Source organism: Puntigrus tetrazona, chromosome 14 (assembly GCF_018831695.1).
Source record: "Puntigrus tetrazona isolate hp1 chromosome 14, ASM1883169v1, whole genome shotgun sequence".
Classification (NCBI taxonomy): domain Eukaryota; kingdom Metazoa; phylum Chordata; class Actinopteri; order Cypriniformes; family Cyprinidae; genus Puntigrus; species Puntigrus tetrazona.
In genome coordinates this window covers 25,371,342-25,659,699 of record NC_056712.1, presented here as the reverse complement: position 1 = coordinate 25,659,699, position 288,358 = coordinate 25,371,342, and the positions used below count along the sequence as shown (strand labels likewise).

At 38.2% G+C, this 288,358-nt stretch overlaps 1 protein-coding gene and 1 long non-coding RNA gene across 5 annotated transcripts; one reads left to right on the top strand and one right to left on the bottom strand.

Moving 5' to 3' along the window:
- The first annotated feature begins 72,152 nt into the window (after positions 1-72,152).
- pcdh1b (protocadherin 1b) lies at positions 72,153-216,795 on the top strand. 4 transcript variants are annotated; one of them, XM_043257409.1, is made up of 5 exons: positions 72,153-72,320; positions 81,250-82,084; positions 83,822-86,005; positions 163,288-163,507; positions 211,862-216,795. In XM_043257409.1, the coding sequence occupies exons 2-5, from the start codon at positions 81,260-81,262 to the stop codon at positions 212,269-212,271; spliced, it is 3,639 nt and encodes a 1,212-aa protein (XP_043113344.1). In that variant the 5' UTR covers positions 72,153-72,320; positions 81,250-81,259; the 3' UTR covers positions 212,272-216,795. The 4 variants fall into 4 exon arrangements, with proteins under 4 accessions (XP_043113344.1, XP_043113342.1, XP_043113345.1 ...); XM_043257407.1 differs by lacking the exon at positions 72,153-72,320 and adding an exon at positions 72,937-73,704; XM_043257410.1 differs by lacking the exons at positions 72,153-72,320; positions 211,862-216,795 and adding exons at positions 72,955-73,704; positions 191,769-193,380.
- LOC122357820 lies at positions 129,329-143,358 on the bottom strand. Its single transcript, XR_006252536.1, has 3 exons — positions 143,026-143,358; positions 129,858-129,910; positions 129,329-129,728 (listed from the first exon to the last, which is right to left on the bottom strand). It is a non-coding gene; the product is annotated as an uncharacterized LOC122357820 (long non-coding RNA).
- Positions 216,796-288,358: the final 71,563 nt, after the last annotated feature.

Here is a 288,358-nt window from a genome sequence, read left to right as displayed (position 1 = left end):
TGGTGTAGGATTTTACTTTCCCCCAATACATTTTCCAAGTTTACAACTTTTTTGAGTCATTTTAATTAATTCATTTATTTATTCATCTATAGTGTTGAGTGCTAATTAAAAATATGTTTTCCTAAGAATCATTTGCACTATATATATACATTTATTTATTTATTTTTTTTTTTCTTTCGTAATAACATTTCACAGAATTGCTATTTTACTGTATGCCTGACCAAATAAATCTGGCCTTTGTAAGCGTAAGGGACTTGCTACTTTTCCTTTTTCCCTTCGCCTTTTGGTACAGTGTTTTGACTGAGAAGTGACTGAAAACAAGTACATTTTATTTAGCATGTTCTTTGTATTCTAAAGTAGAACAGATGAACTGTCCAAATTACAAGCGCGATTTACAAAGTGTCATCCCCACGGACCGATTCATTGGTTTGTTTACATTGGCGAACTAGCTACTTGGAATGTGACATTGATCAGATTGTTAACAGTTCTTGATTACCAGTTCAGTGAAATATTAACAATTAATAACTTTGGCTGTTATTTATAAACAAGCAACTCTCTTTATTACTAACAGCTTAAGTGCACGGAACCATAGTTTAATATAAAAGTGAGGTGAAACTGGAATAAAACAAAACCAAACAAATAGTGACTATAATTATACATACCCTATAGCACTGAAAAACAGCCGTGGCTAAAGTTTGCATCCAACCTCTGACTCTTTAACCGTGACTAGTTCACATCCTCTGTGAGGTCAGAAGGTTCAGAGTCGGACTCAAACTCACCCACCGTTCAGTGCTCTGCGTGAGAGGGCAACCCCTGGGCTAGAGCTCCAATGTTGTAATTGCTGTATTTACATTTTGCCAGCCTGTGGGCCTCATTATGTGAAAGGATAGAGTGTGTGGGCTAAAGGATGGCGCTGTACAGTACATAAAGCCCCGCCCTGCTTCTATGACCCAGCATTCATCAGTCCTAACCTCCTGCCATGGATGCATTTACTGGAACAAAAGAAGAACAAACTGAATAGGAATATTTGTTTATCTGTTGAAGCTGTGTAGCTCATTATGATCTAAGAAAACATGTCAACTGTCCGCATATTTATTTCAGGACCGCATTTTGAGGTCTTATTTATTGTGATAAAACAGTTTACTTTTGCATTCAACCACCTGTTCAATTTCCATTTATCCAAGTTTGTTAGGATAAGTTATGTTCTATTAGCTAGTTTGTTCTAGACGCTCGGGTTTGTTGATCTGCACAAATAACATCTGCAGGAAGGGTACAGAAGGCCAACAGGTTTTTATGACCTGCAAGAAAGAAAACTTTAACTTATGCAAGTTGTCTTGTTTGCCAAGAGAAGGTTTCTGTTTAGTCTCCATGGTTATTTAAGTCTCAAGACAATATGTAGCCCTTTGTGACCTCCTGTCTTCACATAATATATTTACTTTCTTTGGTTTTTAAAACGCCTAAAACCAAATAAGGCAGGTCTAAACTGTTATTCGTACACACTTAAGCATCGAGTGCTTTATACATATTAATGTTGTAAAAAATTAGGGATTTTGTGACAATTGTTGTAATACATTTTTAAAAAGTAATTGTTTAAAATCTTAAAATTTATTCAGGTTTTACTAATTGTGCAATATTCTGTTTATATTACTGTTTATTATTCATTTTAGTTTCACACGTGTTACAGTACATGACATATTTTTTTTTTTGGAATTATGCGTTTGGTCGATTTTTGGTCTTCATGTGACCTTTTCTTTTACCAATTAGATAATAATAATAAGAAGAAGACTGTACGACTGTAATTGGAATATCACCGTAAGATATATATCAGCATATCAAAATAAACACATAACATGCCATCTATAGTAATGCTCTAAATAAAGCAATTGTATTTGCCACTGTTTCTCCAATGAATTTCTGGCTGCCAGTGCTCCCAATATGTTCTAGCACATCAAAAAAAAATTCACCACTGTCATTAATGTATTAGAGAGTGCAGAAATATACCCAAGAGTGTACTTGGATGCTTCAAGGACTAGCAAGAAGTTCATCTGAACGTCTATAATAGAAACGAACAAGAAAAAACAAAGCAAATATCAATGCACTTACAATGTCAATAGGTTTACAAAATGAAATGCATACTGGAAGCATTTAAAGGCCTATATTTAATATAAAACACAGTTTTACCCCAAAATAACATGTAAATACACAACCACAAAAGCCTATGAACTTTTTACTAGCATTCTGAGATGAAACACGAACCAAGCAAAATCAAACACCTTTAAATATTTCAAGACTCACTGCAATAACCGAGGTAATCAGTGTCAGGCGACGTGAGAGGGAACAACTTCACGTTATCTTATTTGACATTTTTCCATTCTTTCCTCTTCTGTTAATCGCTGTCACTGATAATGAGGTGAGATTGCTGTAGCTGTGAAAGAGGTGACTCTCCAGATGTGAAGTCTACAGGTTTGTCTTATCCCATTCAGTGTAACACGGCAATAAAACCTGGCCTCATCATAACAATACACACAAAAAATAAGGCCTTTACTGAACACACCTTGTAAACATTTTAAATCTAGGTTGGAAAAAAATTGTGAATCTCTAAGCCAGTGACCTCTCCAGAAGCTAATTGGAGTCAGGAGTCAGCTAACCTGAAGTCAGATCAATAAGACAACAGACAGAGGTGCTGGTCAGAGTTGCCCTGCCTTATAAAAACACCCACTTATTTCATCACTGTTCAAAAGAAACCAAGCATCAGGTTTATCAGAGATTTTTGCAGGAGAACATAAGAACATCTGTCCACCAACTGAAGCTCAGAATAAAAAAAAATGCCTTGAGACTCAGGAGGGAATCAACAACAGAATGACTTCAGCAGAAGAAAATACATCTTCCCAGCAAGAGTCTAGACCTTAACCTGATTGAGATTCTTTGTCATGACCTCACGACAGTGATTCACCCCACATGTCCCAACAATATTGCTGTTCTGTAAGAGTAACCGTGCTTTCTTCCTGACTATTGTGTGGGTCTGATCTGCAATTACAGTAAACGTTTGCTGAAGGTTATTTCGGTGAAGGATATAAAAGGTCAACCAGTTATCAAACCACAAGTGTGCAAACTTTGAACTGTCAATGTTTATACTGTGTGGTCAGTACAGACATGAAAGCGTAGTTTTGTGTGTGTGTGTGTCTTTTCTTGTGACAAATATTATGGCAGGAATCTATAGTAAAGTTCGAGCATAATTTGCCTGTAAAGGGAGAAAGAGGTTATCTGGAGAAATGTGGTTACCTGGACTGTACCTCTCACTATTTTAAATCTTCATTAATGTTAAAGATAAAGCATAAATAGAAAGAAAATAGGATTTGTTCCTGAAGGCTGAACTTGTAATTGGCCAGTATAAAAGATATGCAAATGAGGTACAGTATCAGCTCAGTGCTTTGATATTTGTGTATATCAGGGTCTGCAACCTCATTGTGAGTGAGAGCTACCCGAAGGATAACCTAATCCATCAAGTTCTTGTTTGATACACCTGAAGAATATCCAATTACTGGTGCTTTACTTTTTTTTAAGCAAGCACTTCCATTATTTTCACTTTTGAATCAGTTTTAAATTATATTTCCAAAGAATAATAATGAAATCTCCTGATATCCTGGCTCAATGAATGTCGTTATAATTTCTAACCAGCTTTATTAATTATTTGTTGAAACCTTTGCATTTGTGAAGTCTTGAAATGTACCGTAGAAATGCGGAAAAAGTGGTAATGCCACTCTGAAAAAAGGCAAATACAATGTTTCTTTAAAAAAAAAAAAAAATGTTGAACTGAGCCGTCAAATGTCCCCAGTAAGATATCTGCATGTCTATATCTGTACAGTTCCACAGTGCTATATCTAGAGATGTACAGACATTTCCAGGCAGGTAATGACACAAAGTGAAAGGAAAAGGAAATAGAAAGGAAATCATTGCAATGGAACTGAGGCCCTTTGGGCAGGCCGGTATAAATATGGATAGTCGGCCAGCTGCTTTGTGGCCTACTCTCTCTTTGTGTATGGGCCAGAGCTGTGTGTTCAAGTGTTGCATAACATTAACGGATTCCAGACATTCTTTCACATGCCAGCATCATTAATAAACATCATCAGATGTTGCTAAATTTCCTCTACATAGGAAAGTCTAAATGAGAGTGTCTGGGAAGAATGATGTCCATTGTAATATGGGCATACAGTAAGTGTGGCTATGTAACTTGAATGAAAACCGTTTTAAAGAAGCATCTTAATAAGCGTTGGATTAGCATCAGAAGATATGCACTGAAACTTAGCTTTTGCAGCCAAGGATGTATAACAATGTTTTTTTTTAAAAAATATACATATACTCTATTATTTGGGAAGCGATATTCTTTTTAATGTTTTTAAAAGCTTTATATGCTCATCAAGGTTGAATATTTGATCAAACTACAGTTGTTATATATTGTTGAAGTTCTGAAATAATTTCCTATTTTAACTTTTATGTATAATTATTATTATTATTTATCTCTTTGATTATAAAGTAGTCATTAAAGAAGTTCCAGCTGTCAATTTCCTTACTGACCCTGAACTTTTGAATGGTATATCCAGACACTACACCAGTTTAATTTTAAAGTCGATGGTTGTTCATCAAACATTTAGTTTCTTAGCATTAAGCATTAAAAGAAAACAACATTTATTATTAACTGCTAGCAAGCTAGACATAACTGCAGAAGGGGAACTTTTTAATGTTGCTTGGCAAATTCTTAATCTATCTTATTAATTATAATCTGGCTATACATAAGCTAAACAGAAAAGTGCAGACTTAAAATAGAATAGAAAAAGGAAAGACAAGAAATAGATGGATAATTGATTTCTTGCATCATTCCAACAAGGGAGAGGTGCTCTAACCAATGAACATCCAACATCTTACTGGAAAATGTCATATCCACTAAAGAAATGTTAAAATCAATCGCATTGATCTGGAGATGACTGGTTTATTCGGCTGTCCATCAAAGTGATTGATGCACTTGTCTAGCCAGTAAGAGCTGTAGTTAAAAAAAGAGAAAGGTCTAAAAATACTGAAGCTGAAAGGTGCATTATCTGTTACATAATTGTTGTGAATTGTATTTATTTGTGAATTTTTTGGCTGTCACTGAAAAAGCTCCAAAGGCGTGGGCGTCTGAGGAGTTCTGAAGCCACAGTAAGCGCTAATAGGTTTTTTAAGTGGAATAGTGCAAAGTAATAGGCCTTGGAGAGCCTAACTTTACCCACCCACGCACACAATCAATGAGCCTGGCTCAAAATCAATAACTGTTCAGTTTCATGACATGACCCAGTCATATGTTTCACAAGCATTTATGGTAAATGCCACTGGAGGAAAATCGTATGTATACAGTATCTTATGGGTGAACAGGAGAACAGGCAGCGTGTCCACATGTTCATAAGAGCTTTGTTCTGTTCAATTTAAATGTATTACCCATTAGGTTATAGATTAATGAATAAGAGATTGGCAACCCCCTGGGAAGCTTTGTGATCACTGTCTATGACATTCTGAGCCAAAAGGTTAAAACCATGGAAATCCTAGCTTTCATGCCTGACATTCGCTCTATCGATTGAGTAGGCCCCTGTTAAAGATACCATCTGGTATTTAAGCCCACTGAAATGAATACAAAGCCAACTCTTTCTTTATGAGAGAAAGCGCACAGATAGTCAACATGTTGACAAAATCAAAATACTAAAATAACACACAGTGAATGAAACAGACCAATGTAAGAAAACAAGGGGGAAAAACTTGTATATTACATTTTTATCAATTAAAAGTAAACGATAAAGATAGATGTCCAACTAATTGGACTGGTTTTAGCTCACCTGATTTTAATATACGGCATATCAGAGAATTCAGCAAAATGCAAACGTTTATTACTTCTACTTCTACAGTGTGCAAAGGTCAGCACGATAACCAAATCACTACCACTAAACGCATACTTTTTTTGAACGGTTAGTTCTGCCATCATTTGCTCACCCTCAAGTTGATTCAAATCTGAGTTTCTTTTATCTACCGAACAAAAAAAGATTTTTTAGAAAATTAGTCAAGGGCTATTTAAGAGCGTGCTATTTAAGTATTGTGACCCTCATTACATAGTGGACAGTAAGCTTTTTCAGAAAGGACTTTAGTGACATGGAAAGGTGAGAATGAAAAGACGAAAGCAGTTTTCCGAGAAAAGACATGGTAATGCATATGGAGTGGGAGGTCTTTTGTTGTGAAATGAAAGGTCCATATAGAGATATAATATGCTTTTAAAGCAGAAGTAGTTTGAGGTCACATAAGGCAAATACTAGTTATATTTATGATGCTCTTTTCTCCATTAAAATGGAACACTACTTTTTTAAAGCATGACAGAAACAAAATGGATTTAATATGTTTCTACTCTGACTATATTAAAATAAACTCAAATTGCTGTGTCATCATCACAGGTCTGTCGCTGTGTCACAATCACGGATATGCTTATAAACCTTATCAGAAGCCTTCGGATGATATCAAAACAGACTGTATGCTATCTCATAACAAGATGTGTCATCTACTTTTATTTTAGTTAGATATAAAAAACCCCCAGAAAAAAACACGGAATATCAGCCCAACTAAGAATTAGTAATCTAAATTTGCATGCAGTGGGAAATCTTTCTTTTTAATTAAGCATATAATGTGGCTAATTGCTAGGGCTGGATTTCTGTGACGAGGAATGACTGGAGTGGCCAAATGAACTTTATTCTTAAATAACAGTCTGTGGGTGGAAGCCCAGCCCACTTCTTATTATGTGATAATTAACCAACTCTTGGAAGACTTTAGCTAACAAGCTCTGGATAATTTTAACCCTCCACATGGTGGGAGATGAACTCACCAGACTGTGCCCATGCTCAGTCGCATACATATTCCACATGCTTCTCAGGAGCCACGCTAATTGGAATTGCGGCTGTCTGTAAGTCGAGTAAAGCCATTCTGCTGTCTTTAAGGAACCTGGGGTTCAATAAAAAAAAATGTACATTTGGTTTCAACAGCTTTGTTAACGTAAAGGGCTTTTGCAAAACCTTCATTTCTGGAATTTATGACTTGCGCCGATTACCAATAATTAGTTACAGTAATATAAATGACTAGATTCACCCAAGAGACCATCTGTTCACCTCGGCATAATGAGACATATGAAACAAGTTATAAAATAGTCAAATAATAATTGAAGGGATGCTGCTGTGAAGGAACACGTTCTGATTCTTTTTTTCTATCCAGAGGAAAGGGTTGTGAGAGTCAGACGGAGAAAGAGAATCTGAGTGGATTGAGGACTCTCGGCACTGTCAGTCTCCGTTAAGTTAGCTGTCCATTGACTCTCATAGGCTGCTGTACTGTGAATACTGTGACAACTCTTGCTCATCCGTGGAAAATTCCATTACCTCGCTGTTACAGAATGACTAATCATAGTGCCCTGTCTTCAATTGCTGCGAAACAGACACAGACAAGCGCTTTTTGTGGACGTCTGTGTGGGTGTGTGTTTTCTGTCTGCCGTCTATGCAATTTCAAGAACAGCAAGGCAACAAAATGGTGCAATTCTGCACAATGTGGTTCAACAGAAAAAGTTTTGTCATTAGTGCTTGTTAGGATTTAGATAATTTTCTCTGCAGGTGACAGTTACTATTGTGTGTTGCCTGCTGGTGTATTGGGAGAAAGAAAGAAAGAAAAAAATACCTCAGAGAATAGATAGGGTTGAGCGAATTGGATATTTGGGTTCTTGTCCGGTGCCATCATGGCAGAAAGTGTATGTTGTTCAGAATTACAGGAATCTGGCATTTTCATGGGGACCCTGCTTATTGATTTATGACTCATGTAGTTGTCTATGCACACAAATGGAAAGGGTATAAAGTGTATTTTAACACTGAAAACTTTCTAGACTTTTAAACACAAACTAGCTTTTGTGTTTCACTGCATTGCTATTCAGCTAAATTCTTTCTTAGTTATATCTGCATATCATCTGGAAAGCATACGTAGGTTTTTCAGGACTTTTATTGTGTAGCTATAACGTAACATAATAATAATAATAATAATACAATATAATATAATATTATACAATATATTTATGCTCACGTTTACATTATTTATATTCTATCCATTTACTGTCCAGTGTGCTCATTGGAGGGCATGTAAATCTTGTTTGAAAAAGCGTTCGTTTTGTAAACGCATCCTTAAATGATTACAAATTACAAGTCTTCTCTTTAGCCATATATGTTCTGGTACGTTGGCCACAGTGTAAGGGACATTGATTTAATGCATAGGGATGCTCACATTTGGTTGAAATTCGCCCAATGTTTGCGTTTAAATATTTTTTTCCGTCGTCGTTAGACGCGTTGATCACCTGACACGCCGACGCAGCGTTTGCCGTCAAACACACAGCGGCGCGACCAAAAGGCGCCATTTTTGAGTGAAATCTTTTAAGAAACAACAGATATTATGTATCACCGCTGAGTTGATTTTCATTTTATTATGTATATATGCATCCACTTCCATAATATGAACAAGGACAATTTTAAAGGACGTTCTGTCTCCTAGTGTTGTCTGGAGCAGCATTGCATTAAGGTAAGTAAATAACGACAGTTTTTAGCTTTTGCTGAGGTAGTCCCGTAGTAGTGGTTTATATTCTGTTTGCAAAGGTAAATGGTTATATGCACAGTCCAATGTGTGCACCTGCTGGTTTTCAACAAAGACTAAAACAAACCAAAAAAGAGATGGATTAGATGTTTACCTTCATTTGATAAGTTCCTGTGGGAGGTAGTTAAGAGAGCGTAATCCATACCATACATATTTTAAGATTTGTGTAAGCCAGTGAAAACTATTATATTATGCATTTTTTTTTTCTCCTTCTTGTTTTTTTTTTCTCAGCCTGACATTGTGTCACAAGGGCATTCCCCCTTTTTTATTGTTTGATTCTTCTGAAACAATTGACTTAAAGCAATGGGGTGCTTAATTTAAAACGAAAGCTCTACTCCATTTACTCACCACTGCCTTTGAAGTGCATTTTTTCCCCCTACCCGTTTACTTTCTGCAGTCGTGTATATATTTTCATTGCTGTCGTTGTCCAACCTCCCTTTCTTTTCTTTCTCATAGCGAAATTAACTCTGTGTTCATTATTCTAACAATTTATTTTAGCTAGTGTCTTGGAAATAAGAATAATCATAATCAAAAGAGAGGAAATGTTATTGTTTGATTCAATTATTTATTCATATTTTTTAAGCCTCCATGCTATGTTGTCATATCTAGGCAAGTAGTTCATCTACCTTCAAAAGAGAAAAGGAAAGCGACTTCCCCCCTTGCTTTTCAAATAGTTCTTTCATGTGGAATCTGACATAATGTGGTACAGAGTATGGCAGCCTGTGTGATGTGTTGTATTGAGAGTTTATACTCCCAGCCCTGTATTATTTTACGTATTTTTACATTTGTCTCAGGTGAACGATTACGAGCGGTCAGCCGAGATACATTGCTGTTCGCACTTGATAGCTGCGTCTCTGGATTGGATGGATGCAGTTTAAACTACAAATGCAATGCGATCACACTGAATGCGATTCGAGAGAATGTTCTGGACCGTGTTCTTATTTTACGCTTGTTTTCAAATCACCCCACGCAAATCTTAATATCAGGTGTAAACAAAGGGAATTGTAGGAATCTGGCAGAAATACAGAAGCGAAGACAGATGGGCAGAGAGGCGCATGGGATGGAAATGTGACGAAGAATAAAGCTTGAGCACCAGGTTTGCACTTGCAATCCGCGCGCGTTCTACAAACCTCTTGAGAACCACCGAACAGCTTGACATGTTTCCGTGGCAACAGCAAGCAGGCATCAAAGCAGCGGATACTATTTATGTCAATCACAGAGGTGTGACAGGCAGATGCTAAGCATGACAGATATCAGACAGAGCATGGGCTTTCTGTCTGTGCCCATACAGTAATCAGGCATTAATATTCTCCGCTCTAACACAACCAGCTGAATGCTGTCAGCACATGCTGTGGTACCCTGGTTCAGTCCACTGCATTTTCTGCTGCTATAGCACATTACAGTACCACTCGTACTATTTTAGAAATATTATACCGTGCCGTATGCAAATGTTCTGTATACCTGGAGGACATTTTCCAAAAATTACAATTAGACTCAAGAGAACACTGGCGTGGAAAACCGTATCCCACAATGCACTTCTATTTTAAAAATGACAAATAGTGAGTTATTTTTAAAGACTGGAATAAGTTATTTTAGCCTTATATATAAAAAAGGTATATTTCACTCAAAAACACACATTTGAACAAACTTTACGTTTGCTCACCCTCAGGCCATATGAGTTTGTTTTTATTTATATTAACATATTTAGAGAAATTTTGTATGATATCACTTGCTTGCCGATGGATCCTCTGCAGTTAATAGGCGTCCATACATCATCATAATCCATATGACTGCAATCCATCAATTCATTTGTGAATTAAAAGGAACAAATTCATTATTAAGGCATTTTAACTTTTAAATAGCTCTTCCCATTTGGACTTTTCCTTGTAAACTTTGATTTATGCTTATTTCTTTCCTGATTATTTATTTATTTTATAATGGACAAAGCAGTTTATTTAGATAACAGTTTATTAACAGTTTTTATATAATATTTTATTTTTATATTACATTTTATTATAAATGCACAGCTTTGCCATTAATAATAGACTGTAATCATATGAATTATTGTGATGATTTCATCAGCTGTTTCTGATAGCATTTTTTTCACTGCAGAGCACTATGGGCAAGTGATATAATGCAAAAAAAAATTGGGCGAGGGGGTTATAGAGTATGCCAAAAGCCTGTATTCAACGCTGTACTGAACACAGGCCTTTGGCATACTGAGATTGAGTCAAACACAACCCCAGTTAACCCTGGTTACAGCTTGAAAGAAATGACTTGCAACCATGTGTAAGTTAATCTGTCTTGTTGGTTGATGTAGCCAAACCATCCATGTAGTAGTAACAGATTGCTGGCCTTAACAGATGCAGAGCGTTTTGGATGAGAAGAACACAGCTGATTTGCTTTAGAGCACGTATGCAAAAGTGACGAGGCGGCCATGGCAAGTGCAATGTATAAGATTGCGTAAGACATGCAAAAAAAAAAAAAATGTAATACTGTAGTCTTTAAATGTGATTGTTTGAATAGTGTTCCAATAGTTCCGATGTATCACCTCACTTTTTTTTCCATTTAGATTATATTTTTTATCTTACTCTTTATAAGATAAAAGATACTCTCTTTTATCTTTTTATCTGATAATCTTACTCTTTAAAATTCTGTTACGTTAATAATACTGTTAAATGTTATAGGTTATGTGCTCTTGTTTTGCAGGTCATATCTTACACAAAAAAAATTAAATAGATATTTATAAGCAACATAACTGACAGGCTGCCTCTAGTTGTGTTTTTATGAAGAGCATTTTTCTAACATAGGAAGTTTTCCAAACTTTATTTACACTTTTCTTGAGGCTAAAGACTTATGACTTTGGCCTGCAATGTATGATGAACAGAGTCCACGTCGTTAACTCAACACAACACATTCTTTTAATTAGGATTCTTGCTGCCCGTCATCCTCCACAATGAAGCTGGAGTCTGGCAGCCTGCTAATGAAATTATGATTTATCCGCACTTTGATTTGTGTCACATTTGCACTTGTTTTGTAGCCGGGATTACTATCATTAGAGCATTGGCGAAAAAGAATATGGCGCATTCTGCCATGTTTATTATTTACATGCCATGCTAATGGTATGCTAATTATTGTCACGGATCAAAGATCAATGACTTCAGTCATTTTGCTTCCTCCCCTTTTCCCTTTTTCACTGACCCCCTCCCCAAACGCCCTTACCGTACACCCGCTAGCCGCTCTTGTGATGAGGAAGCCTTTTGATAATGAACACATCGTCTGCATTTCGTTTTTCCCAGGCCCCAGATGATCAATGAAATGCTGGATAGGCCTTAATGATGTTCCAGCTGCAGCAATCTTCCCATTTGATCAACAGTCTTCTTTGCCTTTTGTATAGATGGAAAATCTACAAATGAAGACAAAAGATTTTCTTTTAATCTATCTCTCACTATGTCAGCTTTAGTTTTTTGTCTTTTTTATTTTCAAAAAGCAGAGGAGCAGAAGACGAACATTGGTTCGGTTCTCCTCCCCATTCAGACTGTTTGACACCAAGTGAAGCCAGTTTAAATGGCAACCATGCATTTCTGTTTATTTATTTGTCTCTCTCCTGCTCTCTAACGTTTCCCCATCTCCACAGGCCGAGCAGAGGTCTTGCTTAACCGCATGGGGATTCTTCTTAAACAATTCTGCTTGAGATCTCTGTGTCCAGGTTCTTAGATAAAAGTTGTGCTGCGATAAACAGAAAACAGCCTTTTTATAGAGCCATTTATTTTGAATTCAAATATCCTTGCTTGGGAATGTTGAAGATCAGTGGGGAGTTTTGTCCAGGTAGGGGATTGAAGGGTTGGGGCGATGCTGGTGTGAGGAGCTTGTTCTGTCATAACATAATCCTATTTCTTCCCAGATTTTGGCATGAACTGAGAAGACTTGCCAGTTTGAGTTCATCACTAGTAAAAAAGAAAACATCTAGATGTGAAAGCAGTGCTTTGTTCACCTAAATGTGACCTGCGTTGTGCTGGAAACCAGATGTTCGTCTTATGAGCTCCAGAGATCTTTGAACCTCACCAGACATTTCCAGTGCCGCAGATGCCACAATGCCTATCTTTGGCCGAGAGGCCCTACTAGACACACCACAAAACCACATCAGCATGAAGATTAAAACCAGCTTTTCCTCTCCGTCTCACTCTCCTCAGTACCTTGTTACTGCTATTAAAGCCTCAAGCCCACCCACCAGAACCATAATATCCTGTTAACCGGCTGTATTGTATTACCACTACTGGCACTGAAATGAGGTTTTCCTTTCACTGTGATCCATTTATTTGTTTATGTGTGTGTCGTTTGCATTGAGTGGCATTTCTCATAACTTGCGCTGCTTTTTGTTGAATTGTCAATCCAACAGCTACAGAGGAGGGAGGGGAAGGGGGCTGCAGTCATTTAGAGAATAATCATGTAAAGATCATATTCAAAATGATAATGGTTATTTGGAATTGTTATGACTGCGGATAGCATGCAAGACTGATGGACTGCTAATGACTCCCACGTAACTAATGGAATATAGCTAGATGATACACATGCATCGGTCTGCGCAAAAAGAAAACGTGTTCTTGCCAATTTGGTAGCAGACTGGGGCTTTTTGGCACAGGGATAAATACTGTAGAATGTAGACTATTTGTGTATGCGCGTCTACACACGAACTTTTAATGGTTGCACATGCAATACGCATGTACCCCAGCATCGTGTTTTATAGTTGCTTCAATGTTTACGCTGAAAAAATGTCAAAATAATCATATGAATTTCCAAAACCATATCTGGCGGAAGTGGAGCCAACAGCGCACAGGCATGATCGGTTGGATTGATTTCATGTGTCAGGTGGAGCTTGTTCTGATGAGTGGTTGTGACACTTGGGCAGCATTTTAGGGGGAAGGAGACCCTCCAAAGACCCTCTGGTCTCACTGGGAGAAGTGGAAGTAGACACAACTGCTCTAAAGCTCGGGAAGAACTTATTAAACCCTGCCACACGCACACACTCACTCAGAGAAACAGACAGGAGCTTGAAGCGCTTGAAGTGTCAGGGTTGGCTGGCAAACACTAAGATATGCAAAGTGAATGTTAATTATGGAGCGCCATAGGGGCCAAACGTTCATTATTTCAAAACTAATTACAGCTGTTTTTTTGATATTTGTGACCCAAATGGACACCTTACTTGAGGTTATAGACTGTCTTTAATATAATTGCTTTGGAGTGTTGGGGAATGTGTGAAGGGGCAACATTGTAAAAACGAAATAAATGGAAGTGACCCATCCCTCATTTCAGAGAGCAAGTGGCGAGAAAGAAAGGAGGAGCAAGACTGAAAGAGACGGAAGCAATCTAGTAAGATACATTTAATATGGAATAAAAGACACTGAAGGCCTTCCACACAAAGTGGTACCCCACTATCATCCACTGCTAGTTAAAAATGGTCATTTAAAAATCCTCATGTTATACTAAAACGTTTTGATTAGACTAGATGCTTTATGAAACTGTATTGTATGTTATTGGTATATTCTAACAAAATATAAACACTGTAAATAGGGGATAAGTTGTGCACATTACTTCTATGTGTGACATCTTCATTTTATTTATCTCTTTAGCTTTAAAAGTTTTTATTATTTTTATTAAGGCATATTCAAGGGCAACATGCTACTGTTTGTATTTTGGAACTTAGATTTTTAGATTATTTTTTAAATAAATTAATAGTTCCAGTAGACCTTAGTATTTCCATATTTAAAAGGATAGTCCAATGTCTTTTTTTAATGTTCTACAGAAGATAGTCATAAATGTTTGGAATGGCATAAGAGCATTTCTTTGAGTGGTTTGGTTCATTAATTCTTCTAGTATGGTTTCCGAACTCATTGTTTTCATTCATAAAGGATTTACCCTAATTTGGAAGCACATGGGGATATTTTGACTAGGAGTTTGTGCCTTCTTGGCAAGACAACTGCCCCCCTCACACCCCCACCCCATCACAGAGCTCCCATGAATCATCAGCTGACCTTTATATGGAGATGTACAAATGTGGGTTGCTGGTTTTGATCTCAGACACTGACTGATCACTGTGCTGCTTGTGTATAATGCTGTGGCCTTTTAGCAACTGTGATTTTTGGGAAATGAGATGGAGGACAGGATGCCCGTTTTCTGATTTATTTATTTCATTGTTTTTAAAAAGTAATTAGCAGGCAACTGGATGCCAAAGCAGGTGTCTCTCCCAAGCAGTCTCTTTCCAGCATTTATCGTTTTAGTATTGGTCACACCTGTACAAATAATAAATAAATACATACATAAATATCAGATGTATGTTTTAATGACTATTTACTACAGGCTCTCCTTGTTGACAGAGTACCAGAGATGCTGCTCTGTCTTTGCAATGGGCCAAGGAGCCAGATGTCGATGAGAAAGAGCGTTTGGAGTGTTATTTTTTTATTTTTTTCCCTGTCACTTGGCTGACAGAGGAGTCTCTGGATCTGCCAAATGAACAGACTGAGACTGGCCACGCTGACGACAGGTAGCCTGATTAGTTTGGACACAACGGTCAGTGCAGGGAGAGAGGAAAAGGCTTTGGGGAGACATAAAGAGAGCCTTTAGCAGATGGAGGTAATACTTTTGAACAGACTATTCTCAAACGATAGCTTTCCTCTCTAAGTCAGTCCCTTTTGAGCCAGGGCTTTGAAGGCTGAGGAGTGGATATATTGCTTCTAGGAAAGAATCCCCAACAACTTTTTTTTTTTTTTTTTTTTTTCGCTGCAAAAATCCCTTTTCCTTAACAGAATTTTCTTCTTGTAATAATGTCTAATCGTTCTCAAAGTAAAATTGACAAATGCAAGAATTTTATTCTTACTGGAATGGAAAATATTTATTTAGTGAGTGTTTAGGATTATGTGCAAATGCTTATACTTTTTACCAAAAATTAAAAAAAAAAAAAAAAAAACCCAATACACTACAGATTTTGTGGACTTTAATTTATTTATTAGTATTCATTTTCACATGATGCCTTTTCCCCAGGGAACCATGATTTGTAATTCTTTACTGTCACTTTTGATTGTTTTAACACAATTAAGTCTTAATTTTTGTCTAAAAAATAATAAAAATATAGAAATCACTGAGCCCAGCTGATTGTGTTAACCGTCATAGTTATTGTTTAATATAGATAGTTTTTTTTTCTTCTTCTTCTGTAGCTTACTTAGTTGATATTTAAAAAAATAATTTAACAAGATCTTTAGAAAGTCTCAAAATGAATTTTTTTTTTTTTTTCAGCACTGATGAAAATGTACAAATTAATTTGTAGCATTTAAACTGATTTTGAAGTGGCAGTTAAAATTGTACACAATTATTTATACAACATGGTTTTCAAGTGTAATTCAAGTGTCATTTAAAAGCTAATTGCCCGTTACAGGAATATAACTATTGCTTGAAAACAAATTACTAAAAACTGTATATCTTCTATATGTTTGTAAACTTACTAACAAAAGTGCAGTTTTCAAATAAAAATAATTGTTTTAAGCAGGGGGCCCGAGTTTGGAGAACCTGCAGAGTTGAGCTCCAATTCTAATCAAACACACCTGAGGCAGATAATCAAGGTCTCACTAGGTATACTTGAAACTTCCAGCCAGGTGTGTAAAGGCAAGTTGGAGCTAAATTCTGCAGGACACTGGCCCTCCAGTATCAGGTCTGACCCCTTGTTTTAAGCATTATTAGATGTTTTACTGGAAAACTAGATAAAACAAAAGATTTATATTTGCAGTACTGAAACTCAATCATATAGGGTTACAGTGAGAACATGGGCTTGCTCAGGAATACAGCTGTGTGGTCCACACCTTATGATGTTCGTCGCACAATGACTCAAAAGCAGGTCGTGTGAATTTGGAATGAAGTCTTCTATGCTCAACAGTCTTTAAGGACCAAGCTCTTCGACGGTGCTGGAGAACACATCCAGCAGAGACAGCTGTGATCAGGCAACGGGAGAAAGACACACACTGTGCACGCCAGTGATCAAAGTAGTGCAGGACAGGCAGCTGCTGCAGGAGATTCACTACTGGAAAAGATTAAACAGCTCTGGATGGATGAAGGTTTGCCAAAGTAAGTGTAATCTGAGTGGAGCCTTCTATGTCCATGAGCGGAGATCGGGAGAGAGAGAGGAAAAGATGACACACAGCAGCTGGTTGGTGTCAAACTGCTCTGGCCACGCTAAGCGTTTGATGAAGAGCCAGGACTGGACATCAGACTGCTCTTTGACCCCCTCCAATCTACCTCCGTCTGACTGACCGCGGGTGTGAGACTAATGACTAATTGACTGTTAGCAGCATGCTAATTTTAGTGCGAAACGTAAAAATGGACCACAGGAAACGTTTTAATGACCTTGTAATTTCAGTTTGTTTGTTTGTTTTTTTCCCTCATGATTTATATTATTGTTTTCCTATTTGTGGCCAAAGGCAAAGGAGACTTTGTTTCATCTTCTCCCCAAAACGATATATCTTTTGCAGAAGTAATGCACATTATTTCAATATCGTATTTAATGCATGTGGTAGGGATTTATCTTTAGGCCAATGCTTGCGTACAGTTCCCAATTTAAGCCATTCAGCCTTGGCTGCACTGTTATATGATAACAGTTATGGTGCAGAACAGATAGGAAGGTGGTCTGTTTAGCTCTCTAGATGGTTTTAGAGATGACATCTATGCCCAGAAAGGATAATCAGCAATAATGGATGGAGGAAATACGGTCCTCTATATGAATGTTTTTTTTTTTTTTTTTTTTTTTTTTTTTTTTTTTTTTTTTTTTTTTTTAAAGAGAGAGAGAAAGTTGTGATGCACTATGCTCACTAAATGTTTTAAAAAAATGAACTTACAAGAGAAAGGGCAAGACCAGGTTTTCAGGGCCCTATGGGAGCCGCCCTCAGGCAGATATGAATATGCAGGGATTATAATATTAGGGCTTTGATCTGTTCTTGTGGTCTGGTGTCTCTTAAAAGCAAATCAGGGGCAAAGGGCTTGGATAGGATGAAGGCAGATAATGATGGTTGATGGCTCTTAAGGACACAGCTGAAATGTTTTCTCAAAGAGGACTACGGAAGTGAACATAAGAGGGAATTTTTTTTTTTTGATTAGATTTGGGGTCAGATTTCAAGTTTACATGAAAGAAATGTTGTGTTGAAATGTTTCACGGCAAACATTCTTTCTAGGGTTGAGCCAGTAACACGTGAAAAAAAAAAAAAAATTACTCTTATAAAATAGATAATTTAATATAACAAGAAAAAAAATATTTATAATAATAAATACTAGAATTACTAAAATAGCACTTACATGGGATGTCTACTATTGCTGTGAGACTCTGAGTCTAGATGCCAAGAGGTGGATATTTATTCCATGGCAAAGGCCACATGCTAAACTAACATGCTAATTGTAAGTGGCAGTTGCTCACACAGTGGGAAGGATTAGCTGTAAGAGCTAGTTATGACTGATTATTCCGTGATATCAGGCTCTGGAGACTTTGAAGAGGATGGTAGGAATTTGCATAATGCCAAAAAAAAAAAAAAACATTTCAGAAATGATAAAGAGCAGTTTACAGCTTATAGTTACAGTTGATGCATCCGTTAACAGTCCACAGCAGAGTCAAGGTTGCAGGATGATTGATAAGAAAACGTGTATATATATTTGAGCAAATGATGACACTATTGATGTGATATGCATTCTTCTGGTTATTGAAAGACATGTTTGATTATTCTTTTAGGGGTCAAAGCTTTAATTAAAAATCGGAGTCTCTTCACCACTACCTAGCTGCACTGCAGCACGGCAATTCAATAACAAATAAGAAGGCTGTTTTGTGGATTTCTAAGTCCCATAAGTGTTTTCATCCCGTACACAAAAATAAACCCAGTAGAGGGCCCTGAGGTAAACTAGAATGACCCCCATTGTGTTCGTCAATAAAAAGAAAGAGTTTATGTTTTCATCTTTGTGCCGCCCCACCTCAAGAACTAGCTTTTTCAGCCTCAAGGGATATTAACTTGTATGTTCGGCTGTTGAGAGACTCCTTGTTTCCACTCACCAGACAAGAGAAGTGAAAAAAAAAACAAAACAAAAAAAAAAATGTCATTAGGAATACAGTGAGACGTCAGAGTTTAATATGTCCTGAAGTCATGTCAAGGTTGTCAGGGGTAATGAGTGTAAACTGTGAACTGAGACAGACTTCTGAGTCAGTGGGGAAGGGGAATACTGTGCCTCTCCATTCACTTTTTATAAGACGTGCATGCTGTTTTTAGATTTTTTTATTTATTTTTTATTTTTGGGGTCATGAAGAGAACCAGAAGGAAAATGGAGGATAAGGTAGACAAGGCTAGAAAATCCGGTTTCAAAAAAAGATGCTTGCTAGGATCAGTACATTTTGCTATTTTGCGTTGGCTAAAACGCTGTCAAGAATGAAAAGTACTTTAAAGTTACAGTAAGCTCTGTAAACAGTAGTGCGGCAAAAATGAATCACAATTAACTAATTAATTACACACCAAGATAACGTCGTTTCTGCAGCCTTATCAAAAGATGTGTTTGTCTAATAATTGCCAAGAGTAAGCCAACTTTGTGAAACACGAAACATAAAGAGGTGGTCTGGCAATGTGTGCACCTCGGGCACACTAATTCAATTTAACACAGGAAATGAGATATTCCCTTTTTATTGTAATTTGGGCATTCTGCCCATCCATCCCACCCCTTATCTCCCCACCTCTTCGCTTTTCACATTATTCTGTCCATTCAGTCCGGGGCTTGTGTGATATCAGATGGAGTAACTCTGTTGGTGTCTGTGTCCATTTTCCTATAAATGGCTCATGGTCGTGCGCAATGTCATGAGAGAGAGAGAGGAAAAAACACTTCATTGTTTTCCTTTAATCTCCTCATATTTGATAGAGCTACTTCAAAAGGATTTTCAGTGGCTAATTTGATCCTCCCCTCAGTTCCAGTAACTGCCATGTTGTAAAGATGAAAGACAAAAGAGAGCGAGGCAGTGCCAGTGACATATCAGCTTTACACTACTGAGGACACAGATTAAGCATATTCTGAACTTATGTATATGATTAGTACACATTCTCAGATAAAAGCTTATATATTGTAAACCTAGTTTTTTAAAAGTAGTACTAAGAGCACAGTGGTTCTTAACAGACTGAAAACTTGAAGCTACACCTGTGTGAAGATATGTTTTACCTATATATTTTCTGTTACTGTATATGTTTCAATATTTTCTTCTTATAAGGTTTCTTATAATCTTTCTAGGTTCTTTAAAAGTTAAGATAAATCATGAATGTAATTTTGATCAATCAATTATTTATTTTTTTATTATTTTTATAATCATAGAAAGTTGCTTGGAAAGGAGATAAACAGTGGCTGTGAGACGTGAAGACTTTTTTAAAATGTATTTTTAAGTACTTAGCTTGGTTAGTAATTCTATCACATTATATTCACTAGTCACATGTCAGCCAGTATGAATCTGGCTACCACAGTTATTTATAATAATAATAATAATAATAATAATAATAATAAATTATTATTATTATTACTGTTGTAATTAATTATTTTTATTATTGTTATAATTATTTTATATAATTTATATTTTATATAATATAATTTATTATTATTATTTATTTAATTATGCTACAAACACAGTCATTTAAGTTGATCAATAGAACAATCCTCAGCAGCAGCTCACATCGCCCACATTTTCGCGAAATAAAGGTTTGTTCACACACATTGTCTGAATTTTCAGCAGAAAATCATGCATGACAGGCTATTAAAATGAAACAATGCATCTCTGCAATATTGCAACATTGTATTGTGATGATTGGTTCGTTATTTTGTATTCAGAGGTTAGGTTAATGTTTTAATTGTTTGAATACTCCGGGGATGCTTTTGTATAGGTATCTAATTTTTTCTTCAGAGAATGATGAAAATTGCTGGTCTAACTATGCCACGTTGTCATAAATGAGCAGCAGATGCATCTGTGATTTCAATAAAATCAAATCAGTAGTGCCTATTGAACTGTAGCCTTGAGTAAGCTGTAATTTTAAACTCCCAAATGTTGAATTCCAAATAAAGCTGGTGAAATCCAAGGGTATAGAATGTGTTTCCCACCAACCTATTCAAGTAATAAAACAGCAAATTGCATGGAAATAAGCCAATTATGACAATAAGACCCCCCTCACACACACTTAATCCTGCTTGTCTTGGGGATAACGTGTTTAGCATTTATTTTATTTTTTTTTTTCTGAAAGTCTTAATACGGTCTAAACCAGTCATCTGCACACAGCAGTAATTTCAGTGGTTCTTTATAAAAGGACTTTCTCTTAAAACACCTCACTGCCTAGTCCTGAAGCAATTTGTAGGCTGTCAATATATATTTGGTTCCGAGACATACAAAGACAGAGAGGGAGAAAGACCAAGCCCGAGTGAGCTGGAGAGACAGATGGATTGAAAGAAAGAGAAAGAGAGGAAATGGAGATGTCCTTAAAGCGTCACTGTCTGACCTCAACTCTCTACTTTCAGCACGTTACATTCTAGACAAGTCGAGCGCGAGGCATGATATAAACAAACTTCTCAGAGATTTAAAGGAGTTGCCGAAAGTGTTTACCGTGTCAGAGATTTGCACCGTGGGCTGCAAACTCATGTTCTGAAAGCAGACAAAGCTTTTGCACTATATATATATATATGCATAGTCACATTTACAATCAAGGGCATCACAAAGGAACTTCCATTTTAAAGTCAATGTGTAAAGCTATACGCATTCTATCTTATGTATGTAATTTCCCAGTGAAACAGGATAAAATATAGAGCAGAAATTGATTTAGTGCTGTGTGATATAGCAGTTATGCAACTGATATGATTTAAAAAAAAAACTAAACAAAAAAAACAGCAATATCACAGTTCTCGATGTGAAATATTGGATGAAAATTCTAAATATTTAATTGTGGGGGATCAGGGATTATAGGAACGTTTCTCTGAGGGGAACTGACTTCGATGGTATTTTCTTTTCATCTTAGCTTTGCTTTGTTTACAGTAGAAACCAAAGGAATGCTCTATCGCTGTTGTTCTATAAGTGCCACCTGCTGTCAGAGATTGAATCTGAACTTTCACCTAACCCTTCGGCTATTTTCGTTTTTTTTTTTTTTTTTTTGTGCAAATGTTTTATATAGCATTATTTCACAAAGCTAAAGTCAGACCATTCTGTTTTTGCTTATAAATGTGAAATTATATAGTCTAATTTAAATAATCTGCTTATGCTACATGCGACATCTTTGTTTGGTGATTAAAATGCAGAGGTTCTTCAACTGTTTCATGCATTCTGATTCATATAAAGGCAGCGAAACTACCAAAAAAACAAAAAAACGAGTGATATAGATTTTTGGCCAAACTTCCCAGCACTAGGTATCCATCTGCAATTGAGTGGATTGTGCATGTAACGATAACGATGTAACAATATCAATACTGTGATATTGTGATAGCAAAACTGTCTCAATATTATCTTGGTTGCACAACGTTTTGAAATGATAGGTCTTCCGGGTTAAAAAGTGTAGTTAAAAAAAAAAATTCTAAACCTATTATTCTAAAATAATGTTGTTGTTTTTTGGCCCATTATGCTTTGGCACAATATCTGTCAAACAAGCTAAAACCAAAAGCACAGTACGCTTAAATCCCTTTATCAAGTCTGTTTTTTTTTGCTGTGTTTCAAAGCGCACTGCACACTTTGTTCAGACGATCAGCTCGTGAGTGAGTGTTTTCCGTGCCTCAGAACGGCTGTGTTCACCGTGAATGAAATGCAGTGAACGCGTTTATGACACACGCTGTGAGTTTAGAGCGTGTTTGGGAATGCAACAGCCACCAGTTATGCATTATTTTTCACAGCAGATGATTAAAGCATTTCACTAGATTTGTAGTGAGACCCGTTTTGTAAGCATTCTTTCACTGAAGCTTAAGTTTTCCCTTCAAAATATAATTTTTCATGTCCGTGCCAGTCAAAATAAAAGCTTCAAATTGCAGTATGTGAATTCCGGACAGTTGGCGGTTTAAATGCAGTCCAAATAAAAAACATTTGCGCATAAATTCTAAAAGAAGAATTATAAATTGCCGACTGTGGTGTAGTGTAAAGCAAATATAATATATCTATGAAATATATATAATCAGTTGTTTTACAACTTAAACACATTGGTTAGAGCTTTTAATTTTGAATTGTCAAAGTGCATTAGAATAATGTAACTTAAAAATGTTCAAAATATTTTCATTTGTCTTTTTGTTTTTTAATTATTATTATCGGAATATATGTCACATTATGGATATTACGATATTATCGTATTGTGAGATTTTGATATTGTTTTATGCTGACCTCCAACCGTTTGAATAGCGGTGTATTATTGTATGGCATGGAAGACTGGAGTAATGGCTCCTGATAATTCAGCTGTGACATAACCGGAATAAACTTTTCTCTTTTTTTTTAATAGAACTTTTAAACGGGAGAATCCTTCAGGAAATCTAATTGTGGCAAAATGATAATTTTGCTGTTGGTTAACATAAAATGATGTCTGGGGACCCCTATTGGAGGCTGTAAAGGGATGTTTGGGTGTACAAAGAAAATTAAAAAAAATGTGATTTAAGCTATAGCTTTTGTGCATTTATGCTAAATGTATTTAGACTACTGTTTTATCATACAAATACCTAGAAACCTTAAAGTTACATTATACCATGCTATTTTCTATTAGTTTTAGCATTATTATTACCTTCACTGCTTAATAATGTGCTGTTACTGTTTTTGATAATGAACATAAATTTACAGTATCCTATGTCAAGCTACTACTGTCAGCTCAAGCTTTTCTAAGAGACAAAATAGGAAAAAAATATTAATATTATTAATATTGCAGTCTGCATTCAATGTTTCTGAAGAAATGTGTCATCAAAGTCATCCGTTTCATGATTTGAATCAATATCACTCATTAGCACTGGTTTATAAAGTGTCAGAAAACCAGACTTAAGTACGACTTAACAGAAAGTGGCGTAGAGTCCCCGTCACTAACACAGTCCAAACTACCCAAAAGCAACATTTTCAAATGAGCATACATACAGTTTGAGTAGCATGAAGTGTTTGTCATGTTTAAAGGGTTTCAAATTATCAGTATTGATTAATGTGAAAATCGTCCAGCCCTTTTTCATGGTTGTCGAAGTCTTTACCTTCAGATATTACATATATAATTAAAAAAATTGTATTCACCTAATTGTATTGCAATATATTAATTAATATAAACGCGATCATACATTTTACTGCTGTACATTAATTTAAAACTCATAACAGATGTTTCATTAGAAATGTTTTTTGTTTATGCATTCACCAGGTTTTATCTAAAGAACCCATGACCTTGGCTTTGCTAGTTCCGTTCTGTACTGCCTGAGCTACAGGAACTCGCATTAAGCAAGTAAATTGGATCAATTTTGATTTCACGTCGACCTAAGAATACTCTTACATATCCACTTGTACGCGTTTGAAGGAAGTGCTTTTTGTGGTTTTTAAATTGAAAGCCCACCCTGACAGATCGCTTTCAGCTCCGATGTTAAACTAACAGAGCTAAATCAATTGGTTCAATCTGTAGTCTTCAGTCAGCACTTGATTAATTGAGTGAGGCATGGAAGGCCAGGGTAGGAACAAAAACATTCTGTTAAGGGTGCCCTGAGAAACAGGATTGAAAACCAGCGATCCAGATCCACTAATGAGATGCATTTACTTCTCTTCCTATCCGAGGACTAGAGAGGTCAAGTTGTTAAGACTACAATACCCAGATGGAAATTGCCTGGAGTGGACTCAAGGCAGCTGCTGATTGTTTGCTGTTGGCCTTGACCCCGACTCCAGTGCCAGCAGCCTCAGGTGTGTTTGTGTCATAAGTCACACACGGGGCAACAGCAAGATACCGAGGTGCCTGTCTTCATGGCCTCTGTGATTGCGATGATTTTAGAAGTTGTCAGGGTCGCAGGCGTTACTCAGAGGTCTTTTAGATGTTCGAACAGTTGCCTTGATATTGTAGTAGCCCATATGCGCTTTGATAAAAGTTGCTTTGTATAGCTCAGACACTTTCTTCTTGCTCGCGTTCTGCTTTTAACAGATAATGCCAACAACATCAGAGTGCTCCATTTGCTTGTTTATTAGCTGTTTATGTCTATATTTTTGTCATGTTGGATTAAACTTGCATATGTGTTTTCGTAGGTCTTTACTTGCTGTTTTTCAGTCACGTGGTCTTGGAGAAAGAAATGGCTTAATGCTAGCCTACTTAATCCACAGGATGCCATTATGTACAGTGGCTGAATGCCAGCTGAAGGGAAAGGGCTGGTGAATGCTATCTAATGTGCGGGATTTTCTTTAGATTAACTGTTTGTACATAGGAGTTTAATCCCGCTTTTGATGGGGCAACAGGCGTGCAGGCCAGTGATATAACACTGTATGTGTATTTATCACAACCGCTTACAGACCTTCTGCTTTGGTTTTTATTTTAAAAACAGGGATTTTTCAAAACAAGCAGTTGATAATGGTGGTAAATTGTATTCGATGACTTAACTGGGTTAAATGACTAAACAGAAATGCATAGCACCTTTCAGAGTTTTTCACTTTTTTTTTTACAGAAATTGCTAATGTTGCTCATGATATAACTCTGGAAATTTGTATTAAATTTTTTTTTTTGTCGGGGGGGTTATGTTTTATTTCTAATCTTTGTTCACAATACAGCTTTGAGCGTCTAAGACTTCAATGCAAAGCCTACATTTTTCTCCTCTGCTGTGGGATTCAAAGCTGCATGGTGGCAGAGCCATGCTGATCAGAATCCAAATACCACATTTACATTGCAAGTGTTGTAAAGAGTGAGTCAAACTCAAAGTTGATGTGATGTGAAAGGTGAAAAATTATAATTTTTCCCTCAAAAAAAAAAAAAAAAAAATATCTACATGCTCATTTCAGTGAAGGCGTGATGTTTCATTCAACACTGCATTCAGCACTGAGTATTGATTGTGAAACCAGGCTTCCCATATATATATATATATATATATATATATATATATATATATATATCGTGTGTGTGTGTGTGTGTGTACACACACACACACACATTTATATAAGATACAGTTTTATGCTTTGTGTAGCTATTGTTTGCAGGCTGTGACATTAATATAAATAAAACCGGAACAAAACCTTGCCTTAAATTAACAATCAATGCTGCTTACAGCTCCTGTAACCGATGGGCGTTCTCTTGCACCCGCTCTGGTTGATGTGTGAGCATGCTTTTTTTTTTTTTTTTTTTGAAGAAGAACCCATAAAGGAATCCCATCCTTTATGATGTCATACAGGGCCATACTCAGGAAATAAAAGATAACAAACCCTAACGGAGTGTATTTGGCACAGAAAATACTCCTTTATACGTTTTTTTAGCGCTTTAGCATTGGATAGCATTAGACCTTCTCTTTTACTGATATTGTTGATATAAGAAAATAACCCTTCTGTATACCCTCATCACGATTACTTCATGTTATGTACAAACTTTATGCTTCAGCATGACCTAGATTTCAATATTACATGTGGAAGTCCCTTGAGAAGGATTCAGAGTAATAGCTCTCATTCTATCCCTTCCTCTCTCTTTCTGCTTTTCCTTCCATTTCTTCTTTCACAATCTCCAAATCAGATTACTGATGACATATGCTGCAGCCATTAAGGTCACACACATGGCCTGAGGGCCCGTATGCCACCAGAACAGCCGTCTGGAGAACAAGTGCGCACACACACACACACACACACACACACACACACACACAAGAGAGCACACATCCTTCCATCTGCTTGAGCGTGTTCAGTCAATCAGAAAAGCATTACACTCCTTGATTTACATCATACTGCTGAGAGAAAGTATTATGAAGGAAGAAAAGATCAAAAAGAATTATATTTTGCGGTCGTAAGTCCTTGTTTTGACTAACAGGACTAGGTTTACTCATAATGCCGGTGGATAAGAGTTTTGAGATTAAGATTTGTGTGGTCTGGCAATTGAATAAGAAGCTTTGTGGCATGACTAGGAAGCTGCCTGGAAGTTTTTTTTTTTTTTTGTTTGTTTATAATGTGCACAATCTCAGTACGAGTAGTACATTATCAAAACATTACTTAATTACTTCAAGTAAAAATGTAGAAAAGCAGTGTCTTGAACAAACTACAACAGGTGAAGCTGTCAGCTGTGTGGATCGTTAGCAATTCTCTTGTGTAAGTCATTACTAATATGTCTTTTTCTTATTCAAACAATAAATACGATTTTGGCGCTCTTTAATGCAGCGATCGCTTTAGTGCCTCAGTTCAAGCAGCAGGTCAACCCATTATATCTTTCTCTTTAATACTATAGTACATAATGGACATGAATTAACTTCAAAAGAGCCTACAGTACAACTTACTCAAATGTCTCATGCAAAAGCTCATTCATTGTTTCAAACTGGAAAACAATGAAGCAAACTTTAAAACAGATGTTTTTTTTTTTTTTTTTTTATTAAACATTTGCATATTTGAACTATAAACTGGAAACCTCTGCATTCTATGACACAGCATCCGCCATAAGACTATTCTAATATAGCACTCATATCAGGCAAATTCAAGGACCAAAAAGAACCATCGTATATATGTGTATGATGCCAAAAAAAGATACCAAGTCCGACCCTAAAGTTTTAAACTGTAGTATACAGTGGCTTAAGAGTGTAAATACATTGACGTTTTAGCAGGCAATGTTAAAAAAAGCCTTTAGTACCTGTAAATAACACATCCACTGAGTTAATTTGTAAAGGAAAACTAACGTCAGACTCAAAAGACCAACCTGATGTAACAACCTTCAAGGACAGGTTTTTTTTTTTCCCCAGTCTAAGCCTATAAGGCTCAACAATCAGCCCTCAACAAAGCATGCTGTCAGTGGAGCAAACCGCCCCTGAACCCAATTCATAATAGAACTATTTTAGCAGGTGATGTTGTGATTTTGGAGCCTTTCTTTCTTCCCGTCTAACCTTTTCTGCAACTTTTCTTTCATGGCCAAAATAAAGGAATTCAAAAGAGCAAGGACGAGCATCGCAGCATTAAACCGAGGTGCGCTTCCTATTCTTTCCTCAGACGTTAAGTTTCACTAGGAAAAAAAGGTGAAGTGTTCTTTTATTCGATTACGGTGTTTCATCGCTCTGACTTTCCAGAATTCCAGCCAGCTAGTCTGCCTATTAAAGTGGCACGACATGCATGTCTCACCTCCTGTAACGCGGTTGTCTGTGAGACTTCTGATCAATGAATTGATGTGATAATGTGAAAAGGGTGATGGGGAAATGCTGCGCTCACAATCTTCTAACACAGCTTATTGCGGCTAAATGAAATGATTGGTGTGTATTGGCAATCAACTTGAAACAAAAATCATATCCCCTAAAGTTTATGGTCTGAAATGCAAGATTTTTTTTTTCTCTTCTGAGGCTTTTGTGAATGCTTTTTCCTAAATCTGCCGTGGACTTTGGAAACCCAGGTGTTATGAAGCAATTGCCAATTTCCTTTCATAAACTGAAAAATTAAAAATGTATGTTGCATGTAAAACAGCAAAACAAATGGCCGTGACTTTATGCAATCTGTTACGGAACAAAAATGAGATGCATCAAAATGACTAAATGACCATTGATGCCGTTAGGGATGTCGGGGAGTCCTGGAAGGTCTGACAGTTTTAGCAGCAACAATCGGAAAGGATTGTTTGCATAGGTTATAATTATGCCACATTTCTTAAACGGACACTTCTCTGTCGCAAGGTTAATAGTTGCAAATTGGATGGAAGCAGAGAATGGTGATCATTGTCATGTGATGTGTGTGTGTGTGTGTGTGTGTGTGTGTGTGTGAGCGTATTCCAGACAGACTGACTGGAAAAGCATCGCCTGTCAGAGCACATTATACCTCAATACACGAGCGTGACGGACAAATGAAGAAAAAATGACTGCATGACACTGTAATAACAAACAAACAAACAAAATTATTGATGTTACAGTGTTAATAATAACCGATTATTTACAATTTAATAATTTTGACATAATTGATTATTTGACAGGTCGAGGCTAATACTGTTTCAGTTTAGTTTAGGTAGTTTACTTTATATCACCTATTTGCTGTATACACACCCCAAAATAGCTATTTGATTCACACTTGTGCTGTCTCATGCTTAACACTCAGCATCATTTTGACGCATATCTTGTGACATGACGTGACGTGGGACTCTTGAATGTATTTAATTAAATGCAAGTGCAAATAAGATAGGAGAGCTGTAGCGGAGGGTGAGATTTTCTTTTCCTCACACAAAGTTATTTTGTCTCTTGAAAAGACTTAAAGGATTAGTTCCCTTCCAGGATAAAAAAAAATCTAATAATTTACTCACACTCGTGTCTTTCTTCCTTCAAAAAGAAATTAAGGTTTTTGACGAAAATATTTTTCTCAGTTTAGTGGACTTTAATAGGGACCAATGGGTTCAAGGTCTGAATTGCAGTTTCCATGAAATCTACACATGAGCCCACGACTTCATGCATTACCTAGCCCTTTACCAAAAAAGTAAAACATCAATTTCAAAAGATTTAAAAGTTGGAAGAAAACAAATCCGATGGAGTTTAATACTGCTTCTGCCTACATCCTGCAAGTTGATGAGCATTGTCGGTTCATTTCTTTATTTATTTCTTTTTTGTAGAAAATGACAGATTGTTTTGCTAGATAAGACGCTCATTCCTCGGCTGGGATCGTGTAGAGCCCTTTAAATTGACTGCCTCCCATTAAAGTCTACTCTATGGAGAAAAATCCTGGAATGTTCTCCTCAAAAACCTATTTATTTTAGAGAAGAAATTGAGATTTTGTATGACATGGAGGTAAGTAAATTATCAAGAAATGTTTTATTCTGGAAGTTAATTAATACTCTAAAATTGCTCAAATTTGTCTGCATGTTATATGCTTTTCTTTACTTTTTTGGGTTTGACTTATCGCTTAAATTCAGTAAGTAATCACTCTGTTTCATTGCATGTAAAAGACCATTGATTTAAAAAAAAAAACAAAAAAAAAAAACATCCTTACAGGTTTGGAAGTACATGATGATAAATGAATGTTGAATTTTTTGTTTTTACTTTTGGTTGACCTATTCCTTTTAATGCGTGTGACGCAAAAAACTAGGGTTCTGAAATACCACAGACACTACCACGATACTGCCAATCACCATAGTGACGGGAGAACAACCAGCATTACGCTCACATTTATTTTGAGGTGCGCACCAAAATAATAGGCAGCTTTTCCAACATCTGCTTAACCCTGGCTAAGGACAGGGCTCAGCTTCTGGAGCAATTGTTTGAGGATGAGAACGAGAGAGACATTACGCAAGATTGATGCTTGTCACTGTGCATATCTTTGTTTTAGCCTCTTCCGTATATGTGTATGCGTTTCTGTGTTTGTGTATATAAGAAGGAAAAAACAATTGTGTGTGACTATGTGCGTCGCCCATGTCAGCAGTAATGAGGGATATTGTTTGCTGCCGTCTGTCACCTAATTAGAGTGACAAGGCCACCAGGGAGAGCCTTACAGAGAGGCAATGAGGAGGAACAGCGTGGGAACACGATAAACATAGACAAAATGCCAAAACCGCAGGGCCACATCTCACCTGCTATACCCAGCTCATTCCTCCCAATTCCCCACTCTAAGCAGACGGAAACGGCCTAGAGACGACAGCCAGTGACAGAACTGCAGCCATCAGCATCCATCTGACCACCACGACCGCTGCTAATGAATCAACAACCAGAAAGGCAGCTGCAAACACTTGTTAGATGTGGCCACAAGATATCATAACCTTCAGACTTAGTAATGGTATGCCAGTAATGGGTTTTGGATATATCAGCAATCGTCACCATTTCTGCGGCATTTCATTTGGGTAAAGCCGCACGCAACATATCTCCTCAACAAAAGTACATGTCGTCCTTATGCAAACCATACAGTCTCCAAAATGTGCCGTTCCCCAAGTGTAGCCCAAGTCCATGAAAAATTTTCGGGCTATTAAACGCAAATCCATACTTATTACCTATAAACCCTGGTGACAAAGAGACCATCCGATCTTAGCTGAAGGAAAAGGAGAGTGTCATCTAACATCATAACACTGCATTATGTTCAGCTGGGTTTTATTGATTCTCATCATAGGTGCTTTTCTTCATTCATTTAATGGCTCTCTGTGGGAGGGCTTCATCATAATCAGCTTCTGATTAGAGAATCAATCACACAATGGCACTGACTACGGCGTTCTGGAGGTACTTTGTATAATAGGTTCGGAGGAGCCACCCTGGGCCGCACGGCGGAGATTTATTCGGCTGTAAAGCGTGAGTGACGGCGTCGCCGTGACTGAGCGATGCTCTTGTCCCTGTATTGTAAACACAGACATCTCAAACGGCTCCGAATGACAGAGTCGGCCCCCGGGGAGAGGGAGGAATACGACGCGTGCCTTTAATCTCTAGTGGTGTCAAACTGCCTGCCTCTTCAAGAAACCATAATCCCATGCTTAGCGGGAGCCCTAAACGCACATTTCAAACACCTGTGTTCAGACAATAAACCAAAAGGTGTAGAGAAATGTGAATTTATGCAGAGGAGATAAACATCACACTTTCATGATGTGTCAAGATGAAGTCTGGGGGAATGAAGTGAAGTGTAATATCGGCTCCTTTACCTTTTATTCTCTCTGCGCCGCCTACAATACCTCCAACCTCTTTCAAGTACCAATCAGGGAGTTGCTCAGCAATATCGCTCAATGGCCCCACTTCATCCTGTTTGCTTTTTTCTCCTCCTTTTTGTCGTTCTCTCTACCACTTAGTCGCAAACTAAGGGAATGCCCCTTCTCGGCAGCCCCGGCTACTCTCGGTAAACCAAAGCAGTCTAAATCCTAAATAATAATAATAAAATACGTTATGACGGGATGTCATAACACAAGCGTGTCTGAAAGGGAAGGGAACTGACATTCATTTCCAATTCCTTTTGGCTGCCCTGACAGAGCATTTCTCAGGAAGACAAATGAAGAATGGCCTCCGCCTGCCACTTTAAAGATATTACATGGGCCCACTCACATCAATCTCTCTCTCATACATCTGAAGCCTCCCTTCTGAGCCCCTCCTCCCTACTTTAGTCAGAGTTTCTCATTTCTCATGCCTGGCTTCTGTTCGGTGCACTCCCCTGTGTTTCCTGCTGTCTCGCTTTACTTCTCTCATGAGGCATGGGAGTAGATGCTTTTTCATACATTCAGGGCTAATATATGAAAATGCAGGACAGGTGCTGTAGGCTTGTGTGTGCGCATGAGTGTTCCTCCAGGACCTTCTTCTAAAGAAGCTGTGCTTTTGTACTTTTCTCTGTGTACTTTTGGACTTATGCACATTTGGTTTATGGAAGTCTGGCTTGGAAATGTAAACACTCTTGGTGCAAATCCAGGGGTTGGGGTGACCTGTGATCTTAAATGCATCTACTGCCCTTTTAGCAGTGTGCCCTCATCCAAGGTACTTTGCCCCAGGCGGCTCCCTATGCTAACTGGCCAAATCTGGCCCATCGGTCATTTTTATATGGCTCTCCTATGATACTCCGGTTACAACACTGAATTTTTGGATTGGAGTGAGCAGGGTGGTCATTCTAAACCTGCAGTGACTTTGTACTGCCAAAAAAAAAAAAAAAAAAAAGAGAAACTTTTTAAAATACATATTTTATGTTGTACAGAAGAAAGAAAGGCATACAGGTTCAACATTACATTGAGCTGTATAAATAATGACAGAATTGTAATTTTTGGGTGAATTTTCTGGTACAACTGAAACTGACTACTTTCGTGAACGTGAAGATCTGGTCCATCTGCTCATATAGTTATGAGCCAACATGTTACTAGCAATGAAATGCTAAGATCTGATAATTACACACACACACACACACACACATACACATACATACATACATACATATATATATATATATATATATATATATATATATATATATATTGTGTGTGTGTGTGTGAATGGAACAAGATGTAAAAAGAAAAGAAGAAATGGGAATGTAAGCAAAATAAAGAGATACAAAAAGACAAAGAAAAGGAAACCAGCAAAATGACATATGGCCATTTTGAGGCCTATTAAAATAAATACTGTCCAAAGTGATGCTTCAAACAAAACCACTTCACCACATCAAGGAGCAATTTGATATGCTCGTTTTTTTTTGTTTTTTGTTTTTTTTGATGGCTGCTTTTCACAGCTATACTTCACGTGAGCTTTTCCTAATGATGTTTTTGCTTGCTATACTGTGAATTCATGTTTGGCATTCACAGGTGTGTTCATGTAATCTTAAAATCTGTGCTAGCATAGCCACGCTTCTGGGTGCAGTGCTACTCCTATGTGAGGGGCTCAGACGGAGTGTAAATTGGATCCAGAACCCTTAATAGAAGCCATCACGGAGCTCGGCTCCACGAGCGACATGATCAGTAGAATATCAAACAGAATATGGCGGGCGCGATATTGAGGTGGCCATGTGTGAACAATGACACATGATTTCCTTTGGCATGACTCCCGCTATTTCCCGCGTAGTGCTGAGTCGCTGCAAGTCCACTGTGCTTTGATTGACTTGGATGGAAGAGGAAGCTATCAATAATTAAGTGTAGCTGAGGGTGAGTGAGATATGACACATCACGGCTTATTCTGCTCAGGCACGAAATGCTCAGGACTGCAATATTGATCTGACTAGCCAATAATCCAACATGCATATGTGAAAAGTTTGAGGCCTACATCTGTTGCATCTGCAAGAGCTCTTTAGGTTCCAGCTATAGGCTGCAGACGGTCTTGCTTCGCTTTCATTCCTTTGCAAAGTAGATGCTGTGAAATCCTCCATGCAACCAATTACATGAATCTGACCTTGAGTTAAGATTGCAACTAATGGCTAAATACCAGACCTCAGCTCTTATTCAAATGCAATACGCTTTTCTCTCGCCCTCTCTTTCTTTCCAGCATTCTTTCTCCATCAACTACCCGCAGAGGACGGCCCTTAACATTTTGTAGCTGAATTAAAGTTTAAAGTCAGCATCATGCAAATAAATGGGCCTTTGTTGACCTTGGTCATGAAGGTCTTTCTTAAATAAGCATGCGCACCTTGCTTTAGCTATGCCTGTCTTTTCATATTAGTCAAATGACCTGGTAAATGAAAATCCTTGATGGCCATTGTGTGTGTGTGTGTGTGTGTGTGTGTGTGTGTGTGTAGTGAGTCACCGCTTGCCAATGATTAAAGATAACTTGGCTGACAGATGTAGCTCTCTTAACCTGTTCTTTTCTGGTTTCTTTTGAAGGGCTGGAAGCATACTGAGGAGCATGGAAATTGAAAAAGACTGCCTATGTTTGTGTCGGTTTATGACTGAAAGATGGAATGTTTATGAGAAAGTTGTGTCTTTTTTTTTTTTCCTCTTGGAGACCCGGTGTGACAGAATTAGGTTTGCTCGAAGCAATTAATTAAACTAATTTAATTTACAGGTAAACAGTATATAAAAGCTTACACTCTGAAATTCATTCTTAATAAAAATATAGCTAATCAGGTGACTTTGAAATATTTATTATTATTATTATTATTATTATTATTATTATTATTATTATTATTATTATTATTATATTATATGCATTTGAGTGTACATAAATTTCATAATTAGATTTTTTTTCTTCTTTTTTTTTTAACATTAAGGCTCAAATTTATTTCTGTTTTCATACAAAGTCTTTTTAAGGGCATCTAAGTGCAGCTGATATCTTTAAAATTTAGTGTTTTTTAATACAAATTGTTCCCTAAGCTTACGGTTACATTTCGTATTCGAAATCACCAATGAAATCTGCTAACCGTGTAATAAATGTTGTTTATTTTGCTCATATAGCATTATAAGCATTAATTGCCTCCAAAAATTGCTGCCTAATTGCCAGCATTAATTGCCTGTTTTTTTCTCACACAAGAAAAGCCAGTGCACATGTACAGTCCTAGGTGTACATCTCGGAATGTCTTTTATAGCAACAGCGATTGGCTATTTTATTCAGAAAGTGATTGATTAAGTGTTGCATTTTCAAATAACATTATTACCTCATTTAAAGTGTAACACAGTATTATGACTTCTGACTGACTAAAATTCTTAAGCGATCATTGTTTTGTTTTCACAAATGAAACCTTTTAAATTGCAATATTATGTTTTTTCTGACAGTACTCCCGTTATTCACAAATGCATACAACTCTACGCTTGTTCCATTAAAACGTCAACTAGTTTCTTGACACAGAGAGAACCTTTTTCATTTTGACATCTCATTGTTTTAGCATTGAGGGGACATACGTTAACCTCTTCCAAGCTAATTTATGGTAACTTGTTTGAGATCCAGTTTTATAGCCCATTTGTTAATTTATCGTTATCATAGAGCAGTCTAACGGGCCAAATTAGATTTTAGCCTATTAGTGTTTTAAACCAGTGTGTATTTTTGAAAAACGTGACAGCCTCCAATTAAAGGCCTTATTGTCAATAGGGACATCTCTATCTACTGAAACTCTCTCCAGGTTTTAATAACACAATCTGGTCTGTGAGTCCTCTGTTCCGTCATATTAATGTGTATCATTTGTCACCATGGCATGAGCAGACGGCAGTTTGTCTCTTGAACACATGTGAGTATTATAAAAGGGCACCGTACAACTGTTATTAGGATATGAGAGAGATGAAAAGTGCCATATATACTATTGGACAATTTTATTTTTTTCCTGTGAAGCAAGTCACTGAGAACCATTTGCATGCATGACATGAAGAAAGAAATGTTGTCTTTAGTCATGATTCGATTTCTACAAACCTTTAGTTTCATTCAGGTTATTTCTATTTTCTTTTAGAGCAAAATGAATATAACCAATGCAGTTTTAGGAATTCTTCTGTCAGTAACCTTTTTATTATTATTAATTATATTTTATGATTTTACAATTATTTTTTTCCCCACCAAACCTTGTGCAGCAGATACTACCATCCCCTCACCCCATCCCCTTTGGATAATTGATTGTTTATTACAAAAAAAACATATCATGCACGTTAAGTGTTAAAATTGAAGTTTATTTAGTTCACAAATTAATAACGGCGACTGTGGGTAGGATTGAGAACAAATCTTCATCACATTTTGCAGAAAATGGTTATGAAGTTCTTAAAAAAGACAGAAGGTATGATTTCATCTTGATTTAGAATTGAACTGCCTTCTCTTGACACATTGTGCTGTGTGACTGTGAGGTGCTGGGAGATGATAGGACAGCTGAAATTATCTAACGTTGCAAAAAAAAGTAAATTAAAATTAAATAGCCTATATCATTTAAACACATCCCGTGGCATGAACATTTCACTTAAAACGTTTTTTTTTTTAACATTTAATATGAGTTTCCGTAACCTGACTACGGTCCCCCAGTGAAAATGGCGATAGCTCCTTATACTGCTTCGCCATTGAGAAAATGAAAGCTTAGATGGACCAATCTGGAATCTTCTCTTGATGTCGTCATACGGGGAAAGGAGTCTTTTCTGATAAGAAATGTTTAAAGCAAGCATTTTTGTCAGACAGTAACATCAGGTATAAGATCATATTTGAGGCTGTATTACGTCGATTCTGACACCCGTCGTAACAAGATGATGATATTTTAAGCTCCTTATGTTGCCAAATCTGAGCTGTTTTGATAAATGCGGCCTCAGTCTTCCCTTTGTTTTGCATTCAGCTAGCGCTGTGATGTAATTGTGACATAGTTACATTTGATTGGCCTAGTCATGTGTCACTCAGGAAAAAAAGGCCAATCAGAAGAGATGCTCATGAATAGTAAGTATTTTACAGCTCCTAAAAAAGGAGCTGTAAAAACATATTGAGATGGTTTTTGTTACTTATACCACAAATATATATTATTAAGGACATCAACACCTAAAATACAACTCCAAAAAGGTCTACTCCACGAGACCTTTAAGAGCCCAAAAACATGCAATAAGAATGCCCATATAATTCCAGCAATGAAATAAAAAATATCCATATCTGGGTTTTTGTTTTATAAACTATTAATTGCACAAGCGATGTACTTTTCTGAATATCGATCCACTAGCACTAATGTGCTATTCATTTTATACAATAGCGCAGAGCAACATGATGTTCTGTTCCATGATATAATTCCAGTGATTTTGAACAAATCGTTAGATTTGAATGATTCAATTGATCGGTTATTACAACTGGCTGCCATCTAAAGGCAGTTTTGTTTGTATTTATTTATCAATGACGAACCTAAACCAGCCAAAAATACATTCAGCTAAATATTTTTTTAGAATTCCATAATTCCTTAATTTCAGGCAAAAATCTTTACAGATAATAGTTATTTTAATACGGCATTTTTATATGAAATAAAAATGACCTCTGGTTGTTAAATATTGTCATTTTGTGATCAAAGTGCGAAGGAATTGAGCACAACTGCTTTAGCCAGCTCTCAGCATCCTGCTAAGTAAAGAAGCGAACACTGAGTTGAGTGAGCCAGAAACTAGACGGTGGGTAAAGCAAGTCCAAGTGGGAAGCTGTGTGATTTTAGCTGTGCATTCTAAAGCCACCGATGAGGCTAATGCCATTTTGTGCCCTTTATGTACAAAAGCGATGCTTGATGCTAAAACTGTGTTTTTAAACGCTTCATGCCTTACGAAGCAGAAACACCATTTCGCCAAAATGATGGAAGAGAGTAGTGCTGGTGCAAACATGCACACACACAAACTGCAAGCCGACTTCAGAAAAAGCAGCAGAAGAAAGCATCTTGAGCGGAAGTACGGTGAGAAGCGCAGATGCACGTTCTCTGACTGCAGCATAATGAGGTACTGCGGGGCGTCGATTTCACTTACAGCACTCGAGATGTCAGGAATTAAAAATGCATGTCCTCTTAACGAGGAAACAGTTCTAATTAAGTGAGAGTAATTCTGCGTTATTTCTCTGAAATAGAGACATGAATACTTAATGATTGGCGTAGTAGTGTTTAATACCTCATGTTAGCTGCCATATGTCTTACAGGTGCTTTCTAATGTTTTTTTTTTTTTTTTTTCTTGTGTGCTAAAAGTAAAACAAAAATACATTTATAAATAATATAGCGTGAAGTATGGGAAATTTCCCATAGTGTTTGTGCAGAAACAGGATGTTATTGCTGACGTATAGTCTTTTAAAAACAGAATTGGGAAAAAAAAAAAAATCTTATTGGCGTACATGTAAACATAGTCATTAACGTGCCTGTAAACATGTCTCTTTTCTATTTAAATGAGACTCATTATGGAATGCACCAGATTTACAGTAATTGTGGTGGTATTACTGAGCTCAGAAGGCAGGAGGTAAATGAAAGTTTGTTTTAAAGGAGATGTTTTGATCATTGAAGCAGAATTCGTGGCCCGATTGAGTATGTAGTGTGGGCCATGTGCAAAACTGTTAGGTGCTTGACAGAGATTCAGATATACAATAATTAACCATAAGATTAACCATTTATTACATGATTACCTTGATTTTCTTTACTAACGAGAAAACGTTTTTGTAAACATTTAATCTTTTCTTTCTCAGATTTGCATGTTAATGTGACCTTGCATCCATTTATACCATCGTCTTGCAAATGCAAGATGCATTCAGATTGAGATTTGCCAGCGTGTTGCGCCATTACCGCATTTGCATAATTCCTTTAGTAAATTATTGGTTGCTAAACCAATGCAGACATCTGGAAAAATCTCCCGCTACCTTCAGCGCTGTCATTGTGACATCTGAACGCTGTCAGGTTTGTGACTCTCATAACACTCACTCCATGTATGAACAGGTTTAAATGTCAGGGACTTCTCATCGTCAGATAGCTATGTGTCTGAGATAAGTGGAGAATTGTCGTCAGATTTAAATCCAAGTCCAGGTGCTTGCGCATGAATTTTGGCAGATCTTTAGATAGACTTGTCTAGACGACCACGTCCCAAAGGAGTTTTACATGCAATCACAGAAGGGTGTTCGTTTAATTGCATCAGTCTCACCATCTAGGTCCTACCGTTTGTTTGTTTTTATGATTTATTAATGACATGGTGTTGGTTCATTAATTCGGTTTAAGAAACTTCGCTTTTTACATTGTCCAAACTGGAATTTTATTCCTCCGTAACTATAGTAGCTGAAGAAGGGGTGACTGTATAAGTTATGTTTTGTAATGTTGGATTAATTACCGAAACATTTACGTGAAACAAACAAACTGAACTTTGGAAATGCACTTGTAATTTTGTGTGAAAGCACCCTGAAGCTTGAGCCCTCGTTTACCTTCAGAATGACTTACGACGATAACGTGAAAGTCGTTGTGTAAATCGTTTACGCAAGTCCCTGAAATACGACCCATCAAAACGTATACTACAATTGTGCCGCCCCTACGCTGTTTTGTACTGTTTTATCTGCATTGTTTTTTTGGTCTCATGTAGCTAAGTCTGTAGCACTTTGCGTTGTAGGATTAGACCTGATCATGAGCCTATGGGATCGAGACACGAAAAATGCACATTTTCATAATACATAAATACGGTACCCAACACGACACACTCATTATTTTTACGCCTGCTAGAGGGCGTTTAACTTAATTTAGGTTGTTTAAGGCACTTAGGGTCATTTTTTTGTTGTTGGAGGACAGGCTAGAACATGATCCTACATGATGCTAGATGAAGAAAAGGCTATATCTCGAGTTGGATGTCTGTTGTGGGAGTTAATGTCATATAGATAACAAAGTGCAAACTCCGAGAGAATGTTATAAAAATAGAGTGATGTATACTGCCAGCATTCAGTTCTTCAAAAACAAACTGACAAATTGAAGATTAGATTAGAAGCACTCATCTAGTGAATCTCATTACCATTAACTGCCAATTAGCGTTAGCAGCAAAAGGGTGAAAAGCTGAACTCTCTGACATCTTTTTTTACTTATTTAATTTCACTTATTCTTTGTATATTTTTTTTTTTTTCTTTGACATATTAATCTGTTCGTATTTATTATTTTTGGCACACCAATCACCGTGGAGGTGATGCAGTTTCTTTCCTTTTCTTTTTAAAGCAATATCACTGTTTTTGAGTGAATTTAGATCATGAATTTTAATGATGTTCTTTTTTCTTTCGTAGTCTTTAGAGGCGCTTGCTTTGATGTACGCGTGAGCTTCATTGAACATATCATTTCAGTTGAGCTAAAACATTAACTTTAATTATTAAAGTAAATGTGTGTATGAATTTTGATAAATTATTTGCATCCTTTGATTCTGCGCGAACTGTGGTGTACTTGATGCAGCGATGGTTGCTTTAGCTAGATATAGCTTCGAGGAAATTGTCGCAAAGCATCTGTTACGAGATGAAGAAAATGACTGGTTGGGGATCACAAGCAAAACACAAGAGACTAAATTTTGGACCAGGATCGCTTAGCCCAGTTATTTTTCCAAAAGAAGTATTGATGGATTCCGCATCTATAGAAGCGAGAGATTTTTGGTTTTAAACTGAATGAACTCAAAGTTGTTTTCTGTTCTTTTTGCTTTTTGGACAATCTGGTTTAAAAGAAAAAAAGGTTCAGTATATTTTTATTACATCGATATAGGTACGTATTGCTGTTTTTACTGTCACTAGAAGTCAATGCTCTATCATGTTAGAAATATGCCCTGCACCGAATCCAACTCTTAACCTACCGGATAGTGTTAACAAATGAAAAACTGATATAAAAAGACATTAGTTGATTCAACCGTGTCAGGATTCAAACCGGAGCTCCTCAACCCCCAAAAGTACACCTTTGTACTCCGTGAGCTACTGAAAAAACTTACCATCTATGAAAACCAATAGATATGAAACTGGATGTCTGATTCTAAAATTTAAAAGCATCAGTTTTCAAATCCCAGCATATTAAATAAATATTCTTCGAGTAACTGTGCAAAAATAAAAATTTGTGTAAAAAGGTATAAAAGGTGTCAGAGTTTCACTGCCTCTAGTGTTTATTTCTTTTGGAAATTGCAGTGATATGTACTTATACTTGTTGATACACATTTTGTATCTCACTTAGAAGTGCACCAAGGTACGTTTGAAAGTATAGCTCCCAGGTACATGGTTCTGAAAGGTGGTTTTCACAATGATGCCATAGTGGTACGACCTAAATCACCATAACACTTTTTATGAAAGCGCTTCATGAAACCACTCATCAATAAAGCATCTTTATTTTTAGAGCGTACAATAGCAATACTTGACACATTATTATGGGCCTAATGAATTTAATCACAAAAAATAACTTGCACACTTTGCTTGATGGGTTCGTACTGAAAAGAAAATGACAGTGTAAATATACATGTAAATCAGACCAAAATCTGCTCACAAAGCATACAGTTCAAAACAAGCAAGAGAGAGGGGTTGTGTAGGCCTGGCAGCAGAAGCAGGGTTCTGAAAACATCTGTTTAGTCTCTCTGGCTGTGTAAGTCTGGCACTAACCCATCTCAGTGTGATTCATTTAAATGTAGCAGAGGGCTTCAGAATGGGTCATCTCTGTACTCAGTGTGTGTGTGTGTGTGTGAGTGGGATGCCTTACATTCTCCATCATAATGTGGCATTCACATGGGCATACTGCACAGAGAGGGTGAAAGAGCGTATATATATATATATATATATATATATATATATATATATATATATATATATATATATATATATATATATATATACACACACATTACATTACATTACATTACATCACATGGTGTGAATTGTGATGTTTTTCATAGATATGGTATTGAATCTTTAATATCACCGTATATGCCTTCACCACTCCAGACATGGTTAATTTCCAGATGCACTCATCAGTTTGAGTTGAGTTATTGATTTGCACACTTTTAGATAAGCTAATGGCTGCTCTTTAAACTCATGCCATGATCGCAGGACTCGTGAGAGCTCATAAATTCATTTGGTGTGCTTCACTAAATCTAGCCATCTATTTATCTATCCGTCTATCATCTATTTGCATCTATCTGCCTGTCTCTCTGTGGTCTTTTTTAATCTTTCTGTCAGTTGTCTAGCTAATCAGATTTTATACAGGAAAAAAGTGCACTGGGTTTAAAACAAAACAAGGGCATTATTATACAGTTGATGTAATCTAGATCATTTTTTTTCCATTATCACTGAAAGCAAAAGTTGAACTCAACATATGAATAATTGCCCACTATTTATTTGCCATTTTTGAGGCATGTCTAAAAAAAGAGCTGTTTTGGTATCACTTCAAATGCAAATGAGCTGCATGTTCCCGCCCCATCTTCAGAAGAGTGTGTAGCATATACGTCTCTCTGCTTTGGATACCTACAGCAGTAAACATCCAGTAGAAGCAACATAACTGAGAGCAAATGATCTAGTGTTCAGCTGTACATATAGGAAGCCAAATGCACAAAGCATTATTTAGAGTAAAAGTTTTTTCCAAAAACATTAAAAAAGCTATTAAAGCTATTAAGTGAAATAAAATTTATTTTAAATATTTATTTACAGCAGCTGGCAGTGCGCTGCTTTGTGTAGAGCTGTAACCTGGAAAACCATTATTAATTTGTCACCTAGTGACAAAAAATTTATGTAGACCAACATGAAAAGCGCTCAGACATTCGTTACACATAAACATTACTTCTCATTATTGTTATGTTATTTAGATATAGTTTCACTGTCTTATTTTTTAAACTAAACATGCATAAACTTGCTTACACTACTATCTTAAATCATATTTCTATCACTTACATAAAAATATTTTGTATCACATTAAAATAAAAACCTATTTAATCAGCCTATTCTACTCACTTTTGTATGTGAAGTTTGCATGTGATCACAAATGGAAATCATTTCCGTGCGACTATCGCATGTTCTCTTTGCTAGCAGACTTTGTAAAAGGATTCAGTTGCACACTTTCTTTTAGAACGTCTCTACTAATGGGGTTCCCTTCCTGAAGTGCCCTTGATGGGAGTGAAAAAAACTTTTGGAATGTATAAAATAACTCTATACACAATGCACTTTCACATTTAAAACTTTGCAGGATGTTTTCATTCATTTAGATCTGCACTACACGCTGAATGAAAGGTAATTTTCAAAAATCCATAATAGGGGCACTTGAAACCTTGTAAAGAGATACTATCTTTGTATCCTGTGTAGATGAAAACCGCTGACATAAAGGAATGAAATAATTATATAGATTACGGATTTATTTATAAATACGACGTCTAAAATACATTTATTGTGAGATTAGAAGAACATTTTCTTCTACAGTTCTACAATATTTATGAGTTCTTCTATAAATGTCAGTATTTTGCTACTATGTATTCAGCACATTTAGTAAAACAGATGGAAATGATGTGAGAAAACCACAGTTTGGATAAAACGATGAGAGTGCATTGGCCTGCCCTCTCTCAGATGAGCATGCTGGGCTTGTTGCTCCTCTCTGAAGGTCAAAAGTCAATTGCAGTAATGTGCTAGCAGCAGCCCACAAGCCTCCATTATCAGGACTAATGTGTGGCTGCATTATTCGCCCACACCCTGTGTGGCTTGGGCTGTGCTCCCTTCCCATCAACCTCAGTGTACAGGACCCTACAGTCTCATTAGAGACAGCTACAGCCGTCAACAAAAGTGCCCATCTAAAAATACATAACAGCATTTATGTTCTATTTCTCAACAGCTTCAATACAAGCAGTACATGCATTATGGATTTGGAGTGTTGTATGTCAGATTAGTCCACTGTGGCATGTGTTCACCGCTGTAAAGGCTAGAGACCATATGCTGCGTGTACAGAACAATTTCACATCATTTGCCACAACAAAGTGTTGCTTCACTCATTCACTAATGAAGCCAGCAATGTGCTTGTCCAAATCAAATTCTCATTCTGTCATCATGGAATCAAAACGAATCCCAATTAAGTGAAGATATCAGTCTTATTAACAGTATTTTTGCATGTGATTCCAAAGAGCATATATATTTCTGACTCGCACTGTAATTTAATTCTACTTATTTGTGTTTCACTTGTTCGCTGAGACATAGGAATGATTTTGGAAATAAAATGTTGATTTGATGTTTGACTCTGACCTCAGTGAGCATGTTTCGTCTTGACGACTGGAAGGATTCCAGCTCTAAACATGCCACTTTAGCAGATATATTCACCCGTATAGTTTACAATACAATAGTATGCACGTTTGCTTCTGTTTGCATGGCTACACTAAATTACTGTATTTCAGCTGTGTTGTTATATTTTGAAGCCTAACCATTCCAAAGCTTGCTAACCTGAGGAAAGTATTTGCAGAGGAAAGTATTTGCTTTTATTTTAATGCTTCCGTGATGATAAAGATTTTTTTTTTTTTAATGCATAAACAGGAAGAATCTTGCAGTCAGTGGAATGGCCTACTGTTCAAGCTTCACTAGACAAACGTCTATATGATTGATTTTGACAAGGCCTTGTGTTTCCAGTGGGTGCTTTATACTGTTAAGCTATGATTGTTGTTGAAAATCTGCTGTCTTCACTCATAACAACAAATCAATTTTTTGTGTTCAGATAAGAAAATGACTTAGGCAGGTAATTCATTCATTTCTGGTAGGAGGTCAGCATGAATTTTCCCCACCCATTGTTTCAATTCACAGCATCATTAGTCACACTGTTATGATTGGCACATCTGAGCAGTAAGAAGAGCCTTGTGGTTCCTCTGAAACTGTTTATCAACACCTATAGTTTTCAATTATGCTAAAGAGATCCCCACTTTCCTGAGCTGTAATTGAAACACATTTGGGATTGCTTGTTGGAACATAGCTCCGCCACCAGCGGAGTTCACAATTGAAGCCAAGAGAGGAGTTAACAAGCAATCTGGACTGTTTTTTTTTTTTTCTTGGTATTATCAAGCTCTTTGGACAAAAAAGAAAAGGTTCTTGCTGTGAGAGGATGTGTTATGAATTTAGAACAATTAAAATAAATGACTAAAATGTGCTCACTAAAGATTTTAAAAGTTTTCTATAGTGTATATAGAGCATTTATGAAAAGAATAAAAACATAGAGACAGTGATAATGAATACCCAGGCTAGTTTTCACACTCTCTTTACTCCAGTGATTATTTGTCAAAGTAAATTTGTGTCTGAAAATCTATTTCTGTATAGGTACATAATGTAACCATACGTCTTGGCCTCTAAAAAAGCAATTTTACATTTCCACTGTTTTGCTCTAGAAAAAATGTGGAGTGTGTGGCATAGGTTACTACATTAAATTGTTCAAAGGTTTATACAGGATTCATTATAGAGTTGAGCCTTGTACAAGTGTGGTTGTATACATACACACAAATTTTGTCAGATAACATTTTAAGATGGTCATGTTACAACATGCCCTTCAGACAATACAATGTACCCCACCTATAGGTTTTGATGTCGTATTCCACTTAAATAAATAAAGAAAAAAATATACACAGTAATTTCAAAACAGAAAAGTGTGAAAATAATGTGGAAAAATATATTGTCACAGATCACACCTCTGTGGCTCTCTCCAAGGACCATCGGAGGGCACTAATTCACGGACTCCATTTCCCATATGCCCTATACCTAGGACTAATCACTGGCCCAGGTGTTCCCCATTCACGCTGCTATAAAATCAGCGTTCCTCCATCCAGTAGTTGTGAAGTCTTGGTTTGCTGTGGCTAATATATTTCTTTCCTACTGCTGATACCCTTTTACTCTGGACTGATTACTGATTACTGATCGTTTTCTGCCTGCCTCCTTGACCTTGTCTGCCTGATTTACCCACTGTGTTTCTGTCTGCAACTTCCACAACCCTAGCCTTGTAACTATTTATGATTTGGATATTTTGTGATGTACCTGACACTGTTGATCAATCTCTGTCTGCCTGTTTACCCAATCCCAATAAAAGCTGCAAATGGACCTGAAAGTCTCTCACTTATCACAGAAGACTTCGCCAACACCAAATCCAGCAGCTCTGTATAATCTGGCCACCAAGGTGTTGTAGTAATGCATAAACAGCTGCTGGAGAAGCTAACCATGCTAACGGAGGAGCTGGTGAGAACTATGCAGGTCTTAGCTCCTCCCTCAACTGCCACACTGCCACTGACAGCGCCTCCCAGTCAACCAAACATTAGCCTGAGTCAGGCCAACCATAGCTCCAGCCCCCGCTTGTCTCTCCTGGAGAAATTCAATGTATCCTCTGCAAAACTAAGGGGCTTTTGCTGCGGTGTGCACTGTTTATTAATCAACAACCCCATTTCTACCCCACAGATGACTGACACATTTCCTTCATCTGCGCATTACTGACGGGAAAAGCTCTGGACTGGGCAGCCGCACAGTAGGAGGGTGGCAGCCTAACATTTCCCTCCTACGCTGACTTCCTTCGTCAGTTCAGAGAGGTCTTCGAGCACCCCGCTGGAGAGAGAGAACCTGGCAAGCTCCTTCTTGCTCTCCACCAAGGTAAAGATACTGTAGCCGTTTATACCCTTTCATTTTGAACTCTTGCTGCTCAAACAGTCTGGGATCAAGACCTGATCAAGCTGTTGTACTGCAAGTGGCTCAATGCGGCGCTGCAGTCAGAATTAGCCTGCCGAGATGAGAAAAATTGCTGGAGCAATTCATGGACCTCGTTATTCACCATGTGAATCCTGGAGGGCAGTGATGGACAACCACTGGGCTCAGGACACTTGAAGTACGTAACTTGAAAAATAACTGTCAAACCCGGCACCCTTCACAGTGAAATCATGCAACTTTTCTTCATCCACTCTCCCAAAAACCCCATCAGTCTCGGCTTCCCCTGGCTAAAAGTTCATAATCCTACCATGGCATGGTCTTAAAGACAAATTGTAAAGTGGACTGAAGCCTGCTGCCAAATGTGCCTGAACCCCATAACCCTCACCTCCGATCACGATCTAACCTCTAAAAGCATGAATCTTTTTGATCTACCAGGCTTCAGTGAACAGAAAGCTACCTGATTACCTCTGCACCGACCCAGTGACTGCGTGATTGACCTCATCCCTAGTGCTCCACCCTCCGAGGGGAGAAACTTTCCCCTATATCAACCCAAATCTAAAGCCATTAAGCAATACATTGACTATGAGCTGTCAATGGGGTTCATCCAGCTGCACACATCCCCCGCTTCAGCAACATCATGGTGAAATTTCTGCCCTGGAACAGCTCAGTGCCTCTATATACTTCATCAAGTTGGACCTCCTTAACACATATAATATAATTAGAATTTGAGAGGGGGGTGAATAGAAAACAGCCTTCTCTACCATCACTTGGCATTATGAATATATGGTTTTGCCATTCTGGCTAGCTAACCGTCCTTCAGTCTTCCAGGCTATCATCAATGATATATTCAGAGACATGCTTAATCAGTGCCTTATCATCTATATCGATGACATCTTGATTTATTCAGATAGCCTCAAAGCCCATGTACAGCATGTAAAAGCAGTGTTACTATACCTCATCGACAATCAACTTTATGCCAAGATCCAGAAATGTGAATTTCACCAGACCCAAGTTAGTTTCCTCAGTTATGTGATCAAAACTGGCAAGGTGACAATGGACAACAGTAAGGTCCAGGCTGTAGTCAACTGCCCTCAAACGTCAAGGAGCTACAGCAATTTTGAGTTTTGCCAATTTCTGGAGATGTTAGAGATGTTCTTGTTGAAACAAAAACTTAATTGTCATAACCGCTTCTCTTACCTAAATGATCAAACAGGGCAGAACTCATCTGAACTGCAACCCCATCTGTATTTCTGCTTTCAAGAGAAAATGTTTTTCACTTGTGGCTTCTATTCTTGTAAACTGAACTCAGCTGAAAGAAACTATGATGTGGGCAACAGAGAACTATTAGCAATGAAGGCAGTCTTTGATGAAAGGTGACATTGGTTGGAGGGAGCGAAATTGCCCTTCGTAGTCCTCACTGATCATTGCAACCTCAAATATATCAGACCTGCCAATCGAACCTCAGACAAGCCAGATAATCCCTGTTTTTCATGATCACCTATCGACCAGGCTTCCAGAATGTCAAGGCAGACACGCCAGTATGAGCAAATCCTCAATGTCCTCTCTAAGGCCCCAGTAACAATTGCCCCAGTACAATGGGACATTATGACAGAGATCGCTGAGGCTCAGGGAGTGGACTCACTACCAGCCAACTGACCTCCTTTGAACCTTCATGCCTCAACCCCTCCGCATCTGAGTACTCCAGTGGTTACATAACCCTCCAAGTGCTGTCACTCTGGGATCACAGCAACCACCAAGCTCATGTCTAATCGCTTCTGGTGGCCTACCCTACAGGCCACATACGACATAATCACCTTTGTGTGCCAATGTCCCCTCTGCGACATAAGCATCACATCAGAAACCAGCAAACCTGTTCAGCCATTATCCATTCCTCAACACCCCAGTCACATATCACCATTAATTTCATCACTGACTTGCCACCTTCACAAAATTACACCACCATTCTAACAGTCATTGATCACTTTTCCAAGGCCTGCCACTTCATCCCCCTTGCTAAACTGCCCACAGCCTTTGAAAAGTGTGGTTTGTTTGAATTTGTTTCAATTCTATGGTCTACTCAAAGACATTGTCTCGAATCAGGGACCTCAGTTCACGTCCAGAGTTTGGCAGGCCTTCAACACGCAACTTAACGTAGACGTCAGCCTCACAGCAGGTTACCACCCTTAGGCAAATGGGCAAGCCAAAAGACTGAACCAGGAGCTCACCCGCTTTCCATTCACTTACTGCCACAACAACCAACAGGACTAGAGCCGCTTCTTTCAGGCCTCCATTGCAACATAGTATATCAACCTCCCTTATTCCCATGGTCCAAGGAACCCACAGATCTGCCGGCCGTGAACTCCTGGCTTTAGAGAAGTGAGGATACTTTGAACACTGCACACGTTTATTTGCAACGAGCTGTTCAATGGGTTCGAGACCAGGCAGACTGCTGCCAGAGGAAGGGTCTGGAGTATGCACCAGGTCAATGGATTTGGCTCTTTTCCAGAGATCTATGTCTTTGGCTCCCTTGCAAAAAAAATCAGTTCCTCAGAAAAATTACCCCTGTGTCTTACCCTTTAGCATTGCCTTCTACTTACTGTGTTTCTATAACATTTTATGTCTCCCTGCTCAAACCAGTCGGTGGTCCTACAGGAGAGAGGGATCAGGATGAGGTTGCAGTGGAGAGCACCCCTCCCATCATCTTTGACAGAGAGGAGGCTTGCAGAGTATGGGCTATTCTGAGGCCGTGATCTATAGTATCTTATCGAATGGGAGTGGTACGGTCCAGAAGAAAGATCGTGGGTAAGCTCACAGGACATTCTAGACCCCACACTAACAATTTACTAATTCATGGTGTCCATTTCCCATATACCCCATACCTAGGACTAATCACGGGTCCAGGTATTCCCAACTTTTATAGCAGCGTTCCCTTGTGTAGTAGTTGTGAAGTCTTGATTTGCAGTGGCTATCATTCTGAGTGTTTCTTTCCTACTGCTGATTCCCATTGTATTAGTCTGGACTGATTACCGATTACTGATAGATTGCTGTCTGCCTCCTTGACCTTGCCTGCCTGATTTACCCACTGTGTCTCTGTCTGTCGCCTGCCCCGACCCTAGCCTGGTAACTGTTTATGATTTGGATATTCTGTGACACACCTGAGGCCGAAGATTGATCTCTGTGTGCCTGTTTACCCATGTTAATAAAAGCTGCAAATGGACCTGAAAGTCTCTAAATCATCATTACATATATACTCTAAATCCCATATGGATTTACACAAACTAAGTGAAATGTGAAGATTAGGATTTAGATTAGAAAAAGTCATCTTATTTAACAATTAAGAACACTTGTACTAGGCTTTTGAAACAAACACACAAAACCACTGCTATATAGAAAATACACATTTGTGTAATTGGACTTTTGATTCAAAACTTTATAGTTGCTGAGATGATGACAACCAGCCAGGTTTGTTCTTTCACTTAATAGTCAGAGAATAGTCAAAGAATGCACATTATCTGCTTTAGGTCATCTGATGGTCTGCTTTGGCAGTGACAAAGCTGACTTTTACCCTCAATGTCAAAATACTGACATGATTCAGTATTTGCGGTTTTTCTAAAAGGCAGCAGTGAGAAGTCAGTTTTAAAGGTCAGTTAATGAGCTTTTTCAGTCAGGTGCTCTGCACTCATTTCACAAAGCAGATTTCAATGAGATGGGAAGCTCCCTTGAGAATGATGATAAGAGTGACTTGAAATAGGCAGCACCGTGATTGCATCAAGGTCCACATAAAGTTAGTGAAGCATGAGCCCATTCACAGTAAAACTTGGTCGGTCTATATTTCATGCTGTCTCATGCTGTTACAAGCAGGTCCGACCACTCCTAAGCGGTCATTTGAAAAATGTCAGCCTTTCATTGAACATTACACTAAATATCATCTCGTACTACAACAGAATGACTCTTAAAAATGAATTCTATAAGTGGAGCTTAATGAAGAATTATTGATTTCCCCCATATGTGAGGTTCAATTCCTTGTTGTGACATGAAGAGGTCTAACTTTCTCTCTGAGCGTTTTATTCCCCGTGAGGAGCACATGAGGGTTCACCTTACAGCACAGCCATTTAAAGAGGAAATTGGGTGTTGTAGTTTAAAGCAGAAAAAATCTCTTCTGCTATCTGTAGACATAGACAATCCTGATGATATATTACCTCTAGTGCAGCAGAGGACAAGTCACATTAAGAAGTGTCAGTGATGAGATCCAGTATCACAGCTGGCTCTGAAATTTGGTTAGGTTGCAGTAAACCAAAGCCTGAAGCGCTCTACAGTTACAGTGATCTTGGGGATTGTATTTCTTTTGTTCTGGTACTTTGCTGCAATGGGCAGTTTTCTGATTTGGTCTGTGCCTTTACGTCCGCTGCTGAGAGTTGTTTGGTCTTTTGTCCTCTCGCTCTTTTAGAGATGCACAGTTTCCTACTAATACCAACAAGTGCATAGTTATTTTAGTTATAATAACTTATAGGCAACAAGCACATGGAAAATGAGGCACAAAAACCTAGAAAAGTCTGTGAAGATATATGCTGTATATTTGTCTAATCATATATGCACTAAGGGTATTTATTTACGGTTATTTATTCATGGATTTCAGTAGGCAGACATCAGGAGCATCATGAAATTTGTCACTGTCCCTCAGTAATTAGCAGAGATTTTTATTTTATTTACTTTTTTCCACATATAGAACAGAAGCTCTTTCTCCTGTAAATGCATCAGGGTGGAAAAAAGAAACCACATTCAATGCATTGAAAAGTAAGCGTCGCTTGAAGGTGGGTGGAATATTCATTGTTAATTAGTTTACTACACAAATCTTCTTTTCAGTCACCGTCTTGGCCTTGAGAAAAAGCAGACGCACCTGTTCCAATTTGTTTTGTTTTTCCAAGCCAGATCCAATAATTGCCTCCCTGATTATTGCAATGCTCTGGCGCAGGATGAAGTTTCAAAACTTTGTTATTGTGCTTCATAGATCTCTTCATTATTACATTGTTTGGAATCCACAACTACAGTCCTATAACCTGACTACAAGACACATCCTCTTGTTGAAAGGCGTTAGAGATTTTTCAATAGTTTCTGAGCACTTTGCTGCGGTTTTCAAGTGATTCTGTTTCATTGATCCTTCCGAAGTAACTGCACTTGTGGGGAGATCGCCTACTGTTAGGTTCCTCTGGGCATTTGTTGAGTTTCTCAGGTTTGTTCTAACCGTTTCCAACTGTCTTCTTTGACCAATAGTGGTCATTAATGTTTATCGACTCTGGTTTAAGAGCAAAATGTAGGTAAGAGACTGAATGGCATATGACTACACTAGCTTCCTGCTCTATTCGAATGTTTAGACTTTAAAAGCAGCATGCATTTATGTAACCTTTCTAAAGGCTAAGGATATAACTGGAAATATTTGACTTTAAGAGTTGGAGAAATATTGCTGACCTTCAGAAAAGCCAGAACGGAGTCTAAGGTCACTGTAAAATGACGCTTTCATTTATAGACATTTCAGAGTGTAGAGGGGGTATGATTAAGCAGTTGAAGACAGATGGGATCTATCTTTTGCCAATAAAACCTTCATCTCTTATCAGATGGGGAGAGAGGCATGTTATAAAGAGCTTCTAAAATCAATCTATTTTTATAGTGACAGAGGGTCGCGTGAGAATAAGAGGGAGAAAAGCAGGCTGAAACTAAACAAAAAGCAAAAATAATGCTGATTGATAATGTTAATTAAAATATGGAGATAGTCAAAGCAGTTTAAGCGGCATTCATATGTCAAACTGTGGTTTGTAAAATAAAAGCGGATCAAAAAACTTAGCCTCGAGGAATGCCTGTAACCATAGTGATAATGATAGTAAATATTAAGACATTTTTTTAAGGATTTATTTTTTAATCTTAACTAATGAGGGTCGCTCCTGCTGTTTACATCTACTCAGATATTTGGCCAAAATCTCTAGCTTGCTGAATTTTTTTCCTTCTCTGGCCATACACTTTCTCACTCTTCAACCATGCAGTAGTAATTCGCTACCATTTTTCATAACCTAAAAGTTAAAAATCTTATTATAAGTGACTAATGCTGATTTACATTTATGCATTTGGCAGACATCTTTCAATATACATCTGCTTTCAATATATTTGTTTTATCAGTTCATACATTTGTATGACTTTGCTAATAATATAATATAGATGTTACTAAGTCACGCTCAAATGTTCATAATTTTCTAGAAGTTGTAAATAAAGATTATAGATTTTTTTTATTATTATTTTATTAATTGTTTGTCCAGCTCAGCTGAATCCTTAGCCATCTTTAAGAAATGGCTAAAAAAACATCTCTTCCGTCTTTATTTGACTCTCTAACTCTCTACCTATTCTAATTCTATTTTATATATCTGTCTTATGTTTATAAATAGAAGTATATAAGAATATAACAAGTAGATAGAATATAAGTAACGCTAGTGTTAAAGAATAAATATGTAAATTAAAAAATATATTTTGTCTAACACTAGCTTTATTAATTTACCTTCTATCTACTTGTTTCTTAAAGAGAGTTTATTTTTCTATATTATATCTATTTTTTTTTAATGCTGTGTGCATTGCAGACTTGTCATAGCGTTTACATGTTCTTTCACTTTTGTTGGTTTTGATTTGCTTCTGTTGTCTGTAAGTCACTTGGCATAAAAGTGTCTGCTAAACTATTTTTAGCCTTTATACCTCAGAATTCTAATACATTGTGTTACTTTCAGTAAGTTAATTTAGGGGGGGTCATTTTGGCTATAGATTCAGTTGTCATTCTCTTCTACAGCTGAACTGTTGTTTAATGAATGTTTATTGCGTTATTTAAGTGTCGTTTGCATGAATGACTCTGTGCTCCTTCTATATATTAGTATTTACTTCTGAGCTACTTGCGATGAGCTTTGATTCTTCATGTGGCGTTCTCTTTTATCACCTGCACTATTATGGTGGATGTCAGTATGTTAAAGGTACAAAACGAATTTGAATAGCAGTGTGCGTTGTTAAATTTACTGGTTAACATTCAGTTTTTCTTGTTTGTAAATTACAGTTTTATACCGTAATGTGTTTACAGTTTATCTGTAGTTTTTTACGAAGTTATGCTGGGAACCACAGCTACCAATAGTTTTTCCTTTACAGTGTATACATCACAAACAGGACTGAGAAACCGTTTAGTAATGCTGTGTGAATGTATACGGTAACCGGCTTTGCCACAGTAGTGATACATATTCAGCATTTGACGACGTATCATTTATAGATTGTTCCTCTGGCTCTTTTTTTTTGTCCCCCACCTTCCTCCTTTCTGTGCCGTGTCATTAGCACCAGCTCTGGGGCGGCGAAGAGCACATTTATTTCTTCATATGGTGTAATGTGTCACCCCCTTTTCCCCCTCCTTTTTCAATTCAGTGAAATTTAGATTTCCACATCAAGGGAGCTGTGGCAGTGATGGAATCAAAGGCTCGCCTGTGGCTTTGAACCCTCCTGATGAAGAGATGAAAAGGGCCAGGTTGCTGGAGCTCCTAGTGCTCACCACTCCAGTTCCTGTCTGGCCAGGTTTGCCTGGATGAAAGCCACCTCTCTCCCCATCACTTTCTCTATCTCCCTTTCTTTTTCTATGTCTGTTAGTCGCTATCTTGGTGTCTTTCAAATAGAGTCTTACTCTCAATTGCTACATTTCATCTCTCTTGGCGTCCCTTTTGTCCTCTTGGGCTCATGTCTTCTCTGTTTGTTTTTTGCTTTATTTTTCCTAGATATATCACTCTGCTTTTCACCCTCGTTCACTGGATAGTTTATACTACACCCATGTTGAAGATGGGTAGACAGGTAGATAGGTAGACAAACGGAATCAATGTATTGTAAGAATATTTTAATTTTCATTAAAATATAGTATATTTACTATAATTTTTATTTGCTTGCAACATTAAATAGCATTACATCAAACTGTAATGGTTATCGGATGATTTACTTTATATAGTTGTGTAATATAACATATAATTTAGAATATTTAACTATGTAGGCTCTTACATCTCTTATTGTACTTTGTTGAATTTCACCTGTGGCATTTTAAAAAAATGTACTTAAATTTTTAGTGCTTTATTTTCTGTAACATTTTAGGGAACACTTACTCACTATTAATTACGACTTTCCCCTCAATAACTTCCTAATTTGCTGCTTATTAATAGGTAGTAAGGTAGTTGGTAAATTTAGGTATTGATAGGACTAGAAATGTAAAATGAGGCATTAATATGCACTTAATCCCTACTAATAAATGGCAAAGATTCTTGCAATATGCATGCTAATCAGCAGCAATTTATGAGACCCTGAAATAAAGCATTAATTTATTTTGCATTAGATGAAATGGTATATTTTTTATATCTGTCATTAATTGGTTATTGATATAAACTTTAGTTTTAGCACCGGTGCATCTCTAAATTTAAGCATGGAAATTATCATAATATCAAATATTGGTAATTTGTAGACCAGATCTCTTGATACTGGCATTGGTTTTAATGGTTATTGAAAAATGCAGTTGATTCTATATTATATAAAAAATAAAGGATGTTGTCTTATATTTGTATTTTTGTTCGCTTTATTGTCAAGCTGTACTAAAGAATATGCACTAAAATATTGATCATTTATCTTAATCTCTATTATTTTGTACATTTGTATTTTTTAATGTTTCAAATTACTTTTAGTTGCTTATTTAAAGTCAAAATTATTTAGTTGCATTATTTTAATAACTTTTGACAAGGTGAACCTGGATGGAGAAGACGGTGCTCTTGACAGTCCATCTATACTGAAAATTTCTGAATGGCTGAATGGCAACTTTTTTTTTTTTTTTTTTTTTTTTTTTTTTTTTTTTTTTTTTTTTTTTTGTGAGCATAGCTCTTTTATTTAGGTAATATATCCTTACAGATGGTCTGCCTCCTGTGTGCTCAAAGCATCTTTCAGAATTGAGATCAGATTACCTCCTGTTCCATATTAGCTTCAATAATAACAAAAAAATATCCTCAGTCAGTACTGTTACTGTGCTAGTTCTTACAAAATTTGCCCCTGGCTTCAATCAGTGCCAAGTTAACTAGCACTTTTATCAGAGTGAAAAGCAGCTTTCGGATCATATGCTCGAGTATTGATTTTCCCCACAAAGCTTTAATTTGCAATAGATTTCTGTAACACAATCGCAGGAAGAAGCTATTACAGTTATTGTACATACAAGCATAATAGCCGCCGATCGATACAAGAAGAAAACATCTAATTAATGTAACATAATTGATGTTAAGGGCATTACTAAATGTCTATTTAAGAACCGTTCACTAGATCTCCTCCTTATAATTGCACTTTCAAACTGTACTTTTTTTTTTTTTTTTTGCTATCACACTATTAGCTCGGCAGCCTTTATTCCTCCTTCTCCTTCGCTCTTTCTCCACGACATCCCTTAGAAGCTTTTGTAGTTCTCTGATGGACAGTGGGAAAGAACAGAAGTGAGGGCCAGGCTGACCCGCAGCCGATGCCTGGCAGGAAAGAGCATTGGAAGGAATATCAAGATACTAATCCTCCACTGCTTCAGGAGGTCAGGTCTCGCTCGGCAGTGGGCAGAGCTCAAACGCAAACCCAGGAGCGTTTCCCAGCCTGCCATTCGAAGGTTCACGAGGTTTGTGAATGTTTGCATGCGTGTGTGGGCAGGCTCTGTAATGGGTGAACGAGGTGGCACGCTATCTGCTTAAATAGTGTGCGGCGGATCCATAACGAGAGCCAAGGAGACAATCGGCGCTCGGTTACAGCATTACGGGTCACTGCGAAAATCTCCAGAGAAAATATTAATTCAATCGTGCACACAAAACAAGCAAGCGAGGAACACATCAGGTCTCCAGTAGGTTAGGCAAGACCCGAATCAAACGCGAGAGAGAGCTAAAAGCGAAGCAGGCAAGCTAACAATCTTCACGCTGTGAGTTGCACTTATTGTTACGATCGGTTTCAATTTCCCAGCTCAGTACCTGCAAGCACACGCGAGACTGATACGTGTTGGTTTGTAGTCATTATTTCTGGCCAAGGTCAGTGTTCTTGCCGGTGCGCTTGGCAAGAGGATAAACAAATACATGGTGTTTCAATGACCCCTTTAACACGTCTCCAAAGCCTCGTGTGGCTCTGAAAAGTCGAAATCGGTTTAGGTGCGTAAAGTGATGGAATGGGTTCAGGTCCGATGTAGTTGTTTGTAAAAGAAAGGCCACGGATAGCTTAGGAAACGGCGTGCTTTTCATCTTTCGGGCACAGCGGAACACATGGCAGCGCTGTCTGAAAAGCGTCCCGGCCCTCGGTGAAGAATGCAGATCAGTGCCACTGGAAGTAAATAAATAAATAAATAATTCAAGAGAAGCACTGAGCCAATCTTAAATCAAGCCCACATCGCTCACGTTTTATTTCTGTATCGTTGCTTCTGCTCTGCTCCGTGGTCTTCACTCACACCTGAGTATATAAAAAAAAAAAAAAAACCTGTTGTTTGTCATTCTGACAGATTCCTCTTATGCGGCACGGGATGCACCAGACAAAGAGAGATTGGGTGTTGGAGGACACTGAAGAATGGAAGGCAAGGGAGTGCCCGAGCACCCAGGAGGGATCACTCACAGTGGGATTAGACATTCAGACACAGCTGGGTATCGCTGTCTGGATGGGTCTCTTTCATCAAATAGATGGCTCTCTATTGTGAGTGTTGCACTAGTGGGAATTTGCTCTTAAGTATGGAGTGAGAAAGGTCCAAGGGACTGGGAGGACACATGCGTTGAATGGCAAAGAGCCAAGAGAAGTGAAAAAAGAGATAGTGGAGGACATTGCTTTAAAAATACATAAGCTGGGAATAGGGAAGCTCCTTAAACCTTTACAATTGATTATTGGTGCCTGGGGCAGCTCAGACTAAATTTGTAAGAAAATGGGAGGGAATTAATCTTTTAATTTTCAGGTTTTTACATTTATATATAATTTATTAAAAGCTGTCAAATTCTTTAAAAAAAAAAAAAAAAAAACAAAAAACAAAACATGCAGGTTTCTGTAATTTTAGTGATTGACCGCATAATATATTTCACATCGAATCTACAAATTATGGAGGATGTGGGAATATTATTTAAAAGAGACAGCATCACCGATGCTGAAACGGATGCCTTGATTAAATGGATTTCCCCTGTAAATAAATGATTAATTAGGCTATAGTCATTTACCTTTACGTTAAATAACTTTTAATTGAAGTGAACTTATTGCTATAGGTTTAATCAGTTGTTTAATTAAAACTAATCGGTGTTATTACGTTTTCAAAGTTATTATAAGTTATAATCTTGTATAATTTACAATATTGTTATACTTATGATATTTACATAAATGTCACATCCGGTGACATTGCCTTGCCTCTATCAGCTCTCTCTGTTTAAATGAGTTTCCCCCCACTGTAAATATATTTTGTGCAATTATTTTCAAAATAAGTACTAATTACAAAAAAAAAAAAACTAAACATAATTGGTGTCAGTATTTTCAGTCATCTCAACAGATCGTCAGTATCACAAGAATTGCATCAGAAGAGCATCAGAATTGCTAGCATTATTTTTAATTTATAAAACCCAAATGTATGTCACATTTTTCACAGCACTAAATATATTTTGTAAGTAAATTAAATGTATTTAAATTAATAATTTAAATGTAAAAATAGACGTTTTATATTGCTTTGTATGCTTTGAGTTGAATTGTTGATGGCAAATAAGACTCTTTGGAAAGACTTCTTTTATAAAGTTATTACATTTGGTTATTGGCTGCACATTGAGACACAATTTAGATTTCATTGTTTTTCACTTCACTTGTGTAGGAGAAATAGAGAGAAAACAGATCCAGCAAAAAGAAGATTGGCATCAGTTATTATGTTCCTTGTGGCCTCCAATCAAAACATTCAGTGTCCATTCAAATCCTTTTTGTAAATAACTATAACTCCTATTCATCCGTGCATCCATCCATATAGCCAGTCATTTTTCTCAACAGAAGACTTTCTAAAGATATTTTCAACAAGCCACCTCACATATGAAAGGGAAAACAGGGAAACAAAATTACAGGTTCCTTAGGTTCTTTATCTCAAGGCTGCAGGAGAGCATTTTAAAAGTGTGGTATATTATTTGAGAGTTTACTGTCACTAGATTGTGTGATTTCTCACTGGTTTTGCAAGCTGTCTCCTCTGATGAAGAATAGGTTGAGAAATGGAAGTGGTACTGCTTGTTTTTCTGAGAGTGAAGCCGACAGGATGTAGTTAATTGCATTTGATGATCTTTTGCTCCGAGGAACGTCATCCAATGGTTTGCTACCTCAAATGCCCAGCAAAAAAAAACTGATTTATGAGAACAGAAAGGGACAACATATTGCTTGCTATGATTTTAGGAAACAACAGTATTATTTCAGCAGAGAGAATAGGGATTTTCATCTTTATAGGAGTCACACTTGTCACACCAAAGCAAAAAGTAATCTCTGTGAGCCTATTACTGTATATTGACAACACCGGAAAAGCGTATAAGCTCAGTCAGACATCACATATGTATCTATGAATGTTGATATGGAGTGATTTTTTTTTTTTGCTGTAGGATCATATCTTCAGAGTTAAGCCTTCTTGCGTTTGACCTCCTCCAGTCCTTTGACTGTTCGTGGATTTGGTTTATTTGCTTTCTTTATTTCCTTTTCAGAGGATGCACGGCGCATTGTGACCATATTGGTTATTTTGTTGTATCGTTCGATATTCGATATTTAATTGTTCATCCTAATTTCATGTCACCTTTGCCCTCATATATTGCTGTCTTTAAAATGTCTTTAAAAACATGAAAAATGCAATAACACCATTAAATTTAATCTTTAGGAGATCTCAAAATAAATACCTATTCTTAAAGCAACATTTATTTAAAGAAGCATCTTATTTTAATATTTTTATTTAGACAAAATAATACAGAATATTCAATAGAATATTCATTAATCGTTGTATGTTTCAGTGAGAGTTATGATATATAATATAATACAATGTTTTTGGTTTTTTTTATGTGTCAGAATCCACCTAAAATCACAGAAGAAACATCAAGTCTTCATAAATAAACATGTTTAGGGGAAACTACCAAATGTTAACAATTTATGACTGCTGCATTTATATAAGGAATAAAAAAAATGTTACAAATGGCCGATAAATCTCTATAATCTGGTCTCCCAACCGGCGCTCGTCTGGGGGTGCGTGTGTGGATAAGGGTGAGGCCAGCCAGCACGCATGGGATTTACAGGCTGAGAGATCAGCCAAAGGAGAATTTGAGAGGCAGAGAGCAGTGAGCCATCGATTTCTCACATACACACACACACACCATCACCAACAACCAGCACCACTGTGTTTCACCTTTGCTGCCATAGCAACAGCTCTGTTGACTCGTGTTGCTCATGGGAGAGAACTGGCCAGAGGAGAGAGGAAAGCTTCTCACTCACACTGACTTGAACACACACTCAATCACTTACAGTATTGCTCTCCGGGTGCACGGATGTGGTCTCCATTCAAACGCTAACGTATGAAGCCTGCTAACTTGAAGCTGTTCATATTAAATAAATATCACTCTACAGAGTTCACTAAGCGCCATTCCTATAAAGAAAGCCTTTAAGGAGATCATGGTCAATACTGATAAATTTTAGTGTGGAATTTTAAGTATAAATAAACTATTCAGAAATTAACAGTTTTACGTGCAACAAGTGAATGTAGGGATCTGAGATATTATAGCGATATATCTGTTGAACTGAAAAAAAAAAAATGATAAAGGATAATAAAATTGTTACTGGAAATAAAAGCTAACAATTTAACAAAATAATAATAATAATAATAATAAAGGTTTCAAATTAAAATACAAGACAAAATACAAAACTAATTATACATGAATAGAATTATAATATCTCAATGACACTAAAGGAACCCTGGTAGGATTCACAACATTAAAACACACAGTATCAAAAATGGTTATTTGGAGATTTGAAAAACCAACATTTAACAGCATTATTAAATCTTTTTATTTTTTAAATTAAAACATTAGTTTTGGCAGATACCAGTGTCCCAATTATTAACTGATAATCAATACTCTATAATACTTACATAAACTAAAAACACAATTTTATATGGGAAAGAAAGAAAGAGAAATAAAGAAAAAAAATCTATTTAAAATAAAATTTAGGCAACACAACATTGTGAATTTAAAATAAAAGTATATTTAATTTTTGGACTAAATAAAATGTTTTTGTTTTGCCGTTTCTTTTCTCTTTTTTACGTGGAATTGAAATCAGCATTAGACGTAAAGTTTGGGGAAATTAGCATGTGCTATAAAAAAAAAAAAAAATCTAGTATCTGCCAAGACTTAAAAATATAAAACGTTGTCTGATAGCTGATGGTACTGATCCTCTATATTGTGCATCTCGACAATAAAGATGGCTATTTGCATAAAAAGCATCAATACATCAACCCACACATTTCATACATCCCTCTATAGCTTGGTCACACATTGAGTCGAGATACAGCTACTGTATTTACAGCAGAGCAGATGTATTGCTTCCTGCACCGCATGCTGACCGGCATTAGAGTTTACTGTGCGCAGCGTGGTTTTGGTTTTATGCTGGAAGATGAAGTGCTTGTTTGGTTTTTATTTCAGACGAGATAAGTCGGTGTGATCCATCTTTGCTGGAGGTTGGACTCCGAGTGTGTTTGGTCCCTACAGTGGGAAAGAGCGTGTGTAATAACCTCTTAAAGCCCCTTACACTCCCCCACATACTTTGTGTAGAGGGTGATGGATACTAGCATTAAATCCATGCAGCGACTCCATGCCGTTCTCTCTTTCTCCCTCTCTCTCTCCCACACACATGCACTGCACACATTTCCCGTTCGCATTCATCTACATTCTGTGCACACTCTATCTCGAGCTTGCTGCTTTTGCCAATGTCATCAGTCACATTACAGTGGAACAGAATGCTGAGGGAAAAAAAGATATATCAAATATTTTTACTGTAACTACCACTAAGGCACCGGAACAAGCTTTTTGCCTAATCTAATGCGGCCATGCAGGGAGTAAGCAAATGAGCCATGCTTCATTACGCAACATTTATCTACCCACAAAGTGTGAATGTGAATGCTTTTGCTATTATTTAATCACACTCTCACCTTTAAAGGGATAGTGTATTATATACACACCTTCCCGTCAGTGTACATTTTATGACTTAATTCCAGTGGAAAAGAAGATATTTTTTTTGTCCATACAATGAAAGTCAGTGGGGTCCAGTCTTTTATTGGAACCAGTGTTCTTTCATTTCGTTCTTTTTTCCCCTGAGTTTGATTGGTTTTGGGTAAAGAAGGTGAACACCTGAGTCTGATGAAAAAGTGTGGGGTGCAGTTCAAGCAAACTAAATCCCAAAACACACTATGATTTTCAGTCGTTCCAGATGAAAGATTGGCATCGTGAAACAATCGCGTTAATCCTTTGGCTTCTGGTGGTCCTGTTTCATACAGTGAGAGGTTCAAAGATGGTCGTTGTCACGGTCTTGCAACCGAAAAGATAGCCGGTATATCGCACAGTGAGTTTGTTGGTATGGTCCTCGTTTACTGACCAACCAATGAAAACGACACACAAAATCAATGCGACGTGGTGCTAAAACCTGCTTACCTCAAGCTCTCCTCTTTCAAATGCCTCAACCTTTTCCGTGCTCTTTGTTTGCCGCTACCGCGTGCTGATGATGTTTTATTCTTCTATAGAAACATGCATGATTTCGTATCTAGTGGATAGGTGTCATCATTGTACAGTCTAAACACATCGTAGCCAAGTTTACTAGATCCATGCTCCACGAAGATCTCATTGGATTGTTAAAATGATGCTAAAATCGTCTCAAGCTCAAAGGGTTAGTTCATCCCCTCCCAAAAAATAGGTTGTTTTATTCACCCTTGAAGCATCCTAGGTGTATGTGACTTTCTTCTTTCAGATAAATCCAATTGGAGTTATGTAAAATATTGTCCCTGCCCCTCCAAGCCTTTTCATGGGAGTTAACTGGTGTTGGTTGTCAACAGTTCAGAAGATGTTAAATAAAGTGTGCGCATCTATAATAAAATATCCCCTACATGGCTCCGGGGGGTGAATAAAGGCCCCCTGTAATGAATCCATGCAGCTTTGCAAGGTAAATATCTATGTTTTGTAATAAACACTAACGTAATACACTCTTTTCTTTCACTTCTGGTATCTTCATATGTCGAAGGCGTCCCGGCAGATGACACAAGACGTATATGTTGCGCGATTAGTGACGAACGTGACCGAGAACAAAACAAAACGCTGTTCACTAACTTTGTTTCCTTTGCTCCTACATTTCCCAGATGCCTAAGTCCTATATCATCTGTCTGCACGCTTCTGCTACAAAAAAGCATAGATTGGCTAAAGAACTCCTTTTATTCACCTCCGGAACCATGTGAGAGACATTTTATTACATTTGTGTGCACTTTATTTAATGCGTTCTGAACTGTTGACAGCAAACAGGACAATTTTTAATACTCTGATCGCATTTGTCTAAAAGACGAAGGTCACATACACCTAGCCTAATCTTCATTTTTGGGTGAACTAACCCTTTAAAGGCACGGTTCGCTTCTAATGAAAACACAACCACGCTAAGTGACATATCAATTGATCAGAAGTATTTGTTTTCTCACTCTCTGTCCTGACAAGCGTGACTGATGCACTGCAAGCAAGAGAGAGTGTGTATCTCATTTTCACGTGCCTTCAGCAGAAATTGAATCCCACGTTCTTTTGAACCTTTGCATTACATTGGTGACAAATAGACTCATGTGCCATGCTGTGGTGGTCAAAATCCAAAGTACAAATGTAAGGCGAGCTGAGCAAGCAAAGTTATCCATCCATTTTGCCGTTGCTCGTTGCAGGGATAAACATCTGCAACCGTAATGACGCAAGCGTACCAAAAAAAAAGTACCATTTCGATCTACATTAGACAGAAAATCAGACTAGAAAAAAGTCATTTGAGCAGATTTATTACAACACGTATGTTCAATTTATCATCTCAAACCACAGTAGCTGGACGCCACGTGGAGTAAGTGTAGTTTTCAGAGATGTTTTTTTTTGCAACGTTTGCTTAGGTATGATGAATGGTGGAAATACATGGTGCTGTGAGTATTTTCAGGGTGGTGTTTGGTGTGAAGAGTTACCTTTTTATCCTGTTCTCTCATTCCTCTCGAGTTCTGCAACACTTGCAGCCACTGGTGTGTGTCTATCACTTCTCTGCACACCCTCAAAGCATCTATGCTAGCCCAGCTGGGCCACTGGCCATTTCTAACAAGGGGAGGGGGCCATCTGGGAACTCACACAAACATGCTAAAGTAAACTCACACAAACATGCCTGAAGACAGAGAAATATACTGGCCGGTATAAATTAGGATTAATTATTTTTTGCATTATATATTATGAAATACATATTGTTAAAAAAGAAGCTTCGTTTGAAATCTTACATGTTTTACATTAGTAAGGGGCTAAAAAGGTCTTTTTGTAAGAAAATAAAAGTAAATTATAAGGGAGGAATAATTTGCATCATTAGTTTGCAAATGTGTTATTTTATTTTAAGATTATGTTGTCCAGTGCTACAAAATAAATTTTATTGTTTTGCATATTTTAAGTGTTTAGATATACTTTTTACCATTTAAAATGGTGGTGTTTATTATTATTAATATTATTATAATTATTTCAAAACAACTCGCTTCTGCTCACTAGTGCTGCCTTTATTTGATTAAAAATGTTAATAATGTAAAATATTGCCTAGTAAAATGCACCTTGTTGTGTTAATTTCTTTTTTAGGAAAAAATATATATTTTATATATACACCTTGTTTATCGCTACCATTTTGATCTTCACAAATGCAAAGTGTGTCATTAGCCAGTGCATAAACATTCCAACCACTGGAAATGAAGTACCTACAAGCCACTTATATGCAAATGAGACACATGGAAACATCAATGGTATATCTCTACGACAGTTGCGCCATGTTTACTGCTGATCAGGAATGAGATCATGCCGTTAGGATTGCACAGACGCGCTTGTGCGACGCTCTTAGGCGGCAACATCAGGGGAGGAATTACTGTCTACATGAACGGATGAAAGATGTTTTACACACGCCGTATGGAGAGCGATTTCACTACGGGCCTCAATCTGGATGGATCACAACAGAAATGCATTTTCAGTATGCTTGCGTGTGTTCTAGCTATGAATGAATGTTATCAGAGAGCAGGAGTGAAAGTCAGAGAGAGCGTGAAAATTAGACTGGCACATATGAACGGAATCAATCATAGATAAAAGGCGTTTGTTTGTCGTAGTTTACAAGGATAATGGGCTGACAGGCAGCACTTATAAATCAAACGAATAAGGGCACGCGTCAAACAAACAGAGTGAGAAGCGACGGTCACCGATCCACGACTCACCCGCTCGCTACTGTTTGCCCACCGCTCCGTCTACCTCCCTGGCCAGGCTCAACACAATTAAAGCACTTTTCGCATGACAATTAATGCTAATTTACATACTCAATTGCACCGTTTTTGTATCCGGTCCTTTCAACGTCGTGTGAAAGTCAGCGGTTGCCATGGAGACTAACCTGATGCAAGGTACAGATCATGTGTTAATGTTTGTTTTGCTTGTGTAAATGAGATTATTTTTTGGGGGGAAGGCCGTTTGAGGAGCTACTTTCAAAATGAAGCGCAGATTGCGTTTTAAACGCATCGCGAATTGGTAAAAACGTAATATAAAATTCACCTCCGCTTCACTTAAATGTAAAATGGGGATGATGTCTTGAACGTTCGCTAATTAAATATGTATCTTGTCTTCCCACCTTACCTGCCAACATCACACTTTCATCAGCGTATTACCAGGTACAAGAGAAAATTAATGTCATATTTAACCCCGCAGTTATGATTTACAGACTGTCTGCAGAAAGGTCAAGGCCTTTCAAACACTTCTTAATTAGACGTTGCCTTTTCCCATTAATAATGCTTACATGGGCAAACTTCTAATGACTTGGTTAGATGAGAAAAGCCATATTTAAATCATTATTTAAGTCGTTAAACACACCCCCTGACATAACAAAAACTCTACCATAGCAGAGAATGATCATAGCGTTTCATAAATCAATTATGCTGTCATACACTGTTTTCTTATAATATAAAACTTACACTGCAAGCTTTGAACTTTGTAGTTAGAAACTTACAAAACTAATAATCTAGAAGTCCCTGCATGCAGTTTATTTTTTACTTTGGAGTCACGGGAATTCATTACGTTTTAAAATGTTTTGATCAAATGAATGCATCATTGGCGAACATAAGACAATTTCAACAAAATGCTATAAAAAAATGTTCTTAAACATTTTAAAATATACGTGCATTTCATTGGAGTGGACAACAAAATCTCAACCCGTGTGGTTTCTGCAAACTTATGATTTTACCCCTCATAACTATCTTCACTTTTCTGAGCCATTTTTGCAATTTTGCTAAACAAAAAGATGACTTTTAGTGGATGACACAGTTTCCCTCAACATCTAACAAGCAGCAAGTGTCCAAAAATACTTATTTTTGAACAATATATCAATTTACACAATTTCCCAGTTTTTATATTCCAGAAAGGCTGCCTGTCACATTCCTTCTTATGAGGTTCTAAAGTTTGAAAACCTCTGATGTAGATAATGATCTTCCTATATCCTACACCCATCCATGGCAACGGCTTTGTTCCTCTCAGCATTTTTTTTCCCACCTCAGTCCATAACTGAGTTTTACCACAGCTAATCGTATGTAGCAAGTTTCCATATGCTTGAGTCTGATTTGGGGGCGAATAAGTTTATAGGGGCAAATAGTCAACTTGATTTCCAACTGTTTACGGGACCTTGTCATATTCAGGAAGGCCTAAAAAGTCCAACCTCAGGAGCTGGTTTGATATTTCATCACAAGCTGTGTCCAATTATCCAGAGGGAGTGATATTTGAGTGAGCATGTATAAATATCCCATTGTGGATATACAGTAGAGCACAGCACACTCTGTACTGTCACCTGTACCACTGTGAACTCTTAACTGGATCTCTCTCTCTCTCTCTCTCTCTCTCTCTCTGATTCAATCTCTAAAACCGTTGAGCAAAGGTCCACCGTATTCATCTTTAAATCCTTCCACCTCCACGATTTCCCCTCATATCTCTGTTCCTCTATTTCTCTCTCTGTATATGTCTTTTATCTATTCATCTCTTTCAGTTCACAGCTCTGTCTCTACTTTGGTTTGCCAGGGCCACTGTCACAAGGGCTTCCTCCCTCTTCCTTTCCTGGTTTCCCTTTACACATCTATCTGGCTTTCTTCCTTCATCTCTCCCCTCGGTTTCTCTCCGTCGCTTCTCTTTTATCCCAGGGTTTCTCTGTTCTTTATTAGTGCTGGCCATCTCTAGGCGCAAGATCAGTGATGTACCTAATGGCCTAATTAGGAGAATAAAACAGCACTCTACCAATACAATGGAAATGTCAGACCGCAAGCTATAATTTGACTTCCGAGTCGCTGAAAGGGCGCAGTGAATTTACCCTGGCGACGGGCATCGGCTCAGCTGGGCCTTTCTCTCTCACCTTTATCTAAATGTCAGTCAGGAATCAGCGGAGAGGAGGGCGGCCATGACGAGATGAAGGATACGGGTGGTTGGTTCCCACATTCGCCGACTAAAGGGGTTTTGTTGATGAGCGAGAGGGGTTTCGTGCGAAAAAAATGAACCAAATTACACCCGTAAAGCGTCCTCTGAGATGAACTGTCTCGCTGATTAAACACAGGTCACCATTCTCTTGAAAACTTTCTGGAGGATCGCTCAAGTGAGCCCGAGGTGCTTTTTGATCGTTTGAGTGCTTTGTAACTTTGACCGCTCCGAGTCTCATGGGCTTGTGAATAACTGAATTAATAGAAGTGTTCACGATAGACGTGTCGTGGTCTGACCTGCTCGGTGCCTGTGAAAATAAGTGCTCACCTGCATTACCCGTGGCCTTTGACTAACTAAATGTCCAGGTCGGTTTTTGGCATCAGGGATGAATACATGTTGGCAAATGGCCAACAAAAATTACCTCTGCAAAAACCGAGTGACTGAAGCTCTGGGGGAAAAAGCAACTTGATGAAAGACAAGAGGATATGTAAAAATAGTATCCCCTAGGAGTCAACGGGCTTTGACTGTAGAGAGCCATTCGCTAAGCTCCACCCTTCTTGGTTACTGTTGCTAACTCAGACAAGCTCAGAACATTTTGTTGAGGGAATTACCTTTTTTAGTTAATATAAAAAAAAGGGAAATATCGAATTGATGTTGCTCTAATGTGAGTTAGATTGAATTGTAACATTGCAAAGCATTGTTATGTTCAATTATGCAGTAGCGTGATTAAAATCTTTGGAGACTGTAAATCAGAGTTTATGCAAACGCATTCCACGGTGTCTGAAGAGAAAAAGCCTCATTTGAATGCGATTATTGATAACACTAGTGTAGATGAACACAACTCTTGATATAGTTTCTGTAGCGTAATCTGAAATGAATGCAAGAATTATGCGGCAAATTAATCAAATGTTAAAGAGAATGTAGATTGTTACGTAAGACAGTTGTTACAACATAACATTGTTACAACCGATTTTAACTTCAAATAACTTTTTTTCTTTTAACCAGAAATAATTTACTTTTTACACTAAATTATTATTAATAATTCATCTTTCCCCAAATAGTACTATTTTTGATCAAGTAAATGCAGTCTTGCTGGACATAAAATGCTTCTTTCAAAAACATTTTAAAATACGTACTAAACCCAAACATTTGAATGATAATGTTTTTAATAATTAGCATACTGTTCAGGTAACATATCATGTTACCTGACATGTGTGTGTGTGCGTGTGTGTGTGTTGTGGTAATGTGATAACACATGTATATGTAAATTCACAATATATATAATATATATATATATATATATATATATATATATATATATATATATCTGTCTGAAAGATTATCAATACCCTATGTCATAACAAGAATGAAATTACTTACTGCAAGTTACAATAACAGAAAAAAAAAAATGTGTATAATGAGCTGTTGATGAACAAATGCAATCACCATGTTCAGAAACAGATATTAATATGTCTTTGTCAGCTCAGACTTGAAATGGCAAACCGCTAACTTTAATTCAGCAGACTTAAATATTCCTTACGCTAAATAGACTGAACGTACCTCATTGCAATTTCAGGGTTTGAGTGACCCAACCGGGTGTGGACATTTGCACTGTCCGAACAACAAAAGACGGGCGGGAGTGTTTAAAGTGTTAGGAAAGAGCCATTTGCATGTCGTGTTTGCTCAAAAGAAGGCGAAGCACGTAATTCCAGCGCCATTACCAGCACCAGACACACTTCACCTTCAGTAAGATCTTTCCAGCACGCATAATTACAGCTGTGACATACGGCCATCCCTCTCTGGCTCACGACGGTACGCCCCGAAGTGAAGTGTCCACTTCTTCAAAACCGCATCAACACATATGTACATAAACACTTGTGAGACAGCTCAGGAGTACACGGAGATATACATTATCATCAGACGAGCCTGGCTGTGTCCATGCATTCACGTGTGTTTGCAAATGAAATGTTAATGTGTGTGGGAGCGCGCGTGTGTGTTGAGAGAGATTAACATGTTGAATTATTCATCCTCTTGTTGGAGTTAATAACAGTGGCGTATCAGGGGGATCGGGTCTGATGGTTGTTTGTTCTATGATAAGCTGACGGAGCTCTTATCTCATGGGCCAGCGCTAAATTAGGCAGTTTTTTTTTTTCCCTGATTCAAATCTCTAATGCCTGTTTTGCCTTCTCCCCCATACCAAAGAGTCAAAGCTCACCATGGATTGGAATCGAAATTAGGCTGAAATTGAAGTCAAAGGGCAAAAATGCATGTGCGCGGCTGTGCGGTACGTCAAAATGAGTCAGCAAGGTGTGTAGCTGAAAACTTGAGCAGTGTGTGTGTGTGTGTGTGTGCGTGTGCATTTGTGTGCGCCCGTCTCGATTTTTCTGACAGTAAGCAGGTACACCGTCTCATTAGTACGGATTACTCAAAGCACTTCCTGCTGCCTGTGGCTTCATCCACAAGTGTGACTCCTGTGCGTCTGCGTTTTACCTCCTTCCATTTTTCTCTGTCAGTGCATGTGCGTTTGTTTGTCCAGTCGCTGTCAGACCGCATACGTCTCTGACCACAAGGCAAAACCCCTAATTTCCGAGGTCTGTCACGCTTCAAAGTGACATGCGTTAATTACAGACTTATAAACACCCGAAAGGCAAAAAGGAAGGTAGGCCTCGTTCCTTTAAAATTACTGTCCGGACAAGGAAATGTCCGACTTTATCTCCCTGAATGACAAAGTGCTCATTTTCAGGCTATTAATGGTGGCAAATAATCCTCTCGTTCCTGGTTATATGGAGAAGAAACAATCCCTTTTTTAATGGAAAAGCGTGAGGCTTCCATTCTCTGAGCTCAGCTGTGCAGGTGAACTAATTTCAGAGCGCTGTACCTGTAATTCGTCTGAGGAAATGAGGAAAGTCTAGTCTCTGAATTTAAATAATCTACATCTTGAGACAAAAGGACCAATCCGCGCTTCGCAAATGAACAGTACATCAGCCGGTTTAACACACTCAGTCGAGTCGCATTGAAGGGGGACTGAATCATTTAGCTTTGAAGAGGGACTGAATCATATCATGAGTCAAACCCCCTTCAATACAGCTGCTGGTTAAAAGAGTAATTCACCCTTGGCAGAAAGGTCTAGAGAAGACTATGGAAGTCAGTTTCCAAAGAATAATCATTTTTTAAAAAATGTTATTGTGACTTTTTTTGTTTTACTTGACTTTACTTTTTTTGCAATTTGAAACTTTTCAATGTTTTTCTGAAATAAGAATCAATTTTTTGTTACAGAATTCTGTATCCAATTTTATCTTTTATCAATTCAGCAAGATACTTTTCTTTTGAGAATGGTAATGGTAATTTTTCTTAAATTATATAATCTTGTGATCTTTTGGTAACAAATGAACAAGAACATCCTGATGCGAGTATCACGGCGAAATAATACCCTTTTTTAATTCACATATGCTAACATCCAGTAATGCAATTAGTTATAATAATACAAACTGGTCAGCAAACTCACCATTACCCTGTAGCTGATGGATTGTTTCCAAATAGCCGATTGGTCCTTTTGTCTGAAGATGTATTTATTCATTTAATATTTGATTGTATTTATTTTTATATTCAAAACCATTACGTTCAGAGACTAGACTTTGCTGATGTCCTCAGACAAATGAACAAAGTATTCAAACACTAAAACAATATAAAAAATAAAAGTAAATATAAATAGTAACTGACGGCATTCATAGTTTACAATGCATTTCTTAAATAAACTTCAAACAGAGTTCTTTTCAATCCAAGGCTACAAACAACTGCAGATCAAGGCTGGCATAAACTTGTTCAACTCATCTCTATTCGAACTACTGTTAAATACTGAATAGACCCACCGTTCCATACATAAAGCAACTCCGCTACTCTTTAAAGATTATTGAGTTTTTACAGCCTTTAGTTTAAGATGAAGTGACCAAGGTTTCAAAGCCTGACTCGCTAATTGCTAACCTCTGACTGTGGGTTAGCAGAAAGTCTTGTACTGAATAAACTGAACAAAATGTCAAATGTCTCTATACCGCTTTGAGTCATTATTAGCTATACTGCAAATATTGTGTACTAGGGCACAGGTCTGACGGCGTATGCCTTTGATACACTTTTTAAGAATATTAATTTTACTTTACATAAGACAAGACTGTGTTGCAACACTTGCAACATTTTTTGCAACACCAAGACTTATGTGGCCACCATTTTTGTCTTTGTATTTTACAGGACAAAAAGCAATATACCTTTATGGTTAATATTTTCAACAAGTAAACTGCTAGCAAAATACCTTCGTGCGCTGAATTGAAACGCACATGTTTTCTAGCGTTAAAGCTAGGTTACTTGGATTTCAAAATCTGAACTTTGCATGTTTTTAACAATTGAAGTTTATTATTGGCACTATCAAAAAAATGAATGTGATTGTTTTGTCGCCTTTGAATTGCATTGACAAGTAAACAATTCTAAACCGTCTACTTCAGGTTTCTGCATTTCAGCGTCTGTGTAACTAGAAACCTGCATCGATGATGTAACCAGATGGTGAAGTTGCTTAGCTGTCTGCGAAAGAATGAAAAAGTACAATGGTAAGCACACTTAGTTCAATTTATCTCCTGTCCGCCGTGTGTATACGGTTACGTGTATTAGTTTGGCTCACGGTGGGTGTAATAATTATTCCTCCCGTGACCTCTAGATGCCGCTAAGAGCACAACGAACATTTCCTGCTGCGCTCTGCTACGCCGGCGTTTATGGATGTGGGAATTTTTCCCCCCTCTCCCTACTACTTAGTGCCCTCATGACAGCGTGATAAACTACATAATATCATTTCACGTGGCGTGTTGATGCAGATGATCCTTTTTAAATAAAGTAGAGAATGATTGAAAAACGCGCTGAGTCGAGGCATTTCGCCGTAAATGACTCGGTCGCGCATGCTATCGGAACTCTCGAGCGTGACGATCGTGTTTGAGTTTCGGGCGTCGTTTAACGGTACATCGACGGCGGTAACGTCCGCGTGTTTCTTAATGGGAAGCATATTTTAAAGGTAGACGTCGCGTTAATGGCATTTTGTTTCATCGTGAGAACGTCTCTCAGATGAGGGGCGCGCGCGAGGAAGCGAGCACCTGCGCGAGGGATGCGCGCGCAGCGTGACACGGGTTGAAAAGGGGACGGAAATGATCGTTTATTCCGAGTGGTCGTGAGAGGCATCCCGAAGTTAGTTTTTTTTTTTTCCTTCTTCTGCGTGCGAAGTTAAGGAGGTGCCCCTCTTGGCAGTGTTGTCAAATCACAGGAGAGAAACAGGCAAGTGCGTGTGACTTCCCTGACCGAAATGATTGAGTCGAATTAAATCAATTTGCAAAAATAAATAAATAAATAAAATAGGCTATCTTACGTATGCAAATGCTAACATCCCAGTGGTTCTTTAGCGGTCTACGACTGGTTTAATGTTGATGAAGCACACGTTTTGTTTATAGTATAAATAGCCCAGATTGCCATGCTACATTCATATTGCCGTTGTCCTTTGACCCTTGTGTTTTTTGACCTAGAATGTTCTAACAGCTGCAAACGCAATTTACTTTTGGTAGGCAGCCTCAAATTTAATCTCGTGTAACAACTTTCCTGATAGGACAGCTGTCGTTTATTGTTCACCATATCGATTATTGTACTGCTGTTTTGGACATCATGCTCATTTGCGTACTAAAGTTGGAAAGTGTCTGTATTTGGATACGGGGACTATATAGAGCACGCCTCAAATTATATACTTGACAGCAGCAATTAGTATTGGGTCTAGCCAAACCGCAACTGTGTCCTGAAGCTCCAACTTGCGATTGTTCGTGTTTTAAAAGCCTTTCTATGACGAAACGAGCACAGTCGCTCATAATAAGTGGACATGGCCAACACTGGCACTTGATATGTTTTGTAAATACGAACGGGGTTTTGTTGTGGAGTCCACAGAAGCACGTCTCACAAAGCTCCGCCCTCGACGATTCAAAACGATGTTCTTGTGCGAGGGACTGAGCGAGCGAGCGAGAGAGGGGGAGAGCGAGAGCGCAATCGGTCGGAAATCACTTCACTCTCACACAGGCTATCCACGGCACACACACGCGCGCGGCGAGCTGCGGCAAGAGCGCGAGCCCCGGCGTACTCGGTAACACTGAACGGTGAACTGATGATGAGAGCACGCGCATTGGACACTACCGGACATAGCCTTGGAAGATTTTTCCTGTTTCCACTTTTACGCACAGACTGCTGTTGAAGGTCTAAGTTGTTTTTTTTTTTTTTTTGGAGGATGTTGTCGCGTGGAATTGGAGGTTTCGGGATGCTGTGAGCCCGGTCCGGAGTAGCGCTGGTTCGGGGTTTCCTTTCGTGCGCAAGGAGAGGACACTTCTCTCTGATGTGCGTAACCACCATCGGCCAAGTTGCGCGCTCTTGTTTTCTGACGTGACACTTTTCGCTAGTTTTAGTGGACCCTTCGTGTTAAAAAAAAGAGGAATTTTAAGGAAAGCCGAGAGAGAGCTGACAGCGGAAAAGGGTGCTGTTTTGTATCGACAGGATTGCGGTGGTGCTGAATTTTGGATATCCGAAGCGCTTGATTTGTGGCGTGCACACTGAACGCGGCTTGCGGTCCGGCTCCATCGGTCAAGACAAGTCTGCAACTAAGAGGAGTTACTAACTATCCCTTAAGGTACATGAGATTTTATTTTTTTTTTTTGCTATCGACATTTGCACATTTGTTCGTGTTACCGGCATATGCGCGCTTACGATGTTTGTAAACGAGGCTCTGTGAAGATACTTTTCTTTATTTCCAGTGCATGTGTTTAAATCGTAATTGCGACAGAAGTCTAATATGTATAATTCTGTCAGGTTGCGTGACTATTTGATTCTTCATTAAAATAAACGCTGAGCAAATAGCCGCGAAGTGCCGCACGCCTCGGTTGAAATATCCCGAATTTATCGATACCTCAAGTTAACATCGCCCTCGATTGTCCTCAGAGCTGATTAGCTCGCATGTGACATGTTTTCCCTACACTACTGCTATTGATTTTTCTACAAGAAACCGAGCGCTGAAGTGGATCGCCAATCTACGCTTGCTATAGCATTTCCACGTATAGAAAATAAGCCCTTGACCCCCCCACGGATCCACAGAGATAGAACATCTTCATCTAGCTCAAGTGCCGGTCAGTGTATCTTCGCCCGGATTTCAATCGATTCCTCGCTCTAAAACGTAACATTCAACTCTTTCCAGTGCGCTCGAGAACGAGCTCATTACAGATAAAGAAACCTCAGACGGGAAACCCTCGCAGGAACTGCGCTTATTGCGTGCAAACTTGTTCTGAGCTCGTAAGCGACGTTCGTAGTCTGCAGAATAGTAGATGCGTATAGATTCTGTGAGCTTTTATAGGTAAACCCCTAAGTTTGATATCTTATTTGGTTATTGCTCGCTCCCGCATCACCTGTTGATCTCGTTTTTGCGCATTTCTCACATAGCCCTACTTTTCCCATCCCAGCGCGTTTAAAACGAATTGCTCGGTTCGTTTTACCCGCAGAATGTTGACTAGTCAACATTTCAGGCATTCGCGCTGACATCTTTCCTTGTTCTCAGCCACCCTAATCGTTACCGAAAAGCGTCGCCTGTCATGACAGCGGAATCCGGTCTTTCCGGGCGCTCCCGTCGTCGGGTTGCTTTTAAACCTGTTCGTCTGGTCTGGCCGAGAGAAACAGGTGTGAAAACACGGCAAGACTTGAGCGTTCTTTCGCTCAGCTGTGATCGGACATCTCGATTCTCCCTTTGGTTCATTTGTAGGCGAAGCGTCCAGCCTTTTTGTCATGTTGCACAGAAGCCCGCGAAGGCTTGCAAATGACCTGGTCTAACTCGGAGCGCATTCATCCTCAGGTAAAAGTCATTTCCCTTCCTCTCTCGTCGAGATCGTGTTCTGTAGGCATCAGCACAACACAGCCGGCGCTCGAGTGAGATCCTCGTGCTGTTCCAGTAGATTATCGATCCGTGGATCTTATAAACACCTTCTCCTGTTTTCCCCCTCCATTTCTTTAATGTACCGAAACTATTTTAGTCGCGCAGTCATATGTGAATGCGATTTTGAGTTCGTGGAATGGGGGATGGGGCGGCTGGCCGTCTATGCGGACCTGTACTTCTCAGGGAAGTCAAAACCAAAGTTTCGTGGTCCTCGTGCATGTTTCAACGTTTCTGTGAGGTTTTAAGTAAGCGCAGAAGTTAGAAGTTAGCCAGGGCGGCTCGTGTTTTTGGAAATCGCGTTGTCTGAGGAGGAAACCATAGCAACAGCCTTTCGGACGGTAACTTACGTTAACAAAACATAAACGCTATCATGTTTCGTCAATCATATATATATATATATATATATATATATATATATATATATATATATATATATATATATATATATATATATATATACTTTAATGTTTTGATTAGGACCCCTTCAGGTTTGTTATAGCTGGGCACATCTATTTTCGCCGTGTTAGTCTTATATAGAAATGTTGACATAGAATAATTAGCACATATCGTGCATTTAATCGCGAGACAACGTGTCTCCTCAGTATAACCAGCCCTTAGTAAACTTGATGGGCGTAAACGCTCCACACTGAGTACGGGAGTCCAGCGAAACAGGAGGAAACGAGATTCCTCACGCGCACTCCGAGACGAATTTAAAGTGATCGCTTGAATGAACCGCAACTTCAGACTTGTAGAAAGCAAAGATTGCTTTTCCACGTTTAAGCTATATTGTCTTTGAGACTAAAACGCACCTCACTTATTCCAATTAACCTCCTGTAAATGCGTTTGATTTGGCACTTCACTAATTACATGTAGATTTGACTGTAAATGAAGGGAAGCTAGACAGGGTGACAGGGAAGTAGTCAACAATACACACAGCACAGTGCCCAGTTGCACCGCGAGACTCAAAGGTTACAAGTTGCACGCTTGGGCTTTCTAGTCTTTACTGTATTATGAATACTTGTATAAAATGAGATTAGTTCAGTTAGCATTTTATCTAATGATATGATATTTTGATCATTTCCAGCTAAAATAATACATGTATTGTGCTTTAATGTTACATTTCAGAGTCTCTATGCTTGTGGGTCAGTTTCTCTGTATGAAATAATATGAATTTCTTTCAGTATAATCACTTGAAAGGGAACATCTACAATCCTTCAACAATGCATATAAGCAATTACTATAGTGTACATTTATATTGTTCACGGAGAATAATTGTCTGTTGGTCAAACGGACTGAATAGCGAGCTTTCACCCAGTGTTGAGCTTTACCGTCTTTCATGAATTTACAATTTTGACATAGTTTCAAAACAAATATGTATACATTAAATAAAAATATTTAGCTAATTTTATTACAACCTGGTCTGTTTAACACAACGTTAGCGGCAGTCCTCCCGTCTTTGTCTATCGGTGTGTGTGTGTGTCTGTTTAGCCGTGTGTAATGGCGTGTGAGAGTTTGTGTGCCAGCCTTGTGACTGGCCAGCTCTCTCAGTGTAACAGCCTGGTAGACAGCAGCGGGGCAGCAGTTCATCTCGTCTGAAAGCGGGCGCAGACTAATCTGGCCCCACAATGGCTGAATGAAATAATTAAAGTAATCCTCTGTGCCTCGCACTTGGCTAGGGAGCGGGGGCCTCGGACCACCCATCCTGAACGGGTCACTGAACGCCGTGGAGCTGGTGGCCCTCAGAGCCTAGATGGCTGCAGTCGAGGACAAAAAGCTACATCAAAGTCTCGACGCACTCACTGTTTAGATTGCGGTTGGCCTGCTAAACTACTTCATTTTAGCTCATTTGCGTAGTTTCAGAAGGATGCGTTTGCGTTCACACACTTTTTCCATCTTGCTGATTAATCTGCAACATTATTCAATTGGCGAGTCTATCGGCTTACCTTGCGTAACAGCAAGCAAATAAATCTTCTGCTTTTATGCTATATTTTTTGAAGACGCACTTCAGGTGCGCACTAAAATGTCAGTTGAGCCGGATGAGTTAACCATTAACCTAGGACAGATGCTGCACTCACACTTCCTTCTGAGTCAATCATTCTCCTGGCTTCAGACAAGAGCTGACTCCTGAACCCTCATAAATGTCACCGCTTTAATTTAATTCTTTAATTATCGTGTTGAAACCGGGATGGGGAGGGGTTAGAATAATCATTGACTGAGTGCGTTACCATGACGCAGTGCCACTGCTGTGCCTCGTCCAGGAATCCAACTCCTGCCACGGCGGTTACGTAAATGCTTTTATTGCATTATTTTCCCTAGAATCACCTTGCTGTTTCATGCTGAGCTGGATGCCACCTGGGGGGGGGTGTCTTGGCAGAGGTATGCCATCCTCATATTCCCATGGGGTTTTTTTGCTGGCAGAGGAAGGGTGAGCGCTGGTACAATGATGAATTCCTCGTTACAAGTCTCTAAAGAGGAAAGAAGGAGAGCGAGACGGTGAGAGTGAGGGAGAGAGAAAATCATACAGCAATTTTAAAGCATGTCAGCGGGGGAGGCTTTAGAATAGTAATTAGCCCGTTAAATCTGTTAACCTCCCCCTGCGCAACAACACAATGGCTTTCTTGACAGTATATATATGAGTGCATCTCTGAGAGGGCACGGTAGGGCATACAAGTACGGTGTGCATATGAAAGAGAAAGACAGAGAGATGTAGGAGGTGTTGTTACAAGAGACCAGGTGTGAAATGAACATAATGTGGTTTTTGCGGACAGGAAATGAGAGGGGAACCGCGTTCCCCCGAAGGCTGATGCGAAAATTCTGGCCAAATGCACTGTGAATAATCTGTAAAGAGCTGACGGTTAGTCTCCATAGGGGGAACGCCGATTCACGCCTTCCTTTGCGCTTACAGCTATTGATTATATTAATGACATCCAGCTTATACACAGCAGTACAAGATGAATTAGGCTACACAGCCTGAGAGCCGAGCATAAATTCTCACAGGATTATGACAGTAGTCATAAATACCGCACTGTGGCGACGCCTGTCTCCCTGTGAGGAGATCTTAGCTGTGGCTCGACGATGGCACATTTGAAGACGTTATTAGAGAGGTGGATGGTGCGTGTTGATTTAAGGTCTGGCATAAATCGCCTCTCTGACCATGTAATGATGACGATCAAAGCTCGGAGGTGAAGAAAAGTCCCACAGACGGCCTATTGTCATTGTAATGGCTAGGCTTTTTGTGTACCTGTGTGAAGGCAAAGTGCTAACTCTCTGCAACTGAAAGGAAAGCCGTCTGCTAGGTAGCGGGGCTTGATTCGACTCCGTTAGGGCCTCCTGTGTCTTGTAAATGTTGCTGTCGTTAAGACACGCCACTCATATGCACTTACGCATTTCCATTACAAAGGAGAGTTCTTAGCCAAAAGCCTGTGCCGTTGCCATCCTTAAATTTCATATACTCAAACACGTTCAGGTGTTTTGCTTTTTTTCATGACCTTCATGTTTTTCTCTAAGATTTTCCATTTGCCCGAGACTGTGCTCGCAAACACTCGCTGACATTCCTTTGCTGTGGTTGTTTTTAGATCTTGTGTGTAACTTTTACACACCCACAGATGCGCGGCGCATACATATGTGCGCACACGCGGGCTCACATTCAGAGAAGAGTGTGGGAAAGGATGTCTACGGCCCACATTGGGTTTCCCAGCGTACAGTGACCCTTAACACGGACTCTTTACGTCGGGCCCTGGAGAGCGAATGTCGTGAGAGCTTCTTAAACCCTTCCCCGCAAAAAAACAGATTCACACGCTTTTCATGTTGCGAGAATGTTTTTGAGCTTTGACTTTTCCAGCGCAGGATGAAAATGAGATGTTTTGGTTTAGTTTATATATAGTTCTTGTCCTTTTGTTTAAACAAATAGCATTTTAGTGCCATTTTTTCCGCCAGGTTAATCCTTGACCCAGTGCTTTTGAAGTCCCTGCCCTGCTTTTTCACGTTGACCTTTTTTTCATCAACGCACCGTACAAAATTCCACACGCACCTTCAGCTGAGACTCTGACGCATCACTGTGAAATGCCAACTCCATAAGATGGTCGTTCGGAACCACAATGAGAGATAGGCTTGTTTTAAAGGTGAGGTATTTTTCACCTCTCCAGCCTTCATTGCAGTCTGCGCTGTTTAATTAGCCGCATGAAAGTGTGTCAGAATTAGACTGTGAAATTAGTAAGAAACGAGTCAAGCTCTCATCATATGTGTGATCAGGGTCACACATCCCACCCTTCATTTCAGCCTCATTAGTGCATTGTTCTCCCTACAGTGTCGTTGCCTTGTGGCTGCAGTTGTGCGAGTGTGTTTGTAGTTACTGGTGTCTAATTTGTGTGTATTAAAACTGCCTTTAGGGGAGCGAGTGCTTGCTGCAGTTACCTTAGCCATTTTTGTTGCTCTAACCACACATTCTTTGTAATGTGTTTGTGAAAGGCTCGCTATGTCATGTGTCTGCTAATGGAAAAATATTGAATGGTACATGCACTAAACTACTACAACCGATCAATACTGATGAGTGTATGGAAGAAGCCACTTCCTATTAGTCACCAAATGGCTGCACCAATATGTTGGCAGTAATTTTTCTTTGTACGTTTGTGGTTTATAATAAAGTTATACAATGCCATATTTTTTCAACTACTTGAAAGGTGACATTTAAAGACTGATTTTGCTTCTTTAGGTTTGGTATTCACAGGCAGATTGTAACTGGTGGCAGCTCTCTCACATCCCCCATTGGTTCACCGCTGGGTCGAGCTGAGGTGTCTGTCTCCTCTGGACAGTAATCTAGCAGCCCTGCCTCATTAGCCATGGGGAGCGTGGTGGGATAACATTCCACATATGTTACAGGGGTCTGCAATTACACACGGTGGGAAACATCAAAGTAACATGACCTTAAACGTGATGGATTAAACTGAATCTGGTTTATTTATTTGATTGTTCTTTTACGTGTTCTTTTGCTGTACCTCATGCTGAGGTTGTTAATGCTTGGTGAAGTGGCGGGAGGGGGCTGTTGTCAAGACGCCCTCTATAGCCTGTCTCACACCTCTCTGAGGTTGTGTAATGTTGCAACAAATTGGGTGCCATTTGCTGTGAATGGGTGCAACTTTGGGTGAAGTGGCCATTGGAAAATTAGAAAACCACACTTGTCTACCATGTGTTCAAAAACTTAAAATCTCGGACAATGAAAGTGAAGATTCACATGTGAAACTGTCTTCACAAAACCATTATTTTTTTTTTTAATACAGTCTCTTTTTAAATTATTTTGTAGCATTATTTTTCCCCCTATGGTCCTAACATAATGGTGATCTTTCTTTGTTGGCTACTATTCTGCCTCTTTGCACACCTCTGCAGAGTAAAACATTTGTGAAAAATAAGAGTTAGAAGAACAGCACACTGAGAAGGCGAGACATTTGCTAAGGAAGTGGGCAAGAAACACTTCAAGAAACAGTGAGATGTGTGTGAAGGAAGAGGGCTAGAAACTTTCTGAAATAATAAAATAATTGTTTAATAAGAAAATTAATATACAACCAGAGATTTACCATCAGTTATTTGGTTTTATACGACAATTTATTTTTATTACTTATTTTTAAGTTTTGGGGTTTTTTATTCAGGTTTTGCATTTAATTTTATTACAGTGTAAGTTACAGATTTTCTAAAAAGAATTGACCTGAGGTAATTGAAATAACTAAGAATTAATAAAATGAAGAACAGATTTAATATAATGCATACCGCTCAAGGAAAAAATATATTGTTGGTTGATGTTGATGGATTTCACATTTTCGTTGACTCCAGGCATGACTGTGGAAATGAGAGCTGAGACAGTTTATCAATAGCTTGGAAAAGGTAGATGAAGCAGAGTAACAGCATTATTTGAATGGACTTCACTTGTCTGCTAGCTTCCTTCTCTCGTAGGGTCAGTCAGCCAATGCATCTCTCAGGAATACGGGCATATGTTGTCTTTATGAATTAGACATGACATGAAGTTTGCAGAATGAAGGTCAAACACAAGTAACTGTTTGTGACACATTTACTGCCTCTAAAAAGGAGAGGTTTACAACACATGAAGGGGCGATCAATCATAAATCCCAGGGAATCAGTACCATAAAACTCTGTGGCTGCCATCGCTTTACAGGCTTCTTGGCACTGTCAGAGACTTTAAAGGATTATGTCTGAAGAATAAATGTTTCTCTAATCTTATTTGTTTGTTTGCTTGATCTTTTGCAGCAACAGACTGATGATGTGCCAGAGTGCCAATGCGATGTGGTCACGGTGGAGTGCCATGCTAGTGTGGATTTTCCTTCTCCTCTGTTGCTCTGCAAATGTAGTCAGCACCATCATCTACCAGGTGACCGAGGAGCAGCCACCTAACACACTGATTGGCAGCTTGGCATCTGACCAGGGCCTGCCAGACACCGGTCATCTTTACAAGCTCGAGGTGGGTGCACCTTACCTCCGTGTCGATGGCAAAACCGGGGATATCTACACCACTGAGACCCCAATCGATCGTGAGACTCTCAAGGACTGCCGCAACCTTTTCGAGGGTGATCCTTGTTTCCTAGAATTCGAGGTATCTATTACAGACCTGATGAAAGGCACTGGACCTCGGCTCATCGAAGGCCGCATCGAGATCTTGGATGAGAACGACAACACTCCACAGTTCTCTTCACCCGTCTTAACATTGTCGATCCCTGAGAACACGCACGTGGGTGCGCTTTTCGCAATACCTGTGGCCACCGACAAGGATTCGGGAAGCAATGGCATCGCCGATTACGCGCTATCGACCGGCCCAGAAGCTGCCAACCTTTTCAGCCTGCAGGTGGCGCAAGACTCAGATGAGAAACTGCCACAACTCATTGTATTGGGAAACCTGGATAGAGAGCAGCGAGATTCATATGACCTCAATATAAAAGTGGTTGATGGTGGCTCTCCTCCCCGCCAGAGTAGCGCCCTGCTCAGGATCACCATTACAGATGCCAATGACAATGTGCCCAAATTTGAGAAATTACACTATGAGGGTGAGCTCCCAGAAAACAGCCCAGTGGGTCATTCTGTTCTACAAGTAAGTAATCTATTATTTAAGTCTTACTTTCTAAAGAAATGCAATTTAAAGTTAAAGTTATGTAATATGCTGTAAAATTATATATACTTTGAATGCATTGCATTTCACATTGCTTTAAAGTGTCTGCTGAATTCATAAAAAAAGCTTTTATGTGAAAAAAAACCTTAAATTTTGTAATTTTTATTTTTTTTATTTAATATTTTTATAAAGTGACTATTTATAAATATTTAATGTTTATGATATAAAATATGAATTAAGTAAAAATGGCATGACAGAAGTGTCTTAAACAACTCACCTGTAAGCAAGTATAATCTATGCTAAACCTTTAGATTGGGCAATAAGTAATAGAGGAGCTGATTTGACAGCTTGGCAATAGAAGTGCACTCAAGCACCACATACGGAGTCTGACAAGCTCTTGTAAATGGAAGTCTCAGTTATCCCGATGGGCTTTAGCCTCGGTTCCCACACAACAGGGTTAAAGCGGAAGAAATGGGAAAGCCAAATCATATTTTCACAGGCAATCGATTGATCCCTCATGGTCCCTTTAAACACAAGCTTTACAAAACAGGAGAGAGGTATTGACTGGCGGTGAGAATTACATGTTGAATTGTGGAAATGAAAGCACTGCTAAGATTGGGATAGCCGTGAAGGCTGGAAGCTTTCCAAGATCAATCTGAGGCAAGTGTCCAGGCAAAAAAAAAATTGTATTAATGACTGTTAATCTTTCAGTCAACAATTAATCCTTGCAACCAAGTTGTATTCAAAGAGCATGTCAGAAGACTTCATTTCCACTCAGTCCTCATAAGCATCCTTTGAAGCCAAAGTAAATAAGCAGTAGTGGTATTAAAACAGCTTACTTTTGTGATTTCAGAGGGTTGTAAATGTTGATGGAGTGTTTCAGCTTGTTCAGAGAAATGCTCTTCAAATACATTAAATGAAATGAATTCCCAGTTTGCATGGAGGATGAAATGGAGTGACTCATATAGAGCAATAATAACTTAAGAACCATGAATAATCTTATGACTGCTTCAGATTAAGGCTGTTCGCTGTAATACATGGACTGAAACACCATACACATGTTTCATACACAGCCAAGGACGGAAAGAGGAGAGGATGTAGCAGGGACAAGGGAATCTTGATTGTTTGAAAGCTTTAATCAAGCTACACTTCAATTTAGGGCTGTTTAAAATTATTCCCAGGTTCATGATAGACCAGAAAAATCTGTGCCAAGACTAAGTAAGTTAAGTGATGTCTCAAATTAACTCTATCTAGCAAACTACAGCTAATTTTGGAGAATTTAAATTGACACAAAAACACAACCCAATCATATTTAGCCCTTCTGAGAAAGTGCATTTCTCATTTCTCTCCTTATATATTCACAATTGAATAATAAATGCATGGTATTAGTAATTACTGACAACACAGACCATTTTCTGGAATGAAACTAGGTGTGTTTTATTTTAAATTCCAGGAAAATTCTGTTAATTTATTAATTAGTCTGATGTAGTTCTTGGATGAGCTTATGGTATTTTTTAAGTGTGTTAAGCATATTTTTGGCATGCAAATTCATTGCTATTCCCAAAGATCTTTTCCCAACAATCCCTTTGCAATGGTCCTGACCAAGCATTTTAATCCCTGTATTGACATCAATATACAATCTTGTGATTACATAAACTGTCTTGTAAATTGAGTGTTTCAGTGCTTTGCTTAGATTTATTTTGTGTTGTGTTGATTTAGGTAAAGGCTAATGACTCTGACATGGGACCCAATGGAGAGGTCACCTACAGCCTCCACCAGGCATCACCAATTGTCCAGAGGCTCCTTACCATTGATCGCAACACAGGTATCATTTTCGTCAAAGGCTCAGTGGATCGTGAAGATATCAGCATGCTCAAGTTCTACGTCCAAGCTAAAGACAATGGTCCACAATCAAAAAGCTCCAAAGCCCTTGTGACTATTACAGTGAAGGACCAGAATGACAATGCACCCTTAATCAGAATCCGGGGCATTGGCCTTGTGACGCATGAAGATGGTGTCGCTAACATATCGGAGGACATGCCTGTAGGCACAGCTGTGGCTCTGGTGGAGGTATCAGATCACGATGAAGGTGAAAATGCAGTTGTGACCTGCGTGGTCGCAGGGGATGTCCCATTCCAGCTGCGTTCAGCTAGTGAAACAGGCAATGACCGCAAGAGGAAATACTTCCTCCAGACAACCATGTTGCTGGACTACGAGAGGATCAAAGACTACAGGATTGAAATTGTGGCAGTGGACTCTGGCAACCCTGCACTGTCCAGCACAAATTCCCTGAAGGTGCAAGTGACAGACATGAATGACAACTCCCCAGTCTTCTCGCCCACTTTGTACGAGGTAGAATTTGCTGAGGAGAACCAGCCAGGTGACAAGGTTTTGGATGTGGTAGCCACGGATGCCGACAGCGGGACTAATGCAGAGCTGACGTACAGTATCACTGGTGGATCAGTCCCTGATGGGCTCTTTGAAATTAACCCTAACACAGGAGAAGTGCGTGTCATGAGCCAGTTGGACCGTGAACAATTAGATCACTATCAGTTTCTAGTCGCAGCAGCTGATAAAGGTGTACCAAGCCTGAGAGGAACTGCCACTGTTGTTGTTAAGGTGCTCGACAGGAATGATAATGACCCTAAATTTATGCTTAATGGTTACAGCTTTTCAGTCCAAGAAAACATGCCGCCCCTTAGTCCTGTAGGAATGGTAACAGTTAACGATCATGATGAGGGCGACAATGCTCGTGTTCAACTCTCTGTAGAACCAGACAATGGCAAGTTTATGATTCAAAACGGAACATACACCATACTTTCGACTATTTCCTTCGACAGAGAAAAGGAGAGCACCTACAGTTTCCGACTTAAAGCTGTTGACGGAGGTGATCCACCACGTTCCTCCTATGTTGGCATTACCATTAATGTTCTTGACGAAAACGACAATGCTCCATACGTCACCAAGCCCTCAAACTCTTCATACAAGTTCTTGGATCCTCGTACCAGTCCAGAAACCCATGTAGAACGGGTTGAGGCAGAGGACATGGACATCGGTTTAAATTCAGAACTGGAGTTCAGTATTGTAGGAGGCAACCCACATGGCTTGTTCCGCATCTCTTCAGAAGGTGAGGTAACGTTGGCTAAAGAGTTCACATCCAAACACATTGGTCTCCATCGACTGGTAGTAAAAGTTAAAGATAAAGGCACACCGCCACGCCATACAACCGCACTGGTTCACATTTATGTCAATGAGACCATCGGCAATGTCTCTCACGTCGAAGGACTTGTTGGACACAGTCTTTACACACCACTTGAAATGGACATTGCGGGAGATCCCGATTATTCTCGAGACCAGCAAAGTAACATTATTTTTGCGGTCTTGGGTGGCTTTTGTGTGGTCGTTCTAATCATTGCAGTGGCAATGATCATCAGGCATGTTGTGCTGAAGGAGAATAAAAGTGGCTACCAGGCAGGCAAGAAGGAGACCAAAGATCTCTATGCCCCCAAACCAGGACCTAAGAGCAACAAGAACAAGAAGGCAAAGAAAAGCAAAGCTCCAAAGCCTGCCAACCCATCTGAGGAGGATGAGGGGGGGAGTCTCCAGAAAGGCCTAAAGTTCAACCTCATGAATGATAGCGTCAATGATAGCCCTAGGATTCACCTGCCGCTGAACTACCCCCCTGGGAGCCCAGACCTGGGGCGACACTATCGGTCTAATTCTCCTCTGCCGTCCATTCAGCTCCAACCTCAGTCACCTTCTGCCTCAAAGAAACACCAGGCAGTGCAGGACCTGCCGGCCACCAATACCTTTGTAGGAACCGGGGACAACAACTCAACAGGCTCAGACCAGTATTCGGATTACAGCTACAAGGCCAACTCTTCAAAATATAGCACCAAACAGGTAGGAGACGACTTCGAAAGCATGGCAGGGTACCACAGCACAGGGTACCACAGCACAGGGTACCAAAGCCCAGGGTACCCCAGCCCAGGGTACCCCAGCCCAGGGTATCCCAGCCCAGGGTATCCCAGCCCAGGGTACCACAGCACAGGGTATCACAGCAACGGGTATCACAGCAACATGGTGTGGACTAAGGGCATGTATTAGGGGCTGGAACTGAATGAATGTCAAACCAAAGCTGCACTGATTACAAATGCCATGCACATCAGTTGGTTGAAAGAAGTTTGTTTTATTTGTCAAACTTTTTTTTTCTTTTTAATTCTGTAGTATCATTTATGCTCTGAAGGAAAAAAAAAAACTACTTAATTTAATTACTACTTATTCACATGAAGGAGACAATCCTACTCAGTCTTATTTCCCTTTTGATTGTCTTTGAGAGGGTCATTTTCTGTTGGACAGTGTTTATTGCTGCCCCTCAAAAGATGAACAGAACTTTTCTTTAAAAACCTTTGAAAAACACATTTTTGATACAATAACCTTTAGACCAGAGAGATGTGCCTTATTTTTTGCTCTGAAAAATAACAAATAAAAGCAGTTATTGTTTTGATATCTTTTGTTAGGCAAGCTTTAGGTAATTGCACAATTGTCAAAATGATTCTAAAAAGCATTTTTATTTTCTTCTACATAAAGAAAACTTTGCGCTGAGTTAGATAAAATACACAAGAAGGTCAGACAAGTAAGTTCAACATATTTGAATGTTTCCATGGCACATTTTGGCGTGCATTAAAATTTCTTTATTTGTACACTGTTTAGTTCTTTTTTACAGATTAATGGCGGGCAATTTCCCTGTTCTTTCTCTTCATTGATTGCGCTATGCAAAGAGTGCCTTCTTTTTGTTATGTACACAACTAAGTGGATTGGCTTAATGTAGATTAATAATCAGCTACAGACGTCAGAGTGTGCCATCGAACATTGTTGAATTATTAACTACGGGATTTTCTACCAGGCTGTGAAGAATTTTATGTTCGCTGTAAATAGAAAGCTACTTGACATTAAACTCACTTTTATCCAGTACTTTTCTCTAGTACTAAACTAGAAAACCAAAAATGAATACCATTTTTCTTGGACTGTGTTTGCAAACCTTTGGAGACAATCATTGAAAAAGGTTTTTTGTTATGCAAGTTGTATATTGTGAATGTTAATAACCATGCGTGTGTGTGTTCATCCCTTATGATGTTTGTTTTGTTCTGTTTCGGAATAGCGATGAACAACCTAAATAGCTTTATATAGAAGAATTTGCTTAATTCATTCTTTACACCTTTCTTAATACCAGATAGATCTTGAGATCTCAGCTGCTTTGATAGTGGCTCCATCCTCCATTTTGTACATTTGAAGTCTGGTTGTATGTGTTCATATTTAAAGCAATAATGACGTGTGTTGTTATGCTGGAAAGATGCAATGTTTAAAGGATGTCCTGCAGGAGCAGCTAGTTTACACACAACCCTTTGCGTTCTGTGTGGAGTGTGTATCATCTGCGGAACTGTATTTAAAGCTGCAGACATCCCCATTTCTGTTCGATTTACGTTATGTGTTATTTTGTTTCTGTTGATTTGCAGTTTGTATTTTGTATTTTTTACAAGTAAAGCAATTTGGCTTTCAATAAAACATTTGTGAAGGTGTTACATTGTGCATTTAATGTTAAGAAATGGTGCATTGAAATTACACACCAGGAGACATGAATTCTTAAGGTACAGTATTTCATTTCCATATTCCCATATTTATTTATGACATTGCCCTTTCTATTTATCACATTTTACCAGTAAACATTCACTTTTTATTTACTAACCGACACCATAAATATGTCTACTTCAAAAACTATTTGAAATTCTCTCTGTACCAGTGAGCACAGGTCGATGAGCTTTGCATTACCACAGCTATTATTTCAAACTCCCTAAGTTGATAGATAGGCAATTGGATTGATTTGTCTTTACTATTCAGCAAGTTTAGTGATATAGTATTCATGCAATAATGTCTTATGTGATCCATGTCTTAACACAATTAATATGACACATTTACAGTATTGCTCCTCTGGGATCGAGCCAAACACTGAGTCACTGAGCTTTACAAATGCATTGTTTTTTTTTGGTTTTGTTTCATTTTTTTTTGTATTTCATGTGTGTTTTTGTTTTTCTCATTCATGATGCACCTCACAGGGACAAAATCATGTTCTAGGAGGATTTGAGCAGTGCAGACTTGGCGGATACGAATGACCCTAGAGGAAAGTGAGCTGTTTTGTACAGGTCCTGTCAATCAAAGCCCTTTTTTTGGGTCCCATCCTTAGATTCGAGGAATGGGATCAAGGGATGGTTGTCAGAGGTCTTGTTAGGTTTTTGTACTATTCGATTGGCTTCTTGTATGCCGGCAGCTAATCTGGGCCCCAAAAAAGACACACGCACACACACACGCACACACACGCAGCCTTTCCTGCCACTGCCGGCCATTTAAATTCTAGCAGCGTCTGTGCTTCTTAAAAGCTGTCGATTTTGCCCTCAGCTTGCACCATCACCATGGCAACGGACTGACCAGTGTGTGTTGTATGCTGACTCACAGACTGTTCTGAGTGCAGGTGGGGGGAGACAGAGAAAGAGAGACTGGGAGGGATCAGAGAGGCATGAATAGAAAGAGGGCACGAGAAAGAGAGAGAAAAAAGATAAAGGTGTTTATAAAAGCAAATCTGTCACTTCACACCATTCTTCCATATACTCAGTTCATGATGCTTCATGCTAATGGAAGAAACAGGCCATTTATTCATTCATTTGGTCACACTCCCTCCTGTCATTTGTTAGTGCTGTCCACTTATTATTACTTTTTTTTTCTTTTTTTTTCATGAAAATCCACTTGTATTGAATATTAGATTGTACTGTACCTTAAGTTTGTCATTGTTCCTGTGTTTTCCTCTCAACAGAAATCCAAAGAAGGGGATAATGCAGCCTTAAAACAATTCCTATATATGCATAGCATTTCATTTCTACATGTTCTTCGGTTTGGAATACCATGCGAAACGCAGCATCACAGTATTGACAAGGCAGCAAAGTTATCGTGCATATTTTTAAATTTTAGTCTACCCTTAAAAGAGTTTTAGCTTTGCATGCTTGTCTTGTCTCCAATCGTTTCTCCCAGTTGTAGAAACTTCAGTTGGAGCGTGATTGCGAATTAGTGAATGCCATTTTGAGTTGGATGTCGGTTTGATGTCAGTCCTTTTATGTTTCCATGGTTTAGGAAAACAGGAGTTGGAAGATGAAACAAGAAGCTGTCCGTTTCTTCTAAGTTGTCTCGTGTGGTGTGGTCTTCTGACTGTAACCGTTAGAGAGCGAGAATCTATTTTGTGAAGTGTGAAGTCAATTATGCAAAACAGTTCTGTGGTCCAGGCTGCGGTACATCAGCAGCAAGTCACCCTTTAGCAGTCCGCGGCTTCAGTAGTATCTTTATCTCAGCAGTCTGTCCACCTTTCTCTCCTTTAAATAAGCAAATAAGTGCCTACCATTGCTTAGCGGTTAATCAGGCGGAACAAACTCGCCAGTAATAATCGTGACTCATCAGGAGAGAATACAGCTGAAGGGAGAAAGAGGAAAACAAAATTGTTTCAAATGTACTCTGAAGGAATATTAAACGACCAGCTTCATTTGCATTATTCAGGTGTTGTCGTTGACAATGCAAGGCTAATTAAAATAAAGAGCTGTTAATTGTGATGATGGCCCTTTTTCCTTCCTTCTCCCACCTTGACTTGACTTTTTTTGACACATAGATAAGATGCAGAATCATTAGCTTTGCTGCGTCTAACACCTGCAAGAAGCCCATAACTGATAGTATCTTTTGTGTGCTTTTCACAGGGGAAATTGCACCGTTTGGAGTGATGCCATTAAATTGCACATGCTCTTTACACGCTGACTGCTTTACATGCTTTGTTATGCTTGTGCATATTTCTGCTACGTAAGATAAAGCCATGATTTGGTAATCATGACGTACAAAGTTGAAACTGAGAAACAAAGTTGTAATTATGAGATGACAAATTCAAACTGACTTAAATTGAGATTTATGGATGAATGTCAAAACTGAAATAAACGGTATGATGAATGATATAAATTGAAATTATGAAATACTATAATGAGTAAATGACATTATGTAAGTCAATTATGAGATAAAAGTCATAATTATGACAAAATATTGATTTTATGTCATAATTATGATTAATTACCTCAATTTTGATCTTTTAGCTTATGATGTTTTTTTTGTTTTTTTTCTATTCTTATGTGGCAGAAATGGGCTTTCACAGCCACAGGAACTGGTCATTTCTGTCACTGCACCCATTCTTTTGAGTTTTGTTGTAGGAAGGGAAGAAGGAAGGATAGATGGAGAAAAGGAAGGAAGTGACAGTGACATTTCTTGTGTTTTGAGCTTTCCTTCAGGTTTTGTCGAGGGTAGGAAGAAAGGAAAGAAGTGGAAGGAAGTGACACTGGCATCTGTGTCAGTGCATTGCCATTCCCTGAGTTTTACCGAGAGGAAAAGATTGAAATGGAAGGAAGGAAAAAACAAAGGGACACAGACATTTCTGCCTTTTGAGGTTCGCGAGTTTTGTTGAGGAAAGAAAGAGCAAGTTGTGGATAGCTCTGTTACTTCACTTCTCAATAGTGTTTGAGGTGTGAACCTAATGAGACGCATAACTAAGCTTGTCTTTTTGTTTGTGTTGGCCCATGACACCCTGTTGTAATATTCTAATTAGCTGCCAGGGCTTTTCATAACACTTTTTTTGTGGGCTTGTTGTGCCATACTCCTAAATTTTACATGGTGTAATAACATGAAGATGTCACTTATTACATCGCTTAAAGTTTGGCCCCTTAGCGCCTCCATGTTACTGCTGTGCTTGTTTCACAGGAGCGCCGCTCGTCCTGTGGGCTTATATCTGGGACAACAGTGGCAGACAGGTAGATGGCCATTTTGACGCACGCACAAAGGAGTGTTTTACCTCTCTGTAATCAGTGAATTCCTGAGAGTACAAATCACTCAGCGAAGGAAAATTACTCTAGCCTTTCCAGTGTGTTTGTGAGTCATGGCTTAGGCACGTGTGCAAGCCCTTCTAGGTCTCGGGGGGGGGGTGGTGGAGATAAGGGGACGCGCATGCACAAAGGTGAGCGGGAACACAAAGGTTCCTCTATGTGGAACTCTGACGTTCCCTGTCAGAGCCTCTCTCATTAAGGAGACTGTCTCTGGGCTCTCACTACAACCCGACATCAAGGTCGAACACATTAGCTCTCATTTAGCTCCATTATCTAGATTATCTGAGCTGATCTAATGATAAGTATTAGCAAAGTTCAGCTCTGTGGTCAATGTTAAAGAACTAGCCGACTGTCAATTGTCGCTCTGTTGGGGTGGAGGCCTCAAATGCAGCCATATGGCTCTCTCGGGGCATATGTGTACAATTATTTTAATGGTCTCTGATTAGTGATTAGTGTGTTAGGACATGCTAATTGGGAAATGTTTCCGGTTAGCCTTCAGGGCAGCTTGGATGGAGATCAATGGAGTTGCCAGATTTCGAACCAAAAGTTAAAAAATAATCTTTTTTGCAATCTCAATGGACAGAAAACCTGGTAATCACACAGATGCTTTCAGTAGAGGCCTTAGAAATGTTTCAAACTTCAAAATTGTCATATACTTGGAAATCAACATTCGCAGAGCTATTCTGTAGCTAGTTTGTGAATACAGCTTTAGATAGTTTTTTTTTTTTTTTACCTGTTCTAACAGGACTTTTAACACTTTTTTTTAGCAGGTCTTGCCTGCAAAAAACAGTAACACAAGCTTGGTTTAGACTGAGAGATCATTATTTAACCAGACCACTAAAACAGTTCAAGCTGTAGATATCAAAGGATCTAAATAATTGAGATCTTTAAATGTTCGACAATGCTACATTTATTTGATCAAAAACAGTAATACTGTGAAATAAACTTTAGAAGTTCTCTATTTTAATATATCTAGAAATTCCATGTGTTCCTGGTGGTAGTGCTGAATTTTTTGTCCAGTCTTTAGTGTCACATGGTCCTTTAGAAATCAAGCTGATTTGGTTCTCAATTATTACTGACAGTTAGTTGTAATGGTTTATATTTGTATTACTGGATCTTTGGATTAAGTATCATGTGACACTGAAGCCTGTTGTAATGATTGTAAATGTAATTTTTTTTGTAAATACATATTTATTGATTTCTTACTTTCACGGCGTGAAAGTATCGTTTATTTGTTTTATGGTTTTGTTCTCACTAAGTGTTTATGTACAGGGATTAGCCTGTGTTACATTAAAGACAAAGCTAACCTCCTTGGTCTTCTAAGCTATGAACTTGGCATATAAAGTTGTCCTCTGGGGTCTTCCTCAGGTTGATAAAGGCCCAAGCGGTGCATAAAACGTTTCTCTTTATCTCCCTCTCTCTTGTTCTCTCCCCTGTCACTTTACTCTTGTGGGCTGTCATTGTTTCTGGGCGAGGTGTCGTGTGCCGTGTGGTGACTGCACTCTTTGCCTGTGCAACTGCGGAATCCGACTGCTACTCCACTTCTCTCCTCCCCGGAGGCCCATCCACACACCCTGGCATTGTCAGGCAACATCTGCTGAAATTACGCCTGGCTGTCCCCCTCCTGCGCACACACATATACTCGCTCTCCGCACAGATGCTGACAGCGTCCATCTTTATAGGTCCTGACAGCAGATGAATAAACTCGCTCGCGCACGCTCAACTACTCGCCCAGACAAATACACACACACAGATGCGCTCGGCTGCGTGGACAGAAATTAGCCTCATAATCGTAAAAACGAACATGAAATCCAATCAAACCTTTCATGTGCACAGTCAACAGAGTTTAATCCCTTTATTTATGCATTTGCTAACTCTAAATTTAAAAAAAAAAACAGTCTTCACTTTGCATAGCCATTAAAAGAATTTTAGTCCAATGATGTTACAGAGATTTGCATGGCGCGTGTTTATGGCACATTTAGCGCTCCGCCTCACTGCTCCTCTCTTCTGCCTCATAAGGCACTTGCTGTTCGCTGTGTCTACAGATCTGTTTTTAATTCCACAGTGAGGATACAGAGAGAAAGAGGCAGCAGTGCTGTGTGCACGTCTTTACCTTTGTCTTTACCTTGCTAGGCTGTTGCTTGGTCACCTGCTGAGAAAGGCCAGTCCGTGCTGTCATGTTCCATAATTAGTTAGTTCTTCCTGAGCAAACATGAAGTCAACAGCAAACACACTAATGCCAATATGACATGCACGCACATCCGCTAGTAATGATCTACCCACATACATATAAATATGTGTAAGTGCAAACAACCCTAAATGAGTTTAAGTAGCCATTATTTCTAGTTAAGGTTGTGCATTTGTGGTGTAGTTTGCTAGTGGGAAAGATTTAAGATCACTTTTATTCATTTATTTACTTTTTCTGAATGATTTTTTTTCTTATAAATAAATCTTTTATGCTGGCCAAGGCTGCATTGATTTGATTAAATGCAGTAACATTGTGTAATATTATTAAATTGAATTTTTTTCTCGATGAATAGTCTTTCATGTCACTTTTTATCAGTTGAATTAATCTTTGCCGAATAAAAGTATTCATTTCTTTTTACTGACCCCAAACTTAAAAGGTCGTGTGTGATTGTCACCTTTTAGGTATACGATTATCGTCAGATTAATGCAATCGTACAATAAAGCCTCCCATTTAGATCTCATAAAGACCGCAAACTCAGTGTTTAGAGCAAACCAAGAAGCCATACGGACAGAGCTAAAATGGCCGTAGGTGATTTGGCTTGTATCGCTAGTAAATGGCAGTGACAGAACAGATGTTTTTTTAGCATAAGAGCACACACACTTACATACCTACACTCTCACAATCTGGACCCGCGTAGTAAGGCGTAAACATGTTGCAGACAGGTTAATGGATTTCGCTGCGGTGAATGTAAATGTGTGTAAAGTGAATAGCTTTGTTCCTTGGTCCTCTGAGCACAGGGTGGGGCCTTGACGGCCTTTGACCCGTGCAGTGGTCTCCGGTACATGTTGCAGACGTCTCTCGTGCCAGTGCCAGGCTGTTAGCAGGTGGCACGGATCTGCCAAGCCGTGCGCTCACTGACCTGTGCTACAACCCCCAACATTCGCCGTCTGTGTGTGGGTGTTTATGCGAGACTGATACACGAGGAATCCGCTGCCCTTTTGCGCTCCTCATAATGATTTTTTTCAGGTCTTTATCACAGGAAGCTGTGTGATTGATGTCAGGGAGAGATTCTACTAGTGTCTCGAGCATGTGGTTGAAATAAGGCAAAATGTACAGCAGGAAGCATCGTAATGCTTACAGGATATGGCTACTTAGACACATGATACTTGTGGGCTCCATGCATTTTCCATTAGGTATTATATCCTTTCTGTCCTCCTGCCTTTGTTTGCGTTCCGATAAGGCAGCAAGCACTTTGTTCTTTCTATATTATTTCGTTAAAGAAATTATTAGATTCAAAATTCAATTAAAAACCAAAACTAGACCAATACTTTTTTTTTTTTTTTTTTTTTAAATCAAGCAAATATTTTCTGAATTGTCATTTTGTTACTCAAGTGAATTTATTTGATTTGGAAAAGCATACAACATTCTTGACAAATATTTTGGGGGGTAATTTAACCCCACCCACATTCAATACTTTAATTTAATTATATTTTTTTCACATCATATATGTCAAAATATTGCCCTTTATTTTGTTTTCACTTTTCTTTTTTTTCTTTCTTTCTTTTTTTTTTTGGATTCTGGACAGATCTATTACTTGGAAACGTGTCACATTTCGCCTAGTCAGGATGTGGTTTAAAGGATATAGTAAACCAGATGTAAACACTTCCTTTTCCCATCCCGTATTTTTACCTCGAGATGAAATTGTACAGCTCATCTCTGATTTAATTTCTCCCTCTGTCTGTTGCGCACTCAGTAGACACTCACTTCAACTCCCTTCATCTCAAATCAACTTTTGAGTGACAAACGGCTGGGCTGGGGCATCAGGGCATGTGATTTCTTTGGCGTACCTTAGAGAAGCCATTAGTCATGTCTATATTTAACCTAGCTCCGCACTGGTGCCCACCTCTCATGTGCCAACTTGGCAGAGAAATAGAAGAGATTGAAGAAAGAGAGATTGGAGATAGAAAGTCTCATGGATAGGATGTAGAGTATTCAACAGCCATCAGCGCCGCTGGCTTCATTGGCGGAGTGAGAATTGGTCTTGCGGTTGGCTGCCGTGAGATGCAGGCTACGCTGCATACTGGTGTGTGATTGCAGTCAACGGGGGGTTTGTTAGAGGAATGAGGCAACGGGAAGGGAATCAGAGAGAGGTGGGACCCTGATGGGAGATAGGTTGATTTTTTTCTCTCGGGAAAATGCATTTGGTGAGTGAGTGAATGAAAGAAGCAGGTGAGAGAAATGAGAAGAAAATGATAAAGGAAGAATGATTTATAAAGCTGTAAGTGTTCAGTGAGAATATTCATCTCAGTAAGCCATCTCCATATATATATATATATATATATATATATATATATATATATATATATATATATATATATATGGGTTTTTTTGAGCTTGACAGACAGCCATCACTGTATTGTATTATCATAATAACTATCATTATAATCACCTTTTGTGTCCCATATAACGAGGTCATACAGATTTAGAACAATATTAGATGATGATGATGATGACAATTTCAAATATGGTGAACTGTTCCCATAAGGTGTAAGAGAGACGGTGAGATGAGTAAAGGAACGGAAAATTAAGTTGGGGTTTCAATGAACACAAGAGGAAGTATCTCTCACTCATCTATCGATCTCTCAATCTATCGGTCAATCTTTACCAGTCCCTGTGGGGGTCTTTTTCAGCCTCATGGCAGCGCGGATCGACAGTGAGAAAGCGAACCCTCAATCTATACTTGCCATGCATGCAGACTTTTTTTAGTTTTTGCTAGAGCCAAAAATATTATTGAGCTTAGAATTATATACATTACAGTTTAAATGTTTTTGAAAGAACCAGGGCAGCATTTATTTGATCAAACGCACACTTTTTCTATTTTAGTATATTTTAATTTGAATTTATTCCTGCAATGTTAAAGCTGAATTTCCATCAGCGATTACTCCAGACTTCAGGGTCACATGATTCGAGAAGCAGTTAAAATGATTAATGCTGTTATCACAGTTCTAAACATTTATGCTGCTTAATATTTTTTGGGAATTTTAAAATTGTTTTGGGAACGTTTTTCCCCCACCATTCTTTGATATATAGGAAGTTCAAAAGGAAAGAATTTATTTAAAATAGAGGTTTGTGTCTTTACTGTCACTTTTGATCAATGTCATACAGCCTTGGTGAATAAAAATATAAAATTTCATAGCCAAAAAACTGCAATTTGATTGAACTAATATAATGTCTGATAACGTTTACGTATGCACTGGCATTTACATAGTGCATCACCAGAGTCTACCAGAATACTTGCTCTACATTCTGTCCTCATCTTGACAGTTATTCTGTGTCTTGTTTTCAGTCAGCTGTGCAAAGGCAACAATCAACTTATGACTTGTGAGTTTTTGTCACACTATCGAAAATCCTATGTCAATACATTTATGCCACCTTGGTGCATAAAAAATCAGTGTTGATAGCACCTTTTAGTGGTACACACGCCTCTTTAGATGCGACTTGTGACCACAGCAGTTTGAGTGAGTGACTGAATACCCCAGAGTGAGATAAACACCGAGGTCATACCCTCTTATCCCGGCCGTGAATCGCTGTGCATGTGCATGGAGCGAGGGACAGAGGGACAGCAGCAGTGCAGGTCCGTGCAGGTCATGGTCAATCCGCTCCTCCTTCTGCTTGACCGGACGCCACACTAAGAGAGGTCACGCGCTGTCTCACCGCTTGCTCCGTCTCTCAGTCTCTTCTCAAGTACTCAGAACTGGCATACTGCTAAAAGTCACTTTCGCAGCATACCTTCTCAATTTGCACTGTTTGGGCTCCATTTTATCCCTCTTTCCCGCCATTTCACCATCCCTGGCTGTTGGCCAGCTCTGTTAGTCTCCCCCAACCCCCCCACAACACCAAAACTGTTGACTCTCCAAAACAGACCACTTTTCACCAGATGCGGCCAGCCACCGGAGAGGATAAGAGACAGGACAGAAGAGCGGGGATAGCCTTGGGTCGTTCTGAGTAAGACTACAGTGGTTATGAATCACTCGGCGCTGACAGGTTAGCTTGAGGTTTTAGGCTGACGAGAAGGAGGTAATAGGTTGTGAGTGTGTAAATAAGGCTCAAGATGAATGTAGATGTTTTACCATTATAAACACTCTGCTACCCTTCATTAATATTCCCCTTTTTCGGTTTCACGTCTTGTATAATGAATAGCCAAGTGTATTTAAATTTGTATTTGAGCATGTGTGCGCGCGCGCAGCTACACTTGTGTATGTGTGTCTCGTGTCTACCCCGGGCCTCTGCAGATCACTTGAGCGTACACCTCCCCACCATAACAGCAAGAGGAAGAAGACACTGTCCATCTGTTTATCCACAACAGATCTTCTCAGCTCCTGCTGCTACAAGCCCTGTGTGTGTGAGGGTATGCGTGCTTCAGATTTACTATAATTCACTTTTGATTAAATCAAACAAAATGTTATCGTTTCAAAGACAAATATGTGTATTAATATCTGTTAATTTTTCTATTGTTAATTACTGCTTTTGAATAGTACTTATATTCAGCAAATGTTACATTGATCGAATGACAACAAAACATTTACAATTGTACAAAAATATTTAAAACCTCTTGCTGTTCAAGAAAAAATGAGCATATTAGAATGATTTGTAACGGGTCATGTGATGCTCAAGACTGCAATAATGATGCTGAAATTTCGGCTTTGCATTGCAGCAATAAATTACATTTTCAATTAAAGCTGCAAGCAGCCTTGAAAGGGTCTTCAAACCCGGACGGACTGCCACCCGGTGACTTTAAGTTAGCTAAAACAAGTCATTTCCTGTTGTTCCAGTTATAATGGAATATTGGCATTTAGATGTGTTCAGGACAGGACTCTTGACGTGAATTAATTTAGGTTATAACAACTTATTTATCAAACAATATCTTCACAATTTAATGTCAAAAAGGGCTTTTGATTAAACTACCTCAATTTGGTGTTGATCTGAAAATGGCAAAAAGAGACCTGTGGGATTTGGATTTCATACCAGGAGACTTTTTCATAGATATTGGTGATTTACATTTGTCTACCAGTTTCCACACATGTACGTGAAATGCAGCCCGAGGGGAACGGGTATAGTGTATAGGTGACGCTATCAAGCCATTTTTTCACACCCACTTCTAAAACCCTCAGATTTAAATATTAAAAGCAAACGTATATTTTATAACTGTAATAATTTTTCACCGTATTATATTTTTATTGTATTTTTGATCAGATAAAAACAACCTTAAAGCTCAATTAAGCGCTACGCCAACTGCTTATTTATTTATTTAATGCACGTGTACAGCTCAAACTGTTAGAAAACTTACCTCTGCCATGACATCAGTTACAGTTGGGTAGTGGTAGTAATGGTCATTTATGGTTTAATTTTATGTTCGGTTCGGTCTTCAGGGATACACATTGTTTTGTGCTGGCCCAGAGCTGTGGTCAGTTCTCACCCCAAACACACACATCCCATCTATCTCTGCACTCCTCACTTTATTTAATATTGCCACCGCTAGTCTCACCTTGAGCTTTCTCCCCCTCAGCTGCAAACTGTTTGCCTGAGATAACACAATCTTACAGGAGAGAAAAATAAATAAAGAAAGAGAAGGAGAGAGAGGGAGAGAAGGAGAGAGAGAACATGAGACATTATTTAGTGAGGTTTCTTCACAGCGTCTCCCCTCACGTAATCAAAAATCATTAGGCACATTAGTCTTTTTTTCAGCAGGGCACGATGTGTCTTCCTGTAAAGCTGAATCATTTTGACACTTCTGTTCTAGCATTCTTTTTACTCTCTCTCGCTTTCTTTTTCTTCTCTCCCTCAGTTTTCTTCTTCTTTCCTCTGTCTTGAGGGCAGCAGACTGCTTGCATATGCGTGGTGATATGTCAGTCAGCCGTTAGTAGGGAGGTGTAATCTATTCTGTGGATAAAGAAAGAGCGATAGTGAGAGCAGTAGTGAAGAACGCAGGGTGTCTCAGGCTGTCTTACGCTTGTGTTTCTCCCATCCTGACTTTGACTAATCTACACTCTTTGTCTCAAGGTCAGTGTGCTCTTCAATGAGACTTTAGCATGGGATGTCCACTTTCTGCCTGACCCAAGTATAAACCACCCATATGTGGCTTTGTGAGAGAAAATATCCATTATCAGTTTCGTTAATAAAAAGCCACTTTAATGTGGAACGTAGTAACTGCGTGATACTACTCTTAAAAGTAAAGGTTATAAAAGGGGTCTCACAGCAAAGACTGTGGAAAATGTGTCACTCATAGTTTTGAATGGAGAAGAATCCAACACTCAGTATGGCTAAACGAAGCCCCGCCATATGAGCAAAAGAGCCAATCGCTAATCGTTAATGTCAGCGCATCACTGCAGCTGCTCTTAGAAGTCCCAGGTTGCTATAGAAACAGTCAACGCTATAGAGATGTGCACTTACTGTAGGACTGTGCATGCAATGGCTGGTCTAGCCTGAAGGTTTTTTATGCTATTTGATCAAAAAAAAAATAATTATACTGTTCTTGTCAGAATTCGTTAGTAATTTCAAATATCAAATTTAATTGTAAGCTTTGTGAACAGTTTTAGAGAATTTGATGTTTCCCCATTCAAAAAGAGGAGCTGCATTAGGATGTCGTTTCAAAGATGGCCGAGTTACAGCGATGCCATAGAAGTTGTTTTGGTTCCTATCTGTGTTTCACTTACTTTAATAGTTTGTATTACTTTTATGTGGTTAAAAAGTACACATGCTTTAAACTGAAAACATGAGTTTCATCTATAGCATAAATATATAATGTGATGTATAGCATACCCTTAATTTACAGCTGCCCCCTGGCTCCATTGGTTCACCTATCCTGTTTGTGAACTCTGCAATGTAAAACTGTGACAAGGGCATCTTTTTCACCCTGAGAGAAGACCTATTGGTGACAACAGCCTGTTTGTACTGACCCTTGCCTCCTTTGTGGACGATTCGCAGCCTCACTGACCTGGCCATCCTTTAATCAGAGCCATGCAGAAAGCAGGGCACAGAGGCATATCTCTCTCTCCCTCTCTTCTCGATCCCTTGGCTTTAATCTCTCAGCATTAGGCAGGGTTGAAGGCTAAATGTGTGCCTTGGTCTTAATCACTGGTCTGTCTATTCCTTTCTGCCAGATATCTGCCAAAGGGTCTGAGCACGACAGAGAGAAACAGAAGAAAGGGAGTTAAAAGACGGCTGAAGCCTTAGCTTAGCTGTCAACAGGGCATACAAATTGCACCCTAGTCAATATAATGCACAAAACTTTCCTGAAATCAGTTCAGGAATGAAAAATACCCCAAACTGAGTGCGTATGTAAAACAAGCATGGAGTGTAGTATCTGTTATGCTGAAACCGAGCAGTGTCGAGTCACATTTAGGTCTGAAGTCAAGCTAGTTGTGCAGGAATGGGTGGCAGCTGCTGTTTACCGGCTTACAATCGGATATCAGGCCAAACCAGGTACTAAAGCCCTTATTTACTGCCTGATCGTCTTAGCCACCGGTACACACCCATCTCACAAATGGAGCTTAGCAGGAGATTAAGGCATACAAGATCCTCTTTTCGATATTTAGCCAGTCTAATCGTTGCATTAAAACAGAGGGAGGGAGATGCATCCTAGTGTAGCTTCCACCCTTGTTAGGTTTGATCACTCTGGACGGGAGTTCTAGGGGATGTTGTGCGGTTGGGGAGATACGGATATACAATAACATGGTTTGTAATGTGGAGGCTGCATGCTAGGCCTCGTTGTGTGTTTTTTGGGAGGAGAACGGACAGCGGCTGTTTCCTATAAGCTCTACGACGGGGGTCCTAAGGGGCTTAATTAAGGCTGTCTTTAATGTAGTAACTCAGGAGATTAGACAGGACAGAGAGCTTATGGCTATTATCCCTGCTTCAGAAGACACTTCGGCAGCATCCTTTAATTAAGAGAGCGCCGCATTCCTCTCCTCGTCCATCTTTCTCCCCCGTCCCTCGCTCTTTCCATCCGCGTTTCATAAAGGAGTGTGTCCACACAGCCGTGGGATTGGTGTGACAGATGAATGCGTCGCAGCTAAGCTTGCCGTTCTTTCCATCTTCGTCCTCGCTCCCCAGCAGGCAGCCTCTGTTTCCCCTGAGATACTCGTAAACACTCATCAAAAACGAGAAGGCAGAAAAAAGGACAAGAACAGAAGAGAGAGAGATGAGGGGGAAAAAACACCAAAGCACTAAAGGAAATAATCATAGCCCAAAGAAAATTGAACCAACAGACAATTTAAATACCCCAACAACTTCAAAGAGTGAGTCATGCAGACTTCAAAACAGGAAATCTAATTTCCACAAAAAAATCGGGAGTTTTTACTTGTAAGCATTGTTTTTTGCTCTTTCGCTTTCTCTCTCTCTCTCTTTGGAGGGCAAGGGCAAAGGTCTGGGAACAAGAAGTGTGCCAGTCTGATTGCCTGACCTAGGAAATAAATGAAGAAATGAGTTCTGGCCTGGTTGCAATGTGGTTTATGCCCCTTTCACACATGCACTGATTTTATAGCTGCAGGTCACTGAGTTGCTGTATTGGTGGTCGATGGTAGGCATTTCATAAAGTTATTGGTTGCCAGTCAAAACTTTTTAAACTAAATTCAGATTCTGATTATTATAATTTAAAATGTAATTTTAAAAGGAAAAATTGGCAAAGCTGATTTTCAGCAGCCATTACTCCAGCCTTGTAAATGGTAGTGTGTGTGTCGGTGTTGCCAAGTCTGTGGTTTTCCCACGAAATTGGCCTACTTTTACACTCTTGCTGCGGGTTGTTTTTCATGTCCGTGGGTTGAAGCGATCCCAATAACATGATATTTAGCCCCTAGAATGTGAATTTTACCAGGGGAACCCTGCTAAAAATGTGTGTTTTATTCCACTGGAATGAAATTGTTCAATTGTTTGGGATAATTTGAGTAGCAATTGGGTGAGTTTTCATGTGAAAACCTTGCAACCCTGGTATGTATGCGTTAACAGACAAATCACACAAAAGAGTAAAATCACTCACAATAACGTTAACATCCTATCTACACTCCACAGTATCTGACAGGAGATTGATCATGTGTACATCAATGTCTTCTCTCCCACTGTCAGTCGTTAAACTTGACTTCTGGATTGATGCCTGTGCAAATGCCCCTTTAGACATTAAGGAGAGGGAAAGATCCACTGCACTGCACTGTGCGAGGTCAGAATAAACGTAAGGATTTCTGACCATTTGCATTTCTCTATCTCCCTTTATCACCCTTGATCACCATGTCTTCAATAACTAAAGGCTAATTAAATGTAGCCCCTGTTTGTCACACTCCAGAAGTCAATATGTGAAATAACCAGCATGCCTTTATCAGCTGCATATAAATGAGCGAACAAGCAGGCAAAGAAGGATGACAGGGTGAAAGAACGAGAACATCTTTCCTTGAAAGAGGGTCGGCCTATTTGTATGAGTGACAGATCGACCTATTCCGCCTTTCAGGAGCTAATGCTGGAGTGTAAGGGGCATAAGTTTGATGTATCGAGCAGGGAAGGGAATTTTTTGAAGACTTCCACACTTCCTAAGAGGTTGTCATACCATAATGAACGAGGCGAATTTCAAATTCAGTCCTCTAGCCATAAATATAGGTTTCGCTTTTTTTTTTCTTCTTCTTTTTGTGTCGTATTCATATTTACCCCCCAAGCAAACAGCCACATCACTGTGACAGGTAGTGTCCTTGTGTTTATTATTTGTCTCATCGTCGCTGCGAAATAAGCCTGGGATGTCAATACCCACATCTGTCTGTACGACGTCGCCCCGTGAATATTTCCTCTGCTAGAAGTGTGTTTCTTTTCTTTGCCCGTCCATTGTTCTTGTGTTTATAAATAAGTTTGTCTGAGGCTTGTCGCCTCTGTTGGGGAAAGGCGGTCCATTATTCAAGCGTCTCTTTCAAACCCCACAAAACTGCTGGAGTCAGAGTTATTCATGGCCAGCTTTTGTTTTCCTTCCTTCTTTCTCTCTCTTTTTCTCACAAACAGCCATTGACTTCCACCAAAGTCTCGTGCTGTGGGGAAAAAGCACAGGGTCTCGGGGAGAAAGAGATGTAGATTTTGAAGTAGATAAGATGTGCGTTAGGGAAAGAGCGCACACGTACACGCGCACGGCAAGGTCTCTTTTGGTTTATCTAGTGAGAGGCACCTTTAGAGCGCTCCGAAGGCTCAATGAAATGCCGCTGTGTGTGACATTTATCCGCACTCTCGGTGAAGCACACTGCTTTTTATGCCTGTTAACTCTGGGCCCTCTGTTCTTCACTCTGTCTCAGTATGTGTGTGCGTGAGAGAGAGCGAGAAGGAGAGAGACTGTATGTAAATGTGCTGGATATTCTCTGTTGGCCTGTGCGGGAGAGTCTCTGTTTCGCCCCTAAATGATGATTTCCATGTCATTGGGCAAATTCCATTTCACAGTGATAAGGGGATAAGAGCGGACATTACACACATGATAAGATAAAACGGGTGGGTCACTTCTGTTTTCTCTTCTCTTTTCGTCACGTCTCATTTCTTTTCTGCTGCTCTAGTCTCATTTCCACTCGTTTGTCTTTTCTTCTCTACCAGTCTTGTCTCATTTCTTGTCAGCCTTCTCTTCTCTTCTCTTCTCTTCTCTTCTCTTCTCTTCTCTTCTCTTCTCTTCTCTTCTCTTCTCTTCTCTTCTCTTCTCTTCTCTTCTTCTTACCTACCTGTCACTCGACTTCTTTTCTTTTCTTTTCTTTTCTTTTCTTTTCTTTTCTTTTCTTTTCTTTTCTTTTCTTTTCTTTTCTACTCATCTCAACTCATCAAATTCTCCCCCTGCCATATTCATCTCAATATTTGTATTATCTACTCTTTCATTTTTTATTTCTCATTCATGTCATTTTTAGTTTTTTTCTCATCTCTTCATTTGTTCTATTTTCATTATGATTGGTCTAAATAATAAATTTTAACATATTGTCTACTGTCTTCTTGTTTCTTTTCTTCTGGTCTTTCTTCTCATCTTGTGTTTTTTTCTCTCTCTTCTGTGTTCATATTAGGCATTAAAGGGTTGCTTTACCCCCAAATTATAATTTTGTCATTAATCACTTACCCTCATGCATGATGGATGAAAACCGAATGCTTGTGACTGTTCCAGTGACTACTAAAGGTCAAAGTCCAGAAAAATATGAAAGACATCATCAAAATAGTCCACCTGCCATCAGTGGTTCAACCGTAACATTATGAAGCGGCGATTATGACTTTTGTATGGAAAGAAGACAAAAATAATGAGTTTATGACAAGTGATTAATAACAAAATTTTTATTTTGGGGTGGAGTAACCCTTTAATTTCTTCTCTGCTTCCCGTCTTTTCTCACTTTTTTCTCTGGTTTCTCTACGTTTTTAATCTCCTCTCTTTATTTTGTCTCTTCACTGTCATTCTCACTCTTCTCTGTCTCCTTTTCTCCTCCATTTCCAATCCTCTGCTTGACCTCCTCTGATCCTCATTTCTCGCTGCCCTCCTCCTCTCCTCCCCTCCTGCTCTGTCATTCCATCTCACTCTTCTCCGCCTCTCGCTGCCCTCCTCTCCGCTACGTTTGTAAATCCCATAAATTTGCCGTGGCCTATGAACGGGAAAAAGACTTTGGGAAGTCATGCGTTGGTCTCCATGGGGCTGGTGGCTGGGCTGGGTTTCCCATGATGCTTGTTTCTTACAGCACATGTTTGTCAGCTACAAGACAACACACATCTCCACAGTGTTTTAGCATTTCAGCTAGAAAAAAAAAAATATATTGATGTCTTTTGCGTTATAGTCTGACACTACATGAAAGCTATTACATAGTATATGTCAAGAATAAAGAAATGAGACTGGGAAACAGAACAGTGTACTTAATAGTTAGCATTAGTTAACAATGTGTATTTGAAGACTGGCATGTTGCAGGGTTCCCATGGACATAGAAAAAACTGGAAAATAAATACATAAATAAATAGTGGTTCATGTTGAAACTGCAGGTTAATGATGTATTTTTTTATTATATTACATTATTTAGCAATAATGGCAACTTGACTGTGTTACTCTGCGTATACTAAATATGTGTACTTCTAATAATAATAATAATAATTTAAGGTGGAAAAAACAGACATGAAACAGCAAAGACAACAAAATAGCAGTCATTATGTAAAACGATTTGACCACCGAATGCCATGATTGACTAGTCAAGAGTCAAATATTCCAGAGAGTCGTGTTACAAATTGATTGAATGTCCAGAACATTATTTAAAATCTCATTGGGAGCTTCAGTAAATAATTTAGGTCATAGAGGTTCAGCAGACCAAAAAGGGTTGCTAATCCCTGCCGTATACGTCATGATGGTAAAATGAAAGATTTGCTGAGATATTCTTATACTGTGATGCGGTCTGGAAGCTGTAAAAGGATTCAGGAAAAGCTGTAGAACTGTGTGTGCTTCCCTGAGCGGCATCTTTTTCGTCTCAAATGACGACAGAGGAGCGGTGAGCATCCTGGTCCTGACTCCACTAAATGCAAAGCAGGCTAAATCGGAGACACGATTACGACTCTCTCTTCCTCTCGCGGCCTACATCCCCTCCTCGCTCTCTTAAGGGAAGGAACAGCAGCATATGCACTCTCCCAGCTGAAAGTGATTTTTTTTTTTTTAAACTTCTCATCAGATTTCCAATTTAGAGAGATTACTGGGTGAGGCCATCATTAATGGAACCCAAATAAGCCTTTGAGAGCAGATTCAGAACAGGCCTATCTCAGCACAAATGTAGCATTAGCAGTGCCAGGGATGCACTCTCTCTCACACACATGCACAGACACACACTCGTGCTCCCAAAACACATCAACAGACTCTAATCCAGGATCGTCAGAGAGCATGGATGTGTGTCAGTCCCAGCTTTGACTGTGACACACACACACACACACACACACACGCTCTATCTCTCTCTCTCTCTCTCTCTCTCTCTCTCTCTCTCTCTCTCTCTCTCTCTCTGGATCCAGAATGCCATGCAATTTGTGACGTATTTATGTAGGAGTGTGTTCCTAATCCCTCCATTCCCCAGCTGCATCTTCAGCCTCATATAACCCAAGGGAGACACGGACAGAGTAGAGGTGATTTGTGCAGAGAAACAGGGAAAGAAAGCTAAAAAGAGAGCAGGGGGGAGGAGAGAGGTTGAGGTTTTGATTTTCTTTCTCCTTAAAGTGCCAAATCGAACCTTGAGGTGATTTATACCAACATCCACCCCAGCACCACTCCCATACCGGTGCCTAATTCACTTCTCAGAGCTGAAGATAAGCCCAGAGGGGAAATGTTTCTTTCGTACATGTGTAAAAGTGATAACGGCAGCGTTTGCTCTTTGACCGTCCTACTTGGTTTTAAGGGAAGAGGACTGTGCTGAAGTTCTCCTTAGAGGCACATGATCCCACAGTTTCCTCCTGAAAGCGCTGAACTTTTAAGTTAACATTGTCACACGCCAAATGCAGCCTTGTATCGATGTTCCTTTGCTTTCTATTCTCGCTCTCGTTCTTTTTTGCAGTTGATTCCATTTGAGCCACTTAATGTAATTAAACAATCAGTCACAGTTGGTTTTGTAGATAATTCAGTGTATTTTTAATCAGTTTTAAAGCATTTAAGATTGAATTTTAAGAAAAAAAAATCATAAAGAATTGCAGACGATTTTCTGCTTTAAAGATATTGCTCACCCCCAAAAAATGTGTTTTTGTTTTTGTTTACCCTCTATTTTAAAACTGTATGGCTTTATTTCTTCTTCGGGACACAAAAAGATATCCAAGAAGAAAATAACCAAGTAAAAAAAACAAAAAACATTAATTCTACTGCAGAAACATTAATTCTACTCCTTTGCTGACTTTCAAGCACTGGTGTTTTGGAAATGGAAATTAGATATTTTCCCTAATGCAAATTTTAGCTCTAAACTCTCAGTTCTGCTGTTATGCTCTATGCCAAACTTTGCCTTCTAAATAATACCAGGTGGCACAATCCAGCTATATATATATATATATATATATATATATATATATATATATATATATATATTTGATAAATATAAAGTTCAAATAAACAGCTTTTACATATACAAATGATTTATTAGAAGCAATAAATCACTTGTGTAATAATATATATATATATATATATATATATATATATATATATATATATATATATATATATATATATATATATATATATATATTTGATAAATATAAAGTTCAAATAAACAGCTTTTACATATACAAATGATTTATTAGAAGCAATAAATCACTTGTGTAATATGTAAAACCTGTTTATATAAACTTTTTTAAAAAAAGGTTTTCAACACAAAAATATACTTAATCCACCATAATGGAATGATTTCTAAAGAATTGTAACGAATAAGTGTTAAATATATATTAAATTAAGCTTTAGTAATTTATCAGAATACTATTTTTTTTTTTTTTTTTTTACGCTGTATTTTTGGATTAAATAAATGCAACCTTGGTGAGAATAAGCAACCTCTTTCAAAAATAAAAATCTTACTGATCTCAAATGTTTTGAACAGTAGCTTAATGATGTTTGCGCACAGCATGAAGAAACAATGATAGAAAAAAAGATGAAAGTATAGAGTTTGGTAAATAGTAGCGACTGTCGTCCACTTACATCAATTGTTGTGCTATTGCTAGCTCTGTCTTTGAGTTTCTTCTCAGCAGTGGAGACCTGTCAGCCTCTGTCAGTGGAGTTTAGTATTCTTAACAATATGATTCTCACTTTCTCCCTTCATGAGAAGGATGACTCACTTTATTCTTCTAGCTTTCTTATGCTCGCACGTCAAGATGGACGTTTCGTTTCCTTCTTAATACAGGGTAGGCTTGTTTAATGTCGACGTGCATCACATGAAATGGAAGTTATTTTTTATTCAATCTTCTGTTTTTCATTTGCAGTATATAACAGTGATGTCTTGCTGAGGGTAATTCATAGTTATATGTAAACTGTGGGCATAAGGAAATGCGTGATGGCAAACGTGTCCTAGTACAAAAACAATCAAAAAAAAAAAAAGAAAAGAAAAGGATTCCGATGCAGATGACGGTGTGAAGTTTTGCAAGGTGTGCATTTGGAACTAAAGCGAAATTCATAATCAACTTTTTATGGATTGTTGACTTGTGATACGCTTTCTCCAAACTCTCGAGGAACATTATTAAACATTTCTTTAACTGATCTTGCTGAAGTGTGGTTATAGTGTGTGCTGGATATCTGCTGTGTCAGGAAGTTTAAAACTTAGGAACAATTGTGTGATTGCCCTGCAGGCCTGACAAAAAAGTGCTTAAACCAGAAATATCCTACACAAGGAGGAAAAATCCAGTGAGTGAAACTAGGATAGAGCAAATGATGCGATGAAGTGAAGACGGAGTGGACAGAGGTCAGAAAGGAAGCTGTAAGTGAGTCGGCGAGCGGCTGAGTTTGGGCTCATTTTTTGCGCAACATAAAAACGCGGCAGTGGCACCTGTCAAGGCATAGTGAAAAGAGAGGAGTGAAGACACAGGGAGAAGCCGAGTACTGCATCTGACATTTAACTTCACGGAGAGGAGCTGCCAGTCTGTCACCACTTAAAGAGAGGGAGAGAGAGAGAAAGAGAGAGGGAGAGAGAGGGTGTGTGTGAAGTTGTTAAGTGCTTTTGTGGTGCTGCTCTGTCAGCCTCCCACTCTCCTCTCCGTCTTTGTCTTTTTCACACCCCTCATTTAGCCGTAAACCTCTGTCGATCACACTAACGCACACACACACACACACACACACACACACTCTACAGCAGCAGGATGCATGGTGACAATGGCAGCGTACTGGAGAGATGCTGGGAGGGAACTCCTCAACGACTGCTTTGCTTTGTGTGTGAGAGGTAAATAAAAGGAAACACGAGCTGAAAAGAAGGATGGACGTTAGGACAAAGGCAGAGGCAGTTTCACACGAAACTAATCTGCAGAAGGCAGGGGTATTTGTTTGTGTGCTGTGCATGTGTGTGTTTGGATGAGCTACTGTTAGCAGAACTGATATTGTCTGGTAAGTGTTTGCCTACTTAGGGAAAGAAGTCATCGACTTGTGTAAAGATGTGCGTCTGTGCTTGTTCTCTTTAGAAACGCAATTAGTACTCTATCTTCCTGTCTATTATAGATGATATAGTCTACATCCGATTTCACATACTGTCCCACTGTGCCATTTTTTTTTTTATGTATTCGTAAGTAGAGTTCGCTTTGAAATATGCAGCGAGAGAGAATGCTGAACACTTAACGGTCACAGCTTGCACGATGTGGCAAAAAACAACAGGATAAACATTTTAAAGTGCTGTTGATGTTATGTATATATGTATATAAGGTTCAAATTTTTATATTGAGATCTGTAAGCTGAGTACTGCATAATACTGACTACTGGCTTTCCATTTATGTATGGTTTGTTAGGATAGAATCCTATTTGGCGAGAGTTCTTGCATGCATTTGACTAAATCAAATGTTTTGATATACTTACAGCAAGAAAATATCTTCATGGAACATGATCTTTACATAATATCTGATTGTATCCAGTATACCCATGATACTTATGATTGGTTTTGTGGACCAGGGTCACATATGCAGTATACACACACACACACACACACACACACACACACACACACACAGTTTTCTGTGTTTTATTAGCATCTGGCTTGTTTTTACTGTGTAGTCTTTGTTGCTCTGACAGTGGAAACGCATTACGACCCCTTTGATCACCATCCTGTTGATTTGTGTATCATTACTGTTGTGTGTGTGTATGTTTGTGTGTGTGTGTGTGCTGTGCACATTGTCCTTAGTTAGATTGGTGGGAGGTCCAAATTAATGTCTTAATGGCACTTGTACGTATTTGCAGAGCTGATGAGTAAAAGCACTTGTCTGGTCAGGTCAGGCCCAGGTCAGTGTTTACTGTGCAACAGCCCATCAAGAGAATGGATCCTTCCCCCCAGCCCCGTTCATTTAGACCTGGTTAACGGCTTCAGTGAACACCTGCTGACTTGTGTCCGCAGATAACAGTCATTTAGCATGAGGCAGTGATCGTGCATTAAATGCACCAAAAGGCGAGAAATTTACATCTCGCCAATTTGCCGGCAAAAATAAATGCACAAAACCTATTACTGTTCAGTTCGGTTTGTTTGTGCGCCTGACAAGGGGGAAAATAACTGTTATATTGTATAAAATCATTTTCGAATGGGAGATTTAATTAAGCAAAAACCCTTTGTTGGCGATGTGTGCACCCTTAACCCACGTACACACACTCTCACAGATACACATGCATCCACAGCGTAATCTTTGTCATCCTTGATTGCGTGTAGAAACAACATCCTGTTTCCATCACTTTGACAGACTGTGAATCAAGCATCAGCAAACAGACCCCCCTCCCCTCCTCCCTCCCTCAATTAGACTAACACACATCGATATAGAGGTCTTCATATGACGCCCATAGATCAGGCATCATGTTGCACTGAGGTGGAATCAGCCATCACATTTTCATCACTGTAGGGGGAGTTAACTAAGCATGCTGCTATAAACTATATATATATATATATATATATATATATATATATATATATATATATATATATATATATATGAACCACAACATGATGTAAAGTTGCAGCCACAGTTATTTTATTACACTTAGACACTGTTATAGTTTTATTAATAGTTTAAATTATAAAAAAAAATTTTGTTCATGATTTTTTAAATTATTTTAGTTTTTTTAATTAGTTGGTTAGTTCATTCATTCATTCATTCATTCATTCATTCATTCATTTATTCATTCGCTCATTTCAATACAGCAATACAGCTCAGTGAATTTGCCCTGAGTGTCCTTTCATTAAATGCCACAAACTAAAACCGCCCCAGGAACAGGTCCCAAAACACAAATCCTCCTCAAATACAGCTTGAGCCAGATCTGTCAAGCTCCGTGTCCCCTGCCGTCCACCTGCCATTTAAATATTCTGAGTGTTTTAGATCAAAAACGCAACATAGTCCCTCATACATGTGAAAAAAAGCAGAACTAGGCTTTATTCACACCAGAGTCATGGCGTCAGGGACACACCGCGTTCCAGTGCAAAGCTGCACAATACCGGCTCTCTTCTGAGTTATAACCATGAAATTCATTCCTGTCCACGCTCTTTCCTTTCACTCAGCCTTCTTTCACACTTTTATGTCACGTCTGGAGAGAGAACGAGAGGGAGCGGGGTGTGAAAGACCCCAGTGTGTGGCTAACTGTGCTCTTACATTCACATTTGATGATAATGCATCTTAATAAGGAAAATACACAACTTGTTGTACTTCGCTAACAGAGCGTTAATGGCCATGTGAGATGCATGAGTGACTTGAACGGAACTTTTTCAAAATTATTTCCTTGTTTTTAATGAGATTCTATTTGCGTGTGCGTCCGTGTTGTGTGTAGTTGAATCCTAATGAGTTTGCATTTGCTGCGGTGTACGAGGTGCCACTGTAAATTGGTTGGTTAACGTGTGATCGCCCTGAGGCAGATTGGCTGTCTGTTTTTGGAAGTGTGGCATGGAATACATCAACGGTAGCTTCAGGAAATGCGTGTGTGTTTGTGTGTGTGTGTGAGGGTGTGACAGTTTATGTGTGTTGGTTAAAGTCAGCCACATCCAATCACATTCAATCACTCCAGATTACAGTCTGACAGCCCATGAGTGGCTATGGGGACATGGCAAACACTTCTGAACGCTGACACGCTGCACACTGGACACACTGCAGAAGAGAGCCGGAAAACATGAGTAATACAAATTAGCAATACAATTCTATTTATATAATATATTGTTTTTGTTATTGCTATTATTAGGCATTGTATAAATAATAATAATAATAATGCATTTTATTTATTATGCCCTTACCCATTGACAAAACAGAAGCAAAATAATTAATCATGGAAAGTAACAGTAATAGGAACAAATTATTTTAATATAATATTACTTTGAGCAGTTTCTTAAATATTTTTGTACTGTATGTGTGTGATTTTATATACATGAAAAATATACACAGAACATATATTAATCAAGATTAATAAGTATATAAGTATACTGTAAACAAAATTTAATCTGTTTGTTGTTTGACAGCACTAAGATATTTCACATTATTACTGTATTTTTGTATTGTATTACTGTATATTTATCACCTGGTAAATGCCATAACTGCACAATTCTTCGTGTAGAGCGGAGCAGACTTTTATTTTTGGCATAACATTTTGGAAGCGTTTCTTTTACAGTTATTTGACTACCCTAGTCACTGTTTACTTTTGGCTTCTTGAATTCATTAAATGGAACTATTGTTTTCCCTCTGCTTTTCACACCACTGCTGTTACCACATCATCATACATTTACATTTCCCTGAACACAAACACCCATCAACACACACACACTGAGTGAAAGATGCCCTTGCCAGGAAATTTTCTTTCGAGCCCCGCACACCGCAACTCCACTTAACACACATCCTCACACCCTCCCATTAACACCTCCGTAGATCAGCTGACCCTAATGTTATGCTTTCCAATGAAGTTCCCTTGAGTCACATACTGGTTTCACCTGCTCGTTGTCACCGGTAACACAATACGTGTGGCCTGACTCACCTGAGTCAACTAGTAACTTCACTCCCTTGCCAAACAAATGGTCTCGCTGCTATTTACCTCGAAGCCTTGGGCAATATCCTCTGCCTACTGTCTTTTAAAACACATTACTCATTTGTCTCTGTCACACAGACAGCGTTAGCACTCAACACAGTCCTGAGGGAAGCATGGGAGAGCTAATGAGAAAGAATTCACATTTAGCTATTGTGCGACACGAATGCAATGACTTTAAAACGGTTATACTTTTTACGGATGCTGTATAGCTTCCCTCATCCCGACTCTTAATTTGGTTTCTTTCCTGTAAGAATTCCAGTTTCTCTCCGTTTATGGGGCTTGAGGCGTTTATTGACCGTGGTTGTTGTGTAAGTGGGAAAGAGCCAATTGCGTAACCCTCCTCTCTAAGTGGCTGTGCGGCCTCGGTTGACATCTTAAGTAATTATGCTCTTTGCTCTTTTTTTTATTGAACCACTGCAAGTCGTACACGCACATGCACTCAGATCCGGAGTAGTATAGTGAATATCGAATAGTGCAGCAGTCAGCTGCTTGTCTTGTGTAAACTCGGTCGCCCTCATGGCTCATTACGCTCAATAACTCGAACAAACTCCCTGTCTCCAGATGAATATGAAATATGAGAATAAACCATGGTAGTATTGCAAATAGCCACACTCTGTGATCAGCAGTTTAATGTGCGTCTCTGTTAAGCGTGGCCACGATCAATCACTCCGTGTCGCCGGATTCACATCCTGACAAAGGGAAGGGGTGCGTGTCTAGCAAATGAGCGTAAGTAGTAACCATGTTTTAAATTGATTCCACCTTCCCTTTTGGATCCCATCACGCACATTTATTAAAGATGTCAACTTTAAACACTGATAAAATGAACGGTTAGATCGGATGACTCTTCTTCTTATTAAAAAAGCAGCTCCTTTAGAGAGCGATAGAAAGAGACAGGGATACAGAGACAGAAAGATAGAGGTGAGTCATAAGCCATTTTCATTTACCCAGAGGTCTCCTCTCCTTCTACCCTCCGTCTCTTTATTTGATCGACACGGTTGTCTGAGGCATAATTTGACTGCTAGGCAACTGGTGAGGACTTTGAAACCCAGATCCCAGTGTAATTGCATGGTGTAATGAGAAGGGTGATATTTAATGATATTTAATTCTCCCGTCCCTCCATTTATGACAGTAAGAGGGGATGGTGCTCTATGAAAATATAACTCTTGACATCAGTAAGTAATTTTATTCTGAGGGCCGATCTATTTCAGGGAAAACTCTTTACCCACCGGTGACATTTAATGACATCACAGTGGCTTTGTGCACGGATACAAAAATGTATTAGAGACGGAGATAATTTTAATCGGCAGTGAATATGGTAATGCTAGCTTTGAACCCGGTCTTTTGCAGTTTAATGCCGTATGTATTTCAAAAGATATCTGACAAATATCCCCTATCATCCATGCGCATAGCAGTTCTCTTGTCCTGTGCAAACCCTACGCCAAACTAATTTCACTGCCTTGGCCGTGCAAACCTCATTGTTATGCTAACTGCTTGGCCGGTTTAATTTCTAGCTAACTATTTGCCAAATTTATCACATCCAGACTAACCTGTAACCCACAAAAACAATATCAAAGATGCTGTGAAAAAAGGACTTAGCTTACATTGTTGCATTAATGTCTTTTTAAAGTTGTTTATATAAGCATATGTTAGAGTTAACTTTATTTATTTTGTATATATACAGTAGTCAATATTTGAAGTGGATCAAAAAAGTTCATTAAAGTTGTCACACACACACACACACATATATATATATATATATATATATATATATATATATATATATATATATATATATATATATATATATATATATATATATACATACACTCTTTTATACTTCTTTTTGAGCATTCCCATTAATCTAACTCAAACTGGGTTAAAAATGAACTATTATAGCATAAAAAAAACACCAAAATAGAGTTATCTGTTATTGCAAATAAACAGAAATTAAAAATATTGAACAAAAATTACATACTGCAAATACATTTACATGTTTGCTTAATAAAAGTGTCCTGCAGCTGTACTTGGTAAACAAATATTGCAAAATATTTATAATATATGTTATATAATAGTTATTTATAACTGTTTAGCAATATAATACTTAATAATATTTTACTTTTTTTTACATTAATAATATTTATATATATATATATATATATATATATATATATATATATATATATATATATATATATATGTACATGTATTTTGGCAGGTCAAAATCAAGCAACTATTTAGCATAATCCAGTTAGTCCCTGTTGGTAGATGCCATAAGTACATCTTTCTGATGCAACAAGCATCTTTCAAAAGTCAAAGTGTGCATTGGTGGATGACATCTGCCTCTGGTGTGGTGTGGCCATCTCTGTGGCTTGTGGTTTTGAGAGCCCAGCAGGTGCAGTAATTGAGTCCTGATAGAGTCTGGAGGGGTTTTGAGAAACCTGCTTTACCGCCCAGCTCTCTCTCTATCTCTCTCTCGTTCTTGCTCTCTCTCAATGTTGTCTTCGTCCTCTGTGGTCACACTCCATTTGCTGTCATACATCACTCTCGCTCTCTCTCTCTGCTTCCTCTCAAACACAATCCTAGTCCACTGGAAGCACAGGTGTCACCGCTGCTTCAGTAAGAAACGCTCTCGCTATTAAACCCGGGCCGTTCGACCACACTCAATCTCCCTGCTGACCCGGAGAACATCTTTCTTCATTCTGTATTTTCAAACACCCTGGCTTTCGTTCTCTCCATCTGTTAGGGCTTAGGTGTGTCCTTCCAGGCAATCAGGGTACAAAATGTTGATAGTGTTGTATCCTGACTCACTGTGCTCAGGTCTCCTAGTGTAATAGTTTCCCTGGCTCTCCTACTTTCTTGCTGTTGGTGGTCACAGTAGGGTTTCTGCGCACTGGTCTGTTCCCCAGGGCCTCCCCAGAGTCTCTGCCCAGGGCTGGGACCCAAGGCCCCTTCAGGCTCTCCGATGACTGACAGACAAGTCCCCAATTCAGATTTGCCCTAGTCCGAGTCCCTGCTTGACGTACAGGCCCCAAAGCTGATCATTTCCTCAGATTAAGAAATGAATCATTCACAGTGGTTAAAGAGTCATGTGATGCCCCTCAAGACTGTCGGTGAAGTTTGAACAAGAAGTTATGGTGCTTACACAATGGAATGTAGAAATAATACAATAAAATAATACAAAATGCATTTTTTAATTGCAATCTCATCTAAACTTCAAGGAAGACACTTCCTGAAAGCCACAGCTGGAATAGGAATTAGGTCACCCCCTCAGGCCGTCATGTTATGGTCATTTGGAGAGCTGTCAGAAGGTCATGAAATCAATGATTCTCTGTTTCCACTCTTAAGTGAAGTCGTATGTCAAAAAGGTATTGTCTGTCATCTCCTTTTCCCTTCCAACTAGGATTAATGTAACATGAATTAATAATTTATGAGCCTATTCGGTTTTGACTATTGCCGATGTTTTGTTTTCCGGAAGGCTTGTGATCATTATAATTAGATTTCACAGTAAAGAATTTTCTAACAGACAGACAGACAGAAGCACGTTTAATATAGGTATTAAGCACAAGCTCTGAATTATCGGTAAACAAGAGTAAGAACGAGACAGACAGACAAAGAGAATAGAAAAACACAGGGAAACAACAATGGCAAGACACTTGTCTTCTAAACCCTCCTCTTTTTGTACTTCCTCTAGCATCTTCCTGGATAAAAACAATGGATAATGCGGACGCTCAGCTGTTTTAATGTATGATTGCTCTTCATTAAGTTTCCTTTAGCTAAGATCTGAGCCAATCCATTTCCCAATAATCTCCTGCGTCTGTGCTTGTATTCCTCATCGATCCCTTTGTTCTTGGGCTGTAATTACTTTCTTTTGGCCGTAGCCGCGCATGATTAGACGATGTTTATGGAGGAGAACACTTCGGGTAACACGCCAGCCGTCTCCGCAGACGATCAATGGCAGCGCATGCAAAAATTATCAATCAGTGCCTACTTGGGTTAGAGGAACGAGTGTGTCTGTAATTGGACAGACCTGAGAGCAGGCTAGAGGGGTTCAGGAGACAACACACTTTGTTGAAAAGAACAATAGGATGCTTTACTAACACAACCCCAAAATGGTTGACCACAGTGTTTTGCTTGATAGCAGATCAGCATCAAATCGGTACCAACCAGGCTTTGTCACAAACATGGAAAGAAATGGAACAGGAACATTTAAAAAGTAATAGTGTTTTTGTAGGTGTAAGTGATAGATTACTTCCAAAACTTAGTTAGCAGCCTTGTAATGTGAGCTGCCGGGGTCAATTACTTAGGTTTTTTCCTTATAGGATAGTAAAATAATTCACATTTTGGAGTAATAGGTCACCAAGATACTTTACCCTGCTATTTTATGAATACTGTTTGCACATACTTTTTTTCATCTAGTATAATATAACAGAGAAGTATGTAGTATCTTGAGTCAGTTCTCTCGGCGGCCATCTTTTTAATGTTACCAGCAGCTATTTACCAAAATCTCCAAAACTGTTTGCCCTGATTACATTTAAATATCATCAGCAATTCAAATTACACTAAACAACTGTAATCTCAGGCAGAGAACTGGAGTAAACAAACTACAGTGATCTTGTTTTAACTGAATAATGGGTCTACCATTCCTACGGCTGCCATAGATGTATATGTACATAGATTCCTCAAGCGACTGTTTCTATGTCTACCACATTGTGACGGTCAACTTGACATCATTTACCATAGTAATCACTGAATATTCTAAAGATGCCACAAACCTCAACAGCTCTGTTTGGGTGCCTATACATGTCTGTGATGGCTACCATACTGATCATTATTGTCTCTCTCATACATTTACATACCCATTTACACCTCCTTATATTGTCTCTGACTCGAGCATCAAATCCATTTCTTGCAAAGTTCTACTTTAGTTATGGTTCATTTAATCTCACACGCCGTCTCCCCATGTAGACATAAGCCAGAAAAACAGTTCACTAGATTTCAGAGCAGAGCTGTTATGACTGGGCTTTGTGGGTGCAGTTACTTATGACCTTTTTTGTGCTGGGAAGCAAGCGTGTTTACACTGTTGGGTTGTTGGCGTGTGTGTGTTTGTGTGCTCTTTGTGAGCAGTGTTATTGGTATGCATGCTCACATGCCTCAGGCACACACACATATGCTTCCACCCGAATGGCTATGTGTACAGAGCCGAGCATTGATCCTTCTGTGTGATAACCTGTTCTATTCTCTTACAGCCATGCCATGTCTGCGAATACGGAGGAAAGTGAATCTTTATCCAAACATTCCTCTTGTCATCTCCCCCGTCAGTTCCCCATCTTTCGCGCTTTCTTTCTCCCTCCTCACCATCTCTCGTCCCCTCAGCCCTCCGCCGCTCTTCTTATCAGATGTGTGCACGCGAAAGAAAACAAAGAGTGTGGCGCTTTCATTTTTGCCTCATTATTTTGTAATTTCACAATCCAATAACTTTGCCTTTCCCCAAAGAGAGATACACGGCGCCGCGCTTCATATGCTGGGCCACGCAGAACAGAAAGAAAAAGAAAGAGAATAACTGGAGGAAAGAGGGAAGACTGTATCGTGGCTGCAGGTCGAAGCGTTCAGGGAGGAAGAGAGCTTTTCGTGACGGCAGGGGAGGGAGTCAAATCATAACCGTTACGAAGGAAATGAGTGCTGCTGAAAGGAGGCAGAACGAAAGCTGCGTTTGTGTCACACTGTGATGTACATACGCATTTTTTTATTTGTGTCCTGTGCACGTTAGTGGTTTGGAGTTGTTTCGTACACGTTTAGGTACGAAAGGCACTGTCTGTGTACGCATCAGTAAACCCATTCCTTCCATTTGTGCATGCAAACTAGTATTTTTCAAGTGGCCAGCCTTGAAAAATGACGTACCGTGTGTTTTTTGGCCCTTTCTTGCACTTTGAGTTGTTTTGATTTTGTTTATTTATTTATTTACTTATTTATTTGTGTCTCTGTGTGTGTCGATTCATGTCTTCAGTTCCTGAGGGTAACCCGCAGGCTACCTCAACCCTTCACAAACTACCTGTTGGTGTCCCCTGCATATTCCACCTGTATGACTTCTGCCCTCCCAATATGGTGTCTGCCAGTAAATCTGCTACACATATCAACATGAACTGAAAACAAATCAGACTCGCAGTTTGTCATGTACATTTCATATATGAAAACTATTAGCTATCAGCTAACGCAAATCACTTCTGTAATATGCATCGAGTCGAGCTGTGCTATCGGTTTCACACTTTGTATATGTTTTCTGTGCTCTTTTGATGGTGAAATTGATTTTGTTTGGTGCCCTGAGGCAGATATCGCGCTGTGTGAATCTGTCTGGATTCGTGAGTCTGGGGTGTAAGAAATGAAAATGTAAATAGGCTCATTGGAGTGCTTGTGTAAACACTGTGAGGCCTATATAGCACTGGTTTTGAGGCAGAGGAGACCGTTATTCTGTGTGTGTGTGTGGATTGAGAAGGATGGAAGTGTTCATATGCACGTGTGTCTAAGCACCTGTCCCATTAGTGTATATGTTTAGGACAGTCGTATTTAATTTGAATAGCATAGCGCACTTTCCTAAGCCAAACGGAACAGACTGCCGCACGGCTGTGCTACCAAGTGGAGTTTATTGAACCATGGCTGCCTGCCAAATCTCTGTCTTTCTCTTCATCTTTAACGAGCAAAGAAAAAAAAATGGAGGGTAGTGAGATACAGAGAGAGAGAGAGAAAGAGAGAGAGCATAGCTTCTTCATTATCCCCTGTGTTTGAATTAATATTATGATGATAATAATAGAATAACAGTAATAAAGATTACAGCATCCGTTTTGTATACACAGAGCGTTGCTTTGTGTTGTCATTTGTATTATTTAATGATGGGCTTTATCGCACATGCTAACTGCTGTGACGAACCTCACTATCATCTAGTCTAAGGAGAAGAGATCTACGAACGCCCACGTTCAATTTCCCATTTTATTTCTCTTAAACACAGGATCTCAAAATCTAATTTCGTTTGTGCGCTCTGTAAATATAACAGATAATTTGTTCGAAATTAACTATGTCACAGAGCATTTGGAGTAATTATATCGCTTGTTATTGTATCAGAAGTGCTTAAAGCTCTTTTGATGGAAAGATGTTGCAAGAAATGAGACGGCGAAACTGCACACAGAGGTTGCGTCACTTTAGCACAGCGCAAAATCCTGCGTGATCAGACACTAAATGTGCTGAAATAGCACTGCAGCATGCTTGAATTAAGTCGATGTCAATTTTTTAAATGCAAACACATCCGTTTTGTTTGCAAATTTGGCTTTTCATAGAATGTACTTTATTTACAAAACTTAACATTAAGCAATTAGCATTTTCTTAGCAGTACCTGCATGAAATCAGGGAGTAAACAGACCTTTCTTAAAAAAAAAATTAAGATAGCACTCACACTGCAACAGGAATGTCTCTAAATATACAACATTGAGGATGCTTTCTGTAGTTTTAATAGTGATTTAGATGCTTTGGGGTGGAAAAATGTTTTACAGTCCTAGTAAATTATGGAAAATTGCATTTAAAGCAAACCTACAAGATGGAAAATTGTTGTGAGGGGTGCGTTCAGCACAAATGTTGTGGCCATATTTGGGCATTACATGATTTGCATAACTTATTTAATGTATTTGTTAGTAAAACACGAAGATAGCATGTGCACATTAAAATGGGTGCAATTGCTTCTTTGTGCCACCAAAGGTCTGTACATATAGCTTGTCTCTTTTTCTGTTTTCACTACCAAAGGAAGGAGAGATAAAGAGAACGAAGTGGTTTGTGTTGAAAAGATTCACGGTGGGATGGATAAAGAGACAATCTCACCTAGACCAAAAGAAAAGCATGATGCCGTTGGCAAAGACATTCACAGGCAGATGGGTTTATGCATATGCGTTTCTTTTTTTGCATATAGGAATGAGTGTATTTTGGGTCAGTATAAATGACCTACGAAGGTTGTTGTGTATAATTCTGTATTTTTTTCCCCCTCCACTGGGCAAATTGAGGGGCATCCATTATTTTTAATGGATACACCCACACACAAACATTTTATCATTGTAGAATCACAGATCCAGGTTAACAGGTATTTTTTGTTCTTTAGAAAGAAGCTTGTGTGTGTGTTGACTATTGAAGCTATTGCCACCCACAAACTGTGTATTGCATATGAGTGCATGCCTTTGAGACTTGACAGGCAAGTCTCAGATATTTCTGCTGAAGGTATAGGTGATATTTTTTTTTCCATAAACAGACAAGAGGAAGGACTGTAAAGGAGACAGAGGAGAAAGAAGCACTGTACTTACGTGCAAGAGGCAAGCACAGCTGACAGTGACAAATTCGTAATCCTTCGTTTTTCCCCAGCCATGACCAGCTCTCTTTCTCACACACACACACACACACACACTGCAGTGATAACCTTATTCTGTGTGGAGGTCTTTAGGGTAATATCTGAGCTCAACCTGTCCACATATCTAGGTTGCAGTCACTGCCCTAGAGATAACGAGGGTACCTCTAAGGTTCTTCAAGAGCAACCTCTGCACCATCAGCCTCATGATATACACTACAACAAATCAAGCTCTTAGTCAATAGTTTTCATTAATGAAATGCAATGCTGTTTAAGAATTGGTTATATATATAATAAGGATATAGGATAAATCCATTAAAATGTTTTAAAAAATACCTATGTTTTAATATTTGCATATCAAGTAAATGGATCACATTTTATATCCATGTATTGTCTATAAATACTCTGCATAATACATATATTCTTTTAATTATTGTTATGTTTTGTGAAGTTACTCATTTTTTGTGTTAGTATTTTATGGACATTGATCAAAGAACATATGGGTCAAAGGTCAACATATAATGTCAGCAGCACATCTAGTACATTGAATGTCTCCAAAATGTATAGCACGTTTATATGGTAGTGCAGTTCTTGGTATTTAGTCTACCAGATTGACAAATTGTCAAAGTCTCAACCACTCCTCCATCCTTCCATGCTCTCCCCCCTATTCACCCCTCCATCTGGACTCTCTCTTTCGCAAGCTAGTATGTGTCCCTATGACATCGGCGTGTGTATCACCAGACACTGTGAATCTGCTCCCACACCGGCGCTTTGAAGAGAATGGTGATTTATTGCCCGCTCAGTGATTGATTGATTAGGACTGACAGAGCCTTAGAGCGAACGTAAACAGCTTCTTTTCCCCCTCCCATGTGCATCCCTTGGATATTGACAACTCTGGGTGGCCATCCATCCGACTATCCATCTCTTCATCCGTCCATCCGTCCATCTCCCCATCCATCCATCAGTCTACAGAAGTCTCCTTTTTTTGGCTCTAGTGTCTGTTTAGCGAATGCTAGTTGGTGAAAGATAGACAGGGCCTTTGTTTGAAGGTCTCGCCGATGTTGTCTGGAAGTTGCGCTACTGAATGTGTTGATTGTGGTGGAGGTGTAAGGTATCAAGCCTGACCCTAAGGACACGCTGAAGTGGAAACGCTAACACGGTGAGCAGTATAACTTGATCTGTGACACGACTCCATTTTCCCACTGGGAACTGTGAGAATGCTGAAGACGCTGAATGTCAACATGGCTTTGCTCATGCGAATTTCAGTTCAAGTATTTAGATACTTGAACTTTAAAATGTGAGTGTATACTGTTAGCCTCCATGCCTGATTGTAATAATAGCTTGTTATGGTCTTGTGAATAAAAAAAATCAACAAAATATTTCCACATAAAAAAAAACCCTTAGTGGGGAAACACACACATATGTGTGTTTTTCATAGAGAAAGCTTTGATTGATGACTGGCTCTCAGCTCTTAATTGACAGGAAATGGCCATAGGTGGCTTTTGACCTCATCAGGCTGTAAAACCCCCTGCTTTTAATATTGCTAATACTGCTTTGTCCATACACTAGCTTATTCTTAGTTATAAAGTCTCATCGGTCACTTTTGCAGATGGAAATTAATAAATGAATGTTTGTGTAGGGAATCTTCAGACAAGAAATAGCTTTTTTTAAACTATATATGTATCTAGATTCAAAATAAAATAAAATGAAAATATATAATTTTGGAAAGATTACGTTTTTTTAAATGGCTCCAAAGTTTAAAGTATTTAATTTTCTGTGTTAATTGTTAGCAATTTGGGAGTGAATAGTTTGTGTCCGTGCAGTAGGGAAAGATCTGGACTTTGTTCAGCAGCACATTTCCCACAGCTAACTCTTTGTTATAAAGACCCACCATTCACCATTGCAGATATAAATAGGCTTCATTGTGTCTCCATCTCAGCAGGTGGTTTAAGCTCAACAAGTCTCTCGATGTTACAGTATTCAGAAAGTGTGTTGGATACAATAATTTCTGTTGGAACAGAATTCGTTCACTGCTATCAGTTAGGTTGAGCACACAACATATGCTTGGCTGAATGAGCTGTCACTCATACTGTAGCCAATCACTTGAGACTGATTACACTAATGCTGTGGGCGGGCCCTGGACTCAATTGCCTTTAATTCCCACTTGTGTGATATTAATTACCTCAAGTCAAGTAAACAAGTTAGGGGGTTGTTCCAGGGTTCCCCCACAATGCTTTGTCTTAATTATCCCATTTCTCTTGATTAGATTGAAACTTGAACCCCACAAATGAATTCATTAGTAGGTGGAGTCCCCAGAAAGCGAGCAAGAAGTGCAAGAGCGAGGCGGCCATTTGTTTCTCATCAAATGTTTTCCTTGTTAAAAGGCCTAGAATCAGATCTCATCGATTAATATTTCATGTTCCAGTTCATTCATTTTTCACAAAGTGCATAATCTCGACGTCAATCAAAGGACGTCCGTAACAACCGACATGCTCGGTTGTCAAGAACGTCCTTTGATTGTCCCCCACAGATTGATCTATTGATTCAAAAGTGTAGTCATCAGCCATAGAAGCACATATGAAAGCTTAATGGTGCCATAATATTTCTGCAATATACCACTGTGTTCAATGACGTGGGTTGAGAGAACGCAGTGAGAGGTCAGAGGTCAAATTGAGGTTATAATGTCAGCACAGTGCTTCAGCTAAAGCCTTGTGATTGGCTCAGCCCCGCTTACTTATATGAGGTGAGAGCGCGGCGAGCTGACATTCCTACCGCCGGAGAGAAAAATATCACTCCATAAATCTGCATTCCCTCCATTTTTCACTCCTCTCCTCTATTCTCCTCTACCTCTCCTCTCCCCCTCTAACCGCTTGTTCTCTCCTTGTTCCTTTAGCCATTGCTTTGCCGTTCTACCTCCCAACCCCTCCCAGCTATTCCTAATCAATCTGGCCTGTACTTTTTTTCTTTTCTTTCTTTTTCTTTTTTTTTCCCTCACTTCCTCATTTATAGAGCATGTAAGACTGTGTTTTTCTTAATTAAATGCTGAGCTTGCGTTTCCACGCTCATGAGAGTCAATTCTACAACACGGGCCGTTGTTGAAGTTGGTCCCCTGCGGGGGAACCGAGCTGGGAACGGATGACAGAATGGATCTGTTGCTTTATTGGGCGAGCGTATGACAGGACGGATCTGTTCTTATCAGTGCGACTTGTGCTTCGGTTTAATTATTCTCTTGTTTCGGTAATGGACTTTTGGAGCGTCAGAGCCCAAATGAGATGTGAGAGGCAGGAGACAACTGATTGCGTTTTCTCCTCCCCCACCGCACACAGAGACACGAAACACTTGAGGATCCACCGAGAAATAAGGGGTTTCTCATCTTTATGCAACCCTTAAAGGGCAGATAAAGGACTGCTGAGAGAAAGAGAGAGCGAGAGAGTGCTCTGGTATTCAGTGTAGTTAGGGCTGCACATGCATCTATCCTCTCATCCATACTAATGTCTCACTGCAGTGTGGAACGGGGCTAGTTTGTGTGCGCACTTAGTATTTTTTGCATACAGATGACGACGGGAAGAAAAATTGCACACATACACCTGCACCCAATCATTCAGAAACAAGTTTACACACAACCTAATGACAAGCCATGGGTATGGGACATATGTAATTCTCGCTGAAGGGGACTTAAATAGGTTTTTCCCAGTTAAGTCGGTGGGCTTTCGCTGTGGATATTTGTTCAGAGGGCTTGGCGGCGCTTTGACTGAAGAGTCCCTCCACGCACAAACACACACACACACACACACACATGGCCCTCTTCAAAAGGTCGGACAATTGTAGATGGCTTGATTTGCTTGTGAAAAGGCCTCTGAAATCGAGATCAGGGGCCAGGTAAACATACCCTCCCCCCGTTCCCTCTTTTCCAAACCTTCCCGCTTCAGTCCGTCCTCTCTCCCGTCCTCATGCCCTCTCTTTCCAGCCTGCTCCTGAAGTGCCCGTCATCTGCATCTCATTAGCCATTATGCTGGGAGATAAAAGAAGCAGAGCAACAACAGACGAAAGGAAGCCATGGCGATCTGTTTCCCCATCTTTATTTATTCTTATTTGATTCATCAAAGCCAATAAATGGACATTTGGATGAGTAAACTCATGTATAATGCCTTTACCAGTCTGTGTCTGTCTGTGTGTGTGTGTGCAGTTTTCTGGATTCAGCACTAATGAGGCATTTATCTGACGGGACTGAACTGTGCATTTAGAGGGTGATGGATGATGTTCTTGCTGTTTTCTATAAGTGTGTGTGGGTCCATGCAAATGTGTATATCCGTATGAGCATGTGTGCACATAGATGTTTTTATGCACTTTAACGGCACACTCTGTAATTTTTATTTTCATTAAAAAGTTCCGCTCATAAAGTGCTGTGCAAAGTACTTTAAGCAAATCTGTTCAAAGTGATGCACACTCACATGAGATAATGACTCTAGTCATGTAAGTGTCTTAATAAAAGCTGAATGATTTTACATAAAGTGGGTTAGAACACATAACCAGCCCAATACTACTCATTTTTTCATTGGCATTGGCTACCAGTTACCAGAAATGTACCAACACACTTTACAGTTCTCATCTTACCTGCTTATCAATTGAAATGGTATTGCAGTACCTACATCAGTAACTGGCCCAGAGCTAGTCCAGATTAAATTGACTTTACATACCAATGATTTAAGTAGAGTATATGAGCAGACAGTGGCATTCCATACTCAGCCTCAGTAGGAAGCCCATCTGCGGTAGTCATGAGCCGCCCTGAAGTCCTTCATTTTTTGTCATTTAACAGCTATATTTAGATCTTTCTATTGATCTGTAGAAGCCTAAATTATACAGCCATGTTAAGGCAATATAAACCGAACAGGTCATGTGACTGCACCATGCTGTTTGGCTTCAAGTACCTGTAATTTATATTATAACACCCTAAATGAACAAAGATATTTAAGTTATTTGAGTGGTAAATGTAAAATCCATTTGGAAATATCACCTCTTATACTATTTAAAACAGTTATTAATTATCTGTTTATTTAGTTAGCTATTCATCTAGTTCTGTGACCTCATATATTAATCTTGATGTGGACATAGACCTGCAATGCGTCAACTTCCCATTTACATATTCACAGTATCCCATCTCCTTTCACATGCTGTAACATGTTTCTTTTTGATCAATCTCTTCGACCTTGTTTACATCAGCCCGCTCTTCGTGAGAAGTTGGCAACAAGCGTTTTGACATCTCGTTGCCTGTGTCTCTTTCAGACAGAAATTGTTCTTCCGTCAGAGCTGGCTTGTTTCAATATTCCAGTCTGTTGAAATGTTAATGCTATTCAGATTCCAGTAGACGTCGGAGGCTTTTAAGATGTAAAGCCTAGACATGCGGGGGACCTCGTCTGCGGAATCAGCTGTTGATAGTCAACAATGTCTCTGCTTAGAATGATAAAGGCTTCGCTCCAGACCATTGCTTGTATGTGCAAGGAGGGGATTGAGACAGCTTTGTGTCTTAAGAGGGCCCGTCCCAGCAGGAAACCCGGTTGAATGCGAGCGATCTGTGGGGGACTTGCAGCTCCGTCAGTGGGCTGTGAACTGCAAACTGCCCCCTGTGGTTCCTCTGAAGACCCAAACCAGCTTTTGGCCTGACTTAATGGCTGCCATTTAAAAACAGCAAGGACAAACAATAAGAGACCAGTCGGCAGGGTTAAAAAAAGATACTATGCTGACTGTATCTGCCTCAACCGCAGTGTCTTTGATGGTCTGATACGGTTAGAGGTAATTCTATTCATCGCATTCATTCTAAACAAACAAAAATGTAACGGGAGATAAATGAGGTTAGCTTCAGTAAAGCCACAAAAAGGCATTGAGATTTATAGTTTAGCAGAGGATGAAAGCAAGACCCAGCCTATCTCTGCCTATTGGGAATGGGTCACTATGTAGAACCGGTGGGAATTGTTGCATCTTGCTCTGTAGCTCCCTCCATTTTTCTTTTTCCTTAGTCTCTCTCTCTCTCTCTCTCTCTCTCTCTTTCTTCTATCCCTTGAGACCCCATGGTTACTGCTGGGCTTGTTGACAGGAAAAGGTGTTGCCTTTGGGTCCCCATCCTAAAGATAACCTAATTAAATTAATTCTGGTTTATTGCACTGGTGCCAAAAATAAACTAGTGATTGATTGAAAATATAAATGTACTTTACAGTTATGCTTACTTGGTAAATCTGAAGTATAATAAATACTAAAATAAAATATACATAAAATGCTACTACTACTACTAGTACTATTTTATTCATGTATTTATTTATTTGAAGCCATAGCATTATATCTAAGCTAAGCGACCTTGATGCATTGCAATCAAAGTGATACCATCTGCTAGTGCTAAGCTTAGCTCCGTTCATTAGCGCTGGTGTTGATGCTATGCCTAAATATACATTAAAAGCACTTTGGGATGTTTGGGGTCATGACAAGGGTAGCTCTGAAATCGGGTGATGGATATTCTCATCTCTCCAGCACAGCAGCAGTCTTGTCCATGCATTGTGTTCCCTTCCCTTCACCCTCGACCCTGTGACATCCCACCTAAGGGGATTAAACTCCATGGCTAGTGGCCAACGAAAGCATACTTTGTCTGCTTTGGACAATGGATGCATGTGAACATGGAGGTTGAAACCTCCTGCTCCCAAAATCTAAACCAAGATCTGTTTTTTCTTGGTATTGATTCAAATTAATGGGAATTTGATTCAACGTCACACCCAAAGACCATGGAGAGTAGACTATCCACTTTAAAGCATGTATACAACAACAAAAAGACAAGGATAAAGCATGCAGGCTAAAAATCATGCATAATTGAACAGGATGCGAGTGATTGGTGTAAATATCCCGACAGCAGATAATTGCACAGTTGCTCCGGGCTAATGGGCAGCTATTGGACATATGCTTTAAACACGCTTAACGAGTGACTTTGAGATAAACACAGCGAGATACAGAAAGTCTAAGTGTTTGAGACTCTTTAAATGGCATATAGCCCAGTGCAAGCTGAAGTATGTGGAATAAATACCAAATGTTGTAGTCAGATAAATATGCATGTGTGATATCTTAAGTCAGGTAAAGTGGTGTGCTTTGAAGGCGAGCGCTAAATTACACATCTATCTTCTACACACACACACACACACACACACACACACACATGGACACACGTGCTCACACAGGCGTACATCCTCTCCTGCTGCTGCCTGGATAGTTGCTCACACACACCCCCTCTTGAGTAATTAATTTTCACCCTGGCTGTCGACGCGTGGTGCGTGTGTGAGAGGGAAAAAGGGGCTGCTGCCTGTCTGCCTACTTGCCCGCCTGCCTCCTTGCCTGCGTCAATACTCATTTCTCCAGGAGGAAAACAAATGTATTTAATCCCGGCTTGTCTTGTCCGCTGTTTGTATCCCGTTCCTTCCTGTTCATATCCCCCCAACTGGGAAGCTCAGAATTTAGTGCAGCTGCCTAGGCGATTGAATCCTCGCTATGCCAAGACGGCACACCGAACTCCCCCGTGGCTTTTTTTTGGCCCGATTGAATGAAATCTGTCACTGATTAATGAGGTAAAGTGTTGAGAAGCTGTTTGTTGTATACTTGTCGAGAAGTTTCGGTGATGTAAGGAAGAATTCAGGCACGCAAGGCACACGCAACATATGCGCACAAGTCAAATAAATTGCAGAATAAATAGTGACAGAGCAGAGGGTGAAGAAAAGCACTAGAGAGAGTTTATGCCATCAATAGGACCCTGTGATGTCAAGCAATTTATTTTGCTGCATTGTTCTGGTGGCTTTTTTATGTTTGCAGAGGGTACGTCCCTGAGGTGGCACAATGAAGGTGAGGGAAACCTTCCTCTGCAAGCTTGAAAACCTTTTAGTGAACGCTTAGCTGTCAGGATCTGTACCAAATCTCAGCACAGCGCACGACTTCTGTACTCAGTTTTCATTTAAAAAGAAGTCAAAGGGGTGTCAACTGTTGCTCATTTTTCTGTTTTTTCATTCTCCATGTGGCTGACTGCCTCTGTTTAGTTTTTTTCTCACGCTTGCACGCTCTGTCTCTTTACAGGGAGGCACACCATCTGCAGGTTTCTTTTTGTGTGTGCGTGTATGTGAGCGAGCGTACCATACCTGTCCTTATTGCCACCATGCCAGTCCAAAACAACACTATTTCACCTTAAAGGTGCAATATTTCTTCTCTCTTTCTTTTTATTTCTACATATTTGAGCTCTGTACTGGCCTACAGTGACTGAACTAGGAACAGAACAGAAGATTTTATATAGAGGAACTTTTTTTGTTCTAGCTCAACAGCTGTGAATCTTTAGTTTTGTTCGGGCAGAAACATGTTTTAGTCCCTTCAGTGTTTCTTCAGGAGGCCTGCAAGACGAACAGGATACAGATAGAGTCAGGAAGTATATCCTCCTCCTTTACAGTCTGCTTTCCTCTATATGTATAAATACTCTTAAGATTGAGTTAAAGGTGAAAAGACCAGCTGCAATGACTCACTGAACTGGGAGAGTAGAGTTAGACTGTGTCGTGAGAATTTTTAAAGGTCATCCCTGTTGAGAAAAAAAAAAAAAGTTTAAAACTTCAACATGGTATAGCTGTTGCCCTAGTACTCTGAAACCAGCAAACTTGGCCAGCTGTAACCAGCTGATTTAAAATGACTCTTTGCAAAATTCCTGCCCTTATCTGGTCTCCCAGCATCATTAGGCTGGTCTAGGGGTAAACTGTATAGGCACTCGTCAAGCCATGCTGGGAGACCAGCCTAAACCAGCCAAGTCCGGTTTAGAAAATAAGAAAATACAGAATATACAGTATATATATATATATATATATATATATATATATATATATATATATATATATATATATATATATATATATATATATATATTTTTTTTTTTTTTTTTTTTTTTTTTTTTTTTTTTTGCTAACCCCTGAGAGGTTAGTGCACATGACAGTTGTCAAATCATCAAATGAAATACATTCATTACATGTCATGCCAAATCATAAAAAATCGCCATCAAATTGGACATTTCATTCTGCGTGGGATTACGAAATGTGCTGGGTGATAAAAAGACCATGAGAAATAAAAAAGAACAGTATAAATAAATAAATCAACAGACAGAGAGAAAGCGGAAGAGAAGCAACCACCCTTTTGAATAAAGGATGAGGTGGGCTTCTGCTGTTAAATCACACTGGGTCCTCATTGCATAACAGTAAACAGTGGAAGAAAGACGACCCAGGTCATGCATAACTGTGTTAATGTGTGTGTGCCTCTACCATGGTAACATCTCTAAATGAAGCCGCTTTGAAACCATGATTGGGAAATCGGTGGCCTATGAATAGGCAATTTATTGTTGCCATTGAGGCATTGATTGGATAGTGCAGGCATGAGTGGTCGGATCTTTGAACAGACCAAGGTAGAGGGTCGTTCCACATTCAATTCTCTAGTATGGGACATTTAAAGTGCAGTGTCCTCTGGAGGAAAGCTGCTACAGTGCATGGTTTTTAATATATAATCCAGACCTTGCTTGTGTATTACAGCACTGTCTTATTGTCAGGAAGGGTCGTAGATTAACAGTCTGAGAGGGCACATTTTACTCCGGCTGTCACAGTGACATACTTTTCATTTCCTCTGGATGCTGTTTGAATGTTTCGAGAAGAAGGTTGGAATTGTGGGATTTATACAGTGCTTTTGCAGTCCAAGGCTATTTTAGGTATTTTATACTACGATGGTATTTATTAATACTTAAAATGTAATTTATTTATGTGTTCATTATTTTTTCTTTTATTTCTTTTATTTTAGTTTTTAATTTTATTTTAGTAAAGGTATGTGTTTTCTTATTTTTATAAGCTTTTTTATTGTTTATTTTGTATACTTTGTATATTTAGATTTCATCATATTTCAAGTACCCTCTTATTGCTTACCCTCAATCAGTCAATGTTAGGTAGGATGGTGGAGTATCTGAGGGGCCACATCTTACTCTAGTTGTCATAGTGACACTTTTCATTTCCACTTCGGAATGTTTTTGAAAGAAAATCGTAGTTGTTGGCATTCTGGAATGCATATTGTCAATTCTTGCAAAAAAAAAAAAACAAAAACATTTTTTTCCCCCTCACACTTCTTGTGGAGAACATTACCATAAAAGATGGTGGCAAATTAAGCTGCCTATTTGCTTTATGTTTTTCATGGACAAATTAAACAGGCTCATTAAACGGCTTCTTTTTTCCCATCCACCTCTTCCAGTTATGGAAGAACTTTCATTGAGCCTTTACAGCTCACATAAAACATCATCTCTGTTCGCAGCAGGATTCGCTGACTCTGGAATTTTCTATAACGGCCTGCGATATGAGGTGCCCTACATTCAAAATAAACCAGCGAGCAACACTCTCACAGTTCCCTCTCTTTCTCTCCGCACTACTTATAGTGCTCCACAGTTAACTGCACGCTCCTAAAGGCCCTTCACACTTATAATCACCTACAATTTCCTTTGCACCTTTACCCGATTTCCCTCCTTTTTTTACACACTCCCTACGTCAAATCCAGCAAACATAAACATTCACTCCCATCTATCTATCTCATATTGTATGTGAGGAGACTCCATATCTCTTGGCTGGATCCTGTTCAAAACATCCATCTCTCTGTCGGACACAGGGGACGTTGAGGTCCATTCAACCCAAAAAATGTTCTTTCTTGCCACACACACAACTTGAGTCCACACAGATACCATCTTGTAACACACACACACAGCACCTTTACAATTCACCTCAGTTTTAACACTCCTGAAACACACACTTGCACTCAGAAACATGCGCGTATGCACACTAATGTTCTCATGATTCCAGTTGCAGCAGATACACTCTGTTCTCAGGCCTTTCATCTGTGCATTTTTAGAATAAATGAGAGAGAAAATCACGCACACACTCTTTCTCCCTCTCTCTTACACACACACACACACGTACAGAGGTCCTCGCGGGACAAGAGTATGTGTATTTGTGCACTCACAGCTTTCATAGCACTTCGAAGAGTTTTTGTAGCTACAAGTCCCTCAGGCTAGACATGTAGATCATCACGGAGGATGTGAGGGCGTCACCTTCGCTGTGTTTGCAAGAGCAAAATGACTATTTTAGTCACTGATTATGAAAGAACCTCGAATCACCTCTGGAGTCAGATGCGAAGATCTTTTGAAGGAGATTTTCCCCTTCTCATATACCTTCCTCCTGTATGTGTTTAGCTCCATACAGGCCTGTTGTCATGGAAGGACAACCAAGAACGTGAGATCCTCTAAGGTATAGCCTATACTTATTAGAAATAGTTACTTAAAGGAACACTCCACTATTTTTGAAAAAAGCTAATTTTCCAACTCTAGAGTTAAACAGTTTAATTTTACTGTTTTCGAAGCCTATATCCAGGTATGGCGGTAACACTTTTAGCTGCAGCTTAGCTATTAGATTAGACTATTTTCAGGCATCACGTAATATCATTGCTCATTAAAGAAGAGTCAAGTTTTAAGTAGGAACAATATTAAAACTCTTTGATAGTTTTTAAACGAGATGCTAATGGTCAGAATTATTGATCTATGCTAAGCTGCAGCTAAAAGTGTTACCCAGAGTTTGGCTGATTCAAAAACGGTAAAACTCAACTGTTTTACTCTAGGGGAGCTGGAAAGTGAACCTGTTTTCTAACATAGTGAAGTATTCCTTTAAAAAATGTTTTCTGTGGGACTGAGGCTTTTGAATTTTGTGTGTTGAACATATAAGTTCATGAGTGGTTAGCATCCCGAATGAATCATTTGATCTTTAGTGTCACTGTTCACAAAACTGGTCTGAATGATTCACTCATGAATCTGACTCATCTGTTTCTTAAGTTCAGCTCTCTGTTTTCGGGAAATAAAGACATAATTTTGGTCTTTTTTAACATAAAGGTATCGTAGATTCAGAACTGTATACTACCATCAGGGTAATCAAACTTGATTTTAACATATTTTAGACTGATAATACGAATCTGCATCAGTTTATCAGGAGCAAAGTAGCTGAGTTTGTTCCACCTGCCTTGCATGAGGGGGCTTCTAGAACGTTCCACCATGTGATCTCTTGCACTGACACTGTAGGCTCATTTATAACTCTCCACATACAACTGTTATCACTGACCTTGTAAAACGGGAGGCTGATTCTCTCCTTTTCTCCCAACAACTCTTTAGTTCATGCAGTTTCTTTAAAGAAAGAACTGTAAAGAGTCAATTACACACTGCGAGTCTCAGTGACCAGCCACCTCATAAAAGCTTTATACAGGACAGACGGCCGCTTCAGGCATTATTCATGGGATGTCCCTGATGCCTTCCTCTGATTGACACGAGCCATGATACCTCAGCTACAAGCCTCTAGAGCCGCTCAAACGCCTCTGAGCTGTTGTGTTTCAAATAGGACACTGACCATTGGTCTGGTTTAAATTGGTTCAAAGGCAATCAGACACAAAATAAGGCTTTGATTTATTGATCCAGTCTGCAGATGTTCTTGAAAGGCTCTGCCGGCTGTGTCATCATCACACTCTAGAGAATTTTTTTCTTTTCTTTTTTTTAGGCAGAATGATCAGAGAAAATAGGTTGAAATTGAAAAGATGGAAATTAGCCAAAGTCGACAGACTTTTCATTTGAGCACAAAAAAATAAAAATAAAAATAAAAATTCTTGGCTTTTCCCATTAGAGAGTGAGCTCTAAAATAAATGTAAATGCCCAGAGGATATGAGCACACCATTTCCGTTTTGTAATCTTCCCGCAAATATGCCCACACAGGCTGGATTTGTGTCTCAGTGTTATTTAAAGTTTGGTAACTGAATCTGTGGGGAAGTATCTCGTGGAAGTGTCTACTTTCCTGTCCGGTAAGGTGACTCTTTGCCTCTGTCCTCTTTTTTGTGGGTCTTTGAACAGCAAATGTTGAGTCATCTAATGCTATTCTTGAGATACATTCCTTTCGGGCCTGTGTGTTGTATATGTGTGCGTTTGCTTGAAGAAACAACCAGAGCGTACCAAATATGACTCTGCTAGCCAAAAGCCTGTCCGCAGGCACTGAAATGGTGGCTATGAATGTGTGTGTGTGTCCTTCTTGGATTTGTGTGAAAGCTAAGACTGTTGAAACACAAGTGTGTTGTCCCTTCTTTGTGTGACGTCACCACAGGAAATGAGGTTGCGGCCTCATTACTGAGGGCTGCCCTGTAAGCAAAGTAGCATGGCGCTGCGCTAATTAGGCTAACAAGCATTCAGCACACTACCTGAAACAAAGACTCCCTGTTTCTTACCCAGCTGTACAATATCACACTCACTAACACCCCACCGGACCAGACGAACACAGGAGGGTTTCATTTGCTGGCCTCTCACCTCTCTTTCATGAATTAACACTGACACATGCAAATACACTCTCTGTTATAGTAAATGCTTCCTGATGTTTATTGTTGGTCAGTTCACCCAAAAGTTCTGTCATCATTTACTCGCTGTCATGTCATTCCAAACATGTATGTATTATCCTTTGAAAAGAGGATATTTTGAATCATGTATTTGCTTGCTTTTTTCAATGGATTTACAATGAATGGAAACTGAAGCTTTCAAGTTTCAAAAAGGACCAACTCTAATGATACTGTTATGGTTCCATTTTGCTCTTTTTGAGTGTTACTATCCTTATTTATCTTATTTATTTCAATTATATATATATATATATATATATATATATATATATATATATATATATATATATATATATATATATATATATATATAGCATTTATTGGGGGAACTGACTGAATAACTACTTAACAGTAGTGTTTAATAGTAAACGAAAAGATTTAAAAATGTTTGCACAGGATTTAGACTTTGTATATTTGCTTGTTATTTTAACATTGTGTAATAGGATGTATACTCAGAAAATTCACTTTCTCTGAGTTCTCAGAACAGGCTCAATAAACTAAAAGAACAGTCTGATCAGATCACAGACATGCAATGATCTAGCCCAAAGGGGTTTGATTTATAAATGCTGTATCTTTTCTTCTAAGTCCAGGTGAGGCAGATGTAAGATTCTGAAAGGCTTTTGGCATCAAGTAAGGCTAAGAGTAATGCATTATCTTGAGATCTGACCATTTATAGTGCGAGAGAGAAGAACACAGGGAAACTAATAGCAGAAAAAAAACCCAAAAACATTTTGCACGGGTTGTTCTGGTGGTTTCAGAGTTTGTGCATATGGTTGGGGTTTATGGAAAAGTGGGAGGGTGTGTATATATTTAGTAGAGGTAGACTGCACTTTACTTCCGTGTGAAATATGTGAACCATTACAGCCCAATTCACCCATGGCATGACTATATAACCAACAGACTGAAATGAGTGTGCGTTTGAGGTTAAAAATGTGGACCAGGTGTTTAATATCACCACTGTTTGCTCTCTTCGTGTCCTTTCATACTATTCCGCTGTTTTTGGAAGCTTATCAGATTTTACATGCGCTTGGACAAACACACACTCTCACACAAAAACTAACACACCTGTCTATCATTTTACCCACTAGCTTATTTTATCACTTTCCTCCTCTCTTTTCCTCTTCGCTCGTCTCCTCTCCTCCATCATTCCAGGCTCGTGAGCTCACAAGAGTGCCGTCACTGATGAATAATATTGATAAAGTAGGTTTGCTTAAACAAACAAAAACACACTGGCAGCCCACATAGTTGGAAATATTGATTCTGGAATACGGCACAGTCTTGGATAGAGTTCATCTTTGTTCGTGAATCAAAGATAAAACGGGCCTTCAGCGGAAAGCGAGGAGACTGGTATGCTTTAAAGGAGCATATCACACATTAATGGATGTTTACTTATGAGATCGCTGCTTTATTCTATATTTACAAACTATAGACAGATGTGAAAAGATATGCATGCTGTTCCCTTGCCTGTGCTTATTTGAATAAACACACACACAAACACATATTCCCACCAGTTATAGGGAAGCTGTTTTAATACTCTAACTTGTCAAGCTAAATTGCTAACCATAATTTAATGTGGATAAACCATGTATTTTAAAGGTAGATTTATTTATTTATTATATTTAAATGTCAGATGACCAGTAATTTTAAGTTTGGAGTCATCTACTTATACTGAGCTGCAATGAACATTTAAAAAAGTCGAGTTGAAATATTATTTTAGAAAAATTATTTAAGAAATAAATTATATTTAATTTAAATTTAAATCCCTTACACCTTTGCACCCCCAAACCTACTGTTACTACCAAACATATCCCTAATTTTTCTTATATTCCACCTCAACAGCAGCAAAGTGCTTACATTTTCATGCAACTACATAATAGTTAAGGCCACCTAATATAAAGTGTGACCATTTATCTATTTATTTGATTCATTTTTTTTCAGACTCATTTATATAAACCGAAGAAACTAAAATGAATCATTCCCAGTGACACGTAAATCAGCAAAATGTCTTTGAATGGATTCATTTACATGAATCGGTTCGCTAAATATATCATATTTCGCAATGCAACACACAAGCCAGAAATTACTTTATTTCAACATACTTCCGAGCACCTTGTGTAAACCAGTAAATTATTTTCTGAGCACGTTCATTTACATGAAATGAAATAACAGATAGCTTCAATGAGTCAAACTTCCCAGCACCTCATATCAATTAGAGAACCAAAATAACTTACTCATATAAGGACAAATTGTCACATGTCTACAGTTACATCACTTTCCACATACTTCAATACTCCCCAACAATGGTTCCCACAGCCAAGTAAATGTGTAACAGCCTCAGTTAACTGTGAAGGTCCAGCAGTGAAATATTGTCATTTTATTTGTGCCTGGAAGTTTCCCTACCTCCAATTGCATTCGGAAAGCAGGCCTAAAGCAAAGTTAATATCCTACTCTGCTAAACCTAGTGTTTAATCTCAACCAAACACACATCTTCTTACAGCAGGAGCCCGTACACACACACACACACACACACTCCACCTGCTGGCTGTTTGTGTGGGCTTGTGCATAGCGCAGTCTCTCCCCTCTTTTGTTACAGAATTTAATTTAATCGATTTACAGATTGGAAACTTTAATTAAGGAGAATTCTTTGCCTCTTTGTATTTTCCTTCTTCGTCTTTGTTCCTAGTATAAAGGCAGCTGAAATGTGTGAGCGTAACTTTGTGAGGAAAAAAAAAAGTCCCTTTGTGTCTGCGTTAGGATGTGTGTGGAAGGGTTGGTGCGTCGGCAATCATCAACCAGCTAAAATTCCTGCTTAGTAATGATGCAATGCACAGCTATGTGAAGTTAATTCAAGTTCGGCTTTAACTACTTGACCCACGTAAACATGTGACACACAAACCCCGCAGAAATGATCAGTATTCCAGTCTGCTCCTGTTGCCGTCATGATTGTAGATAAGTTCCATCCTTCCTTCTTTTTTTATAAAGTTAGCCATCATGTATGTTTAATGCTGACATTTGATTAGCGTATTTTGTCTGCTCTGTTTCAATTCCACCGCAGCACACAGCGAGATGAAAGAGCGAGAAAGAGTAAGAGAGGCCACATCGCATTTCTGTCCTGAATAATGATTTCGACCTGCTCCTGACGACTCGAACACCAGAATGCTAAAGACAGACATACTGAAGTGTCATCGAGAGGGAGAGAGAAAGACGGAGATAAAATGAAAATGAGAGGAAGAGAGCAGCAGATTGCTATTTTAGATTCCGAGCCACTCCGTGCAGCCTTGCGTCTAAATCTAGGGAGTAAATGGGAGTAATCTAGAGGAGGCAATATGGTATAATTAAAAGTGTTTTTGATGAATAGGAGAGAGAATTCCCCAGTCTCTCTGTCCCTCAGTCCCTCTTTCGCTGCTTTCATGATCTCTCCTCTCTATCTTGCTCTCAGCGTTATACGTGGCTGAGAGCTGGAATGGGAGCTCTCTCTCTCCTTTTCTCTCCAGCGCAGAGCCCAGTCACATTAATCAGAGCACTGAGCTGTCAATCACCGCTGCAGGCACAAACCCTTACGCACACACATATACATACTCATGGCATCTTAACTCGCTTTAGCATGGTAGAAAGACTCGGCGTTGTGGAAGGCAGAATAGCACGGTGAAACATATAGGAAACAGCTGTGCTTTTCACAGAAAGCTTTTGAAAGTTATTCCTGCAACGTGAATCATAAGATCTGCAGCATGTCACATTTCTCACATTAATATTTTGTAAAGGACATTCAAGCACACTGTATTGAATTTTGCGCATCCTTTTATATTTGCACATTTTATATAGAAATTGGTAACACTTTATTAGAGGGATTTATTCTCAGTGTTAACCAGTTGCTTATTAGAGTGCGTATTGTTAACATATATGACTCTGGAACACAAAACCATAGCGATAGTCCATAGTCATAAGTACCACGTGTATTTGTAGCAATAACCAAAAATCGCTAGGACATTAAGAAAAGAGCATGTTCTATGAAGATATTTAGTACATTTCACATTGTTCAAATAGCTGTATCTTGGTCAAATATTGTCCAAGCCTAACAGACCACACAATAACGAAAAGCTTATTTATTCAGTTGATGTATGAATCTGGTATAAATGACTGGTTTTCTGGTCCAGGGTCACATTTTAGTTGTTCAATTAGTTCTTTTAGAGCACATATTCTGCATTGCCATATATTCTATAATCCTACCCAATACGTACATTAACAACTACATGAATGACTATTAATAAGCAGCAAATTGTGCATTTATTGGGTTGAAAATGATTTGGTAATAGCGAGAATTGGACCCTAAAATAAAGTTTGATCAAAAACTGTATTTCAGTAATTCAGTAATGAGAATCCAATATCAATCATCATTGAAAATTGCATTCCGAATACATAATAGTTAATCAAGTTAATAAACTTGGGAGAAATGTTTTTTTTTTTTTTTTTTTTTTATCATTAAGGATGAAATGTGACCTGGACACATGCTAGCTAAAATGCATTCACAGCATGCCATAGATACTGTCCATAAACATTGATTCCGAAATAAACTAGAATATTCCTTTAAATGATAAAAGGCAACAGAATCCGGGAGAGAGATAGAGTAGAAACTGGCTGGCCTTATAGCCTCTATGTCTCTGTCTAATATTATTATACGTGCAAGGCCTCCACCCTCATTCTTTCTTCTGCGTTTACTGGCAGTGTTCATCAGAAAGCCTTGCTGAACAGTGGGGGAGTTGAGTTCTCTTAAAATGTTTTTCTCATAAATCTTTTTCATTTTAACTGTGTATTACTATATATACTTCTTTTGGAACTTGTGAGTCCTATCGTTGTTCTGAGAAAAGGAATCTGGACTCCTTTACCAGTCTTTTCAGGTTAATCTCTAATTCAGTACTCCGCTGTGGAATTCTATGCAGAATGTGTCTTACGTCAAAAATCAAGCAGACTCGGTTCAGAAACAACAGCGAGATGGAAGGTGGTGGAATTGAGCTCCGCTATCTCTCTTTCACACTCCGTCATCAATAACAGACACAGATTACAGATTGATCCGCTGTCACCCAACGCCAAGGTAACCATCTCCTCCAGAAACAGGCCATGTCTGAGCCAACAATACAACGGCCTCTGGAACAAATGTGGGTGTGTGTTTGTCTCCAGTGGATGTCTCACATTGGAGATGTGTGTTTGTTAGCATGTGTGACTTATTGCACAAAATTTATGGTGAAAGAAAGATCTCCCTGTAAAAGATGCAAGTGCGTGCGTGTCGAAAGTGGATAAACAGTGTTCACTGGACCTCAACCTGATCTATCTCCGGTGAGAGTGTGTGATAGTGCGTGCGCGTGTGTGTATGTGTGTGTGTACCTTTCCTGTGACTGATGGAACAGCTCTGTCAACTCTACTGCCCCCTGTCTAACTCATGATGAACGAGATGATGTCCGCAATGCATCCTCTCTCCCTGACCGCTGGCCACTGGTGCCTGACAAAGTGTGCGTGCGTGCGTGTGTGTGTGTGTGCGCGTATGGAAGAGAGAAAATCAAGGAGACAAATATAAAAGCCTCAAAGTGAATTTAATCTAACTATGACAAATGTGAAAGTGCCCCAGGCATGTTTTAATCAGGCTGATATCCTTATTAACGATTCAGTGCTGGTCACTTTGTTCTGCCGTACAAAAAGTGAATGTGTGTTTGTGCGTTGTGTCAAAACACAACGGGGCAAATTGACTAAACACTTGCGCTTTATTGCCTATTACTGCCTGTAGAAAGCAGTAGGTAAACAGAGCTGTGCCATAGTGGTTTGAGCATGTGCACTGGTGCTTAAATAAGAAATCGGCCTGTATTCATCCCATCTGACAACATTATTTTGGTCTAATCCTTTTGCTGTTGGTTAAAGTGACAAAAAGGATTTTTCTGTATTTTAAACAGACATGTTGGGTGCCTGCATTTGAATTGAGGTATGAAACAGAATGCAGGATAGCAATTTAAAATTGAATGTGAAGTAGAATTCAAATGAACTTCGTGTAACTTTAACGTAGAAAAGCAAAGTTTGTGAAGAAATTACAATTTCGTATTCCAATTTAATATTTTCTCAACTTTGTACATTCGGTGTAATGCGCGTTTTCTTTCTTTCTGCTCCATCCGTTGAGTCCCAGCCCCTCCCTCCCCCTCTCATCCAATCCCGGCTATCAGAGCAGGCAGCGGGCGAGCTTAATGAAATATCCTCGACATTACGACCTCGATCGAACGCATATTTACATTTCCACCTGCAAACCCTCCCTCTTATCTGATTCTCTTATTTCACACTTTACCTGATCGTTTTACAAAGCCCAAATGAAGGTAATTGGAGATAACACCTCACGGCGTCCAAAGACATTACCATGTCTCTGTTAATAACGTATTAGCCACGTAATTATGCCCAAATTGTCACGCCACATTTAGGAGATGTATTGAGATTGAACAGCCCGTTTAGCGAAGGCCAGACTTCAACAAGAAAATATTCAGGCTGACAAGGGAATTGTTTTCATTCCCGCAAGTCTGTTATTTTTATGTAAACACATTTGATATGCAAGCAGAATAATAATGACAAGGTAAACGATTGATCCACTCAGAAAGACTGATGTTTATCTCTCTTTTTTTGCTCCTCTGATGTGGAAAATACTGACTATGTTGTCAATTGGACGTGCCAAAATGGCCACGGTGGAATTATCAGTTTGCAAATTTGCATTAGATACAATAGAAAAGTTTGATTTTATGCAGACATATTCATCCTGCCCAGACAGAGAAATAGAACTGTAAGGGTTCGTGTGGATAAATGCACTCTTAAATTGCTGCTTTGATATGGAGGAGCCCCTGGGTATCGTAATGTAGTGCTAGCCGAAGTTTGCCAATGCTTCTGAAAGCATCGGAAAGAGACTGTGGTCTCCACCCTTTTTGATTAAGTCTGAAACAAATGATTGCATCTAGCTAGGTCCCCTCTCTTCATTCTCAGGGCAGCGGGGTCGCAAATGGAGCACAAAAGGCTCGCCGGTAGGGTGCTTGTTAGCAGACAGATGCGTAGTGAACTCTGTCCCTTTAACGCGGGCAAGTGAGCTCTTCATTTGGGTCATTTGTTTGGAGTTCCTGGTGTTTTGGTGTCTCTGCCCTTGCCTCTGTTTACACAAAAACAAACAGGGACAAAGACAAGGGTTGCGCTTGTCAACACGCTCTTCTCCCACAGGCTGACAGGAGCCTGGGAGAGGGAAGAAAGACACTCCTACACTGCCGATTTTGCTTGGTGGCTTTTTGCTATTTGTTTGAATCAGGGTTGAGAAAAAATTCTGAATTGAGAAATTGGCTGCCTTTCAGTACATGGGAATGAATTGGAATTAAAGGAAGAGGGTTTTCTTGATTTGTAAGCCATGAATTAGATTTTTATTGATCAAATTTATGTTTGCGTTAATGAATCAATTAATTATATTCGATTTTAATTTTGCTGCAGTTTTGCTTTTTTTGGTGCTGTGAAAGGAATTAATCACAATAAAATTTTTGTTCACACAATATATGTGCGATTACCATGTATATTCATTTAAATGAACACACACATAGTCAGTATATATTTGTAAAATATTTACATGTATTTACATTTATACATTATATCATATAAAAATAATAATAAATAGTAAACACATTTTATATATAAATATAACATATTTTTCTTAAGTACATGCATGTCTTTGTATTCATATATTATGTACATATAAATACACAGACATGTATGCACTATTTAAATATAATTATAAATATAAAAATACATAATAAATATACACAGCACACACATATATAATGTGTAAACAAAAACATTTATTTTAGTTGCGATTAATTGTGATTAATCATTTGTCACCACAATTTTTTTGCTTAAAAATACCTTTCAATCAAATGGAAATAGTTTGCAAATGCACATTTTGCAGTTTGTTTTGCTGTCTCAATTCAAAATTATTTGGAATTATTATTGGCATTTCCAACTGAATTCTGAATAGTACACAAACCTGGTTTGAATAGTTTATTTGACTGACATCCGTAATGGACGTTGACATGTCAGAAACACAAACTGGCGCACCCTCTCAGTGCTACACCCATTAACCCAATGTATTTTCTGCTTATTGCTATTCAAAAGCCATGACAACCTGTGTTGACAATATCATTCTTTTCCGACACTAACCTCTCTGAAACTATCTCCATGCATGTTCTAACACGCCCGCCACGGGGGTCACCCAGAGCCCGCACCGCAGGAAACAGCCGAGGTATCGGTGCTGGCACGGGTCCAGGGCTTGAATCATTCTCGTTCGACTTCACTCCCAGCATGCGTTGGAACAGAACGGCTGGTTGAACCTGTCTTGCGCGAGACACGGCTGTTGTTTTACTTACTCGGAAAACATTCGAAGTGTAAATTTGTGGCTCTCTATCACAACCTGCTCCCCTCGGGGGCATCTTGCAGCAAATGGCAGCCGTTGCGCACATAGCATCTTTATCTCCCCATATCTCATTTTGGCTCTTTAATTCCCCTCTTTCCAGAGGCTGTATCAGGCTGATAAATGCTGCCCTAGAGTTGTTTTATGATTGTAAAGAAATGCAGATGGGTTCTAGAGAGAAGCCAAGATGCCCCTGCCAGTTCTGCTTGCTTTCCATTTCCTGCCTTCCTATTTGTTTGTCTTTATTTATTATGTTATTATTTTTTGTCCATTTTTTCAGCCCTGCCACAGCATGATAATGGGCTTTCACTGCTGTTAAGTCTCCAATTTCCCCTGCCCCATCCCTCTTATGTTTCCATCTCCTCTGGCCTTCGTGCCAGAAACGTGACGCTTGCTTGGAGAGATAGAGCTGCGGCGCTTCATTTTGATTGGCGGTCATCACTCACTCAGTTTCGCTCTGTCTCTCTCTTTTCTGTGTCCTTTCTCCCTCTCTCACTTTCTATCTCTTTGGATGAGTTTTGTTTATACGGCACAGCCCTCGGCCCCTAAACTCCAGCCTGCTCTGCATGCCATGTGTTGTGACCATTAACATTGCCGTTGTAGCGCTCACACTCAAAATGGGCCAGCGGCCTAATGCAAACAAACACACGCTCACAAACTCAAACAGGACAGAAACGGACCGCTGCTATGATCTTGCTTATTTTTTCTCTATTGTCTTTGGCAGAACGATCAGAGTCTCTTATTTGTGAAGAAACGTTTTAATGGAACGTAAGAAAAGTGACCAGTCACCCTATTGTGTGCTGTGATCGAGTGAAAGAGCCAAAATAAAGACCCTTCCATCTGGGCTGACCACAGAGAAATAGGCCAAACGATGAGCCCAGGAGGGAGACTCGGTACCACGCCATATGTGATGTTGGACTCGCTTGATAGCAACTATGGCCACTTTAACGATTTAGCGTTTAGACATAGTTACGGTAATTTCGAATATATATGCACAACTAGTCGAGTCCCTGTGGGCCAGTTGAGAACGTGCGCTAATGCACAAGTCCGATATGAGAATGCAGGCTTTGAAGTGCACTACAATGCAGTCTTTTCATATCTTCAGTCAACCAGTGCTACAAGCACAGTTAGAAGCCACACCTCACTCAACTTCAACCTCTTATCAACAATAACATGCACGCATATACATGCAGAAACATACACAAGCACACAAATGCATACACACACATTTTTCGTCTTCCTCCCAGGATGCTCGGTTGTAGAACTCGACTATTGTTACTCGGGCCGGTTCCTGGATTTCTTTTTGAAGTGGATATTCCTCTGGCGAACATTACCTGACTGCTGACGTCATATACAAACAATTAGAGTTAAGGGTCAAAGATGTGACATCTATGTTTTTGTTTTTTTCGTATCTATTAATTTATTCATGCATAAAACGACTTGAATACACGATGAGCAATTAAAGTCTTAATGTAAAATTGGGTCCCGCTATATATTAGATAGCCTTAACTACTATGTAGTTAGCATCAAAAAAACAAGTACAATATACTTACTGTGTTCATAGCGCATTTCAAAACAGTTTTACTGCTAATTAAATGTGATGCAAGTAAGGTTAGGGACACTGGTGTAACGGATGGGCCAACAGTGTAATTATCAATATAATTATAGAAATTTATTGCAGATGTAATTACATGCAGATATTTCTAAAATAAGTACAATATAAAACCATGTATGCACACAATAAGCACATTGTATTAAATGATTAATTACATAGTAGTTAAGGCCTAATATAAGTGGGAAATAAAATGTTAATTTAAAATGAACTTTTAAATAATTAGGCTTTGACTTTATTGTGAACTCTCTCTCATTGTATTCGTGCATTCGCGTGTTATGATGTAATTTCGAAACAATGGCGTTTGTTTGCATAGAATACACCGTGCATTTGCATTATTTTGTCTTTGCATGCCGGGGTTCGCTGTGTGAACTTGTGTGTTTGCTTGTGTGTGTATATGTGATAGCCAGCACACACAGAGTGTGTAAACACACCGATCATGCGCAAACCCGTAAGCAAACATCAGACATCACCTGTACAAGTTCAACCAGTCGTGAACTGTTCTTCGGCCGTCCCGAGCCATTTACGTGTGACAGCCTCCGCGGATGGCAGAAAAATAGAGTCCGACAGTAAGACATGGAAATGACGGAGAGACTCTGTCATTTGTTTAAGTCGGAGAGCTTGCCTGAACACCACACTTGAATCCTAATGGGCAGAGCCAGTATGAAAGAGCTTGCTGTTCAATGAAAAACGACGAGAGGCTGGGAAGGAGGGATGCAGGGAGGACGGAATGGGAAGAGAGGGGTATTGATCCGCACCTCAGAGGTGTACTTGCATATTCAAGATCAAAGTCTTTCCAACGGTACCAATACCATGGTCATCTTTGATAGAATAAGACAATCTTTTTGATCTGGCAAACACTCACAAATGCTAATCCATAGCTAAAATATTATTCCAGAAATGTGACTTTTGTACAAGTGCATCTAAAAAGCGTGCATTCTCGTGTCTTTTTAAGTGGTTTCCCATTAAAGCATTAGTGAAATGGTTTAAATGTTTCACTGTTTATTGCAGAACTTTGTACTTACCTTGCTAGAAAAAAAGGGATGCGGTGAACAAGACAGATTTGTGTGAGCTTCACTGCTAAAGGAATGCAGCGCTATATACAAAGAGAATTAAACAAGTGAATAAATAAGAAATAAATAAACATGTAGGGAGGAGAAAAGTCGCATTATTATAAAATAGCAGTTAAATGAGATCACAGACGCTCCCATGTTTATACCGTTGCATCTAAATAAACACGGGCGGCATTTGTCTGAACGACTGCACACATAGTAGTCATCACCGGCAGCTAATATCAAGGGTTCTTTCACAATTAACTGATTTGTATCGCTAATTAAGATAGCTATGAGAAGGTTGTGCCATTGTTCGTGCAAGGAAGGGGAAATTCGATTTGGCATTCACATGTTTTTCCTGTTAAGTCATTCTGATTTATAAAACAGTGTCATTGCACAAACAAACCAGACAATGGCTGATGTCCTGGCCAGCTGTGGCTATTGTCCTGACCAGCATTCCTTCGAGTTTATGCGTAGAACGAAAAAAACAGACCAAGACGGTGGAAATAATAATATTCATCAAGTTTTTGTTTTTTCCGTATAGGGTTGGTCAGCAGCGTCTCAACGGTGCCTCACCTCAGTGTGTGAATTCACACTATTGCTTTGGCTGAATATCAGTGAATGCGTATATGTTCTTGTGTAGATGAGCATGGCGTGTTGATGCATTTTAATGCTTCTAAATGACGTCAGTGTTTTCTTTTTTCTCAGGGGCGATTTGTGTATCCTGATTATCCGTCAACAGCTGAAATATTCCTGTTGGTTGCATCAGATCAAATCATTTTTTAGTAGGACTCGGTGTTCCTTCCAAAACTGCTTCTGCTTGATTTTACTACAATTTGGTCTCAGAAAAAGTCTGCAATACATACTGTTCAGAAATTCGCAGTCAGTAAGAAAAAATAAAAGACCTTGAAGATTATTTTGATCAAAAGTGACAGTAAATATATAAAATATACATTTAATTAATATTGTTTTTGGACGATACTATGCAATACAATGCACAATTAATATTGTGAGACTGAAGACTGCAGTGATGATGCTGAAAATTGAGCTTTGGCGTAAATGAGTTGTTCAAAAACTTTCAAAAAGCTCAAACTTTGCGAAGGTTGCGTAAACCAGGATGTTTACCACAGCGTTTTCAAACTATTCTTAATTCTTGGCTTACACTCTTTTTTCTGGGACGTGATGCATTATGTCTTGCTGTCAGTCAACGTGATCAAAAATATCCCTCTTCCCTGATGAGGTGACCCTTTAACTTTTTGAAGTTCTGGGCTTGCCAGACTCTAGGAGGAAGTTTGAGTTCTGGCATGTGGGTTTACCATCTGTACTTCAAATGACAGCATCTTGTTTTCTAACCAAACGCTCTAAAATGAACAGGACTGAGTTTCATAATTTCCCTTTAGCAAATTAGAATCTCTTCAAAATATGAAGCCAATAACATCACTTCCAGTAAACCCACTGGAGGCTTTGGAGACACTAGCCAATAAATCACACAGCTCATAATTTGCGCATAAACACGACTGTAAGTCTCTGGCATATGAGAGCTGTAGGGAGTCGCTTCATAATTGTGCTAATTATCATTGAGGTTTCGCTGGTCACTTGTTTGTTCATTAATTTCAAGGCATTTCGGGAAATGAGCAAATGTGCCTAATCAGGAAGTAGAAGCTAAATACACATCCGATCTCACATACACATCATGTTTTCTGTGGAAACTCGGTCTGGCTTGATTAGCAAGAGCGGTCGATATCTTTTGATTGTTGGGTTTGCAGTAGCAGGGTGTTTTTCTTGCTTACTCGTGATATGATCTCTCTCTCTCTTTCGCTACTCTCTTTCGCTAAGTATTTAAAATGGTGTTTTTAATTTCTGCGACATTGCTTTTTATAGACACACAAGCACACTGTCCTGCCTGTTGCCACTCTAGTGTGACTAGTAATGCTCTTTTGTTTTTTAATTCTTGTGATGAAGAAACAATACAGGGCCCCTTTGAAAGCAAGAGTGGACACCATGAACATAAGTATCTCATACCAATGTGCTAACATTGGAAAATATAGCACTTAAAACAAACAAAAGGTGTACAAAGTGAGTGGAGGAGGCTTTGTGTGCACATGGAAGAGACCGCTGCTTTGTCTGAGGTGCATAAAAGAGTGCTTTGTATTCTGGGAAGAGGTCCTGAACTGTGGGTTCAAATCAGATGCTTGTCTAAGAACACAAAGAAGTCTCTCGCTCTTTTTTCCTCTCTCTCTCTCTCCTTTTATTTCTTATTTCTTTGCCGCCTCATAGATCTACTTTTACCTTTGCTCACTAGCCACAAAGGTGACATCTGGGAGAGAAAGAAAAAGTGAAACAAACAAACAAAAACTTCATTTCTTTTATGACCAAAACGGTGTGTCATGGGGTCTATAGATTGTATAATTGTCTGTTCAAGAGTTCAGATAATTGTGTTAAATGACATACCCGCTTGTTAAACATACATCGGGTTTCGCAGGAACACGTTCAAGGATGCCTGAAGTTTACCGATGCATCGAAGCATCTAGACTTGCTCTGTTTCTGTTTGCGGAAAACTCAATTCCACTCCGCTCCGAAGCACAGAGACTTTTATCATATTATAGCTTTATGTTTGTTGACATAATGTTCCACTGGAAGCATTATGCCACTGAAACTTTGTAGCAATCTAGATGCAAACCAGAAATGCGGTCAAAGATGACTGCAAAAGAATGGCAAATACTTTGTTATGTGTATGCGTGCCATCAGGTTTACGGAGGGCTGAGATAAGGCTGAACAGAAGGCCTTAGTACAGTGAAATGATAGCACCATTGCTGATGAAGTGCTTTGAATAGTGCAGGTATTGTTTTGAACTGTCTCCCACGAGAATGTTTATTTTTGTGCATTAGTGAGTATGAGAGTCTGCTTGTGGAGTTACAGTGGTAGCCCTGGTGAACAAACACAATATGGAGATGATAAGCAGCTTTCATACCGTGTGTGTTTGTCAGATTGTGTTTACGTGTTTGTCGGTGTGTGCATGTGTGTATTTGTTTGTTTGTCGTCTCCTGTTTCTGTAAAATTCTCTAGTGTCTCTAAGGCTAGTGAAGAAGCCATGTTGCATGCCGAAGTTTGTTTTTGCTAGACTTTTTGTACCCTGTGGCTGTCCAACATCAGAGTTTAGGCATTTTGAACAGAATCCTACTTATGTAGCATTCTTTTGGGATTATGTTTTGTTTTTTGTCAGAATTCCTGTTGGGATCATTGCATCTGTCATGAACCAGACACCTTCCCATCCCCTTGCTTTATTTAGCAGCTTTCTCTGTGTGTTTGTGGCTTTAGCTAATTCAAAAGAATTATTATTAGTATTAGTAAATTCATATTTACAAAGGATGAACTAAACTGCTAAAAGTCAGTAAAGACTAGTAAAGAAAATATGAACTAAAACATGTTTATATATATAAACATTTTATACATAAAAATAATGCAAAGTTCATACATTAAAAATATATTTGATATAAATATACACCTGTAAATACTGTAATTTTCTAAATGCACACATATATGTACACATACATATATTCACGCACATATGTCATACAATGACAAACATTTCTTTTGGATGTGATTACTGGTGATCTTTGCTTGCCCAGGACTACAAAAAAAGTCAAATTAATTAATTAATAATGTTTAACAGTGTTAGTGTTGTACTGTATTTTTTTTAAGCAGCCTAAATAAAAATAAGATAATTCTATTAAATAAATGAATAAAATAAAAAAATATATATTAACAACCCTGAACGTTTCCACTGGTTGTACCAGTTGTGAGTGTTTTTTTAATGCAGTTTTTAGGAGTTACTGTTATTTATTTATGTAAGGTTTTATTTATTATTAATCTTGTTTCCATCCAGCTTTTTCTAGAAATATCCCAAAATTTGCATCAAGAATTGCACATGGGAAAAAAACCAATGACTTTTTGGCTTTGGTTTCTTTTAACAGTTGCATGTCATCTCTCAGTTCCTGCCAATGTCGCCCTCACTCTCGTCACCTATCCCATGGCTCTGTAAGACATGTTGTGACGGGTACAGTATTCCAAAAATGAACCATTTAGCATTATGTAACCGTCTGTTTGACTGTTAAGAAAACTTTTCCCCCCCTCCACACACAATCAATCTCTGTTTCAGCATAAACACACCTTAGGCTACAGACACAAATGACTGTTCATTAGTTTTTATTTCTGAAGAACTCTTTGAGCTTCTTTTGTTCCACAACTATCGCTCCTATGCATCTTTGTGTGGCCATTTTGAAATGCAAAACAACACAGTTTGCATTTTATCTACCTAAATACACACACAGCCATTATGAAAGGTGACGTCTGCCGTGTATTTTGTAAGCATAAAAAAATCAAGATGTCAGCAGTAACTTGCCATGACCTCACTGTCTCCTCATTTGCCTATCCAGAAGAACACGGTCCTATATTCAAATTTCAGCTGGAGGAATAGAGAGTGGATGTCGGTAATTGTGTTGGGCTGCATTCGCCTGCCTATTGGCGTCCGTAACCTCTCCTCTGAGCGTAGAGCACCATCTGTTCCCCACTCTCTCTGACACCAGCACCATGTGTACAGATTCATCATTCTGCATGCAAGTGCACAGTGAAAGAGAAAGAGGAAGAGAGAGAGAGACTTTGAGTCTCCACTGAAACCCACATTAGATATGTATGCAAAATAACTGGGCCTTTAAGATAAGACATTCCAAACCCTGGTCTGATGCTCTTCACAAACAGACTGAGATATTTTGCATTTGTGGGAAGAATGAGAGCGTTGACCAATAGAGGGAGATATAAGGCATTCTGTCCCCTGGCGTTGCTTAGATGACTTAGACTTCACTCAGTTGCTCTTTTTGGGGTGTACCCAAGTTTTATAGTTTCCCATGTGAATTTGGAAGCTGGTTTGGGAAAGTCCTCGTCTGGCGCAGCCTGAAGTGAGTTCTTCACGCTATCACTATCACATGGTGGGAATCCTTTTAAAGGGAACCAATATGTGCATTTCAAGTATTGGTTACATTTTATTTTAATACTCCATTTTAAACATTCTACTAACTATAAGTAAATGTGTAACTGTTGAATAAAACAGCATATGCTTGTTAAGTATGTTTTGAAGCAGGGATGCTGGTTTAAACTGGTCCTTTGCTGGTCTCAAGCTGGTCCGACCAGCACATGATTAGCAAAAGACCAGCATAAACCAACAAAAGACCAGCATCCTAGCTTTAAAACATACCTAACCAGCATGTGCATTTTTTTTTTTTTTTTGTTCAACAGGTATGTCAACAACATGTTAACTACATGTCTACTAACTCTCAGGAAAAAGACTGTTAGGGTTAGTATAAGAAGTTGTAGTAGACTTGCAAAGTCTCTCGTATTCAGTATGTTGTGGACCTATTAAAATGAAGTGTTATCCATTTATCTTATCCTTTAAAGAACTAATATGTATTATTTATGAATAGATAAGGTACAAAGTTTGTGTACCTTGGGATGCCAATCCTTTGACCACTTTGTACCTTTTTTCCCTTTGTAGTGTGGTGAACATGCACAATTGAAACATATCCTTTCACTATTTGATAGTGTTCAAATGCATGCAGTGGACACATGCACACTAAGCAGCTTCTTCCTCATTGTCTCTCCAGATCTCTTGAGTGATAAAAAATGTATTTTTCATTCGTTTGAAGTAAAGTTGTGAGTATATCTAAACCCCTCACACAAGTGTTTGTCAAAACACAGGCATCTGTTGTAGCCGTCTCCAGTCATTTGTTGTTGTTGTCTCTTCTGTTTCTTTTGTGGCCCCCGGGCAGTGTTGCCACCTTGTGGAGAAATTAATTAGTGCTGAAGGAAAAAAAATCCATCTGCGCAATTTGTGTCACGGTAACAAAGCAACTTACGCACACACACTGTCTGGTTAGCGTCGGCTAGTTAGCCTCATTCTGTTTTCCAAAACATAAAAAATATTTATTCACCAATAGCTGTACACTCAAGTGTGAACACAGAAACTTTTATATTTGGCCGATTTAAATTGCGCAACCTCAGCAACTGCCTTTGAGATGAATGCTAATGCTAAGCGTTAGCTTTCCCCAGGTTCTTGATGCAAACATACATGCACACACTAAATCATTTGTAGACGCTCGCTCCCCTCCGTCCCGCACGCATGGAGTGGGCTATATTTAGCGTGTACAGTGTGATAAAGACCAGCGCTGCAGGCGGTGGTGGAGTAGTTGCCCGTCATCCTTCCTGCCGAGGCCACAAAGAGAGGCAACGGGAGAAAAAAAATGAGGCTCCGGCAAGAAAGTGACAAAGAAGGAGAGCACCTTTAAAAAGACGCAGCAAGCATAAAATAATGAAAAGTGAAGTAGAGGGGAACGCAAGGCGTACGGACACGTGCTTCCTCTTTTTCTGCCTCTTCTTCACACGTACACATCGTCTCATCTGCCTTTCATTTCCTCCTTCCTTCAAACACCTTTCATCTTCCTCTCCATTTGTTTGATATCAGCACATTTGAAGGTATAAGAAAAATCGCACTGGTTGACGGGTAGGCAGTTGATTCTGCCGATATACTGAAATTACAGTAAATGTAATATATATCCCGTCCTTTTTTTCCTTGATATTTTGTTCTGCTTTGAATTTCACAACAACCCGTGAATGTCCCAGCGATGGCACAGTTCCCATAACAAGTGGATGCTGAAGACCTGCCAATGTGTTTCGCGATGCCCATGAAGTCGTTCCACTGATTTACAGGCATCGGCAGCAGAACACACACATAGGGCCCTCTGCAAAACTGCCTGAAACCTATTGCCTCATTGCAGTAGAGGCCACAGAAGCAATTATGGATGTTCACCTGCATCTGCTCAACTATCCTGTAGCACATTTCCTGACATGAGGTCTGCGTTTAGTCTAATTCAGCCATTAAACCCTGAAACTCCTAGTGTAAGTCTGCTTGAGGGATGTTGCCAATGACTTGCATGCATTTGAAAGTAATTTGACTTTGATTGTCACTGTGTAATAATCAAAGCAAGCACTAAGATTAAAGCAGAAAATTTAAGATTAACTTCAAAGCACACCTGTGTTAGGTTAAGCTTGCCTTTAACTTAACCTTGTGTGTAACCTGATCTTTAGAGCTGCTCATTCTCACGGGAGCGTTGACGTTGACCACCATTGCAGTGTGTGAAAATGATCGAGCTCACTTGAGTTTTTTTTTGCACTCCCTTGCAGATTCTTAATGAGTATGCACTAATATTGCTCTATCAAAGCAAAATGCTCACGTAATTAACCTTTCAACTTGCACACACACTTTTGTGTGCAATGGAAACCAAAAAGCTGAAATTACATTGTAAATATGGGATTCAAAAATGTATGTAAATCTGAAACTAGAGTTATAATAGTTATAATAAATTAATATAATAGTATTTCTTATTTCTGTCACTGTCTTAAGTAGAACAGGTATATTATATATATATATATATATATATATATATATATATATATATATATATATATATATATATATATATATATATAGTTAAATGTAAAGTCAAATAGAAATATTTCACTAGAGGTTTTGAACATTACTGTACATGAACCCAATCAATAAGAAAAATACCCTTCATTAACCTCTAGATTAGGGAATGGTTGTAATATCCATTCATATTATCATCCATTCTTGCCATCTATTAGGCCATATATCGACTAGCAGTCATTTAGCTTTACATCCTTCTTTATGTGTGTGTGTGTGTGTGTGAGAGAGAGAGAGAGAGAGAGAGAGAGAGTTAATCTGGTCTTATCTGTGTATTGCCAGCAGCTATCAGATAGCAGGATGTCTAGCTAACAGAGAGCGCCACTCAGCTCTTTTACAAACACTTACCAACACACACACACACGCATCTCTAAAATGACCTCCTGATTTTCTTCAGAGGAATAAGAGGTTATAGTGTTGTTTGTGAGTAGAGATAGAGGGAGAAATAGAGAGAGAGAGAGAGATTCTCAGAGTGTCCGGCTGATTAATGTCCTGCTCGAAGAGAGGGAAGGAAAAATGGAAGCGGAGAGGGAATCAGGGAATGAGAGGACCATGGGGAGAGGAAGACAGGATCACCAGAGGAAGTGACCTGCCTCCCAGGTCTATGGCGCATTCTGTGAAAGTCATACACATTAACACAGCAGTGGCCGCTGTGAAGGTGAAGCCACCGAGTCTAACTAGCTAAAGCTAAAATCGCTTACGATTCCCACATGAGGTCATTGTGAGAGAACAAAGCATTTAAGCACTAATGAACGATTTAGACCTATTATTCATCATTTAGTAACCCTTAGAAAGATGTTACTATGGTAACCACATAATCTACTCAGTGTGAAACCATTAATTTTTGGTGATACAAATAAAGCTCCATCAGCAGCTTGTCTAGCCATTGTAGGAGGGCACTGACAAGTACTGACCTATGATACAATATTTTCTGTACTGCAATTTTATGCTATTTTGGCAGAAACTGTGGTCGTCGCTGTAATATTTGTGCATCAATTTATTTACTGGTGCTACAGTGCTGATTTTAAAATATACTTTGAATGTTAACCTCATATTTTATTTTCACACAGGCCTCAATTTGTAAGTTTCTATTTGCTAAATTTGGCTAATTTGACACACGAATGCTAGTCAGAGGCCTGTCGCATTTATAAGTGTTTTTTTATCATTATTTTATTTTCTCTGTGACTCTGATGTCCTTCTATTAAGACTCTTTCGTCCCTCCCCCTCCAGAGATAAAAATCATTTACACGTACAAACACACACACATACATACCCACACCAAACCTGTCTGAAAATACTGAGGGCCGTATATACCGTCGGGAATAGATGACTCAATCGATGTCCTTCAAAGAGACACAGTGAGTGACTGCTGCTCATCACTTTATCTCTGTCTCTTTCACTCTTCTTCCATCTTTATTTTCCTCTCTTTTCATCAGAAGAAGAGACGGGCTAAAGGAATGACAGTGATTGAGAAAGAAAATGAAGGAATTACTGAAGACAGAAAGGTGACCATGTTGGTTAGAAACATTTTTGACCAGTCTAAGCAGGTTTGCTAGTGTTCAGCTGGTTGGCCCCTTTGTAAAATGTACAAGTATCTGTACACATATTTCCCACAAAACGCCACATACATAAAATTCATTGCAGTTTCCAGCTGAAAAACACTAGAGGCAGTAAAACACCAAATACTCCATTTTACACAAAATCAAGATTACAGGGACAGATTATCAGTTAATGAATCAATTAATATTATTATTTTTTGTACAATTCCTTGTGTAATACTCTGATATTCTAATATATTGATATAAAAATGTTTTTTCCATAGTGCTTGATTTGCAAATGTTGATGTTTACACCACATAATCAGCTCCACATGTATGGCATTTCTATTGCAGTAAACTTGCTAGGTAGCTCCCTTGGTACAGCACTGCATTTGCAAAGTGGAGACATTTTGTACAAGTCCGATGAAATATGATTTACATGTCTTCTAGTAACAAGCTAAAGTGTCTTAATTGCATTTTAATCTCATATTTGCTTGTTAACACTATCATTTGGGTTTAGGGTAGGGTTTGGTGTACGTTGGTGCACCGTATTCAAACATAATAAAGCATTAGCTTTATCAAAATGTTCTAAAACCAGTTTAAAAAGACTAAGACTAGTTTAAAAGACCAGGAAACCATCTTAAGATGGCTTAGGCTGTACTTAGGCTGGGGTAGTGTGTGTTTGCAAAGGAAACAGGAAGAGAAATAAGTTTCAAGGCACAATTTTTCCACTTAAGGGGACATATAACAATAAATATGCATCAGCCAGCATTGTTTTCATGACATTAATCGACAAAATCTGACCAAAAAAAAACTATATGCTTTTCGAATGTGTCATTTTAATGTTTATTTTACAGCCTCAAAGGGCCAATAGTCATCTAATGTAGCAATTGCTCAATTCCTTCAAACACAAAGAACATCAAGAGAGATTAACTATTGAGCCGTTACTGAGGTGTCGGGTTTTGTGAGTTTGTGTGCGTGTGTGTGTTTTGTTTTCTGAAGATTGCCTGAGGGAAAAGCATATGTCTGTAAAGCTTAAGAACCCCCCCTCTCTTTGTTAGTGCATGCCTTTAAAAGAATTAACACCAATTAAACCTAGCTTATGCTAAATATGTGTGTGACGTAAACATCACAAATAATGTCTTCATGAATATCTAGAAAAAGCAGAAAGGTTTCTTTTTGGCAGCATATTATATCAGTATATCAGAAGATCATGGAAAGTCCCCATCGTGACAGAGTAGTAGTTATTAGTAGTAGTTGTCTGTTTATGGGCCTACAATGAATTAATTTATTTATTCTCTTCTCCATCTGCGTTCCTTAAAGAGAGAAAACAGTAAGAGAGGGACATTTCTTGAAGAATGTATTTGTCACTCATGTATATAATGGAAGCGGATGGAGGTCTGGGCTGTCAGGTTCCAAAATGACATCATAAAAGTGGCTCATACAACAAAATGGAAGTCATATGATAGTTTCGTGGGAGGAACATACTGAAATATAAGTCAGTGTGAATGTGGTGGTTTTAACATGGCAGACTTAATGATTACATATCACCTAAATAAATAAATACAAATGAAATCTTATAACTTTGTGTGTGTGTGTGTGTGTGTGTGTGTGTGTGTGATTTGGGGTCTTAAAGTACTTAAAGTATCCTTATTAAATTTCATTATATGGAAAATAACTCAACATTTTAATAAATGTATATTAAAGTCATATAGGACAGCCCAACTGCTTAAAAGTTTAACAAGTAAGCAGTGTTTATTTCAGAATTCATTAATGAATGAACAAAAAACAGCATTTATTGAAAACAAGTTTGTTTGCAATAATGTAAATGAAGGTTCCGTTATTATATCAATTTCAGTTTAACATCCATATGAATTTTAGATCAATTTAATGCATTCATGGTGAATATATATATATGTTTACACTTGAATTTTCACCCGTCACCAACTGTGTGCAGCTTGACTATATCTTTCATTTTGTTCGGTGGATTTGAGTTCACTCAGATATTGGAATGAACATTTTCTGTGTGATTCTTAGGAGGAACCAATTGTAGTAGAGCTCAGGTGTTTTAATACTGGTTCACAATCGTCCCCAGATGCCTGTGTGTGTATGTGTGTGTGCGTGTACTCGTTGATCGGAAATACCCTTGACACTGTAACTTCCAGAGTAATCTAAACTGAGCTGATAAGTGTGTGATTGGCATGCTGCCGTTGTGTTGCCAGCGATATCTGAGCGTTTGAGAGCTGATATGTTTGGTGCACTGAGGCAGTAAATTGAAAATATATTCACAGACATTCTTGATGTTTTTAAAGTTGATTTGTTGTGTCGAAGCGAGATTTGGGGGGCTGTGTGTGTATGTGTGAAAATGCGAGCATCGCTCTACCTCAGCCAGTACTGTAATGTATCCATCACGGACCCCTGTTGCCATGGCAAACCTTCAGACCTGTCACTTTGTGTTGCTTTTAGCTGCTCTTCAGGTCATGTGAAAGGAATTCAAATGATAACACAACTGAATATTGGTGAATTTTGTGTCCGTGTGTGGATTGTGTTTTTTTTTTTTTTTTTTTTTGGAATATCTTGTAATTCATTCTAAGTCATCTATTTTTCCTGTCTAGTCTGACCGCTCATTTCCATTTGAGTTATGTTTAGTAGGTCACACTTCATTTCCATTTAAAATTTACATAATGCCTATTTATTTTGCAAAACAGATAGGCGCCATCCATGACAGTGACGAAAACACGCATTTGAGGCATGATAAAATGAAGTTCTCTACAAATTCGTGTAGCTTTTGATACCTAATTTGACATGGAAAAATGACAATCTGGCTGCCTCTCTATCACTAAGACACCAGCACCATCCGAAAAGTGCCTTGGCTCCGTTGTGAAGCATTTGCCGAGCATGTCTGTTTGAGGGCCTGTTAGAGGTTGTTAGTCTTAAGTCAGGTGATTGGGCAGCTGCTGTCTGCTCACATCTCATCTCTCTAATCCACAGGCAGAGTTTAGACCTGGCCCGCTGGCTTCTAGCTGAATAAGACACACATGCTAATGTAGCATTAAGAGCCCGTGTTGGCGAGGCAGTGGATGGGATGGGAGGGAGTGCAACGGAGCTTTAGAGAGTAGAGTGTTGTCTTCCTGCTCCTCAGGGGAGGATGTATCTGCTGAAAGCCTCCAAGAGTGCAAATGAGTCTTCACTCGATTAGAAATGATAGTGGGGCATAAATATCTGTGAGGTTTGACAGCACAATACTGCCTTTCTGTAAAGAAACCAAAATCACAGCTCTATCAAAGATTTTAAAACCACGTACCCTCGGGGTAAAGTTTTTTGCTTCATTTTGGCATGGAGATTTAGATTCGGTTTCAAAGTCCATTTTATTTCATAGTATAACATATTTTCAACTGAAAGAGGGCCTTCAGAGAGATACTGTTCAGAAGGGGTCAGTACAGTTATTATATTATATTATATTGTATTATATTATATTATATTATATTATATTATATTATATTATATTATATTATATTATATTATATTATTGTGATTGAAAATCAAATATATTAAATACATTAAAACTTAATTTTTCATTAGTAATATACCTTGCTAAGAACATCATTTAAACCATTTTATAGGTGATTTTCTCAAGACCTTTAATTTTTTTTTGCACACTTAAATTCCAATGAATATATATATTATATTATATTATATTATATCAAATACATTTGTCAACAACAACAATAATAATAATAATAATAATAATAATAATAATAAATTAAAACAATAACAATTTAATTAATAATTAATTAATTTGTAAATTAATAGACTAGACTAGAATACAATTATTAATTTGAGTTAAGGAGGAAAAGGATTACACAGATCATTATTTCTTTGGAATAACATGCAGAGATGAATATTAAGACATGACATGAAATAGGGTAGGTTTTGATTTTACATTCATTATAAAAAAAAAAAGTTCCATTCCCACTCGATCAAATGAATCATCCTCTTCATACTTTATTCTTCACCTTATGTGTTCATCTCGCTCCATCCATCCCATTTGGCTTGCCGGCTCCTCGGCATCTCCATCCCTCATAGTCACCGAAATCACTCCCACTTTCGTCTCTCTGCACTCTTGTCTCTCTCTACACATCTCTCTGATGCTGTTAACAGGAATCAAAGCTTTTCTGCAGTCTGAGGACTGAGGCAGGTACTTGAGTCCCACAGGTGCTTTTTCCCAGCTAACCAATCCCGTCCTCAGGCATAGCTGTCATTCCTTACATAACTCAACCCTGGCACCTGCCCTCTAGCTTGGAACAGAGGGAGGGAGACTGAGACCGACAGCATGAGGGAGGGAGGGAGGGAGGTTAGTAGTGGGAGCTGGTTTTGTTTGTGAGTGAGTGCTGTCTTAGCTGGGGGCTAAAATAGTAGAAGTACACCAAGAGGGGGAACAAAAGCAGCTTTTACAGAAAGTACAGAGAAAGAAACTCTCCATACACACACACACACACACACGCTGCTCTCGAAACCTTCTCTGCATTCTGCTCCACTCTCTCTTACTCACCTCAGTTTGAGAATGAGATACCGGAATCATATTATCATAGGAGCACATTCACTGTGTCAACTCTGCATATGTGTTTGTGCGAGAGTATGGATTATAGTTTCACAAAGTAGCCCTTCACTGTCTTATCATCCTCGCGGACAGAGCAAACTAATGAGTAACAGGATACAATGAAACACACTCGCACAGATTCACGGATCCAATAAGCTCTGAGCTGCTCGTCTGGTATTATTCACCTCCTCTCTTATTGAACGGGGAGGACAATGGAGCAGTGTGTGTGTGTGTGTGTGTGTGTGTGTGTATCCATCCACACGCACCCACTGGAGACTTTGCACGCTTCTGTTTATCAGCACAAGGGGATGGCCGGCCTCGTAGCAGATACGGAGAGTGTTCTAAAATGAATCCCTCAGCAAAAACCATTCGCCTCTCTGAATAGAAGTGTTGTGCTTTACACAAACGTGCACTGTGCGGCTTATCTTTATTTTATCTGGAGCAGAGGAGATGAGCCATGTGTTAAAAAAGACAGGCCAAAGTGTTACATGCAGCAAGCGAAGGTTTTGAAGCCTCTCTTGAGCCTTTGCGTGCGTAGGGATGGTGAAAAGCTCCACTAACGCCCTTCTACCGTTACATCAGATGCACTTAAGGGTTGGCTAATTATCTCCAGCTCTTCCTTTTCCATTCATTAAATTTAGCAACTGCAACACAGATGCAATAAAGGTGATGTGTCCTCATTAATGCACTTTATGGGAGAAAATGTCTTGTTTGTGTGGTGGAAATTTTTGTTCATCCATACTGAAGTCCTGTGTGGTACGTTGCAACATAGATATTAAGTAGAAAAACAATGTTAAAACAACTAATCACCAAAATCCACCTGGTTTGTATATATAAATATATATACACACACACACACACACACACACACACACATTTTAGTGCTGTCAAACAATTAATAACAATTAATCACATATTTTTGTTTACTCAATATATGCATATGTATACTGTGTATATTTATTATGTATATATAAAGACACAAACATGCAGTATATAACAAAAATATGTATTTACATGTATATATTTATATACATATAATTTATATTATATATAAATATATTTAATAATATAATCATTACATATTTTTCTTAAATAGATATATGCATGTGTTTTATTTTTTATAAATTATATGTATTTATTTATTTTACCTTTTTTGAAGTTTTGACTTCCTTACTCTTCTGATCATTATTTATATAATATAAGTGATACTGATTTTATAATAAAAGAAATACTCAGCTAATTATTATACTAATTAATAATTACTTTATTCAGCTAAGACACTGTAAATAGAGTAAATGCGACAAAAACTTGTTTTGAAATATTTTCTATTTATCAAAAATAAATAAATACAAAAAAATTCCATATTTTTAGTACAATAATGTTTCACAGTATTACTGTCTCTACTGTATTTTTGCACGAGAGACAAAAGAAAAACAAAACCGTAGTGCATATTAATAATTTACCAGCTTTTTTTAACTCATTTAATGTTTAGACGCAGGTGTGCATTAAAAGGTGTTCGATTCAGATTGTCAGTCAGTAAAAGACTCATTCTATTTGTTTGAAGGTAAGACAGTCATAAAATCATCTGCTGTGACTCGACTCTGTGAATTGTGCTGAACTCTGTACAGCAATTACAAATTCATAGAATTTACAGCACTTTAGAAAATTGCAATTACAGAAAAGCAGACCTAAAGTAATGACCCCCCTGCCGAAAAATCGTCATTTCTTTCAGCAAACATAAAAGCATCACATTCACAGAAGCACAGTCATTATCCATCCACTGCACAGCGTTTATTAGATCCGACAACAAAGAGTTAAGCGATGGAGGCACTTATATAGTCTGGACGGCAAGGTCATCTCACCCATCTTGGGAAATGCTTTGTGTTCTCCAGAAGACCTTTATTGTCACCAGAAGATAGTGTGAGATTAAGAGAAGTGCAGTCAGTTATTTCTTTTTGTTACTTTAGAAGTTTCTCCTCACACTCAGAAGCAATTTACGCGCGACGCGAGTATTCAGAGCTGAGTGCAAGAACATGTTTACCTTGTAAAAATAAACAAAACAAACAAATGGCAGCTCAGCTCTCAAACCGAGTTTGTGAAGGTGAAGAAGAGGCTGAGAAGTGGAAAGGCAGGCAGAAATGAAGTAGATGCGTTTCCCTGTGGCAACTCCACAGCGTGGCGCGAGGAAGGAGAAGGAGAGAGAGAGAGAGAGAGAGAGAGAGAGAGAGAGAGAGAGAGATTGAAAGTCAGAAAATAAAAGAAATGCGGTTGAGGAACATTTCTGTATTATTGATAACAGTGAGAGGATGAGTAGAGTTCTTCTGCTTGTTTTTACTTTCCCGCTCTCTCTCTTTCTCTCTGAAGTTTTGTGGTTTGTGATTGGTATGTGGAGGGTGGATGTGCTTCGGAGAGCTGGGTGGCTGACAGTGGTCTCCGTCTAGCTCCAAATGCCAATTTGCGAGCTGTCTCATTCCATCTTGACGAAATGTCCTATTCTCTCGCCGGTGCTGCTGGAGGGAGGGGTGGGGTGTGAAGTGGGCTTCTCCTGTGGGAGAGCTGTGGCTTCTATCATCCTTATCAAACCTGGCTTCTGCAGTCACACTGGATTTAGCTAACACTTGCTTAATACACTCCTCACCGAGCCTTAGGTGTGTGTGTGTGTGCGCGCGTGCGAGTGTGTGTTTAGGTCTTTGTGTGTATTACTCTGGGATGTACAGCCAGCCTGTGCCGAGGGATTTGCTCTTGGGAGATGATGCATACATAGTTAGACGTAAGGGAAATAATGTATGTGCGATTGCTAAGGGCTGTGGATCTTCGCAAAGACGACTGCTGCGTAGATCAACATTGCCTTTGCGATCGGCGGATGTTGCGTTGGAAGGAAAAGAAGCATCTGCCTGCTGAGTGCTAATTAATTAAAAATATTTAAGTTAGGGATACGTTACATATACTCTAGATAGAATGTTTTTGAAAGAATTGTCTTATTCTCGCCTTAAATTATGTTGAAAACGGTTTAAAGTTGCTGCCGACTTTCCGGTGAAATGTTGAGTAGAGGATGGGTTTTTAATTTTTTTAAACTCGTTGCTTTCGTCTTTCACTCACAGCGAACGAACGGTTTATTGTTGGTCGTATTTCAATAAAGTTATCCCACTGCAAAATTTAAAAACAGTCAAAATGACTGCCTCGGTAGTTCTAGTTTTAAGACTAAGAATAAGCACTAACAAAATAAATATTGTAAAGTTTTGTAAATCTATCAATCCATTTTTATAATGTTACTAGATGGTTACTAGGGTGAAGTTTAAATAGCTTTTTAAAAAGTTTGAATAGGTCTCTTTTGGGTATTTTGATCCCTCAGTATAACTCCTTCTTAGGTTTTTATTTTCAGTAAATCCTGATAGCTTAGAAAGTAATAGCGCACCTTGTTTCAGTAATACGCATAACTTATCATTCATGCCTGTGGCACAAACGGTGCAGAATAAATTTAATACCCAAGGTTAACGCCGCTGTATATTTTGTTTGAGATAACTAATATTTTTTTTTACATTTTGCTGTTTTTTTTGTATTCATTATACATAGTTGTTTGCTATAAGTTAGAATGAAAATCATGCACAAGATGCTTGGTGATGTCATCAACACGCATACTAACCTTTGACCTTTTTTCTGTCTCTGTTCAATCACAGCTCCCACATCGCCGAGTGACCTTCTCCACAGCCAATCAGGCACAAGATCTGCAGGATCCCTCTCAGCACAGTTACTACGACAGCGGCCTGGAAGAATCAGAGACACCCAGCAGTAAGAGTTCTTCAGGGCCCCGTATCGGGCCCCTCGCCCTACCTGAAGACCACTACGAACGCACTACCCCGGATGGCAGCATCGGAGAGATGGAACACCCCGAGAACGGTAAGAAGAGGTGGTGTGTCCCCCTCCTTTTTCTATTATCACTCCATCTACTCTCTTTCAGAGCAATCTTTTTAGATCTTCTACACATTGAAGCCTTTTTTTTTTTTTTTTTTTTTTAAGAAATGGCTGGTAATGAGCTGCACTGAGCGGTTTACTTGCGCACCATTCATCGCGCTCTCTTCGCTTTAAAACAAAAAAGTACTAAAATAAGGTCAGGCTGAATTCTTGAGCATTGCAAAAGGTTTTTTATGTGACCTAAATGTCAGAATTTAAGCAAATTAACCACTGATTTGAATATGTTTTCCATTAAAACTTTGTCAACATGCATCTACATATACAAAAAAAAAAAAACATTAATTCTTGGCAAGATATTGAAATGACCTAGTCATATTAGCACATGCACACTAAGAAGACCTGATATAATCCTCCTCCGCTGTAGCTGTAGGGAGCATAAAGTGAGGGAGGCCGCCTCTTCCTCCCGCCCGGCTGGAGGTGCTCCCGAAGAGGCCAAAAATCCTCAGCAACAGCCTCTGAGAGGGTGGAAGTTGTAGCCAAAAGGCAGGCTGGCAGTGAAAGCATTTAGAATTTAAATTACTGTGGAATTCATTAGTGCTGTGCATGTGTGTACACATACAATATATTATTCTGCTTTCAATTCAAGTTGAGCTCAGTAAACAGCACTTGTGGCATAATGTTATTTACCAGAAAATTTTTGACTTGTCTTTCCTTAAAAAAAGGGCAATGAATTGGGTTACGGTACGAATATGAATACGGTACGGTATGACTAGGGTAAATATGGTTCTAGTGTTAAAAACCTTTTTTTCACTATGAATCAGGCTGCATTAAAGTAATCAAAATTGACAGTAAAGCCTTTACTTAACACTGTTAAAAAAGATTTCTATTTCAGATTAATGCTAAATAATTCATCAAAAATGTGTAATGGCTTACATAAAAATATTAAGCAGCACCATTGTTTTCATTCATAATATAATTAATGTATCAACATATCAAAACGATTTCAGATATATGACACTGGAGTAATAATGATAAAAATGCAGCTTTGCCATCACAGCAATTCATTTTCAAATGTATTTTTATATATAATATTATATTTTGCATATTTTAAATTTTAGTAATAATTGGCAATATTACTGTTTTATTTTGTTTTAATTAAATAAAACCATCCTTAGTGAGCATGTCAAAAACATAAAAAAGTATTTTTCTTTTCTTTCAAAAAAACATTAAGTATGCATATCCAATTTTACAGCTTTGTTGCCTTCATTACTTTGACAAGCAAAGCATAAAACCCTACATTTTCATTTAAAATGAAAAAAAGAAAGAAACAAACAAAAAATAAAACCACCAACTTTGCAGGAAAAAAGAAATTAATAATTTTATAAAATTATACATCTAATTTTGCAGTTAAACTATAGTTAAATATGTCTTTATTACAGTGTAATTTTACTTTATTACAGTGTAACATATACATTAATTAAACATTGTATGTAATCAAACATAATTTACTGTTATTATAATAGTAAGTAGATGCAAAGTATATCACAAGGACAACTTATAAAAGATAAAGTGTTACCAATTTTACTTTTAAATAAAAAAACAGCACATCTGACTTCCTCTTCTATTTAAAACCTCTTTTTGTTCTTTTTTTTATGCCACAGTATGCCACAAATTCTGTCGCTTGTGTTTAACCTGGAATATTCTGTTAAAGAGGTCAGAACGCATGAAAAGAGACTCAAACCAAGAATAGCCAAAGTATCAGCTGAAGGAAGGACTCTGAGAGAAAATGAAAAGAAGTATGACTAAGGAAGTGAGGTGGACTGAGGCCTAAATGTCATGGCTGTCTTCCCACATCAGTGCTTTTACTGCAGCTCCAGGACTGTGTGTGTGTGTCTGCAGGGAGGGTCACCCAGACAGGTCACACTTATGGCATCTGTACACACACAGCTGCATGCCGAAGCCCATGGCAGGTGCCACCAACCATGAGAGCACACACACACACACACACGCTGAGAAGTACAGTATGACGTCCTGTGCATGCAGAAATGAGGTCAGGTGCGGTGGGGGTTACGTAGGATTTTTAACCTATTTGCCCAGCGGTACTTCCTTCCATATATATATATATATATATATATATATATATATATAAAAGGGCGTGTGTGTGTTTGCGTATGTTATCATTGTAGACAGACTCCACTTGTGCCAGTTGACCCTGATGATGGTGGTTTGTCTTCATGGATTGCTGCCAGCTTCCTGGGGTCGACATCTCTGGCACTGAGGGGAGTTTTACTATACTCCCTCACATCGCTAAAACACAATAGAGCTAATAAAAGAGCGGGGATCTTAAAATAAATAGTCCCAGCGCTCGAAATGACTTTAGCAGCCGTGCAACGCAGCAGTGCTAGTCTATAAATACAGCGCTGCTCTTCAAATGAGCTCTGCTTCATATAGCCGCTATGGATAATGCATGGATGTAATGTGCGAAAGAGGGCACGGTGAGTGTGGAGCGATACTGTGAGGCATGAAGGTGACGGGGCAACTGAGTTAGCACAAATGCACCGTTATGAGTCTGCCTGGCAACGTGTAATTTGGCTCATGCGCCTTTTTTAAGAACATTGTCAAAACATAAGAAATGAGGAAACTCGCAAGACAAGGACTAATGTCGCTGAGATATTTATGGTATATGGAATAAAGCTGGTGCCTTCTGTTTCCTTAAAGGTGAAGCATGTAATTTATGCACCACTAGTGGCACCAAACAGACCTGCAAATATAACTGTGAAGAAGTTTCAAACATGTGCCATTGGTCGGGTAATTCTGTTCCAAAGTGGTCCCAGTCAGTCACTCATACAGTTCTGTTTGGTGCCACTAGAGACAAAGAAATTATTCACTTCACATTTAATGCACTGGAAACATTCAAGTTGTTATAATATATATATATATATATATATATATATATATATATATATATATATATATATATATATATATATATATATATATATATATGTGTAATTATAATTTTTTTTTTGTACAATTGCATAACAGCATCTTTAATTCTCAGAATTAGTGACTTTAAAATGGCAATATGGCCTAATATCTCCCAAAGTGACATTGTATTTGATAAACAAACAAATAATGGAATTGCGAATACAGTTCTTCTTTCCTATCATATTTTATAAATGCATACTTTATCTGCCATTTGGATAAACAGTTAGAAAGGAATCAGAATTTAAAGCGTTGGCTGAAAGGCACCGCATGCCACACTTCTCAGATAAAGAGCATTTTTCTGTGAAAATGCCATAAAACTAGAGTGCTTACATTCTTTGGGGAAATCAATCCATGAATGGCTTACTTATAGTTGTCTCTGCAAATTAAAAAGCATTCTAACATTGAAAAAAAATGTGCACATCAAATTTAATTAGGTTCAGTGTGTCACTTCACAACGATGTGAGCATGAATAATTTAAAGATGATGTGTGTATCTTTTTCCATGTTGAAATATTTTCTCCAATTCCACTTTAATGTGCAGAGACAAATAAAAATAAGTCATTCAGGTAGTTTTTTTCCCAAAAAGTGCAAACACTGTGACTCTGCTGATCATATATCTTCTTGTTTGTATAAAGTAATTACCTGAAGACTGATATCCACTGGTATTCCAAAGTATCTCAAGGCTAGAGAAGTGTTTGTTTCCCTAACATTTTTAAGGATATTAGAATATTAAACTGTGGTGTCACAAGATGTGTTATTTTATTTCTTAAATTGGCCTGATCAAGTTTAGAAATGTATCTTTATTATACTTTCCAAAGAGAAAATCAGATATATTTTTATGTTTCCAAAGACAATCTTTTGCATAAAACCATCAGGAGTCAGTACAGGTTTCACCTGGTTCCTCTCTGTTCAAAAGATCTCTTCCAACAAGACAAAGCCTTGTCTCAGTTTTAATCACTTTCTCTCTTTATTCTCTCTGAGAAAAGAAAGAGCCAAAGTGTATCCAGAGAGAGATGGCTTAGCAAAACTGTCTAAAAATTATCCAGGCGTTTGATATGGATATGGACATGGACTTGAAGCAGATTGTCTTTTCTGAAGTAGCTGTTGTCTTGGAAGTGCTTGGAATTACTCCTGAAAGAGCACAACATATTTTTTTCTATGGCTCGTAGTTAGGAAATCAGCAGTATCCAGTATCGTCATCAGTTTGTTTTCAGCAGTGGTACTGAACTGGTGGGCCACAATCTTTCTGATAGCTCATAAAAAACTACAAATAAATATATAAATAAAAAAACTATACACAGTTTTAGTAAATAGTAAATGTCTGAAAACAAAAATGCCCTCAGAAGGCAAATTTAAATAATTAATGTTTTGAATTAACTTTTTATTTTCAAATCTATATTCGTTTTTTTTATTTTATATGTGTTTATATTTGTTATATTTATATTTAGCTTTCATTTTTTAAATATTTATTTCTATTTAAGGTTTTTTTTTTTTGCCTATTTTCAGTTAATAAATCTATTTGTAATAGTTAACAAGAATATCACTGTTCAGAGTCTGTGTGTTCAATCAAACGTTTGTTACTTTTGTACATCTAAATCCCTTTGATACTGTTTCGGGTCACCATTAGGTGTAAAAAGCGTTCCAAAGAAAAATGAGTAAAGAACCACCGCATTAGCAGGCTGTCGAGTTCGGTGAGCTCTTGGAAGTGTAGCTCAAGAGAAATGGCGTGATACCCAACAGGGCGGTTGTTGTTTAGCTAAGATTAGCTTAGATGAAGCAAAATGGACTGAACTCGCTCTCTTCCTCTCTCAGTCCTCTCTTACTCCATCTCTCCGCCGTAGCTCGCTCCTCTCCAGCTAAATGGAATCATCTCCGTCTGATAATGGAGTGTAATTCCATTACCCCAGCTCAGCGTCCCAAGGGGGGGCATTTCAGCCCGACACCCCCTTCTCTTCCCTAATGTGCTCATTTCCCCTGCCTAATAGAAATGGATGGGTCTGTGGGTCTTCTCTGGGAAGAGTGGGCGAAAGTGGGAGAGACAATGGAGAGAAAGAGATACGGAGGAATAGGGGATGGAGGTGAAATGTTTTGGAGAATAATTCGACGGAATGAGCCGAGATGGAAAAGATGAGACGAGCTCAAAGCAGAAAGTAATTATACGCGGTAAAAGCTGGGAACGGCAGACGTGCGGTTTGATGTCGTCTATGTGAGCGAGATGGTGCCTGAGTATTTATGAGCAGTTATGGATCTATTTGAATTTCTCTCTCTCATCTCTCCTCTAAAGACAGACCTAGCGTTCGTAGCAGCCGACTGGTAATGGCTTTCTCAAACAAGCAAACAAACAAACAAAAAAACAAACGAACGGTCTACGCGTCTAAACAGAAGAAAGGCCTTTTGAACATCTGTGCAGTTGTCAGGGTTCATTTCTCAAGAGCCTCTCAAAGGCAGCCGCCGAGCGCTCTAACGTTGCACAAAGCGTCCATTACGCCCTCGTTTAGGAGAGCAAATAGGCTGCCGTTCTCCCGCCATCACGCCCATATCAGGGGAAATGAAGGCAATCATTCGTCTCAAATGAGCAAACAAGCCATCTCCATAACGGCAACATCCAATCTGTCCCGTACCATTCAATCAGGCCACTTCTTTAAGCTGGAAAACAGGAAAATTGTTTTGACGTTCCGATGCACTGAACCGCATGTACACATGCGCATTAAAAAAAAGGAGTTGTTTTTAATGCTTCTAACTAACCACAGACAGCATTTCTTCCGCTGACAATTTGCCCAAAGATTTTGCCAAGGCAAACATAAATTACGCAGAAATGTAACCATTTTAAATGATTCGAGAGACAGGAAATTTAATCTCCAGCCAACGTCTCAACAAGAGTCTTTAAAAAGAAATGTGCAGTAATGTGTAGAACATTTATATTAAACGCAAAGCCCAAATTCGTGAAGACCGGGGTAATACATTTATGATTATATCTGTCATGCACATCCTTTAATTACAGACTTTGGTTCTCTTTAATGATCATGCAGACACCAGAGATGCTGTATAACTCCTCCCTTTGCCCACAATTCCACTCATATTTATTTTATCTAGCACATCAAACCATAAAAAAATGAACATAACTAAACATCTAGCATACTCTTGCGCTGGGTTTCAAAGCATAACTAATTGATTAGTTCATTTTATGGCGAAAGAAATATGTACCTTGCCACTTTCTCTTTGTACACAGAGGGCGCCATGGTAATCCTAATTAAAAGGCTAGTGCTGGAGTTAAGGGAGCGGCTGGAGGAAGAGAATTCATGGTTTGGTCAGGAAGTATGTTTGAGTGTTTACCACTGTCTCCTCGTTCCCCTCGGGATGGCCTGAGACAGTCTCGGAGGATGTTTAACCCGCTGTCTGCCCCTCGAATGTTGAACTTTAGAACCGATGGGAGAATGGAATGAAAATGAACTGAGAGAGCAGCATCGGGTGTGTGTAAGTTAATCAAAAGCAGATGCGCTTGGTTGTTCTGGAACTGTTTCTCACACACACACTCTCTGTTACTTCCTGTCCCCACGCACTAGATTTCCCACCATTCTTCGTAAATAGGAAGTGACATAAAACTGTTTCTAAAACTCTCTCTCTTTGTGCTTGACCCCCTCCTCAGCACACACTCTCTAGAGTTTCCCCTTCATCATGATGTGTGTGACTGTGATTATCAGTCATGACTCTACTCTGACAGGCGCTTGTGGGGCAGCTTGGGGTCTTCGCTAAAATGAGCAACCACAATGCATCCAGGCAATGGGTCATCTCGTCCTGCTCAACCCCAGCAGAGAACGCACATACAAACGCAGCTGCGTTTTCTGTCATGATGGGCACTTTCTGTTGACTTCTATTGTTTTACATTGAACTATAGATGTTTTCTATCTGTATTTAAATACGGGTAATTGTAAGATAAAGTTTAAAGTATGAAACAGTCACACTGTGAGATATAAAATCAGAATCATAATTGTGAGATATAAATCTGCCATTGCAATACAGTATAAATATATATTTAAATAATAGCAATTTTGAGATAAAGCCACAAGTATAGTCACGTTTTTTAGAAACATTGATGCAATTGTAAAGTAAAATGCAATTGTTCAAGACAGTCACATTGGAATAAGTTGCAAGTATGCTATTGTGCAGATTAAATCACAATTACTAAAAATAAATTCACAATTGTGAGGGATAAAGTCACATTTTTTAAGATGCAGTCACAGTTATGAAAGTAAAATCGCAGTTTGGAGATATAAATATTTTTAAACGAAGTTACAATTATGAGAAGAAAAGTTGCAGTTGTGAGATATAAAGTATCATTTTGAGATATAAAGTTGCGTTTAGGAGAAATAAAGTCAGAGTTAGCTTTTGATTTTTGTACTCTGGGGCAGAAACAGGCACATACATATACTGTACACACTCACAACTTAATTGGAATTGTGGGAAGCTTGTGAAAGCCCAGTGGACTATGGAAGTAGATCTAATGCCTCCACAAATTATATAATAAAGTGAGCAGCAGTGGACCACAGCTGGGTCTCTCTTTCTATCACACACACACACACACACACACACACAGAGCTATCCTTAGATTTTTAAGTAATGCTGAGCACTTGTTTCCGTGCTGAATTTATCCTCCTGTCCCCATGAGGAAGGAAAAGTAGGGAGCAATGCGTATGTGTGTGTGCGCTTGTGTCTGTTTTGGACATTCCTTAGTTCTTCTTAATTAGCTGTGCTGTTTTGCTATAGCTGCTAGATGAAAGGCTTGCGCGTAGGGAAAGTGGGTGATCTCCCCCACAGAGCCCTGCTCTCTTTCTCTCCTCACAGCCACTCTAGCGGTCCCTGCTCTCAGAGCTAACAATGGATGCCGACAAGATTGTTAGTGCCTTCGCTAGAGACACTCTCAAAGCTTTTTACTAAAAAACAGCCCATCAAGACTGCAGGGGTAGAGGAGGATATTATCAATTCTGAACATTAAATGCTGGTCCATTACACAGCAGTTTGTTTGAATTTGTTGTAGTTTCATTTAAAAGTAAAATGCATCATTTTTGTACCAGACATAACTTAGTTGGTGGTTGGTTAGTTTCTTAGTTCGTTAGTTATACAGTAGTTTACATCTATATGTATGTGTATATAGAAAAATAGTGATTTATTGCAGCAAGCAGAAAAGACCTTCTTTCTCTTATGAACGTGCTGCAGAGGTTAACCTATGCTATCAAAATAAACCACGTAACATATAATAAAGGTGAATCAAATCACATTTCCCCGCTAGTCCTGTGTAAACTACGGCACGCAAAGTTTATTTATTAATTTGTTTTTAATATTGTGAGATGGCGGAGCGGAAGACAACAACGCAGTCTGAAGTAGCTGATGAATTAACGATCGGATAAGATGTTGAAGTTATTAAAGAGGAGGAGCCTGATGACAGTATCTTATATGCACAGGTGCACTGCGCTCGCTGCTCTGAGGTACACTTTTCTTGCTATCTAAACAAACAAGGGGTAATCAAAAGTTTAGAAACTATACCCATGATAAACAACGTAAAAGTGTCCTCTTCAGGGTATCGTTAGTGTAGGCTACAGCTCTTGTTAAACCAGTGAAGTGAAAGTTAAACTTGTCTCACTTTAAGCCTGATTTTCTCAAAATTCCATTCCTGAAAATCATAGCTATCAGCCAAAATTCAGATCGCCATAACGTTTGTTAGCATCAAGCAATGGGCAAAATAAAAACCCTGCTTTGATATCAAAACATCTAAAAAGTTCTAATAAAGTGGAATATATATATATATATATATATATATATATATATATATATATATATATATATATATATATATATATATATATATATATTTATACTTTATAAAAATTATAATATTGCTTTATTCTCAAATATTATAATATTGCTTTATATCGGCTGCACATCTTAACAGCATTAGCTTAATCAACTGTATGAGAGGCAAAAAAAATGAAATAAGTAATGAGAATTTTTTTTTTTTTATCAATTCCATTTCAAGCCACTACAGCCGCAGAAACCAAACGCACTTCATCCTTTTTTAATTCTGGGTGGAACCGGCTGCAGAGCTGAGGCAGATATAGAGAGGGAGGAGAGGAAGCAGACAGCGAGAGAAGATTCATGGAGGGGTTTATTTCAGGAGTGCAGGTTGTTTATTTGTGCTTATATGACGGTGGTCTGCTGTTCAACAGTAGTGAGCGAGAGATTGAGTCCTGAGAGGAGAGAGAGAGAGAGGTGTGGTTGCTTTCTTGCTTTGCCCAGAGCGGTGCATTGTGGGCCGCTGTTGTAAATTGGAGCAGAGCTGGCAGACAGGAGCTCCACTACTGAATCACAACAATGACTAGAGTGCTGAGCACTGCAGTTCTACTGCAACGAGAGAACGACAGGGAAAAAGAGAGAGAGAGAGAGAGAGAGAGAGAGAGGTGGCCCTGGAAAATGGGACCGTGAATGTGGAAGTATAAAAGTGCTGGAGTATGTACAAGCAGTGTGTGTGTGTGTGTGTGTGTGGCCACCCCTGCCTCTTCATCATCTAAGGATCCCTGGGTCGTCCCTTGCCAGGCTGTCTGACAGGTGCAGTACAGTGAACGCAGTGTCACGCTGTAATTGTACATCCCCGTTATGTCAGCGTGTAATTGAGCACACAGCCTACAAAGGGCCTGCCAAACACACACACACACACACACACACACACACACACACCTCAGAGTCAGTGAGCAGGACATCACTAACATCCCATGCTATGCCTTTATCGACACTGACAAAATACTGAAGCTATACAATTCACAATCACAGATAACTAGATAGGGGGGTTTGTTAAGAGCAAAGGATTCTGGGAACGCTGCCATTGTGTTTAATGGCTACTGACATTAAGATGTAACTCATCTAATTAGCGAATGTGATGTGGAGTCATGTAAGGACGGATTAAATTCACTCTTTCTTTCTCTCGTTCTCTTCTTTCCTACCTTAATTATCTCTCCATTCTCTGCATGCATTGATTTTACAGTGGCTTTATGTCTCTCTCTCTCTCTCTCACTTTCCCCATATACTCTTTCTCTCTTCCGCAGACCTGCAACCACATTTACCTTCTTTCCTCCCTGCTTCCGTGCCACTCTGTCATTCCGGTTTAGAAGCCAACGGCAGGTTCCCCACTGAGAGAATAACCACCATAATTGTATTTGATCAAGGAAATCTTAGTATCTCGTATCTGCGGCCTGGCTTAAGTAACCAGAAGCACTGTGTCTCCAATATATGGGACTGGAACTTTAAAAGGTTCTCCGGGTTTTGAGTTCCGGCAGTCCGAATAAAGGAATTTGAGATGAGCTTGTGAAGGTCTCTGGATGTAACTGGATAAGCTGTGCATACCGCATGTATTATGATGGTGTGGCAAATGTACCGTCCTCTCTCGCATAGAAATTTAAATGTTCCCCTTCCCCGGTGTTTGAATTGAAAAAGAGAAGTCCTTTTATCTAATTTGTTTGATTAACCAAATATGAGGTATGAATTATTTATTCGCTTCGCAGGATCTGAAAGATTCTCACTGTGAAAGAATACAGTGGATTTCTTCTGCTCTCTCGTACATGCTGAGTTTATTTATGGAAGCCGCTTTAAAAAACAGTAGAAAAAAATAATTGTGATTTTTTTTTTTCTGTCTCTTTAAAATTACAATTTTAAATTTTATAGTCCAGGACATGACTTTATAATACATTTGCAGCTTAATATCTCACAGTTGTGATCTTGTATTTCACAATATTACTTTATATCTCAAAATTATGACTTTATCACACAATATAACTTTAAATGTCACAACCAGACTTCACATCTCACAGTTGCGACTTTTTTATTTTAGAATATTTTTATATATTATTTATCTTACTCTTGAGACTATTTCATGATATAACTCCCTATCTTTTATATTTCGCAATATGACTTTATATCTCACAACTTCTTCTTTGTATTTTGTAATATAACTTCATATCTTAAAATTCTAACATATAACATGATGCAGTTTTGTATTTAACAGTTTGACTACATTTATCGGAACTTCATTTGTCCCAATTGTGACTTCATAACCCACAAATTCTCAGAAACATTTCACAATTCACAGGAACAGAAATAGATGGATGGACACTTAGCGAGCTCTTAGTGTGCATGCACAGCTAAAATTTTGACAGAGCTTGTGTTTGTAACTGTTCACCCCACAGGGCCCGTTTGCTACTTTATATTCGCCATCCCTAGGGCTCCGTGCTGGTCCCCGCTAGCGCAGAGGGAGTTAGCAGCTGCCGCTTTTGCCAGCTTTACACCTTGCTCAGAGAGTTAGCGTCCACTGCGAGCGCCACCTTTGTGTTCAGTCCGCTGAGTTAGCCGCCGTTGCCAGGTCCGTGGCCAGCGCAGGGAATTAGCCACCATGACCATTGCCAGTTCGGAAGAGGAGCTTAGGGAGTTAGCCCCTGCCGCGTATGCCACCGTTTCCAGGCCTGCTGTTTCTTGAGGGAGCGGTGGCTGCTTCTAATCTAAGGATATTGTTGTTGTTGTCCATCAGCTTTAGAGGATGAAGCCAACTAGGTGGATCTCAGAGGACAAGGCTGACACGCACAAACGCTCACACCTACCGTCCCAGTGGTAGGGATATGGCTTCTTGTTTATCTCCTGTCCTGCTGGGGCTCTCAGCTAGTGTTGTCATGGAAACGGGGCCCTGGTGGGTGAGGGGGTTTGGTTGAGCTGCGGGGATGCGCTTGGAGCTTCACTGCCCACTTTCCTAACCGAGTGTCTCACACATACACCAGTAATGATAGGTGTACTCATAGAATGCCTCATGCTGTCTATACTTAATGTCATAGTGTCTCAGTAGGCAGTAAGCTGTTTCCAGATATGAAGAGCTCTTACGTTTTGAACCAATGTCACCTCACCTCACCTCACCTCACCTCACCTCACCCAGGCACTATAGATTCAAGATCAATACTGACTCTTGGTGTGAAGCCTGACTCTGTCTCCCTCTCTCTGACAAACACACACACATACACATACATCCTCTCTATTCGCTCTGTAAGAAAAGTGAGGTTCAGTGCTACTACAGTCTGTATGTTTTCCTTCCACTCTAGCAGTAAATTGGGCTTGATTGAGCAGGTAATTGAATACTGCTTTAAGTCTCCAGTAGAAAGACTTAACACGTGCAGAAGTGTGTTTCCCTTAATCGAATTACTCTCCCGCTTCATCTCGAAGCAGACTTAAATCTCGAAGTGTTTCCCCTCCATGCTGCGTCTTAAAAAGCCCCGTCCTATCATTTACATTACAGTTAATACAACTCTGTGTTAATCAATGAATTAGTAGTTAAATTAGCCAACTTCTGGACTCACGCTGCCTGTGTTATACAGTTGTAAATGAACGAGACAGTTGATTAAATGCGGACGACGTTTGTAAGTCTCTAAACGGGAGGCCAATTTCCAGTGCTAATTGTCAATCGGAAAAGCAAAAGTAAAGATGCAAACAGTGCCAAAATAGGTAAAGTGGGGTAAGCCTGAGATAATGATTTCATGCATGTGTAATCTTTGAATATTTTCAGGATGTTTTGTCTGAACACATTGTGTTTTTGAGTTCAGAAAGACACATTTGGAGGTTAGAGACAGGAATGGAAACCGGACGTTTTAACACCAGTCACAGGGGCAGATTTTTATAAAAATATTTCATGTTAAATCTTTTTTCATCAATTTATATTTGTGCATTTTCTGAAAACATTATATATATATATATATATATATATATATATATATATATATATATATATATATATATATATATATATATATATATATATATATATATATATATATATATATATATATATATATATATATATATATATATATATATATATATATTTACCAAGAAAAAAAGAGCCAAGAAAAAGCATGTTTTTTGATGAAATATGAGACGTGTAATTTGTGAAAACAGATGTCTCAGAACGTACATTAATTCAGTGCGCTATATATACACAGTGCACTGAATTCATGCACATCAGGTGTTGACACTGCGAGTAAACATACCTGAGAATGGTGCGGTGGTGAAGATGCATCTGCTATAATTGACATGAAAGAAAAACTTCCAAATGTTTCTTTCCCATTCACTGTTTTCCATGACATGTTTGTGTGCATGTGTCTCCCCTCCTGCGTGCATTAGAATGCGCTCCCCTTCTAGCATTTGTATTAGTAAGCGATCCTCCCTTATCGCATTATTGATGCAGCCTGTTGTTGTTGCGTGCCACAGAGATCTGGCTTTATCATGTCCAAAGCTTGACTGTTTGACCAGCCCACTGCCAAAATACATACAGACGCCAGCAAGCACACACTTCTCACGCAAGGTCCTTGTGACCGCTGGGGCCAGAATCAATTTCCCGTGTAGGACTGAGAATGTGCCTCACTGCTACACCCTCAGTTTTCTTGCTTTTATGTTTCTCATCTTTCAGTCGACATGAAGAGCTATGAATTCTCTCTAGCAGGGATATTACTCCTGCCCTGGCTCATCACAGATAATAATGAACCAATGCCAGCTTTTACTTTTTCTTTTTCTTTTTTGTTTGTGACTCTTGTGACTTTTTGTTTTTACTCAAAAATGTGTGAGACGAACAGTATCTGTTTACATACTAATGTTGAGAAATAATTAATTAATTTCCTAATTATTTTGACTATATTCATCTGTATTCTGGCATAGTATTCTTTTTTGTGTTAATCTTTCCAACAACTCATCCTGGTGAATTGGTTCATTACGAAAAAAAAAAGTTATTTGCTGATTTGAGACTGTGTGCTGTGCATTAGATCTTATTTTTATAGCAAAGGTTTTAATGTTGCTGTTATGCTTTCGACTCACTGTTGTAAATAATGGTGTTTAATGAAGTTTAATGAGTTTATTCATTATGCTTTAACAAAAAGTCTAATTGCTCATTCATTCAAAAACCTTCATTGTTTTTGTCTGAGGTTTAATTATGAGTTATTTAAAAATATATATATATATATATTTTTTATTTATTTTTTATTTTTTATTTATTTTTTTCTTCAGTACACTTCAGTACGCTTCTTATTTTTAGTAACTTAAATGCTTTTTCTGTAGTGTAACTTAAAATGATTTGTAATATAAAATAGTTACAGTATATGCTGTTTCCTGTTTTCTGCAGTTGACTCAAACAAGTTCGTACAAGTTCTGTTGACAAATGGAGAGAGAGAGAATGAGAAAGGTGAGGAATCGGTGAGTGATCGCTGATTGAGACAGGAAATAACAAGAGAAAGACAAAAGAATAACAATATAAACAGGATGTGAAGTAATGAAATCAAGGGGAAGACAAAAAAAAAAAAACAATGAAGGAAAAAAATTATGACTGAAGCGGAGAGAGGAGGAGGAGAAGTAGAAGAAATGAGTTCCGTCCTGACTTGTTATTCAATCAGCATAATTTGCATAAATAGCTACAGCACCAAACTTCATAACGTTTTTAATAATACTCTATTGACTGACTTACACTGTAAATAGTGTGGTTAAAATTACATAATATTTCTCAGTGTGAAAGTCAGCAATCTTTTTATTGGTTGCTAGCTAAATTACGTTTTTAGTTTTATCTTCTAGTTCTGGGCTTAGTATTATCCCTGGTATCAGGTTAGGCACTTAGTTGCATATTAACTGGGTTCAACCTGCTCATAATCCACTAGTTCAGCAGGTTCAATAGTAAAAATCTCCTTCATGTTTAACCACAGACACTCTGCGAGCTCAGGGAAAGGGAAGGCTCATAGGGTCAGCGTTTATCTGGAGCAAGTGTTTAGTAATTCATTGAGAGGTCGGTAATAAGGGGGAAGCACACATTGATTAAGCATTGATGTAAAGTTGATTTACAGTTTGCATCGGAGTGGCAGCATTATTAGCCTACTCAGCTTGACTTTGTGCTGTTTTCCTCTTTTTCCTCTTTCTACATTGATTAGTGCTCGTATTGGTGTGCATGTGTGTGAGGTAACTGTAAAACAGGGAACCGCACGTTAAGAGCAAGCGTCGCCATAATGAAAAGGAAATCGGTTTGCACTTTCAGATTAGAAGACAGTGTATCTGGCAGATGAAACAAGTTTAAACTCGGCATAAACAGCTAGCGGATGTTAAACACTGAAAGAAATAACACATATCATCTGAGATAAGCACACTTAAAAATGCACCGCTCATTTTTCAGCTACTGATGAGATATTTCAGACTAGATGAATGGGTATATGGAAAGATGAATTTTAATTAACATAACATAGTGCTCAATTTTCAGTTACTCTTGAGATATTTCAGACTGGATGGATGGACGGACAGAATGGATGGGTCGAAATATGAATTGAAATGTAAATTAGTTTCACATTGTCATGGAAACAGTTCCTTTTTTTTTGCACTTTTACTGTGCATGAAACCGAGATGAACGCATTGAAAATGCATTGCTTACTTTTTGACTAAAGAAGAGACTGAATGGATGAATGGATTAGACTGAATAAACCAATGGAAAGGACAGACAGAAGAATGAATGGACTGATAGGTGTTTCATACGGTATTGTAATGGAGACTTTATTTTTTACAATGCATGCAACTGAGATTAACATGCTTAGAAAAGCACCACTCACTTTTAGCTAATAATCAGACATATATCAGATTGAAAGGATGAATCAGTAGTTTCGTATTGTGCGTAAAACAGATAAAAAAACTCCAAAATGCATTTTCCATTAGTTCAGACACATACACTACGTAGTTGGATGTGTCTTCATAAAATAGGTCTAAATCATTATGAGCTTTGCATTTTACAATGTGTGAAACTGAAGGGTCAAGAGAGGAATGGACTGATAGGTGGGTGTATGACAGTACACATTGGACCATTGTGTGTGTGTGTGTGTGTGTGTGTGTGTGTGTGTGTGTGTTTGTATGTGCGGATAAAGCTGTGCTATCTATGCATCTTAAAAAGCACCCATGCGCAAAACTTGACACTAGATATGAAAAGCACATATCCCTGTATTTCTTTCCTTCCTGTTATCTTCATCTAGACTTTACGGTAAAGACTTGTGAACCAATACTTCCTCTCTGCAATCCATCATAGCTCACCTCTTCACTCCCTCGTTCTCCTCTGTCTTGTATCAGGCAATCCCAGTTTACATCTATAATGCATGCATGTGTGCTACTTTCACCTGCTGCAATGCACTATAGTATCGCAAGCGTCTTGAAAAGCCTCAGTAAGGTCGATCTCCATCAAAACAATCAGTACCTGGCTTCTCAGGTTAGGAATGAATTTGAGTTCTGTCCTTCCAGGTTCTTACAATACAGAATGCTGAAATAAATTCCAAATGAAGGTGATAAATAGGTGAGGGACGTTGCGGTGGCTGTTTGCAACATAAGGTCTACATGTGGAGGTCAGCAGTGGCTTGTTGGTTTTTGAGCCATGTTGCGCTGATAGGATTAGGATGGATGTGACCCCGAAAGGTAATCCCAGCATGCAACAGTCAGGGAGAGTGGGATAGAGCTCATTAAAATACGCTCGGCTGTACAAGCGGCTTACGCACACAGGAGCTTTTATTGAGCAACTGTGCCGGCTGAGCAGAAAAACTTCCTGGAATATCTCCCAGCACTTATTCCTCGAGATAGACGCACACACTCCCACACACACCCACGATATACACCAAGGGTATTTTTCGTTGAGGTTTTAGCATTTCCTGAGGTAAGGTTGACTTACAGGTTGAAGGGTTTTGTATGTCACTGACTTACAGTAGCAGAAACGGCAGTGCAAAGTTTAACCAGATACACAGACAGGCTTACTGTAAGGTAACAGCTTATAAATTGCTAAGTTAGATTTTATGTCCCAGTAATATGTGTAGGTGCTTTTGTACGTATGTGTGTGTGTGTGTGTGTGTGTGTGTGTGTGTGTGTGTGTGTGTGTGTGTGTGTGTGTGTTTCAATGAAGTAACTAGATGTTAGGCAAAATAGATGATATTAAGATTTCATGAGGCTAAAGGCTTCCGAATCCGAATCAATCAAGGGAGATCTACATATAATCTTCTATTAAATATCTCATTCAATATTGTAATATGTTAAAAGAGCATGCTGTGCTCTGAATCTGCTGTTCACCTTTGGCCTCTTTTACTTAAACACAAGTTCTTCACCAAACTAGTGAAACTAGTTCTACATTTGTATAGCATTGCAATGGAATTTAGCAAAAATAGCCTTAGAGAAAGTGTGTTTATGTGTATGTTTATGTGTATGTGTGTGTGTCCAATCTCTGTCTCAGCACTGTAGCTTAGGGCACTTTAAGGGCCAAGAGAGAAAGGTTGAGACAGAATCTTAAGAAGCGGGATATTTGATTCTGATGTAAGACCATCTATGGCTATTGATTTCTGTTTCTTTCCTCAGGATGACTGCTGTTTTTTAAGCCATTTTTCACCTTGGGCGATTTAGCTCACTGTGTCCCTTCTTCTGAATGCTGTATGCTTTTTTGTGGAAGTGTTTGTTAATGTGTATGTGTGTGTGTGTGTGTGTGAGAGAGAGAGAGAGAAGAGGGTGTGTGGTGTGGTCTTACTCTCCTTAGAGATTGTGAAATATTTATTAACAGTTAAATATTTCAGAATGCTAATGCTTACACGGTAACATGCAAAAATGCATAGCTTTAATAGAATACTACGCTTGATTTACCATGTCACTTTAAAAGGTGAAGATCTGATTCTTTTTAACTGTATGTGTATATATATATATATATATATATATATATATATATATATATATATATATATGTGTGTGTGTGTGTGTGTTTGTGTGTGTTTGTGTGTGTGTGAATGCCATTATTTGAATTAACCGGCTATTCGTTATGCTATATTCTGCATGTTTTGACTTCCTAGCATTTAGCTAAAGCATAGCAGACATCTTTGAAGCAGAATTTTGCATTGTTTGACACAATCACAAGCAAAACATGTCACCACTTAAGTAAGCGTCTTTAGTGTAAACGTCTATATTAATGTATTACTGTACATTCAGATCTTTGTTCAAAGTTAAGTCAGAACAGGTTTAGCCTTTGGAATCAGGGTGTATGTCTTGGCACACCTTTGTGGATTTAGGTAAGAAATAAACAGGCTACAGTATAAACAAACAGATTAAAGATCATCTGCGTGCTCCAAGCTACTGGCAACGTGTAAGAGTGCTTTCATGTGACTACAACTCTTTCAGGGAGTCTGTCTCGCTAAACCAGTCAGTCTGGCTGGATGAAGTCACAGATACGGAACAACGTTTTGAGGGTCGATTGCACCTGCGGCAAGTCGCCGTCGTTCTTCTTTATTGAAGTGAAGCATATGGAGAAAAAGGCATGACGGTGCGATGGCCGCCCATCAAATCCACTTAGAGAATGAGCGGATAAGGGGACTTACTGGGCTCATCTTTTGTTTGCCCGCTCCTGTGTGTCTGGATCCTGCTGCGAGCGCTACATAATCCCATCAAAGGCAGAGCATAGCCACCCCTGTATCTACCAGACCACTGATTATTGAACGGAAGATTAGGATTACGCAGGCAACAGATTGAGACCGATTGAAAGACTCAACCCCCTTTCAAACGAATAAATAAGTAATCATATAGATGAATAAGAATTAGTAAATAAAAATGTGCATCGAAGCATGAAAGTGGAAGCGGCGCATTTGGAGACCTGATAAAATTTGTGAATTGTACAGAATGATTAATTTCTGTCTTTCGTCTAAATGCAAAGCTTGGTTTCCACCAGAGTTTTAGACCATCTGATCTGAGTCTAGCTGCTAAGACTTCTAAAGTCTTAGCAGCATGCAAAGGGGCTTAGAGTGTGACCTGGGCCTAAATCCTGAGGTCGGACCGAGAGAGATAAGGACTGTATTCATTTTCCATTTCTCTTAGCATTCATGTACGTCCTTCTAGCTTGTTTGACGTTATGAGACCCTCATGCATTTGTATTTTGCTCAGCAAGCAAGTATGTTTACATTTTCATACAAGACCAGCACATCATGCCCCAGAGACATTGCCTCTCGAGTGCAGCATGTCGAACAGTCACTCATGTTGTCATTCAAAGCTGTCACTGAAGGCCGTATGAGAGGTCACACTGGAAGGCTTCACTCTTCGCCATTACAGCACTGCCTGTGGCTGCATGATACAGACAGGTCAGAATGGGCAAGAGCCCTGCAGTTTCTCCCGTCCTCTCCAACATCACAATGAGACAGAAAATCTAAAACTTTAGTCAATGTCAAACTTGCTGTAAAAAAAAATCTCTTTCTCTAACAAAATTTTAATGAACATTTAACTTTTACACCCTGTTAACACTAGGAGCGAGTGGTGCAACATGATGCAACACAAATACCCAGATGTCTCTCATTAGAAACAATGCCCGTCTGCTCTGCAGATGCATGACGACACTGTGTTAGTCTTTGACCACCTCTTCATTCTCACAGAATTGTCTGGTGGTCTTTCTTCTCTGCTCTCCTTCCTTTGCTATTCTGTCACCTCTGGCTGGTGGCAGAAATAGTTGTGGTCTTACATACATCGTTCTCTGTTTTCTTGGTGCTAATTGGGCCGCCGAGACTAGAATACTGAGTAAAAACGGTGTAAAATCTCACATTTGCTATGAAGTCATTCATGTTTGCTGTCTCCAGACAGATGAATGAATTTACCACTTCCTGTCTATTTCTGCGGCAACTGAAGCTACTGTGTCTGTGTTCACACTTCACATATAACTGGATGTCTTTGTCAGCATAGAGCCCACATGACAGGTAGTTTCGGAAAACCATAGCCCTCTCAGAAAGATTAAAACTTGACTTTGTCTTATATAGTATTTAAAGTGCACTCAGTATGTTCAGACATTTTTGGAAAAGTGTATATTATGGTTAAAAATGTATATAAGGTGACCCAAACTAATTTATTTTCGGTATTCATCCTAAAGACCGTGCGAAATCAAACTTGACTATATTTATTTTGAATAACGACTATATATAAAAATTCAGTAATTAATTATTTGGATTGATTTTCATTATGACCAGAATCACCAGGTGATTTCCAAATCACCAAGCTTCATACATCCACACCAGTAGGTGTCAGTATATACCAAGATTACTTAAGACAGATAAGAGTTAACTGGGAGCACCTTTATTACTAAAAGTGTACAAGAATATGTTACTATAAAAAGAAAAATACTAAGGTCTACAGTCCACAGGGAGGCGATATGAACTCCCCCTTAACTTCTTTTTCACCAGACTCAGGACTAAACCCCCATCCGTCTGTTAGGCATTGTGTTGGCTGCTTCTCAGTGGTCAGTAGGGGCCATGCTGGGTGGCGTCTGGCTACCTACAGTATTTCCCACTGGCCCGTCTCGCACGATTCTCTTTCTCTCCCTCTGCTTCTACATTTCCTTCTCTCTCTTTTGCATATGACTTGAACTTCACAGTTGAATCCAGCATAATTTATTGGACGCTGACCTGCTAAATAGCCAGAGACCTTCTCTCTTTTAGAGGTCAGAAAAAAGATCAATTCTTTCTTTTCATCTCCATTTGTTTTCCCAGCGAATGATTACACCCCGCTGACCCAATACAAATCTGCAGTTATAATAGGCTTTTTTGCAAAACAAAGATAAAGCTTCAGAGAAACAAAGTGGTTACCACACACAAAGGATGAGTGAATAACATTTATACACGAGCGTACAGCAGATTTAAAAACAGAGGGGCGTCTCTATCATCTATCGTCTCCCTCTTTTTCCCGCTTTAGACACACTCTCGCACACTTGGAGAAACAGTGGGGTCTGATCTTGCCCAGGGCACAGGGAGTCGTGCTCACTCTGTGGAAAGGAGCCAGTGATTGTAGAGAGGTCCCATAGTGCTCGGAGGCTGCACAGTGCATGCGCACATGTGTATATAGCCACACTAACACTCCTTAGGGGGAGGAAATACACATCACGGGTCAGCTGCTGTCACTAGAGCACATCCACTCATCTGGAGGAATAGAGCAAATCTGAAACGGGAGAGAGATACTTTTACTATTACCGGTCGAATTGCAAGTAACTATACCTGTCAACGCTGATTTTTACTTACATTTGGAGTGCAAGGCCTTGAGTTAAATACATGGTTAGTGCATTTATTCATACAAAAATTACCCGAATTACAGACTCTACACGATCCTATACACTATCAACCCAATCACACGTCATTTAACCAAGTAAGTAGCTCCAACTGTAGGAAATGAAATAAATAAATAGATCAAAGCTCTCAAGATCTAATTGAGGTCTAACCAGGTGTGTAGTCTGTCTCTGACAGCGGTCTTCACTGTAAACATTTGTTGCAACGAGAAGCAACAGAATACACAGTTGTTAACGAAGCATGTCAGTTTAATGACCGATGCCAGTTCATGTGAAAAACATGGATTTTATCTCAGTCAACAAGCAATTAGCTGCCTCTCTCTCACTTTTTTCTCGTCTCTGGTGATCAAAGAATGTTTTTAAAGACTGTGATCTGACGAGTAGAAACCAGTCGCTGGAAGGAAACAGTCACTTAGTATCCACTTCTCATATTTGTGTGATCACCAAAACCTCAGCCTTGTGAATTTTTTATTGATTGTTCTTTCTATCTTTCTTCTTCTTCTTCTTTTTCTACTTCTACTACTAATTCTTTTCTGGTCTGGTTTGTTTTAAATGTATATTTAGTATCTTTCACAGAAGCCAGAAATGAGAGTTGACAGTTCTCCAGAGAGCTACCACAAAGAGTCATAATGGCTGTACCGTTAAATATATAGTTCAAAATATGTATGATGAGTACATCAATTGGCAATCTTAAAACATTACAGTGGAATGATTTTGTTTAGCACATTGCCAGTTAACTCAGATTTCAGGACAAATTATATTTCAGGACAACTTTAATTAAAGGTTTAGATCCACTTAAAATCATGATGATCAACATCATTTATGTATTTATTTATTTATTTACTATAATGTGTATAGCTATAATATACCATAAATAGTTACCAATTTTAAATCACAAATCAGTGTAAAAAAAGTTTTGACATTTGGCTCAACATAAAGCTTAAACAACCCCTGTCCCATAAATGCTTAATCCGTAGGAAAGAAAAGCGGAGGATAGCATAAGGATGAGAGGGAGGTAGACATAAAAACACGAGAGATGAAGAGGCCCAGTGCTAGCTAAGAGGATTAATAGTCATACGTTGGCATGGAGACGAAGTTGGCCACACGATTAGACAACCTTGCTTTCATTGTATCAGCCACTTCTTTACAGTGTCTGATGAGTGAGCTGTCGTCTGAGAAAATCCAAGGCAGGAAGTGCAGAAGGAATGAAAGAGGAACGCATGAAACACTCCAGCGGTCTGAGAAGTCTAAGAAGTCAGACACGTCTCTTTCAGATCCGGTGCTTCGACAGTTACAGAATCTTCCCCCTCCCTTCACCGAGTCATTGTCAGTGCCGCCTGGATCTCTAAACAGTCACTCACAGTACTTTTGTCTCTGGGCTGGATAGATCCTCTGACATCATGGCGGTTACAGCTGAGCGCTCATGGATGAACTATCCGCGCTCCATCTTAACCACCCCCCACCACCACACACACGTACAGTACACACATCATACTTTATGATGCTGTTGAGCTTTATGATGCTACAGATCTTTGATTTGTATTTTATTAACCTTGAAATTGTACATATTACTATTTCAACAGTGTAAATAAACTTATACTGTATATAGTAGTGACTTCATATAGTAGGTATTGCTTCGTGCTTTTTTTTTTCTAAAAGTGTATCATAATTTCCTTTCCTCGGTTTCGTGTAATGTATAATAAAATTATTTATTTATTTTATATATTTAATTTAATTTTAATATTATTATTTTTAATTATTTATTTTATTTTGCAGTAGGTGGCGGCAAAGGGCTGTCTTTACGATCGAGTCACCGACTCTTTCATTCAACCAGTTTGTTCAAAAACACCGTTTCGTTCCAACCAAACGCCACTACAGTGCGTTGCAACATTATGCTGCAGCTATTTGCGAATAGTTCCGTTATTTCCAAATATTTCGAGCAGAAACAATGTTGCTCTTGATGTATTTTAACTGTTGTACAATAGCCATGATACACACTACTGTCACACTCGATAAGTTTCTCTCAGAATTGTAAAAAATAAAGTTATAAACTTGCATTTCAGAGAATTAAAACAAGGATTGTGAGATGATAGCTAAAATGAGCAGATTCTACTAAAAACTGAGCGTTTCTATCTCAGAATAGAAATAAGTTTATAATTGTGAAATAAGTAGCAATTACTTTTTTTATTGATTTATTTTGGTGCTTTTAAAGCCGTGGCGTAGCGATAGTAACTACATAGATTTCATCACACCTAAAGCAGTACATGAAATGATAGATTTCCTCTGATACTAGTAACTTAAATGACTTATCACAAAAACTGATCTTGTTCAAATACTGCTTTTGACTGACGGATAGGTCATCACGACAGCTGCTGTGCCCTGTGAGATGCCAAGGGTGCATCCCCTTTCCTAGGCACCCTCACTGTGTTCTGGCAGGCAGGTCCATACACACGCATATTAGCTCTGACACACACATACTATCTCCCACTGGTACAAGGTACCCTCACTACACTTAAATGCGCCACGCTGTGCCCGTGGCACTCACACGTGTGTAACGTGCATCCACGCTGCGTCTTCTCACTGTGTGCAGATAATAACAAATGGTGCTCATGCAGTCGACCCTCAAACCTCCCCCGCACTACCCGTAACACGTCTCTCACAGAGCCGTATGTTTCACAGTATGGAAAATAAAATGTACTAAAGTGCCTTACGCCTGGACAAAAGAAGGACCTTGAATGTCTCTCAGGTTCTTTATGAAGTTCAGAGTTTGTGAAGTCTTTGCCGAGCCAAGTGGCTGCTGACTGTCTGAAGAATCGCAAGGCCACTAAAGCAAATCCTGGTCCCGACTCCAGTCATAAAGCAAACAAATAGAGTCGCGCCGCTATCAAACCGAACATTTCTCAGACAGTAGATTGTCTATAGACTCGAATCAGTTCAACGTCGTCTCATAAAATCTGTTGCCATGACACTTCCGCAGCCATAAATCACAGTTAGTCATTCAGCTGTTGATACGGAATGGAGGATATGGAAATGTTGCGAGGCCCGCACTTTGTTCGCACCTAGTTAGACAGAGACGGTTTTATTTACAGCCGTCTGATGAGCGGCTCGGTTATGATTGTTAGACGACATGAATAATGGCTTTAAGAAAGTAGACAAATGGAGGAAGAGATAAATAAAGACATCAACAAACAATGAGGCGTCAGTGAGAGTATGATTACATTTGCCGGGCAGACGCCAATGCAACATTTATCCTCCCGAAAGACAGATAGCAGGAGGGAGAATGAAAGGCGACCTGTATCTGAAATTGTCATTATTACCATTTTTGACAGACAGCTTAGTTGTTTTACTCGGGCAGAGTTATTGGTTTGCTGGGTAAGCAACAAAAAAAAACTAAACAAATAAAAATATAGGGGAGAATTTATCCCCTTTATTTGCTTTGCTTTATTTTGTGGCACGCTTATTTGAATGTCTGGAAATAAGCAAATCACGCTGCAATCTCTCCTCACTCCCTCCGAGTCTCGATGTATTCCCTATCTCTCTTTTTTCACGCTGTTTGGTGTGGGATTAGAGCTCTTGAGCTATGTTTAAATGGTGTTTATGCAAATAATCACTAGCCTCAGCACAATTATTTAAAGTGCTAACAACAGAGAAATGCATCTCGCTCAGGCTGACAGCAGTCACACTCCCACTTACTGTGGCCATCTGCCTGTGGCGGAACACACTTTTTACTCTCTTTTGCTGTTAAAGGTTGCTCAATATATTTTTTGGAGAAGTGCTGTGCTGATTATCCCCACGAGTCGTCATTGTTAATAATCAGAACGAGGTTGGAGGCTTCTAATCTTCCTTGATTTTGGGCTTTTGAAGAGATGCTCATTTTAATTTGTTTGCTTTTTTTTTCATTTTACCATATAATTTACTAGGATGTGTAATTTATTAAACCAGCTGGCTGGAGTGTGCAGGGATCACTGTAAGCAGATGGTTAACTGTTGTTTATATCACTGTAATACTTTCAATTATACACAAATAGAAGGTAATGTTGTCCAATTGAGCAAAATCGTCCTCTTTTTTTAAATTTTGTTGTTGTTTATAGCCTGAGGACAAGATTTATACCGAGGTGTGCGATGTTGGGGTCTAAATGCAACATCTGTTAAGTGCAAGAAAAAAGGCTTGGCAAATAAATAAATTGTATTACTTGGATGGCAACATGATTAAGAACTGCAGTTTAACAGGATTAACACTGAATGGAATAAATTATATATTCTGACCATCAGTAATGGAACTATTGTAAATTTTAGATTTGTTTTAAAACCATTTACAAAAGAAAACATCTGTCACAATTCAAACTTTTTTTTATTTTTGTTATCTTGAAAATTGACCAGTTCACCTAGCATGCCTATTTTTTTAACTCCAGGTGGCGACAAATTGCAAAATGGATATAATATAATACAATATAATAATAATAACAACAACAATAAGAAGAAGAAGAAAAATTGTCGTTGCTGTTGTTTATTTATTTTTATAGTTAGTTAGTAAGTGATGTTGATTGCTTTGTTTATTTGTTGTGCTGTACTCATATTTTTCACTCCAATAGGAATAATTTGAAAAACTTTTTTGGGTAAACTGTGATAATAATATTGGCAATATCTTACTGACTTGTACTTAATTTCGAATGGTAACGCAAATGTATTACCAAAATTATTATTATAGTTTCCAAAAAATATTTAACAGCACAACTGTTTTCAACACTGATAATGATAAGAAATGTTTCAGCATGTACCAAAATCACCAAATCAGCATGTAAGAATGATTTCTGAGGGATGCTGTGTGACACTGAAGACTAGATTAATGTCTGGTACCTGTCTACTAAACGTTGCTAATCGTAGTCATTCAGACTTAAGTAACATCTCTGAAGACCGAGTAGCAAACCCTGTACACATAAATCTGAGGTGACTCCACGGTATCAAACTTATTTTAGCAGTGAAAATGACTGCATTGAGAGGGGTTGGAAGGGCTCCCGTGGCAAGAACAACAATGGTACATCACGTCAGGAGGTAACCTCTGACGCAGGTGCTCATGGGAAGGTGCTAAACGGGTGCAGTGGCAGGCTGTGAGCCTCATTAGGCCCAGATGCTGCCCGACACACTCACGGGCCTGCATACACACACTTCGACAGATGTCGAGGTGGCAGAGGTGAGGACCAGGATTAGGGAAGGGCTCTTGTCTCAGTGATTAGATCTGAGAAAACAGCTTGAGCAAGGCCACTAAAAGCCCTATTGGGTGCACCTGAAGCCATAAACCACTGACTGTTTGTATATATGTGCATGTGTAACCATAAAAAAAAAAATCTTGAGTAAGAACCTACCTGCAAAGCTACAGTACAGAACTGTTTTAGGCACATGTGTAAAAATGCTATAAAACGAGGATGCTGTCAAAAATAACGGCATAAATAGTTTTTCTTTACGAATTAACTTCTTTTGACTAAAGTAAATTGACATTTGGTTTGACTGTCCTTTGCGTTTAAAGCTTTCGCTTTTGATTTTTTTCGGGTAGCTTTCAGGTAGACATTGCCACGGATCTTCTGGATTTAGTGTGCCTCAGGAAAAGCAAACTGATATTGCAACGAAATATAGAAATAACTGACTTTAAAACATATTTAACAGGTGAAAATACTAGTTTTCTGATCATTTTAGCCACCACATGTATAACATAATATTAAAAAATTAAATCCACAAATCGATGCGTCTATGTCATTCTTATTGTTGGGCTCTGCAACCCGAGACACAGTTCGCCCAAAAAAAGAAAATTGTCATCATTTGCTTGACCTCAAGTTGAGTAAAGACCTGTAGTTTGTTGGGGATAAAAAAAGTGGATATTGGAAACCAAAAATTTGACAGTAGCCATTGATTTCCAAAATGAATAAACACTATGCAGGTCAGCTGTGTGATCACCAGCATTCTTCAAAAGATCTTCTTCAACATAAGAAAAAAAAAAATCACACAGGTTCGGAACAACAAGAGGGTGAGTACATTTTTGGGTGAACTGTCTCTTTAAGATAAGTTCGCATGATTCTAAATAAACCTCACAAAATCAATGAAAAAGACTTACGTAACTCGCACACCTTACACCTGCACATCAAAAACGATGGGTCAGCAGCAGGCAGCCCTGAATACAAAGCCAGTGCGTCGCCTTTAATGCAGTGATAAAAAGTCTGTGTCTGTATTACTGACATGCGGGATTCGTAAGGCGCACACTGGTCTCTGGACAGATTGCAGCAGCTGGTGTTTGTGTCAGCAGGGTACAGTGAAGCAGTGGCTGAAACTGTTACTGTGCAGTGCCTCATTGCCTACTGATGAGATGAAATGTCAGTTGCATTTCTCCTGCTGATCTGCACCCGGTAGGCAAGCTGTGCCTACTGTGTGAGGAGTCTGTGTCCTAACATTGTGCGAGACCTCTGGATCAGTCATTGGCTGTAAAAGCAGCGTGGGCCAGCAGAAACTGCAGTGGGAAAATATCGTAGTAGCTCTTGCTATATTTCGGGCAACAAATGAGTCCATTTCAGCATCGCGTCTTAGCGATGAGTAATGCAGTTTGTGTGGAAACTTTCAGGGGACTTTTTTTTTTTTTATGTTTTACCTGCACATGTGCGTTCTTTCTATATAATGTAATGGACAACAGAATGGAGAGAAAACACGGCCATCTGTGCATCGCTGTTGTACAAGTGTGGACAAAGGGGGGCAGGTTTGTTCAAATCAGTCTCCGAATGAACTTTGCAAAGACAACATACCCTCTAAAAAGTTGCGTACATGCTTTGTGTGACGTGAATGGCTTCGAATACACAGTTGCAGTGTAAAACTGTTCATATCAGCACAATAAAACTAAGTAACTGTTTAAATGTCATGTAAAGGAACACATTTTAAATGAATAGAGCAGGTTTTTGGTCTTGCCCCCTTGCTCTTCTCACCACCTTTTGTTGTTTACACATATTCGTCTAAAGATATGTTTTAACTGCACTATTAATATTTACATATTACTATTATTTTATTTTTTTAGAAATATTTTGCATGGAATGTATTGCGTTCCATTACGTGAGTAGTAAGTCGTATCTATCCTCTTGTAGGTGCTGTAACGGGCGTTGACCAAGAGAAGGGGGCCGGCCAAAAAAGACTGCCTTAAACGTTCTTCTTTTTCCAAAATGTTTTTCTTTTTGCTCTGCGGGAGAGCTTGCCTCTTGTCACAGATTGCCATAACACATATCTCTTCATCTCTGAAATATATATAACTACCTTTTTTTTCGCACATAAACAATGAGAAAAACCAAATGGACAAAGTCGGAACGGAAAAGCAGACTGAAAATGGGCGTCTGTCCTCTGATGTTTGTCACCCCCACCCTGATGTTTTTTCCTCCGTAGCTTTTTGGGAGCGGATATTTCTCATCTAAGGACACTGCAAGAAATTTGGACTAATGGATTTGTAATATCTCCGTTTTTGCCTCTCCTCCGCTGTGCATTTCTTCCCTTTGCTATGAACTCTTTTGTATGGACTTGCCCTCCTCCTTTCTTCTCCTGTTCCCTTTGAACCCCTTTGGAGTCTTACTATCATTGCAATCACCCTGGGTTTGGTAGGTATGTCTTTCCTCTGTCCTTCTCTCTCCTTTTCAATATCCTCTCCTCTCTTTTCTCCTGTCTGTTTTCTTTTCTCCGCCATAGCCAGAGCCATTCACATTCATTGAAAAATCACCTAAGAGGACTTAATAGCTCTTCTATAATGCACTCTGACCTCTTATCAAATACAGCAACAGTATTTTTCTTCCATAACTCACAGTCTTTCTCATCTCGCTCCATAACAAAAAGAAAAAAAAAAACTAAAAAAACGAGGGAATGTTTTATGAGAAAGGGAGAAGACTGCTTTGCAGTCGAATCAAATAAAGACTTCACTTCATTTTCCCCACACTTTCTCATTCTTGTCTCCTCTCCAAAAGACCCTAAGTTAAAAGAAGCGAGAGCAAAAATTTCTTAGATGAGAACATTATCTCCGTTTTGGCTTCTTCAGATGTGTGCACTCACAAACCCAAATGGAGTTTAGTGCCATAAAGTGTCAGCCAGTCGTGTTTGTTAATTAGATTGGGAGACTGTAACTCCATCCCAGTCTCTCTCTCTCTCTCTCTCTCTCTCTCTCTCTCTCTCTCTCTCTCTCTCTCTCTCTCTCTCTCTCTCTCTCTCTCTCTCTCTCTCTCTCTCTCTCTCTCTCTCTCTCTCTCTAGCTCTGAAGGCAATGATGTCTTCGTCTCACACCAATGACTGTGCCACAATATAACACAGACACCAAATACACGTTTGCCTTTGAACTGAGAACACGTATTGATGTGAATATTGTAGACATTGACATTCCCGAGTGTCTGCTTGGGGAACATGTGTAAATATGTAACTAGCTTTGAATGATATTTATCAAATATATATAAATATATAAATATATGGTACACCTGACAGTACGTCCGTAATGTGAAAACTTATTTTATGATCACATATGGGATTTTACTTCTCTGTGTGTCTGAGACAATGATTACAAAAGCAGTAGATGGGGAAGCTAGATTAATGTCATGAGTCATTTACTTACATTAAGCCAGTAATAGAGATTCTGTCGGCTCTGCAGACAGTCTAGCAGAAAGTGCTGTTCTTGTGAATGTACTTTGTATTCAGCCATTTTTAGTACAATAAATGGACTTCTCAACATCCGCTTGCTGTGTCTGTAGTTTTACTGACAGATGAGCAGCTGAAATGCATGAGGCTAGCTGTTTTTGGATTGACTTTGAGTATTTGTTTTACAAAAAACAGTACCGTGATGACATTATATGCTATACATACACACATACACACAAATATATATATATATATATATATATATATATATATATATATATATATATATATGATTTGTATATATAAATGATGATTCCTGATACTGCAAAATAGTAATGAAAAACCATGAATGAATTAAATTGTGTTATAAACAAAATAGCCAAACTATTTTATCAATATAGACACATAAAGTATATATATTTCACAAACACATACAGTAAGGTTTGTTTTCAGTGTTTTATCATTCACAAAACTGAGTATGTCAGATATGACAGCTGATAAAAGACAAGCTGCACAATGCGAAAAAACATATGGATTGTTATTTAGGTGCACTTTAAATTTGTTTTTTGAAGTAGGCGGCTCTTTTGTTTTCCTTTTTCCTCCACAATCTCCAGCGATCAACAGTCTTATTTTGTTTCTCAGACAGAAAAGAACAACACTCCGGCATTTGCATATCAGTACCCAAGGTGGTCAAGGAGAGAGACAACAGAATGTGACATTTTTATTCAGCAGAAAAAAACCCCAGAAGAGCTATTGTTACAGCTAGCCCTCTATCTGAGTGGTATTTAGGGTCCAAAATAACGTTGAGTGGATCATTAGAAGCGGAGGGTGAAGGTGCAAGTGTGTGTGTGCGTTTTGCTTGAGTGGGTGTAGTAGCAGTAATCACAAAACACATCCCAGGGAAACTGCAACTCTATTTTCACGTTCTAATTCGGGCAGAGATTGATGACAAGATGAAAGATATGCTTTTTGTTTTTCCACTCACACCTTGCACAGACACATCGTGCATATACACACACATGCACGCGCACGCATTTGTTTGTGTGTGTGTCTGTGTGTGTGTGTGTACGAGTGGGCTGTGAGAGATAGCGGTGATGTCAGCGAGCAACTGAAGACATTTTAAATGGAAGGCGCCACTGAATTTAATTAAAACATAACTTGCAGGCCTAATTAACACCATGATAAATAGCATTGTCCACCAGAGGTATAGCTCCTCTAGAGAAGCTAAAATGGATCTCATCCAGCTTCTCACTTTTTTTTTTTTTTTTTGAAGTACTAAATAAAAATCATAAAACAAAAACCTATGGAGCTATATATTATAATCTATGGAGCTATAATGTTTTATTATGGCAATATTATGTAGTTTTAAATTAAGTTTTAAATTATTTTGAATTCTCGACATGATGACTGATTATTAGATGTGAAAAAAAGTTTCTTTTATGATGTATTTCATAGTTTAAAATGTATACATTTGAGTAAAAGACATGAGCTGCAATTACATTTGTGTTTTAAAAATGCACAACTAAAATAATACTGTTTAATCTAAAAATATGCAAAATAAAAAAATATATGCAAAAATCTAATTCAAAACCAATTCAACTCCACAAATTAATCAATCAATCAACCTTCTGTCCTAATCAGGTTTAACTTAAAGCACAAGTGTAATTATAAATGATTTCAGAGTAGATTTAATTGCAATGCAAGCAGTAAAACCACAGCAGAATTGGACTTTTTTACCTCTAAAATACAGTTTGACATGCCAGGTGTTGCCCTTTGGCGAAAGACTTTCAGACATACACACACAATCATTCTGTCTGAATAAGTAGGCTTGAGTGAACATTAAGTCTTTGAGGCATGTGTGTATATATGCGCGTCTGCATTTGTATGTTTGTCTTAAGGGCACTGCCTACGTGAACAGGCTGTGTATGCTCTCAGACAGATGGCGTGAGGCAGTGTTTGGCTAAACAGGGCATTTACCTGTTACCACACAATCAATCAGTACAGGCAAACTCACACGCTCAGCGCGTTTCCAACACCTCTAGCACAGATGTGTTCTAGTTTCAGCTGTACGGACATGGCCACGCTATTCTCAGATCTCTATATCCCCCCGGGGTCCTTGCACGACTACATCCCAGTGCCCTGCTCGAGCTGGCTAAGGACATGCCTGACTGTAAAGAGAATCCCATTAGCGAGGTCTTTAGTGTTTTGTGGGTCGGTTTTGGCCCGTCCACTCGAACTGGCACAATGCTGGCCTAGCGCTGGGCAAACAGAGGGTGCTTATTATAGTGCTGCGCTTCTGTGCCAGCCTAGCCAAGCCTGACAGCGCCAGCTCACAGCATAATCCACTCTCTCCACCTCCATCCTCGCTGTTTTCCAAATTACCTTCCATCTCTCACACTCCACAGACTGTCATGCATCCCTCTTTTGTCCTGTACCTTCTTTTGCATATGCAAATTTGACTTATTTTTGTAGTAGCATTGTGCCATGTGGTAATAGTATGGCGCTGTTTGATTAACATATTCATATACTGTGGAACTATATTGCACTCCAAGCTAAGATTAAACTAAATGATCCAGAATGGCATTTAGTCATCTTGAAAGAAGAAAATGATGGAATTGACGGTTCCTTTGTCAGTCCGTTTTTTTTTTTTTAAATGTGTGAATTTCAGTCCAGCTTTTGTCTGACTCACTTCACATGTTCTGTTGTCTTTTTATAGAAACCAGTTTTGTTTCAAAGTAGACGTAGATCCGTCTATTTTCAAAATGCATCCTATTCATCTTGTTGTGAATAATAAATCTATGCATATGTGTATTTTATTTTTTTTAGGATGTTGAGTTTACAATAAGAAGTAAAGTTACATTTGGGTATAATTAATCAGTAACACAAATTGTATGCTATTAAAAAAAATACTAAGATATAGTATTGTACAGTGCTGTTTGGGATTACAATAAAAAAGGCACACTGTGATATAAAGTCACAATTTGCAAAAACCAAAGTCACATTGTAAGGAATAACGCCACAAATACTAAAAATAAATAAATAAATAAATAAATAAATAAAAAAATCACAGAATCAAGATACAAAGTCACAAACGCCGAAATAAATTCATGATCACAAGAAAAAAAATTCACAATTGTGAGATGTTGCAATTAAGTAACTCACAAATACAAAATATAAAGTCATAGTTTGCAGTAAAAAGTCACAATTATGAAAAAAAAGAAAAGTCGCAAATGCAAGATAATAGGATAAAAGACAGAGCCCAGTAAAGGGCTCGTAAGCAATTACGAGCAATATGTTAAATCATAACTAGAAAAAGTTACAATGAAAGAAAATATCTCATTGATATGTTAAATCATAACTAGGATAAACATAGTTTTTTTAAAATACAGAGTGAAATTGTGATTATGAAATACAGTATAGAAGACAGTAGAACTTCTTTATAGAAGACATAACGGCATAATGTCTTCTATAAAGTTGCAGTTATGAGAAAAAAGTCACCTTGTGAGATGTAAAGTCGCAATTATAAGAAACAACTGTGAGCTATAAAGTCATATTGCGCAGTATAAATTAGGAGAAAAAAGTTCCATTATAAGATATTAAGTCGTAATTATGTGAAACAAAATAACACGTTAGATTTAAAATCATAATGCGAGGCATAAAGTCACATTTGGGAGAAAAGAAGTTGCAGTGTTTTTCTACAGGATGCCAGTGTTTTTTTCTTCACCTTGTTTGTCAGAGTTCATCTCCATCTGTTTTCTCTGACTTCTGTCTCACTTGTCTCCCACCGCTCTCCGTATCCCCTTAATTGTTTTCGGTCTCAGCAAACCTTTTTCCTCTGTGCCTGTGATTTACAGCGCTACGCGTGATAGACAGACAGGTAGAGGAGGGAGTGAGGGACAGGCACAGATAAGCAGATATCTGATAAAGAGGAAATGTGCTCCTGTGGCGAGGACGCTCGTTAGCGTTAGCGGTGGCTAATCCTCTCTTATTAATGGGCTCCATTGCAGTGCTGTTGTGTGCACAGAGGATTAGCTGTTGTTTGTCTCTCCTCCTGTGTTATGTTGTTCTAGCCACATGTGGGTCAGAGGGGAGACTATTACTGAGCTGCCCTGTTATATCGGCGCGGCGGCTAACACAGCCTCGTTTGGTGGTGGTGCTTAGCGTCGGTGCACAACTGAATTTACAATGAAGTCCGGGACACAAACACACACATGTACTCACAACCAGTTTATTTCTTACACCCCTAGTGCTTTTGGATGAGGGTATAGGATTTTTGTGCGTGGGCGTGTTTTCTTTGGACGGGGCTTCTGGTGTGCCACAGGGCGAATGTGTTTCTGCCCCAGTTAGGCCGCCCTGCCCTGGCATGGCCTGAACTGGCATGAGTGTGCCACTGATACCCATGGGCACTTGTTATTCTAGAGCACAGAGGACGTGGGCGCACATTTGTGAAGAAGTGCCCTGCAAACACCAGTCACCGGACACCTCTACGCTATGTTCTGAGGTCAAAGTCTGTGTGCCAGAGTCTTGCTCATTCCTAAATGTCAAAGAACAAATTCAATTTGAGCTGGAAATAGTATTGCTTTCAGCTGAAGAGTGTTGAAACAAAGGACTTTATTCTTTTCTCTCCTGTCAAGCTGTGCCTTAAAGAACCCATGAAATGGTTTAACAAATGCATTTTTTTTCCAGTCAGAAGAGACTGCGCTTTTTAAAACTAGTTGAAAACTTTTCTGCTTATCTGCCATTGGTTTGTCAAAAAGACAGACCCGCTCTAAATGCATGCAATTGGTTAAGTAAGTATAGACTAACAAAACTTTATTTCTAGACTAATTATATTAATACATATTTTCCCTCTCTACAGCTGAGATAGAATAAAGTATTTTACCATAAAATATTAAAGTCAGCTTTAAATAGCCAGTAGCCTTTGTTTAAAGGCACATTGCCAGTGAATAATCCGCTACTTGCTTTTGCTAGCTGGACTCATTCAAGAGAACATTTTTGTAATAAAAGTGTATATACCCCTGAGCATAAGATAATATCTTCAATATTTTGCCAAGTTTTTGGGGGGTTTTTTTGTATTAAAGTATGTAGTACTTTAGCATATTGATAACGTCGAAGCTAACAGAAATAATATATACAGATTAAGATCTTGACGTGTATTTCAGATATGCATTTATATTAAGTTATCAGCTATTTCAGAGGCTAAAATAAATATCCAGTGGCTTCACAGGTGTGATTGTTACTCTTTGAAGTCAAGGTTTTGAGTGTGTGTCTGTAGTTTATGTGTGTGTGAGAGAGTGCTAGCAGTGCTACCAGGAGACACTTTGCTCCTCTGTGGTAGATCTCTCTGTGGGCGATTTCCTGCAGCGAGTGTGCATGTGTGTGTGTGTGTGTGTGTGTGTGTGTGTGTTATGTGTGTAAAGATGTGTACCGTGGAGAGATCACACAGTGTGCAGCCAGTAGAAGTATTGTCCTGGTTAATTAGCAGCACAGCGGTCAGATCTACACATCGGCCTTCAGAGCTCTGACACACAAAACACACACTGTCATGAGTACATTGTGTTGATATTTCACACACTCACACCACGGTCATGCTGACATGTCCTTCAGACCACTCTCATGTATTATCTGTGCCTCTTCTCTGTCCTTTTTTCGCTCTCTGAAACTGTCGTTCTTTGAACTATTCTATGTTCTTCAATTATGAACACTTTTGGCCCTGTGGATTTTCTCAAGAAAAGATTTTTTTTTGTTTGTTTTATAAGGCCGAGGTTGCATTTATTTGATCAAAAATACAGTAAATAAGCAGCAATATTGTCTTTTTTTCTTTCAGTTAAATTACTTTTCTTTTTGAATACATATTTTAAGAATAATAATCATTCTAACATGCTGCTTTGATGCTCAAGTAACTTTTTTAATTTATTTCATTTTTTAAGTTATGGCATTTCAGCCTCTTAAACCATTTTACTTGTGTATATAAAAACTATGGGTGTTATGGCTTTTTATCATATGTCACCTTTAAGGTCTTATGAAATGCATATTTATGCTCATTCTGGCCTTTATCAGCAGTGGAGTGAGTGATTGCATGCGACTTCAGGGATTCCCTCAAGAAGAAAATAGCATTCATTTCCATTTAAAATCAAAGCTTTTTCCTAAAGGTTTATACAGCGGGGATAGCAGTCACAAAGCTTGTATTTATTTAGTTTCTTGTTTTGCTCCTTGCAAGACAAAGTGTCACTTGGCCAGGTGCAACATAGAGTGTTAGAGTCTCGTGCGCATTTGCTTGCTAGAGCTTCTGTGGCTTTGTGAGCCCATCTTGATTTTCTCCTCGAAACCACTTTGTAATCAGCGAGTCCAGAGAGGGAAGTAGTTTCATCTCATCATCTGCTGTTTTTTTTCTTTTTCAAACCATTCCTATTTCATTCCTACCTTGCTATGTTACCTCATAAGACCCCAAAGCCAAACTGAAGGAATCATAACAACTCCTCGGCAGTCTGCTAGGAAGAGCCAGAAAGCATCACGGGTCGTGTCGAGCTGAGAGAAGATGATAGGATGTTCCCCGTCTTTCAGCAGCAAACATTAGCACTGTACTTCCTGTCAGGTGAGATACAGAGTGGAAGGGAAGTGGAGAAAAAGAGAAAAGTAATAATGGCATTGTGAACTCACTTTCTTATGCCCCCTCTCACTCGTTTCTATTGTTATTCAGCTTCTAATCTGCAATGCAAGGGAATTAAAGCTGGGAGCTTTGCCCACTATCAGTAGCAGAGAGAAAAATGGATTGTGTTTAATAATGAATCAAACAAGTTCAGCAGCACACACGCATGCAATACACACTTCCTATATTTCACCTTAAATATTGAAAGCCCTTGATTCTGTGTGCAACCTTTCTTGGTGGAGGAGAAGAAAGAAAAAGACAAAAACAGAAGAGATAGAGAGCATATGGGGATTCTTTGGGCCCTGTGCCTTGACTGTGTCGAGTTGTTTTCCTTTGAAGAGACATCGGTTTCCATATTCTGTTAGTTCAGGTGGGCGTTCGTACTCTAGAAGATAGTGCTGATTGATACACTAGCTGTAAATTAAGTTTTAATCTAGCCTGCTTTTGCAAACTATACTTTAGGTGAGCGACTCATCTCTCAACCAGATGAAAAATATATGTTGAAATTGGGTCACAAACAGGAGGGAAGATATGCTGAATGCTAATCGATATAAGCATGCAGTGATATTATAAAAAACTAAAACATAATAATTAGGCGTATGAACCTAAAAGTAACTTTATGATACACACTTTTTTTGCTTTGTAAAATTCTGATGCTAATATGTGACCTTGGGCCACCAAACCAGTGATAAGGTAATTTTTTAAGTTAAGTTAAATAAATAAGTTTTCAGTTGATGCATGGTTTGTTAGGAGAGGACAATATTTGGCTAAGATACAACTATTTGAATATCTAAAATCTGAGGACGCAAAAAATGTAATAAAATAATAACAGTGAGTAAGTTGTCGAAATTAAGTTCTTAACAATGCATTTTACTAATCGTACACTACGTTTTGATATATTTACATTAGGAAATGTACAAAATATATTCATGGAACATGATCTTTGTTTAATATCCTAATGATTTTTGGCATTAAAATAAAATTCAATAATTCTGACCCATACAATGTATTGTTGGCTACTGCTACAAATAACTATGCTACTTATGACTGGTTTTGTGGCCCAGGGTCACATACATCTGATATTTAGCTTATTGTTTGTTACATATGTTGGGCTAAAAAAAAATCACAGTTCCACTGTTGTTCATGTTTGAACAAAAAATGTCACAAAACATTTTACATTAAGCTATTTTGTTAGTGTGTTGGGTCAGCGATTGATTTCCAATGTAAAATCTGGGTCTTGAAGCAATAACCACTGATTTAGACCAACGTGGGGTTTGACCCAGAACAATAACATACTGACACAAATCTATTTCCTCTCTCTCCAACCATCCAGTGGCTCCATCCCATCCCTAGAGGCATGAAAAAAGAGAATAAGGAAGATAAGTTGAATTGTAAGCAATGCTGCACATTGATTTATAACTAATGTGCCCCTATGAGAAAAGCATGCAAGAAAGAGCACATTATTTATTGAAAAACAATAAATCTGGCCTTTAAGATAATCTGTGGTTCATTTTAGTTCAGTTTTGACTCTGCTCAGTTTTTACTCTAATACTATTCACTAAAAAAGACATGTGTTATGATTTCTTTTGGAAGTATTTTAGTATATTTTTCGGTTATCTTATCTCGTTTCAGCCTCTGACAAGATAGAAAAAGAAACACAGGCAGTCTAACTTGAGAGATACTTGCCCGAGGCATTATTAGATTTAGCTTGTATTAACTCTGTTTAATACAGCAAGCCATTTGACTACGTGAACAGTATGTGAAATGATGGTAGATCTGACTTATCTCCTGAAGTTTGTGTCTTCAGGAGCTAATCACCACGCAGATCAAATGCAGAACTCAGTTCTGTTTTCATGTTCAGTGTGGAGAGAGAAAATGCTAAATGAAAGCAACGCTGCTTTTTTGTCTTTCCATTTTCTCAGATAATGATGGTAAATTTGGAATTTGGAGCATGAAATGTTGCTACAGTGGCAGAGAGAGAGAAAGAGAGAGAGAGAGGGAGAGAGAGGGAGAGGGAGAGAGAGAGAATAAGAACAACAACAAGAGAAGGATAACAACAGAGACATCACACAGCAGTGCAGCAAACAAAACAATCATATTGCAGTTCTAAAAGCTGAACGTGTCCCATTGAGGGGAAGAATCATTCAAAAAGGTCAAAACTTATCCGCATGACTGCACTCTTATAGGCAGGATGGGAAGCCGACTGTTTTAATATGTTCCCCTAAACAACAACAGCATAAAGCATCCCAGCCCAGCATCCTGACGATTAAATTAATGAGAGAATATCTCGTTACTCTTCTTGCCTCAGCGCCGGATGCAGATTTAGTGAGAACATTATTGTAGTTATTGTTTTGTTTCAATGCCCTTGGATTTCAGATGCCGTTTGAAAGGTCAAGGGCCCCTTCAAATAAAACATCACTTGTCTAACACATTTTATCTCTGTTCATTACACTTGATGTTTTTTTAGTCCTCGGTTCTAAATGGTGAAGAGCACTGGTATTTTTTGTCTGTGTTTGTTTCAGACGTATTTTAAATCTGTGTGTTAGGGGCGTGGATTGTTTTTAGTGTCTCTTTCGGCAGACTGCAGTTACAACAGTAGGTGGTGAAACGTGTACTTAAATGTCTTTAAAGGTGCAGTATGTAGAATTGACACTGTGTGGTTGAACTAGATATTTCAGTCCAAATACAAAAATACTGAGAAGGGTATTTTTTTTCAATCGGCCTCTCCTTCTGAGATTTGCACATGCAGGTTGCCAGATTGTTGAAGTAAAGTTGGTTAAACTGGCAGTTGGCAGGTTACACAGGGCAAAACAAAGACAGACATGCCGTCATGGAACACATATTTTCAAAAGGATAATAAATGACTACAGCATTGTCATTCAGATAAACGAGTATGTAAGCTTAGCATTTTCCCTAAATATCTGCAAATATATTATGGTACTTTTATGCTTTAGTAGAGTAAAAAACGTACATACGGCACCTTTACGTGCTTATTTTCATTGAATATATCACTCAACAGATTCATTCCAAATCACACTGAATCATTAAGAAATAAAACATACGATCTGATGTTACAAAAACTACATCTGTATGTTTGTTTGTTTATGAAAAGATTGTGAATGGATTTTAAGTAACCATTCTTACCATCAGCAACACGCTGCCCATGTAACATGCAAATAATTGTCTGGAGATGCTCAGATACACTCATTATGCCTCATTTTTTTCCTCATATGGTGAATTACGTGATATTCGCTATAGGAATGAACAAGCATGTCAGCAGTTTGGGACACAGTATATGCATGAATGATGTAAAATGTTCCTGTTGCTGAGATTCTCTCATCCACATTGTGAGTTCAGCACCACAGCAAGTTGTCATCATATATGTAAGCACAGGAAAAAAAACTTTTAGCTTTCTGTCCTGTTTGCTACTGACAGCCTGTCAGTGACAGCTACTCTCAGTTGTTTCATGAGAAAGTCTCTCGGAATTGTGCTGACGCTTACATCATTACCATAGCCACCGATGTAGATATACTGCATGTTGACTACGCTAAGCAAACTGATTCAGTTTCAGCGCTTACAGTATGGATAGTCGGTCCTAAAGTCTACAGTTTGTGTTCACAATCTGCATAAAAGTCTCAATAATATTTGATAAATTGATTACCTGTAATATTTTACAATGCATCAGTTTATTAATTTTCTCAGTCTCATATTTTAAAAATAAACAGTAGCAACTACCATATTTGAGTGGAAACTATAGCTACCTTGGTAAGGATTCTGGAGCTTTTGAGTGTTCCATTGGGAAAGGTGAGGAAAGAGGAGGATGCTGGGTTGGCAGATCAATATAAGGTGAATGTCTAGGATATATCGCAGCCCATGCATCCCTGACCTGCTAAGATAAGAGTAGCTTACTCTCTGTGGAGGAGGGATAGATGTTGGCTCCCTAGATACTGTAGAATAGTAATCCTGTGAGCGTGTGTGTATGAGAGACTGTGTAATGTGTGCTGTGCTGTAGAAAAAGAGAGGAAAAAGGCTCATCATGTCCAAAACCAGCATATGGTCTCTCTCAAAACAAGATGTCCGACAGCCATATGTTTGCATGCAGGTTACACACACACTCGCTCACACACACCATCACAAACACGTCACCCTTCTGGTGATCTAATCTCATATTCACACACCAACACTCTTTGTAAGTGTGCCCAAATCTGCCTGTGGTTTCAGGACTCTTTTGCACACACTTTTAAACACACTCACATATGCTTACTTTTTTTTTTTTTTTTGGGAGCAAGGGCACCGGGGCTCAGGGAAGGTAGTGCCGTGACATTTTGTCATTCTGAATGACCCCTCCTCTGACCTCCTACGCGACCCTTTCTCCTTCGAGGCTCTCGGCCGCCAGAAAGAAAGACAGCATTGCGAAAACACACTCAGCAATATGACACTCAACAGTAACTACCCAAGTCAATCTCTATGGGTGTGCGCCGCTATGTAAAAATGAACAACTTTTAATATGCATTTGTCAGCTTTTGCCTCCTAACACTTGTCTTTTCCTCTCTCGTCTGTCATGGTGTGTAACACTGTGTCTACACTAGAAGCTTTCGATAATGTGTTGCGATGCATAGTACCATAACGCCTTGCACTGGAAGTGTAATATATATATATATATACATACAACAGATATTTTTAATTAGTAGGCCAGATACATCCCCACATGGCACTGATGTAATATTCAGAATTTATTTAAATATATAATATATTACATTTCTGAAAGAAAAGAAAAGGACAAAATGACAACAGCAACAACTTGAGTATTATTTAACGTGAGAGTTTTCTGCTTCGTTAATTCTTATTTATTCTGGCGCAACATTTATGGCTAGTGTAGGCATGATATAACTTCTGTGGCATTAGCTATAAAACGGATAACCTAATTTATATCTTAAAGGGATAGTTTCCCCTGAAATGAAAAATGTTCAGCTCAATATGTGTGGTTTAAATAGGGTCCGTGCTTGCATGTGTGAATGCTTCTGTTACGCAGAATCGCTCTACTCGAGCAGGCAACATGAAGAACCTATTAATATAGGCACAGGCATAAATGCATGCCACTTGGCTTATAATATGGACACAGGCCCGAGCCTCTGAGTGTGAGGTGGCTGTCTGCTCTTTAAAGTGTGACTGCCAGGGAAAAACACATCTGCAAAAATGACTTCAGTGTCTCTAAACCCCTGCCTCTTTGCTTTGAATAGATAAGCAGGATCATTACCATTTAGTTGAGTCTGTTAAATATATTCTGTTATTCAGTTGCTCTTTTGTTGTTGTTTTGTTTCCCCTCTGTTCTTGGTGGCTATTCTCGGAGTTTTATTTTTTTTTCTAATATTGCACATTTTGGAATGTTTTTCTCTTTCGCCCACTTTCTTTTAGAATCAAACAGGGATATTTACAAGGAATGAGCCCAATCATTTTGTTTGGTTGGAAGGAAAATACTGGATAGAGGATATCCATATTTATCCCACGTTCTCCGCCATCCTGCCTTTTCTTCATGTTATAATGAATCACCCCAAACCATAAATATTAGTGTTCTTTTCAAAGAGAAATCAAAGGTCTCTAATGATGGCAGATAAGGCAGAATACCTTTCCCCTAAGTTTGTGAGCGTGTGGATGTGTGCATTTGTTTCTCCTAAATTAAAGCCGGCTGCTGTCCTCAAAAATTCAGCTCATCTCAGTTATGCGCTTCTCTCTCGACTGTGGTCCTAAAAGCTTATTGAGACGGGAGAGAGCGCAGGCCTGAGGGCAGCTCACTCCAGCCATACATTTATTCACTTTTGTAGCATGATTGAAGTTTCCCTCCACTGATTTCTGGAGGGTGAAGAGAGAATCTTTCCTTAAAAAGAAATTCTCTCTCATTCTTCCTTTCTTTCTTCTGTGTCCCTCAGTTCTTCTTCATTAATAATGAAAATGATTTTGTGCAGCATGACATTTGCCTGTGAGTATGATTCTAGCGAGATCTAATTTTTGCAGAAGTCTCGCTGAAAGATTTTTCTTCTTTTTAGCAGGCCTGCCAATTTAGTGTAATAAATTAGGACGATTAATTATACCACGAGTAAAAAAAAAGTGCTACGACCCCTGTGTAAATTTTTTATACTATTCGAACAGTTTTTGCGAGTGTATATTGAATTGAAGGGAATGATTAATTGTGATTTATCAGCACGTTATGTGTTTAATTCAATTCTGTCTCAACAGCTCTGCTTTTTGCCACGATTTTAAGTATTATTTCAACATATTTCAATGTCCAACCACGCTACTGTTGAAAAGTATGAGAGTTTTCTTTTTAAGTCTCTTATTCTCAATGAGATAGCATTAATTTGCTCCAAAATAATGTAAAAATGATACAGTGAAATATTACAATATCGTTTTCTAATTTAATATATTTTAAAAATGCGTGTTATTCCTAAATGTGAACCTTGAAGCTAATATGCTGATTTCATGGTCAGGATACATTCCTTATTATTATCAATGAGAAACACAGTTGTGCTGCTTATTATTTCGGTGGTAACAATTGATTTATTTTTTTTCAGGATAAAAGTTAATTAAAATGCTCTCGTGAAATGTGTGAATGTAGTGTAAATAGTGTAAATGTATTCGTAAACGAACAGGAAGGAAACAGTGGTAAGAAAGAGGGCAAGGAAAAGACAATGAAAAGTGTGGGAGGCTGTGCTACTTTTATATTTATAGCTGTGTTCTATCCCCCTCTGTCAAAAGTCATTTAGACATAAGCCATAATTACAGTTATTCATTTTCTATGGCACAATGAAACTTAGCATAGAGCATGGTTCATTGAAATGCTCACACCAATCCCTATCTCACCTCCAAAATTAAACTGAAGTCTGGTCGCACTTGTCGGTGGACTGGCTAATTTCATTAGGCTTGTCCAATCAGGCTGGTTTCCTGTGCAGCGATTAAGTCTTATTCTTGCTAAAAGGATGATGTTGAATGGTGAATCATTGCTCATTGTGGATCCGAGTCCAAGAACGCTATGTACAGAATCAATTCCAAAGCGCTCTTGAATCAACACTGACGTAAGTTCAGTGCAATTTTTATGAAGACTTAGGGTGCTGTGATGGCCTATGGACACTGATCAGTTGGGTTTGCTCCTTTTTCATCTATCCATTTGTCTGTATCTAGCCTACAGAAGGCTTTTGTGTTCGCTTTTCTTCTTCACAGGCAGTTGTTTAGGCCTTCAGCACAATCAAACGCTACACCCTTGCTTCATCTTCAATGATTCAGCTTGTGCACAGACGAACTCAACTTTAAAACATTCATGAGTGGAAGATGTTATGCAGCTTACCCTAGTTGATTTAGCCGCAGGCTACAGCCTTTCTCCATGTGCTTATCTTCCTAAGCCAGGAGGAGATTCTATGCAGCTGATGCATACTGAAACACAGCGTGCCAACATGTGGAGGTTTGCAAAATGACACACGCCGCTCCCCTCTTCCCTCGGCTGGCAGAGTCGGGAGAGCAAATTTGGTCAGCAGGCGAGGACATTGATTTTTGCGGATCAGATAAGTTCCATGTTTAACAGATGTAGGCCAATGGGACACGGTCCAAACGATGGCACTCTCTGACTCTGCTCAGAACTCATTTAGGCCCGTAAGTGAAGCTTTGGCAAAGGGATGCTCTGGCGAAGAGCGTTGGGGAACGTAAGCACAAAAAAAAAAAAAAAGAAAAATGTTGCAGAGGTTTAAACAGCTCCTCTGTGCCAGTGAGAGTGGTGGAAATGAGCACAGCGTCATGTAAAAGGGACCGTGTCTATGAAATAGAGTAGAATTTAAGATTTGAAATCCCTCAGTCCACCTGCAGTCAAATGATATGAGTGGAATTTTCTAAGAATGAACTCTGTAACCTGATTTGCTTTCAAAAGATGTTCATGCTCACATCATTGAAGGCCACCCTATATATGTCTAGCAGGCTTTGGTCATTATGTAGAATAGATTTGACTGTATTGACATGCTATGCTGCATGAAGCATGCTCTGCATGTTACAAAACTACCGGACAACCTTGTGTTGTTCTTAACCTGTATTACTTTTTTTTCTTTGGAGCATAAAATAAGATAGGAAAGAATAGCTAGCTTTGTCAGTATGATGATAGTCAGAGATCAGGTTTGGAACAAATAAACAATGACTGAATTGCTTTAACGTATAGTAACTCAATATTAAGTCATATGAATTTTATTTGTTAACAAATGATTTGAGAACAAAAACTGAGTGTGCATTGGTGTGTACTGTAAGTTACATTTTATTAGTATAAGACAAAACACAGCTAATAATTTAAATATAACGGTATTCGGAACAGAAATTGAAATCTAACTGAATTCATATACAGCTTCTTTGTCTGTTTTGTGTACTTGATGTTAACTGCATTATATGTAAGTCACATTACGTTTTAGTTGGTTGAAAAAAAAGTGCATTGTGGAAATAGATTTTCTGTACCGACTTGCATTCATTCACCCAGTATCTTTTTTGTTATGTGGTACAACATGTATTGAAACTGGCAATGGAACAAGTCTAAATTTAAACCTTCATCAATACATTGATGCCACAAGCAAACCACCAGCTAAGTGGGAATGTTTGAATGTGGAGCAGGACTTGCACGTCTGACCCCATCATTAGATTCCCAAATGAATATCTATTGGATCAGTCTTGCTCTGTGTTAAATTCTAGTTTAACAGGCTAAAGTTGTAAGACTGTTTGATTCTTTGTTTGATTTAAGTTCATTTGAAATCCTGATGGCCATGATTTATTTGCAGTACACAACTGAACCCAGAATTTGCATAGATCAAACTTACATAACAAGCTTTTCAGAGTAAAACTGCATATGTGAGTGAAGCATTTTTGCACATCTCACTTGTGTCTTGCTCTTGTTGTTACTCACTAATGTAACTCTTTAGTGGTGTGGCTACTGGCTATCTTTTCTGCTTTTGCCATTAGACAGTGCAGTGCCTCTTCTCATATTGTGAGCCGCTGTTAGCCCAGCCAGGAGAAAAAGCACTGCTTATGGACATTTTTTTATTTTTCCTAATGTAATTGCACTCTTCATATAGGTACCTTGATTGCTTGTTATGTTGCTGCTATTGCATTTAACTATACATCAATAATACAATACATCTGAAATAGTTCCTAATAATACACTATATATGGCAATACATTAATACATTTGAACAAAGCTTATTATTAATACATTAATACCTTTTTTAACCCCTCTTTAATGCTTTTTTTACATTTTGTTCCGTTTCAAGCCCTTACTTCATATTTTACTGTATTTTTTCCCTTTCTTCTATCCTCTCAAAAGCAGCGTGTCGATTAATTAATAGCTGGCTAATTTAATTTTCCTAAAAGTAATAACTTGTTTAAGCACGAATAAAGAGTGACAAGGCAAAGTCCTAATCTGCCAAAGTTTAATTAGTCTTAGCGAGGTTTGCATACAAGCAGACGGGGGTCAGGAGTAGAGGACATCCCAGCGAATGACAACGGAACGAAGGGTAGAGCAGAGGCGAGGTGGTGGGGGTTTCCATCAACTCTGCCTGTCTGCTTCCATCCGTGCACACGATCAGCCTGCTCTCACACACAAGGGATTGTGGGATAGTTGGAGTGTTGGTGTTAACTGTCAAATAAAGTCTGGTTTTCCCACTGCTACTCTCCACACCTGTCACCCAGGGCAACCTGTGTGTTGTGGCCAGAGCGGTTCGGCTCCCCTGGGTGGCTTTAAGGCATAGCCAAAGCTGAAAATCAATTGGCTAAAACTGTTATAGAATGAAGTGAAGAGCCTGCATATATTACAGATAGGCTTAGAGGGCCCTGGGGTAAATGAACAATGAGCTATTGACTACACCAATGCACTCTTACAGTGATTGTACTTGGTACTATGTTAAATACATGTTGAAAATAATATATGTATATATATATATATATATATATATATATATATATATATTATGCGTTCCCTCAGTTGACATCTATTTTTAATTTCAAACACTGTCTCTACTCTGAATACACATAAACTGCATAAAACAGGAGATAATTAGGGAATAATTGGCTCTGATTGATAGCAGGGGCTTAGTGAGGTGGATACCAAATAATAGATTTGATTTTTTTTCATCCTCTAATACACACGAAAAGCTTATTCTTATTCATTACTGTCATGTTGATGAAATCATTATGACTCTTTCATATGAAAATCCTCCACCTGCATGTCAAACAGCCATTCTTACCTATAATGAAATGGTCAATTGGACATTTTGACAGCTGCACAATTGGACATGGAATTCATGAGAAAAACAGCTTGAACCTTGTATGTATATTTCCATCCCTATCACACCCCAGGGGCACGACAGTTGAATAAAAATGACACGAAGCAAATCTCTTGTGCCAGTCCTCCATCACAGAAGAGAAGAGCTGAAAAATTCAGGGAGCCCAGTCTTAACACATCTCTCCTCTTTACTTTAGACAGCACCAAATGTCAGATACTCATCTGGAAATAATTTCCATTCTATTATGGTGACAAGGGGCCAGCGGAATCTAATTAGCTGTAAAAAAAAAAGTGCTAGAGAGCCGGATTGGGGATGATTGGTGATAGGGCCAGTGGTGCAGGGCCGGCTCTCCAGCCTTCAGGCTCAGCAGGAACACTCTTGAGGTTAACTCCAACTTGAAGGAAGGAGATAAGAAAAAGAGAGAGAGAGATTCAGGTGCTGTGTGCCAGAGACGAAGGTCTCTATTGGTCTGTCAGAGTCTTAACTTTGAGTATTTTTCCCTAAATGATAGTAAAATAGAAATATAAGAGTAAAAAGGGTCCAGATACAGTTTGGCTTTTAGTGTCTAGTTTTGCTACTTAGCTCATATGTCTATCTATATATATTTCTGTCTGTCTGTCTGCAAAAAGAAAAAAAAAACTATATGTCGGTCAAATACCCGGGACAAAATAATGTTGTCCACTGCTTCAACTCACAAGCCTTTCATAGAGCTCAGACATTTAGGGAAATAAATGTTTCCCCCTCGAGAACTTGCCATTCTGCCTGCCCCCTTTTCTCATGCACACTATCAAACTAATCTAATGTCACTTTCAGAGGAAAGGTTAGGCTCCGCTTTTGCATTTATATTTTCCAGACAGAGAGTTTGACCTTTGCGGATCAGACCGTTATTTTTGCTTCTTGTGATGCCATCCAGCTTCACCAACCTTTTATAGTGAAGATTAGCATCCACACTGATTGGTTATAGTGAACAAGGGCGAGAATAGGCTGAAGATTTTATTTTTTTTTTGCACGGCTTTGATTGACTGCAAAAGTGAAATTGCGATGTCAATACTTATTTATGCTTTTCAATAGTAGGCTACATTTAAAATGTTATGTAATTTGTTTGATTTATGATTTGAACAGGTTTAGTTGATGGATTTCCGTGAGCGTTTACTAGAGGAATCAATAATTAATAATAGAATATTTCCCTACTTATTATAAAAAAAAAAACACTTATGGCTGGTGGCAACCATGTGTTCCAATTCTTGAACATTTTACTCTTGTGAATTTTTGTGAAATTAAAATCATACATACATCACAATCAATGCATCCCAATTCGAGAAACAAATAACTCTTGGTTCTTTTTTTGTGAATTGCAAGCAAATAGCGCAACCGGTTTATTCTGACTGGTGAAGTGACTCAAATGAGTTGGTCTCCTTTAAGTAAATATTATAGGCATTATGCATATTGCTTATGCATGTTGTAAGTTATATTTCAGAAATATTAATAACTAAAATTTTATTACATTGCTTTATAAACTATGAAAACAGTATGTTTACCTAATCTTAAAAAACTCTTGAAAACATTTTGTACACATTGTTTTTGCATTATTAAAATGATCTCTATATTACGTTTTACTTTGTTCCAGATCTGAGGCCTCTACCTGATGTGGCCATGACGGGGAAATGCACACGCGAGTGTACAGAATATGGCCACTCGGATTCCTGCTGGATGCCTGGACAACCCTCACCCAACCGCACCAAGAGTGCCAAGAGCGGGCCCAAGCTCTCCACCTTCGTGCCTTACCAGGAGAGGGAGGGTCAGGAGCGCCTGATGGCTGACAGCAGCTCTAAGCCTCACGGAGAGGAGCGGAGCGGAGGCGGGAGCAACAAAGTGGCCAGCATTCGCTTTTTGCCTCCTTACACTAGTGCCTATTCTACAGGCGGCGACTCTGGCAAGGACTGCCCCCGGGAGGAGATCCCCCTGAGTCAGACAGCCGATTACGCCCCTGCCACTACACCCTCCAGCCAAGGCTCCAAAAGAGAAATCTACCTGTGATTCACCAGTCGTCCGCCTAGGTTCGATTCCACATTTGATCCAATTTACTTGTGATCAACAATGCCTGTGAGAGGATAAAAGGCCTCGTTGTCAAAACACCTGCTAATTCTACCACACCACCCGATTTACACAGACGTCTCGACGTGCATCTCCAATCCCCTCAGCCATAAGCCTAATGGCTGACACCAAACAGCTAGAGACCTTCTTTGAAACCCTCTGGGTTATACACAGCCCTGCGCATTGTTAGAGGCTCTGGTAGCCGAACTGATATGAAGGGAATAATTTGAAAAAAAGAGAAAACCATTTTGTGAATATGAAATGAATTACACAATCCCCATGTAAACTTCTAACGAAAGAATGTAAGGACAATTTTTAAGTGAACTTTGTGATAATTTAATGTCTATGTTATATTCCTATTTGATTCGGATTTGTTTGTTGATTTTTGTTAGGGTTTTTTTTATTATTATATACAGTATATATAAATATATTACTTATGATCAGACTGTAGTTATGCTTACCTTAAAACATATACACATCCAAATAGTACTTTTTTTTTTTTCTTCTGTGCGTGTGTAACTAAGAACTCGAGCCAGAAGAACTGGCAAACCAAATACTGGCAATCCAAGAGGGACATACATTCTTAACACGTATACTTTACAGAAAAGAAAACATTCACCTTTCTTTAAGCACTGAAGAGAAACCGTTTCTTACATTTGTCTTTTTTCATAGGAAACTCTTTTCTTAATGTACAGTGATGTAAATACTACACGTCTGACGGAACAGTTTTGATTTATGATTTAGCTGTACAGACCCTCGAGCCACGGCTTCCGTTGACAATAGTAGAAGGGACATTGCTCAGAGGATTTGCCTCCCTGTCAGTAAAAGAAGGACAACAGTTTTGGACCTTGGAATGCTAAAGATAATCCATAGTATGAGCCTCTGCAGTCTAACAACTTGGGACTCGAGCGGACATGGAATTTGGGGCAAAATCCAAGGGAAACAAATGGATTAAAGCAGGTTTGCATGATGCCATTTGTCATTTCGGACAAATTTGACGGGCTTCATCGGTTCCCAGAGGAAGCTCTCCAAGTGACTTTTCCTCTGTAATACTCTCGTACTTCTTCAAAAGACTATCTACAAGTAGCTGAGGCTTTAGGTGAGTTGCCCTCTGGAAGAGCTTTGTTCAACCCATCCCATCCGTAGGGAGGAGCAACGACTTTCACAAAAAAACAAACAAAAACAAAACAACAAAAAAAAAAAAAGAACTGTTCATGTGCTGTGCAATAGCCTACTCGTTTTCGGACATGTCAAACTCTGTTGTCTAGATTTGTGGTTTTGTCAGAGATCTCGGCTCTGCTCTGTGGTGGGTCTGACCTTGTCAAAATGAACGCTCACAAGAGGTAGACGGGTTCAAAAATCGTGACAGCAGAACATTTCTCTCATGTTTGACCGCATTAAAGTTGTATTCAACAAGTCCAGTATATTCTAAAACATCAGAGATTCTGTTTAAAATGTACTTTGAACGTATGACATGATAAGACTCCTGCAGCGAGCTCAGAAACGTCTAAACCTCACTAACCTATTACCGTAAAGTCACACTGACACTCGCCTAAAGGGGGCAAAGTGCTAATTTCCACAACTGAAAGCGTGGTCTTTCAGAGAGAGATTACAGAAAGTTCATTTAGGGCCGTTATTAAAAGAGGCTGATTGTAACAGGGATTCCATCAGTTGGGATGCAGGTCAGCAAAAGCTATAATAAGTATTCGAGGCCCACAAAAAGTACACCATAATTTACACCATGTCACACAGCTAAAGTCGCCACTTAAAACCAACTATTCAGCTCCAGCGATTTGGCAGTTAACTTTTTAGGCGTTCATACAATATTGTCAGAGCTATGTGCTTTGTGTTTAATACTTGGTAAAGTCTCCTTTAAAAAATGCAAAGGCTGGTGTCTCAGGTGACAGACACCTTTGATGTGACACTTCCTTATGTGTGTGAGAATTCATTTAGTTCACGGCTGACCCCTTATTTGAACACTGGCAAACCAAACACCTCAATGACTAAGTAAATAAGATGTATTTCCAGTTTGACAGGGTTTTTGGTCTCTGCATGCCCTGCGACGCCCCCTATGGACAAACATTGCCGAGCTTGTCGCAGCCTTGGGGCAGACCGGAGGAGATACTGAAAGACCTCACTCGGTCTAAGTGTTGATTTGAGAACACTGACACTCTCGCTCCATTGTACACATTTAACTTCCTGTTCTTTTAATCATCCCAGTGATTACTGACCTTAAAGGTGTTTTCTGCAGTGACAAACAGAAGCTGCCCAGGCTGCATGAACCCCAAACGCTGCATGACAGGTAGACAGTCTCTCGCTCCCACTGGGAAAACCTGGAGTTTATCCCCGGAGAGCAACTGTCACAGATACTGATAGGTCAAATCACTCGGAGTGTGTGTGCGTGTGTGTGTGTGCGTGCGTGTGTGCGCACACCTGTGTAACTGTGTAGATGCACGGAGGGATCCGTTCACTGCCTTTAAAGCAAGAAATTTTCAAGTGCTACACGTTAATTTCAGATTTTTGCTAGGATTTTTAATGGCCAAATTGTGTTGTGGCATTTCATTGAATAGGATGGCTCTTGCTGTGTGAAACATTGGACAACGGTGAAGAGAATATGATGGAAAATAAATAACATGTCTTATACACTCGGCGTAGGGTGAAAAACAAGCAAGAATGCATTATATAAGAGGAAAGACAGTCCATGTCTTTATCATCCTGCAGTTGTAGCTGTTAGTTCGTTAGTCAGACAGCAATATATTTTATTCTGTCTTTTTTGGTAGTTTCTTAATCAAAGAGACCAGTGTTAATGGAAGTCTGAATGAATCTGTGGCTAATAATGTATTCTCATTCAGTGTGATTTTACTTTATTTATTTTTTTATTATTATGGTTGTATTTATGGTTTAGTTTATTGTTTAAGAAAATTGAAGACATTCAGATTTTTTTTCCATACCAATCTCTCTTTAGTTAATGATTTAAGTTCCACACAACCCCGTTAGTTATTAGTTTTCGTTATCCACAATACAAAGCAAAATTTACCACATTTTATACATATACATATTTCTTTTTGGTGATGATGATGATGATGATGTTGTATATTGCAGCACAGTGATGAGCAAATAATGTAAACAATCACTTATTTTTGGCACCTAAAGCACAGAATATTGGTTTGTTTTCTTTAGGATTTTGTCTGTTTTGTGATCAGGCTCAAATGGAATCTGCGTTTTTTTTTTACGTTTTTTTTTAAGGGAAAAAATCTGTGTAATGGATTTGAACATGGTAAAATGGGTTAAATAGAGCTTAATCGGTAGCTAAAAGCGTTATCAAATTAGCCAAATATTTAATAAACCAACACACGAGGGGTGGAGGATGTGTATGGCTTTTTTAAATAATGGGCGTTCCGGTTCTGTGGAAATCTATGGAGCTTTCTGCCGGCTCAGATTCCGTGTGGGCCTGTTCATGACTGATGTTCAATTTCATCCTACTGTAAGCTCTATTTCATTTGTGCTGAATCGTGTATTTGATTACATGGAAATCAATCAAATCCAATGTGACTTAAGAATCAGTTCTTTGTCTGACACATGGACTCATTTTGGAGCAGAGCCACCCGCTGCATTTGTCCAGGTATTAGGAGTTATGAACGAACATGTCATCGTGTTGTAATGTCACCGTGCATAATGAGGCTCACCATGCATCTCTGCGCATAATAGAAGTAGAGAGTAAACAGCATCATTCTACCCCTCGAAAAAGATTAAAAACGAAATCAGTAATTTATTTTGTGAAGCGGTGGCTGAGCGGCTTCATTACTATGACTTTGGCTCTGAAATGAACCGATAGCGCTTTAGCGGTTTGTGGGCGTCTGCCTTCGTATGATTTCGATATTAAAAACTCTACACTAAGTAATTGAAGAACAGCCACCGTTTAATAGATAATTACAGGAAGTACAAGTTTGTAGCCTAAGTGTTGGTTATATTTATATCAAAACGCTTGTGATGCCTTGTTTTCTTTGTACAGTTTTATGTACATGCTAATAACGTGGCTTTTAAAAAAAAAAAGAGAACAAAAAAAAGAACATGTTGAAAGACAAATTGAAATTGTAAAATATTTTTAAAAGTAGAATATGTTAGGATGAGGGTGTTTGGGGGTACACGGTTGGTGTGCCAGTGTCTAAAATGTCATCAGTAACCATTCACTGGCTTCTAGTCTATTTTAAAGTTTTACTGTCTCTTTTTATGAGTCTTATTTTTTTTTCCTGAGTTTTGTGTTATTTGCAAAACAGTGGCTTTGAAAAGTTTTAGCCCTTATTCGTTCCATTATGTTCTTATCAATATCCGCATGTTAAACACGATGAGGAAGAAAAAAAGAGAAAAAAAAAATGTTGTCTTTTATTTTTGCTGAGCAAATCAAAGAAATACTATCTTGTAAGTACTCCTTCCTTATAGCTTTACAATAAAATACGTTCTGTAAAACACTGTGTCCTTTATGAACTGTTAGTGGCTATATATACACACACACATATATATATATATATATATATATATATATATATATATATATATATATATATATATATATATATATATATATAGCTTTGATTAGCACAGTTTATTTTTATTTCATCAGGGAAAGTGCTTTGAAAATGGGTTCCCTCTTTCAAGTCCATTCTTTGGGGAACACATGTACCACATTGTACCATCTTGCAAACAACTAAAAGTGAACTTCCTGATTCAGCACATCTCATCCACTGAAAAGCTTTGCTTTCATCAGTCTTAGCAAACCTGGCAGAGTTCAAATTCTCCTAAGGTTCCTCAGCTTGTTCGTAATGTGTGGCATTTGTTCCTTGGGAGAATAAAGCCCTGTTAACCCCATTGGATTTCTTAACGTGCCAGTGGCACTGCCAAGCGTGGGTTTTATCGATCGACATAAACACAATGGAGTCCAAACACACACGCCGACACTCACCCTAACAAACTGTCTCTCATATGCCACAGCCATACTGTGCAGCGGCACCATGCAGAACGCTTGGGACCCCAGAGATCTGTGGGAACCCCTCAATGTCATATTCTTCAGCCTTAAAGTGACAGATCCTCCCTTGTTTATATTATTGTAAGTCACAGCTAACAGCATTTTAAAGTGATACTTCATCCCAAATTGTCACCATTACCTCATTTTGCTTCAAACCTGTTCCCGAAAATGAGAAATTTAACAGAGTGTTGAAGCAGTTTCATATGACGCATTGCACAATATTATTTCAAACAGATTCAATATCTTTGTGCGGGAATAAGCTTTATAAATCTACATTTGTAGACACTATGGTTCAGTTTGGGGTTGAGACAATTTGTTAATGTTTTTGAAAAACATGTCTCGTGCTGACTAAGGCTACATTCATTTAATCAATAATACAGTCAAAGTTGTACTTTGAAATTAATTTTAATAGTATAATCCAATTATATAATTATTTATTAATGTGATGGCAAAGCTGCCATTACTCCAGTGTTTTTTTTATTATTAAAATAATTGAACTTTAGTACAGGGACCAATTCTAACTATTAACTAACCAAAAATAAAGTGGGTAGCACTTTATTTTACAGCCCTGTTCCTCATGTACTTATTATAGTAATTACAATCACTAGGTAATAACTAAGAATGTACTAACCCTGAACCTACACTATAAGCAAAAGTAAGTACACATGCTGTAAAATGAAGCTCAACCATAAAGTTTGACCAAATGATAATCAAAATAATTTATTTCCCGTAAACCATTTGTTTATATTTGAAAAGGGAAATTAACATGTCAACACATGATTGATTTCCATTATGCAGGCACTTTTGTGGTCTGTGGATGCTAGAAAGTCATACATTATGACAATACAATTTTTAAGAGAACTATTTTCATTTGTTTTTGCGTAACCTTTAGCAAACTCTGAAATCCAGCATACTATTGTTATGGAGTTAACGAGATGTGAAGCATGTGGATCAATATGCAAGCGTTTATTCAGGAACACCGTCACAAACACAGACTGGGTCGCATAACAACAAACTGTTATGGCAAAGGCTAAACTTAAGAATCCAAAAACGGTCTTGAGTCAGATGACAGCGAACAGCATCCAAAGGGTTCAACAAGAGGGGTAATCTGTAAACATGAGCAAAAATTGTGCCGCAAACACAGTCCGAAACAGCAAGACAAAGAGTAAATCCAGATATACAGGCAAGAATCAGCAACCAGGAAAGCAGGAAAAACACAATGAGACTTTACTAAGACTACAAACTAGAAACTAAGATATGGAAATGGCTCCTTCATGCCAGCTTCACACTGCTGAAATTAATGAGATGTATATCAACAGAACTAAGATACGTTCGGCAAAAAAAAAAAAAAAAAAAATCACAGCAGTTGAAACTCTGCCACGCTTTTTGTCAAGGGTTATTTATTGAGGAGTTCTTTATTTCCTTCCATGGCTGCTGTGTGCATGAGGAGGATTTACCGAGCCCCTGAGTGGCTCCCTTAGGGCAGTGCTTGACTGAGGGTCAGTGTTATCAGCCTCTAGGCCGATAGAGCAGAGGTTTTACTCCACAGCACAGTGGCCGCCCTCGCCAACTGTAAATATTGGTTCTTCCGCGCAGGCAAATGAAGTGTCTAATGACGGGGTTTTGAAATAAGCTCTCACCTGCTGCCAGACAGACAGTCTGAAGGCAGCCGAATATGTGATGATAGAGAGAAAAGCTGAGATACTAAGAAAATGTAAAGGGAAAAACCTTAAAAACAGCCCATTTCGTAAATGAGGGAGCTCGTCACAGGGAGGATAAATATGAAGATCTATTTATATACCTGCTGGCGCAATGGAATAAGTAATAAGTTTAATTCATGACCTAGACACTGGAGAACTTCTATGTGGAGTTTCCAGATAATCTTCCTCCTAAGAAAATGCCAAGCTATGAATATTCTTTGAAAGGACAACCTGTTCGTGTATTATTGCATTTCTCAGCGTGTGGCCATAATGACTCTGACAGAAGGTCGGTTGCTGACTTGAGAGGTATGTGCATAAATGTTAATTCTAATCACTCAAAGCTTGTGTATGCTATAGGACTAAACCTTCTATTTATTTTCCCCCTCTCTTGCTTTTCCTATCTCACCATTAAGGCTGACTCCGCCTCTCGCGCTTGCAGTTTGCAGCATGAGGAAGGCACATAACTGCAGGCGCTGTATGTAATGTTAAAATGAGATTAGCCTACTGGTGCACATCTCTGTATGATGATTAGGAACAGCGCTTACAGTCTCCAGCCATTCCAAGGTTCCCTTTGCTGATGGAAGGAATCCCACACATAGTGGGAGAACATGAGCATTTAAAGATTTGTTTGGGCATTCTCAGTGTATGAAAAACATGTATTCTCTAAAGCCAGCTACACTTTGCAGCTACTGCTGCAAGATTGCCAGTGTATATACATTTATAGAATTGTTATATTCTTTCATATTTTCCTTAGTATATATATATATATATATATATATATATATATATATATATATATATATATATATATGTTTAGATGATTATGAGATTAAAAAGAGATATTTATCACAATTATCAAAAAAATCATGATAAAAATGTTGATTGATTTAAAAAGGTTTGTTGAGAAATTTGGGAAATGTTGGGAAAACATGATTTTTTCATATAACGATTTATAATGTCATTATTTGGATGTCAACCATTTTAAATTAATAAAAAAAGACATATTTTATGTTATTGCACATAATTTAATGAGAAAGTATTTTAAACAGAAGCCAAAGCAGGTTCGACTGTTACAAAACCAATGTTTTTTTCAAGCAGTGCACAGACTGGCAAGCTGTTTTAAATTCTGCAAACACAACAAACTTAATGATAGAAAAATTCTTAAAAGTTGTGTTATAGACCCACAATATATCATCACTTTTGGAACTCTTGCCCAATCAAATTAGAAGACTGTAACTGAAATGTTGTTTAAAAACTCTCTAATGATGGTAAATCATCTTAATGATGACAATAATGATGGTGATTTGACAGAGAGTGTCCACCTCTCACTTCCACCTCATAATTACAAGCACATCACTCCACAAAGCCTTGGATGATAAGAAAGATGGACGGATGAGCATATATGGAATGATGAGGTGAAGAGAGGCTTGCTGTGATGGAGGGTGGAGGGAGGTCTGTCCTGAGGGGCAGCGCTGTAATGCCCCGCCATCATCCCCCCGCTCCTCACACCAGCCCTTCCTCTCCATCACTGTCGGCCGGAGGGGGCAGCCCGGCTGACTGCAGAGGGGAAACGGTGCATGTCGTGTGGGCGAGGGCAGGGGGAGCCGCCCCCATGGCGCTTCTGTAGTTCTTTTCATATCAATCACTCCACAGGCAGAAAGCTAAAGACAGACTCGCTGCCTGCCATCATCCACTCAGGACTGGAGCATTATAAAAAATCTCCTACCATCCACCTCCCCAAACAACATCCTCCTCTGATCTCTTTCTTACAAACATGCTCATTCCATCTCAATCTTGACCCTCTGTTGGCTGTCATTCTGTGGCTTTTGCCAGACCCCTGCAAATCGAGTTCCATTAGCCTCAACCTGACAGTGGGAGTCTCTGGCAAAGCAAAGTGTGAGTAATGCGATTTGTCTCTCCGTTGTTGTGCAATGGGAAATAGACTGGCAAGGTGTTTACAGACATGAGGATGAAAGAGAGAGGTGTTTTGAGTGCTGGGCTTTAGAAGGGACTTTAATTAAGGTCAGGGTACAGACAAAAAAATACCTAAATAAAAGAAACTTTTTTTTTTTGGTCAAATGCAAAATCACTTAATGCTTCATTCAGGGCATGGTTTCTTTAGCTTAACAGTGACTGCTGTTTGTTGGGATAAACAGATTTATTTATAGATAGATAAATAGATATATAAAATGGCTTACTGTTCAGTGTGGGAATCAGTTGTAAAATCAACGACCCTGAACTGTTCACTGACTGAATGAACCGCTAATTTGATTTGTGATTTTATTCAAAGATCAGTTAATGGGTTATGAAAGCTTTATATTTTGGACTTGGGAGTCCCCAATAACAGGTTGAAAGGCATGCAATGTCATTCTTATAATATGCATTATTTTTTTTACCTTTTTTGTGAACTTTTAATGCTCGAAAAGTGACATCTAGTGGCAAAGAATGAATTTGCATTTTCATTCAGAACCAACACGCAAAGGTTTACAAGTGACAGGGACTGATTATGATGCATCGGATCCCTGGGCATGGACCAATTAAAGGCCCCTTTGGTTGAAATTGCCTTTTTCCAGACATGTTAACTGTATCATAAAATTTCACAATTCTCAAATATAAGTAAATACATTTTGCACCTCTATCATGTTAGTTGATTTGTAATGGGCTATGGGTAAAGTAGGCCATATAGGCATAAAACCCATCTTTTGTAGCTACCAGATATGGGTGTCATGTCACATGTTACGTTGTATTTAGCATGAAATTTTTGCCCCTAAAGTAGCGCAATGACCATATCCCAAATTTCAAAACTCAAAATATGTCATTTCCACACCTAATGCAGATCGGAATGACAATTTATCATAAACATAGCTAAAAGGCTTCCTACCAGCGGTCAGATTTATCATAGGTGAATGCAAAATGTTTACATTTCAGTCGAAAATGTCATTCATGCAATATTTCAAACCTAACCCTGTGTTAGCTGTGTTGCATGCTACATTAAAGGTAATTTTAAAAAATCCATAATAGGGGCACTAATTTTTCGAGAAAAGTTCTTTCTGCAAATGTTAGATGACAAAAGCATGAATGCGTCAATAGTAGAGGGAGAAGGGCAGCCTAGATAAAAAACGAGCATTCGTCGTGCCACCAAGCAACACGTTGTTCAGTTTGTGTCTCCACAGTCACTGCATGTTCTTCTCCTTCTCCCAAGGGTTTATATTTTGCTGCTTTGAAAAATTAGTCACACTACCAGTTGTTTGCCGACTTGCTCAGACTTGCCACTCTAAACTGCAGGTTCATTAACAGGAAACAATTAGCAACCAAGCTTGCGCTCAGTACAACATAAGGGAGGTTGGTAAAATTACAGCATGTGGCAGCATATTTTATGCTTAAATGGATATATTCCTTTCACCTCTCTGGCAACTGGAATGTGCCCAGTCTTTATTACATCTTACCCTTTTCGAAGAAGGGCAGAATGACTTCTTGTACAAAGAATTAAAATGCTGTGGTTGATTGCGGTCAGGATTGGGCTAAATTGCCAATATGCTGTGGTTAATTCAGTAAAGTGAGGATTTTACCATGAGGCAACCGTATACTATTTCTCATTTGGACCAAGAATCCACAGGTGACTATTAGAGCAGATGTCAGAGAGCATTTCATTTTTCTGACTCTGGTTTGAGCTGGACTGCAGATGAGAGTGATCAGACCTCTGTGATTCTCTCTTTTCCTTTTAAATGAATAGTTCTGCCATCTTTATTTCATCTTAAAAGGAGTGCAATGTGACCCTGACCCACATCAAATCAAAGCGTTACCTAGGCTTATTAGCAGCACAAACCTGGGTATCTTTCTCTCTTATTCCATTTCCATTCTCCACTCTCTCTTTATCTGTTTTCCACCTGTGATCGCAAAGTCTTATCTTCAGTGATATGCTGCTTGACCTTCCATTCAGAGCCAGCTGTGAGGAGGTGCTTCTTCGGAGGAGAGGACACTGGAATGGATATTCATTAGTTATGAGATAGCCGTCCGCATTCACATGATGACCTCCAAGGATGTCGGATAAAAGACAGCCAACAATGAGAGATGTGATTTAAAGCCTGCACTCCTCCTTTTATGGGGTGACCTTCCCCTACAACCCTGGCCTAGCTTTTATACTCATCTGCCTATATTCAGACATCATCTCACATAATTCATAACTCAAACAAGTCCATCACGGCTATAACTAACATCCTTCAATATGTCATCGATTGACAAAAGGATTCTTTTCAAAAAATCTGTTTATCACTTGTGATAATTAGCTAAGATTCTAGCAGACACGCAGGACAAATACGAACAAAACAGCTACTGTCATTTGAAACTATTTTATAGGATTTTATAAGTTTTAATGTTTTTATGAAACACGCAAGCATTTTTGTCATAATTAGGGTGAGTTTTGTTATTTTACACCTTATTTGCAATCTAGTTCAAATCTTCCTATCGCTAAAACTGTAAAAAGTATAAAAAGTAAAAGTATAAAAACTAAAAAGCATCTCCTTTTCAATTTTTCCCATTTATGCAAAGGTTGACTGATACATACCTATAATTCATTGGCTTAATTGTTTCCAGACAATTTTTTCATCCCCTTTGGCTAAATAAATAAACCAAGCAACAAAACAATCCCTGGCCAAATGGTATTTTAAAGATAGGCGTAATATATGTTATATTATACATGTTATATGTGACCTTGGACCACAAAACCAGAAAAGTGTCAATTTGTCAAGATTGAAATTAACACATAATCTGAATAAATAAGCTTTACGTTAATGTAGTTGTGTAATATAATTCAATATAGTTTAGAATAGAAATATTTGATTGAGATACAACTATTTAAAATCTGGAATCTGAGGTTGCAAAATACAGTTGTCCAAATGAAGTTCTTAGCAATGCATATTGCTAATAGAAAATTAGGTTTTAAGAAATGTATGGTAGGACATATACAAAATATCCTGCACATGATTTTTACTTAATATTATAATGATTTTGGGCATAAATACCCACACAATGTATTTTTGGCTATGGCTACAAATATACCCCTGCAACGTTGTTTTGTGATCGAGGGTCACATACATTAACTGTAAAGCTCAATAAATTACATGTTTTTTGTTTTTATTTATTCATTTTTGTTTCATTTCAACCTTAATGCTGATATTCAAGTACTAAATGAATTAAAAATATTATTTATTTATTAATTGGAACATTGAAAACTGTTGCCTACGTTAAAATATGTTACTTTATATGTTCAAACCGTGTTATAGACAACACGGTTTTTCTTCAGATTGTACTAGGGCTACCTCCTAGTCAACTAATCATTAGTCAACAAGAAGACTTCTTGCTTTCACTTTATTTTAATGGTGCCCTTTAACACGTTCTGTTGACTATAATTAACTTTGCATCTACGTATATATTAATTTTTATTAGTGTCAGTAGACTATTAGTAGACTGGTAGGGTTAGAATAAGCTGACATGTACTTGCAAAGTTAGTCAGTAGAATATCTGTTGTGACACCATCACAAAAAATTGTTAGCAGATATTAATCAGACAGTCTACTAATACTCTAATGAGCTGATATGTAGATGCAGTGTTACTTATTGTCAACAGAAAGCTCAAAAGGGGCCAGTGTTAATACAGTACACCCAATTAAAGACTAAATTACGATTTAAATGGTTTAATAATAAACAAATAATTAATTGAAATATTATAGATACAATATATGAATATAGATATAAGTAAAGAGATATAAGTATAAAAAAATTATACAGTTTACAATATCAATAAACATAATAAGTTGTTCTTGAACATTTAAAATGCAAGCAAATGACGTATGAAACGTTCAGTCGAGTTGCACACAGTCTTACATTAACAAGAAAGTGGATTAGAAAACCTGCAATGGCGACTGTATATATAGATTAAATGAGTTAACATACTGTAAGGATTTATGTTCCATTATCATGTAATATTATAATGGGCTCTCATTAGTGTTGGGAAGGCTGAGGTCAGGCCTTGTAATGGTAAGTATACCGGCTATTCCATTTAGAAGTTAAATAATCCCAGAGTCCACTACTTGATGGGCCATCAATCATTCCACACACACACAAGCACTCAATGAAAGCTGGCGAAGGTGACAACGGATTTACACAAGAGATTGGACCTGTTGTTAATTAGGTCCTATTGTATGAGCGATCCGCAAGCTCAATATCTTATGAATATTAGCTGCTGACAATTCATTAAAATGTCCGTGTAACTTTGGCGCTGACTGGTGGGGGGAGATTTGGCTAAGTGAAATAATGAAGCAGGGATATGGCTGTGCAGTAGTGTGACAGTAACAATATGCAGATTGCCAGGACATTTTTGGCAGCAGCTGAGATCTGGGATTTATTACAGGATTGGGAAAGGAACCCAGGGAAAAGGCCTCTCATCAGGGCAGCAAAATGGGCATTGAGCAAATTTTTTCGTGTCATATATCTGTTTTCTATTTTGATCTAATGCGTTATTTACTTAAGAGTGCTAGGTGTTTGCTGTAAGGTTCGCGAAAAGGAAATCTGCATTACGAGTGGCCGCACTTTCAAATGAGTAATTAGAGTCTGTTTACACAAGCCAATTAAATGCAATTAAAAGCATCAAAATAGTCATTTTCCGCCCTGTCACCAGTGTTAAAATGTACGAATGGTCAACCTGCAGACTGCAAATACACACGGAGCCATTAGCGGTTTTTATTAATCAATATTTATTCAGCAAAAAATGAGGGTTTGACTCCAATCGGTGTCCATCAAACACTTTTATTGGAGGTTTAGTTGTCTCTATGCAGTTTAATTATCGTTTCCATGATGAGGCCCGTTCCAAACCCTGCCAAACTTTAATAAAATGTGACTGATTGATTGGGGTTCAGTGCAAAGCACAGCTAATTAGGGTTGGATGGAGGAGTATGTAATTAGGAGTGTAGCAGTGCATCCTCCACAGTGAAGATGCGGGAGATGTATACATTCCCTTGATGTGCTTCCTGAGAGAGTTATCTGCAAGTCAGTCCTTCCTACCATCAAATGACTGATGTTTTTATTTATTTAGACTGCAAGAGCTTATGGCTAAGCACTGTTTGCGCTCACTATCTTAATTGCTATGGAAATTAATGTAAAACGGCACAAGAGTCAATCAAGTGGAGAGTTCAATTTAAGGAAGATTGCACGGAATGGACTGATCATTAAAAAACGGTGTGGGCTATATGTCTCATGATATACTCAGAAACAGAACTGCTCAATCACGCTCCTGGAGATCCAGCGTTCTGCAGAGTTCAGTTCCATCCCTGCTCTGGCACACCTGCCTGTAATTTTCAAGTGAACTATAAGACCTTGATTAGTCGGTTCAGGTGTGTTTGATGAGAGTTGAAACTGAAGTCGACAGAAATTGTAGGTCCTCTGAAGCACTGAACGTCCTGGTTTCAGAATCTACAGCATGTTTTTAACCTTTAATCAGTGGCATAAAATTGTCAACTTTTTGTGAATTTTCAGCCCAACTTTTATTTCTAAATAAATAAATAACTGCTTGACGATAAATCCAGGCACTTCCAAATATCATCTAGTGACATTTAGCTAGCAGGCTTTAGCTAGCCTACTTTCAGTGCTTCTAGTATTCGCTGTATTAAATACATTTATATGTACTGTTACGTGAACTTAAATATTTGAGTTGACTAAACATTCTTTACTTAAAGCATGCAACAGTAACTTAACATTTAAACATTTAAAAAAAAATTGCTGCTAAATGGTAGGCCAGAACATAGTCAAAGGATAATTTAAGAAATCAATTTGATGAGATATTAAACTGGAATCCTGACAGACTGTTACAGTATCTTTCGCAATGGGTAGTTATCTGTACAATTTAATGAAAGATAATTTGAATATGCTCATAAATGGCACCCCCGAAAACATTGGTCCGACTGCAACGTCTTGTCCCGGTAGGACGACATAAATATGCAAAAAATATGTAACAATATTTCCTAAAAATGCATTTGGATAGGTTGGTCATTTTTGTTATTAGGAGGGGTCACGAACATCTGCGCACCCCATCTGCGTGCAGGTCATTTTTTCAAAACCGCGCGGATGATCCGCGCACAAGAAAGCATGCGCGAGGTGAATTCAAGTACTGCGGTACTGCGCATGTGTCACTTATCCGCGGTTGAGTACAAGTTGAAAGCTTTGCGGATGCGGCTGTGCGCGAGACTGAACGGAACGCGGAAAGTGAAGTGTACCCCGGGAAGTGATTGTGAGTAGCTGTTGCTGTCATGAGCTATGAGCTATTTTGGAATCAGCCGGTATCAAAAAATAAATAAATATATAGTTGCGGGCCAGATATCATTGCTGAAAATTATTTAATGTAGAAAGTATTTACGTACATATCCTTACTCCAACGTTTATTCCCAAATACAATGGTTTATATAGGCATTTTCAGAGGGGAGTTTTAGCCCTCTAGCCAATGAAACAAAAGATGGCATATACATGCCAAAATACATGTATTTATATAAGATAGAGATACCAAAAGGAAGTTAAGAACATATACGGAATACTTAAAAAAAAAAAAAAAAAAAAAAAACACTTCTTATTGCCAAGTATCAAAAGTGTAGCGTAAACCCATTCACGCCACGGCTCGGGGTAGCGCACACACCAATGACCGTCTGAACCCTTCTAACATCCGGACACATGTATCCATGAGAGATGCTCCAGAACAGTAAGGATAAACGAAATTGCACGTACACAGAAAAAGGGAGGGAAAGCATCCACGTGGGAACGGATCTAACATTTAGTATCTGATTACGCGTCACGGACAGGTAGGCTTATTTTTTTAGGACATGCAGTGGATTGCGAGAGCGCAAACGGAGAGGACTGTGTTTTACTTTATTTTGTGTTTGTCTTGTGCCACGGCCAGAGCCACAGAGAAGTTCAAAACGTTCGGTCGTCACGTGATCTGCGAAGACCATACGTAGTTCCAGGAAGTCCATAGCGGGCAATTGAAATACAATTACATTCAAGTTATTTTTACATTTTCATAGTTTCAATAGTTGTTTTACATTTAAATCTGACTGAAAATATTCTAGGCTGGTTGTCCTCCTTTTCCCCCTTGCTAGTAATGATAGAAATCTTTTGTGGCCTTACAGAAAGCAGTATTTAAAATGAGTACAGTCATAAAAACATCAGATTTTTCTGAACTTTTTATCTTCTTAACTTCAACCAGAGAAACTTTTCCTCGTGGCATCTGCACCAGCATCCGCGCGAGTGTCGACCACTTACCGACACCTGTCTGTGCCATATGGGGGACGTTTTGAAACTGTGCTTTTTCCCCTCAAATGTGCAGGTGAGCAATTTGCTGTCAGCAGATTCTATTACGTTGGACAGGCTGCCTGCTAAGCGAGGGAGGGGCCGTGGGGTAGGGCAGCGGAACGCGAGTCTCTCTTTCTCACTTGATATTTGCCAGAGCGTGGCTGCACCTGTTCGAGGCTGGTGAATAATCATACACAGAGGGGGATTTGACGGCCAACATGCGGCAGCATATTGCCTGGAGATCACCACGTATATCAGTTTGCGGCTCCGTGTGGCGAGGGACTGAGAAACAGGCTGACATAATAACGCCATTTGTGATAGGGCCTTGCTATTAGCTAAATGAGTGTCAAATTAGACAATCTGCCAGTAGCATGGACCAAATCACTTTCACTGTATTGCTTTCAGTCGGCACCGTTCCTGCATTTGGTCCCCCTTACAAACTGGCAAAAAAAACCTCGCAAGATGGTCTCCGAGAGTTCCATCTCGTCTCGGATGTAAGAGTATCAGGAGATATAACGCTCTCTTTAATTTTGTGGTTTGACTAGCTGGCATGGTGACAGACTTAATGCGCTTTGCAGGATCCAAAGCATCTCAGGTTTGGAGCTCTGGGGGCAATGAAACCAGACTCTGTGGTTTTCATGTGTGGGCCGAAAATGACTGAGGAGTTTCGGGAGAGAAAGTAAGAGAGGGAAAGAGAGTCTTTGTGCCTCTTGAAATTTGATGAGGATTTTTTTTTTTTTTTTTTTTTTTTCTTTAAGATTTTCATTGAATGTGTGTCATGTACATTTGCATTTGCCCTTTAATGTGGTCAAAGATTTAGCATAGTCTTTAAAGTGAACTGCATATGTATCAGAAGTTTTTTTTTTTAATTTTTTTTCCATGTTACCTCACAGGTATCTTAAGTAGCATGAAATTCAAGGATTATGAAATGAGAGCAATTATAACAGTCTTGTTATTTTCAGTATCACATTTAAATGGGAAAATAAGAGCTTGTTAATCTCAGTTTGAACTGCATGCGTGTTATTTGACTTATACAAGTGGACTGCCGAAAGTATTTTTTGAATTTAAAATAGAAAAAAAAAACATAACTGGATGTCCTTCACGTGTTAAAGGATCATGTTGCAATGAAGCATACTACTGTTTTAAATATTCATCATTGTGTAATGAGCGCTTGCTGATGAGCAGAAGCAGTTTTGGCAGTTCGTGAGTTGCTCTGTGCTGTGGGTCTTGTGTTGACCCCTGTTGGTCAGTGAGTGAACTGCATTATTATTCCACTCACTTCAAGAGCATGTAACGCAGCCTTTTCGTAATCCCGAGAAGAAAATATCTTACGTAATGCAATTAATGCATTATTTAAGATAAGGATTCCTGTAGAACGGCACAGTTCACTGCATGCTAAGTTTGTCGAGTCCTACTAAAAGCGAGCGAAGAGAAAAATACAAGCTGAACTTTCCCTAGTCTGGAAAGTTAGAGGAACGCTAAGGCACTTATATATGAGAGCGAGAGTAGAGAGGTGGCAATTTCAATTTATTGATTCTTGATAGTAATAAATCTTATATATGTCTCCCCATCTGAGCATCTACGTAATATAAGCTGCTCCAAGAGTTTCAGACTTTCCTTCGTATAACAATATGTCTTTGAGAGCTCTGCAAGTTCTGTACTTCATCTTAGCCAGAGTCTGGAGCTGGAACCAGAGTTCCTCAGGGTTGAAATAAGCACTGGAAACTGCAGAGCACACCAGGCTTTTATTGTCTCATATTGAGGAAGCAGAGAGAAGTAATATATCGCTTCCTCCCAGGATTCTGCTGAAGTGTGCCTCTCTCCTGTTTAATCTCACCGAACCTGGAAGCGAAGTGTGCGTGCGTGTGTGTGTTTATGCCACATTTGTGTATGTGGGCTTTATTACGACCCTATTGAAGGCCACAGAGGCCTCTTAACGTAGTGAAATATCTATTTCTTATAATTAACTATTGATGAAAACGAGCATTCAGATGTGCATTTTAATCCGTTCGAGCTCAAATGGTGCAGCTGGGAGTCTCGCATATTTCTGATTTTATTTTTAATATAATTATCATTAATAATAATGTCAGAATGCAAGTAATTGATACTATCTCCATTACATTTATATGCTCGATACCAGTCCGTAATAACCAGTTAAATGATCAAACGAGACACATTAAGTGAGTAAATGAGACTCAGCAGACAGACGCTGTTGGGATAAAAACCTAGACATAAAAAGTGAATAAAACAGAACTGCTCAATCTATCAGCATCTGTTTTCGGTGGAAAGCGTTTAAAAATGCGACTTAACCTCTGTCGTATCACCTTCATGCAAAAGTGCACCTTAGGTTTTGAATATCATAATATGTCAAAGCCAAACTGTGATTTTTCACTTTTATGTAAAAGCACGATACGCTTCTTGAACCGCTTACTCTTGTCATATTTCCAGGCAATGTAGCAATTTCCAAAGTGGGGACACCAGCTCATGTCTTCTAATCTGAGTATATGTGAAGAGGGCAGCCAGTCAAAGTGTAGTTTGTCAGTATTGCTTTCACTTTGCTTTTTGTTGTACAAGAAAAGCTGTTCGCACGGGAGAAAGAGTCTCAAATTGACAACAGGAACAATTGCTGACTGAAGAACAGAGGGAAAGTAAATTGTATTTCAGGGAAGAAATTGACCTATTGACTGTTTCTTAGAAAGAACAGGGCCGTGCAGTAACTGTTGAAAAGTTTTAGTAGACGGAACAAGAAGAGGTAAACAAAATTTCATAAATAGCTAAAATCATCCACCATCTGTCTTTGGCGACAATGACAGAACCATAAAAACAAAATTAATCTGTGAACCAGGAAAATAAAGTACAGCACAAAACCAACATGCTGAGGCCGACTGTTACGTTTATTTTTTTATGTAAAAACAACAACAATGCAAAATGTGTAATTTTATATATATATATATATATATATATATATATATATATATATATATATATATATATATATATATATATATATATATATATATATATATATAACAACATAATTTCAGGTAACCAATGTGGCCATGGTAACCAACACACAGAACGGAGATGTTTGTGATAGAGTGGGACCATATTTCCACACTGAGAACGTGAAAATTATTTATACACGAAAATTATTCATGCGCGCTTGATGGATCATTGACATACCCAGCGGGTGAAAAATGCCTGTGTCTGACATCCTTAAACCATGATCAGGCTGTGTAAAATCAATATCAAGAGATCCCTCATGAAATATAGCATGCACTTGACAGCTTACTAAATATAACATGCTATAATTTATGTGGTTGGAAATATAGGTGTTTTTGGTGCTGATACCGAGTCCAAGGTTATAATTCACCATACTGTAGGTTACCCATTAGTGCTACTATGACTTACTACAGTAGCACCCTGATGAGTGAACATTAAAGTAGACAGAATGTTGATTTTCATGTGCCCAGCCCTGAGAAAAACTGATTCTGTTTATTTGCATTTACTAAACCCTGACAGATGATAGATAAGTGGGTAAATGGCGAATAAGGATGTCTAAGATGATTAAAAGAAGAAATCTTTTTAAAATCTAGCAAGTGCCAGCCTTTTAGAAATGCAATTTGTATTTATGATGGTTTCATAAATTTCTATAGGAAAAAAAAAAAACTTATAACATTTATTAAAAGTTTGATTTAATGACTCCTAAAATGTCAAGTGGTGTAACCATCATGACAAATGATGAATATTTTACCTTGAAAACACTTGGGTATGCACATCTTAATCATCACATTCAAATAGGTTTTCAAATATATTTTTTTTGATCAAGGTTGTTTTATGACATTTGTGATATATATTAATTCATCACATTATTTTGGTCTTAGTCCATTTATATTAAACCTCTTTCAGTACATGTTCATATTACATGGAGAAACTTTATTTTGATGGTCCCTTTTGAACACTCTGTTGACTATAAATAACTTTTCACCTACCCATCAAATAACTTTCATTAGAGTTTTAGTAGACTCTCTGTTTAAAATCTGTTAACTTTTTATTGTGATGATCTCCCAAAGGACATTCTACTGACTATGAATAACTTTGAAAGAACATGTCAATTTATTCTAACCCTACCAGTCTTCTAATAGTCTACTAATGCTACAGTTAGAGTTAGCAGATGTGTGTACGCAACTATAAGTGTATACTTGCAGTCATCAGAATGCGTTAAGGGGACCATCAAAAATAAAGTAAAATCAAAAGGCTTCCATTATGTTGGTTACACCACACTGACACATCTTGACATATCAATATGAACGAATAGCCAAATAATGTCTAAAACAAGACTCATGCACTAGACATTCTTGACCTCTCTTATTTTTTTTTTATTCAGAAATTGAAAGCACGCTCATCACAAATGAGATTCGAGTCAATGTCAGTATAATAGCACTTTAGTGTGTTCTTGCATGAGTGTCACATCGTTGACCCAAATACACATGGTTAAAATACCTTCCATAGAAATGAAAGATTCTCTCCGGGAAAATGGAATAGTTTTTACGCATCTGTTTGTCTGTCTGTTTGTTTGTCTGTCTGATAGAAATGTCGCTATGTGGACAGTAGGGATTATGATGATTGTCCGCAGTTCAGAGCTGCAGCTTCAGTCGGATAGCGGAAGGATAGAAGCAGATCTGAGTCCTTGCTAAAACAAATAAACACATAAACACTTCTTTTAACGTGGCTCCTCCTTTCAATCTGTCTCAGTCTCTCTGTCTCACGCACACAATAAAACACAGGCCTTTGATGAAGAGGATGGGATTAGCATAAAACGGAATTTAATGGAGTGGTGAGGATTATAGTCACAGTGCTGTAGGAGAAATTTGGATTTGTGGTCATCATGACCCTGAGGATCTCTGTCTCTGTGGGAGCGACTGTGACAGTGTGTTACACACAGAACATTTTATTAAACTGATAATTGGTTTAAGAGTTTGTTTGATTTCATTCTGCGTGAAATCATTTCTAATAACGTGTTAGAAATAAACACGAGGCTTACTGCATGTCACGGCTACTATTAGGTGAAAGGTTAAGTGTGGATTTGGTTTCACCTTTATGCTGCTCAAGCAGGAAAATACACCACTTTAGTCAGAAAAGAGGCACCTTCAATCATTTGTTCTCTGTATTGCAATGGGTTTGTTGGTTATAAATGCATTTTTATGTTCATGCTTTATGTTTAGACTTTACAATAATGGTAATAATAAATAAAACATATGCATGCTTGTATACACCGTAAGAAAAAACCCAAAACAATACATTAAAGTAAAAAACTGGCAGCTGTGGTTGCCATTTCATTAACTGACATAATGTTAATATACCAACTTATTGAAGCACTGAAATCTGTTTTGTACATTTTGAAATACACTGATAACCACCGAAAGTCACGTGATGAACCAAAGCTTTTAAATATGAACACATATAGAAGGTGCTCAGTGTCAATCACACAAACGCTTAACACCACCACAGTGAGACGCATTAAACTGAAATATGCAATTACCATTAATTTAATATTAGATGTAACATACAATCCCAATAAACATAGCTTATAAGAAAAACTAAGAAGAAACATGGTGATAAAAAAAAAAAAAACGGCATAAAATTTTAATGCAATGCAGGGAATTCTGGGAAAGTTTTTTTTTACCTGTAAATTGTACAGGAATTTACCATTAAACATTTAACAGGTTTTTACTGTAGCATTTTTAGTTTTTTCTTTTAAAATCATGGTCATATTTTGCAGTGATACATTAATTGTACTTTTTCTTCTCTGGAATTGTATGTATATTATGTTAATAGGCTCAGTTTCATTTTGCTTATGCTTATGTTTGCTTAGAATTTTTTTTTTTCCAAAGCAAAACATACTTGTTGTTATATAAAAAAGGTTATAATTTTCATGGCGAGAGAGTGCAAGATGTCAGTAATATTTCCATATCATTCTGTACAGCCACCGAAGACCTGCTGTTGAGTAGAATATACTCACTGAAGAGATTGTTTTTTGTATTTTGAGCTTATTTTAGACTCTTGCAGGAAGGACAGAAAAGTTGGACTCAATTCACAATGACCATGTAGCCGTCGCAGCACAATGTGTCGGAGCAACTGTCTTGTTTGCGCCTTTGGCTTTTTGGCAGTCTTGGCCTACTTGGTACCATAGGGAAAATAAAACGAAGAAAACATTTTACTTAGCAAGTGTCTGTACTCAAATGTGATGCGAATCGATCATATTAACCAAGTTTAAATGATCTGCGCATTATTAATATTATCATGTAAATTTAAAATCAATTTTGATGCAATGCAAACACCGTTTGACTCTGGCTTTGAGAAAACTGCCCAACTCATAACATAAGGACTTTTTTCACACAATCAGTGTTCCCAGTTAAAAAGTATACATATAAAGTGATTCTTCTTGTTTAAAATCCCTCTTCATGTTACCACAAGCTGCTGTGCCAGTCTACTCAGCGTAACGTGATTCATGGCACATGCTCGGGGTCCGGAACTGCTTTTAATGCTATCGTTTCCATATGCAATATTTTTCAAATACTCAGTATAACAGTCCACTAAACAAGTTCATTATCAGCGCAATTATGCTGAGCCGTTGTTAAACAGCAAAGCTATTTCCAACAGCAAACATAAATAAAGAAATACATTTCTGAAAATATGCACGATGGCATCTTTTTCAGCTCGTAGACAAATTTCAAACAATAAGTGAGTGTTCATCAGAAAACAGTCAGAGGCGGAGCTTTGGCCAATCGCTATAAAGTTTAAATGCGTATGCATTTTCTCCCTCTAAAGGGGAAGTGCTCACTGCTCTGTGCTGACTGTGTGCCTTTGCCCCTTAGTGTGCTCACGGTGAAGCATTGGTTTTTCATGAAGTGTAAAAGTCTCTAAAAGCGGCATTTTATATCCGAAGAGAGCGTGTCTGTCGCAGATGTGTGGTGCAAATCGACTGAGCTAATTGCTGCATTTTGGCTGTGCGCTTCATTATTCATTGTGCTAAAATGGAGTTTTGAGACTTTAAAAAGTTGGAGTGCATGCGTGTGTATACATTATTACTCAATGTCTTTTACACAAGCTGCTTAAATACATTTAAATCATGTGGGTATTCTTTCCCTCTGTGTGTATGCGTGTGTGTTGTGTGATTGTGTGCGTGCATGTGTTTGTATGCATTTGTTTCTAGGAGACTAACTCGCAGTCTTCAAACCTTTTGCCCTGCAGGCATTGCCTGCAGCGTTAGCTCCCAGAAGCTCCATGTCTTTTTCCTACTATCTCTCTGTTTCACAGTTCTGATAATAGGATATTGTTTATGCGTGGACATCTCTGGATCTGTCCGAAACATATTGCCTGCACTCCAGTTTTCTAGCGTAGCGTGTCTGTTTACTAGTCAGGATTATTAAAGGTTAAGTTTGCAGATTTTCAATCAGCTTTGTATTTTTACAGCGTTGATAGTATAAGTAAATTAGTAATGGGTATTATTTATTTTTCAGTGTTACATTAGCTGAGATGTTTCTCTTTTTTTATTTATTAGCAAGAGTCTTTGCGTAATTGACCCCATTGCATGATGGGTGTTGAGGTTTTCCTACCTTTTTTCTCCACAGGTTTTCTTTGTTTTCAGCCGTGTAGTACTGCTTTAAAAAAAAAAAATACAGTGCATAGACAGCCAGAATTTATTAAATACCTCTCCTGCCAACATTGACTACTCAATGTCTTTTGCCGTTTTTGGCATGGCATTTTTAATTTATTTCAATTTCTATTTTCTAGACTCCGCTCATAAGTAGTTTCAATCTTGTACTTTAGAAATAGAGACAGACTGGTACTGTCAAGCTTAAACGATGAGAGAGAGAGAGAGACCGTTCTGCTCCAAACATCTCAGTGATTAAATACATTTCCAACGCTTTTAAAACTGTAACGAGTGTCAAGATTAGCATGCAGCATCGAGGGCAGCACAAACTCCTATAAATATCTCTTCATCAGTTGTGTGTATAGTTCTAGTGCGTATGTGTACACACTTCGACTCAAGAAGCCACAACAGGTAAGCATTTTTATTTTGTTTTCTAATGCAGTGATATCCCCACCTAAATCATCCGCATTGTCATTTTGCTAAATATCACGATTGGACATAAGAGTCCCAAACATGCACGCGCGCTAGTAAATTGATGGCAATTTTAAGATTGCGATGACTGCGTCTCTGTGAGTGTGTCGTTGTGGCTGGGTTCATTACTGATGTCACTGCCCCTGTTCTCAGAGCTGTAGCTTTCGGGCTGAAAGCATGAATGATTCATATTTCCTTGCATAACCAGGGACTTTGTGCAAGGCACACATGGGGTAAACTTTCCCTTCAGAGCTAAAAGAGAGCTATGGCTGGGGGGGTGAATACTAAAGGCGCGGCACTTTCACAATCTTTTATACATTATACCGTCTTAAGTAGCACAGGCCTGTTATGTACTGTATCAGTTGTCGCGTGAATTAGGAAACTGTCTTTCCAGTGGATGTTTAGCCACGTTCAGCCTATTTTATCTTTCTCAAGATCCTACTTGGGGACCATGTTCTAATACACATTTTCTGAGGCCCCAATTACACTAGTGCATTTTCGTCTTAAAATGCACAACTTTTGCTACGGTTAGGCCTATCATCTACACTACACCGGCATTTCTGAGGATGAAACGGAGACTTTTGAAAACCCTGGGTTGCGTTCAGTGCAAATAGAGCAAAATGACTTTTGAAAATGATGGCGTGGCTGCTCGCATTCGCTCGCCGTATCCTTGACAACCGCGTAAACGGTGACATCATGCTCACAGTTGTATCCACAGATATGTGTTTGTAGGTACCCTATTCGTCACCCATCTATAATAGGGAATCTACCTATATAATAATAGTAATATAATAATAGCGTAATATTCTTAATAAACCAAAGCATGCGTTGTATGTCAAAGTATCTATTTTGGATATACACCGACCTAAATTATTTTTCTGAAGGACATTTTAAATAAGCTGTTTACATGAACCAGAGTTTTGATTACTTTAGGAACAATGCTGTGTTGGTTGCATATAATGTAACCAAAATATATCATGCAGATCTCATTAATGTGCCTCATATGTACCAGAATATGACCAAAATACACACAGTGTTACTAGAGTCAACTTTCTCAAATAATGACACAGAGACTGGGATTCCCTCATTCTGTTGTTCATCCCTTATGCAGAGCAGCATTCACAACATGGTGTTTTTGAACACGCAGAGCTCACACAGCTAGAATTTCAAAATTATCTTTGTACTGGTGTGTGGTGGAAAGAGGAAAAGCCTCCTTCTGTGTTATTTTTCAGTTCCAAAAGTTGTTTGTGTAATTTCAGCAGTTTACTAATAACAAGCAAACAATGCTGTAATAGTATTTGTTAAAACCATCCAAATCTCCTTGTATTTTTCTTTTTTTAAGAACTTTAAACATTAACTATTTATATTGCTCAAACAGGATTTACCGACTCTGTCTTCATCTACTCTTCATCTGAAACTGTCACTGTTGAACAGTTATTTTGTTATTATTTTTTTTCCCGTTGATTATCATTTGCATGCTTTTTTGAGATTTCAGCTCAAACACCCTCGCTTGGTCTCGAGTTTTGTGCATTCATGGCAGAACCTCATGAACTTCTTTGCTTTGAGCTTGCAAATTAATATTAATAAAACTACATGGTTTAAAATCTTTTTGTCACAAGCCAAATGCAATTTTGAAAGCCCTCTGGTCAATATAACATTCATTCAAGATCATTTATGATCATTAGTTAAACAGTTGCACTCTTAATAATAAATGCATCATTTTCTCCAGCTCTGAGAGGCATTGCTCCGTGTGAATGTTGTTTGTCAATAATGCTAACTAAATGTGACAAGGCTATGGAGGATTGCTAAAGAGGGAGTCTCTAAGAAATTTGTGCACTCAAAAGGAAGTCGGTTATCCTGTTGCAGTTTTTGTTGTGGTTGGAATCTGAGAAGCGGTTATGAAATTGTCACAATATTGCACTCCAGTGGGCACTTTGTGTGTGTGTGTTTGGTGGGGGGTCTTCTGTCTTAGAAGACTTTGGGGCTGTGCGTTTAACACTGAGGGTCATTGCATCTGAGCTTACTGGATCTGGGCTGACTCAGAAATGCCAGGAAGAGTGCATGACCTTTTCAGCCTCCACTAATCCTCAGCACACATGAAGCACCTGGAGAAGAATGGCTCCTGTATCACACGCTGCTCTCTAGACTGAAAAAGACTCTGTTTAGATGTATAGTTTTTGGTTTTTCTACAATGCGTATTCTGTTATTTGTTATAAAAAAATATTATTAAATATGTAATTTATGCCAGCAATACATTTACTAGATTACTGTTATTGCTATTGTGTCTCGGGGGAGATTTTCATTTCCGATGTAAGAATTTTCATTTAATATTAGTAAAATAATAATTATTTTTGTAGTAGTAGCACTTGCAGTAGGAACTTTTTGTCCTGTTTTGTCTCAAAATGTTTTTGTGTGTGTGTATATGTATGTATGTATGTATGTATAATACAGCAGTTATTTAAAACGTTTAATTTTTCAAAATATGAAATTGGATTTCGATCAAATAAATGCATCCTTAATTGAGTAAAAAAAAAACGAGGAAAAAAACATTAAAAATGTTACTGACTCCAAACCTCTGAATGTGTTAAAGGGTAATAAGTTGTAGCTTTCCATATAGATTTTTTTTTTTTTTTATCTTGTATTGACAATTATATTATCAATTGTCTGTAAAATTAAGGAATAATCTGTTTTGTTTTGGGGGTTTTTTTCTTGTTTTTTTTTTTTTTTTTTAAAGGTAAATCGCATAGCATTGAACATATCCAAAACCATGTTAATACAGAGAGAGAGAGAAAAACAGATAATGCATTTAATGTTGACACCTATGTCAAAGTGCCATTTGACGTTCTACCTGCCCCAATGATTTTTCTTGACAAGTTAACTGTCTCAGCACTCTCTCTTTTAAAATGTGAGGAACTGCTTGCTACACCGCTGCTCAACTCGTTCTACTTGGAGCTGGCATAGCCGATCGCTGGTCACCCAGCGGCGATGTAATGAATGCTCAGTGGACAACTGTCACCAGTCCCATCATACCTCAGAAGAGGACCCGTTCTGTAATGAGGTTTACAGACAGCTCTGGCCACCAGAGAGAGGAAACACTCAAACACGCACTTACAAGGTTAATTAAAAATGTTGTACCATACCGACACCAGCTAAGATAAAAGGTGAAAGTTAAGAAAAGGAGAGCGAAATTATAATGAAAATAGTCCCCCCCACCCCTTCACTTTATTCCCTTAATCACTGATTACTCTCAACTCGTTAATTGAAGATAATTATAGGTTTTTAATTTTCGAATGTAGGTTAGTGGAGAAAGTGAGAGAAATCATTACAAATGTCAAGGGGTTTCACGGTGACGCAAATGAAGATCTTGCTGTGTGGCGAATGTATTCGTTCAAATGACTGTATGGTCCGATGCAAAAGGCCAGCGCAATGGTAGTCTTTGACATTAGCGCTGTCAGCTCTTAAAGGTTGTGCTAAATGAATCAGAACTTTTGTACTCCTTTAAAGAAAAAGAATAAAACACAATATCTCACACTTTATTAATTTGTTTCAGTGACCTACTCTGACAAAACTACTACCTTTAGCTTTAAAGTCCTTAACGTTTCGACCATAGACGAAAAACATCAACAGGCTGCATGTTGGGGACAAAAAAAAGGTATTCATTCTATTTTAATACCACAAATTAATATTTAAAATGATAATAAAACATAATTCCACACACAACACAAGTGCCATTTACTGACTGATGATTGAAATTGTTTCTTTTGAATTGCTTGAAAACTTTCTTTTCTCAGTTTTTTTTTTTTTTTTTTTCCTGCTGACACCTTTCACTGCAGTACATATAGGATTTATAAGCTGCTGTAGAAAAGTTTTGGAATGAATAAATAACCTTGTTCAAAAAGTATGTTTGCCTGCAGATTTTTACAGGTTTCTTTGTGAAACCAGACGTGATCTCGTGTGTGTGTGTGTGTGTGTATATATATATAAATATATATATATATATATATATATATATTGATTTATTTTTATTATATATATATATATATATATATATATATATATATATATATATATATATATAATAAATCAGCACTTGATTATACTAATAAATTAATGTTTATGTGGAGTTACCTTATTATTGTTGAAATAGCGCTTGTTCTTAGTTTTACAGGCAAAATTAAACAGAAATGCTATGAGCACACAAATCTGCTCATCACACAGGTGACCTGGTTTAACCCGTTCAGCACTAACACCTGAGACGGAGCATATAGTACGTCCTCTTCCCTAGCTGTGATGCGGAACACATGAGCAAACACACAAGTGCACATATACACACAATTTACATAAAGCCCATTCATGCACATACATACAAATATAAGTCGGTTTCGAAATATGTACTGCTACAGCTCAAATTAACTCCTGTGTTAACAAAAATACAAGTACTTTTAATAGCAGTAACAGAATGAATACGTGCCGCTCTCGTTTCATGTATGCAGCTGTTTTCGCATGCACCTGTTTCAGTGATTTTGATTATAAAATTATCTCTATAGATTTTCATGGAACTTGGTCCATTTTGATTTCTGGCATAATTGTCCTGCCCCGTATATGTACCAGAAGCTCGTATTTTACAGATCACACAACCATTAAGGAATCATTAATCATTTCTAAATATGCTTTACAAGTTGCGCAAAGACAGACTGGGCAATTTACTCTACCATGCTTGTTCAATATGTTGTTTCTTTGTAGATTGGCCTCCTAAAGCACTTTTCACAGTAGTCGTGTTGTTGTATTTATGGAGCAGATGTCCGTGAGATGATAAAACCAACCGAAACTGGTGCTTCATTAGTATTCAGTATTCATAGGTAGAGTGGATTTTGTAGAATATATATATATATTTGTTTTTTTTTTTTTTTTGTTTTTTTATGTAATATTGATATTTTTAAATACACTGCCATTTAAAACGTTTGTGGTGTATGCATATGCATAGATATACATCTTGAACGGAAAGGTATGCACATTACAAATGCTTTGTTTAGGATAAATAAGATTGAATTAATGTATTTTATGGTACTTCTAATATAATGGGATTTATTTAATGGTATTTTTAATAATGTGTTTAATGCCATTGCATTTATAGTACTTACTGCACTTCTTGCACCTTTTTTGAGAGATCACATACCCATTAATTAACGAAAGAAATGCTAATATTACAGCAAACCATCCACACTGTCTATAATACGTATTCTTGAGCCTCGGTGATAATTCTACCATATAAAAACCGCAAATGACTTAATAAAAATCCCATCTAAATTTAATTTCTATGTGAATTTGCAATTAAAATGTCTTTCTTGGACAAAGGGTCTCCACTTGCTGATAAACCTGTCGGACTAAGGATTTATTTTGTGTGAGCATGGAACTTGGTTACCTCGGTTCTGGTATATTCCAGCTCGGGCCAGTGTTTAGAAACAGGACAGATTTCTGCATATACGCAAAGTAGTTTATGCATTACTCGACATTGTCCGTAAAAATAAAGTTGAAAAGTACATTATATATGTGCATTGTACTTGCGCGTGCCTATGCTGAGATTAAACTAGCATGTTTCTAATTGACTCAGTTTATCATAAAAAGACCTAGGAGGGACCTAGTAGATGCCTAATACTGATTGTTTTATTTATTTATTTGAATTATTTTTCAAAGTTGGCCATCCAGCCTCAGGACGCTTCGAAATGCATAAATTATGCATTTAGTTTCAATTAGGCAGGTGATGTTCATTTGTACTTATTACCTAAGGTACTTATTAACAGACTCTCTTACAAAATTTTGTATGAGATCTAACAGTCAATAAAAAAAAAAATCAGTTACACTTTATTTTAAGTTGTCCTTGTTACAGTGTAATTATAAATTTAAGTACCGGGTAAGTTTAATCAACTACATGTACTCGCTATATGGTTTGGGTTAGGAATAGAATTAGGTTTAGGGTTACTTGCATGAAATTATGCATAATTTGTAATTACAATTACATGTAACGTGCAATGAGGACACCTTAAAATAAAGTGTTACCGCAATATCTATTTATACATGACTTTACACTGTTCCTTGTTGTAATTTGCCATTCGTACAGAGCTGCAGAGCACTGCATGATGGGAAAACACGGGGAAAAGAGGCCTGGGTTTGTTTTACCATGCTGCAACACCATTAAAGTCACATTCTGAGAACTATGCCGAAGGCTCGCTCTCTCTCTCTCTCTCTCTCTCTCTTTCTCTCTCTGCCCATGTTCCTGTCTCTCTTGCCCTGAAAGCACGGCTGTAATTCCGCTGAATAGGCATATCATGAATTTAACTGGGGGAAGAAAGCTGGGTAGCGAGCCAGGCTTTTCTGTGCAATGCTTTATCAAAGTCAGCCAAGTGTATTAAACAGATCCACTAGGCTGCGGTATAAAAGTACTGTTTGCCACTGCAATCAGGGGCTCAAGCTGAAAAGCAAAGACACTTTCTCTCACGAAAGGGTGTGGTGAGCCCACCCAGGTAATGCCTGTTGGATGTTGGCCTCAGATCAGGCATGGCACAAACGTCAGTGTAAAACATGTTCATTTTCCATGACGATTTGGAGCTGCAGCTCTTTTTGGTATGCATTATCTACACACTTTTTTTTTTAAGATTATGTGACGTATGCAAAGCATTTAATTTTATTTTACATCATGTGGCCTATTTATGAGTACATTCGTTTTTTTTCTATATGTTTTTAGTCAAGCTTCTTTATTGGCATCATTTGTTCCATGAAGATCATTTAATATCCGTGATATATTTCAATGCGCAAAAGGTTCTTTATAATTTTGATTTATTAAAATGTTATTCAAACTAAGGCAAAAATGGGTCTTTTAAAAATTATTCAATGGAAAGTTTCTTTGTGGAACTCAATATGGTTCTTCTGTGGCATATTATGAATTTTGAATTCAGTATTATTATTGTACTATTTTCTTTTCTAGCAAATGTTTGACTACATATTTTTGATCTGCATGGATTTTCTTGGTAAAATCCATCACAAAATATGGAAATTGTTTATTTAAAGGAATGTAAGAAATAAATGTGCCATTTCAGTTTGGAATAAAGCTAAATGTTTTACTTATTAACTGCATTAAAACATGTTTCACCTCACAATATTCCTAACATTTGCAAGTAGTAAAGGACTAGTCGGAGTTCATGTCGTTTTTTGCACATGCACATCCTGCACATGCTTATGTCTGTAGTAAAGATTGTGAAATAACAGTCTTTATCAGAGTAATAGGGACTGCTATTTATACCCAGTAAGACATTAAATAAACTATATAGGGTCATGTTTGATGTCATGTAGTCCTAGTATAGCTGCTCTGCTTTTTTTTTTAATATAACGCAAAGAAACAACAGAGACATGAAAGTCTATGGGGGGTGAGCTCATCATTTATTTTGTTCGATTACCCCATAGCATTTGCGGTGTGGCGTAGCTGTATACTGTAAGCCCGAGTAACTGTCAAAGCATTAGCGAACTGTCACCGCTGGAAGTACAACCTAAATCCTTCTGCAGATGAGACGTGTATGGGCCACTACTGCAATTACCTTGTCTACGCTCTGATATTCCCTTTCCCTCTCTCGCCGTCCCTCTATCTTTGCTCTATCTCTCACTTTCCCACACCACCACCGTCACTAGAGCTTTCCAGTGACATGGTTGTTTGACACCACTTAATTGGAAACTCTATTAAAACATGTCCCGTCCTGTACTTCGGGCTCTCTTGTCTAATTGCCAGCAGAGGAACTCTCAAATGAAGCTGTAGAGTATGCAGTGTGGGAGAGAGCGATGAGGAAAAAATAAAAACCAAACGAGACAGACTCAATAGGATGCAGCTCAGAGAAAACTTCTAATTACAGTATCTAAACTATAATTTGTTATACATTGATTGAACTGTGGATGTATCAATGTCAGAGCTCTAAAACCAACCCCTCTGAGACGACGGCGCGCGAGGACATCTAAATAAAATCCTGGGTGTGCATCTTACGGCTTAATTACTAAGGTGCCATCAATAACAATTCCAATAGACCTCTTACAAGCCATCTGTGCCAGACAGGGGTCAGTTGCACGCATTGATTTTCATAAACTGCATGCGGATTTGGATCAACAGGAGCGGAACATCGTGCATTAGTATTCAGTGTGTTTGTGTGTGAAGTGACTGCGGGGAAGGGAGAGGGTCCTCTTCAGAGAATGTGCGGAGAAAACTAACATCCTTCAATGCAGGGACACCTGTGGTGCAGCCATGCATAACTTGTTTCTACAGCTCATCATAACGCTCAGGGTACATAATCACAATGGCAACAAGGTTTTAAGACACCAAAGAGATTTGAAGGTCAGGTGTGAAGACGTGTACGTGCTTGAGCCTGCTGTCTTACCGCCTCTTTTGCTTTGTTCCAAAACCTAGTGAGATGCCTACGGTGGCAGCGTGTTAAGACATCATAAATGCCATTCCGAACGGCAGGACTTTAATTATGCTGCCTCTTAAGACACCTTATTTTGCCATGAGCTCACTGCAGTGCATTCTTGGATTGCCTTCTTTAAAAATACACACAAAGCTGCCAAAGCGCTAAAAAAAAGAAAACATTTTTAGCGTTTTGCCAGGCAGTCCCACAATTCACTGAATTGAGCTCAGTGAGCAACAATGTGGACTATTCTATCAGAATGTACACTATAATGTAAAATACAAGTTTATTACCTATTGTGGAATACAATATGATAGATAAATTATGCTGTATGTACATTATATTTATTTTCTGTATTTAAAATAATAAAACAAATATAATATATAATCGAATACATCAAGGTTACATTTTAGACTTTCTACCAACTATAAGTATCTTTGTAACTACATGTCAACTATATATCAACTGATTCTCATTAATTTGCCATTAAATGTCTAGTGGCTTTCAGAGTAGACTGTTAGGTTAGGTTTCAGGTTAGTAGAATTAGTTGGAATATACATAAAGTTTCTGATAGTATGTTGTATGTTGTGGTAAAGTGTTAGAAGATATTAAGCAGTCTAATGCTAACTGCTAGTTGACTAACAAAATAAAGTGTTGCCTACATTAAAGTATGATAGTGTCTCTTTAATTGGAGTGTGTTATGGATATAAATAGCGTCTTTAGCTTAGGAAAAGGCATCATGTTTATATGGCAATTTATACCAGTTTATTAATTTCTGCCGGTAACTATTTCTTTACGATCAAATGTAAAAAGTGACTTTTTAAGTGACATTTCCATAAAATGATGCTGAAAATGTTATTCTTTATGAATACTCAAGACATCATTAATAAACCATTAATTGTTGTACTGTATATTTGTTAAAAAAAAAAAAATTATATATATATATATATATATATATATATATATATATATATATATATATATATGTATGTATGTATGTATATATATATATATATATATATATATATGTATATATATATATATATATATATATATATATATATATATATATGTATATGTGTGTGTGTATATATGTGTATATATCTGTCAAAGCATTTTTCTTAACTTTTATATGTATAATATATATATTTGTTTTGTTTTTTTTTTTTTTTTTTTTTTGTTTGCTTTTAGTATAGAATTTACATGTAATTTTCTTCTTGTGTTGTCTGCATTATAATTAATTGTGTGTTTAGCATGAGCACTGTTTGCATGAGTTCCTGTCTATGTAGATTGTTCCGTGACCTATGTAGGTGGTCAGGCAGTTTGTATTATGACTAATTTCTTCATAACGGTTTACAGTTAGAGAACAGTTCTCACTAAGGAAACAAGCGTGTTGACATGCATTTTTGCACTTGTGTATCTATATATTAATATTTATATATTTTGACTGCTTGGCTTTGTTTTCCACGTTCACCTAATCCATGCACACAACATAACTGGCATCATTTGTGAGCGGCAGTACATACAGTATTCCAGACTTCCTGTATTTTCATCTCTCGGCAGGATGCAGATTTCCCTTTTCTGACTGAGAGCGTGTCAGGAACATCTCCCGGTTGCACTGACACACCAGTGTGGCAGCTAATTAAAAGCGAATCTGTGGAGAGCAGACAGTTAAAGAAGGAAAGAGGCACAATTAACTGGGGGTGACAGAGGTATCAAACTCCTGTACGCCTCCCATTTAAATCCACACTGGTGCTCGAATGGCCACACAAACAGGTGTGGAATAAGAATTTGCTGTGCACTGCTCGATGCTGCGGCACTTATGGGGTCACGGTCGATCTCCAACCCCTCCTTTTCGTTTCTTTTTTTTTTTTTTTTCAGTCCTTTTCTTAAATCTTTCCCTTTTCGCTGGGGCGCAGCTGCTGCACGTCCCTCGGTCTCCAGGGAGCGAAATGAAGAAGAAAGAGCTGAAAGAAGTAGACTGACAATAGAGGGAGAGGGAGAGAATGAAGGCAGGGAGGGGAAAAAAGTTTGTTTCTGCTCGGTCCCTTCTCGACCATCCTTGGCTGGTCAAGGAGACCGTTGCCAGTCGGATCACCAGCCGCACACAGATGGTCCTTCCACACCGGTGAAGAAACCTTCACCTGCCCTGACCTCCCCAACACATGCAGTCCAAACAGACAAAGCGCAAGATGGCAAAGAGATCTTAAACAATACGCCTTCCTTCAAGTGGAAGTAACCGAATAAAAAAATCCCAAACTGCCTCGCTTCACCGCAAACCTTATTTTCCGTTTGTTTAGATTTGCTAGCGCTCATGCTTACGGAGCGTCCTGCTTACATGCGTGTGGTGACACAGCCTGGTACTGTTGTGTGCATCCAGGTGAATGTTTTCAGCTCCACTCTTTTTGTTTTCCGTTGTGCATGTGCGCGGAAAAAGTGAATGCGTGTGTGTCTGTGTGTGTGCAAGTTTTGGAGGAGGCCACAGCTGCATGGTTGAACCGTTCAGCGCAAGCTTCCTCTCAGGCTCATTTGACACTCGATTAGCTCACACCTGAGCAAGGCCTCTGCCCATACATCAGCCCACACCCCGACAGCACACACACCTGCGGACAGCGACAGGCACAGTCAGCAACACGCAAACGCTGGCTCTCATTGGTCAAAAGCTGGTAGCTGCTAAAAATATTCTTTCCAAATCTGGAGCTTTAGTTTTGATTTAACCCCAGTGTTCTGGTGAGGATGACTCGACTTTGTTTCTTCACAACTTTCTTTTTTTTAAGCACTTCAGCACTTTAAAGCTACTTTCTTAAGAAATTGTGGATATTTTTTTCATTGGTAATTTGAACTTTAATTTAACTTAAAATTGAACATAAAATTTTAACTGATTTCCAATAATTTATACAATTGTCCCTATCTATTTTGTTAATAATTTTATCTAATGTGTATGTGTAATTTAAGTCAATTTGATTTACTCACTAAAAAAAAAACTAATAGCATGAGGGAGGTTTATCTTCAATGTTCTTCACATTTTTTCTGTCACACCATTGGACACATTGATACATCATTTATTTGACTGAGATTATTTGGAATGCACAATGAAGAAAAAAAAAATAAATAAAAATAAATAAATAAATAAAAGATCTGTTGATATTTTCTTTCATGACCTTACCTAAAGTTAATATATAAAATCTTATTATTAAGTGTTCCTCTGAAACCTATTGAGCAGATTTTATTTTTATTTTAGCAAAGGGCACTAAAAAGTTTCTACTGCAAATCATGCTGCACGCAAAAATTAACTGCATTTATTCACATTTTAAAGCATAATGCATAATTTCCGTGGAGAATGTTTGATGAAGTGGAAATTTTGGCATAACCAGTTATCATGAGATCAGCAAAAGTTGTGAAAGATCAATGTGATGCTAAAATGTGTAGCATGTTTTTAAACTGTTAAAATGCCTTAGGGTCTCTCAGGCACCAAACTGAATATAAACCATCTCTGAGTTTAAGGTCACAAAGTCATATGTTTTATTAATATATTATCTCTGAGAACATTCTAAATCTCTGCGTCTGAGCAGGATTCAACAGCAAACATCTTCGGTGAAATTTATTTCTCTCAACTCTGAGAATCCAGAAGGAGCCACGGTATGAAGATTGAAGCTTCTCATTAAATGTGGCTCAGCAGTTTCACAATAACACACTTCCTCTTTCTTAACATGTCTATACGAAATCAGTTTAAATCACCTTCTGTGTCAATCACAATCAGCATTTCTTAAGGTTCTCTCCCATTTCATTTGCAGGGTGGCGTTAGATTTTTTTTGTTGTGTTTTTGTCAGCTAGATTGAAAGGAGCCACAGTATTATGCATCGCATTTTCTTATCCTATTTCCTTATGTTTATAAGTAATTATTATACATTAAAAAAAAAAAAACGCGCCGGCCTGAACTCACAAATGTGGCTCGCTCAATTATGTCATTCATACCTTTTGGCGTGGCCTTTATGAGCTAACTGCATATTAATAGCCTAATTAAAAGGCGACAAGAAGTTTAGTTTGAGTGACTTTTGTGAAGGGACATGGTTTTCCAATGTGTAGCCCACAAGAGTAATTATAGCGATGTCTGAAGAGTTGGTTTAGGAAGTTGATAAGAAGTGTGAAGAAGAGGGCAAATAGAACCTTTTGACTCCTCAGCTCAGGAAGACAAAACGTAAAGTCCTCTCCGAATTCATATTTCATGAAATCTGCGGCATAATTAAGCAAATCCACACCAGCGAGTTGTTAAATGCCTTTATTTAAATTAGACTTGGCACATATCGAATACTATCTGATGCCAGCTTCTCTACTTGGACCCTGACAGACTCTTGGGAGGAACACCAGTAAAAGTCACAGTATGAAGGACGTTTTATCAGATGCTACTCATGTGTTTATGCTATATATGTGTGTGTGTGTGTATGTGTGTGTGAAGGTGTAAGTGTGTGTCTAAAAAGGGGGGAGACAGCCTCAAGGATAATGTTCCTCTCTCCCCTTCTGGCCCATTCTTCGTCTGGACATCCACCTTGGCTGGCTCTTCACAGCAGGCCTGTGGTGAAATAGACATCTATCCGACAGAGAGGTTAATAATCATGCACCTGGCTCTCCACAGGGCCTTGTTCCCCCATTCTTACCTCTTATTTAATCAAACACAAGAGGTAAAAATCCACGAGGGTGTGCAAGACAAGATATAGCCTATATGCAGAGGGTCGTCGAGGGCATGTGCAAGCCACTAAAAATGAGTAATGATACGTAACAAAAGCCACTGCATCGACGTGGATGAGCTGGAATACGGTCCCGCAGGTTTAAAAGCAGCTTTAGGCAACTTTTCATTTTGATAGTCCACTTTAGACATTCTACTAGCAGTAAGTACTGTAACTTTGCAACTACGTGTCAACTAGCGTTCGTCAGAGTTTTAGTAGACCGTCTGCTTAATATCTTATAACACTTTATATTGATGGCTCCACAACATGCTATGAGAAACTTTGCTAAACCTACCCTAATAGTGACTCTGGGAGTTAGTAGGCATGTAGAATACAAACTAATGAGAATTAGTTGACATGTAGTAACAAAGTTACTTATAGCTAGTAGAGCTTGTTAAGTTTAGGTATCGAGTAGGATTGGGAATGCAGAATAAGGCATTCATATGTGCTTAAGTACCACCAATAAGTGGCTAATATTCTGTTAATATGCACGATAATAAGCAACTACTCAATAGACCCTAAAATAAAGTGTTATCAAATGTCTAAAGTGGACTACCAAAATAAAGCGCAACCCAGTCTTAAATTGAAGTTTAATTCTTACATTTGAAGTAACCGCTGCTAAAAATTCGGCTTTGCCATCGCGGAAATACATTTAATAAAAGTATTTAGCAGCTGCAATTGTTTTGCTGTATTTTTGACCACATAAATGCAGTGAGCAAAAAAAGACCTGCATGTAGACATTAGATAAAATAGTCTGTGATCCACAGCACAGATAAATCTTTTTTTTTTTTTTTTTTGTGAGTTATGAAGTAACCCAAGCAGTGAGGCAGAACCGTTGGTCAATTGAAAGCCTCTATGTGTGCGCATATTAAAGAAAGCAGATAAACACAAATGCCTGCAGATTAAAAAACGGGTCCAGCTGTGATGAGAGATAAACGGGGGTACGTGCCTGAAGCTGGAGCACGTAAACGAAAAGAAACAGAAAAGAGAGAGAAAGCTGCTCGTCTAGAAAGGGGAAACCCATCCCATCATATCAATTTCAGCCGGCCTTGCTCCGTCTGTCAGTAGGTAGCGAGACCCCTCCCCCTGCCTTCAAAGCACATGAAAGATGGCCTGCAGATCACAGTCAATCAGCCACAGTCTGTTCCAGCCCGGCCCTGCCTGAGTTCACTCCACTCCAATGACTTTCACACAGCACTTCTGAAACGCTCCCTCTCTCTGTACAGCTCATGTACTCTGGCTGACATTATGTAGTGTGACCTTTGATATTCTTGTGAAAGTCTGGAAAGCACTCCGCACTAATGAATGCACAAAATGGTTGTTTGGAGGGAGGGGGGAAAAAAAAAGTGTGAATCGTGTGATCATTTGACATTATCAATTACAAAGCTATTGCTCTGATTTTTTTAAGGTCAGCGGTTACTTAAGATTTCGCCTCCAGTCAGTTTGGAGCTCTGAGAAACGATGATGATGATGATGATGATGATGGAATCCACGGTAAAAACAGGCTTCTTAAATTGCTGTAATATAACATTTTATAACATGATTAGGCGTTGACTTTCAAGCACATCATGCTTGATACAAGTTGCTGTCTCATTACCTCATCTCGTGCTTAAAATGAAGGCTCATTACCATACTATTGAGTTAAAACCTTAGATTAAAGAGAAAGGTTTGTGTACTTAATGACAAAAAGGCTGTTAAAAAGATCAAATAAAGTGTCACTTGTTTGACTGTTACTATTAATGAGAGCTGTGCTAAAATTTTAATGAAACAGCTTTTAAGGAATTCTATTGCATAATGGCCCACGTTGCATTTTCCTCGCTCTGAAAAAACACAGTTCACTATTTTACACAAGTTTTATATCTCTATAGGTCCTGCTTGTTCATGCAGTAGAGCTAGGAGTCACATGTTTTGCTTTTTTTTTAATCAGTATACAGCTGACTGTTAGTATATGGATTCCTTCAGCAAGCGCCATATTTCACAGTTGCGTTACGATAAAAATCTCCCTAAAGCTTGTAAACAGAAGCCCTCACAGAACAACATCCGAAACCCGCTAAATATACAGCGAGATGCAAAACATCTGCATGGATTCATTCAGAAACAGATGCGTGTGATTGACTGACTGTTTGATTGAGAATAAGGAAGAGAGAGAGAGAGAGAGTTTGTTCCTGCAGGTTGGTCATTTGTGGTTGGTCATTTATTTTGAAGCTCTGTGAGATTTACTCGCCAGAAGCACGCAATGCTTCATAATGTCAGCAATTTCTGGCACTTCGATCCATTCAGCGGTGATTCATTGTGGTCAGTTGCGGCGTGACGTATTCGTGCTTGAGACGCCCATAGACTGTATGCAGGTGTATACAGACCTCATAGTGTGTGCATGAGATTTTGTGAATGCTGCATTTAAAAGTGACGTTAAAAGCATGTTAATTAAGCATTTTTTAAATGCTGTAATTAATTTTTTTTTTTTTTCTCCAAAACTGCATTTCATTTAGCATCTTTGTGCTTAGATATGTGTGTTTTGTTTGTTTCGTGGTGTATTTTAATTTTAATTTTTTTAATTTTTTATTTTTTGTTTTGTTTTGGTCCTCTCTTTTATTAATTTTTTTGTGCAGCCAAATAAATAAATAAATAAATAAAAAAGAGTCAATTATACCATATTTATCAAGCAATGCCCTCCTTCTGATAACTTAACCCACTTTACTTGTCATGCGTTAAAGTTATGTATAAAACGTGAGCCAAAGGAAATAAGAGCGTGAAAGAAACATTTGAATTACAGAGCTACTGTATGTATTATCTGCGTTGTGGTCATGGTATATCATCATATTGTACTGTGTCTCCACACTCAAGATGAATGTAATAATGTCTTCTTACCTTTTGGGAAATTACTCCAACAGCCACACTCTATAGATTAATATCATTGCATCTGTTTGCTTCAGAGGCAAAACCTTATCCTACTTCATCCATTTCATTACCCTCAACATAGCGCTCTCCATCATACAGCATAGTATTTTAAGGCTTAGTAAAACCAATTCATGCACCTGTTATTTACTGTAAACTTTTTATATGACCCCTGACCACTAAATGAAGGAGTTAGTTATGAGCACTTAGAAAAGTGTGACCCCTATTTCCAGCCCCTATACTTGAGCTTCACATCTAAAATGTAGACACCTCCTTCTTCCTCGCAAAAATATATACGCAGTTTCACTGATGTTCACCGTCTTAACATTGCTCAAGGCAGAGTGTTTTGATTTTGAAAATCAATAGTATAAATGGGCAAAATAGAAGGAGAATTTCTGCAGGCAGCTTGTGCACTTAGAGAACACCTTCGCCTGCGTCTGTATTGTGTGATTTGTATTTCAAATGCTACACGCTCGGTTACTGAGGGTGGAAATGGGAAGATGTCAAGGAAAGCAAGCACAGCAATATCGACCATTGGGCCATTTGCATTAAAAGCCAGTCTGCATTGATATATATGAGCCTGTGCAAAGTAATGCAGAGCGGTTCTAAGCCCCTGCGCTCCCAACTTCTTAACTCAATCATGAGCTTAAAGCTGTAAATCACCACAACTATGCTATGATATTAAGGAAATTAAGCACTAAATTTAATGTTGACCTCTTCGAACTCTTACAAAAATTAATATGAAAAAGCAGGAGAAAGAGAGGGAAATATGATAGGGTGATGAATGGGGTCTCCAGTAAACTGTGTTATCTGTGAAGGGAAATGTAGTGCTAAGTGAGTTTAAACATGGTGAAACTGTCATCTGAATGGATATTAGGTCCGTGGTCTCAGGTGTATTCTTTGTTACTGTAATGTATAAGGGAGGCAGGGGCTTATCGTCACAGAGGCCGGATTCAGAAAGTCTTGTTTTCTCTAGCGGTTTTTTTAATATGTTAATTAAACTGTTTAGCTGTTTATGTCCTATATACAGTATGTGCATATATATATATATATATTACAGTTCTTGCACAGTAATGGTAAAAGCCTTCAATATGTTTTACTTGCATTTTTAAGGCATTAGTGTTAATACATATTTTAAAATGTTGTTTTATTATAGATTTTTTTTCATAGTATGTTGCATTTATTTAATTTATTTATTTTTTGTCATTTTCTTTTTGGATTAATTTCTTTATTTTTATTTTAGTATTTTATTTTATTAGTAATGTATTTATTTATTTATTTAAGGGTTTTTTGGTTTTTTGGAAGACTGAGGTTTGCATCTTTACATAAACATGAACTCTTGAACCATTTAGGAGGAACAAAGCTTACTTCGCTTTTTCAAAGCAAGATCCATGATAACCTATAGTCCAAAGCATGTCACGACTTCTCTGTAAGATCAAGCACCTTATACTTTATAAATAAATAACATCCATAAAAGTCTTAAAGGTCACCAGGGCACTTGTTTATTCAGGCATGATATAACGTCAATCCCTCATGTGTGGACACGTGTCTGCTTCAAATGTAACTCTTCCGAGGGAAAATAAGCTACACCAAGCACATGGCTAAACACATCTGGCAGTTAGCAGCAGGAAGCCGAACGTGCCATTTAGATCCTGCTGGGAGAAAGTGTGTAATAGCTACATTTAGATGAACTAACTCCAGTCTGTTGTCATGTGCAGAAATAATGAAATTCTGTCGTACTGAATGAAGGCCATTCAACGGCACGTAATTTTTAGTACCAAATTAAATATACAGGAAATGCCCTGTTTTATTCTCAGTATACAGACTTTACAGCAGATACTGATGATTGTATACTTTGTACTTTTGTACTTTGTACATATTTTTGACGTGTTCAAATGATATGTAGATATTTTTAATGGGGGAAAAATATATATATATTTGACTTACACAAAGATGACGATGGATGGATGAATGGATGGATGGATCATTTGAAATCATTTTATTTTTAAACAGCAGAAAAATACAGTTTATTAAATTATTCATTTATTTATGCATTGTAGCATCATTGCATCATCTTCCATTTTTGTGGTCCAGCAGAACGCCCCATTCCCCCCACCTCGCTCGATCCCTCTCCGTCATGCAGAACAGCTCAGCCTTTCTCTTTTCTTTCTTTCGCATGCATCAGCTTATTCTTTTCTTTCATTTCACGCCATGTGAGCCGACTTCTTTCATTTTGCAAGCATCCAAATACTGTGGCTAGGCTCAAGGGTACGGCACGCTACCATTTCACGAGAATAGAATGAAGCTGATCAACGCTGGAGCTCAAGACTGCCAACATACCACGAGCCAAAGACATTATACAGAAGGAAGGAGAGAATAAAAGCGGGAAAGTAAGCGAGAGAGGTGGGAGTGTAGACAGGGACTTATTTGAAGTGAGAGATTTGTGGCGAGAGAGAGAAAGAGATGGAGTCAGGGAGATGGGCGGGTAGAGTTAGCATAGGGAAGGGAAAGAGAGAAAGAGAGGGGGAGTAGAAAGTGGAGGAAAGAAGATTGATGGAAATCTCGGGAGTTTCATTAAGCTGGATGTCGAAGCGCACAGTTATCACGAGGGCTGTCTCTATCAACAGGGACTCATCTCTCTCAAAGCCTGCTTAATTCTCAGATGGGAGTGTGTGTGTGTGTGTGTGTGTGCGCGGTGGAGGGTTAGTGTGTTTCAACCGCATAACCGCATTAACCGAAAAGGCCATGAAGGAATAACAATTGCACGCTGCCGTCCTTACACTAGCGGTGAGCTAGCTTTGTGGTGTTGGTAAGCCTGTTGGTCCCGCTCCTATGAGGGCCTTCATGTTTTTACAGAGAGGTAGATGTGTCTCGTCCGGGAATTTCACAGTATCACAGTCCGCTAGCAGCGAGGGAGACGTGGGGAGAGAGGAAGAGAATATAGGAAGCTGTTAAGCCATTTATTCCCTTTTTTTGTGGTCACATAAATTAGATTGTGCGATAGTATAAAGTAAATTTGCCATATCCTAAATGAAAGCTTGATTTAAATGATCATTTGCGGAAAGTGAATTAGCATATCAAAATCCAATTTGAACATGGCAAAATTCAATTTGTACCTCACAGCGTTATATTTCCACTGCAGACTATATTGGCCAATTTAAAATCGAAACCTACTTTGCGACGACACGGTTCATGATAGTTCAACAGCAGTTCTAGTTACTGCTGCTTAAAGTAAAATTCATTCCAATTACTTTAAGCAAAGATCAAGCAAACAGATGGAGAGCAGAGAACTTGCTCTCAGTTATTCACTGCTTAGTAGATCTGAGTCACATATGGGTGAAGCTTTTCTTCGGTGTTCACTGATCTCCGGGTATCAGATGAAGAGGTGGTGAGTTCTCGGCCTCTTGTGCGCTGGAGATGTTCTATTTTCAGTGGGAGCTGTGTAAATAAGATCTTTATGCGTCTTAGACACGGATAATAAATGTCTGCAATCATATCATCATCCCTTATTGCTTGTTTCATTAGAATCAGTCTACCAAGGCCTCCGTTTGCTTCTCTTCTTGGAGCTCTGTAATGTTAAAAAAATAACAGGAAGAATCATTTCCATTTAAATTCTGTTACTTTCCCGACTCAGCAGCCAATGTATTAACAAATTTTCCTTTCATTTATAGATAGGAAAACTCGCAATCGATATTATTCACAATTTAATTTTGAGCAGAATAGGAATATTGCACTTGGAGCTGCACGATTAATCACTAATAAATTGAGATCTTGTTTCAAACAGCCATGCAATCTCATAAAAACGATTTGCCAGCATCTATTAAATCTTAGGGTTAGGTGGGAAACAGCTTCGCAAACAGTCTTTTCAACCACTAAGTGTTATTTCTGTCTTGCATTCATTCATATAATATCATATGATCACACTGGGATTATAGTTCAGACATAAACATTGATGACCATGGTAGTGATCGCCATAGGTAGAAAGAAGTGACTGCTAAAAAAAAAGTTATTGAATCATTCATTCTTGAGATTTGTTCAAAAATTGCTGATTCGTCAAGTAGTGAAGTATTTATGACTGATTCATTGAATCATTATTTAGACCAATTTTTAATCATTTTAATATTAAGGTTAATAAAAAAATAGTTTATTCATTAATATTTTTCACAGTCTCTAGTAAATTACACCACTATTAGTAAATTACACTTTGTGGGAGAATTGTGATCTATATCGGAGGAAAGATTTTCATTTTATCCAGAATCGTGCAGCTCTAAATTGTACTCCAACACACAAAAAATATTGTAATCTCTGTGATTCTTTTAAATATTTTTAATAAGCATTTTGTCTCTAATTTTAAATATAAATGTTTAAACATTCTAATTATAGGTTTTCAGCATTATTTAGCATAATCAATGTAAAGTTTAGAAATATGTTTAAAAGTTAAAAATTGTAAATTTATACATAAAATAGAAAATTTTCGATGGGGTAAAAAGATAAATTTAGAAGTAGTAGCAGTAAATGAGAAAGCATTTTCCCTTCCACTTGAAGATGTTTAATTTTTATTTACTCATTTTTATTTATTTTTTGCTTTACTGGAAAATCAATAGCGAATAATAACTAAGAAAACCGTAATAAAAGAGACGGCATCATGCCGCCCTTGCCCTTGCCAGCCAGTCTAGGGTTGCCTGATCAGGCATCACCATGGAGATGCAGACTAATAGAAATGCCATCACTGTGATACCAGCTGTAGAAAGAAAAGGGAGATAGAATTGGCCTTTTGACAGTTTCAATTCATCAGTCTGCAGCCATGGAAATAATGGAAGCGATCTAGACATTTTTGTAAGTATTACTTTAAACTTACATCTTAAATGCTTCGCTGCACAGACATTTTAGAAGTGCTGCGAATCAATATTGTTGTACAGCATAAGGTACGACCTGATGTTAGAACAACGAGCGGAGTGTATTTTATTTGCAAGATGAATTATTTGTAGTCTCTATTTTTCATTACAGTCGAACGGCGCTCTCAAAATGACTCGGGTAAGTTATGAAGCCTTGTAACTTGTATCATTTTGTACACCGACGGGAACACGGAGTGCCGTGATGATTCACAACCACCTTGCAAATGTACGCTTTTATTGATTATATCGTGCCATGCGGTTATCTAAATCCGCTCCCTTAGAAGTAGTCAGAGTGGTGACATTGGTGAAAATTTTGTGCAGTTCCCAAGGGTTTTCATGTCAAAGGTTTTGGCTTGCTGATGAAGGTACTGCCGGGAAATGAAGCTCGAAAACACCCTAATAATAACGAAACATTAGAATAAGCAGCCTATTAGTTAGCGTAGTGAGCGGAATCTCATTGTCATTCCTGCCGAGGGTTGTCTGATGTCAGAGTGGAGTGAGCCGAGCTCTGATTGGTGGGCTCCTCTGAGGATGTGCCTGGCCAGAGAATGGCATCAGCTGTGAGGCGCTGCCAGAAAACGGAGCGGGCTGCCAGTCTCCAGATGTATGCGTAGGAGAAGGGAAGTGGTTCTGAAGCCTAAACAGAGGGGATTGTTTCCTATTTCATTTACCCAAATGAAGAAGAATCGATATCTATGATTCTCTGTTCCCACCTGTTCCATACAGCGAGAGAGAGAGAGAGAAAGAGACAGATGAGTAAGATGTTGGGAGCTCTGCCAAGAGCAGAATTAACGGGAAAGAGAAAGCATGGAGAATAAAAAAAAAAAACTGTGGAAATAAGCATTCTTCCTCTAGTAAACACGAGGCCGTTGTGCATTATGGACAAAGATGAGGAAAATGAGGGAGGGAATGAGAATAGCAGAGAAAAGAGACACCGGCGGTGAGTGTGCGTGTAATTAAAGCGCTTTACTAGCAGGGCTCTTGTGTTAAGGAAGCCCTCCGGCACCTCTTTCAAGCCGGCACGGCGAGAGCGCCTGGAACATGACAGTTGCTGATGAATCTTAAGCAATGTTTGTTCCCTTGTGGGCGAGACAAAGAAATAAATAAATGCGGCACTTCATCTGACATGTAATCAAATGCAGAATCTCAAAATATTTTTTTTTTTCTGATTTAATTAGGGCAATAATGACCCAAGGCACTTAGAAAGGGTTTAAAGCGGCTTCGGATTTGATGCCTTTGTTCGCTAGACTTCTGACGCAAAACCGACCATCAACCGGTAACAATACTCACAGGTATAAAAAAAAAAAAAAAGAGCTTCGAAATAGAGCTGCTATGTAAAAGAAAAGAAATATCTTTGTTCGATGCTTTGTGAACTGTGAGGAAACTGCAATTAGTGTTATGACAGCTGCAACGAAGGTGTAATAATCACCTTTGCTTCGCTAATACAGACACTTGATAACAATTTCTGGACCAAAGAAATAATCATCTTCCTGCTAAACATTTAATGCCAGTACGATTAGCTCGTCAGTCAAGTTCATTTGATGTTGCGTTGGCTCAAGTGGTTATTTCGAATTTTAAATGTACTAAATGAATTTGCTGACCACTCTGACCTAACCCCATAAAAAATAAAAATACATTTTAAAATGTTTATATATTTATATTTATATTAGAAATAAATACATTATAAACATAACATATATTTCTATGTGTGTGTGTGTGTGTGTGTGTGTATAATATATATATATATATATATATATATATATATATATATATATATATATATATATATATATATATATATATATATATATACACTATAGTTCAACTGTATTATTTTTGGAAAACATTAAAATAGATTTTTTAGCCTAAAATCCTACATTTCATTCAGTAACCACCCACAATCCTGTTTTAAATTCAGGTGCTAAAGCAACGCAGACAGTGCGTGAAAATAAAAATCGCTTTCATTGGGCGCTATTCATTCTTACCGAATTCCCCTCGAGCATTTTGCAACATGACAAATGTGTGTAGCAATGCCAGAAATGCGTGCAGCATTAACAAAGGTGGTCGCTCAGGTATTTGGAACTTGTATAGTCTTTCCTTCGGAGAGTTCACCCAGTAAAGGACATTCTTTCTAGAAGTTTCATTAAGTGAAAGGGATTGCAGACACTCCCTCCAGTCACTGTAGGATGTAGGCATGCATCTTTATTGTTGTACAGGCCTTGCTTACCCTTGCTTGTACAGATTGTTTACTTATTTGCATTCTTTAAAATGGAGGACAGATGAGGGGAAAGGACGGCGCAGTGCGCAGACAAGTGTAACAGTGTGTTTACAGATGATATGATCTGCAAATGGAGCGTCGGCTGCAAAGCAACTCAAAACGGATGGGGACGTGAAAGAGAGCGAGATGGTACTTTGGCCCTCGCCATATAATAGAATGAATTAGAAATTATACCATCCATTCCTTTTCTCCCCCTCTGATTTGCACGTCCACAATTCTATCTCGTTTTAACAATTTTTCCTGCACATCGTATTTTTTTTTTTTCTTTTTTTTCACCATCAGCCAATCTCTCCATCTGTCTCATTTCCTATTTAACAATCTCCTGCTTTTTTTTTTCTTTTTTTCCTGATGCCTTCCTCAGCTCAACCCCGTTCTCTTTACTCCCATCCCTTTTTTTTCTCTTGTCTGAAATTGGGAACAGAGCAGCTGGTAATTGAAGATCATTGTCTCTCTCTGGGCCCTCAGGATTTGCAATGCTTTTTCACCATAGCTCATCTGTGTGAGTATTCTCAGCTCGCTGGCCAATTTTGGCCTCTCTTTTTTGTTTGCTTTTTTCCCATAAACTCTGTGAGCCTTTTCGAAATTGGATTTTCATTTAAGAGAGCCAAGCGCATTATGTTTATGCCACCGTCTCCATCTATCGCACACGTTTCCTCGCCTCTTTCATTCTGTCTCTCGTGCTCATTCTCTAAGCGTGCCTCATTTTGTCCTTTGCTTACATCTTTCTATGTCTGGTGCTTCTCTCTTTCTTTTCATGAGTCCTTTCAGTCATTCAACAAGTGAGGAGTGGCATGAAAACAAACAGTGAACGGGTTGAAAAGGAATATGATACCTGCCATTTAAAAAGTGTTGTTCACTTTGATTGTAGGGTAGGGTACAACAAAGCTAATGGCTCTTTGGGATACAAGACATATTTGATTGTATCTACAACAGTATGTCCCTAAAATTGTCCTGATTCATGTCCTTTAAATCTGTGGGTGCAGTGATAAGACAAGATTTTGCCTTTTGAAGAAATAGAGCTTTTCAGTTTCGGTAAGGTGTTTTAAATGAACCGTTTAGCTGTCGTAGCTCTAAAATACCGTTCATTTACATGTATGAACATAAACGTAAACTTGTTAAAGGCGTCATCGGACACCCATTTTCCACAAGGTGATATGATTTTTTTTTTTAGGGTTTTTTATAAAAAGTCCATAACATACTTAGTTTAAAATTTCCAGGTTGTAGTGTTAAAAAAACGCCTTTTTTATTTTCCAGCAAGCCACTGTAGTCCATGTTGCTTTAAATGCTAATGAGCTCTGTTGACCCCGCCCCTTCCAGTCCGTGGAGTGACAAGCCGACTGTAAACTTCAGCCATGAAGCACATTATTAGTAATAGCGAATTGCAAAAGATTGCAAAGATTCATAAAAAAAAATTAAAAAAAACTCCTGTAGATGAAGCTGGATCACAGAAATTTCTTCAGTCTTTAGTTTTACATAATTGTTCAAAATAAATAAATGAATTAATAAAAAATGTGCTCAAGTAACATTATTATCAATGTTAAAAACATGGAAACAGCACTCCCACTTTACAGGATTTTTAATAAATGCGAACGTTTAGTAAATGTTGCTTAATTAATATTTTAGCATACATTTCGTTGTATCTTGCGACTAGAACAAAACCCTCTTATTTCATTTTATTTATTAGTTGTTGTTTTTTTTAATCAAACAAACATTTATGTTGCCATTTTACACCCGAAGGATCTGATCAAATATCTGACCCGTTTTAAAGTCAGTGTAAATTCGAGCAGAGACCGGACAGGACTCATGTTACGTGCTTGGTATATGTAATGTCTATCCTCTCTCGTTATTGATCACCTGACATCCCTTATGCGTTTGCACATAATAAGAGGCAGTGACTTAATTATTCATAAGAGCCTGGGTAATTACACGTCATTTTAACAATGTGTTTTATTGCCTACAAGCGTAAGAGTTCTGCAGAGCAAACGCACTGCTCGATTTAGAGACTGTTGATGACAGAAGGGAGAGAGCGGGACGGGTGGAGCCTGTGAACAAAGGCAATTGAGCATTATCTGAAAATGTACGGTTTTTGTTCATCAAGGGCTGATCTAGATATGTTCATCAAGCTAAATCATAAGAAGGTGATTTGGAGCTCGTCTTCTGATCATGTATGTGATCCTTTTAGTGCACAAAGCAATGAAAATGCTCTGCTGCTATCAGTACAATGACTTTCATTTGCAGTGAAGTGAGTATTTTTATACCCTCATTATTCTGTCTCATTTGATAGTTCTATTTCTATCTAAAACTCTGCTTTTGTAGATAGAAAATATTAATATTGCCAAGGCACTAACCTTTTCATGTGACATTGCCACAAGTTGCCAATAATTAGATTAGAATAGAATAGAACAGAATAGAATAGGATAAAGTATGTTTCAACTATTTATTCTCAAGAGTAAATTTGCTTGTCGCGATGTAGCAAACACACAGCGCTTAATGCAGAACCTAACATCTACAAACTGAAAATGAGCCTTTCAAATTGATAATTATTCAAGTCATCACAATCTCATTTAACAAGTTTAAGCAGTCAAATAGTCAAAGTCAATGACCTTACTGAAGCTGGTTGTCATAGTAAAATGCCTATTTTCGTTTATTATCTTTATTTTTTTTTTTTAAAGGAAGCATGCAGCCATCTGCTATCTATTCTGCAAATCTATTATACAAAGTACTGTTTGTTCTTATATGTTCTGCTTTAATTACACCACCGGTCAAAGGTAAAAGTCAAAAGTCTTTTATGTTCAGGAAACCTTCATGTATTTTATCGAAAATAGTAATGTTTATATATACTGTGTGTATATATGTATGTATGTATATATATATATATATATATATATATATATATATATATATATATATATATATATATATATATATATATATATATATATATATATATATATATATATATACATACATACATACATACATACATACATGTGTGTGTGTGTATTATTATGATTATTTTTCCATAATATGTAGTTGTAGTAGTGTCCAGAAAATATTGAGCAGCAACAACTGTTTTCAACATAGACATACAAAATGTTTCTTGAGCAGCAAATAAGTATTTTGGAATGATTTCTGGGGGACACTGAAGACTGTATTGAAAATTCAGCTTTGCCGCCATAGGAATAAACTACTGTACACTTTTACAAATAGAAAACAGTTCTTCAACAGTTCTTTAACATTTAATATTTCTCAAACGCATCGCTTTTTAAATGTATTTTTGATCAACGAATTGCAGCCTTGGTTCTATCAAAAATAAAAATCTAATGGACAATGTCTTGCAAAACTAATATGCAAAATACTACAATGAAAGAATTACAACACTGTGTCATCATTCCCTCGCCTGCTCTCCATACAACACTTGGTGAAAGACTGCTGCCAATTTTCTGTCTTCTGTAGACCCTTAAAACTAAAGGACGTTTCGGCATTTGAACGTAACCCCTCATGTACTTTTCATTCAGTGTGTTCATTAGTCTTCTCCCCTCATTATTTCCTCTTGGTGCCGCACTATACACTGGACCCCGAGCGTACGTGGCAAGCTGAGGCGCTGTGCCTGGCCTGACAGTTTGGTTTGACTGGCTTTTGACGGCCGGTTCATTTAGTCTCCTCTGAGCAGTGGGTGAGACAGAGGAACCTGGCCATTTTGCTTGCTTGTCAAATCTGCCAATGTGAAGACAGTTTAAATGAGGCAAACCTGGGCAGTGTGCCGACTGTGGGCCACAGAGAGAGAGAGAGAGAGAGAGAGAGGAGGGAGGGAAGGGGTTTCGGGGGAGAGTGAAAGAAAATCCCCCTTCAACCTCTGAGCAAATCGTGCTCCGTTCCTGTGGTGACCAATTGCCTGTTGTGTCTTGAGATAAGAGTTCTCTGGGTTTTTGGAGGACTTTTAACATGTCAAAGCTTGCTTTGTGTGTGCTAGAGTTAGGGCTGAGGAAACACGGCGCAAATTACATTTCAGTGCTGCGCTTAGTTTCATACACAAGTTCAGTGAATATTTAATAAATGATCAAAGAGTTCAAAGAGAGACCACATCTGAGATCAAAATTCACTGCAAACCTGGAAATAACATTTTAGTTTTACTCTCTATGTTGTTCTTTAAAGTGAAATGGAAAAAATACCTTATTGTGGTATCTAGTTAGCTTTTTATACTGTTTTTATTTATATATTTGGTGTGTGTATTTAATTTAGAAAAACAAAAAATGTATCACGGTTTCTCAAGAAATATGAATCAGCTGTTTTTCACTTTGATGATAAGAAAGATTTCTTATGCACCCAATCAGCGTATTCAAATGATTTTTGAAAGATCTTGATATTTTAAAATACATTAAAATAAACCATTGTTTAAATTGTAACAATACTTTGCAATAACTTTGTTTACTGCATTTTTCAAACAAATAAATGCAGGCTTGATGAGCATAAGACACTTCTTTCATTAACATTTAAGATATCTTACTGACCTGAACTTCTGAAGAACATTAATATTATTAATACCATTAACATAAATATCATGTTTTATGTTAGCTATTCATTCATGAAATGAATTTAAACTTTTTTTTTTTTTTTTTTTTTTTTTTTAGAGTTGCCCTTTATGTATTTTTTAAAATTTTTATTCATTCATATTTTCACTAGTGGTCTTTTACTTTTGGTATCGCTGTGCCATATAACAGAAACCTGTCGGAAAGTATTATCTTTCCAGATCCAAACTCTCAAGGTCCTTTCAACTTTCAACACGACTATTTTCTGCTTATTCAGGTGTTGTTTGCGTGTGGTCGTACACGACGCCTTTACACAATGTGGCTAATTGTCTAGATAGGAACACTTCTCTGTCACTCACAAAGAATGGCTTTGTTCTCTGAGACAAAAAGTGTTTTTATTCTCTAACAATTCTGTCGATGACAGATGCTGACACTTAGTGCTCACCTGTGTCACTCTGTCTGTCAAAGTCTCTTGAAAAAAAACCTGTAGATGCAACTTTTTTTATTGAGGTCACATTGTTTGTCTAAGTTGTCACACTGTGATTAAAAAACAACAACAACAACAAGCAAAAAAAAAAAACGGTATTTAATTGTTACATACTCTCACAATTGGAAAGAACCACCCTGGAAGTGACTGCCTGCATTGAAATTCAACTCCGCATGCCCTTCTCTTCCTTTAACATCCATTAGTCGCCTCGAGGGAGTCTGACCTTCTCTTGTGGGTCAGGTAACCAGAGGGCCACGGAGATAGAGGGAAGGATCACCTGCCTGACTGTGTGCTCCAGCGGGCAGGTGTATAGCAGAGGTCTGAGGATACCTAAGCTTAATCTAATCTCTCATCTCCTAATGAGTCATCCAGTCTGCTCTCATAGTGTGGGGCCTTTTGTGAAGCCGGGCCTAATTACCTCTCGCCCGGTTAGCAGCAAACAAGGGTCCGCGCTTCGGAAGGAACCTGATCAGGAAGAAAATACCCGCCTCTCAGTTTAGCCGCTCTGGAATCCCGTTTCCCTGGTGCCACGCTCAGTCTGTCCTCGATAGCAGAGAATAGAGGACTCTATTGTTACCGTGAAGGTAAGATAGACGTGTTTGATCCAATAATGCAGCAAATCTGAAAAAGGACACCGCATTCCCTCCTTTGGACCTATTCTTTTCTTAAACTAAGCTACTTTTGCAGGTTTCAAAAGATTTACGGAGAGACCCTTAACAAATAAATAGCTGGAAATCATGTGGTGTCACATTTGGTGGTTTAAAAGACTTCTTTATTCCTTGAGGAGTGTCTCTTCCTTTAAATATAAAACGCATCGTTTATATTGGGCGGCATTTAAGAGATTTGTACAAACTGGGCAAAGCGGTTTCTTCCTGTTGATGTTTTTTTTAATGTGATTGAATGAACCTACATCCAGTCAGGAGCCATTTTTAAAGGGATGGTTCATCCAAAAGTTCAATCCAATCCTTTTTGTGCATTTGTGTTATTTTAAGGCGTGTACGACTTCTGTGAAACACACAAGTCATTTGGAAAAAGTATTATTGTTATTTTATGTATTTGTTTTTGGTTTATTGAATAAAAGTGAAGTGGTTTTAAAAATAAACAAGTAGATAAAAATGAATGTGAGCTGACTCCGTTACGAAAGCGGTTTATGAAAAGTTCAGAAACATGTTGCTTGCTAGTAACAGCTCACTCTTCTTTATTATGAAATTAGTAAAATAAAACTGTACTGTCAAATATTGCATATATAAGTAGTTCTTGTTTATATAACAAATTAGCTTTTATATTTATATTCATATTTTCAATTTCATTTAGTTTTATTAATTATTTTACTCCTTAATCATCAATTTGGTCTTTCTATTTAGATTGCAAAATGATTTCACTTTGATTTAATTGCATTCAAAATAAAAGTACTATATGTGTGGGTACTGTGTATGTACAAAAAAAAAAAAAAAAAAAAATGTATATATATATATATATATATATATATATATATATATATATATATCACACACACACAAGGTTTTATTTTTTTATGTGATTTGATCACAATTTATTATTTTGCAATCCATTAATTACTGAAAAATTTCTTCCAGCACAAGCAAATCTGAACATTTACCATACTCTAGCAGATGTATCTGTTCATGTGATCTTGTCACCTACATTTGTTTTGTGGTGACAGTGACGCTATCACCCTAATTCACCTCAGCCTGAGCCTATGCGAGTCCTTCACTATATTTTCAGTGTAACTCGGTGATTGTTTTAATTTTGTTGGGTGCTTACTTTCCTGGGGTCTCATTAGTGAGGACTGGTTCTCCGTTAATTAGCTGCTATATAAAGATCACACACTCTAATTTTCTATATTAAAAGACTTTAATTACAGTGGAGGTTTCTGGTGGATAGATTGGACAGGGACATTATACGCATTATTTACATGAAAGTGCACAAACATTTGGTATACAATTTTCTAGAGGGCTCGCACACTTCCCCTCAGCTCGTCCACTGCTCACAGACACACGGATGAAGCTCATAGCAGGGCTCCGAATGTGTGTGTTTGCAGGAGATTTACACTTTAGCCTCACAGGATATCGTGGCCTATTTAGAACTGTTGTTGCAAGGTGGACTTCATTAACCTGATGGAGAAAAAAAAGCTTGATTTAATCTTGTAAGGGATTTGACCTCCTCAGCACGTAATAACTCACAATACAACACTTAATTTGAACAATACATCATCATCATCATTATTATATTCTAATTAATTATGTATGTTTTCAATTTACATTATTGTTTGGAGTCAGCTTTTTTTTTGTTAAATAATAAATAGGTCTTATTAAGCAGGTTTGCAGTGCATATTCAAAAGTGACTTTTACAGTGTTACTAGTGTTGCAGTTCCATTTTTTTTTTGTACTTTATAAACTATAAAGAATCCTGGGAGAAAAAAAAAAAAATGTTAGCAGCACACCAGTTTTAAACATTAACTATAATACAAAATATCTGAAAACCAGTGGTGTAAATCAGAATAACTTCTGAATGATCGCGTGACACTGACTCTGAAAGTTCAGCTTTGCCGTCACAGGGATAATTTATATTTTAAAGTACTTTAAATTAAAAAGAAAAACTGTTGTTTTTAAAAGTATTTTCACAACATTTTGATCCAAAATGGAACTTTTGTGAGCATAAGAAACTTTATTCAAAAACATTTAAAAATCTTACCGAGCGCGTACTTTTGAGCAATAGCCTATGCAAATAGAAGCAATGAACCAAGAGTAAGAATGTCACATTAAGTTTGGTTTCGCATGCAAAACTATATTGATTGGATTGGCAGTTGTGCTCTGGGTAACTGCGGGCACAGGTTAAACATCTAATTACTCAGTTTTTATCTTTACATGTGTTCATTCTTATATGCCTGTGCTTATTCCTTCTCACAGTTTACCATATGGATTTTCTGTACATTTCTGGATATTTGATGCGTGCTCAGTCTAATTAGTAATTATGCTTTATAGTACGTGTGATTCTAAAGGGTCAGCATTAAGTTCGGCATGCATAACTAAAAATAGCTTAAAATGGCGTGTGATGCGTTAAGCGCTGTTGTGATCAACTTTTTCGTCCTTCCTCTTGCTATTGTAGTGGGTTTGGGTTTTGATTTTGATTTGGGTCTTTATTTTCTGAGGAACTGTAGTGAAAAGCTTGTCCTCAGGGGAGGTGGGCCCTCCACTGGCTTTTGGGTTACCTATTCAGGGTACTTTCCTGCCTTGTGTCTTTCCTTTTTAGTAAAATTCAGTTTTTAATTTCTGTATAGGTATGATTGTCTTGAAGTCACAGAAGTGACAAAACAATGACAACAATAGAATATACAAATAAAAAAGGGATCCAGTAAACTTTGTTTGTTCATCTACTTGAGATAGCATTTGTATCTTAAGTAGGGATAGCATCTCCACAGTACAGTATCACAAGACCATATTACACAAATGTGTTATAGAGTTGAACTGGATTATGTTTCAAGAAGAAACCAAACTGTCAATGCCTTTTCAATTAGTATATTTATTCATTTATTCTTTTTTGTCGTTGTTTAATTTAATTAATTTATGTCATTTCCTGTATTACATTGTTGATGTGGTTTTCTTTGGTTTTATTGTGTTCTGTTTTTTCTTTGTCTATTATTATTATTATCATCATCATCATCATTATTATTATTATTATTATTATTATTATGTTTGTTTTTATTTTATTTTTCCTTTTCTGTTATTGAAGTGAACACAGGGTGAGAGTAGTAATAATAATAATAATAATAATAATAATAATAATAATAATAATAATAATAAATAAAAAAAATAAATAATCCCTGTTTTATTTTTATTTGTATTGTTTTTAATAAAATTTGTTTGTTTGATTTTATTTACAGCATTTCCTCTTTTTATTTATTTTCTATTACAGAAACAGAGCCAGAATAAAGAAAAAATATATATTTTTAAAAATGAAAATCCTATTTTATTTTACTTTTCCATTATTGAAAAAAATGCATTAATTTAATTGAATTTATTTTCTTTATTTTTCAGTTCTTCAGTTCTCTTTTTATTTACTAGACTGTGGTCACTTAGCTTTTATTTTTAAAAATCTGTCTCTGCTTTGCATCTTCTCTTGTCGCTGTCTCTTAGTCTCTTTCTCGTCTCATAAATGGCAGTACCCTCAGTCTCACATGGCTAATTCATCAGTTACATCTCCCCCGTTCCCTTTCTGTTTTTAAACGGAAAACATCATCAACCCTGGGAAAAGACACAATTAAAATTCATCTTACGCAAAACACTCCTCCACTCCCACTCCTCTCTCGGCTGCCTCTCTATCATAAGTGGGGGCAGGGCCATCTTTCTTTGATGCACTTCAAAGCGAAACGCTTGGCAGAGGCCGTGTGATGGAGGCAACGGGGAACGAGGGACCGTGTGCGTCTGTGATCGCGCCAAAGCCCTCTCACGCTTCACTTTCTCATCGAACAAAGACCGATAGCATCGTCGGGGCAGAATGGGCGATCGTTCTCCGCATTCTCGGTCAAATGACCCGAACATCCTACCCTCGCAGGTTCCCTCAGAAACCTCGCTGTGATGGATGGCGCTCTGGAAGTCGTGCCTGAGCCGCATTAGCACTCCAGCTCTTGACAGTCTATAGCGCTTTTTTCGTTACCGTAAAACCTAAACGCTGTGAACCGCCGGTGTCACAGATTCGTCCGTACATCCTCTAGCACCTGTCAGCAAAAGTGTGGATCACAGATGACAACTGGTGATGAAGTTGCGGCGCAATATATTCAGCGCTAGACTCGCTAATATTATATTGTGACACGGACTCTTCCGGGTTCTGGTGCTTCACAGCCTCTGATGTAGTGTGAACCGGCTCCTTTAGCGGAGACGTCTTTTAAGATATTAGCTCATTTCCTGCCACGGATTCTCCTCTTTGCTCCCGTACAAATTAGGACATGCTGTATTGCCCTGCCACCGCTTGACACCGTCCATGACAGCGTGACATAAGGTTGTCATAAGATGACACGAGGGTGTGACAGCATGCCATCGGGGTGAAGCGGGGGTAGACGGTGAGGACAGGTGTCACTGGCCTGCAGGTGTTGCTAGGTGACAGCTTGCCCTGGTAGAGACAGGTCCTCATGTGTATGTATGGCTGGCTTCTAAATGACGGGGACATTGACATCAGAGGGCTCAGGGCAGTGTCAGGCCTAGAGACAGTCCCAGACCTCTGTTAGCCCCGAGACCTAAAGCGCACAGTCACCCCCTGTCCTTCTCTCTTTGCTTATTAGCAAATTGGTCTTCAATAGTTCATTCAAACAAACAATCTCAAGAGCACCGGGTCACTTTTAACCCCTGGTAGAGTTTTACCATAGTGATTTTTAGGATTGGCATTGCACTCTGATGTTTCAACAAATCTTTGCGTTAAGTATGGACTAATGTACATTTAAATATAGGTTGAAACATCTAATTTTTATTTATTTTATTATGCATATATTTTTTGGTGCTTTTTGCATGCTGTTAAGGTTCTAGGAGCGTTGAACAGTTTGAAGTCCACAATAATTTAAAACCATTTAGCAGCGGACAACCAGTCATAAACGTATTAATCATTGCATATGCATGTGCTTTATATTTAAAATTACATTTAGAAGATTTACTTATTAATTAGAGAAGTTTATGCTCACCGTGGCTGCATTTATTTGATCTAAAAAAATTATATTGTGAAATATTCTTTCAGAGTTCAATATTTTATTTATTATAATTAAAATTTATTTGAACACAATCCTTTCGAAATCATCCTGAAATGCTGAATTGTTGACTTTGGTAAAAACAGCTGTACAGCTTATTATTTTTATAGCATTATAAAGGTTTTTTTTGTCAGTTTTATGCTAAAATGTTATGCTAAACTTAATTCTGAATTTGCTAAATAATCTATGGTAATATGTACTGTATTATATATAATAACTAATTGTTGGTAATAAACAAATAAAAAAGCTCTCAGATACTACCACACTATTTTAAGTAAAGATGAAGCAGTATTTATTAATTTTATTCAATATTTATTCATTCACACTTATTCATCTTTAAAACCACATAAGCGTATTTAGGTGCCACGATTTTTGCAGACAGTTATTAAAGGCATATTTATTAAAACAAGTCGTATAATGTACACCCCTCAAACTGTCCAAATTGTTTTACTGACCTCGTAAATATGTAAATTAGAATGTTAACCTGGGGTTTACAAGTGTGCAGTGTGAAATCTTGAAACTTGATTACCCAGGATTAATTAACCCATGATATGAGCAATATGAAAAATGCAATAGGATAACCCAGGATTACATTTATCCATGGTTTAAGTCCCTGGGTTAACAATTTCACGTGTGAAAAGCCCATTATATTCAGCTTACCTGTCTTTCTATAAACTTGCCAGCGCACATATTTGTACACAGAATATACAAATATTCGCCAGCGTCTTCTGCTTTTTCCCCCTCAGATCATTTAGTGTTTGTCTCCATTTCAGGAGAAGATTTCCTAACATATATCTATGCCTCTCTCTCTCTCTTTTTTTTTTTTCTTTCCTTTTCCAGGACTAAATTTGACAGTTGGCCACATGCGGCAGCCTCTTCTCTCTCCCAGCCTTCGTCTCTTTCTGTCTCCCAAGAGCTCCGTCAGTATGAAGAGGCCCGAGGACGCCATCTCATCTTCTCTCAGCCGGTGTCAAGCAGCAATCCTGCGGGGCCCGTCCCTGCTTAATTCAGCTTAGAGGCCCTCGCCCGTCCCCAACATTCCTGATCGCCTCATTTTTCCGGGTATGCCTCTCAGGGCTGAGGTAATTATTTCCAGAATAATAATAACAGACAGATTAGTGTGTTTAGCAGGCAGATGTATTGCTCTGTTCCCTTGCCTTACTTATATTTGCCTCTGAACTGAGTGACCTATTAGAATAGATTAATTCTGCTATAAAAAATGAAAGCGCTTAATGACCCCTGTCTCTTGACGGAGAGGTGGGGAACCCGCCTGAGGAAGATTTCTTCAGACATCCCCTGATCCATCAAACTCCACGCTGGACACCAGGAGCAGCAGGTGTTAAAATCTTCATTCGTTTCTGTCTTGGTTATAGATGACCTGGCTCTATGAAATTACTCAAATGGTGGATGGCCATTACATTTAGCAGGAATAAAGTATAGAGTAAATGGGAAAAGTGGAATGAAAAATTGCAAAATGAAGAAAACTGTATTATTATTTATTAAAAGTTGTTTTATATGAGGTCTTTTAGAGCATGCATTGCATTATTATATATATATATATATATATATATATATATATATATATATATATATATATATATATATATATATATATATATACTTTTAAAAAAGCAAAAAATTGTTTAAAATTGTTTAAATCTCTCTCTCTCTCTCTCTCTCTCTCTCTCTCTCTCTCTCTCTCTCTCTCTCTCTCTCTCTCTCTCTCTCTCTCTCTCTCTCTCTCTCTCTCTCTCTCTCTCTCTCTCTCTCTCTCTCTCTCTCTCTCTCTCTCTCTCTCTCTCTCTCTCTCTATATATATATATATATATATAATGTGTGTATATATAATGTGTGTATACACATTACTTAATTAAAAATTAAGGGTCTACTGCTAATGCTATTTTCACCTGGAGTAAATAGAATCTGTTGCTATTTACACTTAGTGCATTTAGGCTGCTACTTGTTGCAGGGTTTTGCATTTTTATACTTTTGTTTTGTTCATTTTTAATTTATAAAAAAAAAAATATTTCGCATTTACATAGGCCTATTTAGCTATTTCTTTTACATATAGCATTATGATATTCTGTGCTATATTTGACCATGTGAATCCTCTGGTTCTGATGTTTATGCTGCTTTTTGCTTGTATAAAATCAGGTTTTAATGTGTCACAGCCACGCATCGATTCAAATGTAACTGTTTAACAATCTTGTCAGTTAATAATGACTTAAGTACCGTCGGTTAGGAAAAAAATAACAGAAATTAACATTCCTATTTTCAATGCGGTCCAATAATAATAATAATAATACAACAGCACCTGCTTATGAATAGTTTATTGTTTGATGATGAAGTATTTAAATATAACAATGTTGTTTAAATGATTAGTTTTATGATTAAATCCTATAGTGAAATACAATACAGTGATGATTGAGACTTATATAAGCATCCCTCAACATTTTCTTGAAAGTTTAATTTAATTTAATTCAAAATGTAAAATCTAGAGAAATTATGTATCTAATATTATACAGTAGACTTTATAGGGTTAAAATACATGTAAAGATATTTATTTTCCAATAAAGTGATGTTTCTCTTTCTCTCTCAGTTTTCAATTTCAATGTGCTTTATTCGTAATGACAATTGTTACAATGTATTGCCAAAAGCGTTTATATTGACTCTAGAATAGATATGTATAAATTAGATATATAAACTAACATGCATGTGTGTATACACTGAAAAACAAACTAAACAAAACAAAAAGAAAATAAATTAACCTCTTACAATTTCTGAGCAATTTAAAATTCTGTGTGTGTGTGTGTGTGTGTCCGTGTGTCCGTATGTGAATGTGTTTGCTATCTCTCTCTCTCTCTTTCTCTCTTCGTCTGAATCTGTATGGATGGAGGGTTTTATCAGTCAACGACACAACATCTAAATCTCTTTCTTTGGAGCGGAGCGGTTTGCAGGGCTCCAATACAATGCAGCACTGGAGATAGCAAGACTTAATTCTCCCAGGATTGTGCTGTCTCCCAGCAATCACAGGGAAACTGGACTAGAAAATTAACTTGTTAAAAGCTCTAGCCATCACTCTCTGAGTCTGATAGACAAATCCATCCAAATACCAATCACCCTCTGAAATGAGAAAATACAGAGAGAATATGGCAGCAGCCCTCAAAGAAGACTCACGAAAGCACACAAACACACACACACACACACACAGATGCACGCATAAATCCACATCAGAAGTATGATCAGATGTGCACACAATGACAGCTTGTCAAAGGAGAGCTCTATAAAGTAATTCAAAAAATTATATGTAAGTATAAACATGCATATATTTCAAACACTGCTAAAATAGTCTTAATTAGTATTTTCCCCAATTAAAATGCTCTTTAAGCACGATAAATCTATTTTGAGTAGCAAAGTTGCTCATGGCACTGTTTTTAAATAATATGTTTTTATAAATTCATTTATTTAATGCATACCTTAACCCACTGTAAATTTCTTCTTGTTTTAAATGTGGTTATGTAGTTAAAATACAGTTCTGAAGGTTTCTGCTAAAAAAAAGTACCTCATCTGAGAAAACTTAATTTGAAAAATTCTCTATTTAAATAAAACTTGATATATTACACTTCTTTTTGCAGATATTTTCCCCTAAACCATCCTAGGTGTATGGCACTTTGCTCTTTCAAACAAACATTTATCCTGGCTCTTCAAAGCTTGGTAATGCTAGTGGATGGTGACCACGATTTTGAAGCTCCATAAATGAGATATATCTGCAAATATTAACCTATATGCCTTTGGAGGGTTATCACATGTTCTCTGAAGCAGATCAATGATTTTTTGTAACAGAAATATAACCCAAATAACTGACTTCCTGCAACGGGCCATATTCGAGTCCCCTAGAGCACGTCTTGGCTGACTTCTGACTCGGTGTGTGACGTAAGCTTCACAGAACATGTAAAATAAGTAAAATATGCCAGAATTCTCATTTTTGGGTGAACTATTCATTTAAGCATATTGACTGTAAATAGCTGTTTATGTCAGATTAATCTTTATAATAAAGGTTTTCACAAGGGACTGGGTGAGGAAGAGAGAGCAAATGAGAACTGTGGTGGACACTTTCCAAGTTCATTGCAGTGCTAATCCTGCATTGTGCTAGTGAATGGGCATTATCATAAACGTTTGGCAGCCCTGTCTTGCTGTACTGTGGCCAGCTGCGGGCCTCTCCAGCTCTCATTGTTCAGGATAACTAGTTGAGTGTGAACCGTATATTGAAAATTCCCCACATTGGATTCATTAAAGTATTGCCTCAACCTTAAGCCCCCTAACTGGAGTCAGGGGTGGGCCGGCGGTTAGGGTCGAGGCCTTCAAACAATGACATGCTAAGCTGACATGTTACTGAAGCCAAAGGGAGAACATGGGAGCCAAGGGACTGAGATTGTTTAGGTTTCTGAATTCTTTGTGTGTATCCAAATTTCATTGTTGACTCGTAATCCTCACACCGCTTTGATAACCAATCAGGCATTACATGCAGCTGTGATGCAACTGCCTCATTCACTACAAAAAAAAAAAAGGCAGACCCTGATTGGTTGACACTTTTGGCCATATTACAGATCATTTTTGTAATCATTATTTGTGATGGAACTGCTACATAAGGCTTTCAGCTTGGAGGGTTAAGAATCTTCCGTTTTGACAATATACATTAGAAGCAATGAGGTTCTGTCCATTATGACTTTCCTCGAACCAGCTTTATAATTTCTGGTAGATTTTTTTGATGTCAAGTGCAAGTTTTTCTTTTAGAAACGGACAGATTAAAAAAAAAAAAAAAAAAAAAAATATATATATATATATATATATATATATATATATATATATATATATATATATATATATATATATATATATATACACTTTCCCCCCCTTTGGAAAACGCCCTAGAAAAGTGGGGTTTTGGACAATATTGGCATGAATCCTTTTTAACTTGTGATCATTTTTGCCCTGATAAGGAACAACAAAAACTACAAAGATAACATATTTTCTTACATAAATACAATATACAAAATAAAGATTTCCCAAAGATGGTTCAGAGTGGCTGGACACTTTGTACGAACATCACGGTCTAGTTCCTCCCATAGTAGCTCAACTTTAACATGTAAATATTGCTATTTTTATGTAAACAATAAAAATGATTGCTGGTCTTCAATTATAATGTCAAGTTACTTTAATGTACATTACTTGCATGAAAAATTTATAAGAATTTGGAGACTTTTGGAGAGCAGTATATGTATACATATTGTCCCTTTTTGTGATTTTGTCAAAGCATATGGATAATTTTATTATCCATTATTTTATTAATATATATATCTGGACTGATCCACATAGAAATCTGTTACAAAGTCCACAAAGCATCGTTTAAAAAAAAAACAAAAAACGTTGCCCAGAATAAGACCTTTATTCATCTTCAGAATGTGTAGTTTACATGCAGAGTGTGGTGATACTCTCTTAAATTAAATCAACTGTTAAATTAATTGCATTTGTTTTTCACTGTTTGGGTTTCCTATTCAGTAACATTTTTAAGATATCCTTTCAAAATAAAACTAGAAAAATATGACATGATTTAAAATACAATCATATTTTATCCTTGTGTCTGTATTAGAATATGAATGCTTGACAAGACAAAGAATAAAAAAAAAACAAAAAGGGAAGTAAGGGATAAACGTTTATGTCTGGCTCATAATTTGGTTTTTGATTATGTTAATGGATGTTAAATGACAACATGTAAGCCTATCATATCAATCAGATGCTCTTATTTAATTTGATATGACATTAAGGTTTTTCTATCACGTCTAATCAGACAAGCAGGGATGTAATATTTTCACTTGTACTTAACTGGATTCACAACGCTTGTCAAAAAGTAACAATCTGTAGAAATGTGTGAGAGAAACATTGAGTTGCAGGCTTTTAAACTTGTTGAAACGGGTTAGCAAGAAGGTCAGCTGCTTATCAAAAAAACAAAACCTATACTAAATATGTGGTATAAAGCATTTGACTCTTAAAAGCTCCAGATAATATTACAGCTTTGCCCAAGTTTGTAATGAAATAAGTGTTTGAACTTGAGCTAATATAATTTTGTTAGGATTTGAGCTTGTAGAACTGCGGCCAAGGAGAGCAAAATAAGGTCAGCATTGTTGTAATGTTTCTGGTGGAGAAAAATAGACTTCCAAATGTAATTTCCTATAGTCTCTGCCTCAGAGGAATGAAGGAATGTTATTTCATTGGACGGTAACTCCTTTTGTTTTGCTCCAAGTAGGGCAAGATAAAATACTGTGAACAAACATAAATAAAAAACTAGAATTCTCTCTTTCTTTATCACTCTCTCTGTTTCTGCTTCAGTGGAAGCATGTACTCGCAATATGAATCCTTTTATCACAATTTAGTGTCTGCTGGGGTGTAATGAAAATTATGGTGGTGCACGGCCTAGATGCTTCATTACTTCGAGCCTGTGGGACGGATTCCAAGCCCAGACATATTTTAGTCATATGAGGGGAACTGCGTATTGATTTCGAGGTTAAACCAGAGCTCAGACTAGTTGACCAGCCAGAGTCCCTTCTTCATCCATCCCATCCTGCTGGTCCAGGGGGACACGAGTAGAAGAAATGAGCGAGAAGGAGGAGGTTGGGAAGGGGATGGAGGAGTAGTTTTCCACCCTAATCTGTTTACTTTGCAATTTGTGTTTTTAGAGTGCGGCCATTCATTCTGCTTAGCGTGACACATCTCGTGCATGAGATACATTGCCTGGAGGGAGAGTGGGAAGAGAGAGAGAAAGAGAGAGAGAGAGAGAGACCATTAGACTCAGCTGTGATTATTGTGCATTAATGAAAGCCCAGAGACACTCATGCAAGAGCAGTGGGATGCATGATGTTATATTGATCTACTGTGGCTGGGATTTCGAAATAAATGAGTTCCCCTCTATACGATAGCGTACAATCTTCTTGACACTCTTAAGAACTAACTAAGCCTCACATTGACTGTTTTCCCAAGAGGGAATCATTGATCATTGCACTGTTCTCCCTTGTTGCGGTGTTAGTTGGCTGCTGTCAAAATACATGTTAAGAACTGATGCACAAATGGAATATATCTGTGTTCTTATATTCCCCTGGTTTCTATTAAAACCCTGGAACCACCACTCACAAGGTTCTCTGGGATTTCAGTTTGTAACTATGCTGTTACCACCCTGCTTCGGCGATAATGGCTCTACCCTTGAGTCACGAACCAACCAATGCGCCGGGCAGAAACGCTGTGCTCTTCTTTCACACATCTTTGCATGTATGTATATGTTCGGATTGTAGTCTGAAAGTGAATAATTATTCGTTTTTTTTTTTAAACACATTGTTTGTCACTTTTCCAGTGTTAAAATAATTATATCCCAGCAGAGGCCTTAACTGTGAGCAAGCTATTTATTGGTTGATTTCCCCGAGTTTATACACTAGTGGTTTCAGTATTGATTTTTCGTAGCAGCACTGGCTCAACCAACGGCATAAATCTGGGACAAGGTTTAATGAGGTTATATATTAGAAAAGATTATGAATATCACATAAAAATATAATATATTAAAATGCATGACAAAACATAATAATAAATCAACTTAAATCAGTACAATAGTTGATGCAAAACTTTATACAATGTAATATTAATATAACAAATATCTTTTTTTCTACAAGAATGAGAGGGAATACATTTTGAAAGTAACTTTTTTTTTTTTGTCTCTCTATCAAGGTCCTTATAATGAACTCCCTAAATTTAGATGTAAGATTCTGTCCTGGTCATTTCACTGATATAGTTGTAAGAAGCTTCTGCCTTTTCCTGTCAACCTGAAAGTGACTTTTAGTATGCTGAATCACTGTGTACCAGTTAAGCTAAGACGTGCAGCAGAATTTTAATCAATTAATCTCCCAAACAGAGAATCACAGATTGCATAGGTGTTGCTCAGAATGAGGGAAAGGAAGAAATTAGACTGAGGACAAAACATGCACGCATTATCATGCACAGGTACAATTATGCAGAGGTTCTGTCTTTCTCGAACATTTACACTCTCATGCACAACACCTACACAAAGGATCGTACACATTTTTTGACCCCCATCTCCAACATGTCTGACAAGCCTGACGGTGATGTAAGAGGATGTGTTATCTGCTGACTTGTCAAGAATTCATAAATTTTTGAAAACAGATGAAAGTGAAGCGAGTTTAAACTCGGGGGATAACTGGTGTCTGTAAGTGGATTCAAGGGTGTTTAAAGCGTGAGCGCCTGGCAAGTACACCTGATAGTGTGGACATTTAGTTTGGTGTGTGTACAGTGTACAAACGTGCGTTTGTGTGTGTGTGGGAGAGAGAGAGTTTGTGTGTTCATGTAAAAAAAAGTTTAGAGGGAAGTCCTTTGTAGATAGACATAGAGATGACTGTGATTTTAGTTTCGTTCTGTAACTGTGTACACCCTTTTTGAGTTTATTTGTTAATCCATCCATATTTTAGAAATGAATCATCGATATATTTGCACTTCCTTTTTTATTTCTAACTTTACAATGAACTGTAAACTTCTGAGGTTTAACCCTAAATAGTACATTTTTAATTTTATTAATGGTGTTCAATATCTTTATTTATAATACATTATTATTATTATTATTGACAACTTTTATTAGGCAACAACCGTGTGTGCATCTGCTGTGCATCCAGTAGAAACTTTCTGTGGGCTTTTCTACACTCAGAAGTAAGCACACTTGTACTCAATTATTAGTGATCAAGACCCACTGTGCTTTCATATTAAACACTAAAGAGCCCCGGGTTTTCGCCTACTAATTCCTGTGTTTGTGCCATTTGTCTTGTTTTTTTTTCTGTCTCTTCCTTTCATACACAAATGCATTCCAAATTGCATCACTTTTTGTTTGTCTTGATTCTACAAACTCAACGAGTTCTTCTCTCTAACCTTCCAAATCATTCGCCTTCAACGATTCTTTTATAAAGCATTTCTCTGCCTTCGTGCTGAGGTTTCCCTGTTCAGCTGTTATGTATTCATTTCAACCTTAACAAATCTTTGATAAGGGATAAGGGACGTATTACGAGAGAAATATTAACCGGATGTTTAGAAGCAAATCTACTGTAACATGCAGTAGTCAGAAGATGGCTTCAGATAATTTCCCATGATTTTTGATGCAGACATGTTGTGTAACCTTCTTCATGCTTTCAGCATGGCCTCAGGCAGGAACGTTAACATTAAGAAATGTAAGCAATTTCTTTCACACGGAAACTGTGATCGTTGCATCTGTTAAAGCATAACGTTGGCCTGCTAGAATGTAAGCCAGTTTCTTGAATACTGTAACTGTTGCCACAAAGCATTATAGTTTCCTTGAAAGTATGGTCATAGTGTATTTATTAACAGAAGGCTCAATCAATCGGGAATAAATCATACAGCTGAAATACAAAATCCGGTAGTAGGTTTCTGATTTTGAGATAATAATCTTTGTCTTTTGCCATCAACATCTACAAGAAATAATGCATGAAGACTATAGGACTTATAAAGGGATGATGGACGTGGAGCACTACCAGTGGGCCATGTTCCTGCATAAATATTCCACCCCTTCATGCCAAGTTTCATTGTATGCATAACACACACTTATTTTACATAACAGAACCGTTCAATTCATGCATGTGATTTCCTGAGATAGCACCAGAATTCATAGAAAGGAATAAAAAGCTGAGGATCCCAACATCAGTATTCAGTGACAGAGTAAAAGCAATTTATTATATAATTATGTTTTACTTTTTTTCCTAATTTAGTAATTTTAGTGCAACAACAATTGTAATGTAGAATCTATGTCCAAAAGTCTGTTTTGTTTTGTTGCATTTTTTTTTTTTTATCTCGAGAAAAAATATTTTAAATGGCCAAAGTGGCTGAAGGTAGTTTTTCACTTACAAAACATATGCTACTAGTATAATTTTAATTGCTTCCACTGGTAGTGCAGCAAAACCTTCTGACGAGTTTTCTGTGTAACCCCATGGTACCACAGGCTCTCAAACACAATTTGTTGATTTTAGCCACAGTGCTTATTCTTTCAAGAGCTGCATTACATAAATCATGGAGTAGATATATAATGCATGAACGAATATATGAGCTATGAGATATTTATATCACAGAGGACATAATGCCTTAGCTCACCACATTAATGTTTCCAGAGAGTCTTTATAGTCACAAATTAATGTTTAGAATCTAGACAATTATTGGCTTTCATAATGAGTTCAGAGGTTTCATTCTGAAGATAAATTTTCCATTTCTTAATTTTTCAGTAGGTCATCTCACATAATAATCATCAACCAACACCATGGAAGAACTTATTCGAAAAGAAGATATTAATGACCCGGTATTCTTGATTTATCATTGCCCTAGATAATACCTGTCAAAACAGTACTTAGATATATGTAATATAATGTAATATAATTAGCTTTTTTTTTTTCTTCTTTTATAAAGTTTGTTCTTTTCCATTTAATACAAAAAAAGTGGTATGTTTGTCTTATTTTTGAATCACCAAACTATACAGAAGAAAGTCCCACTTTATATTAGGTGGCCTTAACTAATATGCACTTGCATTTAAATGAATAATTTGATACAATGCACTTATTGTGTATATATATATTTTGCACAGCTTGACAGTGAACGACGTCTGCGTGTAGTAAATACGACTCAATATGAAATCACGCACCTGATGGCATTTACCGCTGATTACAGAACCAGCTTTACTGACAAAATGCGCAAACATATCGGCCAATGTTTTTCAGGGCAGCCCTACTGTTAACCCATCCCTCCCTTACACCTTAAGCCTCCCTTAAACCTACCCCTTCACCAAACCTGTCCCTAAACTTACCCATATCCCACCTTGGAGACATTGTACATATTTTTAATGCAAGTGCACAGTATTTAAGGCCATCTAATATAAAGTGTAATATCGTAATTGAGCATATATCAAACAATTCGAGGAATTGTGCCATGCAAACTGCGCTCAGCACTAATTTTGGGACGTGTTTACTTTGATACGCGATTTGCATAATTCCTTTAGTAAATCAGATGCTAAAGCAAACAGACAGCATGTGCAAATAAACGACACAGTCAGTGGCGCAATTCATTCTTAGTCAATTCCCTGAATATCTTTGATAAGATTTGGTACCATTAACCTTGCAAACTTTGGCTAATCCAACGATTAATTTTCTTCGAAAGTGCTTACTGTTTCAACTTGACACGACTTGAAGTAAATAAATAAATAAATCCGGTGATTTCTGAAAGCCTTTGCTGCAACCGTGTGCGACATGAATCAAATGGTCAGTGAACTGATGTGGGCTGCCTGCAGAGTTGACCTCTACGGATAAACCAAGTACTGTATGTACTGTAAACATGATAAAAAAGGAATGATACATGCTTGTTTAGTAAGATGCATTCACTGTCTAGCCTTACTTTTCCTTACCCTTCTAAACTACGTTCTTTTTCTCGGCTTCAATATTTTAACAGCCTTGGCATTCTGATACCACATCCCTTTTAATAATTCTTTAAACAGAACGAGTTGCAGGAAAGGCATGAGAGCGCATGCTGTTTGCTCTGTTCTACAAGAGCCACGGCTGACTGCTGCTGCTCATTAGAGTCCTAAAACAGGCTCCTGTGAGTGGCTCTGTCACTTAAATGTTCCTGCTACATCTTCAGAAAACCCATTTTAAATATACATCCTGAAATAAAACTGGTGGAGAGTGTGTTTGTGTTTCCAGTTTCTGCTAGCTGCTGCTCTGGAAATACCAACAGCGATGGAGGCTGCTTCTCTGTTGCTTGCCCTGGTCTTGAGCTTAACTCAAAGTTGTTGTTTTTTATTTCTGCTAGTGTAATTAGGCTTTAGAAAAGTGATCAGTTTAAAACTTAATAATGCTGGCTAAACTTTCAATTCCATTTTCATCAGAAATCAATTATGGGATTCTACTCTCTGTTCCAGAAAATTGCTTTCATTATAACTTACCTTTAATATGTTTCTTTTTCTTCTGCTGCTGCTTCTTTGGTGCTTCTCTCCTCTGCAGCATACTGATTAGAGATTGATTGCAGGTCAGATTAAAAGGTGTTTTGGGTGTTTGCTTTGATGGTGACCCAGAAAACTAAATGGAGTGGGGGGGGCTTTCACAATTTCAAAAGTGGAAAGGAAACCTGCCTAGCATTTCAGGATCACCTGAGCAGATGTGTCTGATCTTGGAAGAGTGGGAGAAATAATAATAATAATAATAATAATAATAATAATAGACCATTAAGTCACATAACTTGAATCCTGAAGGATGGCTCTGTCAGGAGGTCAAGCTTTGGTCCGGTGAATATCGCAGTTATGAGGATATTGATATTTCATTATGTTTTAATGGGTGATTTACTCTTGATTAGCTCAGGTGATCGACTTAAATGTGTACATTTTGTAGCAGATTGCATGCTTTTGATGATTTTTTTTTTTATCCCCCAAGTATTATTGACCTCATTGTATCCAACAAGTCAAATCAAAACAGTTTAGACAAACCTCATCACCGTTCTTCTTCAGATACTTGAACTTCATTAACACTAAAGATCAATAAATGCAAATAAAACAAGTCATCAATATCAATCTTGTAGATGGGGGTTAAGGTTAGGCTTGCTTTACAGCAAGAGCTTCAATCGCGGTTTTGGAGGCAAAATGAAAAAGTTATCCAGACAAATTTTTAAAAAATATCTCGACGAAAGTATGAAAACATGCCATGATTTTATCTGTAACCTGCAGAGGTGCAGAAATGAATGTAAAATATGCAATTCGGGGAGTGATAAGGAAATCAAACCAGGTAAGAATGGAAAGATAAACAGATGAGACACTCTGATAAATGGACTTTAGTGGAGAACATATGTAGCAACACACAACTTCAACTTCACGTTTTGTAACCGCATGCTTTTACTGCTAAAAAAATCAGTCATGTTTTGCTGGATGTGTAGTTTATGTTAGGTCTGTTTGTCTTCTTATCAGACTGTAGATAGCCTTCCTAACTTGATGGACCTTTGAAGAGCCTGTTTCTCTGATATCGTTGGCGCTACCAGCAGGTGATGATTGTGGCTAGAGCTTTGAAAGATGTGAATGCTCATCTGAATTCTTCTTACTGTTCCTGACCGTCCAGCATTGGCCTTCCACATCGTAGCACTTTGACAGCTTTAGATCTGTCTGCCAGGTCATTCCAGGAACTGAATTTTTCAGGAGCTTCTCTGCTTTCATTATTTGCCATAGGTAAGCATCTGAGAGTCAAATAGGGTTGCTAAAATGTCACCTGCCTGACTGCAGTTGAATTGGGTGGGTGCTGACAGTGTTAGTCAGAAGGGCACATCATTTCACATCAGTAAACAAGCAGGCTTAGAGCTTTTTCGGTGCCACAATATTTAAAAACCCTGCCAATGATTAGCACGCAAAATGTACACTTTATCATATACTAACTGGCTTTACTATTTACTTAATTAGCATAAATATTACTACTACATTAGTACTGCTAATAGTGTTCTCTTCTCTTGCCTTTACTTAATGTACCTATAATACCTTGGTCTACGTCAAAAGACTTCCTGTGAAGTTTTGGGAGTTAATTTAATTAGAGAACCTCTTTTTTTGTGAAATCTGAAATTTAGCGATATGGAGTAAAACAATGTTGAGCATGCTTCTTTTTATTGTCCAATTCAGTTTGATTTTTAAGTCACTTCTGATGATTAGGCTTTCCTACCAGCTGAGAACAGACACTTCTTTGAAGGCAAGAGAAGAAAGATGTCTATTCTGGCATGCATTGTGCAAACAACCCTTCTCATAATGTACGCTGGCACACAAATACTTTCTTTGCCAGTTTTACAAGAAGACTGCAGAGGAGCAAAAGTAGAAGTGTGGAGTCAGAAGAGAAGTTTTTCAGTCATCAGTCATGGCCCAGAAGTTACAGCATGCTGAATCAAAATCCGTTTCCATTGCGCAACATTTACTAATCCATCACTGTTGACCATAATCGCAACCCCGGACTATGACTTAGCAGAATTCATTTTCTTTAGTCTGCAGACAGGCGTAAATACACTTACCAAAGTATTTTTATAATTTAAAAGTTAAATCTAAATTTCTCCACAAGCACATCTGGTCTATGTAATCAATATCTCATTAAATTAAATGTAGTGCACCAGTGGTGGAATTTAGCAAGCACATGCAATAACTAAGCTGCCTTGACGAAGAAAAACCAAACATATTTCTCAGTCTCATAAAATATCAATATGCTTTGTGTGTGTGTGTTGCACAGTACTGTTAATATCTATACTGTATATACAGTATAAAAGGACAGTGGGTACTGATTCTTGTAGAGATTGGACACAAGTTATGTTCTCCTAGTACTGTGTGTATGAGAAGTGGGCAATCATGTGTCATTCCATTCAACAGGACTTATCCAATCCATGGGTAATTGTCTGAGAAAAATTGCTTTTCCAAATATCTGATTCCATTTTTTCGCCAATCAGAGAACAGCTTCGAGACACAAGTGAGAAGGATATTTATAACCTCTCCTCTCCAAAATTGGCTTAGAATTACGTTCTTTTGCCTGGTCTGACTCCTGCCCACTTGTCATTCTGCTCTCTCCCCATCTCCTCTATCACCTCTGCTATCAACCTCTCAACTTCTGAAGTCCATTCTCTGGTAATGTTTGTTTAATACTCTGAGGACTGCCCTACACTCAAGTGGGAGATGGAGAAAAGAGAGGAACGAGAGAAAGAGAGCAAGAGAGAGAACAGGAACTTCAGAGAGATCGGAATACCTCTTTCACCATCTTCTCTCTCTTTATTCTTCCTCTCTTATTACTCATTCAGGCTGTACTCTTCTGCCTCCATTGCATATCTCGGATTGAAAATGGAATCTTCATCTAATCCGTACAAGTGGGCCGTAGACAAGTTTTAACTCATTCCAAACAAAAATAGAAGATGCTATTAAGATATATATATATTTTTTTACTAACACTGTAGTAAGTTCATAATATTTGTCCAATAATATTTCACAACAGCCCTGAATTATTGAAATGTTCTTGATTCTTAAGGCCCAGTCACACCAACCAACAATAAAGATAAGGTAACGGATAATGATAAAGATAATGATATGGGCATCCATATCAGCAAACATGTGCAAACATGTCTGCCAATTTAAATTCTCGAGCTTGTGAGAACAGGATGGATTATGATTGGCTGTCAATGTGTATCTTTCATCAGTAGTAAAAAAAAATAGTTCTGAAATGATTCCAACAATATTCTTTCTCTCTGCCTTTATTGTGACAGTTGTGGTAACTCTGCTATTCTTTAATATTAAGAAAAAAAATTACAAATATACTTCGTTATATACCTCATTATCTTTATAGTTCCCATGCTTGGTGTGAATGGGCCTTTACTGAATTATGATAGTACATAAACCATGGCAGCATTCAGGGCTTAAATGCTGAAACAGAATGTTTTCTACCAAAACCATATTATTTGAGCTGTAAAATTGTGTATAGTTGATTGTCCTTTGTGCAATGCCATGTTCTTGGTGGATGAACATGTCAGTCATGTAATTCATGTTCCTGATCCAGCAGATTAACAGAGACATGCTGTCATGTACCTGATCTCAGGTAAAGGCTTTTAAACTATTTCTAATTTGTTTTTGCCATTGTACAATCTGAAAGCATGTAGACAACAGGATGGAGACATGTTTATGTTCTTCTGCTGCTTCAAGACAACAGTCTGGAAAACACACACTCAGCTTTTACATGTGCAGATATCATGTGGAAGGTGCCATGTTTACAGGGTTTACCAGCATTATGTTGTCATGAATAAATATTGTTTTAATACAGATACAGTTGGTAAGTGATTTTATCACATTATTCATCTCAATTATATTTAAAGGGTTAATTCACCCAAAAATGAAATTTGCCAATTATCACCCTCATGTTGTTCCAAACATGTTATTCATCTTTAGAACATTTTAGGGACAGGGCAAAATTAATTGTACTGTTTGTTTATTGACCTTTTGACATTTCTTTAATATTCATACGTGCACACACATCTTTCATTTCAGATTCTAATAAATTATGTTCCTATTGTTACTGACATAGGTTGTTACTAGCTGCTTCAAAAATCTCTCATCCCAATCATATTCTGCAGATATCTCAACCTTTTCATTTAATCCTGGAATGATGCCACTTCCTAATGAGGACTGGGGCCTGCAGATGCAGTGAATGGCTGTAAAAGCTGCTAAGTGTTTCAGATGGCCATTGAAAAGGAAGTGGAAGTCAGCCGTATGTGTGTCTGAAGACATGTGTTTCTTGATGAGCTCGCAAGGCCTTTTTAAAGCTGTCCTCAGCTTAAAGTGCAGGGGAGAGAGAGCTTTTAAAACTTGGCATATGGCAGACTGCACCAACTTTCTGTCCCACGAGTGCCGTTTCTGAGCACTGCGGAGTGGCTGTGCTGTGGCTAGATGCTCCGGGAAGCAGATGTTCATTCTCTTAAGTGGTAATGGTTAATTGTGATCATGATGATGATGGTGATGGCATGAACCTCAACTGTTGCATGTTTATTTTAATATCCGACAACCAATTTGAGAAATTTAATTAAATACGAATAACAGTGAGAGAGTCAATAATAATAAGAGTGGTTACAAAAGTGGGCCATAGATTTATTGATTATATCTCATATTTACAGCATATGCTATGCACACTGGTAAAATCCATAAATCCTTATGCTTTTTGGTGGAGTCTTTGGTCTTTCGACACATTCACCCGTTCAGCAGCAGTAATGGCTTTGGCAAAAAAGCCTGAACTTGACTACGGGTGACACGTAAAAGGCACCGGGTGAGCAGACAGAGAACATGAAAGGGAAGCTTATATAGATCTCTAAATGGCGGGGCAGATTGAAACATCGGGAGAGAGGACGCCACAGATGAAAGGAGGGCCGGGGTTGCTACAGGCACGTAGCAGACAGCTAATGACAGGGTCCTTTGGCAAGAAGATGGCATCTCTCTGATCCAACACTCATTGATTATTGATGCTCTGCCCCAAGTGCAAAACCCGGCTAGACAATCAATGTTTTCACCTCGTGCGTCCCCATGCACCATTTAGAGGCCTTGATCGTCAAATGATCAAATCCGCTGCAAAGTTCACGCCGACTTGAAAAAAGAAAAACCAGTGGTATTGCAATCATCAAGCGAGAATGTAACTTCTCCTGGAGCCATCTACTGTTTGATCCATCTTTGTCCATTGCATTAAGAGTTGTTAGAAAACTTTGACTAAGCCTCAGACATTCAACCCTTTGAACCAGCCGCTGCTCAGAGTTAAGTTTCTCAATTACACCACAATACCAAAAGCTTCACCTCATCAGAGAGAAACACAAATCCCCCTCAAAATCCGGGCTACCTTATTCATCTGCTCCTCCATTTGTGTTACAGCCATGCATTCTTTATTTATATATTTACTTTTATAGACAAAGGCCTACTCGCACCACTTTATATTTGTTTGAAAGTAGTCACTCTCTCTCAAACTAAACAAATCTCCTTTTACTCGCCCAGGAGAGTCATGGAATCAGGCCTGCTGGCTGAATGGAGAGCGGTATAATTAACGAGAGTGAGGAGGTTCAGGCTGTCTCAATCAGCTCAGTCAGGCAAGGCAAATTAATATTCAAGCATTGACGCTCGTTCGCTCCTAGACAATGTGTCTCGTTTACATAACCCCTCCGCTTGGGCGAGGATGCAAAAAGTGATCGGACACAACCATCAATTTTATTTAATTCTGACATTC

What these genes read in the sequence shown, in the direction of transcription:
- pcdh1b (XM_043257409.1), top strand. Translation starts at nt 81,260, where the DNA reads ATGATGTGCCAGAGTGCCAATGCGATGTGGTCACGGTGGAGTGCCATG. An exon ending in TGGGTCATTCTGTTCTACAA is followed by an intron (nt 82,085 to 83,821) that starts GTAAGTAATCTA and finishes GTGTTGATTTAG; the next exon opens with GTAAAGGCTAATGACTCTGA. An exon ending in GATGGAACACCCCGAGAACG is followed by an intron (nt 163,508 to 211,861) that starts GTAAGAAGAGGT and finishes ACTTTGTTCCAG; the next exon opens with ATCTGAGGCCTCTACCTGAT.